This window comes from Ornithorhynchus anatinus, chromosome 6 (assembly GCF_004115215.2).
Source record: "Ornithorhynchus anatinus isolate Pmale09 chromosome 6, mOrnAna1.pri.v4, whole genome shotgun sequence".
In the NCBI taxonomy this organism is placed as follows: domain Eukaryota; kingdom Metazoa; phylum Chordata; class Mammalia; order Monotremata; family Ornithorhynchidae; genus Ornithorhynchus; species Ornithorhynchus anatinus.
The window spans coordinates 28,406,203-28,610,643 of NC_041733.1; the positions used below are offsets into that span (position 1 = coordinate 28,406,203).

General features: G+C 40.9%; 2 protein-coding genes and 1 long non-coding RNA gene across 7 annotated transcripts; 1 reads left to right on the forward strand and 2 right to left on the reverse strand.

Annotated features, from left to right (window-relative positions):
• Positions 1-12,147: 12,147 nt before the first annotated feature.
• On the reverse strand, positions 12,148-14,235 carry LOC114812930 (translation initiation factor IF-2-like). Its single transcript, XM_029067934.1, has 2 exons — positions 13,318-14,235; positions 12,148-12,225 (listed from the first exon to the last, which is right to left on the reverse strand). The coding sequence occupies exons 1-2, from the start codon at positions 14,233-14,235 to the stop codon at positions 12,148-12,150; spliced, it is 996 nt and encodes a 331-aa protein (XP_028923767.1).
• NRK (Nik related kinase) lies at positions 14,132-191,361 on the forward strand. 5 transcript variants are annotated; one of them, XM_039912354.1, is made up of 31 exons: positions 14,132-14,290; positions 26,191-26,256; positions 79,337-79,393; positions 86,078-86,203; positions 89,415-89,525; positions 90,115-90,205; positions 94,944-95,074; positions 104,233-104,287; positions 108,803-108,881; positions 109,924-110,099; positions 112,008-112,077; positions 112,522-112,729; positions 113,755-113,919; positions 120,352-120,516; positions 128,516-128,668; positions 132,237-132,368; positions 135,288-135,355; positions 137,591-137,703; positions 142,851-142,945; positions 146,572-146,690; positions 150,098-150,191; positions 152,938-153,114; positions 154,290-154,419; positions 155,251-155,409; positions 158,672-158,815; positions 160,505-160,639; positions 166,253-166,353; positions 167,623-167,772; positions 175,712-175,871; positions 188,444-188,583; positions 190,084-191,361. In XM_039912354.1, the coding sequence occupies exons 1-31, from the start codon at positions 14,234-14,236 to the stop codon at positions 190,165-190,167; spliced, it is 3,711 nt and encodes a 1,236-aa protein (XP_039768288.1). In that variant the 5' UTR covers positions 14,132-14,233; the 3' UTR covers positions 190,168-191,361. The 5 variants fall into 5 exon arrangements, with proteins under 5 accessions (XP_039768288.1, XP_039768289.1, XP_028923389.1 ...); XM_029067556.2 differs by having other exon boundaries at positions 14,133-14,290; positions 112,005-112,077; XM_029067558.2 differs by having other exon boundaries at positions 14,133-14,290; positions 112,005-112,077; positions 137,594-137,703.
• Positions 77,815-86,082, reverse strand: LOC114812881. Its single transcript, XR_003760503.2, has 2 exons — positions 85,902-86,082; positions 77,815-77,956 (listed from the first exon to the last, which is right to left on the reverse strand). It is a non-coding gene; the product is annotated as an uncharacterized LOC114812881 (long non-coding RNA).
• Positions 191,362-204,441: the final 13,080 nt, after the last annotated feature.

The window sequence follows — 204,441 nt, forward strand, 5'->3', positions numbered from 1 at the left end:
ATCGGGTTGGACAGTCCTTGACCCACATGGGGCTCACAGTCTTAATCCCCATTTTATAGATGAGGTAACTGAGGCAAAGAAGTTAAGTAATTTGCCCAAGGTCACACAGGAGATAAGAGACAGAATCAGGTTAAGAACCGTGGTCCTCCTGACTCTCAGGCCTGTGCTATATCCACTATGCTGCCTCTTTTGCCTTCCATCTGAAGTTGCTCCTGCATGCATACACATTAAAAAAACCTCATATGAAATCCTTGATCATTGGTATCATATTACATTGTTATTTGGCCTAGTAAATGTATATGTAGTTTGGGTCACGTTTTTGGGTCTTAAGGATGCATTAGTGCACTTACATTATTTCCTATGGGACACTATACTTCATTTAGTACTCTTTTGCTTAACACTCTATTTTATGGAAATAATTAAGGGTTCAAAAAGGGGTATAAAAGTAGTTGCTTGTCATATTCCTTGAATATGAATATCCCAGAGAACATTTTTTGAAGTTGCTAATATGTGAGGCAAAACAAATTCAGATGTAGGGGTGATAGTAGGCAAGCATATTTGAAAAATATTTCATCTGGACGTAATTGTGAGTAGCAGAGTGAAATACAAAGAAAATGGAATAATTGCCAAGGAGGAAAAAAAATATCTGTTGTTCACATGAAAAGTTATCTAAAAATTGGTAAGTGTGAATCAGTGAAGGAGAATCAAAGTAACAGCACTCCGTTTCAAAATTGAATAATGTGATAGCCTGGACTGTAACATATCACAGTTAGAAACCCACCTACCAAAAAGAAAAAACTCTCCTGGGGCTAAGATGGAATTTAGAACAACAACAAAATAAGTGCACACTCCAGGCCTCCCCCAGGTTTTGATATTACAGTGTTTCAGAAATCTAAACAAATGCCACTGTTATACTTCATGCATTTTTTTTATGAAATGTCACTGGACTGACATGTTTCCACCTTGAAATCAACTAAATATTTAGCAGTAGACACCATGGCTATTCACAAAAAACAGTTTATGTAGAAGTTTCAGCTAAAATGGATGTTTGATTTTTACTCTGTATAGCCTTACCATAGCTTCTTCCTCTTAATTTATAAACTCTGCAAAGCTAACCACATTGTAGACGCCCTTGCATTATGAGGGTTAGTGGGTGTCATTACCACTTAATCAGATCACATGCCAAGGTTCTGTCAGATGGAAGCAAACAGTCAAATGAGAGAACTGCAGAGTTAATATCAGAAATGATACTGAGAGCAGGTCAGAAGATATGGAACAAAAAGAAAAGATAGAACTAAGTCTCTCGATTTAAGTTGAAAGTAGAAAAATAGGAATGACATCTATACTATCAAGGTTTCTGTAGGAAATGTTGATAATCTATAGGGATAGAACCCCATGAAATATAAAGAGAGAAAGTTATCTTAGGGGGAAAACTATATGCAGTTAGGTTCATTTTGTCCTCTCCCTTCCGCATGACGGGTCTTCACTCTGATACTGAGCTATGTGAATATATTTCGCCCTTTCAGATGAGTGAAAATCCTCTCCAGTACAATTACAACTAAATGTCAAAAAGGAATTTATATGAAACTGAGACTTTTTCCTAATGAGACAACAAAAGAAAAGATTGGAAAGAAGGGCATGTTTTATATCCTGTATTAGAACAAGCTTTTCTTGTCAACAGTTATTGGTGTGATAATTTGCATAATTTAGGTTGAACTGCATTCCAGTGGTGCACTGTTGGCTTAATCCTATTACCATATGCCACTGAAGTGGTCAATTAAACCAATAGAGAAATATGACTAGTACAACGAAAATAATCTGTACAGATATTTCTAAAAATCACTTGTTTTTTCCAAAGAGAAACAGGAAACCTCCAGCCACTAGTTTTACTTGAAAAGTTCAGAAATGCAACTTTGAAACAATACTGTGTTGTCACAGGTCATGTAGTAAATATAAGGGTTATCGGTCTGTAAGGGAAAGGTATGCACAATGATACTGAGAAACACATTGCTGATAAATGCCCTTTCACCAACCAAAAGGAATAGCAAATTTTAAAAAATCATCCAAGAGTAGTATTGTGACTAACAAATATTTTCAGTGAGCTCTAGATCCTACAAGTTACCGTGGAGGTTAGAGACATTCGTATCACACAATTTCTCCTTTTGGAAATCCACTAAAGAGTTGTAGGAATTAGACTAATGACTGAAAGAATATCAGCCCCTAAGAAAATAGCAGAAGCCTTCTCAGGAGTGAGGCTCTAAAGAAAATTGCAAACTAACAAAATGCCCAGATTTCACATAAAACCTAGGTTTGGACCCATTCCCAGTGACTCAGAATATCAACTTCAGCCTTCCAGGAAGTGAAGCATGACCTTTTTACTTAAATCTAAGCCTTGAGTGATTGGGTTTAGTATAGGGTACAGGCCATACAATTCCAAATTCCAAGAACATGGAATTATCTCATGAATCTTCCTCTTGCTTCTGCTGACTCACTGAGTGTTTCTACATGTCCAGGGTGGAGCATTGGAGTATGAAATCACTAGCAGCAAAACAAAACGTCTTTGGTAGCCACACTAAAAGTTAGTGCCAAGAGGCAAATCTCAATCTTAGCAATTTTTTTGTCTCATTTAATGTAGAAGTATGTAACAGTGAATAACCTATTTAAATTTCCATTCAAGGGACAAAGTGACAGTGACCCCAAGAATGAATGGATGAATGGATAAATGTCAAATCAAAAAGAAGTTGCCTTATGTTCAGTATTGATGTAAACTGATAGATGTCACTGTAAGATATCTTATTTCCATAACACAACCATTTTTGTTTTTAGGACACCTGTAGCCACTTAGCCAAATCAAGTGAGCATAATATGTGGTTTTACTGGGTGGCATTTGCATTTAGACAGTTGTTTAGGACCTTAAAACTCTTAAAATGAATAATATAAAATGAATACAAAACCATCTTAAAAAACAATGAGAAAAGCATGCTAACATTTCAACTCCTGCACTATATTGCCCTGTGTCAAATGTATTTCCTGGGTAAAATGGCATTTCCTCCTTCTTGTTTAGTTTAGAATTCCATTTTAAGTAAAGACATCCTCTCTGGCTACTTTGTAATATCCAGAGCCTGAAATGAGTGTGTTGAATATGAAATCTGTTTCAGAAGTTTGTTTGATTCATCCAGGCTGGGAGAGAAATTCAGGGCTGAAGAGGGTTGAGAAATCTACGCCTTAAGATGACGGTTTTTCTTTTTGTTTTTTCTTTTTGTGTTTTTAACTAGTTCACTCTGTGGGGTAATAATTCCCGACAAAATCAATGAGAGCCTAGTACTTGGATAAATTCTCTCAGGTGAATTAACTCTTTTAGAATGCCGGAATTCCAATTAGTAAATCATACTTTCTCCAGTGTGAAATCAGTCTTCTGTCTCCAGAGGGCATTCAGCTCCTGCTAGTGGGCAGTTGATGATCATTGACCAGTTCATTTAGAGTCAGATTGGGCCTAGTAATAGCAATTACACTTTATTTAAGACTTTCTACATTTCCCACTCACATGGAAAATTATTCCAGTGTGCATAAGGAATATCCTGGGCTACAACCTTTACTATCCCAAAAATGTGCATATTGTGGTTTAATGGAAACAGCATGAGGTTAAAACTCATGGGTCATAGGTTCTAGTCTGAGCTTTGCCACTGGCTTCCTGGTGACCTGACATTAAGCAAATCACTTACCCTCTTTCAGCCTCAGTCTCCTCATCTCTAAATTGGAGGCACTAATGCCTCTTCCTCTCTACCTCATAGGAGTAGCGGGAGGATAAAACAAGATGGTTCATGGGAAAATGCTTTGGAAAAAAAATTTATGATATTAGAATGTTTTCTAGATCCACACCATTGTAGGGCTTGTTGGATATACAGTCCAGAATGCTGGGGAATTTTAGCCCCATCACCTGCATAAGGTCCTTCAGTGGCATTGGCAACACATGGAGACTCAGAATTGTGTTCCATCATCTCAGATTTCAGCAGAATGATCAGCTCTAATGAGAAAGAAGTGTGATTGAGTTGCCCTCTGGCAGCTTGAGGGACCCGGGAATATAGCCAGCAGGAGCGAGACTTGGATGATTCTACATCCATAAAGGTGACTAACAAAGACACCTCCCAACTCATTTCCCTAGGTCCACACTGTGAGAGAGGTGGGATAATCCCCTCTTCTACTTTTACACTTTTACAGGAAGAGTTGACAGGTTCCTGGGTGCTGGGCAGCTGGAGCAGGGCCTTGCCTACTGGTCTAATGGGGCTAGTACTGCGTGCTCTGCACCCTGTAAGTGCTCAATAAATATGATTGTCTGACTGACTGACTGATTTAGGGAAAGTCTTGCCTTGGTTTGGAGGATCTTTGTTTAGCCCCTTACAAAGCCATGGGGCCTTCTGGGTCTCTGCAGAGTTCTTCTATCAGAGTCTATGCATTTATCGGGATCCTGCAGCTCACTCTACTTCACCTCCCAGTAGCCTGGAGGATATCGTACCTCATATCTTCCCTGAGTATGGAGAGTGTGGCCAAGATAGATCCAAATCCCATGGACACAGCAGGGCAGATTGACTCAGAAGAGAAGTCTTTCTCCCTGCTGTCCCACCCCTCGACACACCCAGTTAGCAGGGTTCAGTCATCTCCCCTCTAAACTGATGAGAATAGTACTTATGAAGTGCTCCCTATGTGCCAGGCTCTGTGCTAAGTGCTGGGGTAGATACACTGCAGTCCAAAACAGAAACAATCCCTGTCCCACATGGGGGTCACAGTCTAAGGAGGAGGGAGGACAGGTTTTTAATACAAGTTTTGCAGATGAGAACACTGAGGAACAAAGAAGTTAAGTGACTTGCCCAAAGTCACCCAGCAGGCAAGTGGCAGAGGAGGAATTAAATCCCAAGTTTCCTAATTTACAGTCCCAAGCTTTTTTTTTCCCCCTTGGACCATGCTGCTTCTGTCTTTAGCTTGTCCCCCCTACAGATCGTGGTGCTGGAGGAGACTCAGTGTTAAGCCAGATTAGCATTCCCAACCTCAAGTGGGTTCTATATCTGAAATGGACAAACAGAAAGAGTGGAGGATGAACCTGAAGACCAAAGCCATGCTCAGGCAGGGAATGTCCATGGGGCTGCCATCTACTCCAGCTACTCTGCAGGGGCAGAAAGGCACATGTTGTACACGTCCTATCTCTTGCTAGACAGAGTTAGAATCTTGGGGCTAAATATCAAACTTCTAGCCTTATTCTTTAGAACCTGGAACTGTTAGAGGAATTGGGAATGTAGCCCAAGGTGTGGCAGTAACTGAAGAAATTTCATTGAAAATGACCTACGGTACACATGTGAACACCTTGAACAAGAAGTCAACTTTGAGGAGAACCAGAATTTCCAAGTGAGCAATTTTCAGGACCACAAAAGGGCAAATCAAGTGTTTTATAGATATGCATACAGTCTAAATCAGTGATGCAAATATGGGCAACCAGAAGTTCCTATTCAAAACAAAACATGCCCATTATCCATGTTATTTTTGGGATATCCTACTAATTATGGCAAGATGTGTTCAGGACACTGACACTATGGCAACATTAAGGTTTATCACTGACGAAGCAACCCAGTGGCATTGAGCTTCCTAGCTAAATCCTAGGCAGAAATTTGGGAAACATTTCATTCTCTCTTTAGATACATGCAATGGTCTCACTTGCCCAAAATTTAGCATTAGTATTACTATTATGCTATTAATTTCCAGTATAGTCTGTAGAACAACTTACAACAATAACTTCTCTGTGGGACTGGCTTGCTAGTTTAGAAAAGTAGAAGTGATGGAGAATAGTGACTTTAAAGTGAATATAATGGCATACTTGGTTGAGAACCTCATATCTATCTATCAGATGTTTTAGGGGGCAATATTCTAAGACCTAGGCTGAAACCACAAAAAAACCCTGCAAAATTAGACTAAATGAAATATTAAGGACAGGCCTGTATGCGAATTGTAAGCATAGTAAGTCTAAATTTAAATAAGATCTAAAGATGGCTTGTCTTCCCCTCCCAATCCATGGCTCCTCCAAAAACATCAACACCAAGGGATGCTATATCATAAAAATGGACTAGAGGCATATATTTTTAAAGGCAAAAATCCTTGAGGGTTTTTTTAATTGTATTTTTAAAAAGCAGAAGTAATTGTCCAAACCTCTGTAACCATCCATTTGTAGAAGTGTTCCAGTTGATTTTCTGACCAAGGAATGGACAACCCATTGACGTCAGAGGATGTAAAGATATTAGAAGACACTAAATAAAAAACCTAGAGCATAGACTCCAAGGTATGACTGTTTACTTATTGGAATTGATTTAAGCTTCATACAGTCTTCTAAATTTCAAGTTAAAACTGATTTGGGAGAAATTATAGAAAACTTGCAATAGTCAAAGGGACAAAATATGATCCTGCGGTTTTGGAAGTGAGTGCTTAGATATCTTATTTGCATTTACAAAGTGCTTTAAGTGCTTGGAAAGGCTACAATAGTTCCAAATTAATTCATGCTAATTCAAACACTAAAATTCCACGGGAGAGAAGTAGTTGATTTTAAACAGTGAATATTACAGTAAATACACATATGATCATTTTTTATTCCAAAATAATCAAATGATCTCAAAATAATCTTTAAAGTACAAATGTAAGAGTATTAAAATTTTTGATGGGAAAAAATCTTTGATTTTTCCATTTCCACTTCCTAACCTTGATAAGATTAATACATTTAGAAAATGGAATGTGTCATTCTATTTTGTAAGACCATTCTAGCCAAAAAAAAATGCAGTTGTTATGCTGAGGTCAAGTTTTTGTCCTTTTTAGAAAGTAACACAATTGAAAAGGTGTTGTAAAATTCTAGGCCATGAAAGCCTAGCAGCTGGTGGCACATTCTCACTGAATTTGAAAAGAAATCATCAGGTGGCTTATTATGGAAGCAGTCTGTTTGAGCAAAAGTGTGTAGAATGATGGATAATTTACACAAAATTAGGCAAAAAGTCAGCAGTATTATCTATAACTTTTTCCTATTTTCGGGGTAACGTGTTTTTTTTTTTAAGAAAAGTAGAAAATGTTCCACATTTAATGCCAGTCCCACTTTATGCTTCTTCACAGGCAGATTGACACTGAGTATACAGAACTGTCCATATGATGGATTTCTCAAAGAATAATAATTTCATTACCTTGAGCCAGTTTTCCCAAAAAAATTTACTGTCTCAACCAAACAGTTTTGCTTAATTCCACCCAAGTATTCTAGGCCAAAGAGGAAAATGGAAGGTATATGAACACAAGGTGTTTAAAATTTTACTGGTTTGGATTTCTTTAACCTTTAAAGAAAAACTGTCTTAGCTTTTTTCAAGACAATTATTAAGTTTTGTTTCGACATTTTCCCCCCAAACCCAACACTGCTACAGGAATTATGTGCTAACAGACATTCGCAACACTGTGACTCATTTTCATCTGTACAGCATGAAATAAGAATGTTTAGGTTACAGAAAGATCAGTGGAGTGACACACCTTTCCAGTAAATCTGGGTGTCTGATGTTCTTATCTGGAGGTGTGTGAATTTCTAAGTATTTGTCAGTTGATGTGTAACGTTTCCTTTATTAAGGCATTTTGGTTTAAAGGGTAAGCAGTTTGCTCCTGAATCTTCACTTAGATGTATATGCATGAATATAAGCCCTTTGAATCTCAGTTTTTCACAATGTACTTAGTTCTTCTTGAATTCATAATTACAGGGCAAAACAGATGGTGACGAGGAGCTTAGTTAAAGTTATGTGGCTATTAAAATGCTCAGGTCTGCCAAGCATAATTGTTAGCAAAAAACAAAATCCTGCAAGTGCTCTCTGAAAAAGGTTTGTTCCTAAGTGGAAGAATTCACTAGAAAGAATGTGGATGATGTTAGTAGATTTTTTTTCATCCTAAATTTACTTTTTCTAGGGGTTTCTGAGGCAGGAAATCCAGGCTTTTCCTTGGTATATGATCCATCCAATGACCTCAACTTTAGGCAATGCACCAGACTTCTACAGCCTGGTACTGGGACCAGAGTTGCATTTCTAATGGGAGAGCTGGAACTGTAAGGAAAAGAGGGAAATGGATAGTTCAGTGGGCTCGCAGATGGCATCCTTTATTTTAAGACTTACAGTATTCGAATCTGCCCCCGCCTCCGTAGATCATTGAAGATCGCCAGCTCCAGAGATCTATGCATGTCTGGAGGTCCAAGTGGGACTGGATGGAGAAGTATGGATGAACAGTCTAGCAACTTAAATTGCTCTTTAAGTCATCTCCATTACGTAGGCTGAATCCATAGGAACTTAATGTAGCCAGATCGGCTACAGACGAATCCCAGGGCCTTGACTCCATAGTCAGGAAGAGGAGAGGTAGAGAGAAAGCAGATGAGACACCAGTGAATGGCCCCGCTATTGTGTGCTTGCATTTACACATGAAGTATTTTGCTCAGTATTTAATAATTAATAATAATAATAATGATAATGATGGTATTTGTTAAGCACTTACTATGTGCCAAGCAATGTTCTAAGCACTGGGGTAGATTCAAGGTTGTCCCATGTGGGCCTCACAGTCTTAATCCCCATTTTACAGATGAGGTAATTGAGGCACAAAGAAGTGAAGTGACTTGGCCAAGGTCACACAGCAGACAAGCGGCAGCATCCCGATTAGAACCCAGGGCCCTTCTACCCCATCCCCACCCCCGGAGTAGCCTCTGAGCCATGCCAGCTGGCCAAAGGAGCAGATAACATTGCCGTTAAACAGCTGACTGCCTGGTACACAGAAGTTCATTCAATTAATGGTATTTATTGAGCAGTCACAGTGTACAGAACCCTGTATTAATTGCTTGGGACAGTACAATAGAATTGATTCCTGCCTTCAAGGAGCTTTCAGTCTTACAGGAGAGACTGACATTAAAATACATTACCAGTCAAGGGTACATTGGAATTTCCAGATATGTATATGATTGCTGTGGGGGTGAGAGGAATACCTAAGGACTTAGGGTGTTTGGATTCAAGTGCACAAACAGGCAGTAATTAGGGAAAGTAGGCTGGGGAAATGAAAGGCGAATCAGGGAGGCTTCCTGGACGAGCTGCATTGTCTTCTCCCTAGTACTCTGCACACCGTAAGCTCTCAAATACCACTGACTGATTGATTTAATTTTGGTAGGACTTTGAAGTTGGGGAAAGTAGTGGTCTGTCCCTATGGGCAGGGATTGTCTCTCTTTTGCTGAATTGTACTTTCCAAGCACTTAGTACAGTATTCTGCACACAGTAAGTGCTCAATAAATACGATTGATTGAATGAATGAATGAATGAATGAATGTGAAGTGGGAGAGAGTTCTAGGTAGGTGGGACAGTGTGGGTAAAGGATTAATGGTGAGAGAGATGAGAGCGAGGCACAATAAGAAAGTTAGTATTAGAGGAGCCAAGTTGGGGCCGGGTTGTAGGGGAACAGGAGTGAGGACAAGTAGAGGAGCGAGAGCTGAAGGGAGGAGTTTCTGACTGATGTGAAAATGGATGGGCAAACAGAAGTTTTTGAGGAATAACGTTTTAGAAAAATGAAGCAGGCATCTGAGTGCAATACGGCATGGAGAGAGGAGAGGGTGGAAGCAAGGAGGTCAGCGAGGTGGCTAATGTAGTAGATGACTCTTAAGCAGTCAATAAATGCCATTGCTTAATAGGTTGAGATGAATATGGCAAGCGCTTGGACAAGCACAGTAGCAGTTCAGATCAAGAGAAAGGCGTCGATTCTGGAGATGTAAAGAGAGATCTGACAAGATTTGGTGACTGACTGCATGGCTCAGTGGAAAGAATACCTGTTTGGGAGTCAGAGATTGTGGGTTCTAATCCCGGCTCCGTCACTTGTCAGGTCTGTGACCTTGGGCAAATCACTTAACTTCTCTGTGCCTCAGTTACCTCATCTGTAAAATGGAGATTAAGACTGTGAGCCCCACGTGGGACAACCCGATTACCTTGTATCTCCCCCAGCGCTTAGAACAGTGCTTGGCACATAGTAAGCGCTTAACAAATGACATCATCATCATGCGTGGATTGAAAGAGAAAAGGGTTTTTAAAAAAAAAAATGTATTAAGTGCTTACTATGTGCCAAGCACCATACTAAGCACTGGGGTGTATGCAAGATAATCAGGCCAGACACAGTCCCCATCCCACAGGGGGCACTATGCTTAATGATATTTATTGGTTGGAAGGACATACTTGTGAAAAAAAACCCAAGAAAAATACCTTGTTTGGGGGTTTGTGAAACTGGCCCATGTCCACTCCTGGGCGCATATACCTAGGCTGGGGTGGAAGCTACCAACCAGGTGAATGGCTTCTGGGCCAGGAAAGAAAAATAAAAAAAAAAAGGATCCGTTGTGAAATAACGTACACCCAAATGGCTATACTGACGCTTATCGTTTTAGCTGTTCTGGCTTTCTAACTGTTGTACGGGTCCAGCTTCCTTCCCACTTGTTGATCATCTGCCCCGACGCCTGTTGAAGGAGGCCCGGACCAGCCCTGATCCACACTGCAGTAATTCGGTAAGTAATGGTCACAGATGGGATTTAAAGTTATGCTAGCTACCCACTAGGGACCCACACTCCAGGGAGCTGCAGCCTTCACCGCCAGTGACCCCTAAAACAACTAGCCAGTTCTCCCCTACACACACACACACACACACACACACACACACACACATCCCCAGGACTTTATCCCCAGTCCACCCTTTGCCCTGTTCAGTGCCCCAGCCAGGGTTCCTTTGATCTGGTGAGGGTTCCTGCTGACTAAATAGTCCCTGCTCCTGTATTCAGCTCCTGTTGTCTTCAGCGTGACATCCTGGGCCTTTATTTGGGGGTCTGGCTCTCCATGGGAGGTCTTACAGCATCTCCAGGGCCTTCCCTGGGCTGCACTATTAGATTCCTGCTCTCTTCTCCCCCCACCACTCCCCAGGATTCCTCTTCTTCTCATGCCAACATTCTTTTCCAGGTGTTGGCAGTCACGCTCACATACTCATTTAGCACATCCTATACCTGTGCAGTATGCTCTTTTGGAGGTGGAATTTACACCCGTAAATTCAACCTGCCATTCCCGCCTTAGCCACTCCTGAACGGCTATGCTACGATAAAGTTGGCGGCCACCGCGATGTTTACAGATATTGAGGTATTTCCATGGACATTTGTGGCACGACAAAGTGGGGTGCGTCTTTACAGACTATTGCCAACATCGCCAGTAGGCCGACAGGCCCTGATAGGGTCATTCCAAACGCCGGACCATGGAGTTTGGCTCTTCCTTGGTGGGGGTCGGGCCTGTCCATCCCTGCCCTGAGGCTCCAGCCCCTTCTTCACGTGGGGACATAGGTCTTTATATTCCAGAAGCAACCTTCTCCACCCCCGCTAACTCATACATTAAATCTTTGTATCCAGCGTTTATTCATTCATTCATTCTATCACATTTATTGAGTGCTTACTCTGTGCAGCGCACTTTGCTAAGCACTTGGAAAGTACAATTCGGCAACAGATGGAGACAATGCCCACCCACCACAGAGCACTGTGCTAAGCACTTGGGAGAGTACACTGTACCACTAAATGGACACATTCTCGGCGCCCAGTGAGGTGACAGTGTGTGAGCCTGTTGTTGGGTAGGGATCAGGACTGTCTCTGTTGCCGAATTGTACATTCCAAGCGCTTAGTACAGTGCTCTGCACATAATAAGCACTCAATCAATATAATTGAATTAATGAATGTTCCCAAATTGTACTTTGCAAGTGCTCAGTACAGTGCTCTGCACCTAGTAAGTGCTCAATAAATACGGCTGAATGAATGATGCTGAATTTTACATTCCAAGCTCTCAGTACAGCGCACTGCACCTAGTAAGCACGCAGTGAATATGATGAAAGGAATGTTGGCGAGTTGCACTTCGCAAGCGCTCAGTACAGCGCTCTGCGCCTAGTAAGCACTCAATGAATACGACTGAATGAATGAATGATGCCGAATTGTACATTCCAAGCCCTCAGTATAGCGCTGTGCACCTAGTAAGCGCTCAGTGAATACGATGGAATGAATGTTGCCGAGTTATACTTCACAAGCGCTCAGTACAGCGCTGTGCACCTCGGAAGCGCTCAATGAATACGATGGAACGAATGTTGCCGGGTTGAACTTTGGAAGCGCTGAGTAGAGCGCCGTGCACCGAGCCAGGACTACAGAAATAGGAGTGAATGAGTAGAGGTTCGAGTGCTGTCGTCCCCGGGCCCGGTGGGCTGGCTTCGGGTGGGCCGGCTGGTCCCCCGTGGGCCGGCTAGTCCCCCGTGGGCCGGGCTCGCCAGCGGGCGAGCTAGAGAATCAACGTGGCTCAGTGGAAAGGCCCGTACTCTTTCTGAGTAGAGAATCAGCGTGGCTCAGTGGAAAGAGCCTGGGCTTGGGAGTCAGAGGTCATGGGTTCTAATCCCGACTCGGCTGCTTGCCAGCTGTGATACTTTGGGCGAGTCACTTCACTTCTCGGGGCCTCAGTGCCCTCAACTGGAAAATGGGGATGAAAACTGTGAGGCCCAAGTGGGACAACCTGATCACCTTGTATCCACCCCCAGCAATTAGAACAGTGCTTTGCACATACTAAGAGGTTAAGAAATACCACCATTATTATTAGTACCCCAGTGGGCCGGGCGATCCCCTGTGGGTCGGGCTCCCTCGTGGGCTGGCTGATCCCCTGTGGGCCAGGCTTGCCCATGGGCCGGCTGAAGAAGCATTGTGGCTCAATGGAAAGAGCCCGGGCTTGGGAGTCAGAGGTCGTGGGTTCTAATCCCGCCTCCGCCGCTTGCCAGCTGTGATACTTTGGGCGAGTCACTTCACTTCTCGGGGCCTCAGTGACCTCATCTGGAAAATGGGGATGAAAACTGTGAGCCCCACGTGGAACAACCCGATCACCTTGTAGCCCACCGCCCCCCCAGCAATTAGAACAGTGCTTTGCACATAGTAAGCGCTTAGGAAATACCACCTATATTATTAGCCCCCCGTGGGCCGGGGTCGCCCGTGGGCCGGCTAAAGAAGCAGCGTGGCTCAGTGGAAAGAGCCCGGGCTTGGGGAGTCCGAGATCGTTGGTTCTAATCCCGGCTCCCCCGCTTGCCAGCTGTGGGATTTGGGGCGAGTCACTTCACTTCTCGGGGTCTCAGTGCCCTCATCTGGAAAATGGGGATGGAAACTGTGAGCCCCACGTGGGACAACCCGATCACCTCGTAGCCCCCACCCCAGCAATTAGAACAGTGCTTTGCACATAGTAAGAGCTTAAGAAATACCACCATTATTATTAGTCCCCCGGTGGGTCGGGCTTGCCCGTGGGTCGACTGGTCCCCCCGTGGGCCGGGGTCGCCCGTGAACCGGCTGGTCCCCCGTGGGCCGGGGTCGCCCGTGGATCGGCTGGTCCCCCGTGGGCCGGGGTCGCCCCTGGACGGGCTGGTCTCCCGTGGGCCGGGGTCGCCCCTGGACCGGCTGGTCCCTCGTGGGCCGTGGACCGGCTGGTCCCCCGTGGGTCGGGGTCGCCCGTGGACCGGGTGGTCCCCCGTGGGCCGGGGTCGCCCCTGGACCGGCTGGTCCCTCGTGGGCCGGGGTCGCCCGTGGATCGGCTGATCCCTCGTGGGCCGGGGTCGCCCGTGGACCGGGTGGTCCCCCGTGGGCCGGGGTCGCCCCTGGACCGGCTGATCCCTCGTGGGCCGGGCTCGCCCGTGGACCGGCTGGTCCCTCGTGGGCCGGGGTCGCCCCTGGACCGGCTGGTCCCCCGTGGGCCGGGGTCGCCCCTGGACCGGCTGATCCCCCGTGGGCCGGGGTCGCCCCTGGACCGGCTGATCCCTCGTGGGCCGGGGTCGCCCCTGGACCGGCTGGTCCCTCGTGGGCCGGGCTCGCCCGTGGACCGGCTGATCCCCCGTGGGCCGGGGTCGCCCCTGGACCGGCTGGTCCCCCGTGGGCCGGGCTGGCCCGTGGGCTCCCCAGCCCCGCGGCACGTCACTTCCTCCCCCAACTTTTTTTCTTCCCGAGGAAATGTGTCTGCCAAAGTTTGTGGCGGGGCGTGGGGCGGGCGGGGGGCGGGGGCCGGCGCTGGCCGCGGGCGGCCGGTGAGCAGGGCCGGAGGGGCCCGGGACGGAGAGCCGCGAACCGTTAGCTGCGCCCCGACCCGCCCTTCGCCCCCCACCCCGGGACCCGCAGCCACCACCGGCCATGGCCAGGGACTACGCCGCCCGCAGCCTCGACACCATCGATTTGTCCTCCCTGCGGGTGAGTGAGTGAGTGAGTGAGTGAGTGAGTGAGTGAGTGAGTGAGTGAGTGAGGCCGGTCCTGGATGGGGCCGGTCCTGGAGGGGGCCGGTCCTGGAGGGGGCCGGTCCTGGATGGGGCCGGCCGGCGACGGAGCCCCCCGGGGAGGAGGCTGGCGGAGGAGGGCAGGCCCCCCCACCCCGCCCCAAATCCCCCAACTTTATGCGGTCATTCACTCCGTCGTATTTACTGAGCGCTTACTCTGTACTAAGCGCTGGGAATGGACGGTTCGGCCCCAGACCCCGTCCCTGCCCCGCAGTCCAATCGGGGGAGACGGCACAACAGAGCAAGGCAAGATGATCAGGATAAAGAGAATCAAGGGGATGGATTCATTCCAATCGTTTTGATTGAGCGCTTACTCTGTGCGGAGCACCGGGCTAAGCGCTGGGAATGGATAGTTCGGCAACAGAGAGAGACCGTCCCTGCCCCACAGTCTAATCGGGGGAGATGGCAAAACAGAACGAGACTACATTATCACGATAAATAGAATCCAGGGGCTGTATTCATTCAATAGTATTGATTGAGCTCTGTGCGGAGCACTGGGCTAAGCGCTGGGAACGGACAATTCGGCAACAGAGAGACCGTCCCTGCCCCATGACGGGCTCCCACTCTGATCCCCGGAGACAGCAAAGCAAAAGAGAACTAAACAAGACGAGATTATCACGATAAATAGAATCAAGGGGATGTATTTATTCAACAGTATTGATGGAGCGCTTACTCTGTGCAGAGCACTGGGCTAAGCGCTGGGAACGGACAATTCGGCAACAGAGAGAGACCGTCCCTGCCCCATGACGGGCTCGCAGTCTAATCGGGGGAGACAGCAAAGCAAAACAAAAACAAGACAACGTTATCACCATAAATAGAATGAAGGGGGTGGACACTAATGCCAGGGGTCAGGTCGCAGCCCTCTCCCCACCTGGCCGACGCCCCGCTTAGACTCCCCACGGGGGAGGGTGGGGAGTCGAAGGTCCTAAAAAAAAATCGGGGTTCCCTCCCTAAGGCGGCCACTCTTGCTCCCTCCTTCACAACCCAACCTCCCCCAAAGTCTATTGGCCTCCACTTTGGTGCTTTTACTGCCTGTGATTTCAAACCATCCATTCATTCATTCAATCGTATTGATTGAGCGCTTTACCCTGTGCAGAGCACTTGGGTTGGACAATTCGGCAACAGAGAGAGACCGTCCCTGCCCAAACCACGCTCGGCCGCCGGAGCAAGCTATTTAATCCGACTTTTCACGACTAGTTCCGCTCGCTTTGAATAAACACAGGGCGGGCCAGAGTTGCAAAAGGGACCGGTGGAGGGATGGGTACGGCTTCTGCCGACTTTTCAGGGAAAAGCCGACCGTCGACTTTATATGACAGCTCTTTTCAAATTCCCAATAAGTAGTAAGATAATAATAATAATAATGTTGGTATTCGTTAAGTGCCTACTATATGTGCAGAGCAGTGTTCTAAGCACTGGGGTAGATAGAGGGTAATCAGGTTGTCCCACGTGAGGCTCCCAGTTAATCCCCATTTTACAGATGAGGTCACTGAGGCACAGAGAAGTTAAGTGACTTGCCCACAGTCACACAGCTGACAAGTGGCAGAACCCATGACCTCTGACTCCCAAGCCAGGGCTCTTTCCACTGAACCACGCTGGTTCCCTAAAGACTGCCCCACCAGTTATCCCTTTCAGCGCTGCCCCAGGAGGTACAATAAAAAGGGCATTTCCTCTATTTTCCCAAGTAGTGTAGATGTACAGGGGGTGGGGGAAAGGCGTACGGATAACGTTCGGACTGTCATCTTCCTCATGAACGTAAAGCTAGAGCAAGCCTCTTTTATTAGAACTGTTAGCGCTGTGGTTGCTTAGTGCCGCTTCCAAGTGAAGACACATGATATACGTATGGCTTGCTTCGTGGCCCCAAAAGCACAGCTCCGAATTCTTTGTTAATACCAGGATCTTGTATTTTGTTTTTTTCCAAAAAATTTGGAGCGCTTTTCTTTTCCAAAGAATGATCTCCTACATCTTCCTACCATTATGAAGCAGGGGCATGCTGGAAGTATCTCCGTTTTACCCATGGGGAAACTGGAGCCCAGAAAGACTAAGTGGCCCGCCCAGTGTCACCTGGTAGGTGAAGGGCAGAACTAGGAGTCAAACCCAGATTTCCCACCGTCTGGTCCTGGCCTGCTTTTCCACTAGACCACACCGCTACCCAAGCCGTTGCTCGTCTGGCCCAGCAGATGGTCCAGAAAAGGATGGCTCTGCTGGCAGAAGCTGCTCTGAACTTATTTGGTCAGTTCCGACTTGCTTAGAATTTAAAGAGAGACCAGTGAGGGAAAAATTACTTACAAATCATTTTTTTGTGTGTGCATGGAAAAAGAGCAAAGTAGGGCAAATATGTAAAACCGCACTTGGGCAAACCAAAATAAACTGTTTTCTAAAAATGACTCCAGAGGAATTGAAAAGGCCTAGTCAAAATGATAGGGCAAGGAATTCAAAACCAAGGGAGGAGAAAAAGAAAGGTTTCTAATGCCACAAGAAATGGGAGAAAACGTCACAAGAGGACTTACTGACCAGGTCATGGCCTTATGCGAGATATTTTTTTAAAAAAAAAAAAAACAACCTCAGAGCATGTGCAGGGCAGGGAATAAGAAATGTGTCTTGAAAAGGAATATAAATCATAATTCTGTCAGTGCCAGTAAAGTGAACGGAATGGCATAAAAAGTAGGAAAAGTTGTCTTTTGAAGACTTTCTGAGCAGAAAACTTCAGGTAAATCTCACCTTTGGGAGACTGCTTCACAAATTTTAAAGAAACTACCCAAACCAGTTATCGAAGGGCTTGTCAGTCATACACCCACCCCCATGGCTGAATTTCACTGTCAGTGGCATCTTCTTTGAGGAAGGAGGAGAGATACGTATGGTAAGCGGTTATCTCTCTTTGCATGAGAGCTGTAGCATGTGCTGAGGTCAGGTCACGGGAGAGACTGTCCAAAGAGACCTCTTTCAGGCTTCATCAAAGTCCTTGATTTCTGAAAGTTTCATGAGATCTTTCAGTTATTTCCGGGAAAGTGGTGGTCATGACCTTTACACTTGGTTTTGAAGTCGCTTCTCCTCTGGTGGGGGGGAAAAAAGGAAGTGAAGGTTCGAGAGAGGTCTTTAAGAAATTGCAAGCCTTCAGTTTGGACGGTAGTGTGCCGAACCCACCAAGAGCTGCAAAACTCCTGAAGTGCCCGCATCAGCATATATTTCAGTGGTATTAGGTTTCTGTGGATCAGTCATATTTCACACGGTTCTGTCATAAGCCCATTGTGGGCAGGGTTTGTCTCTCTTTATTGCCAAATTGTCCTTTCCAAGCATGTAGTACAGCGCTCTGCACACAGTAAGCGCTCAATAAATATAATTGAATGAAAAGTAGAGTATGTAGCTTGGATGGTATCCAGATGGGCAATTTCAGTGCCACTTTTTGGACAATCGGCAGATGATAAGGAAAGCAGGGACACCCACATATGGTAGGGTGCATTACAGTAATTAACCTCAAAGTGATGAATGTGTAGGTCAGGACTCTGGCATCTGTCAATGCAAAGTACAGCAACTTGGCAAAAGCGAGATGGTGAAGGGTTATACAGACTCCAGTGTTTAAAATTGTTAGCAAAATGAAAATCCTGCAAAGAGGATAATTAAGGACTTGGCTCAGATTGAGAGTTCATCCATTACATACAGCAGAGCTGTTGTCCAACTGAACAAGGACAATACAAGGTCCAAGACAGAGTCCAGGATTGAATCTTCAGTGGTTCTAACAAGCACTCTCTGCTTCTGGGGGTTTGGTTAAATAAAAAAAAAAGAGCTAGTGAAAATTTTGGCTTCAGATGCCCATTTTTTTAAAATGGTGCTTGTTAAGTACTTACTGCGTGCCAGGCACTGTGCTTAGTGCTGGGGTAAGTACAAGATAAGCAGGTGGGACACAGTCCCTGCCCCATATGGGACTCACAGACTAAATAGGAAGGAACCAGGGTATAATCTCCACATTTACAAGAGGAGATAACTAAAGCACCGGAAAGTTAAGCGACTTACCCAAGGTCACACAATAGACAACTGGCAGATCTGGGATTAGAATCCAGGGCCTTCTGACTCCCGGGCCCATACTCTTTCTGTTGTGCCACACTGCCTTTTCCCAGATTGACCTAAAGAGCCAGTTTCCCCCTCTAAGTTCCTGGGACAGAGAGTAGAGAGAGATCAGGAAATCTCAAGACCATGTCTGGATCATGTATGTTATTTCACTGGGTGGCATTATCTCCCTTCATTCGGTACTGGGCGCTGTGACCTAAGGCAAGAACGCTGGTTGGGGAATCCTGAAACATGAGTTCCAGTCCTCTCCTTGCCATTAACCTATTATGTGATCATGGGCTGATTGCTTAACCTTACTGGGCTGCAAATTTTTCATCTCTAAAAGAATCCCTTCCTCCCTACAGGGATGGATGGCTGGGTGACAGATGGGCTCATTGAAATGAAAGAGCTTAGGAAGTTGTGTGCTAAAATTCCTGGTTCTGAGTGGAGACAGGGACATCTCTGGACCCCAGCCCATGTCTCAGCTCATCTTGCCAAATCCCAGATGACACTGAGGTATGTTTGGGGTGAAGGTTTGGACCTTTGCCTTCAGATGCTTCATTAAGAGGCTTTTCACTGTCTATAGGGAGGGCTACATCTTTGTCCTTATGACATTATAAAATGTAATTATTATTGTTAATAATAAGAATAATAATAGTAATTGTTGTATTTGTTAAGTGTTTACTCTGTGACAAGCACTGTACTCAGCTTGAGGGTAATTAGAAGATTCAAGATAATCAGGTCCCACATAGGACTCACATTCGAAGAAGGAGGGAGGATGGGTATTGAATCCCCATTTTGCAGATGAGGGAAATGAGTCACAGAGAAGTTGTGACCTGTTAAAGGTCACACAGCAGGTAAGTGGTGCAACTGAAATTAGAACTCAGGTCCTCTGGCATCCAGCCTCATGCTTTTTGCTCTAGGCCATGCTGCTTCCCAGTCCTTCATCTTTACAAATCTATATAATAAATCGTATGCAAAGAAGGCACCCTGGCAGTGAGCGCATGGATAGCTGGAAAGTCCAATGCACTATTCACATGATGCACACATTCATTCATTCAATAGTATTTATCGAGCGCTTACTATGTGCAGAGCACTGTACTAAGTGCTTGGAATCTACAAATCAGCAATAGATAGAGTCACTGCCCACTGATAGGCTTACAGTCTAATCAGGGGAGTCAGACAAAAAAAAATAACAATAAATAGAATCAAGGGGATGAACAGCTCATTAAAACAATAGCAATAAATAGAATCAAGGTGATGTACATAATAGGGTAATGAAAATATGTACAATTGAGTGAACGAGCACAGTGCTGAGGGGAAGGGAGAGGGGGAGGAGCAGAGGGAAAGGGGGGAAAAAAGGGCTTAGCTGAGGGGAGGTGAAGGGGGGATAGAGGGGGAGCAGAGGGAGGAGAGGGAAAAGTATATAATAACAAGTATATATGTGATAAACCATAACATAACACTCAAAATGGTATCTCAATACTTTCCTTAGAAAGCTAGCAATATAAGGGACTTTTCTTTAATATAGAGATACTTTTCTGACTTTCAACAACCTTGTTCACACAAAAGGGCTGTCTCTGGGTTGTCGTGCTTGAAGTTTGCTGGGTCAGACTCTCTCTTCTCCTTTGCGTCTTTGGGTTTCTCATTCCTTGCAAAGCTTTTGCTTTAAAAGAACCACTCCTTTGGCTAATTGACCAGACTGGTCTAGCCTCAGCAATTGACTCCCAGTTTTCAGTTGAGGTGCTGCGTTGTCTGAAGCTTTGTTTTACCATGTCCTAATATGTTTCCTCGGTCTGCTTTGCTTTCAGTTTCCCAATTTCAGCTCCATCACTGCAGTAGTCCCATTCCTTCAGTCCTACCCAAACCTGAGTTGAGTTCACGCCCCCGAGTCCAACAGCACTCTGGGTTTAATCCGAGAAGTTGGCATTTTAAGGAGCTCCATCCTGCAGTGGGATGAAGCTCAGCTTCTGAAACTCCCTGTGACGTGGATTATACATAGTATATAGGATGGACTAATTAATGACTTGGAAATAAGTATTTAGGGGGAGCTCGTGTGGTGTGCAGGGCATTGTACTGAAGGCTGGGAGAGAATACACAGTGATACTCTGATGTTCAGGCCACAAGATGCAGGCTTTCCTGGAGTCACCTAAAGCTCACGTCATCCCGACGGGGAGAGTCCCCTGGTCTCTCCCTGTGGGACACTATCCCTCAGAAGAGAGGTGTGGCCATAAATAGCCAGCATAGAGTGTCGGTTTCCTTGATCCCACCCCTCAACCGGCTCTGGGCATAACTGTGGGTGAGGCCAGTTAAAAATATTCCGGCCTAATCTTTTGTGAAAACTCCCTTTAGAGCAACAGTAACTGTGGATCTTTTGGGGATGGTAGTCTTAAAATTGTTCTAACCCAGTTATTTTTTATTTCAGTTTCTCGTGGGTTTAATTTCAAATCCATTTGTTGGTGCTTGGGAAGGAACAAAGATATATAACAAAGTGTCAATTACTGAACTCTATGTTATATTTATGGGAACAGTTTGGATGAGACTCTTTCATTAATCCTCACACAGGGGTGGAATTTTGCCGTTATCGGCGTCATCTTCAAATACCCACAGCATTGCTAACGGTTTAGTTGTAAAGTAGTTGGCAGTTTAGTTTTGTGCAATGGATTATATGGATTATACACATATAGGATGGACTGATATGAGTTAGAAATAAGTATTTAGTGGGAGTTCCTATGGTTTGCAGACTCTCGTACCAAGCACTGGGAGAGAATACACTTGCAGGAATTATCAATGGTATTTGTTGCGTGCTTACTACGTGCAGACTACTGCAGTAAGTGCTTGGAAGTGTATTATACAACGGGGTTGGTATAGATATTCTCTGTCCACAACGAGCTTGCAGTCTAGAAGGGGAGACAGATATTAATATAATTAAATAATTTATATTTAATTGAAGATATGTGCTATATATGCTGTGGAATTGAGGGCGGGGTGAATATCAAATGCCCAAAGGTCACAGATTCAAGCACACAGATGATGCAGGAGGGAGAGAGAGCTGGGCAAAAAGAGGGTTTAACTGGGGAGGAGCTGTGAATTAGACATGCTGCCGATCCCTCAGGCGCTAACATTCTCAGATGTCATAGTTGACTATAAGTGATAGTGAATCAAAAATGTACCCAATTACTTAAAAAGGCGATCATCAATCAGGGAGTATAAACAGATATCAGACCTGCGAGGACCAGGATATAAGCCTTTTCAGACACTGCATATGTCAATCAATCAATAAATCCTATTTATTGAGCACTTACTGATGCAAAACACTGTAGTGAGTCCTTGAAAGAGTGCAGTATAACTGAGTCGGTAAATACATTCCTTGTCATCAAGAACCTTACAGTCAGGTTCGCTTTGATCTAGTTTTGGTCTTTGTGCTTTAAAGAAGGATGGGAAGAAACCAGAGATTGCCTGAAAAAGACCAAAAAGATCAAGAGCTCCTTGAGGTCAGAGATCATGTCTTTTACCTTTCTTGCACTTTCTCAAGCATATAATGCAGTTCTTTTTTATGGTACTTGTTAAGTGCTTACTATGTGCCAGGCATTATAATAAGCCCTAGGGTAGGTACAAGGTAATTAGGTTGGACACAGTCCATGTCCCTTATGGAGCTCATAGTCTTAATCCCCATTTTATGGAGGAGGTAATTGAGGATCAGAGAAGTTAAGTGACTTGCCCCAGGTCATACAGCAGACAGGTGGTGGAGCCTGGATTAGAACCCACGTCCTCTGACTCCCAAGCCCGTGGCTCTTGCCACTAGGCCATGCTGCTTCTCAACATTATCAATCACAAGTATTTATCGGGCACTTACTCTAAGCCCAGCACTATACTAAGCACTTGGAAGAGTTCAATAGAGTTAGCAGACATAATCCTTGTCCTCAGGGACCTTACAATCTAGTGGGGGGAGATGCTAACATAAATTGCAAATAGGAGAAAGGAACAAGGTTTAAAGATTTGTACATCAATGAGGATGGACGTACCCAAGTGATGCTCTGTAGTAGCTCCATAAGTCCTATTGATTATTTAAGGGGTGAAAATTGGAGACTGAGAGGGATGTAGAATTGGAGTTGTTTAGCTGAGCAGGTAGAGCTACTTGAGGGTAGAACAAAATGAGGCAATTGAACTGGGCCTCTCCCCTCCTGGTAAGCAGCAGAGCTGCTTGGTGCAAGACTAGTAGGGAGCTCAGATCGAAGGGAAAAGGAAGAGCCATTTAGTGATAGAATTTAGCATCAACCAGGGGTTCACTTCCGTAAGCCACCCCCGTTTCCCCCTGGGCCGACGGTCCCACCCTGGCTGTCTTGTCCTGGCGGCTCCTTCCCACTCCCAAGGACGACGGTCCTCCTACCCGTGACTAAAAACTCCTTTCAAGGGTAGGAAGTGTGGTGTGGTTTTTTTTTTAAGGTTTTTCTCTTTTTGTTTTTTTTAATAGGAAAGATATTAACCAGTGTTTTACAAGTCCACGGGCTTCAAAATTAAAGGAAATTGGCTTAAACTGAAGTCAGAGAGATTTTGGTTGGATATAGGAAAGAGAAAATGAGTACAGGCTACCAAGCAAAGCTATAGAAACTTCATCTTTCCAGAGGTTTATAGAAAAAGAACAGATAGTAGTCACCCCTGGGGGATTTACTCCTCCTCTGGCCTGGAGGCAGAGGGCGGGACCGGTTAATTAATTAATTAATGTTGGTATTTGTTAAGTCCTTACTATGTGCAGAGCACTGTTCTAAGCGCTGGGGTAGATACAGGGTAATCAGATTGTCCCACATGAGGCTCACAGTCTTCATCCCCATTTTATAGATGAGGTAACTGAGGCACAGAGAAGTTAAGTGACTTGCCCACAGTCACACGGCTGACAAGTGGCAGAGCCGGAATTCGAACCCATGGCCTCTGACTCCCAAGGCCGGGCTCTTTCCACTGAGCCACGCTGCTTCCCACTTAGGTCTTTTAATTCAGCAAGGCCCTGATTCCACCAATTCCAGTTCCTTCCTGATTTCGTCAAGTGAAATGGCTTATGGTTTATTTTTTCATAAGAGGAAACAGCTGTGGAGCAGTGACCTGATTGGATCCCAAGGCCACATAGAAGCAGATTACTGGTAAAACGTAGCTTAGAACTCAGGTCTCATGTTCTAAGGCCTTCGGACAGACCACTGAACCACCCGGCTCCTGTCTTTCACTGTATACTTGCAAAGCGGGCTTGTAAACAGCTGATGGAATATAGAAGAAAAGAAAAAAATTCATTGAAAAATACTGGTTTGGGGACTGCTGAATAGAGAATACTTAGGACACTTTGAAACAACTCGTTTCTAATCTTGGCTGGTGATCTAATTACTTTTTCTTCAACAAAAGACTAATAGGGCAGACTTCAAAAATGAGAGCAGACATCAAAAAAGATGTACTGCACAGTAAATTATGTTATGCTCAAATCCAGAAGTGAAATTCAAACCGTGATCCCGTGTATGAATCCCAGATTCATGGAAAAGTGAGCAGATTTTGCTGCTTAATGCAGAAAAAAAGATCACAAATTACTTCAAACTACATAAATAAGATTTAAATAGATGTATAGTCATTATATTTTGTCAGCCGATTTATTTTGATAATTTTTGTAGGTTCAGATACTTGAATCTATTTTCACTCAAATAGTGTCATTTTTGTAACATGTAAGTCCTTTTTCACCTAGATTGTGTCACTGGCACCTTGAAGTTTAAACCATCAATCACTGAAATCGATCGAATGAGCTGAAGTAATTGATTGTTTTGACAGATAGCCAGTGACTGATCTCACTGAGTTGTTAATCTTTTGCACAGACTTCTAAAGTGCTACTTTTTTTTGCAGATGTTGAGATTCTCCTTTGTGCTAAGCTTTCCCTATAAATCTCCGTGATTTTAATGAAAATAACTGCATCTTATATATCAATTGTTTTACTGTATAATAATCTGTTTTTATTTGTCCTCACTCATCCTTTGTCGGCAAATATAGTGAAGGAGTTCAGAATTAGAATTTGGTTACTGAGGTTAGCCAAAAGGATTAATTTTGATGATGGTTTCATGACCTAGGTAATTTTCTACTCTTGACAGTATTTTAATGTGAACTACAATCCCAGCTTTAAGTCAGCAAAGAAGTAGTGGGCTCCTAGAATGAAACCACTGTTGCTATTGTTTTGCTGGCCAACAAAAAGTTCACAATGGTTTTAAATCACATTAAGCATGGCAGCAGACTTAATAAGAACCTGACTTTGTATAGTCAGCCTCCTTGGAAAGGTGAGAAAAATGCCCTCAAGCCTGGTTAAAATGAATAACTAAATTGTGTTTGTGTGTGCAAACTTGATTAGCCAGAAGAAATATTGACCTCTGGTATTTCGGGGAATCTATGTGGTATACAGACCTAACAATCCACATTACTTTATAGCTTGGTTCAAACGCTATGAAAGGTATAGGAAGTCTGAATGCCCTCAACAAGGCCACTAGAGCATATTTTCAATAAGGGTTTCACATTTTGGAAGGTGACCTAAGGAAACCACTTGGAACGTTGGTTAGAATTTTTTGAAGGTGCTCTTAGCGTGTAGCAAAGTAGAGAGACTATCTTCCTATGCTTTTACTTGCATGAAGATTTAGTGCTTTGAACATGTTATCGATGGAGAGTAGACATCATTGATCTCTTTGATCTTAGTAATTTGGGGAAAAAAAAGAGGTTCTCAACTACTGGTGATGCTGAGTAAGAAAGCAGAATCTAACTTTATTTCATTAGTTTTGTGCATCTACTCCAGTGCTTAGAAGAGTGTTTGGCACATAGTAAGTGCTTAACAAATACCATCATCATCATTACTCCAAAGTATAGTAAATGCATTATTCATGTTTGAATTTTGCAATCAGTCTTTTCTCCGGACCCATTTTGGGACTGTCTTGTAGTTGCCTAGTGGAAGGAACGCAAGCCTGGGAGGCAGAGGACATGGGTTCTTATCCTGGCCCTTACCTGCTGGGCGACCTAGGGCAAGTCACTTCCCAGTTCCTCAGTTTCCTTCCTCTGCAGAATGGGGATTCAGTGCCTGTTCTCCCTCGTACTTAGACTGTGAGCCCCAAGTGGGACCTGATCATCTTGTATCTTCCCCAGCCATTAGTGCAGTGCTTGGCATATAGAAAGTGCTTAACAAATGCGGTTATTGTTAGTAATAGAATAATTATTGTTAATAATATTAGTATTATTCCGCAGTTGACAGCCATGCACTTTCCTTATGCAAGTTCAACAGTGACCGGGTGGAAGCTGACATAGTTCAAGTGAGGTGAAGGAGGATATGTGCCACTTGTCGACTTGCTGACTCATTGGTTTTGAAACTGCCCATCCCAATCCTGGTATAACACAACCACACCCATACTGGGCCACCTACATCAGGAAAATGCATGAATGTCAAAGATCCTTAGGCAGTGTCATTCTAGAAATCAGTCTCATCTCCTCCTTTCTTTTCCCTGCATCACATTAACCATGGTGGGCTCAGTCTGTATTTTCCAAGTCCTACAATAATTGATTGGTAGTTGATTCATTCAGTATTATTACCCTTTCCATTTTGTAACCGAAGAAGTTCGGCCTAGAAATTAAAATGATATCCTGGGTATGTGAGAAACAGAATTAAGTTCCAAGTGAATTTTAATGGAGCTAGGCTGAAAACCTTCATTTTTTTTTTTGTTACACAATGAAAGCCTTCTGCATAAAGTGTAATATTTTTTATTGTAACCTTTTCAGGATCCAGCGGGGATATTTGAACTGGTGCAAGTCGTTGGAAATGGAACATATGGACAAGTCTATAAGGTATGTTGCCTTTTCATTTATTCTACATTCTACATACATACATACATACATTCTACATTTCCTATTAGATTTGCCACTAGATGCCAACAACTGAAAACTTATAGCAGTAAGATTTTAATCAAGCTGCTGGTGCTCTTAGATTGACCTTTTAAATGAGTGTTTGGAAGGAAGAAGTTAAAAAAAAAAAACCTTGCCCAGTGGAAGCAGAAGGAGGTAACAGTGCTCTCATTACCACAGTTCACCCTTGAAAAATAACGAGCTTAAATATCTGAAAGGAAGGATGAAAAACCTCAATGTGGAGAGCAACTAAATTACTGAAAAAGGAAGGAGATACTTTTAGGCTCCTTGTTTTAAGAAACCTAATACAAACCTCTGTTCTAGGGGACAATATGACTTGAGTGCAAGAAAGCAGGGCAAGGTGGGGTACAAATGAGTTGTATCACTGAAATGGTTCTGAAACATGGACACATAATAATGTTTTATATGTATCCTCCTCACTGCCAGTTAACCTTTGAGTCCCTGCTCTGTGCTTGGGCTGAACAGATAAATTAGTATTTATTAAGCACCTACAAAGCACTTTAGCAACCACTTGGTAGAGTACAGTAGAATTAGGTGATATGATCCCTGACTTCAAGGTGAGTTGGTCATTAAAACAAATTATGATTGGGAGGAAGAAGAAAAAGAGAGTCTGTTTATGAGTTAGTGCTTAGATAGGAAATGGAAGCTACTGTACAAAAAAGCACTAATGAGATTGTGTGCATGTTAAGAACTTAGTGGGTGCAGAAATGCTGAACAATTAATCAGTGGTATTTGAGTACTTACTCTGTGCAAGGCACTGTGCTTGGTAGAGCACAATACAGTTGAATCGATATTCGTGGTCCCTTCCCACAAAGAGCTTCTCAGTAGTGAGGTGGGAGAGAAGCAGAGGTTTAGAAGTTAATTGGGGAAGGCCCCCTCAAAGGAGATGTGGTTCCAGAAGGGCTTGGAAAATGGGGAGAGCCGAAGCCCATCAGATTTGAAGTTAGAGAGCGGGAGAGAGTATGATTAAGAATTCACTGGCAGGAGTGGCAGGAGAGAACAGTAAAGTTACTTTGAGAGGAACAAAGAGTATGAGCTGCAGGGTGGGGAGAAAAGTGAGTAGGTGAGTAATCAATCATTTGATTGAGTATGAGGGAGAGAGCCAATGGTGGGGAGTTTCTGCTTGGGAGGAATGGGTAATTATTGGAAGTTTTTTGGAAGGGAAGGAAAACACGTGCAAAATCTATGAGAAAAATGATCTAGGAAAAGGAGTGCAATATGGCCTAGAGAGTGGAGAGATTGGAAGCCAGGAGATCAGCGAGGAGGCTAATGCTAAATCTGGGATATCAATCAATCAGTCAGTGGTTTTCATTGAGGATTTCTGGGTGCCAAGCACTGTACTAAGTGCTTGGGAAACTGTTACAGTACAATAAGTTGGTAGACACCACCCTTATCCTGAAGGAGTAATAAGGTGTACATCCCCTTGAATCTATTTATTGCTATTAAGTTGTCTTGTTTTTGTCCGTCTGTCTCCCCTGATTAGGCTGGAAGCCGTCAATGGGCAGGGATTGTCTCTATCTGTTGCCCAATTGTACATTCCAAGCGCTTAGTACAGTGCTCTGCACATAGTAAGTGCTCAATAAATACTATTGAATGAATGAATGATATGACAAGCAGCACGACCTAATGGAAGGAGCACAGGTCCAGGAGTCAGAGAGCCTGGGTTCCAATTCCAGCTCTGCCATTTGCCTCCTGGGTGACTTTGGGCAAGTCACTTAATGTCTCTGTGCCTCAGTTTTCTCATCTGGAAAATGGGGATTAAATACCTGTTGTCCCTCCCCTCTATGTTAGATGTTAGATGACTGCAACTAGTAATGGTGGCTGGTTGCAATGGTGAGTCATGGATAACGTGGCCTAGAAGTCTGTAATTCTGAATTCCATGAATGGGTGAGTGTGGATGGGGGAAGTACTGCTGAGGTCGACCATACCCGGGAAACAAAATGAGAGTTCTCTTCCTTTCATATCCATGGGCTAGCCCCTTGGTTTATTAGAGTTGTCAACTTTTATCACTCACTTTGCTAACTGCTGTTTAATTCTCTCAGGTCTCTTAAAATTAGTTTCCAAGGGCTGCTGCCCTGGCTGGTGTCCAATTGTGTGCATATTTGGGTTGTTGGAACAGAGGCTGGGGTTCATCCTCTATATAATAGCCTTTCCCAGGTGCATTCAGTAAATCAGTAAGTAGTGCTGATTGTGCACGTAGTGTATGCTGAGGGCTCTTTTCTTTTTTTCCACTACATGGACTCCCCCCCACCCCACCTCCAAATCTCACTCCAGTCTCCTACCTCTCACCAACCCCACTTCTCCTTTTAAAAGAACATTCCTTTCTTTAGGAAGTATGCGACTTTCAATACAGTCAGCCAACCTAGATCACTTTTAAAATTCAGATTAAAGCCTGATCACCAGGACTGTCATATAAGATGTAACATATTCTTGTTTAGAAGTGCATTGGCACTAAAATGTCTAGATCATTTAGTTCTAGCAAATTTAAATGGAAGAGATTGTAAGCCATGAGCCTAAGGCTCTATAGTATTTATCTAGTAGGTTGAGCAATCACTTAATTTTTTTTTTTGAACATCAGAACTTCACTGTTACATTCTTAGTAAATTTAAAGGATCAGTAAATTGAATTTCCCAATTAGTTTTGATCAGAATATGGCAGAGATTTGGTTTTCCTTAGTCTTTGAGCTTTCAGTACAATCAGAAATAACCAACCAAAGCAGGGGTTATTCTAAGGGGGAAGTAAAAGGCATGCATGCATGCATAAAGTAATAAAGTAGCTTTAAATAACTCTGACTCTTGGGACTCATAAGCTAGACTCTGTCTAGTGACCAGACTTTTAAAACTAGCCTCGAAATTGATGTACTCATCTTTAACAATAACTGCCTAAGGCTTTTATGTCTAATGAGGCAATTTGGTTGAAGAAAGTTTTATGATTGGCTAATTGAGAGTTCTGTGATTGGCATCATTTTTTATAACACTTAGTGGGATTAATTTGCAGCTCTTCTCCTTCCTCTGAAGGAAGCAACAATATTGGGACATGGATTTAAGCATGCCCTGGTTCCCTAAACTTTAATTGCCAACCAATAAAAATTGCTGTACAATGGTAGACCTGCTACTTCTTGGTTATACAAGAAATCTAAACCAGAACCAACCCTACCCCAACCCGCCCCCAGTCTTGTGGCAAACAGAGTACAACCTGAGATACAGGAATTGAGGAACTGAAATCAAAGATTTTGATGGCATCGGCCTATGTTATTTTCACTTCCTTTCCTTCTAGAGAACAATAAAACAGAACCAAGGAATCATAGTCCCAGATTAGGTGATTGTATGCCTGAGCAGTGCCTGGAAATACCATGATAACCAAGATTTTTTCCTCCAAAAACTGAGCTCTTAAAGGCTATCAGAAGTCAGTACTTTAAGGAATTGACTGAAAAACCCCAGTAAGGGCTCTTAATTGGTGTCATGAAAATAGAAGGGCTGGGCAAGAGCACTACAGGCAGTATACCTACTTCTCTAATGGGGAGGTTGTGTTCTTGCTGAAAGTCAATAACTGTGGTATTTGTTAAATGCTTACTATGTGCCAGGCACTGTACTAAACGCTTGGGGTGGATAAAGGCAAATCAGGTTAGACACAGTCCCTGTCCCACGTGGGGCTTACACTCTCAATCCCCATCTTACAGATGAGGTAATTGAGGCCCAGAGAAGTGAAGTGACTTGCCCATGGTCTCACAGCAGACAAGTGGTTGTACTGGGATTAGAACCCATGACTTTCTGACTCCCAGGCCCGTGCTCTATCCACTAACCCATGCTCGCAAAAAGCTGTGATAAAGAATTCGCCACGTTATCCTCGTGGAGGTGACTGGTGTCATTCGGGAGCCCACAAATGCTGCTCACAGCTATTTCTTAGGACACACGCCACTGTATCCCGGCAGGCTCATTTTGTGGGAAGAACATTCCTTGATTCTGCCATTTCCTTCTAGCCAAGTGTATAGTGAAAACATACCTTCCGGCCAAACTAAGTGCTTAGATTCCTGGAGGAAATAATGTGAAGCCTGTTCATTTGGTCTCAGGATCCAAAAAACTTGACCCAAGCACTGTAGACATTTTAAATGATTTTTAAAATAACACTTCTGGTTCATACTATGTGTCTACATGATCAAATAAGATATGTACCAAAAATAAGGCTATGAATTTAAACAATTAAGCATATATAAAAAGTAATCCTTCTCCCCAAAAGTTTGCAAATGTTGATTTGATGCTCACTGAGTCTAGACTCAAGCACATCAAACTTTGCTGCCATATTTAAGCTCTTAGAATATTTACTTGCCGCACCCGACACTGTTTTCCATTCCGTCTGTTTCTGTCCTTTTTTTTTCCCCAAAGTGTTTGCTCATAGAGGTTTCTAGCTGATGGCTGTATGCCTGACTGTATAGTTTGTTGTGGGCAGGGACCATGTCTACCAACTAATAATAATAATAATAATCTGGTATTTTATAAGCGCTTACTATGTGCCAAGCACTGTTCTAAGCACTGGGTAGATACAGGTTAGGTTGTCCCACGTGGGACTCACAGTCTTAATCCCCATTTTCCACATGAGGTAACTGAGGCACAGAGAAGTTAAGTGACTTGTCCAAAGTCACACAGCTGATAAGTGGCAGAGCCAGGATTAGAACCTACGACCTTTGACTCCCAAGACCGTGCTCTTTCCACTGAGCCATGCTGCTTTTCCTGCTCTGTTATACTGTTATAGTGTACTCTACCAAGCACTTAGTACAATGCTCTGCACACAGTAAACATTCAATAAATATATTGGTTTAATCCCTGGAGCATTCCAGCTGATTCCTGTTATGTTGCATTATTTGAGATTTGCTTTTGGTAACTACTGATGCTTCTGTGGTAACTATTTGGAGGAGTAACTTCTGAAAACATAGCACCTGCGTGCGTTGGTGTGTGGAGGCAGCCTGGTGGGCCCATCTCTGCCCAACACACATAGCACATCTGCGGCTCAGGGCAAATGCACAACAGAATGAAAGTGCTCTCACAAGGTGTGTGTGTGTACTCTAAGAAATCGTGGCAGAAGGCATTGTCATCTCGTGGATAGAGCTCATTACCCACATCATTCCTTCAGCCAATTCTTGCCTTTTTGAATTTATTTTCAACCTCTGGTTGTTAAGATTTTTAAGTTTGACTCCCCCATTAAGGGATAAGCCCCTTGTGGGTAGGAGGCTTGTCATGTGGTTATTCTCTGCTTCCCAAGCACCTCCTTCAGCACACTCTATACCAAGTGGTGCTCAGTAAGTGCTCTTTAGTCATTACAGGTTGAACTGGTCACTTAATTCTTTGTTCATTTCCCTGCCCTGGCCGGTGTCAAATATATTTTTTTATTCTGCTTAAATTTTTTCTTTGCTAGAAGTGAAAGCCGATTTTCTCTGTTGACTTATGTTTCATGGAAAATATAATAGAAAAACTGATTATAAATTGAGACTTGAACAAAAAGAAACTGAATTTTTATTAGTAGCAGTACTGATGATGTTTACTAAGTGCTTCCTGCGAGCCAAGCAGTATGTTAAGCTCTGGGGAAAGCATACGAGTTTGAAAATTAGGCACAGATCCTTGCCCTTCAAAGACCTCACATTTGAGATTATTCCTTTGAAGATGACAGTTGACAGAATCCTTTTTTTTTTATCGGCCAAGGAAGTCCTGACTAATGTTCCAAGTTCCATTTCTGTTTGGCTTTAGTTCAACAATGATTTGCATTGGAAATTTTTTTTTATTCAGTTTTACTTCAGATTCAACAGAATCCTTCAAGTCACTTCCATATGTGTTTCCTTCCCAATATTAAAAGTGCAGCAGTATAACTGCATTTATCAACTAAGGTGGTCCAGCTGGGTTGATTCCTGTATGGGCAGAATTAATAGAAAAACTCACTACTTTACATGGTTCACTGGTCTACTAAACTTGAGTTTTTAAAATACCTGCCAAAGCAGTCTCATTTTTAAAAAACCTTACAAATAGAACACTTTTTTGGATAGTAAAACGACCTCAAATAGTAATTCCATTTTAGTTCAAGAAAAGCAGTAGTTGAAGTCTATTTTATAGTACAATAAAATTTAATTGATCTTCCCCTTAAAGGAACTTACAACTTAAGAGAAAGAAATAGGGAGTCAAATCTGAAGTCTTCTGCTCCATACTGATATGCCCTCCATTGTGTCACTGGATACCCTGCTTTGAGCTTCCTGTTTGGAAAGTTATCTTAATTCTCTTCCCTTTGAGAAGCAGTCTCATGATAGGTGAATAATAATTTTGATCTCTAGTATTTGGCATTCAGTGGAAAAGTTGTTTGTACTTTTCAATTGATTCACTGAGTAGCAGTGTGACTCAGTGGAAAGAGCCCGGGCTTTGGAGTCAGAGGTCATGGGTTTGAATCCTGGCTCTGCTACTTGTCAGCTGTGTGACTGTGGGCAAGTCACTTAACTTCTCAGTGCCTCAGTTACCTCATCTGTAAAATGGGGATTAACTGTGAGCCTCACGTGGGACAACCTGATTACCTTGTATCTACCCCAGTGCTTAGAACAGTGCTCTGCACATCCTAAGTGCTTAACGAATATAAACGTTATTATTATTATTATTGTTAACTTAATTCCCATGGTACATGCTATACAGAGAAATAGCATGCCGTAGTGGATGGAGCACCGGCCCGGGAGTCAGAAGGTCATGGGTTCTAATCCCGGCCTCTGCCATGTGTCTGCTTTGTGACCTTGGGCAAGTCATTTTATTTCTCTGTGCCTCAGTTCCCTCATCTGTAAAATGGGGATTAAGACTGTGAACTCCATGTGGGACAGGACCTTGTATTTACCCCAGTGCTTAGAACTGTGCTTGGCATACAGTAAGTGCTTAACAAATACCACAATTATTATTATTATTATTATTATTATGTATAGATAGATTAGAATATAGGTAGGACAGAGTCTAAAACTGGAAGATTCAATGCAAAAATCTATTTTGGGTAACGATTCTGTTAGGACGGACACTTCCGATTTGAACTTTCTTTTTAATACCTCAGAGCACTATTCTGTTTGGATACATCGAGCCATAATAGGGAGGAGGAGACAGGAACTATTGCATCCGTTTGTCCATAAGGCCAAGAGAGGGCAAAATAGCTGTCACTTTGCAAATTTAGAACAAGAACCCAAATATTTAATGCTGGATTCTGAGTACGCTCTAAGCTTGGACCCTACAACTGCCCATACATCTTCAGGTAGGCCTTTATGTTGATATCACGTTGGTAACACACATCATAGTGGATTTCTGAAAGGGCATACTAGCTTAGCTTCATGATTTGATTTTCAATTTCCCTGCCTATCTCTCCATCATTGGACAGTGTGTTGTCCAGGTGACACAGAATTCAGTGGCAGCATTCAACCCCGCATCACCAATATCAATTTTCAGTTGTGTGTAGGCTTGCCAGGTGCAAATCTGGAAGGGAATCAGGAATACCTGATGCAACTCTCAGCCTGTTGAAAGGAAATAATTTTACTGAGGATCAGAATAATATTCCAGCTTCCATATTGCTTGTTTGGCCCTCAAGCATGGATGTGTAGAATAGGTAGAACAGGACCAGACCCTACCACTTAGACGTGCTTACTCCTTTGAGGGGGAAATGATCTGACAAGGCTACTTCACTTTGCTGTGGTCAACCGTAATGTTGTTGAGAACTTTTCAGATCTTGATAAACATTTCAGAACATCCAAACATTTTCAGTAGTTTCTAAAGCCCAGGTCCACTGATGGTATCAAATGTTTAGTAAGTGGGGTTTTTTATGATACTTTGTCAACAATGGTACTTGATAAGCATTATGTGCCGGCATTGTACTAAACGTTTGGAAAGGAACAAGATAATAAGGTTGGATATAGTCTCTTTTCCCCATGGGGCTCACAGTCTGTGTCAGAGGGAGGGGGATTGAATCCCCATTTTACAAATGAAGTAACTGAGGCACAGAAAAGTGAACTGACTTGTCATGGTTGTGATCAAAGTCACAATCAATCTTAAATCATACAGTAGACAAGTGATGGAGCCGGAATTAGAACCCAGGTCCCGACTCCCAGGCCCTTGTTCTTTCCAATAGGCCACACTGCTTATTTAGGTTGTATCTTTAAAACATTTTTTCTATCCTCTTTGCTTACCGTCTCCTAGCATTTCAGTTTTTCACACCACCACCACTCAGATATCCTGCTGACACCTAATTCTTCTCACATGCCAGGCCCAACTTAGATATGTTGCAACAAGTGATGTGTCACCTGGGACAGGGACAGCATTCCAGGACTTTGTCTTGATAAACATCTTGTCTTGTGTTGTCATTTGATGTTACGTTTGGCCCATAGGTGATTTTAGTGGAAGCGCTCAAGGTATCTGATGCCCAAACTGTGGTTGTTCCGATTTGGCAGCCGTGTAGAATTTTGGACCTAAAACTGTTCTGTAGACTTTCATTTTGATCCTGAGCTTTGTGTCCCACTCTCTGTTAATTCTCTCAGAGGACAGGCTAACTGGATTCAGTTTTCCATTCCTTGCCTATCTGCACATGGCAAGACAAGATGTTGGCTAGCTATTGGAATTTAAAGACGGGGTTCAGTTCTGCAGGACCAATGCCGATCTTTGGCCATGTATCTCTATTACATAACCTCAGTCTTCTTCAAATTTGTAATTAGACCACGGAACTTTGATGATTCTACACAATAGTTCATAATCACCAGGACATTTTCTCAGGCAGGCGAATCCAAGGCGGACAGTGTATTCAAGGATTTTCATCGATGATTTAAATTGTTTATAGGGAGCCGTTTTCTAAAGGAATGAAGCGTATTTTAGCACCATCTTTTGCCCACCTTTAAATTCAAATTGAGTGCAAAATAGGGACATGTGGTGCTGGATTATTCAATAGCTAAATACTGTGTTTTGGGCCCTTTTTTAATTTCCTCCTGCTTCAGTTCCATAATAACACTTCCCTCAGGAGGGAGAAAGGTGTGGAAACAAAAATTGGTCAGATTTGCTATATTTTAGTCACTCAGGTAAAAGATGTACTGCGAAACTTTAAAACGATTAGCAAATTCATTCAGTCATTTAGTCATATTTATTGAGTACTTATTAAGCGCTTGGAAAGTACAATTCGGCAACAGATAGAAACCAATCCTTACCGAACAATGGGCTCACAGCATTCTTTGGATTGTTTGTAGATTTATTTATCCTTGCTGGGCTTCTCAAGTGGCCTGGCTACAAACAATTCCCTGGACTGTAAATTCGTCCTCTAGAACCTAAGCTCATTGTGGGGCAGGAATGTGTCTTTATTGTTGTATTGTACTCTCCCAAGCACTTAGTCCAGTGATCTGCACACACTAAGCACTCAATAAATATGATTGAATGACTTCAGAAATATCAGTTTGTCACTACAGGATGTAGTGGTATTAAATAGTTGTTTGCTTTTTAAATTTTTGAAAAAAGACTATTATTTTGTTCCTAAGTATCACTGTTTAAACAAAGATGTCTGTATTAAATGGACCATTACTGAAAGCTCAAGAAAGGTACTAAATAGTGACAGAAGATACAATTTCAAAATGATAGAAATATCCTCATTTTTATTTTGTTCTGTTGAGTGATTCAATATGGAAGCCTAAAGAGGATGTCTTTCCTGTGCAAAGCATTGAGGTAGCCGCAGGAGGGGTCCTCAGCCTTCAGGACAAGCAAGACAGAGGGCAACTAATTTGGAATTTGGCAGAGTGTAACTTTTGGAAAGAAAAAAATTCTAAAATAGCAATCTCTAATTTCCCTTGCTGCTGCTTAATCTTCAGGTACTCTAATGTTACCTGGAATAATTTTTTAAATGCCTATTTAAATTTTGAGGCTCCCTGGATAAATAACAAGAGAAGACAACATGACAAATGGAGAGTGCATGGGAAGAGGTGACAGCTCTTCCATTAATGAACAGCCACCTGATCAATGCATCATCGTTCTTCAGCGAGATGTTCACAGTCAGAGACAGTTGTTACCATTCCCAGGCAGCAGTGCCAGAAACATAGAAAGTGATGAAATCTAAAATAATTAGAAGTAGCCACGTTCAGAGGAGGAAGAAATAAATAAATGATAACAGTAAAGGAGAGAAAGGAAGAATTGGTTGAATTGGATTCTAGCACTATAAATTACTAAATCATGTTCCTCCTCCTTCCCTTCCCCCAGGCATCTATCAAAGAGGCCTTCCCAGAGATAGGTTTCCCATGTACCTCCTGTACCAACCTAGATCTGATATAGGGTCTGAATTAGGCGCACACTAATCTGAATCAGTGTCCTGGAGCAATCCCCTGGGAAATTGGAATGGCCTGGGGCAGGGGGAGAGAGAGGCATTTCAGCCATCCAATCCACCAGTTGTCTGCTGTGTGACCTTGGGCAAATGACAACTTTTCTGTGCTTCAGTTACCTCATCTGTAAAAAGGGGATTAAGACTGTGAGCCCCACTTGGGACAGCCTGCTTATCTTGTATCTACTCCAGCCCTTAGAACAGTGCTTAGCACATAGTAAGCGCTTAACAAATACCATAATAATTAATGGTAATAATGGCATTGTAAAGCCTCAGATTGATGGGTAATAAAGTGCACATCAGCGTGCGCTAGAAAGAAAAATTCCCAAACTCAATATAAATCATTTGTCTTCCTGATCTCAATTCCTTGGATTTCCTCTTCTCACTTTTCTATTTTCCATTCAAGAGATGGAAAAGCATTTGGAATGAGAGGTGAAGAAGGGAGCCCAGGGTTTCCTGGTGGTGGGTCCCGCTTTTTTGCAGCTACGTGCACTTTGCATTGCTGACAATAGGAAAAACAGGAAGGATGGCAAAAAGCGAGGGAGCTGATAGCTAGAGTGCTGAGTTGCTGTTTTTTGGCTGCTGTTCTCACTCAAGGCACACTTTGATGTTGTTGTGAGTTATGAATCACTGAAATAGCATCTACAACTTCAAGCATAGTCTGAAAGTTAAATGGTCCTATTTAATTTTATTTTATTTCCAGCCAGTAAGCAAATATGATAAGCTTTTGTTTTTATTATTTCTATAAATGAAACTCGGGAAAGATCTCTAAGGACTTAATTCAAGTTTAGAGACTTTCCAAAATTCAGGGTTTTTTGAGAACTCTGGTTACTAAAGTGCAAAGACCACATAGATCTCTCTGGCTAAATAACAATGTATGAAGGCAAGGCAACTCTGCTAAAAACTTAATTGATAGTAATGACTTGGCATTTACTTGGAAATAACATTTTTTGGAATGTTATTTTTCATTGTATGGCAAAAGATTAAAAGAAAAAGGTGAGGCATCAAACTGCTCTGTGGCTTCCAAATGAAAGATTTTCAAGAAATCCACCCTCGCATTTCTGAAATAGCCAATTGTGCCATCCTTTATGAGGTTTCACTTCACTACATTAGAGTTCATAACATCAAAGCCATAGAATATTTCTCTGAATACATTTCAATTTTAAAAGAAAAATAAGAAAATACAAATCAAAATGATTTAAGTGTATCATTTAGCGTGATTGTTCAGTTTTCACTCATTTGGGCTCTGATAATTATACCATAATTTCAGGTTTGCCCCTTTTTTCCTTACATGTGTTCTTCTCAAATGTATGCTTCCTCAGAAGGCGGGGAATGTGTAGGCCTTTGTGTTTAAAAAAAAAAAAAAGCCAAGTGCCTCTTTGCTTTTCTAACAGCAGGTGGTAGAAATATAGGAATTGGAATTCATCTCTGCAAGTGCTAATTTCTTCAGAGATTCATTGATACTGCATGTTTTCATGGCATTTATACACATTGTATATCTGATTGCACACTTAGAAGAATCACTGTGAGATTGGAATGAATTACAGTACAATTTTGGTGCAGTGGGACTCAACTACAGGTTCCTATCCAAATCAGTTGAATTTCCACTTGAATCTTTAAGAACCCAATTTGCCCCCCTGGTTCCATTAAAATAGATATGCTAGATACCCAGAGTAAGATATTACAGAACAGGGTCTCCTGTATATTTTTCTCAACAGAAGCTCCAAGTATATATTTTACAGTTTAAAACCAGACTCTAGGTTTCAGAGCCTGAAGTTGCACAATTGGAGGAAAGTGGTCAGTGAAGTAAAATTAGTGTCGTGATTCTGAAGGGAAAGAGTCTTGTGAAGGAAAATGATCATTTTCTTGTCTTGTAATGTGCAAGTGGTCCAATCACCACGTATTTCATCATGACTGCATATTCTGTAATAGCATAAGCATTACTATAGTGGGTCTGACCAGCAGACAATCCTGCCTAGTTCTAACTCTGACAGTGGAGCCAGAGATCACTTGGAGGAAAAGTGTGAATTTTTTTCCTCTTACTACTCTTCTTTATGATAAGGGTGTTGAACATTGTATCCCTAATGTTTTCATCTAATAACTTATTTTGGACCGATCATCCATGAATCTATCCAAAGGCCTTTTGAACCTAGGCTTGAAAAAAATCCACCTGGGGTCCAAGTCTGCATGGAGCAAGCCTAATCCTTTGTGCCAACAGTAGATTGGCAGGGATTTTGCTCTACAGATAAGATTGATGTTTTTGGATACAGATTCCACCAGCTCTGCCTTCAAATGTTCCCTGGGAGTCTTGCAGTCTCTCCAACTTGATGTCTCTCATTGGTGCCTGCTCCAGGTCAGGAAGGGGTCACTGTGAGCCCACAACTGGTTCCTTTACACTGGTCACGGGGCATGCTGCAGAGGAGAGAAGTTATTCCTATCCCCTCTCCCAAGCCACCAGGACTCTAACTGGTCCCTGCCCCACCCTGGGAAGGATTTAAACCCCAGCAGCAACATGAGGCTTTTTCAAAATTTGTTATGTTGGGGAGGGCTTGGTTGCGGCTGCTGTTTTGTAACCGTCGGACTGAGCTTTGAGGAGCCGGAAACACGGCTCTTCCACCACAATCCCCTATTGCTCATTTGGGTTTTGTCCTTGTCCCTTTTATCTTTATGTTTCCATCTTTCCTGTATGTCTGTTGTCAGCCCTCTGCCCCCAACTATTCTTCGATTATGAGTCCCCTGGGTGCCAGGAACCATGTCTAATTCTCATTCCTGTATTTTTTGCCTCCACTCTTAGTATGGTACTTTACGCACAGAGGTTTAAAAAGAACTAGTGCTACAAGTTCACTTATTCCTACTTTATTATTCCCATTTTCAACCAACTACTAGAGAGCTACCCCCACTGTTAATAATAATGATGGTATTTGTTAAGTGCTTACTATGTGCCAAGCACTGTTCTAATTACTGGGGTAGATACAAGATTATCAGGTCAGATGTAATTCCTGTGGTACGTGGGGTTTACAGTCTTAATCTCCAGTTTACAGTTGAGGTAACTGAGGTGCAGAGAAGTGAAGTGACTTGCCCAAGGCAAGTGGCAGAGCTGGGATTAGTAAACAGATCCTTAAGACTCCCAGGCCCATGCTCTGACCATTAGGCCATACTGCCTCCCTGTTCACTGTATGGCCATCTTGGAGTGTCTTCCTTTAATCACCATAATCTAGACAGAGTAGGGGGATCCCTGATGGCCTTCCCGAATTCAGATTAGGATATACCAGACATCTTCCAGTTTGACAAGGTAGTATCACATATGCCATTTTGAAACTGTGTCTATTTGTGCAATCCTAAAATGTTTCATGGGCTGGATCTCTAATCTCTCCTGTTTGATCCAACACCTTTGTGTTCCCCTTTCAGGTCAGGGGGAGCCTGACACAGTGGCCAAGCCCTGGAATTTGGCAGCTGGAGACATAGCCCAAATGGATTTAACATCCAAAAATAAAATTTTTTAAAAGTATCTGATACCATACAGAACAGGTCCGTCCGACATAAAATGGATACCTTTAAAGTCATGTGGCCTAGAGGAAAGAGCACAGGCCTGTTGCCACTTGTTTGATGTGTGGCCTTGGGCATGTCATTAGACTTTTTTGTGCCTCAATTTCCTCTTCTGTAAAATTGTGATTAAATAATAATAATAATAATAATAATGTTGGTATTTGTTAAGCGCTTACTATGTGCAGAGCACTGTTCTAAGCGCTGGGGTAGACACAGGGGAATCAGGTTGTCCCACGTGGGGCTCACAGTCTTAATCCCCATTTTACAGATGAGGGAACTGAGGCACAGAGAAGTTAAGTGACTTGCCCACAGTCACACAGCTGACAAGTAGCAGAGCTGGGATTTGAACTCATGAGCCCTGACTCCAAAGCCCATGCTCTTTCCACTGCGCCACGCTGCTTCTCTAAATACCTTTTATCCCTCTCTTTTAGACTACACGTATCTAAGGGTTTAGTATAGTTCTTTGCAAAAAGTAAGCACTTAACAAATACCTTGATTATTATTATTGTTTCACATTTTCATTATTATTAAAGAGGGGTGGTGGGTAAGGGTGCAGTAGCAGGCCTACATCATAGCTACAGTCCCCTCATTTCATAACTAGCTAGTTTCCCTGCTTATCCCTCTTGGTGCAGGAAACAAGACAGTAACTTTAGCCTTATTAAAATACAGATGAATTGTATGGACATTTTTCAACCTGTTGTCAATTTGCCTAAGCAGTGATTGTATTCACTAATAACAGGAATCTGGTTTTGGTTCCATTGTTCGACATGCCTTTATTTTATTATGCCCATTCCAAGTGCCGATCTCTCTGTAAGCTCTCAATAAATATCAATCAAGGGTGAATGATTGTGTTCTTTGCAAGCAGGCTCTATTGCTGTTCAGTCAAAACATCCACTGGTTTCAGTAGTGTTGTGTACCCAAAAGTCCTTCAGGACTTTGAGCTTTAGTTGATAAAAGCCATTTGTTCATTGTGGGCGGGCCATTCTCCTCATGCAGTCAAAGCTCTTGTTTGTATCAGTGGGCCTGGGAGTTTTGCCAGGGTGAAGAACAAGGATTTAGGTTTTCGTTTGAAGCTAGAAGTAGTAGCCTGCCAGGAGAGGCGACAAAAACCCTATGTCCACATTATTCTCACACATTTTCTAAAGTACTGTATTGGAGTTGAACAGTCTCATGTCCATTTACGACATAAGCCTCTAAGGTTTATTGCAAAGGAGAAAAGGAAGGGTACAAAAGTTTCATTTTAAATATAGCAGTAGTTAACTGAACCAATAATTTTTCTGAATCCTATAATATTTTTATTTTCCTGGAGCCAAGAGCAAGTATATTGTTGGAATGAGTCAGAATTGAATTGAGTCTATGAATTGAGAATGTCAGTTTACTCTGTGCACAGTATTGGAAACATCAGAAGTGGGCAAGAAATCACTTGAACATTCACAAAATGCTAGTTATGAGCAGTAAATATTCACAAGTGAGCCATTAAAATTTTTCAGGAGAGAACTGAGTTTATCAATGAATACCTACTATGCTAATATTTTAGCAGTAAAGAGTTTTATGTAAAAGTGCTATAAATTTACCATTAGTACTTACTGTACATTTTGAGAGAAAACACTTCTCTTAAATGACTAAATGCTAGCTGTAGTCTTACTGTTTTTCATTTTAAGGGTCAGAACAGACCAAAAATGTCTACTGTGGTTTATGTACCCATGTCCAAAGATTCGGTAGTGATGTTTGTGTATGATTTACTTTATAGTGCAAATTGAAATTACCTCAGGGATAGGGCTCCTGCAGTGTTAGGATCTGTGGGGAAAATATTCTAAATAAACATGATTTTGTTCATAGATTCTGGTAGTTAGTGGAAAAACAGATAGAGACTCTGCCATGAGGGAGGTGTGTCAGATTGAGATTTGAACTAGATTAACAAACTTCCCAGGACTACAGAAGAAACTGACATGGGTGCAAAAAGATTTATAATTTGGCTAACAGTGTTATTTGGCTGACATTTAAACTCATTCCTACACTGTTGGGGAAGGAAAAAGTTAATGTAGAGATGGTCTTGACTGAACACTTTCTTGGGGAACCAACTCCCCACAGTCGGGATGAGAGAGTATGCCAAGAGCAACGGTTTATCTAGAAAAACACCTAGGTAGACTTGTTGGCACCAGCTGTAAATTGACTAGCCCCATCCCCGATGAAGCATGGATTTTGCACCAGAAACTGGAAATGAGAATTCAGGTGGCAGTTAATGCTCATACTTTTGTGAAATTATTTTCTTTGCCGTGACCTCAGCCCCAGTTGACTCTCACTTTCTAGGTTTAGGTTTAGAGAAGCAGCGTGGCGCAGTGGAAAGAGCACGGGCTTTGGAGTCAGGGCTCATGAGTTCGAATCCCAGCTCTGCCACTTGTCAGCTGTGTGACTGTGGGCAAGTCACTTAACTTCTCTGTGCCTCAGTTCCCTCATCTGTAAAATGGGGATTAAGACTGTGAGCCCCACGTGGGACAACCTGATTCCCCTGTGTTTACCCCAGCGCTTAGAACAGTGCTCTGCACATAGTAAGCGCTTAACAAATACCAACATTATTAGGTTGTGATGACAACATCTGTGATGCCCAGACAGTTTTTGGATAAAGCACCTGAGGGCCTTACCCTTCTTGAATTCCAGCCAGGATATAATTTTTAATGGCAATTTGGGGTACTCCTGATAATTAATTGGCAATGTGCTCCACCACGGAAGATTAAGGGAGTTTACAAACAAGTGTGAGAATTGGGCCATTCATAAAGCCCTATCTCTGTTGGAAATATGATAGGTCCCACAATATTTTTCAGAAGGAGAAAAATCTTAAAAACTTTAAAATTTCAAAAATATTTTATTTCATAAAGCTTAACGTTGTGATGGTATTTTTCAAATGAAAATTTAATCAGTATATCTTTTGTGCTTTTTGAGTTTTGAGCAGCCATGGGCCTAAGTCAGGATAGTGGCAAATGTCCCAATATTAAATGACATTATGATGTAATATTTAATCAATGACTGCTTTGAAGTGAACAAATGTCTAGTTCTGTAGTTACAGATTTTGTTTGCCATTTACCTCTGCGAAGTCCTAACCCACTTTGAATTTCACAAACTGTAAAAAAATAGGAAGGACATGATCTGGTTTCACTATACCCAGTGAAATCACTCCTTCCTAGACCACTGAGTGAGTAAAAGATGTCTTAAACATCTAATTTAGATACACATTGTTCATAAAGCTAAGGCAAAGTAAAGAATAAACTAATTTTTGCAATGTGTACTACTTTTTTTTAGGGAATCTTAAAGATGTTTTGTCCTTTTCCACAGAAATATCATATTAAAATTCCCTGATTCCTCTTTCCTATTTATGCAGGGCCACATGGACACTTAAATAACAAATTTGGCTTCAAGGGTAATTATTTTCCAAGTATACTTTTTCCTCAGGGAGGAATTGGTGTTGAAAGATCTCATTGTTTTAACCCTCCTGCCAAATTGCATGCAGTTGTAATAGGGATAACTCAAGATGATGGAAGTATTCCAAGGTTATAGTAATAGCAACAGTGTGATCATAGCAGTTGAACTATAAGGTTTGTGAAATCAGAGATGGTAAGAAGCCTCATCTGGTCACCAGAAGGTTAAATAGAAATTTTATATAAATCTGGTTTTAGCAACTTCAATTTATTCTACATGATTTTTCCATCTTCAGCTCACTACAGCCCAATTTTATCCATCTCTTAGTCCCTTGGTAAATTATTTCATTTTTATTTAACATTCCTTTTTTATCACTAACAATTCTCTGAATTGTCAAAACTTTGACAGCATGCAAATCTCCAGCACTTTCAGTGGCTTCAGTAGACATGATAGAAATCATTTAACAGTTGGCTTTCTGAAAGTGTTAACAGCATGTTCATCTCTTTGTGTCTTGTATTATCCCCCAAAAGAAGTAATTTGTAGTAATGTTGGCTAAAATTTCACTTTCAAGAACTAAGCATTAAAGTAAAGAGCTGTTCTATCGAATTGAGCTTCTCTATGGTGTCCTTTCCTATTTTTGAGGAAAAATTGAAGTCTGTATTCCCAATTAATAGTTTTCCAAAAGGCAGTGTTCTTGATAACTTAAAGTCCTCCATGAGTCAATTTGCATTAGGAATTAGTGTTCAGTGCTTGGAATAAATATACACAGAAGCTGGTGTCATCTTTACTTGACAGTTTTCAAAAGCTTAATGGTTTTTCTCGGTTGCTATTTTAAAATGATACAATCCCCTTTGGTGGAGGGAAGACTAGAGCACTGACATTCCTGAAACAGCAGAGAACTCTCCGAGAAGAGTTGATGATTATTTATTCGAAGTTGCAAAAATGATCGTTAGTCTGTTGGTGAGAACAGGTATTTGTTATGATACAGTAAGCAGTTTAACTCTGATGTTGTGGCAGCCCAAATAATGGCTAGACTAACTCTGTCGGCTAGACAGCGGAATCCATGTCAGCATACCTTTAGGAACCGCCTAAGGCTGAGCACTCCTTTTTTTCAAAAAAATTTGCATTTGGGAGAGAGCCCTAATTATTCAACAAATATTTTAGTCTTAAGGTATTTAATACATTATGTATATTTAAGTACCTTTATGGGAACCCAAGTGTGAAGGGGGTTGTGTAAGGGACTAGCATTATAATCAGTTCCTTCGTATAGGTTCTTAGTTCTAAAGACTCAGGATCACTGTTCCTCTGACCCCTCCACCAGGAGATTCCATCATCAGCCTTCTTTGGGGTAATTTCCTGTTTGAGTTTTAATTCATTTGGTCTTAGATCATCCAACTACTCCACTTGTTGGAGAAATCAGAAGATCAGGGACGCCTTTGAGCCTTTTTAAACTTTGGTTAGGCCATCTAAAGAGAAATTCTGAACATTCAGTGTCCAGCAGGTTCTCAGTCAACCAGTGCATTCACTCATTTTCCTTACCCTGTCTGTCTGCCTGCCCAAGGCCATCAACCATTGTGATGCATTTCCCCAGAAATAGCATTAAACCCCTCAACTAAGGAAGCTAGAGGTTATCCTGTTGGAAAGGTTGGGTTATTGACAACTCCCTTAGAATAAGCACAGCAGCCCTCCCGGCTCCCTTCCCCACCAAATCTTTGGGCCTGCCAAACAGTTGGAAGAAAAAGTCATTAACCTACTTGTTCAAAAAAAAAGTCTTCTCTTGGATGGTATCCTTTGAAGCTTGTGCCAAAAGAGTGGAGGAGCAAAAAAACCAACAATGATTTTGATGCCAACTTTGTGACACTTTTTACATTTTTATTAGACCCCTGTACTTTATGTTCTGACTACTGCTGCCGGATTCTCCCAGATTCTTAGTAAGGTGTGTGCACGCTGTAGTGCTCAGTGAGTAGTCTTGATAGATTGGATTTTTTTATGGTATTTCTTAAGCTCTTACTATGTGTCAACACTGTTCTAAGCACTGGGTAGATTCAAGTTCATCAGGTAGGACACAATCCCTGTCCCACATGAGGTTCACAGTCTGATTAGGTGGATTTTCCAGATGAGTAAACTGAGGCACAGAGAAGTTAAATATCTTGCCCAAGCTCACAAAGCAGGCAGGTGGCAGAGCTGGGAATAGAACCCAAGTCCTCTGAGTCCCAGGCCCATTGTTCTTCCAGAAGGCCACACAGCTTGTGTTTGTACCTCCCAAGCAGCTTGTTGGAGTTTGCCAGCTTCTGTTCCTTCCCCCTTCTATGGGTTGCCTCCATGTCTTTTTGTATGTTTCTCTAAGTCCATCCTGGTGATCTCTCCTCACCAGCATGGGCTAGTGGAAAGAGTAGTAGCCTGGGAGTCAGAGCATCTGGGTTCAAATGCCGGCTCCTCCACGGGTCTGCTGTGTGACCTTGTGTAAGTCATTTCACTTCTCTGTGCCTCCGGTACCTCATCTGCAAATTGGAGATTCAACACTTGTTCTCCCCCCTACTTAGACTGCTAGTCCCATGTGGAAATGATTGCCTTGTCTCTACCCCAGTGCTTATCGTATAGTAAGTACTTAACAAATACCGCACCAATAGTTGTTCTTGGAAGATATACTTTGGATGATAATTTATTAGTAGTAGTAATAAATTGTTATTCAAAGTAGAGTGACCCACTGATTCCATTTTCCTTTATGGACTACTTGGTGTGGCTGGGCTGACTGTAAATCTAACTCTGTGCTTCTCAGTGGACAGGCTCTGTATCACTTTCACAGTGAAGTTGGCCTTGTGTTTTATTAAAACTGCTTGCCAAAGTCTCAAGTCTAAAAATGTGGGATTTGTAAGGGGGCAGACCTTGAGCCTTGTAACCCAGAGATCTGCAGAATTCTACAAATCTAGATTTATAAAATTATTTTGTAATTTAGGCAAACTCTGATAGTGGGTATTCACTGTAAGGTAGTAAAATGATACTTTCAGATGGACACCTAAATGTAAGTTCGGGTTTGGTTACAGTTTTCATATTCATTTGAATCACAGGAAGTGAAAACTGTTTATATTCTAGTAAAGTTCACCCAGCTTCTTTTTAGTATCCACCCTAGATGAGTAAATACAGATTCATTATGCATCAGAACATAACAGAAATAGAAATGATGAGTGTTAAATGCAATCGTTCTACCATGGCGCTTTATCTTTATGGAATTTTATTTTGATAAACTGAATCCTAATTATTTTCCCTCTTCTATCTCAGAGGACTTTTTTTCTGTGTTTTGTCTAAACTTTTCATATACTCTTATGCAGATGTTTTTCTTTCCCTAAATGAATGTTTAGAGGATCATGGTCCACACATTTTAGTTTATTTAGAAAAAAACACAAAACCACAGCAAATACCAAATTATGTCTAGCAGCAGCCCACAGTGCCTTCTGCTCGGTTGTGTAACAACAAATATTTCTAACATTAAGGAAAAATAAAATTCACTCAAAGAAACAGTTATCACTATGAATTTGCATACTGTTTGTCAAACCATGCACTTTTGCCCATTAGAAAATGAGTTGACCATTATCTATTTTTTAAAAGTCTTTTATTTCTTTACATTTGACCATATTGCTTTTTGTAGGCCAATCTTCTCATGGAAACTTGCCACTGCTTGCTTGATATCTGAATTCAGTTGTGCTATAGTTTTCAGTGATTTAGACAGCTTTCTGGAAGTATTGAATGAAACATAAGGAAATATGGATTTCAATGCAGGACCCAAAATGAATCATTTGCACAGATTTCCATTTCATGTATAATGAGGCTTAAAAGTGCAAAGGAAAGTTCTGAGCAGGAGCTTGTGTCTTCCAGACTACTTCTCAAACTTCTAAGACCATCAAAAAATTCAATTTTATTTTTTCTTTCCCCTGATGCCCATCTACTTCATAAACAGAGCTGATACCAGAAAATGTAGATGCAACCTTAAACAATAAATTTCATCTCTACCTTAATCCATAGTGGTAGGAAGAAATTTATCATTGGAAAATTTAAAAAAAAATCATTTTGTACTCCACTGAATCAGGATTCATAATAAATCTGCCACCTGTTCTTACTTTTACCCAGTCAATTGGCAGTCTTTGAGCTAAGGAAGAATGTATTTCGAGTCTACTGAGGCTAGCAAAGCCTCAAATTAAACTGCAAATATCAGGAAGATTACAGAGACTTCTGAAGGGAGAACCCTGCATCTCCAGCTGCCTTAGGCATATTTTTTTTAAAAAGACAGTCTATTTCAGGCATCAAGAAACTAAGCCTTAGTTTGTACACTCTGTAGGAATATAGTAAAACTGCAGTTAACAAAAAATAATTTGTGTACAATTCAGACTTTTCACTAGTTTGGGTTCCGAATTAAGGTCTGTGACAACCTGGCTATGTCTGGAAGCTTCTGCAAATAACCAAAACATGAAAGCCATTAGAGATGAATCATTTCCTATTGGTTACCAGTAATGTAATTTAGAGGCATCTTCTGTTAGATCACGATTGTTCTGCCTATTTGCAGGAAAAACAGGCTCGAATTACCAGTGATCTTTTCAGAATAATAGACAATTTTGGAAGATGACAGTTTACAATAAATTTATCCACCTCCCACAGAGAGGCAAACTATGCTCTTCAGGTTCCATGTAGTTAGAAAAATCACTGGGATGTGTACAGGTGTTCTTTGTTAAATCCTTTTTGCAAGTATAGAAATTAGAAAAAAGATAGCAAAGTTTGCTCAGAGGAAGGTTGTGACAAAGCTTTTCATTCATTCATTCAATAGTATTTATTGAGCGCTTACTATGTGCAGAGCACTGTACTAAGCGCTTGGAATGAACAAGTCGGCAACAGATATAGTCCCTGCCGTTTGACGGGCTTACAGTCTAATCAGGGGAGACAGACAGACACACAAGAACAATGGCAATAAATAGAGTCAAGGGGAAGAACATCTCATAAAAACAATGGCAACTAAATAGAATCAAGGCGATGTACATTTCATTAACAAAATAAATAGGGTAATGAAAATATATACAGTTGAGCAGACGAGTACAGTGCTGAGGGGATGGGAAGGGAGAGGGGGAGGAGCAGAGGGAAAGGGGGGGAAAGAGGGTGAAGCTGCGGAGAGGTGAAGGGGGGGTGGTAGAGGGAGTAGAGGGAGAAGGGGAGCTCAGTCTGGGAAGGCCTCTTGGTGGAGGTGAGTTTTAAGTAGGGCTTTGAAGAGGGGAAGAGAATCAGTTTGGCGGAGGTGAGGAGGGAGGGCATTCCAGTACCGTGGGAGGACGTGGCCCTGGGGTCGACGGCGGGATAGGCGAGACTGAGGGATGGTGAGGAGGTGGGCAGCAGAGGAGCGGAGCATGCGGGGTGGGCAGTAGAAAGAGAGAAGGGAGGAGAGGTAGGAAGGGGCAAGGTGATGGAGAGCCTTGAAGCCTAGAGTGAGGAGTTTTTGTTTGGAGAGGAGGTTGATAGGCAACCTATCCTAATTATCCTAATTAATTTTCCTAATTAGTGGGCAAAATGATTTTTGATTGACACTCAGTATTCTTCTTACTATCAGCCGCCTTTTGGCACCATTATAAATAGAATACTGAGCTGAATGACTATTGATGTGATCGGGAGTAGCATTGTTTATGTTCTTTTGTCCTATAGAGGTTCATAAAAGGTAGGATGGATGATATTTGGAATTTAAAATACATCTTTTAACAAAGGAAGGTAGGAAAAAACTTAACTGATTTTAACTGATCCAAGATTGGATGGGGAGTGAAATATGGTATGAAATTAATATTTAATTTGGTCTGTGGTTTGGGGTACTTTTTCACTTTGTTTTTTGAGTAGAGTAGTTATTTTTGAATTAAGAGAATTATTTGAATAAGGATATTTTTGAAAGAAAATAAACATATGCATTGAAAAAGATACTAATTTATTTTCAAAGGATGATTATATGTATTATGCCTTAATAATGTTTCTTGAATTTTTAATTTTTTCCACTTCATGTAGTTAAATATTTTTGAATTGGGGAAACTCAGAGAATCTTGTATCTTCCATTGCATCGATGTCAGTCAATCAATTAATGTCATTTAGTGGCTGCTTACTTGCTGCAGAGCACTGATCTAAGTGCTTGGAAGAGTTCAGTACAATAAAATTGGTAGATACAATCCCCGCTCCCAAGGAGCTTACAGTCTAGGGAGAGCCAGACATTGAAATAAATTACGGGTAGGAGAAGGTGGCAGCGTATAAGGATATGCCCTCCCAGCCCCACATTACTATGTATGTATTTTATTTATTTGTATCAATACCCATGTCCCCACAGCTAGACTGTAAGCTCCTTGTGGGCAGGGAATGTGACTGTTTATTATTGTATAGTATTGTATTATTTGTATTGCAATCGTCCACACACAGTAAGCACTCAGTAAATACAATTGAATGAATGAATGAATGAATATGTACATAAGTACCATGTGGCAGAGGGTTAGTTGGATAGCCAGTGTTAAAGATACAGATCCAAATGAATAGGTAAAGCAGAAGGTAGAGAAAGTAAGGGAAATGAGGGCTTAGTCAGGGAGGGCCTCTTACAGGAGATATGATTTTGGACTGTGAAAGAGTAATTCCCTTAGAGATGTGTATTTACACCAGAATGTTGATTACTGGGGCTGGTTGTGTTTCTGTTACTGTGCATCTATTCAAGGCAGCCTAAGTGAGCTAGAAGACTAGGTGGGTGATGATTTTGTAGAAAAGAAAATACATGTAGAAGGTAGTAAATGCATAAATAGTGCAGGTATCTCACGTGCTCCAAATAATAATAATAATACTGGTATTTGTTAGCCACTTACTATGTGCCAAGCGCTGTTCTAAGTGCTGGGGGAGATACAAGGTAATCAGGTTGTCCCAGGTGGGGGCTCACAATCTTAATCCCCTTTTTACAGATGAGGTAATTGAGGCACAGAGAAGTGAAGTGAATTGCCCATAGTCACACAACTGACAAGTGGTGGAGCCGGGATTAGAGCCCACAACCTCTGACTCCCAAGCCCATGCTCTTTCCCCTAGGCCATGCTATGAAGAGGAAAGGAAGATTGCTTAGGAATTTCAATAGCGATTTTTCAGGTGGCACTTCTTTTTTCAAAGCAAAAAGAAACACAACCTTGACTAGTGGCAGAAGCCCTCACTTTGCAAAAACTGAGACAGTGCTGCAGGTGCCTCCCACTGGATGCCAACCTTGTGGTCTAGAGGTTAGAGCTCAGGCCTGGGAGTCAGAAGGACCTGGGTTGTAACCTCTGCTCCGCCACTTGGCTGCTGTGTGACCTTGGGCAAACCACTTCACTTATCTGCACCACAGTTACCTCGTCTGAAAAATAGGAATTAAGACTGTGAGCCTCATGTGAGACATGGACCATGTCCAACCTGATTAGCTTTTATCTACCCCAGCGCTTAGTACAGTGCCCAGCAATTTGTAACTTCACAAATACCATAAAAAAAGAGGGGACTCATAATGCTACTAAGTGATGATCAAAATAGCTCACAACCTATTAAACCTGCCAAGCCTCTGGCCAGATTTGGACGATCAAGAACACAGTGTGGAGCATATGGTAAATCCTTGTTCACTGCTGGGGACTTTGGATCACACTCATAGCTTGTTCACTAGACTTCGCTAAATATGCACACAGAATATTCACAAGCGATTGATACTTTATGGGGGATTTTTCATATTATTCTTTTCTTGTGTGTCTCTTGTCAGTTCCTTCCCCCCAGACCTTACTTTTAGACTCTATGCCATCTGTTGCCCAAGGACCTGCTCAGATTTACTATTCTCATACCTTTCTGCTACCTTGCCACCTCTTTGACGGCAGAGATCGTGTCTACTAATCCTTTATTCATTCAATAGTATTTATTGAGCACTTACTATGTGCAGAGCACTGTACTAAGCGCTTGGGATGAACAAGTCGGCAACAGATACTTATCTTTACTTATCCAGAGCTGTAGAAATGTGGTTACTCCAAATGGTATACCATGATAGTCAAAGTGACCTATAGATAATTGCACATGAATACTCAAAGCCACTGTTAGTAGCAGGGGAACGTATGTTATTTTTGTTGAAACAAATGATGCATCGAGACACCACCTGGACTTGAATACCTTTTCCTCCACCTTGGCAACTTTGAGAACAGGGCAGGAATGATGACATGCAGGGTTAAACTCCGTCAGCATGCTGGGAACTCCTTGTCGTAAGAGCCAGGATTGTATGAGAACTAAACTGAGTATGTACTGATCATGCTCCAGGTCATCTTGGAAGTCCAAATATTTAAAGTGAGCAACAGCAGCTGCATGTCGGTACAAGGTTGGCTGCCAGGTTAGTTGGGAGAGACCCAATTTGGGATTCAAATGTAAGAAGCCAGGAAGCGGTGTAGTGAAACAACTCTGCCAAGGTGCAGTTACTGGTAACATCCTTGACCTGCCCTATTGTCTTGTATCTTGGGTGCAGTTGTCCTGGGTAGAGTCCCTTGACCCAGTTTTAGGGAGGGGCAACAATTCTTGACTCTCCCTCAAACATCAACAGACTATTCATTTACAGTGGTAACCAGCTGTCTCCTAGGCCAGGAGGACTTTCACACTCACCATTTTTCATCTTTCAAGCAGTTTACAAGCATTAATTAACTCTCTGGATTTTCCTATGAGGTAAGGAGATATCACAGTTATTTCCTAAGCATGAATGTGAGCATGCAAGTCCTTTGAACTGCAGGATTCAAAATCCAACATTCAAAAATACAAATAGCTCCAATTTGTAAGACTAATTACCAAAAAAAATAGGTTGCAGACTAGAACTCTATGATTTTTACTTTGAATACGTACATTTGGCTCTAAAAATAAATGACTCTTTACCTTGCTTTTACTTTATCATTATGTTTTTTATTACTAAGAACAATCTATGCTAATAACACTTCTCTTTAATTATTACTTAAGAGAATGTTCCACCCTTTGAGTTGAATAATAGTTCAATAGATAAATGCAACATTCTTCTGCACATTTTAGGAATACTTCCAAATCTCTCCTAAAATGAAGATAAATTTTGTGCTGTTAATTGAAATAAAACACCCATTTTCCGTGCAGTCGAAATAAGCTACAAAATCATTGGTGTTTATTGAGCACTTATTCTGTGCAGAGCACTGTACCGAGCATTTCGGTGAGTACAATAGAGTCACAGTGATTTTACAGTGTACAGTACAAAGGGTATTTTTTACCAGTGGGTCAAAATATAAAATCCCTTTTTTAAAAAATAAAAAGGGCAACCTCCCAATGATATGCAAAAGAAATACATTTTTAGTTCTTTGAGATACTTTGTTTAGCATTATTTTTTCCTGCTGAAATTGCAGAGTGATTTGTCTTAAAGAATAGCAGAGAGTGGCAGAATGTTTTGGTAATAGGATATGGACTGTTTGATTTATATATAAACTCTAAGGGGGGAAAACGTTGATTTCAAGTAGGACTGTTTGTTGTTTTAATTTTCCTAGGCCAACCTTTAAGACTAATTCAGTTAATGGCAGAAGTTAAAATAAGGACGGAGGGACTTGTGTTTATTTTATACCCTAATGCTCTCTGCATGTCTCAATCAAAAAAGGATTTGTTTCTGATGGACAACCCAAAAAAGGATTTGTTTCTGAAGGAGACCAAATTGGATGCTTAGAGAGAGTAGTTTTTGTTTTAACAGTCATTCCAATCACCATATGGACTGGCTGGTTGGAGTGCCAGCGCTTGTTTTTAACCATTAAAAAAGTTAAGTGCAACAACCAGAGGTATCGTTCCATGTTCTCCCAGAAGAGGTTGGATCGTGTTTTTGCTGTTGCGTAGTGGACCTTCCTCTCATGGTTCTCCTCCTATCTCTCTGGCCATTCCTTTTCAGTCTCTTGCAGGCTTCTTTGCCTCCCAGCCTTTAACTGTGGGAATCCCTCATGCTCATTTCGGTATTCTTTTCTATTTTCCATTTACCCCCCACTCCACTGGAGAACTCGTTCACTCCCTCAGAGTCAACTACCATCTCTGGGCAGATGATTTCCAAATCTACCACTCCAGCCCTTGACCTCCCTTCTTCTCTGCAGTCTTGCATTTCCTCCGGCCTTTAAGACATCTCTTCTTGGATGTCCCATTGCCACCTCAAACCTTAACATGTTCGAAACAGGCCATCCCACCCAAACACTGTCCTCCACTATCTTTCCTGTCATTGTAGACAACACCACTAACCCCCTGTCTCATAAGCCCAAACCTTGGTTGGCCTGTTTGTCAACTCATCTCTCTTTCAACCCACATAGTCTGTCACCAAATTCTGTCAATCCTACCTTCACAAAATCCACCCTTTCCTTCCTATACAAACTACTACTATGCTGTTCCAAGCACTTTTATCCCACCTTGACTACTGCAACCTCCTTCTCCTTGCCTCTCCCTACTCTAGTTAGTACTTCACTCTGCTCCTGGATCAGTTTTCTGAAAAACAGTCCACATCTCCCCATGTCACAAGAACCTTCAGTGGGTGTCTGCCTTGACTACTGCATCAGCCTCCTTGCTGACTTCCCTTGCCTCCTATCTCTCCCCACTCCAGTCCATTCTTCACTCTGCTACCCAGAATGTCTTTCTAAAACACCATTCAGTCCACACTACTGCACTCGTCAAGAACCACCAGTGGTTGTCTCTCCAGCTCCCCATCAAATAATCTCCTTACCATCAGCTTTAAAGCACTCAATCAGCTCACCCCGCTCCTACCTTACCTTGCTGGTTTCCTAAGCTACCCAGCCTGCACACTTTGCTCCTCTAACACCAATTGTACCTTGATCTCATCTTTCTCACTGTCAACCTCTTGTCCATGTCTTCCCTCTGGCCTGGAATTCTGTCCTCTTTCATATATGACAGACCACCCCTCTCTCCACTGTCAAAGCCTTCAAAATGACATCTTCTTCAAGACCCCCTCCCCAACTAACACCTCTTTCCCCTATTTATTCTCCCTCCTATGTCACCTATGCAAAATTGGATCCGTACCCTTTAAGCACTTGATACCCATCTCACCATCAGTTCCATAGAACTTCTGTATATCTGAAATTTATTTTAAAGTCTGCCTCCCACTCCAAATTGGAAGCTTCTTGTAGACAGGGAATGTGCCTACCAGTTCTTTTGTATTGTACTCTTCCAGGTGCTTAGTACAATGCTCTGCACACAGTAAACTCTCAATACCATTGATGAATTGGACAAAGCCAGAGATAAAATGGTATCTTGTTATAAATTCTTACCGTAGTGATCGATCAGTAGGATTTATTGAGTCCTTTCTATGTGCAGAGCACTGAACTATGCAGTTGGGAAAGTACGGTCTTGGGCAAGTCAGTTAACTTTTCTGGGCCTCAGTTATCTCATCTATAAAATGGGGATTAAATCCTACTCCCTCCTACTTAGACCATGAGCCCCATGTGGGTCAGGAACCCTGTCCAAACTGATTAATATGCTTCTTATTTAAAGAAAGTTTTAAGAGAAAGGTATGATAGTTGGAAGAAAAGGTAGAAATATTAATCTTTTTGGGGAAAATAACCCAAATAAAAACTCAATTCATAGACGTATTTTCAGTTCCCAAAAAGAAGTCATCCTGACTTGAAAGAATTTCACAAAATTTCATTGTGGTATAATTGATCAACAGATGTTTCTTAGCACCGACTCCATGATTTTTCCCTAGTCCCCATTAAGGTTTCAACGTTTGATCCAGCCCCTTCCCTTGATGAGTTTACTAATATAATTGTTGGTATAGGACCATCCTCCATGTCTAAGCAAAACTAAAGAAAGGTACGAACAAATAGTGTATGCAGTAGATTTTAAAATAAATCATGCCATGAAAACAGCTGCATGTCACATCAAGCACCTCAGTATCATAACTAGATAAATATAGTGTAGCCCAGAGGATTTCCCAGCTTCCTATTGGTAGGAATGGAAATAGAACACAGCAGCCACAGCTATCGCCTCTGTTGTTGACTTTCAATTGATGGTTGTGGCTGCTGGTGCCTAATTTCATTCCCAACTAATCTGCCTCCACACTGCAGCTCCAACAAAGAGCAATGAAACCACAGGACTCCAAGCTCAGCTCTTCACACAGTTGGCCATAATCCCACCCCTCACCCTGGTTCTTGGCCCACTTAATAAGCTTTTAGTTGTGCTATTGGAATATAATTTTAAGGTCACACGCAAAAATATTGATAGAAGCTTCCAGAGGCATGCTGGGTTTTTTCCGTGGGACCCAGTACTCATGTACTCATGGCATCCCAGCCCCAAAAGTAAGCATAATGAATGCATGTTATAGTTAAAACCAGAAGACATTGTATTGTACAGTATTATTTCCATGTATTTAGATTTCTGGTTGGAAATGCACTACTTGATTTTCAAGCCCAGTTCACATGTCTCTGCAAGAAGGATAGATGATAAATTCTTCCCACACCAACTCCAGCATTTATGGACACATCCTTATATTCAGTAGCCTCTCCTACCTGTATTTTATTTTTAATGTCTGACTCCCCATCTAAATTGTAAGCTCCTTGGGGGCAGCGATTGTATCTTCTAATTGCATTGTATTCCTTCAAATGCTTAGTGAAGTTCTCTGCACACAGTAAGTGCTTAATAAATAGCAGTAATCGGTTGATTAAAACAAATCAGAGTTGTCCTCTGGTTCAAAGTTAATGCTTCTAATGGTGAGACTGCATCAGTGAGGAGGAATGTCTTCACAAGAGAAGTTCTCGCATATTTTGTCCATGAAAACACCAGTGTCCCCTTTCTGGATCCTTGCTGTTTGGGTAAGCAGTGTTCAGACACCAGTGGTTAAGAGGGGAAAGATGTGCCCTACAGTTGGCATAATACGTGCTGGTGGTTTTTTTCCAATAGTAGTGATGGTTTGTGCCAAGCCGTCCATATTCCCCTCCCCGCTCCTCCAGTGCTGAGCAGGAGTTGATGGGCACCAAACAGACTATCTCTGGGATCCCCAAAGCAGAAGACACCAATATGCCCTCATCCATTTGGTCAGCCACTGTTGAACATGATACTCTGATGCATTAGTAAGGATTGGGATATGTGGGTCTTTTCACTGGCAAGCACCAGGAGGAAAGCAAAGAACAAACAAAGAACAAACAGTAACAACAAGACCCCACAAAAAAGCAATAACCGCATAATAACAATAACAGAACAGTAGCAGAGAGGAAAAACTTTACAAAACAAGTTATATCCAGATCTTCTCTCCACATCGATCCCTCTGCAGGTCCAACAGCCAAATCCCCTGCTGTGATATGGTCTCCACACCTGGCCAACCCATGTCTTTGTTACAAGTAGTGCCGTATTTACTGGTGGTGAATTCTCATCGCCACCGAGTGCACCAAGATTTAGCGATAGACTGAACATGGGGTTTGAAAATGGATAATGGGTTATGGGATTTTGGGATAATGGGTTATGAGCTTGGTAGACTGGGAAGGTGATAATGTTGTCCACCAACCAGTCAATGATATTTGAGTGCTTACTATGTTCAGAACACTGTACTAAGTACTTGGGAGAGTACAGTTCAATAGGATCCATAGACATGCATCTTACCCTCTAGGAGCTGACATTATAGTGGGGGAGGCAGACATTAAGTAAAGTACAGATATGGGAAATGGTGGAGCATAAACGCCATGGGTTTTGGGTGGAGTAAGTATCAAAATGTTTGAGGGGTACAGACCTAAATGCACAGGCGACCCAGCAGGGAGGCCAAATAGGATTGGGGGGTGTGGGGAGAGATTAGTCAGGGAAGGCTTTTGGATGAGATTGTCAGGAATCATCAGAAAGTTAGGAGGAGGAGAAGATGAGGAATTCAGTTTCAGATGTAACAAGTTTGAGGTGCTAGTAGGACAACCCAGAAGAAATTTGTTGGAGCCAGGAGGAAACGTGTAATTGCTAAAGGAGTAATTGCTAAAATGGGAACAATTTTAGGTGCCTGGGGCTCCCAAAGCCCAAATTTGGACATTCCTGGGCTTTCTGACTTTTTTTATGTCATCCGTTGCTACTGCTTAGCAGGGCATGGAGAGAAGCAGTTGCCCATAGTAGTTCAGAGCTGAGGTCCAGTGATGGGCAGAGCCAGGAAAGCCAGGAAAACTGGGTCTGCCGTACCACCCCACATAACCTAGGCATAACTGTTCTTCTGCCATTAACTCATTAAACTGTAGTGCAAGCAGCATTTGGCTCTCCTTGTATATTTGTTTTGTTAAAGTTGGAATATTTACAATATGTCTGAAACAGCTGTTCCGAGGTGTGACAAATGTTTAAAACCACCAGAATAGTAGGGCGGCTAAAATCATTATATGTGTAAGCATAATTTATTTCTAAAGAAGTTGAGTATTTGCATCAAAAAAATTGAGGAAAGAAGAAAGTAAACCACTTGAACTTCCAGTCTTTTCTTTCAAATTTGGATCAATTTCTATTTCTGAATCGATGCAACCTTGTTCTGCTTAATGCCATAGTCCAAATTTTTAGTTTACCAATTTTGGCGAGATCATTGTTTTTTCCAAATGAGGGAGAGACGTCGAGAATTACGTCGAGAAGCCAAATTCTTATTCCATTTAGAATAAGGTACTTGAATTTGGGGGAATTTAGGTAAGCTATTGCTATTATTATTATCTTTATATTTAGCACTTACTATGTGTCAAATACTGTTCAAAGTGCTGGAGTAGATAGAAGATAATCAGGTCGACACAGTCCCTGTCCCACATGAGGCCCATAGTCTAAATAGAGAGGAGAACACGCACTGCATCCCCATTTTACAGTTGAGGAAGCAAAGGCACAGCGAAATTAAATTACTTGCCCAAGGTCACAAAGCTGGAAACCACCAGAGCTGGAGTTAGAACCTAGGTCCTGTGACTCCCAGGACTTAGCTCCTTCCATTAGGCCATGTTGCTTCTCCTTAAGGGCAGGGTTCATGCCTACCAACTCTATTGTATTATAGCGTCCCAAATACTTCATTCAGTGCTCTCCACTCAATAAATACCATTGTTAAGTTTCTTTAGGAAGAAACTCCTGATTTTGAGGATTCAGAGTGCCTCCGCTGCACCCCCAGAAGGTGATGTGGATTCTTCTTCTTCTGATTCCTGTTTTTCTTAGATGGTTTGAATGTAGATCTGCTCAGACACACGAGCATCGACTAGATTTCTCAAGGTCTTCTCTGACATTTAATTCTATAATAGTCACTATATATTCAACATGGGTCTAGGCGTAATGGTGTATATTTCAGTTTTGTAAGTCTTATGTTTTCTTTATATGACAGGGAAGTACATAATGAATTCATTTAACATATGTTCTCTCTAGCAAGAATTTTGCTGTTACATTTATAGAAAGATCATTATGTGGTTCCTGTGAATCCAAAAAAAAGTTTTCTTTATTTCATTAAAACCAATAAAACACAGAGATACATTTCTTTCTCCCAAACTGACAAATGTGTTCTGTGGGATATAATCTTAAACCTATGTTGAAATATATGATTATCACAGGGGTACCTTGCATTAGATTCAACACTAGGCAGATTAAACTCTGTGACCTAAAAGTACAGCCATTTTATTCTTTGTAAATATTCTATCTCTGAATTAACCTTACTCAGGGTGTGACTGGATGTGAATTTAACTATTGGCAAGGAATTAAGTCTCACTGATGCAAACATGTTCTTGGAGTTCCGTTTGGCAGAGATGGGTTGCACCTACACCAGGAGCTGAAATCATTCAAAATTTATTTCCATAATTCAACACGGTTCAAACTTGATGCCCAGTACTAATTATTTGTAGTCATTCAAAGGGAACATGCCTACCAACTCTGTTGTACAGTACAAGCGCTTAGTACAGTGCTCTGCACACAGTAAGTGCTCAATAAATGCCATTGATGATGACTCAAAGGGTCTTTCTATTTTTGATATTGTTTTATTTTTTGAATTCATTCCAAAGTTATAATTTTTTGGGATGAAATGAAATTGTCAAAAGATTATATACCATAGATTTAAACACATTACATATAAGCCAGTCATAGTAATCATCTTCTTCAAATGATATTGACTGCTCTTCCAAGGGTCCATACATTACTTGTACCATGAGCACACTGCAAGACAGTGCTTTTGCCAAAACTAGGGAATATATCTTTGGGCAACTACGTCATGCAACTATGCCTGCCAGCCATAAACCACATATACAGTACTCCTACCAAAGTCCTTGTGAAAGGTTCATTTCACACATGAAGAACTGTAGAGTTTTAAATGAGATTTTGTGTGTGCAACCATTATGGGTTATTTGAAAATGATTATGCTAATTTACACTGAGGTTGGTCAAATACACACCGTTACCCCTAGACTTAGAAGATGATGATAACTTTTATGAGACGTGCGACCGTGGGTGTGAGTGAAGCTGGGAAAACGTTTGGATGACTGGAATACTTTCCCAGCTGTGAGTTGTGATCGTGCGGCAGTTATATAAATTAGCCCTATGCTCACAGGAACAGTGGTGGAAGAAGAAACTCACTTGTCAGTCGTATTTATTGAGCACCTACTGTGTGCAAAGCACCAAACTAAGTATTTGGGAGAGTACAATATAACAAACTAATTCCCTGCCCACAATGAGCTTACAGTCTAGTGCTTATACTTCTGGAAACGCACCTCCCTGAGAGCATTAGGGACAGGTAATGAGACGAAGGGAGCGGGAGGGACTAGTTATTTAGAGAAAAAGTCCCTTGGCTGTTTGAGGTTAAAAGTTTGGGATGTGCCCCTCAAGGGTAGGGTCCCAAGAGGAAGGTTCTCCATGCCAGGCTCCAGAGATCCAGGCTCCAGGCATCCCAGAGGAGCGAGACTCTTGCCCCTGAGATGGAGAACTGATCTTGTGGCTCGGCAGCAGGGAAGGGTTTGAAGGGGGGGAAACGGGAACCTGGCTCATGCTGAGAGAAGGCGGAAAGGACGGCAAGAAATTGTGCAGCCGGGCACCTTCAGGAAAGTAGAAAGAAAGGGTCATGGGAAAAAGGGGGAAAGCATTAGAGGAAGCGAAGGAGTTCTGGATTGAAACCATTCTATTTCTGGCTGATTAATGTGTGAATGATTCTCATAAGGCATCTGTTAAACACGTGCTCGTAGCTCTAAACTTTGTGCCTGCCTATGGCGATGTGTTTGTCTGAGAAGGGAGTTCTTCTTCTCCCAAACTTCCTCCTTCCTGAAGTCAACCTTGACAGGGCAGATGGTGCTGGCTAGATGTCTTGCCTTCAGATGGTGCTTGTTTGAAAGACAAAGGCTGGTGATGTTGGCCAGTAGGGTTTGGGAGTGTAGTTCACTAGGCTTTAGGACCTAACAAACATCATCATCCCATTAGGCACTTTGTTATGCCCCTCGGATCCACAGTACTTATATACACATCCTTAAACTCTACTCTTTCCTTTATCTGCAATTTTTTAAAGGTCTGTCTCCCCCCGCAGACTATAAGCTACTTGTGGGCAGAGATCATGTCTACCCAGTCCTTTGTGTTAGACTTTCCCAGGCGCTTAGCTCATTACTGTGCACACAGACACTCAAATACCTTTAGTTGATCAATGCTGGACAGAGTTTCACTTGGCATTGTTTTGACTGGCATTTAGGGCTGAGTGTGTCCATGTCACAGCACCTATATAATCATCCTTGGTATAGTGTTGTTTGTCAGTCAGGAGGTCATGGGTTCTAATTCTGACTCCACCACTTGTCTGCTGTGTGACCTTAGGCAAGTCACTTCACTTTTCTGTGCCTCAGTTACCTCATCTGTAAAATGGGGATTGCGAATGTAGGGACGGAGACTGTGTCCAATCCAATTTGCTTGTATCCACCCCAGTGTTTAGTACAATGCCTGGCACTTAACAAATACTGTTTTTATCATTTGTTGTGTGCTGAGCCTGGAATCATTCATTCAGTTGGATTTATTGAGTGCCAGACTACTTGTTTTGTTCTGTTTTGTTTTGCTGTCTGTCTCTCCCGTTTAGACTGTGAGCCATTGTTGGGCAGGGATTGTCTCTGCCTGTTGCCAAATTGTACATTTCAAGCGCTTAGTACTGTGCCCTGCACATATTGAGTAGGCACTCAATAAATATGATTCTGCTCCTTGTTATCACAACCTTTCTGAAGGTTCTGATGTAGAACCTCTCCATTCATGATTGTCTCATAAGAGTAATCAACTATGCTGTTTTATAAGTGCTGAATTGTATCTTTTTTTTCCTGCTATCATTGTTTAAAGTTTTCCAACTTCAACTCACCTTACAGCAACTGCTTGCTTATCCTTCTGTTAGCCAATCCTACCCAGTTCTCCTTTGGGGTCCAATGGAACGAGCATATGCGTCTGGGGGGTCGTAAGACCTGAATTCTGGGTGCAACTCTGTTACTGCCCTACTGGGTGACCTTGGTAAAGTCACTCCACTCCTTCAGTAAATTATGCCTAAGAGTTCATCCTTTTCCCTATTTCACAGTGATCTTTCGAGGTCAAAATAAGATGAGTAATGGAAAAAATAAAAGTACTATTCAAGTTATTAAACAGTTTTTTAGTGCTGGCAGACTGACTATATTTCAGATTTTCATTGTTTGGAATTCTGTTTCACCATTTGGTTCCAAGTATGACCCATAGATGATCCTATTATAACTGCTCCAGATGCAGGATTTGACTCTGTGAGAAGTCCAAGTCTTTAGCCATTAAGAAATCTGTACATTATGACTGGGCCAAAGAGTTTTAGTTTTGTCTTGGGTTGGTCATGACATTGTCACTAAAATCTAAAATTAAATATGCCATCAATACTTCTTTAGTAGGTAAATGTACTACTACAAAAATATATCGAGATAGTATGGAAGTAATAGCATTTATTGAGTACCCACTTGGTTTGATACACTTTACCAGGCACTTGGGAAGTACAGAATAAAGAAGAGATGTGTTCCTTGGCCCACTGAAAACTTTCACTCTAACAGGAGAGACATCCATAATAATAATAATAATAATAATAATAATAATAATGAGAAGCAGCATGGTGTGATGGATGGAGCACGAGCCTGGACGTCAGAAGTCATGGGTTCTAATCCTGGTTCAGCCACTTATCTACAGTCTGACCTTGGACAAGTCACTTAACTTCTCTGTGCCTGTTACCTCATCTGTAAAATGGGGATTAACTGGGACAACCTGATTACCTTGAATCTACCCCAGTGCTTAGGACTGTGCTTGGCACATAGTAAGCGCTTAACAAGTTCCATAATTATTATTGTGATTATGCATAAAAATATTTATATGGCTGTTCAAATAAATAGAGCACCCACCCTCAGACCCATAGCACTCAGGTACATATCCAGTAAATTATTTATAATAATAATTATGGCATTTGTTAAGCACTTACTATGTGCCAAGCACTGTTCTAACCTCTGGGGCAGATACAAGGTAATCAGATTGAGCACAGTCCATGTTCTATGTGGGCCTCACACTCTTAATCCCCTTTTTACAGATGAGGTAACTGAAACACAGAGAAGTTCAATGACTTGCCCAAGGTCATACAGCAGAAGAGGTGGGACTGAGTTTAGAATGCAGGTCCTTCTTTATATTCATTTATTTATTTGTATTTATATCTATCTCCCCCTCTGGAGTGTAAGCTTGTTGTGGGCAAGGAATGTGTCTGCTAACTCTGCTGCACTGTACTCTCCAAAGCACTTAGTACAGTGTACTACACACTAGGCACTCAATAAAGTACCACTGATAGCTGTATACAAGAGTGCTGAGCAGAGATCACAGTTCTCTCAACATTGTGTTTCAAGTACTTTGCTATTTTTCCTGCTGCTTTTGGTTCCGAGACTGTTGATCATCACTGGCTATAGCGTTCTTCCAGCAGTGTTCCAGATAAATAGTTTAGTAAAGAGTTTTACATTTTGCTAGCTTGTTCCCCTGTTGAATACAAAATAGCATGAAGTAAGAAGCCATCTCACATTCCACATCCTTTCATTCTTGTGCAGAGCTATAACCAAGATATTCCTTCCATTCAGTTTTTCTGGATGGTAATCATCTACTATTGGGTTGGTGCTGACAAACATTTCATGACTGAAGTAGAATTTAGGGCCTTCACTTGGGTCACATTTCCTCTCACCATGAAAGCTCATTATAAGCAGGGGTTGTAACTGCTAATTCTCTTGGATTGTACTCTCCCAAGCACTTAATACAGTACCATTGATTGATTGATTAAGGGCCAGTTTAAGGCTTTGTCGGGCTGGGCAATGAAAAGGCAATAGGGTATGCGCCCTCCCTCCCCCCAGTCCAATTTTACGCACAACACCCCCTTTTCTCCCCACCACTTGTGTAGTTATTTTGAAATGGTGCTCTTGTGCTGTGGACAGCCCCCATGTTGGTCAGCCCTAAAGGTATTGAAAAAGATTGAATCGAAGGGGAATTTTTAACTCTTACCCTGATTTTTCCTTGAGGCACCAGAATTCAGATCTTAGAGAATAAGCAACAAGAGGCTGAAAAGTTTAGGCTTTGTGTGCTGGGTGCTTCCTGGCTAACCCACCCTTGTCATTCCTCCTAGGCCACTCCTGCATCCGTCCCTCATTCCCTCAAGCACTTATCTTTCACTCATTGTGCTGTCTTGTGCAATTATGAAAACTACTGTTTGCATATGCACAAGCAGATGGAATGCATTTTGAATGAGTGTTAACTGATTCATACTTTGCATGAAGAAAGTAATCTATTTCTAAATGTTGTGACGTTGTAAAGAAACACAGTCTGTTCTCTGTTGAAACTGTTTGTTAAGAAGTCTTGATTCATTTCTCTCCACCCGACCGACCGGCCAGCGGTCAAACCAGACAAACACTGAAAAAACGGAATATGTCCGCATTTCCACTGTTACAATAGGAGGAAATGGGAACTGAAAAAAAAACTGGAGACAAAAGCAGCTTCTGATAGTTGAGTTCCTTTTGATTTTTGCAGGCTGAGTGGGCGACAGAGGAAAAACAAAAGATTAGATAGTGGAAAAGCTTCAGTTATAGAGAATAAAGTGGGCATTTACTTATTGATTACCAGTTCACTGATAAGGTCATTTGAATGAACCAGAGAGCTGTTTGAGTAAAGAATAGTGTCGTAGACCCAATCTCTAATCTTTTGGACTTACTTTGGCATATGCACAGCCATAATTTACAAATTTGAATTTATGGATCATGATGCTAGTTTGACTTGGGCTAGTACAGTCCTTATTTCTGCAGTTGGCAGTGTATCTAAACACTGACCTCGCTTAGGGCTTTTCGGTATGTGTCCAGCAGCTGAGAACATTCGTCTAGATTGTTAATTCTGTCTATTTTATGTTCCTGTGCTGTGTAGCGCAACAGACTGGAGCCATTTGTAAATGATGTTAGTACATATTTTGACCTATTTTCCCTGCAGGAGCAATAACTGGGGTTATAAAACTGAGCTGAAGCTGCTCTGAGGACACACACAACTGTTTCAAATTACAGGGCAGTTTGGGAGCTACAAAGCTCCTAAACCACAGAGGACCTTTTCCGCCTCCTTGCACAGTTCTAATAAGCACATCCGTGACTGCTGGAGATCTTAAGAGGAGGAAAGCATTATTCTATCACATTATGCTAGGGGTATGGTGGCTTTTTATCTGCTGTAGTTCTGATGCAGGACAGAGTCTCAAGCTCTAGCTAGTCAAGGTTATGGTAACTGTTTTTTCTGAGGAGACAAGTTGGAGGTGCAGCTCTCTCAGTTGATATAACCAGAGGGGGTGGTCTGAACAGCTCTTTGATATGCAGGGGATAAGGACATTTACAGGGAACAGCCAGTAACTGAGGACCACATAGGGAACAGGTACTCTAGTAAGGTGCCTGCCCGTTCAAGAGTAACCTCTGCCCGGCTCTTATGTCTATCATTTTGTGCCGGAGTCCTAACTAGAACACTGCTTCCAATTTGGAGTTCTGCAATGTAAGCAGGAAGTGGAAAACTTGGAGAGCCACAGTGATGATTAAAGGGTTGGAAAGCAGAAGCTATAACGAACAGTTAAAGGAGTTGATGCTGTGAAAACTATAGAAGAGAACTTTTCTCCCCTTTTTCCCCCCTTGGTAGATTGAAAGCACCTTAAGGGTAAGGATGATACCTACCAATCATCTCAGCATGGTGCTGTGCCCAGAGAAAGCCTTCCGTCACCACAGTTGATTGATTAATTGAAGCCTGCCCTCTATAGTTCATTAATTCATTCATTCAATTGTACTTATTGAGCGCTTACTATGTGCAGAGCACTGTACTAAGCTCTTGGGATGATCAAGTCGGCAACAGATAGAGACAGTCCCTGCCGTTTGATGGGCTTACAGTCTAATCGGGGGAGACGGACAGACAAGAACAATGGCAATAAATAGAGTCAAGGGGAAGAACATCTCGTAAAAACAATGGCAACTAAATAGAATCAAGTCGATGTACATTTCATTAACAAAATAAATAGGGTAATGAAAATATATACAGTTGAGCAGACAAGTACAGTGCTGAGGGGATGGGAAGGGAGAGGGGAAGGAGCAGAGGGAAATGGGGGGAAAAGAGGGTTAAGCTGCGGAGAGGTGAAGGGGGGTGATAGAGGAAGTAGAGGGAGAAGAGGAGCTCAGTCTGGGAAGGCCTCTTGGAGGAGGTGAGTTTTAAGTAGGGTTTTGAAGAGGGGAAGAGAATCAGTTTGGCGGAGGTGAGGAGGGAGGGCGTTCCAGGACCACGGGAGGACGCGGCCCAGGGGTCGACGGCGGGATAGGCGAGACCGAGGGACGGCGAGGAGGTGGGCGGCGGAGGAGCGGAGCGTGCGGGGTGGGCGGTAGAAGGAGAGAAGGGAGGAGAGGTAGGAAGGGGCAAGGTGATGGAGAGCCTTGAAGCCTAGAGTGAGGAGTTTTTGTTTGGAGCGGAGGTTGATAGGCAACCACTGGAGTTGTTTAAGAAGGGGAGTGACATGCTCAGATCGTTTCTGCAGGAAGATGAGCCGGGCAGCAGAGTGAAGAATAGACTGGAGCGGGGCGAGAGAGGAGGAAGGGAGATCAGAGAGAAGGCTGACACAGTAGTCTAGCCGGGATATAATGAGAGCCCATAGCAGTAAGGTAGCCGTTTGGGTGGAGAGGAAAGGGCGGATCTTGGCGATATTGTAAAGGTGAAACCGTCAGGTCTTGGTAATGGATAGGATGTGTGGGGTGAACGAGAGAGACGAGTCAAGGATGACACCGAGATTGAGGGCCCGAGAGATGGGAAGGATGGTCGTGCCATCCACGGTGATAGGGAAGTCTGGGAGAGGACCGGGTTTGGAGGGAAGATGAGGAGCTCAGTCTTGCTCATGTTGAGTTTTAGGTGGCGGGCTGACATCCAGGTGGAGACACCCCGAAGGCAGGAGGAGATGCGAGCCTGAAGGGAGGGGGAGAGGACAGGGGCGGAGATGTAGATCTGCATGTCATCTGCGTAGAGATGGTACTCAAAGCCGTGAGAGCGAATGAGTTCACCAAGGGAGTGAGTGTAAATGGAGAACAGAAGAGGGCCAAGAACTGACCCTTGAGGAACTCCAAGAGTTAAAGGATGGAAGTTAAAGTGCAAATGCACTGAGGGACTCACTACCCAAAAGGCTGTCACCTGTGCAGGATTTAAGACAAAAAATTTCCATTAACAGTTGTCAACTCCTTGAAAGATCGTGGGCCTACTCTACTCTTCCACATTTCAGTGTTCCAGTTTTCCAGGAAAGTTGCCAGTAATACTCAGCACATCCCTTGTGGCTCTTCCAGTGAAATACTCCCAGATTAGTGACCTTCTGTGCCCACCTATTCTGCAGCTTCATAAAATGAAGCAAGGAAAGTGTGAAATCGCATTTCATTAATAACATTTCAGCTTTCATATTGTATTTGGGGAATTCTAGTAGGCATGCCCTCAGAGTGTATATGAAACAAACATGCAGCAAGAAGAATTTAGTTCAGGAAAGATAAGAAAGAATTTACTGCTAGGCTGGCTGGGTTGCATTTTAAGCACTGACTGGGCTAATTCTATGGAGATGTATTTATTGAGCCCTTACTGTGTGCAGAGCACTGTACTAAGTGCTTGGGAGAGTACAACATGACACTATAGATATGCATTCCCTGCCTGCAATGAGTTTACAGTCTAGACGATTAGGATTACCCTGTCTATTGGGTTTGGTAAGGTGAAGGTTAGGAGGCACATTATAGGCTGGGTGATCTTTAGGGTCTTGTTTAGCCTGAGGAATCTCTTGAAAACACCGTTTGGGACCCATCAACACTTCCCAGAAATCAGCAATGTTTCCCTATTGCTTCTCACATAAAACAAAAGCACCTGATCAAAGATGTCTGGTCTTCCCATTGGTCGTTCCCTTCTAACTTAAATCCTTGCTTCTTCCACTACATACCGGCTCCAGTTCCTGACTCATCCCAAGCCAAATCCCCCATTCGTCCCTCAGTCTTAACTCCTTCCTCCAACCGGCTGCTCTGCCTCTTCTCTTGGCTAGAATGTTCTTTTCCCGTCAGCTTCACTAAACCCTATCTTTCCCATCTTCCAAACCCTTCTCCTCCAAGCCAACTCCTCTTGGCGAATACCCTGCTTAACCCCACTTTTCCAGTCATGCCATTTTATCAGCCAACTCAGCATTTATCTGTTCATTTCCTACTGATTTATTGTGCATGTTTACTCTCAAGCTCTCCAAACTATCAGTTCAACATTATATTCATCTTTTTTCTATTCTGTTTTCCAAGTGCCTAGTCCAAGGCTCTGCGCATAGTAACTACTAAGTAGAGAAGAAGCAAGGCCTAGTGGATAGAGCACAGGCCTGGGAGTCAGGACCTGTATTCTCCTCCCGGCTCCGCCACTTGTCTGCTGTGTGATCTTGGACGAGTGGCTTAACTTCTCTGTGCCTCAGTTGCAGCATCTGTGAAGTGGAGATTAAGATTGTGAGCCCTAAGTGAGACAGAGACTGTATCCAGTCTGATTAATTTGTATCTACCACAGCTCTGTCTGGCCCATAGGAAGTGCTTATGAAATACCCTTTTAATCCATCAATAAATAATTGATAATGTTGATAATTGTTGACTCACCTGAGTAACTCGAGAGAAGCCACGTGTACTGTCTCACTCTCCTGGAGATTAGAATACCTGCCCCTCATCAGCAGTGTCTGTTTCTGGATGCTGCCCAGGCTAATCCAATGATGGCCTCCTTCAATGAAACACAGGCTTCTTGGCTAGAAGATAGCTGGCATGAAAGCAAAACCTTATGGGAGATTAGAGCTGTGTGAATGGCAGTTAGGGTGAAGGCACTGTTGGTAAAGGGATGAGGAAAGCGCCTGTTTCATGGACTACCACAATTAAAAGAAAAAATGTGGATTCCCATAGGGGCGTATTCAGTTTAAATGTGCAAATGTAAGATAACGCAAGAAACTGTAGAGGCTGTGTCAAGACTGCTGAATGGTTCTCAGTTTAGTTTCGGCCACCTTTTCATGGCAGTTCGGTGAACAGCATGATTAAAACTAAAGAGTTTGGCCTTCTCAAAATTACATACCCATCAAGGATTGTCGGGTGCTCTTTCTGGGGGGAAAACCCAGTAATTAACTGCCAACAAATGATGGATTTTTCCAACACAGCTGTCAAAATTGCCGTTTTCAATCATTTGTTATGGGTGAAAATGGAGTAATCCCCAAGAAATCGATCATTACTCCAATTTGACAGTAGTTTTTTTAGCATGCTAACAACCTGGACTTAGCCTCATACCATTAACTAGTAAAAACCAGTCATAAACTGCTAACCTACTAATGGCCCATTTCTCAGTGATTATTCCTGCCCCGTTTTTAATAAGGGTTTTGTGTGCTCAGTTTCTTTTAGCAGTGAGGCATGAGATCGGTTTTTTTTTCTCTCTTTCCCCATCAGTTGTCTCTTTTTCTACCTGTCGTTCTTCTTTTCCTCTGTTCCTTAGCACAGCCTGAAGTCTTCGATGTAGAAATCTGCCATTCCAGTCGTTGGATTGAAAGATCCCTCCTTTCCCTCGAGGCCATCCAGCCTGTCCCCAAGAGGGTTTTACACTTTCTTCCAAAACATCCACCATTGACACCATTGTTAGCAACTTGATAGAGTGCCAATGGATCATTGTTGAGCTTTAGTCTGCCTGAACAAACAACGGAGTTTCATATATGAATTTATTTTTGTTGGCACAGAGTCCCTTTTGGACCCAAATTCCCCCTGACCCGTTTGATGGCCGCACACCTTCATAGCGATCCCAGCGAGTGAGCCAGCCCGCAGGTTTTATCCATTCCCAGATCTCACTATATCCCAAAGAGTATACATTACTTCTGCTCTATCCATTTTATGGAGGGATTGGTTAGGGGAGGAGATGAGAAGAGATGCTTCCAGTGAAGCCTGGGAACCCATTTAAAGAAAACCTGCCTGCCACTTGCAGTGAATATAAGAATGAGGAGCAAGAAAGGAAAATGGCCTTGGAAATAGAGATGGAGAATTGAAGCACTTATCACTCCAGGGTCAGACCCAGCATCCAGCACCTAGTCCCCTTCATTGGCCACTCACTAGATAGCGCCTCCTAAGCTGCAGCAGCATTTACAGTATGAAGAGAAAATATTAAGGGTCTAAATGGCTTCGGTAGTCGCTTCGTCACTCCGCTACTGTGACAGATAGGAGAGAAAAGGTGATTGTCCCTAGCACCATTCCCTACTCAAGGCCAGGCAACAGCACATCACCTGCTTCCCCTTCCCATCTGTCACTGTTGCAAGTAAACAGGGAGAGAGGCAGGAGACAGACTCAGGAAAAATGAGGAAGCCCAGAGGTGCTGTTTGCCAAAAGGAAGTATGGGATAAGAACTACAATGGACTGGCAAGTCAGCCAGATCCAGACAGAGTGTCAGTGTGTGGTAACCTTGGGCCATTTCCAGGCTGCTGCTTCAGTCAGTAATCACCGTTTAACCCACATGTCAGAGGACTTTCATTTCATTTTTTTTTTTAAAAAAAGGTATTTGTTAAGCATTTACTATGTGCCAGGCACTGTACTAAGCTGATCAAGTTGGACACAGGTCATGTCCCACATGGGGCTCACAATCTCAGGACCCATTTTACAGATGAGGTAACTGAGATACAGAGAAGTTAAGTGACTTGCCTAAGGTCACACAGCAGACAGGTAGTAGAGCTGGAATCAGAACCCAGGTCCTTCTGATCTCCATGCTTGCGCTTTATCCACTAGACCAGGCTGCTTCTTATGACCTGGAAAGCCTTATTTATTAATCAACTTGACCAAGTACCTCTCTATAACCTTCCGTAAATCTAGAGCATGCCACAGCAATCAATGTCTTTTATTGAGTGCAGAGCACCATACTCAGTGCTTGGGAAGGGTACAGCAGAAGCAAAACACAAGTTCCCAACTCAGAGGGCTTGCAATCTAATCTGTTTCAGCAATTATAGAATGAAGAGAAAATCCTGTGCTGATATTTTCCTCCTTAGGTCCAGTGCCATAACGCCATCCACTTTCTCCTAAAGTGGGAAATTAAATGTTACCTCCTATTTGTTTATATTAAAATAAATACATGCCAAATGGAAGTACTCACACTATTAAGCAATCAGCATTTGTCATGGAATGTGTTTGCACACTTGCAATATATAGTAATCATTTTTTGTTGTAGTCATATGTATTTGTGTGTTCTGTGAGTACATATGTGTTCAATAACCTCAAAGGCATTTAAATTGTTACTTATAAGTCTGGAGTGACTCTTGTGAGTTTAATAGCTTTTGTGGCACATGGAATAATAATTGTGGTATTTGTTAGTGCTTACTATGTGCCAGACACTGTACTAAGCCCTGGGGCAGTTACAAGGTGATCAGGTCCCACATGAAGTTCACGGTCTAAATAAGTGGGAGACAGGTATCAGATTCCCATTTTAAAGAGGAGGGAACTGAGGCACAGAGAAGTTAAGTGACTTGCCCAAGGCCACCTTGCCAGGTAGTTGGCCAAACAGGGTTTAAAACCCGGATCCTCTGACTCCCAGGCCCATGTTCTTTCTACTAGGCCAAGCTGCTTTTCAATGACTATATATTATTCTAAATGTATTTTATTTTCTGGTCCCCTGCATGTAAAGTTAATAATTGCAAAGTTAAGCTTTGGGACTAAAAAGATCACTTGATAATAATTCCATAGTACTGTAGAACCTCACCAGTATGGTATCGTTATAAACTCATCTCTGGTTCAAATGAAGTGCACTTCGCTTTGCTATAATGCATGCTTTCAGTGTGTGTTTTGGCTACAGCATGATTAAAATATTAGAGAGCATTCTTCAGACAGTGTGAGCCTTGATGTGCTTGAGCTTGGCATGCTGTGTTATCGAGGAAACTGCTTATGCATGTGATGTTGTAACAAGTGAGTGCGGCAGCATGAGTTTTCTGTTAGTGCTCATCGTCAAAAGAATGCAACCTTCACATTATAGGAGAACTGGGGGTTATGAGGGGGGAGAGGGAAAATGGGACTCTGAATTCTCCTGAGAAGCATTAAGCATTTAAATATTTAAATGCTGGGTGACAGGGTTTTTTCTCATTGTAACCAAATTCAGAATCATCACAAGTCAGCTTTTTTCCCCATGTTGAGCATATGAATTGGTGATTGAATGGTTAGTACAGGCCTATTAACAACATATTAACTTGCTAACTGAGCCCTGGGCTTCTGGGCATGAGGCCAATAAAGGCCAAGGTAACAGGCTTTTTGGGCATTTTGCCTTTCTGCTACTTAGAGTGGCAACAAGAAGCTTGCAAGAGTGAGCATGCATAAACCTGACTTTGGGTTTGCCAATCAGGACTCTCAGTCCCTAGTCAAAGCAATTATTCCTATCTCTCTCTGGATCAGAAAAGACTTGTCACAGAATATTTCCAATTGCAAAAGCGTGGGCCTGGGAGACAGAGGACCTAGGTTCTAATCCCGGCTCTGCCACTTGCCTGCTGTGTGATCATGGGCAAGTCACTTCTCTGGGCCTCAGTTTCCTCATCTGTATAAAGGGGTTCAAATTCTGGATGGAATCTCACCAGGTGTAGTGTTAAGCACTTACTATGTGTCAAGCAGAGTTCTAAGCACTGAAGTAGATACAAGCTAATCGGGTTGGACACGGTCCCTGTTCCAACTGGGCTCACAGTCGTAATCCCCATTTTACAGATGAGGTTACTGAGGCACAGAGAAATGAAGTGACTTGCCCACGATTACACAGCAGAGAGTGGCAGAGCTGGGATGAGAATCCAGGTCATCCAGACTCCCAGTCCCATCCTCTACCCCAGTGTTTAGAACAGTGCTTGACACATAGCAGGTCACATAGCAGCAAATAAATACCATAATTCATTAATCTAGGCTCCTTGTGGCAAGGGATCACAGCTACTGACTTGTATTTTCCCAAGCGATTAGTACAGTGCTCTGCACAAAGTAAGCACTTAATGAATACTATCAATTGATTGATCCAGACTGAAAGTGCCCCCAAGCACCTCCCAGATTTAAGGGTGCTAACGTTGCATGACAATGCCAGATTCTCCTTTGTAATCATTCATGCTGTGGTTGCCCATTACCCAGACCCAGAAGGAGAGAAGAGGGTGGTGGTTAAATGTATATGTGTATATATGAGAGAAAGAGAGCAAGAAATGCCCATGATTTACAACAATAACACTACACCTGGTGAGAGTCCATCCAGGAATGCAGGTGTGCATTGCTCTGCCAAGAAGACATATGCCACATACAGATGGGGCCTGGTTCTTGTTTTTCCAGGCTTTGTCAAAATCTTGCTCAAAGAGAGCTACTTCTCTCCTAATTTCTGCCCTCCAGGCTAGCCTCTCTGCTTCAGTGGATTGTACAACAGTCCACTCTAAGCCCTGTTGTTTGAACTGTGCCTCACTATCTCTTTAAATCACTGATTCTCTCCCCCCGACCACCTCGTGAATTGGATGTGCTCCCGTTCAGTTTGCCATGTATCAGTTGCTGGTGTAACCTGCTACTGGCCTTTGTCCTCACGCTTCCCAACCAGTCAGGGTATGGTGCCATGAGATTTGCATCCATGCTTGGTTGATGGACATGTTCCAGGAATTCACTGTTGGTAATTTTGCCCTGCCATTTTGGGTTGTGTATGGTCCAAGGTTGAAACTTGAATAAAGTGGTAGAGAACCTAGGGGGCTCTCCTGAGGTGGGTCCAAGATCTCCCAATCCTAAAGAGGTTTAGAAACCATAACCATTTTAGAGACCTTCAAGTAGGAATGGAGTTTATTGCCACATTGTAGCAATCTGCCTAAATCCCTGCTGGCCTCTCTTTATTCCTTTCTCTTACTTTTTGTCTGCCTGTGTATCATCAACTGGGACACCGTCTAGGTAGAATTCAGTAACAACATAAATTCCGTGTTGCTAGGGAAATTCTTTGGTTATGCGTAGAGTTTCCCAAGTGTTGGTTGGTGCCTAATTTAGGTTTCCTTCAGGCTTATTGGCAGCCCATATGCCCAATAGGCAGAGTGACTCATAATCACTTGTATGTCTTGAGTGCAGTTATCAGCATGTGGCAGTTCCTGAACGATTGTCTCAAAGAATTTTGATGAGGCGCATAGCCTGATGAACTAGAAGAGTTTCCTGGTGAGTCGGAAGCATATGCTGAGTCTAGGTTCCAGATCTTTTGTTACATCCTTAGTGATGGAGGCAGAGAATAGGCTGGACATGATTCGTCCCCAAAGCACTTAGGTACCTATCCATTATTTATTTATTTACTTATATTAATGTCTGTCTCTGCTTCTGGACTCTATGCTCGTTGTGGGCAGGGACTATATTGTACTCTCCCAAGAACTTACTATAGTGCTCGGAACACAGCGAACACTCAGTAAATTCAGTAGATTGATTGGCCCTGGCACCCAATCTTTTTTCATTCCAGTGTGGTGAGAAAAGGGTCAATAGGGCTCCTTGAAGTGCTGACAGACTGATCAACCTTCCACAGAGAGTAATTGAAGGATCTTTGAAAAGTGCTCAGAACAACTGTATTTGATTAATGGTTCCTGGATCCTTATTCTGTCCAGGTTATCAAATACCTAATGCTGTCTATGGAAACCACAGCGAGAGCTCACGTCACTTGAGCATCACCGTGGGCATGTCTGAGAGGGCAATTTCTATCATTTTTATTATTAGAAGGGGTTGCAGCTAGACTGTTTAAAACCCCCATCTACATCTGCCTGGGTGGTTAAAGCAAGTTGTAAAATTGTAGGTCTCTTAGGTCTGTACTCTGAAGTTTTACTATCCATGCCTAGTCACTGGGGCTTTCCATAATTGTTTGCACTCTGTAAATGCCATTGATTGATTTGCATCAGGCATGTAGTATCTCAAGATTGGTCATACGGAAACCTTGATTTCGAAGTCCTGATGCACCCCAGTCTCTAACTCTTTGTGTGTTTCCAGGGTGGAGAGTTGAACTTTTAGCATGATGTACAAGACTGAGCATGATCTTCTCTGGTTGGAAAATTCAGGAGAAATATAGGGACAATGTCATGACTTTCCACTAAATTTATTTCCCAAAGGCTCTAAATAGTAATAATAATACTAATAATAATAATGGTATTTGTTAAGCTCTTACTATGTTCCAAACACTGCTCTAAGTGCTGGGGTAGATACAAGATAATCAGATTGTCCCACATGGGGCTCACAGTCTTAATACCCATTTTTCAGAGGTAACTGAGGCACAGAGAAGTTAGGTAGCTTGCCTAAAGTCACACAGCAGACAGTTGGCAGGGACTTTCTCTGACTCCCAAGCCTGTGCTCTTTCCACTAAGTCACTCTGCTTCTCTAACATTCTCTAACATTGTTCTAGATCCACAGAACAGAAGAGAGGGCAGTCCTACCTTTGATATGACTTCGAGATTTAGACTTGTATTATTAAGTAGCTTCTTTAGCGGTTTCTTGGAATCTTCAGTGAGACAAAACAATTTTTAGATGAACTACCCAAGTAGCCAAGTCCTTGGAGGTAGTTAGCTGACTAGCATTGGATTAATGTTATGCTTCAACTCAGCTTGACTGGACTGGATTCGATAAAAAAAGAGCACAGAATTTGTAACCAATTCATGTGAGGTGAACTAAAGAGGGTTATCAAATAGAAAAACAGTAATAATTGTGGTATTTGATAAGCACTTGCTATGTGCCAGACACTGTACTAAACGTTGGTGGGGAATACAAGTAAATTGGGTTGGACATAGCCCCCGTCCCACATAGGCTCACAGTCTTAATCCCCATTTTACAAATGAGATAACTGAGGCATAAAGAAAGTGAATTGACTTGCCCGAGCTCACACAGCAGACAAGTGGCTGAACCAGGATTCAAATCCGTGACCTCCTGACTCTCAGGCCCGGACTCTGTCCGCTAGGCCATGTTGTTTTTCAGTACGGTACAATTACTGCACAGTTACAGTACAATACAGAATGACTGTACTGTGGGGAAACAGCAGTGGGCAGATTATTCTAAAGTACAGTGGCAGCTAATAATAATAATGGCATTTGTTAAGCGCTTACTATGTGCAAAGCACTGTTCTAAGTGCTGGGGGGATACAGTGTGATCAGGGTGTCCCATGTGGGGCTCACAGTCTTAATCCCCATTTTACAGATGAGGTGACTGAGGCACAGAGAAGAAAGGTGACTTGCCCAAAGTCATACAGCTGATGTGGTGGAGCTGGGATTAGAACCCATGACCTCTGACTCCCAAGTCTGGGCTCTTTCCACTGAGCCACGCTGCTTCTCTGTCAGAGAGCAAAGAGCAAACCCTTTCAGGCCAACCACTGTGATTGTTGCTAGAAATCAGTGGGTGGTCCTTTCATATATTCATTGTGAAAAAGGCTTCTGGTCACACTTGTACATACATGGAGAGCCAAACCATCATCCAACAATACCTTCAAATACAAAGAACAACATAGGAGGGTGTTTCTGGGGATTTGCTTACAATTATTTGTGTTGTGTCCCAAACCTTCTTGGGCCAAAGTAATCTCTCTTAAAATCGTGATTAGAAAGTGAAAGAAAGGAAACATTTTTAACCCCTTAAATTCCTTGGGTTGAAAGCCATTTTACCCATATTTTGAAGAAAAATGTGCCTTGGACAAACTTTCTCCAGAATTTCCTTTCTGAGTGAAATGCTCAGTGTTATCACATAGTCTGAGGGGACTTAGGATTCAACCAAATCCTCATGATGACTCTAAGGAAACATAACACTTTCATAACATTGACAAGAATTGTAAACAAACCAATTCAGTACAGTTTATCAGTTTTCCCTCCCATGCAGATTGAAATAAAATTCCTAAGGAGCTGTATGTCTTCAGTCTGCATTCTAACAGGCTTAGTCAATTTCTGCTTCTTGTTAGAAGAGCACATGAGTTGCCTAAGAGAAAGAAAACGTTAGAGGAGCCATGAGGATTTGAGTCAATTTTTTTTTTATGATAACATTGACAAAAAATTTCAGAATCAAATCATTTTGGTATACAGTAGGAGCAGTATGACCTAGTGGAAAGAGCATGGGCCTGAGAAACAGAGGCCCTGGGTTCTATTCCCGACTCTGCCGAGTGATTGCTATGAGACCTTGGGCAAATCACTTAACTTTGCTGTGCCTCAGTTTCCTCAGCTGTAGAATGGGAATTCCATGCCTGTTCTTCTTCCTACTTAGACTGTGAGCCCCATGTGGGACAGTGACTCTGTCTGACCTGATTAACTTGTGTCTTTGAACAGTGCTTGTGACATATGATAAGCAATACAATAATGATAATAGTTATAACACACCTATGTGAGAGGTAGGGGCTGGGAAACAAGTGTAGAACTAACCTTCAATCTTTTCTATTTGGGCTCATTTTAAATTTAATTTTCAAGGTTTTTTAAGCCACGTGAGCCCTGATCTTTTTATCCTGCATTCCTCAATGGACTTGAGAAATGATTCATTACTTTCTGAATATTTTTTAAGTCTCCTAACTAACCAATGGCAAGTTTCTGTTCTACATTACCAATAATAGATCTCTGAACTTTTAGGATTGGTGTGGAAATCCCATCTCAGAATCTTCCAGTACCTCTAATAATACATGAAACAGATTTAGAAGATGTGGCCAGTGCTTACCTAGGTCAGCTATAGACAAAGTACGACAAACACCTGGATTTATCCTTCTGCTTTATTCATGATTGAGGTTGAATCAAGGTGCCAAGCCGTCTAAGTGCTACTGTATTTGCTGGCTCTACTGCCAAAATATTCAATGCCTGGAAACATTTGCAAACAATGGTCTCCAATAAAGAAGCAGCTCTGAAAAGGAAGTTTACAAACTCAGTGAGGCTCACATTGACGTCAAAGTAAATGGATGGTTACCAGATTGAAATTTCTGTCTGGAGAATGAAGCGGTCATCACTGGAGGATTTAGTCAGTAACATTAAGGTGTGGAATATACACTCTGATACGAGTTACTTTCTCTTTGGTATATCATGTCGTGAGCCAGAGGTAGGACTGTTTTTTTGTGGGAAAATGGCCCCAAATCGCAAAAGAATTTGTCTAAGGAAACTGAAAACACTCATAAAATGTCTTCTTATGTAGATATTAGATCTTTCCAGAAATATTTATTATCTTTCTGAAGAAAAATACTAAGCATATCATTTGAAACCAAGGAATCTCTTTTTTGTGCGTATTTGCTCAGCTTAGATGATTTTTGAATTTCAAGACTGAGAAACAAAAGTAAATACTATCCAGATGTGCTCCCATCCTGTGTCATTCTGAGTAATGCAATGCTGTCTTCAGCATCAGGGCTGCAATCATTAGTTGCCATCCTCTACTCAGAATACACCAGATTAAGCTTTTCTGATGGGGCAGAGTAAAAAAGATTTTGGTGGAAGATTTTCTCATCTCAGTATCTGACTCTCATTATCTGATTTTCATTGTTCCAGCCCCACAGCTTGATAGAATTTCGAAGTCCCCATGTACAAACAGGGACTCCTAAATACAGACATGGGAATTCATTCCTTAAATACCACACTTCTCTTTGCAATCTGTAACTTGCCAGATCATAGTATCTGCTGAGGTCTTAAAACCCATGTGTATTTAACAAAAAAAGAGAGAGGTACCTCAAGGAGATTTTCTTTTGATTCTGAACCCACATCTCTTTTTACTGCAAGAATCTACCTATCAGTTTCACATGGACACACAAAAGAACATTTGCCTGTTTTAACAAAAAAAGGAGTTTTCAATGCTTGCATTTTTATATTCCTCTCTAAAATACCTTAAGATTCTTCCTCATCCAACCTCTGCCGTAGCATTTGAACTCCAGCAAATGTGAATATCATGCCCCTTACCCCATTCTATTTGTCTTCCCTTTTGAGTCACTTTGGCACTTGGCTCTGTACTCCTTAGGCATTTAGACTCCCACCCCAGCCCCATAAGTTTACAGCACTTGGGTACATCCCCTTATAAACTGCTACTTCCCCTGTTTATAATTGATTGTAATGTCTGTCTCCCCCAATAGATCATAGGCTCCTTGAGGCCAGGAAATGTATCTCTCAACGCTATTGCATTGCCCTCTCCCAAGCACTTAGGGTTCAGTGCCCTGCATACAGTAAGCACTCAGTAAATACCATCGATAAGATCCCTCTGAGATGCATTTGTCACTGAAATTGACCGATGCTGTTATTTTTGCAGGGTCGCCATGTGAAGACTGGACAGTTAGCAGCAATAAAAGTTATGAACGTCACAGAGGTGAGTACAGTTCGTATCCCTAGGTTGTCCGACTCATGTTTATATAAAACCATGGCAGGGTGGTCAGGAAAAAAACAAAAACCCAAACTAGATCTCATGAGCATTAGCTGGTTGCCAATGAGAGAAAATGAACAAAGGTCCTCTTTGATTTGCCTGTAACAAATTTTCAGTGGTGGTTTCTGCCCTTTTCTCTGTTCTCTCCCTCTCCCCACAATTCCTTTAAGGTTTCTGCTGCATATTCATGGAGAAGTAGAAGTCAAAGTAGCAGTTCCTTGTATGTTGCTAGTCTATAATAATGAAGAAAAGATCTTTCTTCCTGCCTATTTGAGTTGATTATCTGTGTTCAGAGACAGCAAATAGATTTCCCGTAGCACTAGGCTGCTCCTGCTGCATCCCATCAAATCGTTTTCTGTCACACCCATCCATTCCTCTCTTCAGCATGAGAATCTAGGCCACTGAATTCCCCATGACAGCTACCAGCAGAGGACATGTTAGAGATGCAAATGCTGCATGTTGTGTCTGACAGATGAGTGAAGGAGATACTTTAATTGGCACTGTTCCTGTTACCATGCATAAAACTGTGTCACGGTTCACAACGTATTTTCCTAGAATTTGCCAAGTACTGATTTCTGTTCTCCTTCTGATCTGTACAATGTGACTATGGGATTAAACCTCCCTTTCTCGAGATATTAACATGAAAGTCGCAAAGGTCCAAGCAAGTTGTCCTTCAGTGTACTCTGAAGGACAGTCCTCAAATATTGCATCTGTAACTATGTATTTACTGAAAAATTAGTGCAGTAAAAGATCTTTTCCATTTCTTCACGATGCAAGGAGTGGACTCCAGGAAATGTTTAAAGAGCTATATGCATTTAGTTTTGCCAGTACATTCCATTCCCCTTATAACATCTAGTAAATCAGAGATTTTTTTTCTTTCACAGATTCATGTGGTCCTGTAAACCATAGTTTCAAAATTATAACGTGTTACTCTTTAAGAGAGCCTCTCCTAAAGATAGTTCTCATTTCCTTGTTTTTACTTGAGACACTTTGACCCAGATTTCATCAAAGCTACAGCAACTTCTTTGGTGTTTTAAAGTGTGTTCAGCACCTAAGCTGGAAAAAGCATTCCTTTTCTAAGTCTAAAGTGAAAAACTAGCATTTTACTATGCTGACTTATGTTTTATGTGATGCAGCTATTGAGCCATTACTTCAAACTTGGTACAAGCCTTCCTCACCTGATGTAAAAACATTTGGTTGCTTTTTCTGGAACCACGAGATTAATTTGAAATAGAAACTAATGTTATTTTTCCCCTCCCTAGACTCTTGTAGCCAAGGAACCCAATGCACTCTGTGGAAAGAATAGCCCCAGATTTACAGTTACAAGCCTTAGCCTGGCTGTGGTTTCACAGCCCAAACCAGCTGATCCCAGATCACTCTGGTCCTTTCTCCTCCCAAGTCAGTCCAGGCAGAGGCTCGGGACTCCCACACCCAGGCATACACCAGTCTGAGGGTGGATTTGGTGGGTTTGAATGAGAATGACATGAGCTCAGGTGGGGCTCATGCCAGATATGGGGTGACTCTAAAATATCCTGCGATATATTGCATCATGGGGTCACATCTCCGACTGCTGCAGCAGCTTCCCATCTGCCTAGCCAATGCCCCATGATCTTCTCCCCCAAGCATTCCCCCACTTCTCTGGCACTGGAGCCAACTGGGCCGGGAATGACCTTAAAGGGAGGACCATGTTATCAATGCAAAGTTTTATGGTGGAGCTTTTGGCTACCAGTGGGTGTCAGTCACACCAGTAAAATGGGACCCCAGGATTTCCTAAAGTTGACCTTTGGGAAAAATTGACATTTTCCATGGATATTTTTACCTTTCTTGGAGATAGTGGAATGCCTATAGGCTAAATTTCTATTGATTTCTTTTTTGGTTTGTCCCTGCAAATCGGAAATTTTCATGTTCTCCGAGCCTAGATAAATTTAACAGAAGCAGCATGGCCTAGTGAAAAGAGGACAGCACTGGAAGTCAGAGGACCTGGGGTCTAATCCTGGCCCTGCTATTAGCCTATTGTCACCATGGGCAAGTCTCTTGATTTCTCTTTGCCTTTGTTTCCTTATCTGTAACATAAGTATCAAATACTGGTTCTCCCTTTAACTTAGACTTTGAGCTCAAGGAAGGGCAGGGACTGTGTCTATCTGTATCTACCCCATAATTTGGTACTTGTAACAAAGTAAGTGCCCAATAAATGCCATTATTATTATTATTATCAATATTGGAAGTAATAGTAATAATTAACTTATTTGCTAAGAGTGACTGCCTCTTTTACCATCATTCTAATTTCATCAGAGAATAGTATTGTATAGGACGGTCTCCTGTCTAACATAACTATTTAAAGCTACACCATCTCAAATCCTTTCTGGTAATGTTCCTTTGGTGGTTCAGTTTTTTCTGCATGTGGCACAATTACCCAGATGAGATGGTTAGTGTTAATTTTTTTTCTTCCCGTTAGTTAAAGCAGCACTTCTGAGCTGCCTCCTTATGATAAGAAGCAGGATGCTGTGGTCACTGTGGGACCGTTTGGACATCAGTCAGGAAATGCTGCAATATCATGTTACAGGGAGGGGCATGGGAGTTTTAAATCACAAAACTAGAAGTTACTGGCAATATGGGTTTCTTTGCTTCTTCTCACAAGCTCTATTTCCTGTTATGTGAAAGTAGCAAATAACACCAAGCATATTAGAATTTTGTGAGTTTATTCTTAAGGATCTGTCTGAGTTGGAAGAGTCTTTCTTTGGCTTTTTTTTTTAATTGCCTGACTCAATAGATTGACACGGTCACAGATTTTTTTAAATTTTTAAATGAGAAGTAAAGAGCATTGTCATAGGAGTAATGAAAGATTCAAGTGGCATTTGGTATCTCCAGATTATCCAGAGATGTGATTTATGCCTCATAAGATTTGATGAGCATTACATAACACTAGAGATGAGAAAATCTGTCTAGATTCTTCTGATTATGGGTGCCCAAATGTTATATGGACATTGTAGGAGCACACTCAATAGTACCAAGGGAAATAAGTAATATTTGGGGGCTCTGTCTACTCCAGTCAGATTTAGAAGTTGTAGAGGTGTGTAGAACAGAAGAGAGTGGAAGGAGCGAATTTTAGCTTTTGGTTTGACCACTCTTCTCTTAACCCAGTGACTTTTCCCCGCCTTCTACTCCTCTGAGAGATCATTTTACATTTTTTCACTCCTTTCTCCATAACTCACTGGGCAGTCTGTGCCCACAGTCTCACAGTATTCAGTTTTGGCAAGTTCTAGTACAAAGCAAAAAACGTGCCCGTTTTTCCAACTTTGGTGCAAGTTCTGTTTATGAGAGAAAGAGTTAAGGATATTTGAAAAGAGGGTAGCAAAGAGGTCCTATGGTTTGTTTATTCTATGAAGGGGCTAAAAAAAGAGAAATTCATATTTAGGCTGTAAGAATCAGGCTCCCTTTCCTTGTACATGGAGTAGAGGAAAGTGGCACAGTCTCTGGAAGTTAATGTCAAGTAGTTGAATTGCTGCTCAGCAAAAACACTGGAAAGTCCTGGGGAAATTCAGAAGAATGCTTTAGAGTCGCCAGCCATTCCTCTACTGCTTCAGATCTCTTTGTTAGCTTTCTGAATGTATGCTGAGATTTTTGCAACCAAAGGTAATTTAGCCACAAATGTTCTAGTGCCTGCCCAGCCAGTCAGTGTACACTTTAGTGTATTTCCTTGAATTTTTCTCACATAAAGAACTGGGCAGCTAAATACAGTGGAGACAAATTAGGTCATGACACCAAAAAAAAAAGTATAACTCATGCCACTTTCTTGCTGTATTTTGTTGATTGAGCTTGGAAAGAAGGTGACATTCAGTCATTTAACTTGCTTTCTAAAAGAAGCCAAAACATTTAGTTTTTTCCTCAGGCTAGAAAGTTGATATAGTCATGGAAAATGCTGTGAATCTGAAGATAATTGTAGATTAAACTATTGTACAGTTCTTCACATTATTGGCCCATTCCTGATTCACTGTGCACCAGAGATGATAAGCATTTTTAAGTTTTGGCTTCAGAGCAACTCTGAAGTTAAATGCAAACGTTTTATGGGGTGGGGAGTTGAGGTGTATTATTGTATTTAGGAAGGAAAAAGGCATTTCCTTGTGTGACAAGTAAGTGAAGAGGCTCAAAACATATAGAAAGGAAATGTCTTCTGTTCTGTCTGGCGACCCTGTAATGATTAAGGAGTGGGGAAGAATGAATTTTGTATTTGTAGGTTGTGCTTAGCACATTGTATGACACATAAGTGGTTAATTGATATAGCAGTAAAGGAAAAAGAGGATTGGGAAAATTAGTGCTGACAATACATTTCCAAAAGCATAATTGAAGACAGTTTGCAATACATTGAATTTATTACATTGTTCCTCCAAGGACGATAAATCAGCCGAACATTAACTCACTCATCTCTATAATAAGGCTGCTACTAGTCTCCCCATTTTTCTAATCAGAAAATAGAAATTCAAGGAGATAGATTTATCCACAGAATCGCTTTACTTTGTGCATGATTTTTGTAACTTTAAACAGATGAGGCTATTACATTCATTCATTCAACAGTATTCATTGAGCACTTACTATGTGCAGAGCACTGTACTAAGTGCTTGGAATGTACAATTTGGCAACAGATAGAGACAATCCCTGCCCAATGACAGTCTCACACTATTGAATTACATAGGTTGTATTTAATTAAGTGTAGCCTAGTGGGAAAGCCTGGGCCTGGTAGTCAGAAGACCTCGTTTCTAATCTAGGCTCTGCTACTTGCCTGTTGCGTGACCTTGGGTAAGTCACATAACTTCTCTGGGCCTCAATCATTTAATCACTGATAAGAAGAGGCGTAGCATAGTGGAAAGAGCATGGGCCTGGGGATCAGAGAACCTGGATCTAATACCAGCTCCACCACTCTGCTGTGACCTTGAGCAAGTTACTTAACTTCTCTTTGCTTCAGTTACCTCATTTGTAAAATGAAGATTAAGACTGTGGGGCAGGGACTGCATCAATCCGGACTATCTCGTATCTACCCCAGTACTTAGAACAGCTGGCACAAAGTAAGCACTCAACAGATATCATTTACAAAAATATTGAAAGTTTACTATGTGTAGAGTACTGTATTAAACACTTGGGAGAGTACATTACACTTAGAGTAGGTAGACATGATCACTGACCGCAAGGAGCTTACAGACTAGAGGGGGGGACAAGCATTAATATAAATTACAGATGATATGTGCCTAAGTGCTGTGGGGGTGGGGGGAAAATGAAGTGCTTATTAAGGGTTACATACTCAAGTCTATAGGCAAATAGGGGAAGTGATGCAGGAGAGAAGGCAAATAAGGGAAGTGAGCGCTTAGTCGGGGTGGCCTCTCGGAGATGTTCATTCATTCAGTAGTATTTATTGAGCACTTACTGTGTGCAGAGCACTGTACTAAGCACTTGGGAGCGTACAGTGCAACAGTAAACAGACACATTCCCTGCCAGAATGAGTTTATAGTCTGGGGTGGGGAAAGACAGACATTATTAAAAATATAAATTACAGTTATGTACATAAGTGCTGTGGGCCAGAATGGGGGAAGAACAGAGGGAGCTAGTCAGGGTGACACAAAAGGGAGTGGGAGAAGAGGAAATGGAGAGCTTAGTATGTTATCAGAGTAGAGTTTTGAAGATAGGGGGAGTGGTGGTCTGTCAGATATGAATGATGATGTTGGTATTTGTATTTGTTAAGTGCTTACTATGTGCAGAGCACTGTTCTCAGCGCTGGGGTAGATGCAGGGTAGTCGGGTTGTCCCACGTGAGGCTCACAGTCTTAATCCCCATTTTACAGATGAGGTAACTGAGGCACAGAGAAGTTAAGTGATGGAGAGGGGCTTCCAAGCCAGAGGGGGACATGGGCAAAACATAGGCAGGGAGGAATACAGTGAATAGGTTGGCATCAGTTCCCTCATTTGTAAAATGAGGATTTGCTATTCTCCCCTGTACTTAGACGGTGAGCTCCCTGTGGGACAGGGCCTGAGTCCAACCTGATTACCTCTTCCCTACACCAGGGCCTAGAGCAGTGCTTGGTGCATAAGTGATTAATATCTCAATTATTAGTATTGTTGTATTAGTATTAGTTAAGTCTAATACTAAGGGGAGAAGGAGAAAAAAGGAGGAAAGGATGGGGGAAGGGAGAGTAAAGTAGTGAAAAGGGCACTTGAGACTGCATCTCTTCTATTGCAATCTCCCAAGTGCTGGGTAATAGGCACTCACTTCTCCTCCTCTCCTGGAGTGTTCCCTGATGCAAAGAAGAAACTCCTCTGCACCTGTGCTCAAGCCTGCCTCTGCTGCATCTATCACATTCTGACACTTCTCTTCATCTCCAGCCCCGATCACTATCACTACTTACAAATGTGTGGTGCGAAAAGCATTCTTTTCTCCCCACAAAAATTGGGGAGAATTCAATTCTTACCTGGCAGAATTGAAGTTTGGATGTTCCTTCTGCTATAGTTCTGAAGGATCCAGATTTTCCACCTTCCTCTACTTTAGTTAAGGTCATGAAGAAGTCTCTGAACCGTGAGATCTGTAGCAAGATGCCAGTTAAAAAGCCCAGCAACTGTTTTTTTGTTGTTGTGTTTTGGTCTGCAGGATGAAGAAGATGAAATTAAGCTGGAAATAAACATGCTCAAGAAATATTCCCATCACAGGAACATTGCAACTTACTACGGAGCATTTGTGAAAAAAAGCCCCGTGGGCCAGGATGACCAACTCTGGGTAGGTATTGATGGTGTGCATCATTTTTCCTGAGCATTCCCAAGTACTAACTTCTCTTTTAACTTCAATTTGATGACCATAGAGGCCGAGGAACCAGTGGAAGGGAGCTGTTGCCATGTCCGGGATACAGGGTCAAGTCCTAGTTCACTCCCAATGCATTCGACACCTCTGGTGCCTCTTTAGAGGCTTTCCTTTCCTGTCCTTATCACATATGCAGAGAGACTGGGCCCAGTTACCAGGATAAAGAACTTGTGACTGTCTCTCTTTAAGGAGTCACCTATTACTTAGGGTCATGAGTATAATTAACCCAGTATATGATTGGTATGGTATCCTTATCCTTCAATCTGAAAACACTATTGGCCGACCTTAACATTAGTTACTGTGTTAAACCTTCCCTCACTTGTCAGCAGGGTGTGAATTATTCAGAAGGTGGGTTGAGGTTTTGAATGGGACCATCCATCTTCTCTGCCCAGAGCCAGGGCCAGAGGAGAAGATTCTACTCCAGCTCCTAGGCTGTGGTGTAGGGCGTTGTGGAGCAGCAAAGGAGGCTGTGTCAGCATGAAGCCTCTCCCAGCCCCAGGACAGCCCCGGCACCCTGTCCTCGGATTGTTCCAGACTAGCAAGTGGCATTGCCCTCCAGGGCAGCACTGTTTCCTGACAGGAATTCCCAGTTCATGCTGGCCGAACGGTATGTGGAGTCGGTGGAAGTGTTGTCTTGGGACTAAGGGAGTTTCCAAGTCACTCTGGCCTCTGCAGACTACTCCAGCCTGCCTTCCATTTTGGCTGCTCACTTACCCCCAACCCAGCCTGGAGGTCAGTGGTGGTCAAACAGCTCCGGAAGGCTGGAGTGCCTTACTCTGTAAGATGTTTGCCCTGTGGCATTACCACTCCAGATCCCTCATAGGTTTAACCTCTTCTGGATCCAGTGACAGAAGACAACTGGCAAGGTTTGGAAACAGTCTAAGGCTGTCAGAGATTTCCCTCGACACCTTCCTTATTACAGCTGCTTTCCCTAGATAATTTCACTTCTGATGTTACTTCCTGTGTGTCTGCAGACAGCTTAAAAGGGCTTTGCCCTCCTAAAAAGAGTTTCCTAATTTTAACAGGCCTTATCCTATGGGGTCTTTTTGATTTCTAATTTTTGAAACTGAGCTGACTCATCTGAGTCTGTTTCAGGGTCTGTAGTTCACCGTCACTGCAGAGAAAAAAAGAAATCAGGTTTTTTTTTTCTCCTCTTTGCCAAGTGGTTACATGTCAAGGACAAAAAGACACAAATACTTCTTTTTTAAATCATGCCTGCTAATGCAAAACTTTGATAATAATGGCCTTACTCATTTCATGATGGTCATTGTTTTAGTTAGTGGGCTTGTTATCATATAAAAAGTACTCAGAATGCCAATCTGTAACTTCAAGGGCAACAAAGATAATGTTTTCTGACTAACAGGCTGCGTTAGGAAACTAAAAGTAAGTGGGACACTGTCAAGGTAATACGCCTGTTTCAGTAATAGTCTCATATGGATGGACCTTACATATAATAATTGTGGCGTGTATTAAGCGCTTACTTTGCAGCAGTCACTGTACTAAGTGTTGGGGTGGATACAAGCAAATCGGGTTGGACACAGTCCCTATCCCACATGGGGCTCACAGTCTTAATCCCCATTTTACAGTTGAGTTAACTGAGTCATAAAGAATTTGTGACTTTCCCAAGGTCACACAGCAGACAAGTGGCAGCAATTTAAGTTGATTATTTTTTTCCTGCTGAAATTGTGAATTAGGAAGAGTAAACAAGAATTATTTTTTAAGTATACTTTGATTTTTTGATGGTATCTGTTAAGTGCTATTTGCCAGACACTGAATTTAGTGCTGGGGTTGATAGAAGCTAATCAGGTTGGACACAGTCTGTGTCCCATATTGCGCCCACAGTTTTAATCTCCATTTTACAAGATGACTGAAGCACAGAGACATGAAGTGACTTGCCCAAGGTCACACAGCAAACAAGTGGTAGAGTTGGGTTTAGAACCCAGGTCTTTCTGACTCCCAGTCCCCTACTGATGTACATCAGGACTCAGAGTCAAAAATAACAATCAGATAGTGGTAATGGGATAAAATTTTAGAAAGGACAGAATAAACCCAATCTCCCCCACTACCTCCATGGCAGGGAGGATGCAGACCAAAGACCTGTGTTCCCAAGAGGAAGTGGCTGAAGAGGCCATGGCTAATAAGCAATTGACTTACTCTCTTGGCACTTCTAGGCTTCGTAGGGAGAACCTGCTGTAGCCACTCAGTGAATATACCTAGCTGAACCTTCTTTACTCATTGCCCATCCTGGAACATGACTAGCCTAGTTGATTTTTTTTTCCAGTTTGGGCTGTAGCTTAAGCCTGGGCACTACGAGAAAGTGCTCTGTAGGTAGAACACTGTTTGCCCATTTTGGGAATTCAGTCTTTACTGGTTAAATACAATAGGCAGATAAAGGTAATATATTCTTAGTCTATAGCTGGACAAGTTTGATCTGCTTGGTAAGGTACCATGGGTATGTCAGGTATTATAGCATCATTTGTAAAACACCACGAATCCAGTTATAGGTCGAAATTTAACTCATATCCCATGAGAAGCAGCATGGCGTAGCGGATAGAGCACGGACTTGGGAGTCAGAAGGTTATGGGTTCTAATCTCAGCTCTGCCAACTGTCTGCTGTGTGACCTTGGGCAAGTCACTTGACTTATCTGTGCCTCAGTTACCTCATATATAAAATGGAGATTGAGACTGTGAGCCTCATGTGGGACAGGGACTGTTTCCAACCCTATTTGCTTGTACCCACCCCAGTGCTTAATACAGTGCCTGGCATATTGTAAATGCATAATGAAAACTGCAGTTATTATTATTATTATTATTATCCCTTCCCCAGTGTCATTGGCATTGGGGGAAAAAGAGGACTGGGGAAGAAACTTAGAAAGTAAATGAAGTAGTGTAGTACCAGGCCCTAGTTGGCAAGCTTTTGGGGTGTATGTTTTAACCTAGAAACCTGGAAGTCCAGGGTTTTTTCCATTCTGTGATAAAGAGCCATCATCCCAAAAGAAGCTGAATAAACTTAACAATTTCTTTGTAAATGTTCAAAGCACATACAAATCATATGAGCTAAAATTACACTCTTCTAAGTTATCTATAGAAGGTGGCTACTCCCAACCAGTAGTTCTGTGCTTCCCTGCAGCTGGTGATGGAATATTGTGGGGCTGGTTCTGTAACAGATTTAGTGAAGAAAACCAAAGGGAATTGCTTCAAGGAAGACTGGATTGCCTATATATGTAGAGAAGTTCTCAGGGTAAGTATCAAAACTATTATTCTCATTTGGAAGGACCCGTGATTCCCATTATAAATAATTTTATTCAAAGCTTGGGGTGTTCAGGAAAGAGTATGCATCAGGAGATGGTCTAGCCATTATGTGCAAGACTGTGAGTTACTTTTCAGGGGAAAGAATAGCAGGGACTTTAGGTCATATAAAAGAAAAGTTCTATTTTAAATTAATTTCCTAATCTCCAAAATCTCAACTTGCATAAACTGAACAGAAAATATTTGTAACCAAATAGAGTTGTTAAATTGGGAACAAGATAATATAATTGGTGAAAATCAGTAAATCGTCTACAGTCTCATTTCTGAGGCAAATTGAAAGTACAGAAAATAAAAATGAGTGACCCCTTTAGTTGTCTTTCTAATCCCCTTTCTTGCCAAGCCAAAGCAGAAGTCCCTCAAAATATGTTGAGAGAATTCACCTTTAAAGACTGTAGGATGAAAAGCCCAAACCTTAGTCATTTTAGAATCAACAGTTCCTCCAAAGAAAAAAGTAGTAAAAAACCCCAAGCCTGAACATTTATAAAAGAGGAAAAGATTATATTGCTGTGGTTTTCTTGCAGGGTTTAGCACACCTTCATAGTCACCATGTTATTCACCGAGACATAAAAGGACAGAATGTTCTGCTCACTGAAAATGCAGAAGTAAAACTGGGTAAGTTTTCCTGATGCCATAGTCTAAAGGCACATGTTATAGGCACTTAAAGCTCCTTCATTTAAGCTAATTGTAGGAAATACGATGTGTAAAATATGAAAAATATTTTGAAAATATCTGTGATTGGCATTTATGTAGTAGTCTTCTTGCAGAGCTAAAGAGTTGAACAGTTTTATGTTTTAGTCTGCTTATTAGTAATCCTTCCTTTCCGGAAACTTAGACTGCTTGAAAAGTACACTGTTTATTCATTATTTTCTTCTAGTGTCACCTAAAATGACACAAAAATCTGTACTGGATAATCATTCAATTCAAAAAGTTTCAAAATCTAATCCCAAAATTGTACCCATGGGGCTTTGCGGGGGCTTATTCCATTCTGAAAAAGTGGCCAGAGGAGGACTATTTTTTTTTTACTCTATATCTTGTCAAAAATACTAGAAATGTGACAGCTCAGTTTTCCATCTAGAACATGGTTCCATGGGCAATGCTACTGCATAATGAGGACAGTATATTTTCAAGATACATTTCTCAACATCATTTGAATTGTCTGGAAATATCTGGGAACTCTTTTCTGTAGTACAAGGATTTGTGTTACACCAAAGGATGCGTCGATATATAAAATACTGGCCAATTTAAAATGGCATATGTTCAAATATAGTTTTATTTGATCTTGTAATTATTCTTATATGACACAGGTAGTTCTCATATGACACTGTAGATGAGGGTATCTACTTTATGTACATCCATGTAATTCTATATATTACTGTGTGGGAGAAAAGAAGGGAGTGAAACATCAAGAAGTAGGGGAAGAATGTCATTTGGAACTGAAGAACACACTCAAGATACCACGTGTGGAAGAAAGGCATAGCAGGAATCCAGAAAAATACCTGGCTAATATGGGCAGGGAAGACCAGAGTGACTCCCTAGGCAGCTATACTGACAAGTACCTGCTGATCCCTGGCCACGCATAGCATTTGCACCACACCGCTGATCACTTTGGCCCCAAATGGGTTTTATACATAAAATTCTTAAACGCATTTCACAGTTTGAAAACCAAAATGTGGAGAACACATTAGGAAAGCAATTCCATTTTCACATCCAAAAATAAGTGCATTATATGTTGCAGCAAAGGAGAGGGTTTTTTTCTTCAGAATTAATTGGGGTCCATTGCCTTTTGGGTGGATGAGGAGAGAAGGGGCTGGGAATTTCTCTGCAAGGGGGCCTGGGTAGTAGTGCACTACTCAGAATAGGGAAAGTATACGGGGGAATGAGGGGAGAGGAAGGTAGTTGGAGAGAATGGTGAAGGTGAGAGACTGAATGAGAGACATCTGGGTGGTTCTGTTGTTCACTCATGGCAGGATCATAATCATTAATGAACGAATGAATTTAAAAAAAAATAACTGCCACTGAACCATTGATTCCATAAACAAAGTGCTTCGATGGCTGCAGAAAAACTTCCTCTCCAACTCTCTCAGCTATGGGAGAAAGGGGTCAGTGTGAGTCCCACTGAAGGAGAGGGACCAGGAAGCAGCATGACACGGTGGATAGTGCAGGGGCCTTGGGAGTCAGGAGGTCACGGGTTCTTATCCTGGCTCCTCCACTTGTCTGCTGGGTGACCTTGGGCATGTCACTTCACTTCTCTGGTTCTCTCTTACCTCATCCATAAAATGGGGATTGAGACTGTGAAGCCCCACATGGGGCAGGGACTGTGCCCAACCTGATTTGCTTGTATCCACCTCAGCTCTTAGTACAGTGCCTCACACATAGTAAACGCTTATCATCAAATATCACATCATTGTTATTATTATTTCCCACCTGTGTAATTTCTTCCCACACTTAGTTCAGTACTTTGTGCCCAGTAAGCCCTTAAGAAAGACTATTACTGTCCCTACCAACTCTACTGTTCTATACTTTCCCAAGCATCTGATACAGTGCTCTGCACAAAATGAATGCTCAGGTAATACCCTTGACTGATTGATTGTGGCAGATGAGAGCGAAGGTCCAGCAGCTTCTCCAAGACATGATCGCAATGCCTTTCACTCTTGTGACCAACCATTCAAGCCACTGACTCCTTCTCCCCATAGCTGAGCTAGATGGAGAGGAAGTTTTTCTACAACCATCAAAGTACTTGGTTTACGGAACGAATGGTTCAGTGGTACTGTTATTTTATTTTAAATTCATTCGTTCATTAATTCAGTCACTCAACCGAGCGCTTACTGTGTGCAAGGCACTGCAGTAAAAGCTTGGGAGAGTACAGTATAACAATTAATAGACACATTCCCTGCCTACAACTTCCTTATGTGTTATTGAATGTCTATCACGAAAGAGGATCAACTTTTTTTTATTCATTATGAAACAAAGTTTATAACAACCTCCCCATTACCCTTAATTTTCCTCATCTGTATGTTTTTGAAGATTTGAGGGGGTTTTTTTGCCTCAGTATGTTTCAATATTTGCTTCTAGTGTTGCATACCGATGCTTAGAAATAGATAATCTTTTTCCTACCAATTTTACTTACCATTAAGGCTGTAATAATTCATATTTAGCAGTCCTAATTACTATTTTCCTTTTTTCTTTAAAGCAGACTATGTATAATTTATAAATCCCTTAATCAATTGTTCTTTTAGTCCTTACACGTAATATTATTTATTGATCTTGTGTGAATGTTTAACTTTTAACTCTGCATTTAATGTATGTGTGAGGGAAGATGTGGGAGTGTTGAAGATCCCCAACTTCTTTGATAGTTAAGAGGATTCCCTCTGAGGTTGTTATATCTCATGATGAAATGTAGAGGGAATACAGTCTAGCATCTCTTCACCTCAAATCTGTGTCCTTCTGGCAAAGCAAGTTGGTTGACAAATCATAGTCCTACATATGGCCACTGATAGAAATTTCCCTATAGCTTTTCTAAAATTGTGTTCAGTCCATTGTGAGCAGAGAATGTGTCTGTTTAGTGTTGCATTGCACTCTCCCAAGTGCTTAGTACAGTGCTTTCCACACAGTAAGTGCTCAGTGAATACAAGTGAATGAATATCATAGACAAGCAAAACTGGACAGGACATCTTGTTTACCTATTATTAAATACAATTATTTCTTTTTAAAATGCTGTTAGATTGTAATACAGAAATTGCAGCTTTACTTGAGATAAGATTTGCTTTTGACAGCACCCTTCTCCTAGACCTTTGAATTACTTTGACTGACTTGAATAAAATGATTAAGATCTATTTCAATGAAGAGTTAGATAGCACTATTTAGCACAGGTAATGACATATTTCTAGCAAGAAGTACATTTTCTGCTTAATAGGAAGTGAAAGACACTTAAAAAGTTAAGCATTTGTGCTTGAACACTATAAAAATTCAAAATATTTTATCAGGATATAGTTGCATTGCTATTTGATCAATTTTTGGTATATTCATATTGTTGCGGCCAATTTTTTTGAATCTCAGGAGGACATTCATGCAGATTACATTATTTTCTCTGGAGAAATATACTTCAATAAGCACTCTTTTACAACACACTGTATTTTTGAGGAATTAATGAGGAGGGCCAGCTGGGGTTCAGTAGTGTATCTAGACCAGAAGATTATACGGTCTCCAACGGTAATGTCTTCTGGAATTTCGTAACATGTATTCTTGGCTAATCATTATCATTCCCTGCCCACAATGAGCTTACAGTCTAGAGTAGGGGAGATGGACTGAACACAATTTTAGAAAAACCATAGGGGAATTTCTGTCAGTGGCCATATGTCGGACCACAACTTGCCAACCAATTTGCTTTGCCAGAAGGACACAGATTTGAGGTGAAGAGGTGCTAGATCTTATTCCCTCTAAATCCCCCTCACTGCCATTAAAGATGATTTCATCAGATTGCACATAGCGGTGCATCACTATCTCTACATGATCCTTTCTAGATGGATGAAAGTCATTGTTGAGTTCCCCCCCGCCCCTTTTATCCCTTCCTTCCTTTTGGAAGTATAAATATACTGGAAACATCATATGTCTGAAATGTAGCAGTTTTATAGTCTAGTTCCTGCTTTGCCATTGGCCTACTGTTTGATTTGGGGCAGGTAACAACATTGTACTTCCTCATTTCTTTCATCTGAAAAATGGGGATAATAACACCACTTAGAGATAACTGATGTGAACGTATATTAAAAAAAAGCTAGAGCATTCTTCAAATTCAAATTAAATTATTCAATTTCTCTTAGTCTTTCCTCAGTCTTTTCCCAGCTAAGGCTCCGTACCAAAATTCTCTTTGGTAATGGTTTTATCAGAAGGGATATGGACTTCATTCACTATTTTAAATATTTTTCTATATATCAAAATGCTTGGAGAACTATGTGAAGGTTCATATGAAAAGCTAATAATTTTGTATTTTAAATGCTGTTCATAAATTTAATTGTTTCTGTATTTTAGTGTCAAGTCGAGATACATCTTTTATTCACTTTGACAGTTCAGAACATATTAGTGGAGCTTTATTTTTTTAATATTTATGGAAAACATCCCACTAAACTATTATAGATTTGTAATAGGGTTGCTACATCTCCTTCCACTATAAGCAACAGAGGAAGACCCATTCCCAGTGTTCCAGGCTCCATGGTAAACTTTTACTACATGGGTCCAAAATCTGTTATCCATTGAGGTTTTAGAGGTTTTCTTCCAAGTGGAAGCAATATCTTACCAAATGTTCCTAAAGTCAGTGGGTGGGTTCATGGTTTTCTGCATATGCTTAACTTTTCAGTGGATTTTGGGGTGAGTGCTCAATTGGACAGAACTATTGGAAGACGAAATACCTTCATTGGGACACCTTATTGGATGGCACCTGAAGTCATAGCTTGTGATGAGAATCCAGATTCCACCTATGATTACCGAGTGAGTATTAAAGCTCTGGCCATCAATGTCTATCGAAGTGAAAGAGATTTTTGTAACTAGGAAAGATTTTTCTAAGTGTTAAAGTAAAATATAGTAAAGAAGAAAGCTTTTGCTTTCATTTGAATTACAGTGATAAAAAGCTACCATTTTTAATAGCATTTATTATGGAAGAGTTTCACTAGCAGTCTGTAACTTTGTGGGGAAAGGCTAAAACATCTCTCAGAAGTTTCTATTTTAAAATTGTTATGAACTATGTAGTGCTTTTGGGTACCTGTCGCTATTTATGATCATCTGTCACTTTAAGGAACTCTGGGTAATGCATACCAGAATTTAATTTGAAAAAGTACACAAAAGAACTCATATGCCTGATGTTTTCTGCATATTTTGAATCATATTTTGAATCATTTATTTCTTGAAAGTCTTTTTTAATGTGTAAGTATTTGTAGGTGGGGTCAAATCTGAAGGATGACAAATCAAAGAAAAATTATGGTCTGTAAAAGAATTATTTATGTCCTAAAGAAATAATTCCTTTCTCTAGAGGATATATATTGTCTATCTTTTTAATGTCAGTAGGTTTTTTTTTATCTCTGACTTCTTATGCCATCAATAACTTAGTTCATAAAATCCAATTCTCCTATCCATCACCATTCTTAAGGTCACCCACATAGTTGTAGGAAATCACCATGGCCTCCTTTCCTGCCATAACCCTTTTGTGAAACAATGAAAAACTAGGGAGAGTTGTGGCAGCAGCATCAAAGGCTTAAGGACATGTGTAAGCTCATTATGGGTAGGGAACATGTCTGCTAACTCTGTTGTTTTGTACTTTCCCAAGCACTTAGGACAGTGGTCTGCACAAAGTAAGTACTCTGTAAATGCCAGGGATTGATAAATTGAAATGAATACATCTAACAACAAAAACAAAAAGCCAGCTGGGTATGGCAGCTTTTTATCATACTGGTTAAGAGTATTTCTGTTTCACATCCGCTTTCAGATTCATCTGTGGCAGTGCCACTATTTCCACCATAATCCGGTAGTGCTAGGTTTCAGAGTATTAAAGACGTGAGTCCCGTAACCAATTCCTGTGATTTTTCCCACTTCCTGTGTCCACAGTAAAAAACATATCCCTTTTCCTAATAGAAATGCTCAGTAATAATGACGGTATTTCCAGAGTGCTCGGTATATGCCAACCACCCTGGGAAGCACTGGAGTAGATAAAAGATAATCAGATCAGGCACATGCTTCAATACAAGTTCCCTATTTTGACTTGCATGGCCTTTTCCACTCTCTCTGTGAAGGTTTTTCAATTGTAAGTACAGCAAAAGTTTATAAGGCTAACACTCTTCTACATATGGGAGTGATAGAGCCTTATTTGATGCTAAAACAAATTCTTACCATGTTTACAGTTAGATGGCTCATTTTTAGATGGCTTATTTAAAGACTGCAACATTGTTCTCTCCCCTTTCCCTGTTATTGGTTTCTTGGTCAGTGTGAGTTATAGCTGTGACTCCAAGAGGTTAGACCCATTTCAGCCAGCTCCCTAATCTGGTTACTTTGAGTTTTGGTTTGTTTTTTTCCAATGAAGGATATAAACCACTGATGTGTTCGTACTTCTCTCATGTCTCGTTCATTCCAGTTTCTGCAAACTGAGTTCCATTAGGGCTTTTCAAAATGCTGATTCCCATGTGGTGGAGGAGTAGAGCCAGTACTTATTTGACTCAAGCAGGAAACTATTCCACTGGGATTTTGCCCTAGCCCTGCACAAATCAGGCAAAGACTGATTACACAAAAGACAACCTCTGGCGGTCCTGCTATTTTTCTAATCTCCTCCTGACATGCCCCGTACAGAGAAGCAGCGTGGCTTAGTGGAAAGAGCGTGGGCTTGGGAGTCAGAGGTCATGGGTTCTAATCCCGGCTCCACCGCTTGTCAGCTGTGTGACTGTGGGCAAGTCACTTCTCTGTGTCACAGTAACCTCATCTGTAAAATGGGAATTAAGACTGTGAGCCCCACGTGGGACAACCTGATTACTTTGTATCTAACCCAGTACTTAGAACAGTGCTTGGCACATAGTAAGCGCTTAACAAATACCATCATTAGTATGCTTATTATTATTGTGATAACTTAGCTATTCATATCATTTTGCCCTAATTGGATTGTGCCTGAGGATATCACTCTCCAAAGATAATATTTTACCATGTACATTAGGCAGAATGGAAGATGGAGAGTTGTCCTAGAAACGAGGGGGAAGGTCTGGCCCATTTCCTTGCAGCTTCTATTTACTTCATTAAGGTTATCTGGCCCATGAATTTGTAGCATCACTCACTTCCAAGAACACAGAAACCTTAAAATTTTCAAAGTTTTAATTAATGATTGGCCCCTACATGTGGTGGTCTTAGATTCATGGGGACCTAGGAGAGTTCCTGGAGGCTCCTTAAGCTAAGTTTTAGGATCTGTAAGTACATTAATTATTTTCAGTTACACTGTGCACTACCTTTAAATTTGTGAAAGGTTTTGCTATGTTGAAGAAAAATTCACACTGCTCTCTATTCTAGATATTATTGAACCTGAGGACTGGTTCCTTGTAGTTCCAAGCGAATGAAAGCTATTTCTGCCCGAGCAATGTCCTTAATGCTTTACCAAATTCTATGAATCTAAAATGTTCATCCTAGTAAAAGAAAAGGTCAAGCTGGAATATTCAACATAAAAAGGGAGAACCTTTTGTGGATGACTTCCAAACTGCAGAAAGACTGCACTTTTAAACACTTGATACCACCCTCAGCTCCACCCCCACTTATGTACATATCCATAATTTATTTTAATGACTATCCCCCCCAGCTCCCTGTGGGCTGGGAACCTGTCTACCAACTCTGCTGTAATGGTACTCTCCCAAGCTCTTAGTACAGTGCTCTGCACATAGTAAGCTCTCAGTTAAATACCATTGATTGATCAATTTATAGGTGTCAGCCTTTGAAACAAATTAGATTCTAATTAATAATAATAATGTTGGCATTTGTTAAGCGCTTACTATGTGCCGAGCACTGTTCTAAGCGCTGGGGTAGACATAGGGGAATCAGGTTGTCCCACGTGGGGCTCACAGTCTTAATCCCCATTTTACAGATGAGGGAACTGAGGCACAGAGAAGTTAAGTGACTTGCCCACAGTCACACAGCCGACAAGTGGCAGAGCTGGGATTCGAACTCATGAGCCCTGACTCCAAAGCCCGTGCTCTTTCCACTGAGCCGTAATTCATGATGATAATTTCTTTAACATTTCTATTTAAACTGCTACCTAATTAATCTCTTCTGCCCTGAAAAACACTGTGTTTTCCATAGAAGAGAAACCTAAGTACACTCTGTATATAAATGATATTAATGATTCAGCATTAATGTGACAATGTGACTGTTTGAGATTCAGAAATCTACCTTGTTATTGAAAAATTAAAATTTTTTAGCAATACCAAAGGGCTACTAAATATCTAAAAGGCATTCAATCAGAACAAAAAGGGTACAACACCTTGGAATAAGTTCAGATGGGATGAAATGGATAATCAGTGTGCTGGCATGAAAAGAATGGTTTGCTGTGGTCTTTCAGTGGTTTGGGGAGCTTGTATGGCTCCTCCTCTTACCCTCCAGCTAACTTGCAGTGGTAGGAGAATGTGGAAGGGGAGTGGTTTGGTGGCTTTTTCTGCTGATGGGATTTAGCAGCTGGCATTTTAACTGTGGAAAAAAATAGACATCTTTGAACAGAACACAGGGAAATCTATCTTCTCCAAATCAGAGTCTGAATGAGGAGTGGGGCTTGAATTTTACTGTGCTTTGGCACCTCTACCTCAATGTCCAGTCAGAAGCTTTGAGCATCTTGAAATGATGTGATTTATTTTAAACATTACTTGGGATTTTCCTTTCAAAGTTTCATTTGGGATTTTTTGTGAAGTTCAGGTTTCACTTCCTTTTCCCTCTAGGTTTAATAGATCCCAAAAGAAGTAGTTGGTTCTTACCTATGTTCTGTAAATCTCCAAGTACGTAGGCTGGTCATACATGAATTTTCCAGGACAGTCCTGGTTTTTGTAGGGTGTCAGGTAATTTTAGAAAATATAAAATGTTCCAGAATTAGAATTTCTTGCACTTATACCCAGTTGTTCTTGTTCTCTTGGGGTACACCCATTTCCACTTCCAGGTTATAGCCCAGTTCTTTCATATTCGAAGACAACACTGATGGTGAACTTCACCTATGAGTTTATGCGTGGCTGAAAAGACCAATAGGGTTCTGGAATTCCCTTCACATTGTGCAGCCAAAACACTGTCCTTAGTTGTGCCGTCGTGTTTAATGTAGCCATGCCCAGCATTGTTTTCTCTTTTGATTCCTTTGTCCCTGTTACTTATGGTGCTTTTCTTCGAAAAGAGCAGCTCCTTTCTTGATGTGAGTGTGGCAGGCTAGTCTATCCTCAATGATTGCCAGTTTTCAGCTGAGATGCAACACTGTTTGAGGTTTTGTTGTACCGTCACCTTAAAATATTTCCTTGGGCTTTCTTGCTTTTGATTTCCCATTCTCAGCTTTCCTTACAGCCATTCCTTGAGTATCCTGGTGCCCGTCTGTTCTCTACACATTCTTTACTCCGTTCTCCCTGTTTCACAATCCTGTAATCATGGCATTATTTTCGACTCATCTCTCTCATTCAACCCACATAGTTAATATCACCAAATTCCATTAGTTCTACCTTCATATCATTGCTAAAATCCACCTTTGTTCACCATCCAAACTGCTACTGTGTTGATCAAGCATTTACAATATAGTGCCTTGACTACTGCATCAGCTTCCTCAGTGACCTCCTCGCTTTCTGTCTCTCCCCACTCCAGTCCATAATTCACTCTGCTGCCCAGATCATTTCTGTAAACATATGTTCAGTCCACATCTCCCCACTCCTCAAGAACTTCCAGTGGTTTCCCACCCACCTTCACATCTAACAGAAAACCTTTACCATCGGCTTTGAACCACTGAATCCACTTGCCCCCTTCTACTTTACCTCGCTGATTTCCTACTTCAACCCAGCTTACACACTCTGATCCTCTGTCACCAACCTACTCACTGTAATTTGATCTCATCTATTTGGCCATCGACCCCTTACCTACATTCTTCCTCTGGCCTGGAGTTCCCTTCCCCTTCACATATGACAGACCATCACTCTCCCCACTTTCAAAGTCTTCGAAATCATATTTCCTCCAAGAGGCTTTTCCCCTAAGTCTTCATCTCCCCTACTTCCTCTACCTAATGCATTGCCTATGAACTTGGATCTGTACCCTTTAAGCATTTGATATCTACCCTATTTTCAATCTCAAAGCATTTATGTGCACATCCATAATTTACTTTAATATCTCTCTTCCCTCTAGACTGTAAGAATCTTGTGGGCAGGGAATTTGCCTACCAACTCTGTTGCTTTGTACTTAGTGCTTAGTACAGTGCTCTGCACACAGTATATGCTCAGTAAATGCCATTGATTGATTGATCAGCTTAAGGTCCCATGGCACTCTTGCATTTATAGTACAAACATCCCAAAGCCCTATGAGACTTTAGCCCCACTTTCCTTAGCCCTCTGCTCTCCCCTCACCTTTTTACCCACAAGATAGAAGACCCAATCCTCAGATGGAATTCTGACATTCAGGTTTTCAACAAAATAATGTGGTCTGTCTGTCAAAGCCGGGCTTCACCCACAAACACAGTCTTGATAGAAAGAATTGCCTGTTGTGTTTTGCAACTGCTTTTCACCCTTCTCATTTTTCATCTGCCAGACTCTCCCTTTTGAGTAGATGAAAGCTGGCTACTATATACCTGAGGAATGTGTACCTCATGTGGTTTAAGCAGGGACAGGTGGGGAGAATTGGCTGGATCACTCACCCCTGACAGCTGCAGAGCTCCTTGGGGGCAGGCAGGAGCCGGACAGCGGCCTGACTAGTAACCATCCTGCTGTCCTCACAGCAGCAGCAGCAGCAGATGGGGCAGGTCAATGCACTTTGTCCTTTCCAGAGTCCCTTGCAATGGAACATTGGATCTCTCTCCCAGGGCTCTGAGTTTGCAAAGCCCTGTGTAACGTGGGGCTCCTGGGGCTTGCTAGAGCTGATCATTGGATGGTATTGATTGAGCACTTGGGAGAGCACAGTGCAACAAAATTAGCAGACACATTCCCTGCCCATAATGGACTTATGGTCTACAAAAGGAGACAGACACTGACATAAACAAATAATTTATAATAAGCTGATGAGCCCCTGGATAAGGCAGGTATGGACTTGGGGAAAAGGCAAGCTGTGTGATAGAAATTTTCTTTGCTGCACTCCTGAAGTCTCACCATATCTTAAGCTACCTCCTTGTGCCAGGGAAAATTGCCAGCTTTTCTAAATGGAAACATACAGTTCTATCTCTGTCTCTTCCCCAAATCCATCAACCCATTAGGCCAGAGGATTGGCTTCTAGCAGCCCTTTATCCATATGTACTTTTCATTTGGATGCGAAAACACCCACAGTTCTGGGCCAATCATCCCAATATTAAAAACAGCTGATAAATATCCACAAGGAACAGGCCAGTTGTTTCTCTGTTCTACAGAACATGCTTTGAATTAGCATGTTCTAATAAACCTTAAAAAAGCTCGAGGTGAAAATGGAACCCTGGAATGAAAAATTGTAGGGCAGAAGTCACAGGGCTGAAAATGTCCTCTGAAGTATCTTCTCGTTCTGTCTTCTCCAAGAAGACAGCCTGGGACAGCCGGGACAGGCAGCATGGCATAGTGGCTAGAGCCCGGGGCCTGAGAGCCAGAAGGTCGTGGGTTCTACTTCTGGCTCTGCCATTTGTATGCTGTGTGACCTTGGGCAAGTCACTTCACTTCTCTGTGCCTCTGTAGGGATTAAGACTGTGAGCCCCACGTGAGACAGGGACTGCGTCCAACCCGATTTGTTTGTATCCACCCCAGTGCTAAGTACAGTGCCTGGCACACAAGTAAGCACTTAACAAGTGCCACTATTTTTATTATTATTATTATTAAGAAGATGAAGCCTTCCCCTGTATCCACCCCCGTGCTTAGTACAGTGCCTGGCACACAAGTAAGCGCATAACAAGTACCACTATTTTTATTATTATTATTATTAAGAAGACGAAGCCTTCCCCAATTACTTCCCAGCAATGTACCTCTTAGCATTTAAGTATTTACCACCCACACCAAGCACTTCTCTATATAGCTGTCTATAGGTCAGTGGTACATAATCATAATTGTGGTATTTGTTAAGAGTTTACTCTGAGGCAAGCACTGTACTAAGCACTGGGGTAGATCCAAGATAATCAGGTCAGGTGCAGTCCCTGTCCCACATTTATTCAATGCTTTGTTATCATATGTTTAGTTATTGCAATAGAATCTTTCTTGACCCTCCTGATCTCACAATTTGTTAATGCTTTGTTTTCCCCATTAGATAGTAAGCTCTTTGAGGATGGGAAACATGTGTTTTGCTTCAGTTGCACTCTCCCAAGTGCTTAGTACATTGCTCTGAATTCATTCATTCATTCATTCATTCATTCATTCAATAGTATTTATTGAACACTTACTATGTGCAGAGCACTGTACTAAGCGCTTGGAATGTACAAATCAGTAACAGATAGAGACAGTCCCTGCTCTTTGACGGGCTTACAGTCTAATCGGGGGAGACGGACAGAAAAGAACAATAGCAATAAATAGGATCAAGGGGATGAACATCTCATTAAAACAATAGCAAATAAATAGAATCAAGGTGATGTACATCTCATTAACAAAATAAATGGGGTAATGAAAATATATACAGTTGAACGGACGAGTACAGTGCTGAGGGGATGGGAAGGGAGAGGGGGAGGAACAGAGGGAAAGGGGGGAAAAGAGGGCTTAGCTGAGGAGACGTGAAGGGGGAGGTAGAGGGAACAGAGGGAAAAGGGGAGCTCAGTCTGGGAAGGCCTCTTGGAGGAGGTGAGCTTTAAGTAGGGTTTTGAAGAGGGGAAGAGAAGTAGTTTGGCAGAGGTGAGGAGGGAGGGCATTCCAGGACCGCAGGAGGATGTGGCCCAGGGGTCGACGGTGGGATAGGTGAGAAGGGGGGACAGTGAGGAGGTGGGCGGCAGAGGAGCGGAGCATGCGGGGTGGGCAGTGGAAAGAGATAAGGGAGGAGAGGTAAGAGGGGGCAAGATGATGGAGACCCTTGAAGCCTAGAGTGAGAAGTTTTTGTTTTGTGCAGAAGTTGATAGACAACCAGTGGAGGTTTTTAAGAAGGGGAGTGGCATGCCCAGAGCGTTTTTACAGGAAGATGAGCCAGGCAGCAGAGTGAAGAATAGGCTGGAGCGAGGAGAGACAGGAAGAAGGGAGATCGAGACCAGGCTCACACAGTAATCTAGCCGGGATATTACGAGAGCCTGTAACAGTAAGATAGCCGTTTGGGTGGAGAGGAAAGGGCAGATCTTGGCTATATTATAAAGGTGAGATCAGCAGGTCTTGGTGATGGATTGGATGTGTGGGGTGAATGAGAGAGCCGAGTCAAGGATGACACCGAGGTTGCGGGCCTGAGAGATGGGAAGGATGGTCGTACCATCCACAGTGATAGGGAAGTCAGGGAGAGGACAGGGCTTGGGAGGGAAGATAAGGAGCTCAGTTTTGGACATGTTGAGTTTTAGATGGCGGGCAGACATCCAGGTAGAGATGTCTTCGAGGCAGGAGGAGATACGATCCTGAAGGGACGGGGAGAGGATGGGACAGAGATGTAGATCTGTGTGTCATCTGCATAGAGATGATAGTTGAAGCCATGAGAGCGAATGTTCACCGAGGGAGTGAGTGTATATGGAGAACAGAAGAAGGCCAAAACTGACCCTTGAGGAATCCCAACAGTTAGAGGATGGGAGGGGGAGGAGGAGCCTGCGAAGGAGACCGAGAATGACCAGCCAGAGAGATAAGAGGAGAACCAGGAGAGGACAGAGTCCATGAAGCTAAGGTGAGATAAGGTATGGAGGAGAAGGGGATGGTCGACAGTGTCAAATTCAGTAAGTGCTCAGTAATTACCACTGAGTGTTTGGTTGATTGAGATCCCACACAGGGACAGTATTCATTTAAAAGCAATAGGGGTCTCACTGCAGATGGCATTACTGTTGTCTTAACTTGTTTTTTCAGAGTGACCTATGGTCTTTGGGGATCACCGCTATAGAGATGGCAGAAGGCGCTCCCCGTAAGTAGCCGTTTGACTGTTTCAGGCTAGCAGGGTGGGGATTTGCTACCTAGTCACTTACTGTCTTTCTGTACCCTGAAGAATTGTTATTCTTTAAGAAGAAAGAGAAAAGAGCTGGGTGAAGCATTGTTAGATCTCTTTTCACTCCATTACCTGCAAAATCATAGCCAGAGTCTTCCTGGACACTCTATAAGAACACCATTAACCAGATACAGAATTACACTGAGGTTTCAGATCACAATGGACATGATATTTGCTACACTTCAGATTTGGAAAAAAAAATATAGGGAACAGCATGAAACTCCTCTGTGGTGTTTGTAGAAATTGTAGCAGTTAAAATTTTTTGTGCACTTGGGGTCTGGAAATTTCTAAATGGTTTGGCTGCCCTGGGAAGATTTTCAAGTTCCGGAGAGTCCTCCATGATGATATTCCATTGACAGATTTGATATGGCTAGATCCAGTTTATATCGGTAGCCCCATTCAGAGTGTAATAAGGAATCTGAAATTTGATGACATAATGATCCTGAGACTCTAATCCCGGCTCTGTCACTGTATTAGCTGTTGCTGTATTAGCTTGCTCAAGCTCACTTCTCTTTGCCTCAGCTACCTCATCTGTCAGATGTGGATTTAATACCTGTTCTCCCTCCTACATAGATTGTGAGCCCTTTGAAGGACAGAACCTGTGTCTGTCCTGATTATTTGGTATCTTTTCCAGCACTTAGCATTTATTAAGTGCTTAACAAATAGCACAATCATCATAATCATGAACCTATTATTAGAATCAGGAAAGCTCTGTAAATGATAATTAATAAGAAAACATAAGTTGTATTGTAACCCTTACTTAGTAAATGTTATAATCAACCAGTATCTATATTGGTGATCCAGATCTGATGAGTATCACCAAATTCCTCTATTTATTCATTCAATAGTATTTATTGAGTCCTTACTATGTGCAGAGCACTGTACTAAGCACTTGGAATGTACAATTTGGCAACAGATAGAGACAATCCCTGCCCAATGACAGGCTCACAGTCTAAATGGGGGAGACAACAAAGCAACACAGAACAAAACAAAAACAAGACAACATCATCAAGATAAAATCATAAAGATGTTTAGCATCTCACTGCCAGTTGATGCAACAGCAGAGAATAAGACAGGGAATCTAATAAAGTAGTTAATATGACTTTGGGAGGACGACTGACAGCTAGTGTGTGGTGCCACCAAGGTATCAAGATTCAGACTGAAGGCCCAGAAGAAACTGTATTGTGCAGCCTTCTTTAAGATTGTGAATCCTGGATTTTCCAAAGGGGCCTGCTACATTTGACTTTTTAAGCACTTTCTCCAATGTTACATCTGTAACTACTTAACATCAAGTGCCATGGCAGGATTACCAACGGTGAGGTAGGTCATGGGACACAGCCAGACCTCCACCATCAAAATATTGTATTTCATATCACACCTTTGCAGTGGGGGTGCAGAGGGTGAGCCAGATACCAACAACTGTTCCACAATAAGCAATCTTGGGGGAACCATGAACAGAGAAGACAGAAGAAGTGCTGCAAAAAATCCAGTGAAACAACACCTCAAAAGATGTGGCATAGAAATGGGCAGGGTGGAGACATCAGGAGAAGACAGATCAGCATAGCATGTAGCATTCCAAAACAAGGTCACTGCCTTGGAGTCCAGGATTTGGGATGATCAGGATGATACCTAGAAGAAGAAATTCAAAGAGCGCCATGTACTCTGGATAACACGGGCATGGGTGTAGCAAGAGTCAGACTTCACAGGCATGCATAAGGGCCAACTCCATGTGGAGGATGGAGGCTATCACTCTCACAATGTTATTTTGCTGCATTCACAGCCCCTCTCTTTCCAGTCTCTGACAAGACCTTGAGAGTTTCCAGTCGGGCTGAAAAGACCCACAGTGGTGGCTTTTCTAGTCTGTTAGTTCTCGGCAGTCCATCTTCTAGTTATAATAATTATCTTTGTTAAGTGCATACTAAGTACCAAGCACTGTTCCAAGTGGTGGGGTAGATAGAGTTAATCAGGTCAGACACAGCCCCTGTCCCATGGCTCAAAATTCATACCTCACTCATTTTCTTGCCTACCACTTGATTCCCCCAAATTTTATTTATGCTCAGTGACACTTAAAGTCACTCATCTGCTGTGTCTGTGCTATTAGAGGCAAAGGTTTATCACCAGAGGGCCCCCAGAACATTTTTTCAGGGTAGCCAGTCCCCTCAGGAATCTCTGAAAAATAGTGGCTAACATGGGCATCGAAACCATGGCACTTACCGAAATGAACACCTGCTAGTTTATGGCACTTAAAAACAGAACCAACATTGGGTGCAATTTGGGCCTTAAATGTATCCTGCACAGGAACATCCTTTATATGCATTTCGCAATGTTTAGCACCCCTGACCACATACTTGTGTGCGGCATCTCACGCTCTGGCCCAGCAGAAGCACGACGGTCAGGGATGAGAAAACAAAAGAAGTACAATGCAAACCACTCTCACTCTTTTTAATGCCTTTTGCACAGCTTCTTGATCCAGTCATTTTAACCCTGAGGTTCATCTGTGATTCCCGGTGGAAGAGTTCATCATTAATGGGATGCGGAGGGTAGTTCTGATATGCATCTTCTCCAGTTTTAGATAACCTTCCAAACATACACAATATTGATCCACCTACATCTGTAGGTCAATGTCGAAAACATTTGGAAAAGGAAATTTCCACAAGTGTTAAAGTGCATTTGAATAAAGTAATGAATAGCCAGTTAATAATAATAATAATGTTGGTATTTGTTAAGCACTTATTATGTGCTGAGCACTGTTCTAAGCACTGGGGTAGTTACAGGGTAATCAGGTTGTCCCACGTGAGGCTCACAGTCTTCATCCCCATTTTACAGATGAGGTACCTGAGGCACAGAGAAGTGAAGTGGCTTGCCCACAGTCACACAGCTGACAGGTGACAGAGCCTGGATTCAAACCCATGACCTCTGACTCCCAAGCCCGGCCTCTTGCCACTGAGCCACACTGCTTCTCTGTTTAGCAAATCTGATGGGAGAAGTTTTTAATGTTTTGATATCCAGCAAATTAGTGTTGATCTTAACTTTCAATCTGTCCTGAATTTAGGACTAAATTTTGGACTAAATCTAGTCCTTAGACGCTAAAGCATTTTTGCCCCCATCAAAGAAGCCTACCAAGAACAATTGTCTTTCACAACAGTGCTTCATATATGAGCAACTCTGTCCTCAATTATGGGCATAAACTTTCCATTAACTTGTACAAATGTAAGTGGGGACAAAGTTTGACCCGTGAACTGTTGTTTTTATTTGGCCATGGTAATATAACCCTAGGGTGTTCTTTTTCAACTAAAATTAGGAATGGAGAGTTGCCAATTCCTTTTACTTGGGAGATGCATTCGGAGGCAAGAAATCTATAAAGAGTCATTAAAATAAAATTATCCTTAGAAACCACATTCACAAAATCAGCTGAAATTTATGTCATTGCCCTTAAGCAGGAGAGAGTACAGCAGATTTTTTTTAATGGTATTTGTCAAGCACTTACTACTGCCGGGCACTGAACTAAGCACTGGGATAGATCCGAGCTAATTAGGTTGGACACAGTCCCTGTCCCATGAGGGCTCACAGTTTTAATCCCCATTTTACAGATGAGGTAACAGAGGCACAGAAAAGTGAAGCGACTTGCCCAGGGTCACAGAACAGACAAATGGCAGATCCAGGATTAGAACCCGTATCCCTTTTGAGTCCCAGGCCCATGTTCTATCCATTAGACCATGCCGCTCCTCTGCAATTCTTGTGTCCCAGTCTTATTTAACTAAAAGACTGAGATACACTTTGGTTGGAACATATGTGAAGACTTAAAAACCATTCAGCATTCTATAAACTGTGAGATACTGAGTTTAAAAGGACAATGATATGTATTTTAATATCTAAAAGAGTAATTGAAGTCTAATAATTAAGCACTTTGTCCTAAACATTATGTAGTTGAAATTAGTTGTTCTTGAGACACTAGGCTTCCTCTTAGCAGTTTCTTTTCAGTTTTCTCCAATACTAAATCCCCTCACTTGTTTGCTGTTGTATATCAGAGTTAGAAGCTTAGTTTCTGTCCCTAGTTCATGCATACTTAATCCAAATTGAAGCTCCTGCACATGAAATAGTGAAGTACATTCACCAATAAATTTGATTTTCACATTTAGGGAAAAATCATCCTCCCTGCATTATTTAAGACCATGTGTGCTTAGCCCAATTTAGCATTGATTTGTCAATTGTATTTTGTGTATAACAGATATGAAGGTTTATAGAATTGCGTAGGACACGGCCAATTCCATCAACTGAATTCTGCCTTTAACCGCTATCTCTTAAATGAATCGAAAGTGTCTGCTCACCAAATGTGTATTCATTTCCTCCCTGATAGGTGAAAGAATTCTAAGTACAGAAGACTTGTCACACCTTTCCTGCTCTCTCTCTAATTGCATCTGTTTTTCTTTTCAGCCCTTTGTGATATGCATCCAATGAGAGCTCTCTTTCTCATCCCACGGAATCCTCCCCCCAAGCTGAAATCCCGCAAATGGTAAACATTTATGTTTCTTTTTGTCTCCCAGAGCAGTAAGTGTGAGATCCTGAGTTTAGCTCCTTTGTGAATAAGGGAGACGTTTTGAACAAATCTGACAGTTAGAATCACATATTTCGGTTATTTGGAGTTACTCCTTACCAAAGAGAAGCAGCAAACTACCTTCCTAAGAGTCCTTGAAGTTACAGGCCTGTTGAAGTATGAACCCTCTCTTTCCACGGATATTTCCCCCTTAAAGGTATTAAACTCAAAACCAGTGCTTTGTACTGGATCGCTGCTTTTTTTTATTGGAGGAAATGATAGTGACTAAAAGGTTGGCATTTTTCCCTGTGACTCAGCATAGTTCCAGTCACTCTCCCTCGCTCATGATGAGGCATCAAACTGAGATCCTCACCCTTGCCATTGTCAAGAATCCCATGGAAGATTTTTGCTTGAGTAGTCAGTTCTGAAGAGCTAGTAAGGTGATTCAATTCCGAAATTCAAGTTCCTTTGATTGCGTCAATTGGTTATTCATATAATTAACATGAAACCGGAAGACCCCATCCTGGATTAATGAATTTTCCAAAGATAACTATAAATTCACTCCTGTCAAGTCTTTTGACCAATCCAGGAGCCTTTCAAGATGCTTCAGTCATGGCATCTTCAGGTTAGGCCTGGGCAGAAAACCAAAACCAAAAGGAGAGAGCAAGGAAAAATGTAACAGCAACCATAGGGATCGATAGGACCAAAGGAAGAAGCTGCCCCAAAATGAGGTTTAACTCTACCATTCTACTTTGCTTTCTTTTCTGATTTATCCTGGATTGTTTCTGTGCATTTTTAACAGCTTGAGTGTTTTAGATTGTAAGCTCTTTGAGGTCAGGGATCACATCTGCCAAATCTATTTTATTGGACTCTCCCAACTACTTGTTATAGTGCTCTGCACACTGAAAGCACTCCTTAAATACCATCGATTAACTCATTGAACTAAATATTTGATTTTGTTCAGTATGATCTAAACTGTGCTCTGCAAATTGAATGCCACTGTATCTGGTCCATTTCTTAGGTCCAAGAAATTTCTTAATTTTGTGGAAAGCTGCCTTGTTAAAAATTATATGCATCGACCTTCCACCGAGACGCTGCTCAAGCATTCATTTATCCGAGATTTGCAGAATGAACGGCAAGTTCGTATTATGCTCAAAGACCATCTGGACAGGACCAGGAAAAAGAAAGGAGAGAAAGGTAATGTCAGAACTGATGTATTAAGTACACTCAGCTCCAAGCAATAATCTAGTCATTGGTAAAAGAGGTCATGTGGTCCAGTTTTGAATATGAAGTTAATAGTCAAAACTTTCAATTCATGTCCTCGGGAACTAGTATTTGCTCTATGACCTCAGTGTAATCTCACTGATTTTTCTGTAAAGAAGAAAAGCATTCTTGCCAAAGCTTCGAAGTGAGAATTTGTGAAATACAAAGCATTTTGAGATTGTCAGCTATGATACTGTGAAAATAATTAAGTTATTCTTTCCAAAGGAAGGAATAAAGTAACCAGAATCTGTCCCTTGCCTTCTCAGGCTAGAATTTTTAAGTAACCTTTCAAAGACAAAGAATTCCTATGATTTATTATTTGATGCCTGACACTGCTCTGTAATAGTTGTATTTGTACAGTATATAAAGCATCTTATCTGAAATAGGTTTGCAGCTGTGTCATAAATTCAAATTGGTGAATTTAGTCAAAATGTAAGTAAGTAACACAACTTATTACCCCATGTCTAATGAGAAAAAGGAAATTGTATTCATTTCTTTTATGTGCGTTTTCACTGTGCTTTTCTGCTTAAACCCACCGGCAGAGTGGGGGAACATTCATTCTAGTGGCAACTGAGCCTCTCTGAACAACCATTGTGTACAGGCAAACATCATCTGACCAGGGTTGAGTCGCATAAAATCCTGCAAGAATGCCACCTCCATGTTATAGGAGCACTGGCATAGAAGAATGACACAACTAACAGAAGTGATCAATAGGAAAAGATCATATTAATGTTCCAGTCATTACTGACAGTGTAAATATAAGGGAAGTTATATTTTACCCACCAAATTTTCTCAAAAAAACAAGGGTTATAGATAGTTAAGAATGAATGACAACCAAAAAAGTTGCTTTCTCTCTTGAAGAATGGAAAGCATCTTTCAAAAATCAGCATATACCTAATCAATTTCAACATTATGCCATTGTGAGCCAATGTGCCTAACCGAGCCTTATCTTCTCTAAATGTAATTTATCCATCTAAACTCCAAGTACAAAAGAAATCCTCAGCTAAATAAAAGAGGCCAAAATCAACTCTGCAGCACAAATCAGAGAATTTAGACTTCCAACTAACCAGATACCAGGGTGCAAATATTACATTATAATTATAAAATCACAATAATAATAATGGCATTTGTTAGGTTCTTACCTTATTCCAAGCACCAAACTAAGCTCTAGGATAGATACAAAATAATTAGGTTGGCCATGGCCCATGTCCCACATGGAGCTCCAAGTCTGAATCTCCATTTTACAGCTGAGGAAACTGAGGCCCAGAGAAGTGAAGTGACTTGTCCCCTGAAGACTTTAAACTCTTGTCAACAAGAAACATGTTTACCAACTCTGTTGTATTCTACTCTCCCAAACAATTAATACAATGCCCTGCACCCATTGATTGATTGATTGCCCCAGGTGACCCAGCCAGCAAGTTGCAGAAGCGGCGTGTTAGAACCCAGGTCCTCTGACTCCCAGCCCTGTGCTCTTTCCAATAGGCCATGCTGCCTCTTACTATTTATTCTATTATACTAGGTGTCTAAAGTCTCTGTCTTATGTTTGGTGTTATTGATAGATGCCAGATTGCTACTACAGATTTGGAAGCCAAGTGAGAAAATTTTTTTAAATGTATCCACAGATTGACATTTTTGCTTCCCTCCCTAAACTTTTTATCTCTACACTACAGAGGAAGGAACAAGGGTTTGTTTAAAAATCACCAACTGAATGTTGAGCTTGTAATGTTTGGATACTACAACTAAAATAACTGAACTTGAGCTCTGTTTTGGAAACTGGATAGGTTAATATCAGGATAAGTATTTTTTGCTTCACAATTAACCACCCAATTTTTATTTCAGAAGAAACTGAATATGAATACAGTGGGAGTGAAGAAGATGAAGATGAATTAAATGAAGATGAAGGAGAACCAAGGTTAATTTCACTTGCTGCTTATAAAATCTGATTAAGTTAATAATTCACATGCATGTTCTGCTCTGGACTAAATTGTTTTGCCCAGCATGGCTTTCAGTCTTTGTCCTCCCTGACCTCCACTAAGAGTCACCTTTTTATAACTATCATGTCTGATTGTTTACAGAAATGTTCTTTTATAGCTGAGGCTTCCCAAATTCATTACTGTATGGTACATGGGTCTCTAATGAGCAGGCAAATTATCCACATCCATCTGGATCTAGTAATGAGGATAATGCAAATAGTAATTCATACATTTGAGGGATGATTCATCAGAGATTTACGAAAAATATTTTAACTCCTGGAAGCTGAAAGTTCTGCCATGAGCAAATGCCCTGTAACACTTTATTACCTTAAAATTGTGATTTTTACCCGTCATCATACAAATTCTGTTTCCCTTTGTTTTAGTTCCATAGTTAATCTTCCTGGGGAATCAACCCTCCGCCGTGAATTTCTGAGACTGCAGCAGGAAAACAAAAGCCGCTCTGAGCCTCACCGGCAGCAGCATCTACAGCAGCAGCAGCTGAAAGATCAAGAAAAATACAAGAAGCAGCTCCTGGCAGAACGTCAAAAGCGAATTGAGCAGCAGAAAGAGCAGAGAAAAAGGCTTGAGGATGTAAGTATTGGCTGATTTCTTTTAACCCATGTAATTGGGAGAAACCTCAACATTTCCAAGTATGCTTCTGCAAAAGGAAGCAGACATATGACATTTTCAGTCCCGTAGTTTGTAAAATTTATCTCTGATGAGGTTTATGAGCACTATATTTTACTCTTCTTTGTCCTATCATAGATCAGAACTTCCAAAAACTATGTGATTCAAAATCAAATTTCCTCTATGGAGGGGAATATGAAGATGAATCTAGGCCTTCTGCAGAAATAGTTCTGTGTAGGAGACTGAAACTTGAAGATTGTTTCTATACCAGGTCATTTCTTTCAGTAGAGAATGTTTGCCCTTTCCCCCTCTTGGGCAGTGAAGCATTACAGCTTTATTTCCAGGCAGTTTCACTTTTCAGTTCTTTGGCCCAAGACCAAATGCAGTTATATTTGGATTGAAACTCCTGCACAATTTCTAAAGAGGAAATAAATAAATTAAAAAATCTTTTCTTTATAGAAACCCACTTTATATAGTTTCTCTTTGCACCTCCATAGGACTCCTTTCAGCCCATAGGAAATTGCAATATGAATTTGGAGCAACATCCCTCTAGGGTGTGGATAAGCACCCTCCCCATAATTAGTCCCATAGATCTGTGTGTCTCACTGGGGTAGTCATGAGCATTCCTGTGAGAATGGCATTTTTTGTAACTATAGCAGGAGTTATTAACCCCTCTGGCATGAGGGTAATCCTATGAGCCAGATTCCCCCAGCTTAAGTCACCCCCTGCTTTTTAGGCAGACTTGGGAACTGGACTAACCTGTTCATTAATCAGCCACATGTTTGAAAAGCCTGCCAATGGACCAAATTGCTCGTGGGACTTTTAGAGGTGCCTAACACCTGGCTTGGGGAGACTCACAGGACTTAGTTCATTCACTCCACTTCAGGAATTCCATCTGATTCCATCAGTTCAAACACTAATGTTTTAACATGGTTAATGTGGTTAACATGGTCAAGCTAAGGTGTGCTGCTTTTCTGGCACATATTTAGCATCAGAAAAGGGAACAGGAGCTCCGAAAACTTCAAGAGGGCGAGCATCACTGGCCAGAAATTAAGGATATACTGAGGAAAGAAGAGAAGGGCAGAGAAGACAACAGGATTGAGGATGAAAGATGCAAGGTAGCAGATGGACAAAAGAAATCAGAAAGGAAACAGGTACAATTTCAGCATGAGTTTGCCTTGTGGTTGGGACCACTGTAATGTAATAATTTATTCCAAACAGGTCTCGATAAGTGTGTCTACCACAGATGAACCACAACATCCTATAGGACCCTGCCTACTGCTTAATCGCAGTAACATTTCCAGCTCCACCTACAGTCCAGTGAAAAGTGGATTTGTTTGGAGGGGTGGTCATTGAACTTAATTATGATCAGTCTTCTAGGTTGGACCCAAGGAGACCAAATATCCGGGGTCAGATATGAAGGGCTCAGTCACGCATCCCAGTTGGCCAAGAGTGTGCATGATCAAGCAGCAAAAGCCAAGCTTGGGAAGGGTTGGGCCTCTAGACTTCTGGAAGCCCCCTGTTTCACCCACCGCTAAACTGGAAGTGAACTGGCCAAACTGACAGTGTCCCGAAATTGACTCCCAGAGGTAGCTGTGGTTCACAGCAGCCTTCCTGGAGGCAGTGGGACGTAACCATCAACCCTGCACCATGGCGGCACTCCTGCAAGTGAGAATGGGACATGTCTGGTTTAGCCAGGCTCAATTTCAGTTGGGTTCACGTAAGATGACTATACTCCAGCTGATATCAGCCCAGGCAGCCAGACCCAAGCAGGAACTGGGCTTAGCAAGGCCCGCGAAGGAAATAGAAGAGCATGAGAGATGTTAAAATTGGGTCAGATGAATATTCTGACTCAGACATTGGCAATCGGATAATAGTCGTGTGCTTACTATAGACCAAGTCCTGTACTAAGCGCCAGGGCGGATACAGTACAGTTGGATCAGACATGGTTGTAGTGCTGCACAGGGCTCACCATCTAAAGGAGTAGAGAACTGGTATTTAATCCCCACTTTACAAATGAAGAAACTGAGGGACAGGGAAACTATGAAATCTCAAGTCACACATTAAACAAGTAACGGACCCAGGATTAGAACCTAGGTCTTCTGATTCCCAGTCCCGTGCTCTTTCCACTAGGCCTCTCTGCTTTGGGTGTTTGCTCAGAGGAATCGTGATGGTTGCCGTTGGTCTGCATGTTTAAGAGTGAACCATCTTTTATCCTTACCTTTTTTCTCCACGGGCCATTGACCATTATGGACAACTCATCCATTAATATAGCCAAACTTTCTTAAACAGCTTATATTTTCACACTGACCAGCATCCTGTGGTAATTAATGTCATTTGCATGTCACCCACAGCTCAAAGAAGTTTTCCTTTTGTTTGTTTTGAAGCTATCCCTCAATTTTCCATGGATGTCCCCTCATTTTAGTGATGTGGGACTTGGTATTTATAGACTTAAATCCTGCGCCCCCTCAAATGGCAGAGTTTCTAGACTGAAAAATCCTCTTTTGCTCTGTCCACATAAGGAAGCTTCTCCAGTCCTTTGATCATCTTAGTTGCCTTCTTTATACCTTCTCCAGTGCTATTTTGTACTTCTTTAGGCGCAGCAATATTTCACACAATTTTCCAGGAGTGGGTTTGCCCTAAGATGTCTTAATTATTCTCAGCATTCAGATGGTGTTTTGAGCTAATAGTACCTTTTATTTGCCCAGCCGAAGTTCATCTATCATTTTTTGACCCACATATTCAGATTTATTAAAATTATGGTATTCATTAAATGCTTACTATGTCCGAAACACTCTGTTTAGTGTCGGAGTAGATAAAAGATAGTCATATCAAACACATGGATCATAGGAAGAGCAGATTTTTTTTTACACCCATTTCCCAAAGGATTAAGCTGGGAGAGGGGCCAAGAGGTTAAGCGACTTGAGCAACGCCTTGCTGAAGGATAGTCCTTTAAACACTTGGAAAAACTTTTGTGTCATCTGCAAAATGTGAAAGTTTATTGCAAACTCCCTCTTCCTAATTATGTATGATGATGTTAAACAAAGATAATCCAAGCACTAATTCCAATTTGATGATTACTCAGAGGTTTTTTTAGAGTCTTTCATGTAGAAGCTTGTTATAGGCCATTTGTAAATCTAGACTCTGAGCTCGTTATTGGCAGAGAACTTGTGTACTAATTCTATTGTATTTAACTTCTCTCTGCCTCAGTTACCCCATCTGGAAAATGGGGATTAAGACTGTGAGCCTTACATGGGACAACCTGATAATCTTATATCTACCCCAGTGCTTAGAACAGTGCTTGGCACACAGTAAGCGCTTAACAAATACCTTTATTTTTATTTATTTTTTTACACTCCCAAGTGATTAGTACAGTACTCTGCACATAGTAAATGTTCAATAAATATGGTTGATTAAATACACTATGTCTGTGTGTTCCCCTGAACTGAAGCAGCCTGGCCCATGGAAAGAGTTTGAGATTGGAAGTCAGGAGACCTAGATTCGAATCCTAGTTCTGTCAGTAGTCTATTATGTTACCTTGAGCAAGTCACATCTTCTTGGCCTCAGTTTCCTCACCTGTTAGGTGAGGGTAATCTAGCTGGTTTCCCTATAGCTGAGATTGTGAGCCTCCTGTGTGATAGAGAGTGTGCCTGAGCTGATTGTCTTGTATCTTTCTTGTGAATGACAAGTGCTTGTGGCTCCTAGCAAGGGAGCCTAGTAGAGAAGCAGCATGACCTAGTGGAAAGCGCATGGGACTGGTTCTAATCCTGGCTCCACTTGCCTGCTCTGTGATCATGGGCAAGTCACTTTACTTCTCTGCATCTCAGTTTCCTCATCTGTAAAATGAGAATTAAGACTGAGCCCGATGTGGGACATGGACTCTATCCAACCTGATTAGCTGTATCTCCCTAAAAACTAGTACAGTACCTCGCACATAGTAAGTGCTTAACAGATATCATTTTAAAAAGTGCTTTATAAATTCCAAGATTATCTACATGCTTTTTTAGTCCCTTCAAAAAGTCCAGCAAATTAGTGAGGCATAAGGCCATTTGACAGAAATCATGTCTTCCCTACATCAGTAATCAATCAATCCAATTGTTTTTATTGAGCACTTACTGTGTGCAGGGCACTCTACTGGGCACTTGGAACAGTACAATATAGCAGGGTTGTAGACATAATCCCTGCCCACAACGAGCAAGCACTAAGTTTTGGGATAACCATGCAGAAGATACTCTTTCAGGGTGCCACAGAAGAGTCTGGGTTCCTTTGGTAAACCTAGAAGCAATGAGTGTCTCTGTGCATGGTTTTGGCATCTACATAGCTAATGCAATACCAACATTGGTTAGATGCTAAAGATCACACTTGTCTCATGGGCTGTAAAATAATTTGTCTGAGTTTTTATTAATACACATTCCAGCTCAAGGATATGAAAAAAAAGATTCAAAATGGGCCTGAATTACTCATCTTCTGATATTCACTCATTCAGCCCTATTTATTGAATACTTACTGTGTGCTTGAGAGAATACGCTATAAAAATAAAGAGACACATCCCCTACCTACTAAATCCTCTTCTCCATCTGCCTTTTCCTTGACAATTGGTGCCACTACCATACTCCCTGTCTCTCAGGTCCATAACCTTAGCATTATCCAAAACTCCTCCTTCTCTTTCCCCTACCAAGTTCCATCTGTTGCCAAATCCTGTCATTTCTTCCCTTCCCTCCTCTTCCTCTTTATCCAAACATCCACCACTTTTTGTCTAAGCATTTGTCATATCCTGATCATGTCATTCTGCAAACATCTTCCCACTCCTCAAAAACCTCCAGTGATCGCCCATTTCTCGACACATCAAGCAGAAACCCCTGACCTTTGAATTCAACCAAGCGCTTAGTATAGGGCTCTGCACACAGTAAGCACTCGATAAATACGACTGAATGAATGAACTCAACCCACTCTCTCACTCATTCACTCTCTTCTCCCACCACACCTTAATTTGCACTCATCATTCATCTCAAGCCCACCTACCTACTATGCCTCATTCTCATCTCCACCCCTGCTGACATATTGTTCACATCCTCTCTTCTTCCTGGAACCCCCTCCCCATTGACATCCAGCAGACCCCTCCTCTCCCCTTCTTCAATGTCCTTCTGAAATCACATTTCCTCCAATAGGCTTGCCCTAATTGCTATTTCAGCACTTTTATGGTACCTAAGCACGAAGTACTCAGAACACCCTGCTGCACTTAAGTACCTTCTTCTTACTTTCTCTCTTAATTCCTATCGATAGTCATTTTTAGTGTCTTCCTATCCCACTAGATTGTAAACACATAGAAGCCTGGGTTCATGTCTGTTAACACTATTGTAGTCTCCCAAGTTAATAATAATAATAATTATAATAATAATGATATTTGTTAAGCGCTTACTCTGTGTCAAGGATAGTTCTAAGTGCTGGGGTAGATACACACTGATCAGGTTGGATATAGTCCCTGTCCCACATTGGGCTCACAGTCTTAATCCCCATTTTACAAATGAGGTAACTGAGGCACAGAGAAGTGAAATGACTTTTCCAAAGTCACATAGCAGACAAGTGGCGGAGCCGGCATTAGAACCCAGGTCCTTCTGACTCCCAGGCCCATGTTCGATCCACTAGGCCACACTGCTTCCTAGTACAGTGTTTTATATAGAGTAAGAACTTTAATAAATCCTTCTTATGGATTTATTGAGAGATTAACTGGGCTCACAGTTAATTGCAAATGTAACAGTTATCCCCCCTTCCCCGCTGCCCAGTCTGTAAGTTCCCACAATAGACTGTAGACTCATATGGGCAGGGAACGTGTCTGCAAATGCTGTCTGTATTATAGTCTCCCAAATGCTTAGTACAGTGCTCTGCACATTGTAAGCACCTAATAAAATACCATTGATTGCTTGGTCCCACACAGTTAATTTAGTGTGCAGTTAAACTCTTGATAGTATGAGAAAATTTTATTAAACATTGCACCTGAAATTAATTGGACTGTGAAAAATCTGATGAATTATATAGGTGACAAACAAAAAATATTCCAAATTTTTTTTTAAATCACCCCTTTCGCACTGCAGCTTTGGATCACTTATGTATATTTATTATTCAATATGTTTTATTTGTGGAATCATTAATTCAAAGATTAGGATTTTCATATCTTTGAAAAATCATCACAACCAGCTTTGGTTTTTAATTCCTGCAGAAGTCAGTCTTCTTGGATGGCTTCAGTGTGCACTTCATTTCATAAAATACAGAAAGTAGCATGAATCCCGCATAGAATTTCTGGGTGATTTAGGACCCTTTGGCAATAATACTTCCACTCTACCGCTAAAAAAAACTAAAATAGCAAAACACAACCCAGGAAGCAGCAAACTGAATGTGAACAATACAGGGAAACCCCCACAGAAGAATGCTGGCCAAAATAAAGTATTTTGTTTTCAGCAGTTTGCCACGGATGTGAGAGTAATTGAATTTTAATGAGCCATGTAGTTGTATTTGAGAGAGTGGATTCAAATAACCTAAAGGATTTTAGAAAAGGAAATACTTATGGCTCTCTAAGATATTTCTTTTAGTCTTTGCGAGGAAAGTGCCCCAGATACCTCAAAAACTGAGGAAGGTTTTTGGATTGGGGATGGGTGGGGAGAGGGGAGAGTTGTTGGGATAAAAATCGATACATGCCAGAACAGGGCAGGGTGGAACTCCACTGCCAGAGTTTCCAGGCCAAACCAGAGGTCACAACCTGCAGCCCCATCACCCTGCTTTCTCCAAACCTGCAGTTTGGGGCCTGCATTGCCTGGGACCCACAGCCCACCACTGTCAGCCCACACTTCATCAGTGAGGGCCCGCTCCTCAGTCCCTGCAGCAGTGATGAGTCCACTAAGGCAGGCAACTCAATGCTTAGAGAGAAAGAAAAGGTGTCCGCTTGACACTGAATAAAACAAGAGTCAAAAATAAAGGGCAAAATAAATATTTGAACAATATGAGAAGGGGGCCTGTAAGTCAGAGGACCTGGCTTCTGATACCAGCTCCAGACCTGTCTTCTGATACCGGCTCTACCACGTACCTGGTGTGTGACCTTGGCCAAGTTACTTAACTTCTCTGTGCCTCAGTTGCCTCAATTGCCTCATTTCTAAAATGGAGATCCAATACCTGTTCTCCCTCCTACTTAGATTGTGAGCCCTGTGTGAGATAGGAACTGTGTTTGACCTGATTATCTTGTATTTTCCCCAGTGCTTAGAACAGTGCTTGACACATAGTAAGTGCTCAATTATTATTATTATTATGATAATTGGTGGTGTTATTATGGCAATCCTGATTTAGTACTGAGCTACCCTTCAAGGGCTGTGGGAATTATAATAATTTAGTAATATTGCACTGCTCTCTTCCAAATCTGTAGGAAGTTTGGGGTTGTGAGTAAACCAGTTTTCTTATGGACATTGCATAATTTGACAAACAATATTAATTAACATGATTGAAATGTACAATTTCCTCTGTTATAGGGTGGAGGGGGTGGGGGCTGGTACCTGCCTCTTTAAATGTTATTCACATCTCACTTTGGCTTTCTCTTTCAGAAAAAAATTGAAGATGCTCAGCATAATAAAAAAGTACACCGGACTCTTCCCAAAGATCAAACCCAGTTATTATCTCTTCAGCATGATCACAAGCAAAAGAATAAGGAACCTCCAAAATCTGTGGCTGTAGCACCACATCCATCACCAAAAAGTATAAGAAAAGAGGTAAACTTCTCTAAATGAAGCTTGGCAGCATTTCAGTCTCTGGAAGTGGAATAGACAAGGCAATTTGTCAATTTATACACCAACTGCTTAACTGTATAAACCCCATCTGTACTGTATTGTACTTCATCTCCCATCTATTTCTTTCTTGCAATTCACTGTTGCTTCATTCACGTTAATAGTCCTTTTGTTTCAGGTAGTGTCTCCCAAATCTGACTGACTCCCATTTCCTCTGCTTTCTTGGCTCTTGTCCAGTTTGGTGAAGACTATTGATTATGAAGGCCATTATCCCTATTGGTCGAGACCTCTAGTCAGCTATTTCTCAGATACATGAAAGAGACAGTGGTAAGAGTTCCGTCTGTAGATGACTGACAGTTTTTGGTTACTCCCTCAGGGAGGTAGCAGTCAGGAAAGATTATTCTGCAGGAGTTTATCAATAACTACTTGCATTTGTCAGCTTATTAGGACTGATGTCAAAAGCTCACAGAATAAACCCTGACAGAAAATCTGGAGCCATTATTGCCCAGTGTTCATTGTACTTGTAGCAGCCCATGCAGCCAAGCTTATGTGTCAGAGTCAGGCTGGACTTGGGCCACGTAGGAATGACACCCTCCCAGCCGCCCACCCAGTTGCAGATGTGTTTCAAGTTGGGGCTCAGTAAGTGCTAGACCAAAATAGAAAAACCTTACTTCCCAAGAGCCACTTCTAAAAAGTGTATTCCTACAATATGGTGTTCAATCTTTGCAGAGAAATCCTTTCCCTCAAGGTAGTTTTTGTTCAGAAAAGAAACATTTCAAGTTGGTTTGCCAAAAAACTCCTACTCCCACACGAGATTTCGTCGTGCAGCAGGCTTTTGATCTGCGCTCGTGTAACAAGCCCCCCAAGGGACAGGGACCATGTCTAACTCCCACTTGTGTATTCTCTGCCAGTGCTCTGCACATAGCAAGCGCTTAATAAATAGTACTGATAGGAGGGGAGCAGCTGGAGGCAGCCAGGTTGAAAAATGTACATGCATGACCTTTTGCAGATGTGCTCTTGTTTCCATGACCTATGGAGTCCACAATCCAACCCTCTCTGGAACTCTATTCATGCTGCAAACCTGGAATTGAGGCTTCCAAATCCTTTCAGACCTACTTCCAGTTTGGCTTGGCCCAAACCAGACCCAGGCAGCACTCTAGCAGGCGGGGCTAGCTGAGGGCATGAAATTGCAGCCCATACAACTTCAGGAACATGTGTATGTGTCTAGCTGAGCGAAAACACGTCAGGCTTTCCTAGGTCCCTGCCGCTGCCAACCTGAGGAGCCTTTCCAAAGTCCAGGTAGGCTCACGGGGGGGCAGCTATCCTGCAGACTCCTGGGTCCGTAGACTTGGGAGAGAATACAGTCTTATGACCAAAATCCTTCATTGCTGCATTAACTAAGCCCCAGTGCTTTCAGCCAAATATTATGAGACCATTTGTTGTTTGTCAGTCCCCTTTTGGTTTAAGTGATGAAGGGATGTGCACGATGAAGAAATTTTGAAATGAGCATTGTTTTTGCATCTGATTCATTGAGTTTTAATTCTCCACAAGTAGATGCAGGCAGTTGCCCTGTCTATTGATCAACAGGTCAGCCCTTGGCTCATTACAATTTCTTCTTTCAAGACCTTCCCAGAGCCTGTTTATGTAAAATATTCCATTATTATTTCCAGCCCCCACATCCCATCCCACAATTTAAAGATTGTTGCCTTCTTGATGTTAATCACTCCAAATTTCCTTCATTCCTTTACTACCTTTATATTTTTGGTCTTGAGTAATCACTAGTAATTATTTCAATCATCCTTTTACTCTAGCTAAAATAATAGTTTGGATGGGCCAGAAAAACTCTATCAGTCCAATCCTATCAACTATGAATGGATTATTTTACTAAATACAGTTGGCCCTTATTGACCAATTTTTATTTGTGAATCAAGGAGCTATCTATAGTTTTACAATCAAGGCATTTAGTAACAATTTACTATGGATTAAATAGGGATAGAGCCAAGGTGATCAGATTGGACACAGTCTGTTTCCCACATGAGGCACACAATCTATCTTACCCTATTTTACAGATGAGAAGTCTAACCGTCTTTGCCCAAAACAATAATTCTCACTCTCTTCCCTGCCCCTATTCCGTGAAGGAGTATTTATATCTGAGTTTCCGTGGAGCTAAAAGATGAGCCTCTTCTCTGTTTTCATTTTGTTGAAATTCTATATGTAATATATCTTAATAAGAATGATAATGGTGGTATTTCTTAAGCACTTACCTAGTGCTAAGCACTGAGGAAGATACAAGATAATCAAGTTGGACATAGTCCCTGTCCCATATGCGGTTCCCTCACAGCCTAAGGAGGGAGAACAAATATTGAATCCCCATTTTACAAATGAGGAAACTGAGGCACAGTGCAGTTAAACCAATTGGCCAAAGTCACACCACTGGCAAGTGGCAGGAGGGATAGGACTAGTACCTAGGTCTTCTGACTCCCAGGCCTGTATATGAATCAACCACCTGATCAACGGTATTCATGGAGTGCTTATAATGTGCAGAAAACTGCACCAAGTGCTAGGTAGAGAAAAATACAACCGAGCTGGTAAACAAGTTCCCTGCCAACCACAAGCTTACAGTTTACAAGGGGAGACAGACATTAATGTAAATAAAGAAATAGATTACGGATGTGTACCTAAGTGCTGTGGGCAGGGTGATACTAAGTGCCCAAAGGGTACAAATTCAAGTGCAAAAAAAGGCTACCTTATTTGATCCACTTTCTAAAGGCCCAGAGAGTTCCTGGGACCTCTTTCTCAGGGGGAAAGCAAACTTCCACGCACTCCTTGTCAGGGAACTAATTGATGAACAACAGCCAGTTTGGTCAGTTTGACCCAAGCTGAAACAGTCTTTCCGCTACTGCTCCTCAATCACCCTGTCACATCATCTTATTACTGTGGTGGTGAAGAAAACTAAACATTCAGCTCAATCAATCATTGGTATTTATTGAGCACTTACTGGGTGCAGAGCAGTAAAATGGAGTTGGTAGGCACATTCCTGGTCCACAAGGAGCTTACAGTTTGGTGGGGATTCAGACACTGAAATAAATTCAAATAGTGAAATGCATAAGCATCTGTACCTAAGTGCTGAACGGCTGGGCGTAGATGTGAATATCAAGTGTAGTAGGGGTATAAATCTAAACGCTCAGAAGTGTGTGTTTGTGTGTATGTACGTACGTGTGTGCAGTCATTTATATGAGGGCAGTATGAGTAATGTGAATACATATACTTGTATGGAGAAAACTAGTAAGTTTCAAAGTTAAGAGATCAAATAGTGTGTGGATAGAAAGCAGTTATTTGAGGTTAACATACTTTTCTTCAAGTTGGAGCACACCCTTGATCTTATCAGCAAGTATCTACAAGAGTAAGAAACATTCTGATGCTATCATCCTCAAATTTTCCTTATAAAAATTACAGTGCAGCTGTTTTCTACAATGAATTTGTCAGAGAACTTTAACAACTACTACTGTTCCATGTAAGAAGTTAAAATATAAATACCACCACTACGCATTTGCAACATGGCCCATTTAAACTGAGGAGTAGTCAGCAAATGGCAAAAAGAACAAAGAGATGATTTTGTTTGAAGTGTGATTCAGTTGCCTGCAATTCTTCTTCTCTCTCAGGGAAATGGCTGAATTAGATAAGTAAATAATTACTAAAATTTGAAGTCTATATTTATTTTTGAAACACAAGCTATTTACCGTGTGAGGAAGTTGTCTTGTAAAATGAAAAAAAAATCTTTCTTAGTTATGCTTCTGAACTCTTAAATAACAGCCAATTTAAGATGTTTTGATATTGTTCTTTTTCATTTTACAACCTAAAGGCAAAATGCAATTTTCTCTAGTATTCTTCTCTTCAGGCTGTTTTTCATTGCCTGAGGAAGAAGTGAACAGCAGCAAACCATCAGCTTGATATTCATCTCAGTTTCTGGCATGAATTTCAAAAATTATCCCCTTAAAATGAAACATATTGCAGTATTTAGTATGAGTGTAGCATTTTTTCATTGTATTCCGAATGCAATTATACGTATTGCTCATAGTTTCCCGATACACCATTGGATGCCTAGATTCAAATTTCCAAATATCTTTTCCTTATCCATTGCCCAGGTTTTTTGACCTGTAACTGCACCATAAGGCATGATTGCCAATTAGGTCCATAAAATTAGAGAGAGATGCTAATCTTGGTTACCCTATTGTGTATATATGCACTAGGTGAGAAATTGAAGTTCCTTCTGCCTCTCTCAATTTAAGTGGGAAGTTAGATTATAACTCTCCCATACCACAATATTGAAAGGATGGATGATCTCAAATTGGCAAGTGTAGCATATATAGCATGTACACACATATATTTGTAATGACAGTCTCCATCTTGATATTTCTGTTGCTGATCCCCAGAGTGGTAGGTGAAGAAAACAGAAGTAATAAATAGTACCAAATAAGATAATTTTCCCAGATTTCTCCAAAAAAAAAAAAAGCAACAGGAAATAGGGAATCATCCCACTACTAAAATGTCCTTTGGTCCTACTGCCTGATTCCTTTAGAATACCCAGTCTTTGAGCTTATGTTCATTCTTATGGTAGAATTCTGTAATATTTTTAGGGGGCTTTAAGCTCTTTAAAAAAAAAAGATGCAGTCATAGCGATGCCTCCTATAATCTCATCTCCTCCAAGAGGCCTTCTCTGACTAGGCTCTCATTTCCCCTAAGCCTCTCTCCTTCTGGGTCACCTATCCATTCAGATCTATACCTCTTAAACCCTTGATATTTAGACAGTTCTTATGTACATATCCTTACACTCTACCATTTTCCCTCTCTGTACTTTATTTTTATGCCTGTCACCCCCTCTAGCCTTCTGGTTAGGGTTCTTGTCTACCAGCTCTATTGTATTTTACTTTCCCCAACACTTAATACAGCACTCTAAACATGGTAAATCCTCAATAAATACCATTGATTTATGGTTTTTGAATATAGGTATATTGAAAAAAAGTAATAATAGTGAGCTTATTGCTATTACTGCTATCCTAAATACATTTAACCCAAATTCAGCCATTCATGGGAGCCTGTAGTTTATCTTTTTCTGAAGCAGCGTGGCTCAGTGGAAAGAGCCTGGGCTTTGGCCCAGCTCTGCCACTTGTCAGCTGTGTGACTGTGGGCAAGTCACTTCACTTCTCTGTGCCTCAGTTCCCTCATCTGTAAAATGGGGATGAAGACTGTGAGCCTCACGTGGGACAACCTGATGACCCTGTATCTACCCCAGCGCTTAGAACAGTGCTCGGCACATAGTAAGCGCTTAACAAATACCAACATTATTATTATAATTATTATTATTATTATTTTCATAAGTATCCCCACATTGTACAGTTCAGTAAAACCTAATGTAGTAATAGTAGTCACCCATACTGAGAAGAGTCCAGTGTTACTTGAAATACTTTTGTTCTGTGTAACAAAATTTTGCTGCCTTAAGGGGTCTCCACCAACAAACCAGACCTTTTACTCCTTCCTAAAACCTGCAGTGCCTCCATCTCCCGCATCTCTTGCCCTTGATGACCTCACCAGCTCTTTTGTTAATCATATGTAAACCATCAGATTTGCACTTCATGTCTCTTAAATCTCTTTCCTCCCCAGTGCCCTCCCCTGATCACCATATTCAAATGTTCATTCTCTGCTAACTTCCCTCCCACTCTGCCTTAAAACATCTCCCTACACCACCATCCTTCTCATCTCTCAAGCAAGTAACCTTGGCATTATCCTTGATTCCGCCTTCTCTTTCAACCCTCATATTCTGTTTGTCACCGAGTTCTGCCATTTTTTTGTCCATAACATTTTTGGGATCTACCTCTTCCTCTCCATCCAGTTGGTCACCACGATGTTTCAGTCAATTGTCACTTTCCATTTGATTCCTGCATCAACTGCTTTATGCATTTCCCTGCCTCCATTCTTTCCTCTCTTCAGACCATACTTCATTCTGCTGCCCAGATGATTTTTCTAAAGCATCATGCTGCACATTTCTCGCTACTTGTCAAAACCTCCAACGGTTGTTCACTCCTCCCTAAATCAAGGAGAATTCCTGACACTTTTCTTTAAGGTACTCAATCAGCTGCCTCTCCCCTACTTATCCTCATTCCTTTCCCACTACACCCTGGCTCAAATCATTCGTTCCTCTCAGGCCTCTCAGGCTATGCACTGTATTCTCGCTTCCCATAGCCTACCCATTGCTCATGCACTTTCCACCCCCTCCCCACTTTATGCTCAATAGAGAAGCAGCGTGGCTCAGTGGAAAGAACCCGGGCTTGGGAGTCAGAGGTCATGAGTTTGAGTCCCGGGTCTGCCACTTGTCAGCTGTGTGACTATGCGCAAGTCACTTAACTTCTCTGTGCCTCAGTTAGCTCATCTGTAAAGTGGGGATTAACTGTGAGCCTCACGTGGGACAACCCGATTACCCTGTATCTACCCCAGTGCTTAGAACAGTGCTCTGTACATAGTAAGCGCTTAACAAATGCCAACATTTATTTATTTATTTATTCATTTATTTCAACATAGCACAGCTCTCCCCATCGCTAAAGTCTTTCTGAAATTACATCTCTTGGAAATCTTTTCAGAATAATTTCCGATCCCCCAACTGCCACAGCAGCACTTATGTACCACCTAACTACTTAATTACTCTCAATTCCTGCCCCACACCGTATTATTTATCCATGTTTCTTATTTACTCATTACTTCCTATGATCTGTAGTTTATTTTAGTGTCTGTGTTTCCCAGTGAATTATAGACTTTGATTTTAAGAATTATGTCTAATAATTTTGTTGTATTTTCCCAAGTGCTTAGTATAGTGCTCAATGATTGATAGGAAACACTAGCAGGGAAAGGACAGTTCCAAATATGACCCTTTTGCATGTGCACATGCTTTCTCTCTCTACTTATCTGCTAAATCCTTGACAGTCTGCTAAGGTGGGCTCCCCATGGCTACCACCACCCTGGCAATAAGTATGCTTTTTGGGTGTCCAGTTGGGCATTCTTTAGGTGGCACACAGAAGAACAAAATTTCAGAGTGTCCTGCATAAAAGGGGATTTTGGCCTTCTTAGCCATCTGTCCAGAGAATGTCCAACATACGCTTTTTGTAGATGGTGATTTTAATGATGACTTTGGCACAGCATTTTCAGTAACAACACTTTTCCCATGAGGTAAATCTAGAGTTGCTTAGGAAACCTCAAAAATCTTAGGATTCACTGTTTGCCCAGGAAAGTTATTGCCACACCAGCTTATGATCTTAACATGGGCGCTTGAGAGCAAAAGAGTGAGAGCCTTCAGCTGAGCAGGGCTCTGGAAGACCGCAATAACTCATTTCTGAACCACTGCCATAGACCGTCACATAAACATGTATGGCAAGCATTCAAACCTAACCTTGGGCTGAAAACAAATCCAACTAGATACAAATCTCTAAGGTACCTCAGAGTTCAAAGAGCCTTTGGTTTGTAAAGCTCCCTTGGCTACAAAGCTGCATTTTCAAAATTGGTTTTATTTTCTATAAGAAACACTCCCCCCAAAGACATGAAGAGAGTAGGAGCAGGTGATGATCCACCACTAACAGAATAAAGTAATTTGTAGACTCTGCTTGTGGCACATTGGAGAGATTTGGATGGAGGCATAGTAATATTATCAAACTGGATGGGAGAGCCACAAAACGGTTACTCTGGGAATATACTCAGGCAACCATTCTTGGTGCACAGATATCTGGCAACAAGATGAAATATTAATCCAGCCCCTTAGATCTGAGTGAGATTTTAGGGTGGACGGCTACAGTGATGTGAGTTTCAGGTAAATAATTTTAGATAGATTACATAAAAACTGGGCAAAGTAAAGGATGCCTTTCACTTGTTCTGCTCTAAGTAGGTTTTTGTCGATGTTCTTATACCTCTCCGTCTCTCTCCCTCTCTCTGATTGTTATAGGCTGATGAAAAGAAAAAGAAAAATGATGGTGCCCAGACACCTCTAAACTGGTCACTGGTCCTTGGACATGAAGCCATGCCTCATTCCAGATTGGGTTCTGGCAGTAGTTCCAGCCCCTGTACCCCAGCCTTGCAGAGGGCCATGCTAGCACAGGTAAAGTGTCATTTTCACGTAATTCTGAATCTCTTTGTTTTTCCTACAGCTGTTTGCATGTACAAGCAGCTCTTTGCTTCTTAACCCTCTGCTACTATCATCTAAACCCTAATGGTTTTTCATGAGGTGAAATTTTATCAGACTGATCGTTTTTGTGTGCTGAAAACTGGAAAATCAAAGTACTGTTGAAGCTGTGTGACTTCCCCTTTCTTGATAACGACTTTGGGGTTGTGGAGGGTGCGGGAGAGAGAGAGAGAGAAGTATGGGATGAGTGTGAAGTAAACCAAACCTAAAATACACTGAGCATGCTCCAGTCTAAATATAGAAATACAGACATGTAGAGGCAGAAACTGCTGATGGTCAGTTAAGTAAGGATAATTCCAACTGTAACATTTTTGTACATTTCCCTAAAACCCTATAAAAATCCAGGGTCTGGATAAACAGAGATAAAGGGTCATCTAAACTGCTCCTGGTTCTTCGGGACATGACTTTTCGTTTGCATTGGCACTCTACGGTAATTCTCGTCCACTTTCACAGCTGCCCGAAACAACCACTTAGGCATTTTTACTAGTCCTTGTCTTTCCTTTTATGTGGCAATTTTGGTGTTGATTTTTAAACAATAAAAGCATGTGCTAAAAGGGTCTGCATGCTCAATGATCCCTCGACATCAAGTTGAAGTTCCAATTTTTTGATGGGTTTGGATGCAGTGATGTAGGCGTGGCTTTAAAATGGGCTATGATGGCTCATTCCATACATGCCAACAGGAAGCCAGAGGTTGGCCTCAATAGGACTTCTGGGCCCCTCATCTCTGCCAGCAGTTTAAAATTGATTTCTGCTATCCTACCAGAGTGTCTCTTCTATTTTGTAAGCCTTAGTGCCTCTCTTCTCTAGCTTGTTGTGGGCATGGAATGTGTGTTATATTGTTGTGTTGTACTCTCCCAAGCGCTTAGCGCAAGGCCCTGCACAAAGTAAACACTCAATAAATACAATTGACTGATTGACATATGTTTGATCATTTAGGACTCCCAACCTAAAAACCAGGAGAAGGGTATGGAGAATTAAGAAATTTGAACCTCCATGAAACTACTTTATTACATATGACTCTAGTTTTTAATATTACTAATAGATATCCTAATGTGTTTCCAGCAGTAGATTTGGAACACGTAATTGAGCCTTTCAAATTAATTTTTGAAAACCTGAAAACCCTTCTCCATTCATTGTTTGCATCTGATCACATTTGTGTTTCCCCTACCCACATATAACCCTCCAGGCTAAATCTGTTCCTTGATGCCTAAGAATACATCCTTCAGTTTCAATATGTTCCAAGAATGGCTATGAAATTATCAATAAAAGGAAATAAAAATGAGAGGCTATTTTTTACATTCATTGTACCCTTATTTTCAATTTCTTTGAGGCTGTACTTGCTTTTCTACTTCTGCAGCAACAGAGGTTCTGTTCATGCTGACCACCTTGTATAATTTAATCATTATTTGTTTTTTTTCCTTGCTTATGAAGAAATAAGTGTGTGGTTTGTAGCAATTTGAGAAATCATAATAATTAATGAAAAATCTAAAGAAACAGACTCCAGTGTTCAGATTATGGCACTGAGAACCACTGATCTCTTTGTATCATTGTTCTGTATCAGTAAATGATCTATCTGCTATAGTAGAGGACATTTTGATCATTTTTATAATAATTTATCCTTTTTCCCTGTTTGTTCTTGTTCAAAAATGGTGTCATTTGTCTTTTCCTGAAATGTCTTTAGCAGATACTTACCTACTAATCTAATGTATGCCCTCATAGAAATGAGGATTAGAATTTAACCACAAGGATGCTACATATTGGCATAGATGCAAATAAAGATTTTAGCCCCAGCAAGGAGAAGCACTGTGACTTAGTGGAAAGAGCACAGACTTGGGAGTCAACAGTCCTGGGTTCTGATCCCAGCTCCACCACTTGTCAGCTGTGTGACTTTGGGCAAACCACTCAACTTCTCTGTGCCTCAGTTACCTCATTTGTAAAATGGGGATAAAGACTGTGAGCCCCATATAGGACAACCTAATAACTTGAATCTATTCCAGTGCTTAAAATAGTGCTCGGCACATAGTAAGCACTTAGCAAATAACACCAGTGTTATTATTATTATTATTATTAAGGAATGGGGTGTAAAATGAACACTGTATTATTCAGTGCTCCTAGCAGTAGTATGTTCCCAGCAAGTAGAAGCAGCGTGGCTCAGTGGAAAGAGCATGGGCTTGGGAGTCAAAGGTCATGATTCTAATCCCAGATCTGCCACTTATCAGCTTTGTAACTTTGGGCAAGTCACTTAACTTCTCTCGGCCTCAGTTCCCTCATCTGTAAAATGGGGATGAAGATTGTGAGCCCCATGTGGGACAACCTGATCACCTTGTATCCCTCCAGTACTTAGAACAGTGCTTTGCACATAGTAAGCGCTTAACAAATACCACCATTATTATTAGTAGTAGTATCTCTTCAACAGAATATGGAGAAGAGAAGAATTAGAAAAAGGACTACAAAGGCAACCAAAAAGAATTCCAAAATAAATTAATATTCATTATTAATTCTTCTCTGCCAGTAATATTGGACCTTTCCAAATATATACAGTTGGTAGAGACCAGATAAAGAATGGTGTTCACCCTATTTACCCTCCCTTCTGAGTCATTTATGCAATTGGGACTTAGGCATTTTAATACTCACCCTACCCCTAGTTCTGTGGCTCTTATGGACATATCCTTGTCCTCTGCTACTTCCCTTATCTGTAATTTATTTTAATACCTGTCTCCTCAGATAGATTACAATCTTGTCTACTAACTCTACTGCACTATACTCTCCCATGTGCTTAATTCAGTGCTCTGCACGAAGTAAGCACTCAAGAGATACCATTGATCAAACATTTTGATCAGACTTTATGAAAAGCTGAGATACAATGTATCAGTCTAAAGTGCACATCAGGCTGAGCACTGATGCAATATAGACTATTGATGCTATAGGCAGCATTTTGTGGAAGAATATTGTCACAGCTGTCCCTCAATCAAGTGTCGCTGGTAGCTTAGCTCAGAGACCTCGATCCGGGCCCTGAAAGCAAATCAGTTTGATCCCAACGCCATCTTTGAGAAGGGCAGTGGAACAGCCATTTATGAGAGAGGCCACGTGGCTACCATTTTAGGAAGTTGCCATGTGACTCTGGAGCAGTGGCTTATGGTTAGGATACAAGTTATCAATCAGTCCATCAATCATACTGATTGAGCACTTTACTAACGGCTTGGGAAAGTACCATACAACAGAGTTGGTAGATATGTTCCTTGACACTATAGTTTGGGTCAGCTCATTGTAGGCAGGGAACGTATCTTCCAACTCTGTTGTATTATACTCTCCCAAGCTCTTAGTACAGTGCTCTGAACACAGTAAGTGATCAATAAATACCATTGATTGATTGATTTTTCTTTTTTGGAGGACACCTAGGAATTATGACATGTTCCAACAATAGGATGATTATGGGATGAATAAAGAATGTGTGATAAGTCCTGTATGTTTGATTTGTTTGAAGAATGAAAACCTCCGAACCAGTAGAGACTCTTACCACAGCAGTTCGCTTTCTGACATGGCCATCTTACCCCTGAGTCCAGGACAGAATGAAGTATTCTGGAATGTTCTGCAAAATGAAGAGCAACCTCCTAAGGTAGCATTAAAGATACTAGAGTTAAAGCTTAAATGTCAAATTGTAATGCATATTAACTTATCATTATTATTCCTACACACACATACTCTCACCGTATATAAAATGTTTAAAGAATATGCAATTCAACTTTGCTCCTCTAAGCAAACGAAGCGGGGGTTGGGGGGAGTTCCATAGGGCCTTGACACTTACCAGCATTCACCAGTCAGACCAACCCAGGGAAGCAGTACGAAATGGGGGTTCAACCCAAACTTAGTATTCATACCAGTTTACATTCCCAAACCCTAGTCCCTGCCCACTTTATACTTTAAAAGATTATTAAGGAAGCAGGTAGGACGTTGGTCCAACGATCGACAGAACAGCCAGGAAATAGACAAGGAGGGCGAAGCAGCATGATGTAGTGGATAGATCGTGGGCCTGAGAGTTAAGAGGTCATGGGTTCGAATCCAGGCCCCGCCACTTGTCTGCTTTGTGACCTTGGGCAAGTCAGTTCACTTATCTGTGCCTCAATTACCTCATCTGTAAAATAGGGATTGAGACTGTGAGCCGTGTGGGGGGTGCGGGACATAGGACTCTGTCCAACCCTATTTGCTTGTATCCACCCCTGTGCTTAGTACAGTGCCTGGCACATAGTAAGTGCCTAACAAATGCCACAATAATAATAATGAAGCAGCGTGGCCTAGTAGCAGCAGCAGCAGCGTGGCTCAGTGGAAAGAGCATGGGCTTTGGAGTCAGGGCTCATGAGTTCGAATCCCAGCTCTGCCACTTGTTGGCTGTGTGACTGTGGGCAAGTCACTTAACTTCTCTATGCCTCAGTTCCCTCATCTGTAAAATGGGGATTAAGACTGTGAGCCCCACGTGGGACAACCTGATTCCCCTATGTCTACCCCAGCGCTTAGAACAGTGCTCGGCACATAGTAAGCGCTTAACAAATACCAACATTATTATTATTAGTAGTAGTAGTAGTAGAAAAATTACAGGTCTGGCAGTCAGAGGGCTTGGGTTCTAATCCCAGTTCTGCCAGTTCCCTTCTGTGTGAGCTTGGGCAAGTCACCTAGCTTCTCAGGGCCTCAGTTCCTCAACTGTAAAGTGAGGATTCAAAAAATATTCTCTTTCCTACTTAAACTGTGAGCCCCTTTTGGGACAGGGACTGTTCAACCAGATTAACTTGTATCTATCCCAGCAGTTAGAAATACCATAATAATAATAATAGCGTTTGATGCATAGTAAGCACTTAACAAATACCATAAGAAAAATAAACACCTCATTTTTATTTTTTTTAGAAAAAGATCTGTGGGGTTCCCTCCCAGTCTGAGGATCACTTAAAATACCTAACCTAAAAGTCTAGGTTGGGACTAGCAGCAGTTAACCTAAGCAGCGTGGCTCAGTGGAAAGAGCACGGGCTTGGGAGTCAGAGATCATGGGTTCGAATCTGGATCTGCCACTTGTCAGCTGTGTGACTGTGGGCAAGTCACTTAACTTCTCAGTTACCTCATCTCTAAAATGGGGATTAAGACTTTGAGCCTCACGTGGGACAACCTGATTGCCCTGTAGCTACCCCAGCACTTAGAACAGTGCTGTGCACATAGTAAGCGCTTAACAAATAGCAACATTATTATCGTACTGAGAGCTCACCTACTCCAAAAGGCCTTCCCAGACTGAGCTTCCCCTTTTCCCTCTGCTCCCTCTCTGCTCCCCCTCTTCCCTCTGCTCCCTCCTCCTTCCCCCCCTTCACCTCCCCTCAGCTAAGCCCCCTTTTCCCTCTGCTCCTCATCCCCTCCCCTCAGCACTGTGCTCATTTGTATATATTTTTGTTACCCTATTCATTTTGTTAATGAGGTGTCCATCCCCTTGATTCTATTTATCGTGATTATGTTGTCTTGTTTTTGTCCGTCTGTCTCCCCCAATCAGACTGTAAGCCAGTCATTGGGCAGGGATTGTCTGTATCTGTTGCCGAATCGTATACTCCAAGCACTTAGTACAGTGCTCTGCACATAGTAAGCACTCAATAAATACTATTGAATGAATGACTAACTCTGCAGAGAGGACTGGGAGATTGGTTCCAGAGAGAATCCTCTCCCCTTCTCTTCCTCCCCCTCTCTATTTCTGATCCCCTAAAAGGGACCTCCAGGAGATGTGGAGATGGGCCACGTGTCATGTTCTTCATTTTACAGAACAACACAGCAAAACTGCTAGTGTTTAAGCATTCCCTGAAAGGTCCCATTGAATCTTGCCGCAGTTCTGCAAATTGAATAAAAATAATTTTCAGCCCTAATTTTTATCATTTCTCAAAATTGTCCCTGGCATTTTCCACATGTACTTTTAAAATTATAACAGTAGTTGGGAAAAAGGCAGTGTCACTTGTAACATTCCCACAACCAGACTTCTTTCTAGCTCATCCTAACTCATCCCGGGTTCTAGTCTTTGATTCATATTAGTGTGCTAGTTTTAATGACATTATGAATTCACAAATGGAATATATAAATATATAGTGTTACTGAAAAGAACTTTAGTTTCCCTGTGTTTGTTCATGGAAGTAATTTCCATTAGTTTAATATTCATCTGGAGAAGCAGCACAGGCCAGTGGAAAGAGCATGGGTCTGGGATTCAGAAGACCTGGGCTCTAATCCCAGGTCTGCCAAATGCCTGCTGTGTGGCCTTGGACAAGTCACTGAACTTCTCTGGACCTCAGTTTCCTCTTATGTAAAAGGGGGATTAAATATCCATCTCTCTCCTACTTAAACTGTGATCCCCATGTGAGACAGGTACTGTGTCCAACCTGAAAAACTTGAATCTACCCCAGTGTTTAGAAAAGTGCTTGACACAGAGTAAACGCTATAACAAATGCCATTATTATTATTATCTAGGAATTAAATGTCTGATAGAAAAGTATTGCACTGAAATATTTGGTTAATATTTAAGGTCCCAGAAAGAACCACTTCAAAAATTCACAATAAGGATCAAATGAACCATCAAAGGTGTCCTTCAAGGTAAGCTCTTTTCAGTTTTCTATTTAAGCTACTGTTGACTTACCATCACTTGGAAAACCAAAACCAGATTCTAAGATTCCAGGCTTCTAAAGTTGAAGTCGTCATATTAGCAACTCCAACATCATCATTTAGCCTGCCCTTTATAACCACAGTCCCCATAATTCCTGGTGTTTATTTGGTTTTTGTTTTTTTTAATCCAGTTTACCCACAACTGAAGAAGGCAAATGTCACACTTTAAATCAGTTTGCAGTTTGGTCTTAAGCTTCCCCTTTCACAACTGAGCAAATGACTTCAAAATGCCACATGATTCTCATTGTAGTTTCACTTCACTTTATTACTGGTTGACTGCGTAACCAATCTTCCTAAAACTACCATGATTTTTGGACAGCTAATGAAACCTTCCTAAATAAACAGAAATGTAAGTCCTAAAGGTAGTTCCAAAAATGAATAGTCATTACCCTCAGGGGCTAGTTAGTGTCCCAAAAGTGAAAAAAACTGATGAAGAAGTATGCATAGAACCAAGCTGGCAGAAGCCAAAAAAGGGTTAACTGATATACCAGATTACATCCTGTGTCCAGTCAATTTTGATTTTCTGGGTTAACCTCCAGCTCTGGCAAACTGGAAACATGAAAAATCCAGCAAATTGAAAAATGCCTTTTATGGTTTAGGTTGGTAGCATTGTGATTCAGATAAGCCTCTATTTTAGCTGTTGGAGCAGTGTGCCTGCAAGAGGAGGCCTCTGCATTTTGCCAGATGCTTCTTGCCAAACAGGCTGGAAGTTTTCTGCCTTGGGCACTCCCAAAGCAGCATTGCAGAGAGTGGAAAGGTCTTCACGTGGGCATGCAGGCTGAACAACTGATGTGGCAGCATGCCCAACCTGAAAGTCTTCCAGGCTTCATGGTGAGAGCTGTGGGAATGAGCAGGACTGAACCTCACCAACTGTATGCACTGGGAAGTCTGGAAACCTCTCTGTCGGGTACTTGACGGCTGCCCTGCTCCTATTTGCAGCTGGATTGGTCGGGGGGGGTCCCCAAAATATCATCAAACCTAGAATATGTTAATCAGAGCTATTTCTCTTGCTCAGTCTCATTAGGCATCAGTTCTCCCAATGACCATCCATCCCTGCTTTTTTAGCCATTGTGGAATATTTAAAATCAAATTTCTGTGGCTCAAAGTATGAGCTTTAGCCTTTCTAAAATGAAGGTGCATAAAAAGGCTTTGCTGTGGATATGTTCAAGGGTTTCATCAGATGTTTAAATGCATGTCCTAATTTAAAACAGAAGTGTCTAAGGAGTTTCACCGAATTAGTCCAGTCTTCCGACTGAGAGTAATAGCCTTTCTCTAAATGTTCATTGTATTTGATAAAAATCCAAAGTTCAAAAATGAAGCTATTGCCAGGATTAGAAACTATGTACAGAATTACCTTTCAGTTGACTGTGGGCAAGGAGTGTACCTAAATTTTATTCTCCTTGTGCTGTCAGGTGATTGACACTCAAAATTGAAAAAAAACTTAGGAATGTTTTTAGATTTTAAAAAAATATTCAGAGCATTTGAAAAAGTGTCCAAAATGGTAAAGTCCACAGTGACTAGAGAAACTTAGTATTCCCAAGAAAGATTCAGTACTGCCGCTTCACCCTGATCCCCAGGTGATTAAATTTTGTACACAATTGAGTTGAGAAATGCTATAGGACTTTTCAGGACAATAGCTTGATGAGAATATAAATATAATAATTATTTTATGTAAGTATGCACTCTGTGCAAAGCACTGTACTAAGTGCTGGGCTAGAAGAAAGATAATCAGGTCAGACACGGACCCTGTCCCACATGGGTCTCGCAGGCTAAGTTAAGTGACTTGCCCAAGGTCATGCAGCAGACAAGTGGCAGAGCCGGCATATTAGAACCCAGGACCTGTGACTCCCAGGACCATGCTCTTTCCATTAGGCAACGCTACTTCTCAACAGGGCACTCTGATCCCCTTTCCCTATGTTTTTAATCTGAAATGTATTTGTCAGTTTTAAATAGGTCAGTAGGTTCCAGACAAATCATTAAAATCTGAACTACAGATATATTTTTCAAGATTTGAGTCCAAACTGTTTTTACTCTTACAAGTTAAACTGTATTCAGTTTGAGAAATGAATATAATGATCATTAAAGCTTGTCATTGGTATTTGATTGAACTGTGGTTTCCCTTTATGAATGACAGGAAGTGGCACATGATTCTCTATCTCTTTTCAGTAGTGCACATCAGCCGTTCGGGGGACAAGTTCAGAAGCCAAACAGTAGCAGTAAGTCCACTGGCAACAGACAGTGGGAGTTGGGACCTCATCTGAGCAGCAGATCAGCATCAGGTGAATCATAGAGTAAAGCTTCCACTGTCTAAATGCACAGTTAGCATATTACGCTCCAGTTTCAGTAATCATAGTAAAGAGTAACCGTATAATACCTGTTTTATAAGAAATCGTTGCCCATCCAACAGTGTCCACATCTCTTAGAACCTTTGGAGAGAATTTTCTGGACTGTTCTTTTGTCTCAAAGGTTGGTATCTGAGCAAAGTAGTGTTTTTAAAGGTCATTTGAGGTGTGCCAAGAAATCCACTGTGCCATGTTAATAGTTTCTCTGCTGGAGTACCATGCTAGCCATCTTGGGCATCATTTCATTGGTGGCCTGCTCCATAGGATCCTCATCAGAAGATTTCCCATTTCTTGAAGTCCCTCGTAATCTAAGCAGAAAGCAGCAATCTCCATTAAGTAACTTCAAGGACACCTTCTGGATTGAATCGTTTTGGGGGGAGCTGATGATAGGCCAAATCCAGGATTTTTTAGTAATTTTTATGTATTTATTTTATATCCTTACCTCAAATGATAAACTGATTAAAACTGATTTAATTTTATAATGGAAAGATGAGTAGAATGCAAGTACTTATCGTATGGTGTTCCTCCATTTCATTCATTCATTTGGTTGTATTTACTGAACAATTACTGTGTGCAGAGCACTGCACTAAAAAAATAGACACATTCCCTGTCCACAACGAGCTTACATTTGAAGTACATAGTGCAATTAGTAGAAACAATATCTTAAAAAGGTTGATTTGAAGAGTTGCCACAAATGAGCATTTTGAATTGTATTGACTATAGTAAATAAGAGATAAGACTTTCCAGAAATTTATGGTAAATTTTCATAGCACAATTCAGTGATCTGCAATAAAACAGCTGTGAGATAAGGTCAGAAATCCAATCCTGAAATGTTTAACAAGCAAGGCCAAGCTCTACATTTTATTAATAGGATTGCAGAGTGTTTGCAAAATCGTTGTCTACTTGCCAACATTGTCCTTTGCTCTCATGAAACGTTGTTTGAATACAGTGTGGTGGAAGAATGTGACACTTCTAAAACTGAAGTAGACCCTGAATGTTCATTGGTTACCTAAAGGACTAGGAACATTTAGAAAATTACAATAATTTAAACTTCTAGATGGGTGATTGAAATTAATGTGATCAGTGGCCACTCAGCTCCTCTAGGGTGAATCCTGTTCCCTCACCCCTCCCTCTCCACTGCTCAACAGTATCCCTTCCTAATTAACAGAGAGCCATAGATCAGATTTGCCTTTCTCCCATATTTCAAGGTACTCTTCTGGGCTATAGTTCTCAAATGGAATCTATCACAGAGGTGCAGGGAGAAACTAGAATGTGTTCATGTTTGTTTAAATCTGAAGAGGCATGGATCTTAAAGAAATCAGTGAACATTTTTGGCGACTAGATGGGCAGAGAATGGGATTTGAGATTCCTCTTCACTTTGCAAATTAGAACTGAGTACCACATCAAAATTGCTAAGTAGCATGTAGGCGGGTTGGGGCTTTTGAAATAAATTATCTCCCTTTCTCTCCATATCTCTCTTAGTCTTGGTGTATGATTTTGTGTGGGAGGGTTTCCTCTGTTGTTTTTTACTGAACAATTACTAGGGGGTTACTTCTACCCCAGTTACTGCCCCCAACAGAGTAAGCTGCAGAGATAATTGTTTTCTCCCTTAAAAAATCCCTAAAGGTTTGGGTGCCAAGAAATATAAAAAAGTTGGGAACACTGTTGAAACAGACAACATTAAAAAAAGTCACATGGGCATATAAAATTTTTTGGCAAATGATCCCATGAATTCCATTTCTCAGTTTGTAACACCATTATGAAGGACATGAGTAGAGTGGTTCAAGATGAAGAGATGCCATTAGTTTTGTGTGTTTGCTTACAATATTGTTAAGGAACACTCTTTCTTTTATACAATTTGCCAAAGAGGGTCTCCCCAAACCATTCCAGCTGGCATATCTATCTCTGGTCACGGTACAGTCTGTTTGCTACTTACTCTGGCCCTTGGGGGTTGGTGGGGGTGGGATGGACTCCCCATAATAGAATAACCATTTTTGTTTGCCTTTCATTTACTACTTCAATAAAGCAGCAAGCAAGAATATGTCACAAAAAACCAGTTTGAACAAATCCAACCCATTTGCTTATCTTGTCATTCAGATATCCTTCATTATTCATGATGAGCAAGCAGTAAACAAACCCAATTGGAAGCCTCTTCTTGGGCCCTCGTTTCAAATAAAGAATGAGTAAATCATTCAGAATGGGTTTCATAAATTGTCATGTGCTTCGAAGTCCTGTATAAATTGAATTTTTGTGTTCTTTAAGGTTGGCTTGGAAAGATTCTGAGTCAGAAGTTATAGAAGTACTTCACATAGGCTTAAAGAAGATTGTTCAATTTTCAGCAATTGTGACCATTTACTAGCTAATCTAAATCAATTAGGTTGTCAGGGTTGCTAGATTTATGTAGCAAAACATTTATGTAAAGAAGCAGCGTGGCTTAGTGGAAAGAGCGCGCGCTTGGGAGTCAGAGGTTGTAGGTTCTAATCCCGGCTCCACCACTCATCTGCTATATGACCTTGGGAAAATCATTTAACTTTTCTGTGCCTCAGTTACCTCTTCTGGAAAATGGGAATTAAGACTGTGAGCCCCATGTGGAACAACCTGATTACCTTGTATCTACCCCAGTGCTTAGAACAGTGCTTGGCACATAGTAAGCTCTTAACAAATACCACCATTATTATTATTATGTATTGATGCTAAAGCGTGCTCCAAGTTTTCTGAATAATTATGTAGTCCTCAGCTTTCTCTTTATCAGTAAGAATATGACTATCACACAGAAGCTGGTGAGCTTATGGAGTTTGTTCCCACAAGAAAGTTCTGCTAGTCAGAAAAATCAGTAGAGGCTAAGGCTTTGAAAACAATCATGGCCTAAAGGCTCATCATGGGTTATTCTAGGGAAAGTTAGGGATGAAGGGGGGAAAATTAAGGGTGTGAGGTGTTTCATCCTTCATTATGATCATTGCCAAGTAGGACAACTGTCCTGCTATTCCTGTAAGCTTCCTGTGTCATTACCAAGGATTGGAAGGAATAGGAGTCTGACCAATAATAGCATTTTCATATTTTTATATTCTGAACAATGTCTGACATTTCTGTAGATGTATTATTAAAAAAGACAATCACCAGTCATAGGAAAGGACAAAGTCAATTGTATTTTTGAGCGCTTACTGCATGCAGAGCACCGTATTAAGGTAAATAATTGGGTTTGAGTTGGTAAATACACTCCCAGCCCCTAGAGAGCTTACAGTCTAGAGGAAAGAATGACATTTCTATGGTTATACTGTCTCCTTTGGATCCTCAGTGTAATTAAAAGCAGTTAGTTATGACATGCAACAGTCAGGCAAAAGTTGTGTTATTTTTCCATATCTATAGAAACAGTGAACTTTCAAGTTTTATAAATAAACTTATACTAATAGTACAACAAAGTGGCTTATGACATTCCACTTGGATCATGAATTCTAGGTTACAAACATCCTAAATAAAAAATGTCTCCAAAGGCTATTGAAATTGAATCTTGCTAAGACTTCCCTGGATTTTTTATTGGGGTTGTCTCTAGAAATTTCCCTCCTTTAGTAAATTGTTTATGTCTTCAGCAAATCAAAACCATTTCAACCTATACTATATTTCAACTTATTTTCCCCAAGGATAAAGGAGGCTGAACTATCCAAGACTTCTTGCCCTGAGAAATGTTTATTTAATTCAGTGCAAATCATAGACTGGATTATTGTTAGGGGATGAAATGAAGGAGTAATTAGCATTCATTTATTTGAATGGCAAAGAGTTTAATTATTTAAATATTTTTATCCTGTTTCCATTCAGAAACTATTTCAGTGATTTACAATCCTCTGAATCAGAAACTCATTTCTTTTAATAGGGAAAGCTAATACCATTTTGGGCATTAAAGGTAGTGTATATTTTTAAGTAAGTGTCTCTGGGCTATTTAAGATACATTCTCTGTGCTGCCTAGACACATTTCATTTCCCTTTGAAGACAAACAGAAACTCATTACTATTTCCTTCAAACTCTTAGTCATAGAGCAGAATTCCCAACTTTGTTCAGTGCTGCCACACAAATGATTCCTGAAAAGTAGCCAAATGCAGAAAACCAGCAAAAAGCAAAGTTTGGAACATAAAACTGTGGGAAGGTCAGGGGAAAATAATGAAATATGGATAACATTATACAAATAGAGAAGAATTACTGGTCACTTAAGGAGTAATATAGTAATTGCTTAATCCACTTTCTGTACCTTGAGCAACATAAAATAATCCATTGATTTCCAACTATTCAGAAGTACCTGAAAATAATGTGTGAGATTTTATCTTGAAGTAAATACGTGTAGAAACAATATGAGTGAACCCTCTATCTGACCTTTGATTGGCCCCTTTTTGCAAGTAGATATGGAGAACCGAGTACTGCATTCTTACACTAGAATTATGGGTTTCCATTTCTCTTGATGGATATTAAATTTCTCTTTGTTGTAATTAACTACACATTCTTTGCCTAGGATCCAAGGATCTGCTTTATAACAACATTTTTACTTTTTTTATTTTTCTTTCTTTTTTTTTTTTAACCGGGTTCTTGCTTGTTTGGCACTAATTCTGACAGGGTGTCTTAAGACAACAGTAGTTCTGCAAGTCATTTTAGACGGTTTCCTCCTCTTTTCATCCTGATCCTTCACTGCTGGGAAGCGTTGGCTGCCGGGCTGCGGTGTCCAATGTCCAAGATGGAAGCATTTCCAGAGGGAGCAAAATAGGAAATCCACAAAATTTGCCTGACTGCTTATAGTGTGTAAAGCTCTGTACCAGTACTTTCAGGGAATCCATGGACATTGATTCAGACATTGTCCCTGGCCCTCAAACGCATTCATATTTTAAAGGGAAAAGGCAGACAAATGGGGAAAGATCTTCAAGGTAGTGTTTTCTTATTTCCCTCTGATCCTACACGGGCTTCTCCTATAAAAGGTAGAGGGAGTCACCTTCGCTAGCAGTGTCCCCTCAAATCAGAGGAATGTTTTAGGCTGGGTAATCCATTGAATTAGATTTTTTTAATCATTGCCACCTTCTTTCATGATTTCATTTATGGATTCCCAGGATCCTCCAGGACAGACAGTCCCATTTCTCAGAACCAAATTCAGCAACATAAATGGCCTGAAACTCTTCCTCAGCCTACACTTGCCCATATCTCGGTAAGTTTTCCTTTTTATATCTTGTATATCTTGTTTTCTTTTTATATTTTTATCTTGTTTTACTTTGTCTTTTAAATTTTATTCCATTAAGGAGAATGCCATGATATAAATTAATATGCTGGTAGTGTTATTTCAGTCGTATTTATTGAACACTTAATATGTACAGAGCTCCACCATCTTTCCTGTCTCACAAGTCCATAAACTTGGCATTATCCTCGACTCTTCTTTCTCATTCAACACACATATTCAAGTCAGCAGTAAATCCTGTCAGTTCTACCTTCACAGCATGGCTAAAATCTGCCCCTTCCTCTCCATCCAAACTACTACCAAATTAATGCAAGCTGTTATCCTTGATTATTGTATCAGTCTCCTTGCTGACTTCCCTACCTCCTGTCTTTCCCCATTCCAGTCCATACTCCACCCTATTGTCTGGATCATTTTCCTTCAAAACGTTCAGATGACATTTCCCCACTCAAGAAACTCCTGTGATTGCCCATCCACCTCCGCATTAAACGAAAACTCCTCACCATGGCTTTAAAGCAGTCAATCACCATAACCCCTCCTACCTCACCTCACTACTCCCCTGCTACAGCCCACACACTTCATTTCTCTAATACTAACCTTTCACTGTACCTCAATCTCGACTGTCTCTCCATGACTTCTGCCCGACATCCTATCTCTAGCCTGCAACACCCTCCCTCCTCATATCAAATAGATAATTGCCCTCCCCCACTTCAAAGCCTTATTGAAAGCACAGCTCCTCCAAGAAGCCTTCCCTGACTAAGCCCTCCTCTTCTCTTCTCCCACTCCCTTTTGCATCACCCTGACTCTCTCCCTTGATTTATCCTCCCTTACATCCCCCAACACGTATATGTATCTGCAATTTATTTATTTATGTATTCTTTATTTGTTAATATTAATGTCTGTCTCCCCCTCAGGACTGTGAGCTTGTTGTGGGTAGAGAATGCTTCTTTTGTTGTATTATACTCTCCCAAGTGCTTAGGACAGTGCGTTATGCAGAAAGTGTTCCATAAATACGACGGAAGGAAGGAAGGAAGGAAGGAAGGAAGGAAGGAAGGAAGGAAGGAAGGAAGGAAGGAAGGAAGGAAGGAAGGAAGGAAGGAAGGAAGGAAGGAAGGAAGGAAGGAAGGAAGGAAGGAAGGAAGTGGGTAGAGAGAGGAGGCAGGGAGGTAACAGTCAAGGCAGGATAGTAACAATTTGGATGGAGAGGAAGGGGTGGATTTTAGGGATATTGTAAAAGGAAAGAAGGAACTTGGGTGATAACTGGAGAGTACTGTGGGGTCATGGGAGGATTTTTTTTTAGAATGGGGGTAGATGGGCATGTTTAAAAGCAGTGGGGAAGGAACGATTGGAGAAAGAGTAGTTGAAGATGGCAGTCATGTGGCCAGTGGTTTTAATAAGATGCTGAAGGATGAAGTCAGAGGGCCAGATGGAAGGGGTAGAATTTGAGAGGAAGCAGGAGATCTTCTCTTGTGATACTACTGGGAAGGATGGGAGAAGCAAAGAAAAGGAAGGAAGAGCATGGGACTGGGCAGATGCCAGAGAGATTTGGGGGAGCTCATGCCTGATGGTTTCAATTTTATAATTGAAATAGGTGGCCAGCTCATTGCGGGTAGAGGATTTGAGGAGCTTATTTCAAGTCTGACACAGCTGGAGTCTGACACAGCTGGTCCCGGTTTATAGGCATAAAAGTCAATAAACATAGGGAAGTATTGTTACTGAGTGAGGGAGAGGACAGAATTATTGTAGTTGAGGATGACTGAAGATGAAAAACCTTTTGTCTAAGCTTGATGTCTGCATTTCCACCAGCAGCACTCTACAGATCAAGTACAGGAGTGGAGGAAGTGTACTGCGGAGGTGATCCAAGGCTGTGGGTTGGTGGAAAGAGATCAGTGGAGGGACAGAGAAATGAGGGAGTTGAGTTCAGTGGGGAGGGTTTTGTTGAGAGCCTGGATTTTTACATCAGGAAAAGATGGGGGCCAAAATGAAGCATGATGATTTTGAAAAATTGGAGGAATTTGAGAGATGGAATTGCTCTGTGGGAGAACAGGGCAGTTCTGTGGGGAGGGATTGTGTGGAAGAGAAAGCAGGTGAGGAGGCTGTGGTTGGAGAGTGGAATTTCAGAGTTTGTGATGTTAGAATTGTATAGTGGACTAGAGATGATGAGATTAAGCGTGTGCCCAAGTTGTTGAGTGGGTGAGGTAGAGTGGAGAAGGATGTCGGTGGAGTTGAGTAACGGGAAGGTTGTCTGGAACTTGTATATTTTTCTGAGTACAAATAACATTTTAGAGTTAAAACCAAAGTGTTTTTCATCTTCTACAATGAGTAACAAATATCTTCATGATATTATCTTCAGGGATAATTTTGGGTAGTAAATCTGTGCACAGTTCCACTCATGCAAATTGAATATTTTTGCCATTTGGCCTGAGTCATTTGGACAGAATTATAGTCTGAAAAATATGAATGATTAAGAACAATTGTGTTTGGGGACTTTGTTCATCCTTTAATTTATGTTGGAGACATAGGAAAAAAAGTTTATTCTTTTAAAAGAAGTATGCATGCCTGTTAACAGATTTAAAAGTAAATCTTAATTTGATTTCATACTAGCCCATCGTATTTTACCTCAGTAATCTAGATATTTAATTTTAGTATTTGTTAAGCGCTTACTATGTGCCGAGCACTGTTCTAAGCGCTGGGGTAGACATAGGGGAATCAGGTTGTCCCACTTGAGGCTCACAATCTTAACCCCCATTTTACAGATGAGGTAACTGAGGCACCGAGAAGTTAAGTGACTTGCCCAATCATTGAAGACTAATGATTCCATATGCAAATATTGCCTTTTGCCAGGTTGACTGAGACCAAAGTGTAACTGAGAGCAATTTATGTTGTTTATCCCCACTTTGTATCTAGGCTCTGCATGTTTATTTAATCATAAGTAACTTGTTGAATTGTATGAGTTAATTACTTACAACTGAGACTTTCTCATAGTCCAGACTGGTCCTCATTTCCACAACACTTCTTATCTCTAGAACTCTCTTCCTGAAAGGTATCAAACCATCAATCAATAGTATTTATGAGTGCTTACCATGAGCAGAGCACTAGTCCAAAGTGCTTAGGAGAGTACAATTCAACAGAATTAGCAGACACGTGCCCTACCCATAACAAGCTTACAGTCTAGAGGGGGAAACAGATGTTAATATGAATAAATAATTAATTTATAACATAATGTAAAGATATGAACATATGTATCTTCTTTAAATGAAGTGTATTTTCAGGCCTCAATTATGTGGTCAAATGGCTTTTGAAATCCAGCCTTTAAACAATAGCCTGTTCCAAGAGACATACTCAGTGAATTTTTGCCCTGATTGATCCAGGTGTTACAAGCAAAATTCACTCTGTCAGATATCCCTGATTCACTATGGGCTAGATACATTTTGAATCCTAGATAGGAAAATGTGTGAATTTTCCTGTTAATTACAAATATTTCCACTTAAAAAATATTTGCTCAAAATGTATTTGGGAAAAAATAAGAGAATTATGTTGTTTTCTCTGCTACTTTCTGTTCATTTCCTGAGAGGATGCAGTAATCTTCTTTGCACATACAGGGTCCAACTTTCACTGACAAAGGAAAAGACAGTGCCAACATATTTTTTAAAGCCTCTGAGTATTCATCCTCCAGCGATGAAGTTGGCAGTAGCGATGATGATGATCACAATCACAAAAGGTTAGCCTTCCTTATTTCTAATATTATCCCATGGCTTAATATCAGGAAGCTAGTTAGATCTTTGGCTCACTTTCAAAATCTTTTGCAGCGACATAGCTTGGGCAACCAGGACTTGCAAACTATTAATTTGATAGTATATATATATATATATATATATTGTTTATATTACTGTGATTATACTAAAGTGGTACTTGCAGCTTAAAACAGGACTTAAAGAAAATGACTTTTAGTGAATTGCCATCCCAGATTAAATTTATGTGAACAGATTTTAGAGTAACAGTTATGACGTGCTCGTTCAAACTTAAACAAAAAATTCATTATGCATGAACAGAAGTTTGGATTTGTTACAGCAAAATTCACTGTGAATTGACTCGGTCAAATATTTTCAGAATATACGGAGGTACTTTTCAGACTCTGAGAAGTGCTGTGACTTAAATGATCCTGGCTTAATTGCTCACATGTTTTTTTCTTTCCTTGTACAGTAAGAGAGGCACAGATTTGTAACGTTTGGCAGTCTAATGCTTTTGGCATGTCACCAATTGTTTGCAGTATGCACAGTTTTTAACTTTTCTAAACAAGCAATATTTTCATGTTTACATATGGTCTAGATTTCTGATTTTAAACCTGTTTTTAGGAGCATTCAAAAATAAGACAAGTCCCTAATTTTTTACAGAATCAACTAATGTGACTTTTTTTTTCCTCAGCTAACTCTAGCCTATATCTTTTACTTCTCCTTTTTCCAGTTTTCCCCTTGTAAGTTCAGGAGGGAGTCATTAGAATAGTCTTTTTTAGAATGTGTAAGTTTCAGGCCATTTCATGCTGCACATTATCTTCCAAGATTCACTGCATTAGAGTTTATACCATATTTTCCTTTTTATTCAAAATAAGGCTTGTAGTGTCCATGTCTAATCTAAAGACTTGTCACTGTCACCTTAAATGTATATGATTCAATGAAGCTGTTACAGAATTGAGAATCAAAGTGCCTTTTTTCTTAAAAGGAAATAGAAACATATAGTGTTTTATTCCTGGTGAATCTGTATACAAGGTACTGGCCTATCATTAGTGCATTTTATTTTCTCCATCTAAGCTGAGGATTATTTACCCACAAACTATCATACAAAACATTTAGTGATTTGTAGAATCTACCGTGTTACAGTATTCTGATAAGTTTACATATAATTCAGAAACTTATCTTGTTGCTCCAAGTCTTATGATTTAGTTTTAGTTTTATACATGTTTCGGTCCAGATGCTGCTATTCATTCATTAAGTCAGTCAGTCGTATTTATTGAGCACTTACTGTGTGCAGAGCACTCTACTAAGCACCTGAAAAGTACAGTTGAGCAATAGAGACAATCCTTGCCCACACCGGGCTTACAGTGTAGAAGGGGGGAGATGCTAGATGTGAAAGCTACTTCTCAGTTATTAATTTACTGATGAGTAAAAGTACATTAACTTTTTCATACCCCGGGTACCAGACATAAAGAGGTAACTTAGTTATGATGAATGTACAGTGTAAGAATTTGATGAAAATTACCAAAGATTTTGCCATAGAAAATACTCATGGGCTTCATGCCAACTAAAGCAATAGCCATAGAAACTACATCTAGCCCCCTGCAAAAAAAAAAAAATGTGTAGACCAACAGTGCTTTAACCAATGGGTAATATTTGTGCCGATACAATTTTTCTTCCCTTCCTTCTTCCAGTGGTTTTCTTTTGTCCCCTTGTATTCCTTCCTTCGAGATAGTAGCCAGTTTGTACTGGAATTCTCCTTGTAGCAAGACCAGGGAAGGGTCATTCATTCATTCAGTCATGTTTATTGAGTGCTTACTATGTGCAAAGCACTGTTATAAGCACTTGGGAGAGTACAATATAACAACAACGGACCCATTCCTGCCCAGAACAAGCTCAGAGCTATGGAGATAGGGAGCTCCCTGCTCATGTCCTTCCCTTTTTAATCCCCATTCTTATTTTCCTGAGGAGTCTGATGAAGTACAAATCACAGGAGGTAAAGGGGAGAGACTCTAAACAGAATTGGACTACCTTAGAGATCATTTGGGCCTTTGCCCAATGCCTATAAGAACATTGCCCTGCTTGCACTTTGCCATAGCGAAGAAAAACATTCTTCTGACCTGCCCCTAACCCTGCTCCTTATACTATCACACAGGAATTCTGCAATTCCAGGTGACTTGCCCAGTGCCTGATCCAGTTGCCTGGTATCCCAGAAGTGTGCCTAGCATAAAGTATGGAGTCAGTACAGCACTATTATACCATATTGAAACCTTTAAAAATACATTGATTCCCATAAGAGAATTTTATTGTCTTCACATGTCTAGATGAAGAGAGATTTTAAAAAATAATTGTATATATTACCACTCTAAAGGTGGTGTGTTAATTCAGCTAATGGCTATGTAAAAACTTAATTTTCCAAGTTATACATTTGGCATGCAATTGAGATTTCATTGTGTAAATAGTAAATTTAAATGAACATCTGAATATTTTTCTTCCTATTAATAAAAGGTGTTTTTGATTTTCTCTGCCAGTTAAACAATTCTTGAGGAAATTCCTCCATCAAATAAATTTTATTTTAGAATTACCACATGTTAAATGTTCCACATTGCCTGTTTCACAGAAATAGACAATTGCAATATTTTGTTTTGCTCTCTTCTTCTCACATGAAAAGAGCCAGTTACTGCCTTTTTAGCTCTGATGCTTCATAAAGCTGTATTTTGAAATCTGGTAAGCCCTCTCCACTTCCCCCACCCCCAGCTACCTCCCTGCCTACCTCCTGTAAAAGCTCTAGGTAGTTGTTGTTGACCAACAGAGTTCTTCCACAGTGAATTGTAGAGAAAAGTTCAATTTATTTGCATGCTGCATACCAAACCATATGTCAAAATAAGCTTATCTCAAATTGTCTTACAAAGAATGGAGAACAGGATATATTAATTGTGCTTAGCCAATAGAATGGACATTTCTTACTGGGTGGGCGCCCACCACCGTAGTTTTGAAATGAATAAACTTGAAGCATGCTCGCCTTTAGAAAAATTACTTGTTTTCACTCCTGATTTAGATTGTTCCTAACATATGCCTAAACATATGCCTAATCTATACATAATACAAAGGTTGGCCTAAATATGTAAATAGCTCTTAAATTTAGGAGGATTTTTCTGTAAAGGAATTGGGGACAAGAATTGAGAAATCTTCCTTTACTGTAGGTTTTATGAGATTTCCCCCAAATGTGGTTTACCTGTTTCCGTTAAGGAACCTATAGGCTATTTTTAAAGTATTTTCATTGAGAAAAAGATGATGGAGCACAAACATACATAAGTAATGTCCCAATACTGTTTAGTTGATTTCCTGATGTGTTGCTGCCAGTTTAGTCTTTTCACTAATTGTGGTTCGTTGCCAGGCAACCACTCAGCAATGGAGACGCAGATTTCTCAAGGACAAGAGTTACCGATGGAATAGAACTGAAACCCCAAAACAACGTAAATGAACAGAAGGTAAACTCAGCTATTTGTAAAGGAGAAGGACTAATTCTCTCATGTTGCAAATGTACATCTGTAAGTGATAAACATTTCTGTCTCTTCCAAACAGAGTTCAGACATCTACTTTTAATTTGGGGGCATTTTTAATTACAGCTAGGAAAAGCATTCCTAACCCATTTGATGTTTGGTGGCTCCTATTTGCTTTCAGGGATAAAGCTGACCATTTTTACTCAGAAGTATGTATTTGTGTTGTTAAATTGGCCAGCATCAGACATCCCTGCAACCTAAGGGACCTAAGCGGGGAGAAGGCAGGGACATCTATGGAGTTATTTAGTCCCTATGGAACTTATTTGGATGGAGCTCCTGCAGTCTGTGGTCACAGTCTTTGCAAATGACAAAAGTTGGGAAAGACTAACCATATGTTAAGCTTTTGCACATGCAATTTGAATGTCTCTCTGATGGAAGTTTCACATAAAAGGGAATAAAGTAGTCATTTTCTGCTACCTTAAAGTCCTACTAAAAGTCAGTAGAGGCCCAAATGATGATAGGACAGGGTATTTTCAACTTCTAGAGAAGACATCACAAGTAATATAAATTTGGGAGAGGAAATTGTGTCATTTCCTATACTTTTTGCTTCTGCTAATGGATGTCCTTAAAGAGAAAAGTTTTGTGGGCAGGGAACATATCTACCAACTCTGTTTTGTCATACTCTCCCAAGCCCTTAGTACAATGCTCTGCACACAGTAAGCACTCAGTAAGTATCACATTGATCAATTAAAAGCTATTGTCCAGTGTTTACATAGGCTGAATGTGTCTTCAGCAAACTGCATAGCTCGTCCATCTAGACTGTAAATTCCTTGTGAGCAGGAAACATATATACCAACTCGTTGAATTATACTCTCCCAAGCGTGTAGTACAATGCTCTGCATACAGTAGGCACTTAATAAATACCATTAAATGATTGATTGGTTAAATGCATTACATTTGATAAAAATCATCTCTGGTATGACTTAGAAGCAAATCGCTGTTTGCCACGGACCACACCAGAATTAGATTTCATCTTAATTATAGATGTATGGAAAGAACATTTCATTTGTGCCCATTGTTTTTCTCCTGTGGTTTTTAATCATGATGCTCTGCCTTTAACTTCCTGTCCTTTTTGAGGCCTGCTTCCAAATTCCTGTTACTCTGTATAACATAGTAGAATGTGAATTGTATAAACTGTACTATATGACTTGATCATTTCAGAAGAATATGTTGTATTAAAATTCAAGCATATTTAAATAGTTGCAATAAGTCCACTCTCCCCTACAACTAACCAGCTGCCTAAAGATCCCTTTTAGGACATGAAAAAAATTAATGAACATCTGGCCCCTCCAGTGAAAATTATCTCTGGAAGAAGCTATTGCTAATGTGTGTCCTGGTTTACTGTTATCACATATTCTCAAGAAATGACCCTGAATCAAAGAGAGAAAAGGGCAAAGTTCAGAATTAAAGGTGAAAGAATGATACTAAAAAAATGCCAAGAAATAAGGTGATTCTTTGGAATGGAAAGATGAGGGAGAGTACTGGGAAGAGACAGGTCACAGTGGGGAAGAGTACTGAGAGCTATTCAACCCAAATGAGGGGCTTGAACGTGCAGCAACACATCTTAAGGACCTACAGAGAATAAAAATAATCTCCCTATTCCTTCCCCCTTATTCTCCACTTGAAGCCGGAATATGCCTGTTCCAAGCAAAGAATCACATCCTAGTCAGCAACCATCCCCCTCCCTGTTCATCCCCCATCCTGCTTTTTAAAGAGATGATTCAGAGACGCTAGGCAGCACTGAAAGTAGATTCATCAGCAACATATACCCACTTCCATATACCCATATTTACAACTTGAAAAAATGCCAAGCCCCTGGCTTCCCCACACTCATCTATGAAGACATCACTGTCACTTCAGTTTTTCCCCCTCATCATTTCATGTCCGCCAGTAAGAGGAAAAAAAGAGCATATCATTTTTCTTCTCCAGAATCATAATTGGCCTCCTCTACTATTCAAAATGTGCATCAGAAAATGTTTCCTAATTTGCAGATGCCCGTTGGGCTTTTCCTTCTCCATTACTTAGATGCCATCTTTGTACATTCTAGAAAGTACAGTCCTTTTCTTTTGTTTGGATTAGTTGTGCTCCTTTTCATTGGTACACAGCTACACACTCCCTTGAATTTTTTTCTTATAGCTGCAGCTTTTTCAGTCTCTTCTCGAAATTTTCCTTTAATGAGAATTCCTTAACTCTGTCTGATTAGATGCACTGAATCTGACTCCCTGAGCCTCTCAAGGTTTCCCTATAAAATTGTTCTTCTTAAAGCTTGCATTCCCATTTCCCTCTATCTTTTGGCTATTGTCTGCTACTTTTCATCTTGTAATGCTTTCTATGGTTGTCTCAAGTTATAGATACGTCTAAAAAGACTATTCTCAACACTTTATACTGTGATGATTTTAAACTAAAATATGAATATAACTATTGCAAAAGACAGTTTATTCTAGCTCAAGAAGAAACCATTTAACCCAAAAAGATTCTTTAAAATCTCAGTAGAAATCATACCCCAAGTTCATGGTATTTGGATTTGTTCTCACTTTTTTCATTCATGATTAACACATTTCCCTCACAAGATGATTTTCTGCAATTCCTAGTCTGCCACTTCTCCAGAATGTTATGCTCCAAGTAACAAGTGACAGCTATGAACTTTAACTTTTGAATTTGTTCTAATGCATAGGAACAAATGGCAGGGAATCAAAGCTGTAACAGCCACCAAGGACTCTGGAATTTAAACAACCAGAACTACCTCTTGCCGGATCTCTTGCAGCAGAGTCATCTCTCAGGCTCCACAATGAACCAGCCAAAAGATACACAAAATAGTCAGGGACCTCAAAACAAACTTTTGCATAATAAGGTACATTTTAATCTATGTTAATTTGATGTATAGCCTGGTACTTAACTTCACTCCTGCAGTGGTAACACTAGAAAAAGTGACTTTTTTCCCTCCAACGACTCAACCAGTTCTTTTCTCCAGGAAAGCTTTGCTGCTTTAAAAGTTGCTTACCAGAGCCAGACATTTCCCCCACCTCTCTCCACTTGTACTTTCCCCATCTAACTCATCCTTTCTTATCTTCTCCCTATCCATTGTCACATGCCCTTCTCCCCACAAGGTCACCTCTCAGCTCCTTATACGGGGAACATAAAAATGAATTCAGAGCTAGCCATAGAGTTCCCCTAGATGTTCTCAAGGGTTATTTTTTTTTCAATAGCAATTTCAGCAAAGGAAGGACAGAACTACAAATAAATCATCTGCCCTTGCTCTGTGGCCTTGGCTTTGCTGATGGTGCCATGATTCTTCAGTCAGTTCATGCAGAAGGGTTTTAAAAGGGAATTATCTCTCCCACCCTTCTTGATGTTTCCAAATCTAAAGATAAACAAGTTATTTCTGAAATGAATCAGATTTTCACAATCTAGTTAAAAAGAGGCTTGGTATTATACCCTACCCATTGTACTCATCTATGCAGTGAATTTCTCTGTTTGTGAAAGCATCATAAATAGGGAAGTGTGTGTGTGTTTGTGTGTGTTTGTCTATGTATACACCTAGATAGTTTATTTACATTAAACTAAGGCAAAGTTTTGAAAGATTACAAACTGGTATCTCAATTTAGTTTTGCAGCTCTCCACAGAATAAGAAATCCTTTATACATTTTGGGCAATTTTGTAGGTTTTACAGTGTTTTTTCCTTGATCACAGTAGAATTCAAGAATTCAGGGATACCCATTTCAACCTGTTGAATTTATGTTTGGAATTTACCTGTTGTTAATTTGACAATCCACACTTGTTAAGTTTCCATGAACACCTCATGTAAGTGTATGAATGCAGTAGAATGCATACATTCTCACTGGAAATTTAAACTGTCAAGCTCCTGCCCACTGAAAAAAGCTTTGAGAATATTTGAGAACCAGGTGCTAATAAGTATGAACCCCCTCAAGTTTACAGCTTTAAAGCTGTGGAGCCATTAGCTTGGCCCCGACCTTTCTTCAGAAGTCTACTCCTACCTTTAAAAATAAATCTTCCTTTTCATTATAGGCATCAAGTGCCGGAAATACGCCATCAAAAAACAGTTCATCATCCACTTCATCATTCACCTCATTCATCGATCCAAGACTTTTGCAGATCTCACCTCCATCTAGTCCAGTGGGTCCCACCAGTAGCTCCCGTGAGTATGCTTATTCTGACCTAAAAATCGTGAATAAATGTTTTAGGCTATTAGGCATAATTTGAGGAATTGAAATATTTTAATTTTCAAGAAACAGATCAGTTCAGATGGATCTGGCAATGCTTGCTACTGAGAACCTCTGACGATTTGTATAAATGGGCATATTGTAATCTTCCAGGCAGAGAGCACACCCTGCATTGTGTTGCCATCAGTGAGGGGCACTAAAAATGCCAATACTACCCAAGTCCCAGTAACTTAAAGCTTATTGAGAGTCAGTTAAAGACATAATGAAGCCCAGTCTCAAACACTGTGAAGTAGCACTGGACTACTGGGAGAGCACTGCAGCAACCGGATCAGTCTGACACGCCGTAATCAAGAGCAGTAAGAAGCCTTGAGCAAAGCTAAGAGGCAGACTGGAAACCAGAGACCATCTCTGCCCATTGTTGGGTAGGAATTGTCTCTATTTGTTGTGAAATTGTACTTTCCAAGTGCTTAGTACAGTGCTTTGCACACAGTAACTCTCAATAAATACAATTGAATGAATGAAAGAGTAAACCATTAATCTAGTATTAAGCAGGTCACACTGGTCTTTTCAGTCTTACTTACACGCAAAGGGTCTCTACATCAGTAGTATCATGTTTTAAAATGAAGAACGCCTCATCAGGATAAAGATAGAGAAAATCAGAGCAGAAACGATACCAACATTTGTTCTTTAAATCTATAAAAATGATTTCCAAAATACTAAAATGTGAAACTTTTCTGGACCTCTTTCAAAATGTAGAAGACAAAGAGTAATAATTTCCTTCTCCTTTTCCTCTTCACTTTTTACAGCATGTGAAGTGAAATCTGATCCACCAAGAAGGGAGAATGCCAGGAAGGGCTCAGTTGTCAACGTCAATCCCACCAATATCAGACCCCAAAGTGACAGTCCAGAAATTCGGAAGTACAAGAAGAAGTTTAATTCTGAAATTCTCTGTGCTGCTTTGTGGGGTATGTTTTGTGGACAAATAGCCCTCGTTACTGAATGCTTATCTCTTTGATGCACCTGAACATTTTGCATGCCCAAGCTTGAGAAAGTAGAAAGTCAAGTATAGAGACTGACTATGAAATGAGGCTCATGGTGTAAAGCTAAGCTGAGCCAAGAGCACTGAAAAATTTGTAGGAGTATATTTACTTGTGTGAGGGTAAAATTTGCTGGTTATACATACCTAAATACCTTGATATTACAAATACCTTGGGGAAGCATTGTGGTCTAGTGAAGCCTACTGTGTGGGCAAGTCACTTGCATTCATTCATTCAGTCATGTATATTGAGTGCTTACGTGTGCAGAGCTAAGCACTTGGGAGAGTATAAAAATAGACACATTCCCTGCCCACAGCGAGCTTACAGTCTAGAGCGGGGAGAAGGACATTAATATTTTGAAAAATTGCAGATATTTACATAAGTTCTTTGGGGCTAGGACGGGGAAGAACAGAGGGAGCAAGTCAGGGCAACAGAAAAGGAAGTGGGGGAAGAGGAAAGGGGAAACTTAGGAAAGGTGTCTTAACCTTCCTGGGTCCAGTTTCCTCATCTGTAAAATGGAGATAAGATCAATTGTGAGCCCAGCAGCACTGTGCTGTAGCTAATCTGAAAATCTTATTTCTATCTCAGTGCTTAGCTCATAGTAAGTGCTTAATAATTGTCATTTTAATTCTTGACATGGCACTATTATTGGCCTGCAAAGTTCATTAAGATTCTGTCATTACTTTGTGGCCACTGCTGAGAATGTCTTTCTGCATCAGAATGGACGAAGGAGTCTTTCTGCATCCCTGATAAGCAGGCTTCTTAAGTCCCATCCTATTCAGTTGTATATGAAATCACAGCTCTAGGAGATGCAAACAGGAACCTGGATGCAGATGTTAAAATATCATTCAATTGATTGTATTTATTGAGCGCTTACTCTGTCCAGAGCACTGTACTAAGCACTTGGGAGAGTACAATGTAACCGAGATGGTAGACATGTTACCTTCCAACAACAAACTTACAGCCTATCCGATCCTCTGGGAAACTCTTCCAGGTCAGTTGTTAGGTGCAATGACTGTTCCTTTGAGGCAACCACAGAAAGACTTGGAAACCACTATGCAAATCATCATTCAGTCCATCAGTGATATTTGTTGAGCATCTGTGTGCAGAGCACTGAACTAATTGCTTGGGAGATACAACAGAATTGGTAGAAACGTTTCCCACCCACAGAAACTTTACAGAGGGGAAGACAGACATTGCTATAAATAAATTATGGCTCTGCAGACCCGGCCCAGGACTTCAAACTGGTTTTGAGTTGAAAAAAAAAGGAGTAACCCTAAACTAGGAAAACCTTTCAAATATCAAAAGATCTTCACAGACAACAGACACCCGAGTGCTGACCCAGAATTCTGCTTTTGAGGCAGGACTCTATTCAGTGGGGCACTATTAGACAAGTACAAAACCAAATCAAGAAGACCAGACAGAGTTTGGAAACAAACTTGGCATTGAGATTCAAAAGGTAGTCTACAGAGACCCAGCAGTGGGACCTGAACGTGCTTAAGATTTCACATCCAACTTCTTGAGTTTATCCATAAGTGTCGTCTTAGTGCCATATTAAAAATTAAATGGCAACCCAACAAAGTAAACATAAAGGGCCTGGAATAAAGTCAATCTCGTAGCATCAACGCTATGGTCACTTAAATCCAGTTTTGCTTGGTTATGTTGTGCACATAGAATCGATGACATCAGGATACTCAAGAAGCTGCTCTTCTGTGAGCTGAAAAAGAGTGACCATAATCAGATGGGCAGAAGGAAAACTCTTTAGAATGTAACTTCAGACATTATAGTATGGAAGCAAAATGATGGGACAAGATTGTGGCAGAAGACAACTCAGTGTACTTAAACAAGAAAGGAGTAGCACTTTTTGAGCAAAAGCTTTGAGATAAAGCAGTAAACAGCATGAGACAATGTCAACAAATATCAAAACATACCCGGAAACAGATGGTCTTTGTGTAAGCGTGTGGCAGAAACTGTTGGACGCACTTCAGCCCTTTCACTCCTGCACCTATAGGAAAATTAATTGTCAAAGGACAACTATACAACTTTTGTACAAACACATAGTGAGCCCACTCACATTTGAGATCTTCCATGAAAGATGTCTTCATGAATCCTGAATTTGAATAGTCTAAAACAGATCTGTGGAGTCTACAATTCTTTAACTTTGAGACCCTCCTACAAGTTTCTGTCTCAGTGAAAGATTGATGCCCAACTTCAGTACTGCTGAATCAATATCTTACCTTAAATTAGTTTTAGTCATAAATGAAACAGAATAAATGAATGAAAGGAGTGGAAATACCCAAAGTAAGCTTTCCAGCTTGTAACTTAACAGGATTTGTTTAATGTGTGATTGAGGTGGGTTCAAGGTTTTAAATTAAAACCAGAACAGTGCAGCAAAAACTGTAATTGTGCATGTGCTGAGGCAAGGAAAACCAGGTTATCCTCAGACCTCCACCAGCATAAAGTGTCAGATTTCAAGAGCGCAAAGTTTATTTCATTAAAAAAATCCTTTAGCTCTTCCCAGCCAGTGAATTTTTTATTCCAGAGACAATTAATTTATAAGGCTTTCACATCCTTGGATGCAGTTAGTGCCTGCTAACCACATTGCCTTTGGAAGTCAATTTTTTTAACACTGTACTGTCCTTTTCAAAACAAAGTTACAGTAATGGCATTTTCTCTCTCTTGCAGTTGTGCTATTAGGGACTTCTGATGCTCTCTTACTGTTTCATTGGTTGAATGATCAGAAATGGTTAGAATACAGATTGAAGAGGATTGTTGCTTAGAGTGTACAGCTTATTTCATTTTCTATTTTAATTTGATCAATTTATCTTTAAATACTGGTTTTGAAAGATCCAGTGAAGTTTGGATATCTGGGAGGATATTGAAGATATGGTAATGGGCTCCATTTTCAAGGAACACTAAGCAGCTTAACCATTAACATGAAGTAAACTGATAGTTTTAGTAAACTGCCTTCAACCATTTACTTATCCCATTTATTGTAATTAGAAGTGTGAAAATATTTTCTACATTTACTGAAAACAGATATGAGCCCCAAATAGGAAGTGTCATTCTTCAAGTATTTGCTTTGACAAAGCCTAATGGTAAAATAAGCAGATAACACTAAAAGACCCAAAGCAATGACAATTCTCTAAAGCAATTTAAGAGTTTTAGTAACGTTTTCTTATATTAATAGGTGTGAATTTGCTGGTGGGAACAGAGAATGGCTTGTGGCTACTGGACAGAAGTGGTCAAGGAAGGGTGTACTCCTTAATAAGCAGAAGACGTTTCCAACAAATGGATGTTCTGGAAGGACTCAATGTGCTGATTACCATTTCAGGTTTGTTCTAGATTTAAAAGCCCCAACCCACTCTGGGAGATAATTATGTCAAATAATTAGGTTGTAAACTAGGTTGAATGCTTTCAAATGTAGGACAGTATGAGAGTGTTGACACGATGAAAATAGTCTTTACATCTGTTTTTCATTATGATTTCATTATGATTTCATTATGATTCCAATTCATTATGATTTCATTATGATGAACATTTGGTACATCTGGGATATTTCACTGTACATTTGAGATCTAAAATGGCAATTTTAATCATTTTAAATGGGGTATAGAAAATGGGGATTTTATCAGGAATGACTTCAGCCTTAGTGTAGGAGTGGGCAAGACTCATGAACAGAAAGGCCCCAAACAGAAAACATAAAATGGCCGGGAGCAACAGATCAAAGAAAAATTCCCTCAACCAGAAGGGTAGTGGTGAATAGGGGAGAACAGGCGTTCTCGGGTTGGGGTTAGCGAGCCGTAGAAGGCGGAGTCGGCCTGGAGTCATACCCCTTCCCAGCCTGGGCCCACATGGTGTGGGATGCTGCCTTTGGCATTGGAGCAGCAGCACGTGGGCGTGCAGAATGAATTAGAGAGCAGATATGCATGAACTGCACAGCAAGTGAGAAAGAGCCTCATGTGACTCGCGAGCAGCAGTTTAGCCAACTGTGTTCAAGTGAATTCTTGCATCTTAAAATATTAGTGTGGAATATAGTATTTGTCATAGATTTCCAGTCCAGTAATACTTCAGTTTCTGTGATATGTGCCCAAACACTGAACTACCACTGTGGCAGAAAATGCATGGCTTCCACACAGTCTTTCAACTTTCATGCTTTTTAGACTTGGGTTTCTTTTGAATTTTCTTTGCCATTTCCCCTGAATGATATTCAAAATGACATTCTGAGTACTGAAAACACAAACCTTTGATTGATGCCAATAGGGAAATAATAATGGCGTGACAGTGCCTTTACACATATGAATTTGCAAGCACACTCAAGTGGGTCATTCATTAAAGAATTGTCCCACAAGGAAGGCTTCAAGGCCAGGTACAGAAATCATCAAGAAATGTCCTGAAGCTTGAGCAGTTTTTTCTTAGAGTAAAAAGAAAGATTTAGAAAAAGATACCATGTCAAAATGGAGAAAAAAGGCAGATGAATAAAACTGCTCAGATTTCTGGTATATGAACTTCAGGGGAGACATCAAGTCTGACATTCATCTGGTAAAAGCGGGGAGGGCTACTATATGTGGGGCAGGGATGTTTATAAGCAGAGGTTGGGGAGGAAGAAGTACATTCCTCATCCTTTATGAGGGGCAATGTAAGAGCCATATAACTACAGCATGGTCCTTTAAGCCACTGAGCTCAAAATGTGGGCTTACTCGAAGAGTGGAGTAATAATTTAAAGAAGCACAAATTCCCCCCAGAGGGCAATGAGGTAGATGCTGGTAACTGATGCTAGAGTCAAGCACGGGCCTGCTTGATGAGAAAAATTCAGGGGTGAAGGTCAAGCAAGCCCTTACCCTGGATTTGGAGGAGAGAATTGTGCTGAATGGAGATATTAGAGCAGAACATTAAAACATCTCATCAGAAATACCTGAGATGGCCAAATGGATGGACTTTTATCTTAAGCAGTAGGTTTGGTCCCATTTTGGGAAAGGAGTTAAGATGAACCAAAATGCTTTGTTTTTCCATTGAATATCAGGCAAGAAGAATAAATTGAGGGTGTATTATTTATCTTGGCTGCGAAACAAGATTTTACATAATGATCCTGAGGTGGAAAAACGGCAAGGCTGGGTCTCAGTGGGAGATTTAGAAGGTTGTGTGCACTACAAAGTTGGTGAGTTTCATTTTACCTTGTCCTTCTTCCTGGTAATTTTACATTCTATACATCTTGGAATGGTAACTTGCAAAGTAATTCTGAATACAGAAGTTGAGAGATAAAGAAATTAAAACCCAATGGTAAGTGGGATCTTTCGGTCTCTTGGGTACTATGTCTGTTTAGTCAATTGGCTAAACTAAAATAAAATTGCTATACACCTCTTGTTTATCTTTGCCTCTCAAATTCCCTTAATCACAATACCTGCATAACCAATCCCTTTTTAATCCCCTCCAGTATATGCTCGATAAATACTCTGATTGATTGACTTGTCCCTACAGCCAAAAATCCCTTCTGTCATAGAGTAAGAAGGGAGTGTCAAGAGTCTTCTGCTTCAAGTCAGGAGAATAATCTACTAACCTTGCATTCTTTTTTCATAGACTGCCATGGGTGAAAGCTTCACATCCTCCCTTGGTAGCCCGTACCTGTCAGTTTCTGAGAGTCAGGAAGTTCTTATATCTGTGGTTTAAATCTATTTCCTCTGTGAACTTGGAACAGAACTGGCGGCATCTCTCTTAAATTTTTTGTATATTTGAACATTCTTATTAGTTCCACCTTAGTCTTCTATTTTCTAGGCTAAATAAATACTAATTCCTTTTACTTCATTTTTCCATCATTTTCTATCTTATCTTCATATCTTACCTCGTTGTTTTCCTCCTGCAACCCAGCCCACACACTTCACTCTTCTCTTTCCAGTCTAGTCACTGAATCTCAATCTCGTCTATCTCACTGCTGACCTGTCACCCACATCCTGCTCTGGCCTGAAACAGCCTCCCTCTTCATATCTGACAGATGATTACTCTCCCCACCTTCAAAACCGTATTAAAAGCACATCTCCCCAAAGAGTCCTTCAGTGACTAAGCCCACGTTTCCTCTTTTCCCACTCCCTTCTGTGTCATTCAGTAGTGTTTATTGAACACTTACTGTGTGCAGGGCACTGTACTAAGCGCTTGACTATCGCCCCTTCACTTAGATCTGCACCCTTTATTCAACCCTCCCTCAGTCCTACAGCACTTATGTACATATCAGTAATTTGTATTAATGTCTGTCTCCCCCTCTAGACCGTAAGCTTGTTGTGGTCAGGGAATGTATCTACCAATTCTCTTAAATTCTATTCTCCCAAGAGCAGAGTGCAGTACTCTGTACGTAGTAAGCACCCAATAAAAATAATAATGATGGCATTTGTTAAGTGCTTACTATGTGCCAAGCACTGTTTTTAGCACTGGGTAATCAGGCTGTCCCACATGGGGCTCACAGTCTCAATCCCCATTTTACAGATAAGGTAACTGAGGCACAAAGAAGTGAAGTGACTTGGCTCAGGTCACACAGCAGACAAGCGGCAGAGTCGGGATTAGAACCCACGACCTCTGACTTCCAAGCCGCCCGTGCTCTTACCATTAAGCCATGCTGCTACAATAGATTGATTGACTGATCAATCTCTGTGCCCGCTCCAATTTCTCCACATTCACTTATAAGTGGTTTGATAATAACTAGACAAAATATACTGATAGGAATATGGCTTATTTAGGATTTAGTGAAAAGGATTATTTTGAACTTTGACATGCCATAATCTATCTGATGTGCCTTTTCAGTTAGTGAAACCACCATTGTTGATAACTGTTTAGTTTATGGTCAGCAACTACCCCTGTCAGTCTTTCTCCAGTCTGTATTTGTGGTGTTTGATTTTTGTCTATAAGTATTCAGTCTTAGACTTTTTTTATCATATTTCACCATATTTCATGCTACAGGTCATGGAATTTAAATCATTTTCCCAAGTCTCCTCGGGCCATATTTTTCCAAGTTAGCCTTTGTAAAAACTTTTCCAGTTGATCCTAGAATTATTTTCTCACCATTTATATAAAAGTGCATCACTACTTTTCCATTAAAATATACCCTAATGCTCCTACTCAAAAATGGGCTCTGCCTGGAACTGACAAATGTTTCTAACCTCTACTGATGTCCCAGCTGATATTTCATGTATTCCATATTTTGATTTATTATTGCAGAAAGGAGCAGGGAAATTATTGGAGTAATCAGGAGTCAATCAATCGGTTGTATTTGTTGAGTGCTTACTATATGCAGAACAGTGTACTTAAGAGAGTACAATATAACAGTACAACAGACACATTCCCTGCCCATGGTAGAGCAAAGCTAACGGTCTAGAGAAAAGTAAAGAAAATAGCAGATTTCTTACAGAACTGACTTCAGTGGTAGACAAAACAGGCACCAGGGTCTGTCTGTCAGGGAAAAACTGACCAGTCTGGGCCCTGGAACTACTTATTTATTACCTTTTGAACCCCTTCCAGAGCTGGGGAACAGTTGAAGGAGCAGATCTGCTGCAGCAACAGGTAGCTCTGACTTAACCACCTGTTTCTCCCCCACCCCGCCACCACGTTTCCAGCCAGAGTTTGGACACAGCCCCACGTCCAGGCTCAGCTCTGTTTCCAGGATGAGGACTGAGGGTTCTTCCGGCACCAGTATCTGCCAAGAGCCATCAACTGCCTGGAGCCTCCTCTGGCATCCTAGCTGGTATTTTTATGTTCATTTGGACTCAAACATTTCTGTCTTTTATTGTAGTCCTTGCCAGGAGCAGTTTTAATTAAGGGACCGCACAGGTGATTGGATTATATGTACCAGAGAGTACTTAGTGTAGTGGAAAAACTTGATGCCTTCCAAGGCACACACTGCCAGTCTAATTGTCAGTTAGCTAAATTGTCGGTTAGAATCATGACTGTTTTTACTTTACTGCCATGTAGCTGTTGATGTATTATGTCAGTTGGAGTCTGCATGTTTGCAAGCCCTGACATATGCGAAACATTGTTCTCAGAAGACTCTCTTACCCCCATCACTGCTGCTGGTGTTATTTGACTGTATGCTTTTCAAGAGGCACGGCTGCATTCAAAATTGAAAGTAATTTAGTGAACTGTTGATGACAGCCGTGTTAGTGGAAATACATCCCATTCCCCTCCAATTCAACACTCCTCAACTGAGATTTAATATAGGTTGGGAAAATCCCTAGTAAGGATTTTGAAGCAGAGAAGAGTCTATCTTGGTAGCTCTCCAGGATTCACAAAACCCTATTTAGTGCTTGACATTGATAACTGAGTGCCAGGAATTCTGCTATCAAATTCCTACAGAGTGACTTTTCTGGGCAGGCAGCTGATTTGGAGAGACTGACTTCAAAGGATTTCTGTATCATTGTGTTTTTTAGAGGCAGTGATAAACTAATAGACCCTGAATCCATATCAATCAAAACTAGTCTTCTACCATATCTCTCACTAGTAGACTTTATCTTGATCCTTCCAGGCTTTCCGCATCCCCCTTCTCTTGCCTAATTCTGCTGTCCTGGCTGTACCATTAGAAAAAGAAAAATTGTTTGTGCCATGCCCTCTTTTTCTATAAAACTTGGGTGGGAAATCCTTGAATCGTTCTATTTTACTCCCTTCTACGTAGTTGAGAGCTTATGGATTTTCTCATTCTTCTTAATGTGCAGTATATAAATGTAACTTTCAATTAATTAGTTTGCCGGTTAGTCAGTCATTTACATGGCTAATTTTTCCCTCCTGCTTCCTGTGTTTTTGAACTTTTCACAGCTAGTTATCACCTCCATCATAATATGAGACAGCAGAAAGAGCAAAGAAAACCAATCAATCAGCTTTGTTAGTTGCGTAGAAAAAAGGTGTGTGGGGGTGGTTGAAAGTAGTGGCTAATATGAAGTTGTTTTATCTAGGAATATAAATTACATTTCCTAGGTCTAATTAGCATAGAGAATCGAAAGTTGACGGTAAATGGTTTAAAGAACATTTATGAGACAGATGTGTATTTTGTAAGTTGGGAGAAATTGATTTCAAAATATTCATTCCTGAGTTAATGGACCTCCTTTCCTACTTAATAACGAGCTATTAACATGAAAACTAAAGTTCAAGCACTACCAAAGTTAATGTTTCCCCTAAACACCAGTCGCCACCACAAATCTATTCTCCGATGAATGAGGAAAATGTCACTAAACCATATTTGTCTCAATTTAAAGAAGGAGTATATTGATTTTATACAAGGATAGGCAAGATAGCCTAATGATATTTGTCATGCAGAATCAAGTTTTCTCCCACCTCTGTTCCCTCAATCACACTGTCATTTTCTAGGCCAAATATTGCTGATTCCTTTAACCTTTTTTTCCATCACTTTCTATTAATCTCTGGTCCCACTCCAGTTTTTCCACATTCCCCTTTAAATTCTTTGGCAATAACTGTGCACAGTATTCTAGTAAGATTATGACTGATTTCAGATTTAGTGAAAAGAACTGTGTTTGGCTCTGACACATTCCCTTTTAAATTCTTCAACAATAATTGTACACAGTATTCTAGTAAGATTATGACTAATTTCAGATTTAGTGAAAAGAACTACGTTTGGCTCTGACAAATTCCCCTTAAAATTCTTTGACAATAACTGTACACAATATTCCAGTAAGATTATGAATGATTTCAGATTTAGTGAAAAAAACTGTTTGGCTCTGATAGATTGTAATCTAATATAGTTTGATTCGATTTTTCAGTACTGATACCTCAGTATGAGAAGAAGTTTGGCCTAGTAGAAAGAGCATGGGCCTGGGAGGACATGGGTCCTAATTCCAGCTCTGCCAGTTGCTTGCTGTGTGACCCTGGGCAAGTTACTTAACATCTCTGAACCTCAATTTCCTCAACTGTGAAATGGGAATTCAATACCTGTTCTCGCTTCTACTTAGATTATAAATCCCATGTTGGACAGGGACTGTATCCAACCTGATTTACTTGGATCTGTCCCAGTGCTTTAGAACAGTGCTTGAACCATATTAAGGGCTTCACAAATACTGTAATGACAATAATAGTGACTCGACACCTTTACAGCTGCAAAGGATCCTGTATCCAATGAGTGGCGCTTCCAAAGTTGGAAATAGTTGTGAGTCTTGAACTGGTATATTTCCCCAAATGGAACACCTTGGAAAATCTGTCTTTTTTTAATCCTTCCAACAAAATCTTACCCCATACGGGGATAGGTGTTATTAGAATGTATTTTTTATTATATTTGTTAAATGCTTATTATGTGCCAGGCACTGTACTATGTGCTGGGGGAGATACAGGCTAATCAGGTTCGACACAGTCCATGACCTACACTGGCTCACAGTCTTAATCACCATTTTACAGAGGAGGTAACTGAGGCATAGAAAAGTTAAGTAATTTGCCCAAGGTCACACAGCAGAAAAATGGCAGAGCCGGGATTAGAACCCAGGTCTTTCTGACTTTGGGATCCATGTAGGCCAAGCTGCTTCTTGTGGCCTAGTATTTATGGGTAGTATTTATTACCACAGCAGTGTTTTTAAAAAAACAAAAACTGGAGAAGTAGTCCCAAAACCCAGTAAATTTAAGCAGTCCTTTGTTTCTTTTCCTTTATGAAGCTCAAATTGTATCCAAGTAGTTTTACTAGGGAAAAATATCTTATTTTTATAATGCGGCTATGAATTTTGTCTTGCAGTTTAAAATTACTTAAGCATTCCTGGTAAATTAATCTATTTTTTATTTCACTGTTTTTCCACTACAGTTAAATACGAGAGGATTAAATTTCTTGTTATTGCTTTGAAAAACTCAGTTGAGGTCTACGCATGGGCTCCAAAACCCTATCACAAATTTATGGCCTTTAAGGTGAGTGACCCATAATATTTGTTTGAAATTTATCCTTTACCCATTTTTGTGGAAATTTAATATGAAATTTAACTTAGAATAAGAATGTGGTATTTTTAAATTATATCCTGGAGCAGAGTTATCATTTTGCTGCTAAGTACTTAGCTTATTTCTGTTGTTTAATTTATTAATGATAGCATTTTCATTATAAAATTGTTAATTATTGAAATATTTATCACTTTGTGAACTTATTTGGAATTTACATAGCACAGCATTTCACCTTCCTCTCAGCAAAGTAATTGATGATGTTATTAGGAAAGTGATGACAATAATCCATCCTTCTCTATTGCTTTTCCCTTAGGTTAATTTTTTATATTGAACTCCTCTTAATCTTTTTCTTCTGTCTCTCAATATGTAAAAAAAAAAAAACAAAACAAAAAAACAGTGATCTGTTTCACCCTCATGACCCCACCAGTCCTGAAGCAAGCTAACTTGTGGGCCACTGTGGTTATATAAGGAACACTGCTGTACTGTTTACTTTGTTTCAGCAGTCACAAGTTGCAATTAAAAAAAAAAGTAGGAATTGGATTATTTAAAGGTTTTCTTTTTTTTTTCTTAAAAAAGTCACCCTATCCTTCTCTTCCTTTCCCACACTCTTGATTAAAAAAAATACTGCTTTAAGTCAGGATGTATAGGCCTGTTGGGGAACAAACCCACCATTGCGTCTATCTTTTATTCTTTCTCTTTCTTCCTTTCTCTCTTTTCTAATAGTAACATCCATCTACATTGAGAGAAATACAAAATTTCATGATGACCTATCCCAAATGTATTCTAGCTTATAGTCATATAAGTTACCGATCATATATATTGATTCTTTTGTAAATGTTAAAAACATTTAATAAATGCAACTCCTAAATACAGTGCTCTGCACACTGTAAGAGCTTAATCCAAACTATTGATTGATTACTTCATTGATTCCAAAGGATTTATGCATTCTAATCTTTAAATGACTGTAACTTAGATAAACTGGATTGAAAAAGGCAAAAGAGTGTCAACCATCACTAGGTATTAGTTTTTCCTCTTTTTCTACAAATCCTAGGGTCAGAACTCACGTGTCTTATACACTCTAATTTCTCTGTTGAGGCTGTATTATTTCAAATTTGTTTAAATCGTGTGTGTACAGAGAATTAAGGTTTTTTTATACATCCATTGAAAATTAGGGCAGATTGTATTATCCTTTGCTCATTGTACCATGACAGCCTTTCACAGCTTATGATTTTATATTTTCAGGCATTTATATCTCTTCATCAGAAACCATTGTCAGTTGACCTGACAGTTGAAAATGGACAGCGGTTAAAGGTCATCTATGGCTCAGTAGTGGGATTCCATGCAATTGATGTGGACTCTGGGACTGTTTACGATCTATACCTGCCAACCCACGTAAGCAATTACTTTCTAAATATTTGCTTACCTATTACTCTTAGATGTTTATAAACCACAACCAGGCTGCTCCTATATTGAGACGGAGACTGAACTTCTTCAGTCAGTGACAGTGAAGACAGAAGGACTATGTGATCAATCAGCTTCAACTCCCACAGTCCCCATCCATAGCTTCAGTGGCAGTAAGATAATTTTCCACCAGTTTATTATTAGTCATGAGAACCTGCAATGTTACTACTCGAAAATCAATACACTACATTACTCGAAAACCAGTCAGTCCCATATTTGACAACCAACCCAAAGCATGAGCAACTGAGTAGAAAGTGAATTTATCCTTTTCCACCTTTTCCCACCTATGTGTATGTCTGTCTCTTTTCTCATATTCTGAAGGCCTCCTTGTTGGTTACCCCTTCCCCCACCTTTTCTTTTGTGTGGGTGTGTGTCATTCAGTCCTTTTTTTGACTCATCGTTTGATAATAGAACAGGGAAGGTTTGACTTGAGACTTCAGCAAGTGAGACACACAGACTCGCATTAAGGCTGAGACAGAGGTTGACCTTGAGGTGAGAAGAGGCCAAGAAGAGGTAGACACAGACACCCAGGGACAGGCACAAATAGAATACTGTTCTCATATTTGCTTTCCCTTCTGCACTTTGTCCTTGACTCTGCCCCCCCTCTTTAGGACTTCCGAGGAGAGAAGAGAACCAGAGTTAGAGACCCCCCCCCCAAGTGCCTGAATGATTGATTTCATACTTTTTAAAATTAGCCTTCATTTATCATCATCATCACCAATGATGATTTTAACCTCTAATCAGTGAAAGGCACTGAAAAGACAAGCCCTGACCTCAATTTGCCTAAAGTTGAAATGGGGAGGGGAGGGGGTATTGGGTAAATAACTACAGAGAGGAAAAAAAATCATATTACAAAACCTACACAACAGGAAAAGGTGTAATCCACATGAGTACTCACTACCTAAAATGATCCAAACACCCAGAAAGGCTTCCTAAAGCCATACAGGGCTCAAAATTGTCATATTGTGCCCCAGCCTGCTTCTGCCACCGTTCATGGTAGTAGTTCTGGATCAGAGATGGGAAGCTATCTTTAGATTATCAAGCCTTCTTGGGTCTAGCGTTTCTATCCATTCCTACAGGTTCTGAATCCAGGTTCCAAAGTGTGGTATTGACAATCTGGAACCCCTCCCACCCCCAATTTGTCCCCTACCCCCACTGTTCTACAGATTATCAACTCCTTGTGATCAGGGAGCTTGTTTACCAAGTCTGTTGTATTGTACTCTCTCAAATGCATAGTACAGTGCTGGGCACAAAGGAGGTGCTCAATAAATACCATCGATTGATTGATTGATTATCTTCCTTCCCCACTGGGTGCTCTAGTAGAGAAGGTATCTATGCTGTACCAAAATTGCCTCCAGTCCATGAAATATTTGTAAAATGACCATGCTACTTTAATGATTCATAAGGGAAGAAAAAAATGAAGATAGAGAGTTTTGGAATTTGTTTGACATTGTGATGCATTCTAGCAATCCTAGAAGAATTGCCACCATTCCCCATAGCTGCACTGGGGGTTGCGGGGTGGAGGACACAGGGACAGCTACTGCATTCAGAAGGGGATAGAAAGGCAGAGAGAAAACGTCAGCCTCCGGCTCCAGGAGCTCTAGTGTTAAAATGCCATCTTGGCTTGGGAGCAATCTGGGAAGTAATGATGGTTGTCTTTATTATACTAGCAGGCCTAATCCACCAAAAATAACATTGCACCAGACACAATAAAGTGTTTTTTTATTAAAAAACAATCTTGTTCAGGTTAGGTAATACTTTATTTACCCTCCACCACCACCCCCCCATCTAAGTACCCCAATCATCTTACAGATGATTACTTTTGATTCTCTTTTTATTTTTAAATGTGGACATTTCTCTGGATTAGACGTGTAGTAAAAATGATTTTTCCTTTGACAGAAGCAGGACTTGATTCCTAGATGAGTTAATTGCTGTGACCAACTCATCAGGAAGGAATTTAGGGTTAGAACCTCACATACTATAAGCATTTAGAACCGGTGTAATGGCTTTGGACTCTGCACAGTTGTTTTATATGCTATACCTTATCAAAAGAATAAAATTGTCTCTATTCATTTCACAAGATTACATAGTGAATAATTCCATTTGTTCTGTGTTTCATAGAAACATTGACGTTTTTACGACACCATTGTCAAATCATCCTGATCTTTTATTGAAACACATAACTGTGAAGGTATTAGGTGAATAAACACTAGTCATGGATCATTAGTAAGCTATGCTATTTTAAAATAAAATTCTTTCAAAATTATCATGAAGCTCTTGAAGATTTTAAGCTTCTACTTTGTTTTTATGAAAGAAGGCTAATAGGATTCATGTAAGGCTAAGAAAACTCTTCAGATATTTCTAACTTGCATGGATGACATTTCAACCTGTATATTATCACTTCTGTTTCCTTTTCTTCAATTATTAGCCTTATGTGGGACAGGGACTGTGCTTGACCTGATTATCTTGTATCTATCCCATTTCTTAGTACAGTAGTTAGCACATAGTAAATACATAACTATAATTTTAATTATTATTATTATTCACACTGTTGTTTGGCCTTCTCCTAAGGGGTTGATAAGGTTCTCTTCAAAGAGATGCTTCTCTCTGCCAAGGTGCAGATAGGCCAGGGCAGATCCAAGTATTTGCTGGAAATGGGATTGATCAAGCTGCTCCTACTCCATTCTGATCCTCCTTGACCTCTCTGCTGCCTTTGACACTGTCGACCATCCCCTCCTCCTCCATACCTTATCTCACCTTGGCTTCACGGACTCTGTCCTCTCCCGGTTCTCCTCTTACCTCTCTGGCCGATCATTCTCGGTCTCCTACGCTGGAGCCTCCTCCCCCTCCCATCCTTTAACTGTTGGAGTTCCTCAAGGGTCAGTTCTTGGCCCTCTTCTGTTCTCCATTTACACTCACTCCCTCGGTGAACTCATCCGCTCTCACGGCTTTGACTACCATCTCTACACAGATGACACGCAGATCTACATCTCCGCCCCTGTCCTCTCCCCCTCCCTTCAGGCTCGCATCTCCTCCTGCCTCCGGGACGTCTCCACCTGGATGTCGGCCCACCACCTAAAACTCAACATGAGCAAGACTGAGCTCCTCATCCTCCCTCCCAAGCCCGGTCCGCTCCCAGACTTCTCCATCACCGTGGATGGCACGACCATCCTTCCCGTCCCGCAGGCCCGCAATCTCGGTGTCATCCTTGACTCGTCCCTCCTGTTCACCCCACACATCCTATCCATTACCAAGACCTGCCGGTTTCACCTCTACAATATCGCCAAGATCCGCCCTTTCCTCTCCACCCAAACGGCTACCTTACTATTACGGGCTCTCGTTATATCCCGGCTAGACTACTGTGTCAGCCTTCTCTCTGACCTCCCTTCCTCCTCTCTCGCCCCGCTCCGGTCTATTCTTCACTCCGCTGCCTGGCTCATCTTCCTGCAGAAACGATCTGGGCATGTCACTCCCCTTCTTAAACAACTCCAGTGGTTGCCTATCGACCTCCGCTCCAAACAAAAACTCCTCACTCTAGGCTTCAAGGCTCTCCATCACCTTGCCCCTTCCTACCTCTCCTCCCTTCTCTCTTTCTACCGCCCACCCCGCACGCTCCGCTCCTCTGCCGCCCACCTCCTCACCGTCCCTCGGTCTCGCCTATCCCGCCGTCGACCCCTGGGTCACGTCCTCCCGCGGTCCTGGAACGCCCTCCCTCCTCACCTCCGCCAAACTGATTCTCTTTCCCTCTTCAAAACCTTACTTAAAAATCACCTCCTCCAAGAGGCCTTCCCAGATTGAGCTCCTCTTCCCCCTCTACTCCCTCTGCCATCCCCCCTTTACCTCTCCGCAGCTAAAGCCTCATTTTCCCCTTTTCCCTCTGCTCCTCCACCTCTCCCTTCCCATCCCCACAGCACTGTACTCGTCCGCTCAACTGTATATATTTTCGTTACCCTATTTATTTTGTTAATGAATTGTACATCGCCTTGATTCTATTTAGTTGCCATTGTTTTTACGAGATGTTCTTCCCCTTGACGCTGTTTAGTGCCATTGTTCTTGTCTGTCCGTCTCCCCCGATTAGACTGTAAGCCCGTCAAATGGCAGGGACTGTCTCTATCTGTTGCCGACCTGTTCATCCCAAGCGCTTAGTACAGTGCTCTGCACATAGTAAGCGCTCAATAAATACTATTGAATGAATGAATGAATGAATGAATGAATGAATAAGAGACTGTCTAGCCAGCATCTTGTTCCCAACAGTCCTGAGAAATGCCCATTTCCTCTGCTGAGTGCTCCAAAGTGACTCTGTACAAGCTATGTATTAGAAACTCAGGTTACCGTCTGTGGCCTGAGGGGAAAATCTGAAAATAAAAAGCCCTTACAGGCCTCTCATTAAATATTCAGCAGGAAGAGGAGAAGATTGTAACCACCCTATGTTCTCAGAATGTTCCTCAAGGACTGCTGCCCAAAATCAGACCTTCCCAACTCTTCATTCTTTCATTCATTCATTCAGTCGTATTTCTTGAGAACTTACTGTGTGCAAAGCACTGTACTTAGTGCTTGGGAGAGTACAATATAACGATAGACACATTCCCTTCCCACAATGAGCTTACTCCAAAACCCAATACCAGGGAGTTCAAGTGGAACCATACCAATTTAAGAAATGAATGGAGCCAGTATCCCTTGATCTTGCTAAATTCAGCTCCAAACTGATGACCTCTTTGTTGATGGGGAGCCAGTGTGCAAAAGCATGTGCTGAGTGGCCAATGTAAGTTTATGGTGAGGAAGAAGAATCACATCCTAACTTGGCATGAACAGTTTACCCCTGAAAAGTATTCCATTTGTGCACGATCTGAAAAGATTATTGAGAGATGGGGTCATGGCTGCCTTCTGGTTACATTGTGGCTGCCGGCATGAAATTGGGGCAGCTTTTCTAGGCACTGTCATTCAGTCATATTTGTTGAGCTGCTTCTGGTGTGCAGAGTGGGAGAGTAAAATACAATACGAGCTTACAAGAAGCCTACAGTCTAGAGCATAAAAATCATTCCATACCAGTGACTAACAAGGAGTTGGGGGGGGGGGGGCGGGGGTGGAGGGGGTTGTGTTCCCAAAGAACACCATCTTTTTTTAAAAAGCTCATGTTTTAGAACTCACCCCCAGCCATAGCCCAAGTGCGCACATCTGTTTCTTCTGAGTCCACGTTGCATTGTATCCAGACAGACTTGTATTGTCAGAAGAATTTTCCCTAATTCTGTCATTCATTCAGTCGTCTTTATGAGCGCTTTCCGTGTGGAGAGCACTGTACTAAACACTTAGAAAGTACAATTCAGCAACAAGTAGAGACAATCCCTGCCCACAACGGACTCAAAGTCTAGAAGGGCCATGCTATTCTATCCAAAACATGTACTGAAAGCATGCATTTCTGCAGAATTGATTGTGCCTGTATTATTTCATATTAAAAGTGTGTGTGTGTGTGTGTGTGTGTGTGTGTGTGTGTGTTTTAAAATCATGTTGGAGATGTAAAACTACCTTAGAGAGTGACAGGTCATTTGAATGTACAGGATTGGTAAAAGGAGGGTGTAATGAAAAGGATTGCATCAGGTTTAAAGAAATGGAGCAAATCAGGCATGATGGAAAGTTTCATTTTTTTTCTGAAGTATTTATTTGTACTAACTTTCTGCCAGACTACTCCTCCTTCCATCATCTTCACATGCCTATAGTTTAGGCTTAGTTTTATTCTGAGACCTAAAAAAGCTTATTTCTGCAGTAAATCAGATAACTTAAATAATCCTCTTCAGAAATAAATAATATGTACAATGTCCACTAACTTATTTTTATATCTTTCCCAAGATTACACACAGTACTGCCTCTGGCTTGTCATGTTATTAACAGAATTGTTGATTTGGTTACCAGTCTCTCCTCCCAGAAAATATTTGGGTGCTGCAGTAGCTGGTTTAATGACACTGCCACCCCCACACCGCCCATGAGGAGAAATCTGATGGAACCATTTTCTAAGAGCCTTTTTTTTTGTATTCGTTGGACTTAAGCATGGCCTGGTGGAAAGAATGAGGGGTGGTGAGTCAGTAGGCCTGGGTCTTAGTTCACACTCTGCCATTAATCTGCTGTATGACGGAATGAGTGTTGCAATGTTTGTTTCTTCATCAGTAAAAGGAGACTCCCCTGGTTTCCAGGGACTTGGGAAAGGCAAATGAGATTATTAGTGTGAAACAGTTTAGAGAAATAAACATGCTAGAGATGTATGTATTTTATTTTATTAGTCATGATTTCATAGATAGCTAGTGACATCAATAATTCAGTCTATTTCCAAGTCCAGTTGAATTTGCAAATACAACTAGGATCATCTAGGATTATACCATGTTAATGTTTCTTGATTACAGATGAAGGTGCAGATTTATTTCTGAAGAGATTATTGGCTAATTATTATTGAAGATAAAATGAGGGGATGAGATTATGCCCTTTAAATGCTTTCTTTTGTAACAGACACTCATTGTAATTTTAATGCTTTATGACTCTGGGTGCATAAAGAAGTATCTCAGATGGATGTCCTATTATCATGGACCCCAAGAGAGCTGTGATTCCATTTCTGTGTGTTCGTCCCATATAAAGCAAAACGTACGGAAATAACTATTCCTAAGAGCCCTAGATCTGGTACAGAGGGCTGGGCCTATTAAGAGTATTTTATTACTCTAACAGTCATCTGAGAGGCAAAAGAATTAGCTCCAAAAGACCTTCTGTGTCAGGAGTCCAGTTTTTATACTTTGAAACAGATTGAATTTAGACACACTTGCTTTCTGCCCTCTTTTCTCTCTCCTTCTGTCTCGTGTGCTCCAATTGCTCATGCGAATTCCAAGGCAACGCATTAAAATTGCTCTCCGACTCTGGATACCTGTCTTAGTTTTACGGATAGTAGTTGCTGAGACATGGACTCAAGTGCTTGGCCTGAGTACATTCAGTTTGGCAAGTACAGCTTCTGCACTACTTTTCTATTCATTCTGCTGTAAGGTGAATGTGTGTGGGTAAAGGAGAAACATCTGTGTTGTCAGTTTTGGAAGGGATGGCGGTGATTCTTTTTACTAAAAAGGTGTACTTTGAAGACATTTCATAACTTCATTTGATGCTGTAAAGCTATTTTCTACTATCTGAGAATGACAAATGTTTAATGTTACTTTATGTCACAGATTATTCTGCATAATGATAAATAACTTTCAGTTGGAATGAGTGAGAGGCTTCCATGTTTTTAATCTTTCAAAAACATTATTTAAATTGCATTTCTTAAAACTGAAAAAATACTGCTCCTTATGATTTAAGTTGGAATAGAATGATTACAGTGATATATTTTTGGGTGAAAAATATGAAATCTCTAGTAAAATTTTAACAAAACTAAGTCTTTCCATCACAAAATGATTGCAGTCAAATACTATTACTGTTCACTAATCCATTCTGCATGGTTTGAACAGTATGCTAATAGAAGACTATTAGGTGAATCACCCTGCCTAAAATCTTTTTTGAAATTAAGTGCTAGTCATGTTTCTTCTAACATTATTTTCTGTAGGAGAATTCAATATATTCTTCTGTGTCAGGAATATGTCTCAGCTTCTTCAACACCTAAATTTGTTATCAGTATAAAGTAAAATATGGGAAAACTTCATGAACCTTAGCATAATATCCTAAGGAAGGTGATTTCAGAAATTAGATAGCACAATATATAGTGTTATTTTGAAATGGATGTTTCTTTTACTTTCCACGAACTGAGAGCCAGTTTCGTCTTTATTGTCTGCCAACCTACTTCGATTGATGTGGTCATTAAAATTGCTTTAAAATTGCTCATATCTATCTTTATAAAATGTAATTCCAGATCCAGGGAAACATCCGCCCACATGCTATTATCATTCTCCCCAACACCAGTGGAATGGAGCTATTACTCACCTATGAAGATGAGGGGGTCTATATTAATATATATGGGCACTTCACAAAGGAGACCGTTTTACAGTGGGGTGAAATGCCAGCGTCTGTGGGTATGTATAAAGTATACCATATTGTTCATTACAGTAGTACTATGAAGAATGCCTAAACAACATTTTTTGAAAACCAAGTTCTTTACCAAGCTCAAATTCTTCAGACATACATCAGATAATTTGGAACCCAGCAGATCGATTGATTTTAGTTGGTCAGTGGATGTACACTTTGTTTAATGTATTAGATAATAACAATGAAGGGAAGAGACTGCCCTTGGAAATGAGTACTTCTTCAGCCTAATAATAGTGTTGAACATTATTAGATTTTATTCCAAAATCATATATTCATTGTGTTACGTTCCCCATCCAGCAGGATTTTATATGGAGACTAAAATGTTCTTTTACATCAGGTTCATTCCGATGACTGCATTTACTTAATTGGACCTTGCCAAGTTAAAATAATAGAAAAATTGCCTGCATGTTCATTTATTATCAGCAGTGTTTCATCTAGAAATAATTTATGTTTATATATACCTGATGCAGCTGTAAGCACAGGCTTATATTAAATAGAATGGTATTTTCATCCCTCATTTAAAAAATTGAATGGCTGATAATAGCACTTGATAGTTTAACAAGTTGATGATATTTCCCTCCTGCCAAGAGGTGTTGCAGAGGAAGATCAACTAATTTTGCTCAAACTGTAGTTCTTAATTCGTGCCAAAATTCAAGGCAGCTATAAGAAAGCTTACACTGTCCAGCCATTAAGTATTAAAGGTGCAAAGTACAATAATAAACCCTGGAGAAAGAAAATTATCCAGCTGAGATGTAGACACATTTCCTGGTCTCCCAAAGAGCTCACAGTCTAAGAGTAAATGGGATGAGGGGTCTAGTGACAGACACATTAAGAAGAAAACAAAAATATGAGACAAGAACTATAATAAATAATGCAAGGCCAGTAGAGCATTGTGGCTAGTAACACTGCATTTTTATAGTCACTTTTCATACTACAGCAATAAATATATGCTACAAATATCTGCCGTGTAGTATTGCAAAAACACATGATGAAATTCAGTGGGAATGAAGACAAAGTAATAAGTTTAGGGACAAAGTGCTCTCATAAAGGTTGAAAAAGGACCAGCTAGACAAAGATACAGCCAAAAAAGACCTGGGGTCAAAAAGCCAACCCTTAATGAGGATGTATTAGAGTTATATGAATTAGTAGTCTGTGATGGACAAGAACCAGGAAGTAATCCTTTTACTATTGTCAGTACTAGCCAAACCCATATTCAAGCCTGGCCACCGGACTTGGCCACCACATCTTAAAAAGAAGGTAAGGAAAGTAGAAAATTGGTGTCTATGAGGAGAGGATTAAGAAACTGGGAATGTTTACCTGATGAAGAAGAAATACATGTGATTTAACAAATGTCTTCAAGTTTATAAAGGGATTTGGTGGACAGAATGCTAATAGTAACTTTCCAGGTCTTGAGGAAATGGTTTCAAATTATAGCTGGAGAAAGTTCAAGTGGTCATAAGGAAGAATTTCTTGATTGCTAGGATGATAAAAGAGTAGAACAGACAGTTCCTCCTCCTCCAGGCCCATACACACCTTCCTTTACTCTGAATTAATTTTTGGAACTTCTGTTCATTTTTTGCAGCACCAGCATGTTGGCCCTCACTGCTGCTGCCACCATTTCCATCACTCTGGCCTCTCTCATCCCCAGAAATCCCTGGCCCCAAAGGCTGCAAAATAGAGGAGTCAGCATTGGGGTTGGGATCAGGGGAGACCAGGCAGAGTTGAAAATGGAGGAGTTGGAGGAGGGAAAGCCTGGAAGAGATCTCGGAAAGAGACCTCTCCTCCCACCTACTCTCCCCCAGGCCTCAACTCCCTGACTTTTTAGTACCACCCTCACAGCAGTAGCAGCAGTGTCAGCAGTAATTGCATTTGAAGTGTAGGGAGGGGAAATGAGCGTTAAATGAATGGATTTAGTTGGGGGAGGAGAAGCAAAAGGACAGATTCAGGGTGTGGGAAGAGGATCCAGGAAAAGGTGGGGGGAGTTCCAGGGCCAAGGGGAGGATGCGGGTAAGGAATTGGTGGTGGGATGGACAAAACTGAGGTACAGAGAGTAGATTTACATTATTGGAAGTTTGGTAGAAGAGCTGAGAATACATTTCTGGTCTAGGACTCCATACTTACCATAGTCGTGGACACTTAGCAAAACAAAGAGGTTGAATGAGTGGATAGGACAGTGGAAAGAAATGTCTAATGGAAATTAAAGGGATGAACAGGTAGAATTTTTGGCAGAAAGCTCAGGACAAGATTGTGGTGACAAAATCTGAAGGATAGATCACGATGTCATAGAAAAAGGAAGAAAATGGATAGGATCCAAAAAGAGAAGGGGAGTGTCACGGAGATGGAGAAAGGGAGAGGATGGTGAAGAAAAAGTAAAAGTAGTTTTTTTCCAAGGTATGGCAACTCTAAGAAGAGAGAATAGAGTGCTTATAAGGACAGAAAGACTAGGTATAGGAAGGGGATTTTGGAAATAAAAGGGATTATAGAAGTCTGCCCAAGGGAAGCCTAAGCAGTGACAAAAAGAAGCAGTGTTACCAAGCAGATAGAGCATGAGCCTGGGTTCTAATCCCAGCTCCATCAGCTTTCTGCTTTGTGACCTCAGGCAAGTCATTTAACTTCTCTGTGCTTGTTACCTCATCTGTAAAATGAGGATTAGTACTGTGAGCCCTATGTGGGATGTGGAGTCTGTCCAACCTGATTAGGTTGTATCTACCCCAGCACTTAACTTGGTGCATAGTAAGCATTTAACAAATACCATTAAAAATGAATTAATAAAAGGATTAACCAAAAACTGAGGGAAAGATGAATAGCAGAAGAGAAATGTGGGAAGTCAATCTTGAGAACATTAGAGTCCTAATTGTTCAGAAAGTGGAAATGCTGGTGCACTGGGAAAAAGAAAAATCACCTGATTTCTGAGCTAAAAGAGTGAAGGCTCCTGAATAGGGTAGGGATGACTGAAACATTTCTTTTGGAAGAATATTTGATTGGTTTGTGACCGCACATTTTAAATAAATGCATACCATGATCCCCAGATAGTCTACCCCAGCCATGTGCAGCAAATTCATACATTGTATAAATTAAGCCTAATTTTTCCTTTCTCAGTTTTTCTGTTTCATTTCTTTTTAATGGATTGCAAATGTCCCTGAGCATTCTCTGCAGGGTCTGTTTTAAATGCCTTGATATACATGGGGAGTCTACGATTTTGCATAATAGTAGGACAAGTCATCCTGCCATCATTATGCAGAAAGATGGATTTTTAGGTACTTTTCTTAGAGGCAGTTAGTTGCTGAAAACCTGTCCCAGATTCTTCAAGTAAGGAAACTGAGATAATGTTAAACTGTTAGCTCTATCTGAAAGGCCATCTGAAATGACAGAGAAGGCAAGTACTAACAATATAAATGACAGATCTGGGGCAAAGGAAACTAAAAATAACAAGGCTTTTTCTAATCTTCTTGATAGGACCTCTGTGATATGACCAGTGAGTTAATCAAAAATGGGAATAAGGAAATTTCATTCAAGTGGGAAGTCGATTTTTGCGTCTATATTTGAACAGTGTTATGCTTAGAATTATAGTGGTAGAATGAATCTTGACCCATTATGTTGTCCATTTTCCCATCACCTAGAAAGGATTACATCTCACCTGTTTCAGACAATACCTGCCCATTTTTTAAAGAACTCCCAAATTTGGTAACACATTGCAGTGTTTATTAACTATATGGGAATTCTTCCTTATAAGACCTAAAAAAGATAAAAAATAATAATGATAATGGTATTTGTTAAGTTGTACAGAACTTAGAGAGGAAAAGGTTTAATATTTTGGAGTCAGGAACACTGATAGACTTCAGTGCATAAGTGAATTACTGTATAGTGCGTAAGATTCTTTTTTAAAATGGTGATTATAAATGTTCAGGCAATAAATAAGCAATGGTAATTCTGTTATTTTAATAGTTCACTGCCTGCTCATTCATTGATTCATTCAATCATATTTAATGAGCGCTTACTGTATGCAGAGCACTGTACTAAGCGCTTGTGAGAGTACAACAATAGTGCTCACTGCTTTGAGCTGAATTCTAAGGTGTCAGGGATATCATCAAGGGTAAAGTGAATAATACTTTCCGGATACCAACAAATGCATGTAAAGTTGTTGTTATGATCGATGTTTCTCTGGTACCAGGGTAGGCCCTTGACGAGCTTACAGTCTAATGAGGCCTGTTGACTTGTTTTGATGTTTGTCTCCCCATTCTAGACTGTAAACCCGGCATGGGCAGGGATTGTCTGTCTTTATTGCTGAATTGAACTTGCCAAGCGCTTAGTAAGTGCTCAATAAATACAGTCAAGTGAATGAATGAGAGAGACAAATTATTAAAACTAGAGGAAGGAAGAGGAAGAACAAGAATACTACTGGTAATAGCATTGAGTACTCTGCACATAATTATCACTTAGTGAAAACTGTTATTATTATTACTACTATTTTAATGGTATTTGCAAAGCACTAACTATATGCAAGACACTATACTAAACACTGGAGTATTTCTTGGTGTTTGTTAAGCGCTGGGGTAGATACAAGCTAATCAGGTTGGACACAGTCCGTGATCCACATGGGGGTCACAGTCTTAATCCCCATTTTACAGATGAGGTAACTGAGGCACAGAGAAGTCGTGACTAGGCCAAGGTTGCACAGCAGATAAGTGACGGAGCCACTACTATAGAATATAAGTAGATGTATAAAGGAGTGACTACATCACTAGTGAATGCAGAGTAATATATATATAAATGCTAAGGGTATTTCTTGGATTGATGTGACTTGGAATGGAGGAAATTAGTGAATCAAGAGACTTGAAGTTGGAGACGCCCAGAAGGAACAGCACTATCACATGCACAAATGAGGCGATTGCTCAGGACGTTATTTGGCTAGAATCAATTAATCAATCCATGTTATTTCCGGGGCGTTTGCCGTGTGCAGAGCACTGTACTAAGCACTGGGGAAAGTACAACAGTTGAGTTGGTAGACCTGATCCCTGCCCACAAGGAGTGTATAGTTAACAAAGGAGTATCTGTTTTTCCCTTTCCAACTTACGTTTTCTGCTTGATGGTTCAGTCGCCTCCAGTGTTTGTTCATTTCACTTAGGGGAATGACGTGTCTTCAGCTGCTCTCTCCTCCCTGTCATGGAGCAACTGGAAATTACATGGATCTTTGTGAGCAACTATATATGGCAAAACTACTAAGCAAAGAAACACAGCTGTAAACAGTGATAAGGCATAAAAATCATGTCTGCATTCAGGTTAGTGTAGTTTATAAGAAAACAGTGTGAAAAAGGCAGGTAGTGCCTTTTCATCCACACCCACACTTATAGATAACAATGCAGTACAGTCATCGTCATACAAAAAGAATGTTGAAAAGTAAAAGTAAACTACAGAGAGCAGAAGTATTATCACCCTTTTTAATTGTAAGGTCAAATTTGAGATATATTACTGCAGTTTCTCAGCCATGTGGAGCTACGTGTGGATGGTGTCTTTCTGCAGGTTTCAGGCATGCACTTAGTTTGTGGAGAAAATGAGAAGAAATAGAGAGGAAAGAAGTAGATCAAAAAACTAAGCATGCTGGATGGTATATCACTGACTGTTGGGATGGATAAGTAATAGGGCGGTCATCACACTGTACTTCCAAGCTTTTGTTAAAAATAGTGTATTAGGTTGGTCCAGCGATGATATTTCTTATTTTCCCATTTCTTTGTTCTTATTTTCCTATGACCAAAGGGTGTTTATATCCTTAGTAGCAAGGTTTTTTTAAATGATATTTGTTATGCGCTTACTACGTGCTGGTGCTGTTTTAAGCACTGGGGTAGATACAAGGTAATCAGGTCGGACACAGTCCCTGTCCCATGTGAGCCCCCAGTCTGAATCCCCATTTTACAAATGAGGTCAGTGATGTCACTGAGGCACAGAGAAGTTAAGTGACTTGCCCAAGGTCACACAGCAGTCAAGTGGCAGAGCTGGGATTAGAACCCAGGTCCTTCTGACTCCCAGACTCATGCTCAACCCACTAGACCACACTGCTTCTCTTAAAATATGGAATCCAAATTGGGCCTGAATTTGTCCATATGCTTAATAACCAACTGTATCTCAGTTTGCCTCTCACTGAAAATTCAGAATCTCGACATAAAAATCTCCCCTAAATGTTTCTAATTTATAGTCAGAATTATTCAAAATTGTTTTATGTGGTTTGGTGTTTTAAAACTCCACTCATTTTGCAGCAACAGTCAATTTCAATGATTTTCCCCTCTGTTTATGAAAGCAGTTTAGTTAAAGCAACACAAAAACCAGGCCCAGTGAGTAAGCTCTTCTGATGGACGTTCGACATTTTCCTATGCCATAATAAATCTCTTTGATCAATAATTTAATTGCTCTGAGCTTTTAAACATCAATATAAAAAGACTTTGTAACGGCAGCAAATAGTATCAAAGCATATGCGATCTTTCCTTGGACATTTTGGGGTTTGAAAGGTTACAAAACCTACCTACCCCCTAGTTCGATGCAACTCATCTCACCTCAAATGGTGTGTTAATCCATATTACTCCTACTGCCAGCTGAGTTAAATTAAAATTTTCCATCATATATCCATTTTAAGGCCAGAGTGGAAGTCACGTGATGTCAAATAGACTATGCACTTTTCAGGCTGTCGATATCACAGAATGTGGCCTGGTAACTCAACTGAGAAATTCTTGCACCGTATAAGGAGAAGCAGTGAATGAAGCACTCACATACTGCTTGAATACAAATATCCATGGATAGAGAGACTCAAACCCAGCTGGAATAAATCCAATCATGCTACTACGTATGGGCCCTTCATTCTGTGGAGATTTAAATTCCATCCATTTTGGACAGAAACTGCCTTTTGCAGAGCAAAATCTCTATCCAGGGGGATACTTGTTCTTCAATTTAATAATGAATGTTAATAATAAAAGAATTTTCACGGACATGTATTTTAATGTCTGACCCCCCTTCTAGACTTTAAGCTCCTTGTGGGCAGGGATAATCAATCAATCATTTATTGAGTGCTTATTGTATGCAGAGTTTGTACTACGTACTTGGGAGAGTTCACTATTACAAAGTTGACTGACATGCTTCCTGACCACAAGGAACTTACAATCCAGAGGGGGAGACAGGAATTTAAAAATTACAGATATGTACATAAGTGTTGTGGATTGGAAGGTGTAGTTAATAAAGGACACAAATCCAAGTGCAAAAATGAAACGCAAGGGAAAGAGGGGAAATGAGGGTTTAGTCGGGGAAAGCCTTTTGGAGGAGATGTGATTTTAATAAGGCTTGGAATATGGGAAGTGAAATGAGGGTGCTGGGTTGTTAGGTTGCAGTATGAAATCAGTGAGGTAAAATAGGAGGGAGCGAGCTGATTGGGTACTTTAAAAGCAATAGTAAGGAGTTTCTGTTGAATGGTGAGGAGGATGGGCAACTGCTGGAGAATCTTGAGGAGGGGAAACCAATAGGACTTAGCGATGGATTGAATATGTGGGTTGAATGAGAGAGAGGAGTCAAGGATAATGTCAAGGTTATGGGCTTGTGAGACAGGAGAAGTGGGTGGTCCACAGTGTCAAAGGAAGCTGAGAGGTCGAGGGGGATTAGGATGGAGTAGAGGCTATTGGGGAAGCAGCGTGGCTCAGTGGAAAGAGCACGGGCTTTGGAGTCAGAGGTCATGGGTTTTAATCTTGGCTCTGCCACTTGTCTGCTGTGTGACCTTAGGCAAGTAGCTTCACTTCTCTGTGCCTCAGTTACATCAGCTGTAAAATGGGGATTAAGACTGTGAGCCCCATGTGGGATGACCTGATTACCTTGTAACTACCTCAGCGCTTAGAACAGTGCTTGGCACATAATAAGCGCTTAACAAATACCATCATCATCATCATTAGATTTGCCAAGAAGAAGATCATCAATGACTTTTGAAAGGGCAATAATCCCGGCTGCGCCACTTGTCTGCTGGGTGACCTTGGGAAAGTCATTGGGATGGGGACTATATCCTATCCAATTTGCTTCTCGACCTGCAGGGCTTAGTACAGTGTCTGGCACATAGTAAGTGCTTAAATACTACAATTATCATTATTATTATTATGCCATACTGATGCCCTGATTTTAGTAGGACTTTGAAAATGGGAGAATATTGGTCTGTCCCATATGTAGGGTTAAGAAGTTGCAGAAGGGAAAAAGGATATGAGAAAAGAGTTGATGAGGTGAGGCGAGAGTGAGGGACAGTGAGTAGGTTGGAATTAGAGGAATGAAGTGTGACAGATGAATGATTTGCTGAGACTCACTGCCATACGTAAGCAGAGATTCTTCCAGCCCCTTGGGCCTGCCACTATTCTCCATTTGCTTCCTCTTGCTGCAACTTCCTTGAGCAGGTTTTTCTGCAATGAAGAAAAATTGCTTTGTGAAGCACTGTGCGGGCCAGCATTACCAAAATGAATCCTCATTGTGGGCAAGGAATGTATCTGTTATATTGTTGTGTTGTACCCTCCCAAGTGCTTAGTACAGTGCCCTGCACGCAGTAAGCACTCAATAAATATGATTGATTGAGAGTTGTATAAAAGAGCTCAGGAGAGTGTGTGATAGCTACACCACCATCCCCTAAAAAAAAACAAATCCAAAACAAAAAAAAAACAAAAACGCAGAGGTAATTCAAGATGATTAGATTGGGAGAGGAGAATTAAAATGGTTACATCTCCTGACCTTTAAAACTGCTTTGCATATTTTATGCATATTTAACCCAGAGAAACAAGAGTTCAATTTAACATTCTAGAATGCCTGAATGAGAGAAAGGAAACAAAGAACACTGTTGATTTTGAATTTTCTGGATTCTTTTGGTTTGAGTTAAAAAACCTTAATGTTATTTAAATGTAGAGAGTTTTATATATTTATGGAAATTTGCTTCCCTAAAATGCTTACACGAACCAAACATATACATTCTACTCTAATGGCATTCTTTATGTTGGAAAGTGCTCTACTGTGTGCCAGGGGGATTTAATGGTCATTTGCTTAATTAGGTTTTCTTCTCTAAGGGCAATTATTGTCAAAATCTTTCCTGCCACAAAATGATGTAAATCAATACAAAGAAGTTCTGGTTAGAAACCTTTAGAAACACCAAATTAATTTAGGTGCAGCTCATAACATCAAAGCCTATTAAACTAGATTATTGTCACTAAAGTAAGTTATTTTAGTAGGTCTTTAAAAAAAACCAACAGCCTCATTCATAAGAGTAGTGTTTTAAAAATAAAAACCACACATTTCTCATTTAGAAAGGATTTTTTTCTATTCTTTTCTGCTTATTGTTTATAAGTATGTAAAGGTCAGGATCCTGATCTTAAAGACTTTTCTGTATTTATAGTCTTCGCCTTGAAATACACATTTGTTTTTGGTGTGGGAAAGGCATATGTTTTGCACTTTCCTTATATTTGATCAAATATCCATTTTATTTCATTTGAATGCATGAATTGTGCTCTATAGGGAAATATGGTTATTTTCAAGGCCTGTTTTTAGTATGGTAAAAGATTTAGGTATTTTTCACAAGAGTATAAAAGCAGTGGCCCCTATTAGGTAATGTGGAAGTTAAAGTATTTTTCAAATTGTAAGAAAAGAAAAATGTGAAGTAAATATGGGGATTTTCTAGTAGAAGGAGATATTCACTTAGGGGAGAGAAAAAAAATTTAAGTAGGAAACAATTTTATAATTCCAGACCATTTTGACATCCTGGCACTCGAATTATATGGACAAGATTAGATGGTTTTTCCTAAATATTCCCAGTTGTCATGAAAATATTCCTTTTGCAGCCTTATAGGGAATCAATTCAAATTTAACCTGTCCAACTGGGGAGAAATGCTTACACCTTACCAGCAGAGGTGTTCATTTCTGTTGCACTGGATAAAACCCAGACTGATGATCCTGATCCAATTCAGCTCCCTCTCACTCGCCTGTATTGGAGGTTGTGTTCTTGCAGAACCCCACATTAAATACTCACTTGGAGTACTCACCATGTGTCCAAATGCCTATTTCTTCTGACATCATGTCTTGCCTTGTATCTGTGTATCCCTCTAAATTGTAAGCTCATTGTGGGCAGGGAATATGTCTATTATATTGATGTGTTTATACTCTCCGAAGCGATTACTACAGTGCTCCGCACACAATAAGCTTGCAATAAATATGATTGATTGCTTGATCCAGACAGGCTCATGCTGTCAGCAGAACGTTCACTAATCTACGATCACATTTTAGCTAAAAAGCAGAGTAAAAACATGCATTTGAGTGTAATTGAGTGTTCTATAGTTTTTTGAATTATTCAGAGCCAACCCTGCCTTTAGACCTCACCAGGGCCAGCTCAGAGCTGATGCATCACCTAGGGCTAATGGCATATTGCCACCAAACCACCACAGTTGAATGTTAAGCCCCTGATGAATGAAACTGTCCACAGGGGCCCTTGCAGAAATGTCACAGGATCCTTGCGGACATGAGAAAAACCTAATCCCCAACTGACAGAACAAATGGACATTTCTCCATGATGCTCCTTTGAGACAGCTGTTGACATTTTGCGTGGCCAAGAGAATCAATCAGTGGTATTTATTGAGCACTTACTGGAGAGTACTGCAAAAGCACTTGGGAGAGTACAGTACAATAGAGTTGGCAGACTCTTTCGCTGCCCACAAGGAGCTTGCAGGCTAGAGGAGTCACCAAGGTTGATTCTACACACATGACTTGGTGATGAAAGGCCTAATTACTGTCAAACATCTATGGCACCAGCAACACCTTGCGGTCAATAAAAAAATGACATTTATTGACTGCTTACTGTGTGCAGAGTACTGTACGAAGCACTTGAGAAAGTAAATACAACCAAGTTGGTTGCCCACCAGGAGTTTACATCCTACAGAATCCAAGAACTCAGACCAGAGTCAGGCCTTCTAGAAACAGTCATTTTAAAGTTGCTGAATGCAGATGACTATACCTTAGAAATAACATCTAGCAGGCTGACAATTTTTTCATATTTGTTAAGCAGTTACTAAGTGTCAGTGTTCTGTACACTGGGGTAGGTACAAGTTAATTTGGTCAGACATAGCCCCTGTCCCATAAGGGGCTCACAGTCTAAGTAGGAGGGAGAACAGGAATTGAATCCCCATTTTACAGTGAGGAAACTGAGTCACAGAGAAGTTCTGACTTGTCTAAGGTCACAAAGCAAACATGAAGGATCTGGATTAGAACCCAATTACTCTGACTCCCAGACCCCTGCTCTTTCCTCTAGACCATGCCACTTCTCTGAGTCTACATAAAATGAAGGTATATGTATTGGTCTTTACCAGGGAAGCCATACACACAGCCACAATTTTGGTTGCCCACCTTACCCTGCCTCAAAGCACCAATGAATCCTGACAAGACCTTGGGCTGGAGGGCTATCTAAGGGCTATGTGGGGATACAGAGGTGGGAATAGCAGTGGTCTGGTGCTGGCTCTGGTCCTTTGTTCCCCTCAGCGTGATCAACTGGTCCCGGTTTCCTCGCCCCGCCCCCCCGACTTTAGACCTTGCCCTTTTCCAGAGAGAAACGAGATGACTTAAGCTTTTCAGTGACTAGTAAGGCCATTCAAAATATGGTTATTTTTTATCTTCAATTTGTCTCAGAACGTGGATTTGGTTTTCGGTTCTCCTGACTTCAGATCTGGTGCTCCCAAATTATGAGGTGAATCAAATAGAAGCGGGGACACTCAAGGACACACATATTTTGGCCTTGGTCTCCTTTCCCTCCTCCAGATGGCATGCAGGAAATGAATGCATATTAACCACAGCCTTCGCTGAAACTGCTCTAATGGGTGTACCGTGCTGATGAATAATGGGTGAAATTGATATGAATTTCTATGATAAAAAGTGGGCCAACCTTTGATTTTCTGGAATGGAGAACTGGAATAGAATGTGTAGTGTAAAAGAGTTACCACCTCCTTACCACCACACCATATCTTTTACCGAAACTACTAGAAAGAAGCACAACTGACTTATTCGAATTTCAGCTCTCATATCTATCTCCGGGAGAGATACTGATGAGCAGGGAAATGGACAAAAGGCAAATCAGTCAGTGGGAAAAGGAGGGAGAGAATGGGAATGGGTGCAGACCGCTGTGGCTTAGTGGCAAGAGCATGGGCTTGAGAGTCAGAGGATGTGGGTTCTAATCCTAGCTCTGCCATTTGTCTGCTGCGTGACCTTGGGCAAGTCACTTTACCTCTCTGTGCCTCAGTTACCTCATCTGTAAAATGGGGATTAAGACTGGGAGCCCCATGTAGGACAACCTGATTATATACCCCAGTGCTTAGAACAGTGCTTGGCACATAGTAAGTGCTGCATAAATGCCCTTATTATTATGATTATCATTATTATTACCAAGATAATTAAGCTGGAAAATATTCAAAGCTTTACTAGTTTGCAGAGTTTCGTTATGTTTTTTACTGATAAAGATTCATGGCCTATATGTTTTAATAATTTTTAATCATCTCTGATTTTTTTTTTCTGTTGTTGTTCTTAGCTTATCTACAGTCTAACCAGGTCATGGGCTGGGGAGACAAAGCGATTGAACTGCGCTCTGTGGAAACTGGAAATTTGGAAGGTGTATTTATGCACAAGAAAGCCCAGAAACTAAAATTTCTGTGTGAAAGAAATGACAAGGTACAGTACATTATTCAACAGAAATAATTAATATGCAGGGAGTGTGTGTTCAAACTCGGTTATATTGTACTCTCCCAAATGCTTAATACAGTGGTGTGCACACAGTAAGTGCTCAGTAAATATGATTGATTGAAACCAAAAGATTGGAGATTTTAAGGTGCTAAAAGAAAAAAAAAGCCCATTTCCTCTATTTCAAAATTCTACACATCACATATAAGTGTAGTGTTATATAAAAAAAGAACAAATTACCAAAGGATTAAATCCAGTTGTTTCCTAAGCAAAATTTAAGGGGGTTTTTTGTCTTTTATTTTTACATTAAAATGCTTGAAAGCACATGAAAATTTACAATTCAAGGCATATTTTGAGAGCGCCTAACCACCACAGAGTTTAAATGGGTGTATTATTTGTGAGAATAAAACAAGGATATATGAGAACAATGTGAAATGCATATGACCGTGGTAGACATGAACATGGCCAAACTGAGACCTTCCCAGACTAAGCCCCAGTTTTCTCATCTTCTACTCTCTTCCGTGTCGCCCTGACTTGCTTCCTTTGCTCTTCTCCCCTCTCCCCACCCTAAAGCACTTAAATATAGATCTGTCATTTTATTTATTTAGATTAATGTCTATTTGTATTGATGTCTGTCTCCCCCACTCCAGACTCTGAGCTTGTTTTGGGCAGGGATTGTCACTCTTTATTGCTGTACTGTACTTTCCCAAGTGCTGAGTACAGTGCTGTGCACACAGTAAGCACTTAATAAATATGACTGAATGAATGAATGAACTTCTTAGTTATTAGAAGGTCTGAACAGCGGAAGAGATTGTATAAGAAAACTAAACCACAAAGGGTAACTGAATGTACTTAAAATTGTCTTTTTCATCATTCTATGCATTTATAATTCTATGGATTCTCAGTTAAGAGGTTTTTAAACCAAATTTTTAAAGAGGAATAGCATCATGTTTATTTCAGAACTTCATGACTAATCATAGTTCTTGTGGAAAATTGTTTTTCAGAGTGTTCATCTGAGTCTGAGCGTTTAAAACCATCACTCAAGTGTCAAGCATTTCAGTGAGCTGCCATATGACAGCAATAGTAAACCATCTTTGAGTTCTAGGTTTTTAAAGAATACTAAAGAAAACTAAGATTATGTGCTATGTTCAGATTTTTCAGGTTAAAGATCTCAGGATCAGGACAGTTTGGGGGGAAGAGTAAAAAGAGTCCTTCAGACAAAAATAATTAAGAAACTCTACAAAAGAATATTAGAATGCTTAGGAACTATTTAAACTAATACTTCTTGGTTGAAACCTTGAGTTGTGGAGGGGAAAATGTTTGAACTTTGTTAATTTTACTTAAAAAGCACCTTATTTAAACACAGAGGAAATGAAAAGCAATTTAAATCAAAGCTGAGACGGTTTCTAAGGTATCAGTTGAATTTAGCGGGTCTTAATTGGCAGCTGATGATGTCTCAATTTATATATTTTTTTTTTTTTAATTTTCAAGGTGTTCTTTGCCTCTGTCCAGTCTGGCGGCAGCAGTCAAATCTACTTTATGACCCTTGGACAAAATGTGCTTTTCAACTGGTGATGCCCAGGAAAGACGGTTAGAAGTTCCCAGTAGATTGGAACAATGCAAAATATAACGACATTTGCACACAAATTTGCACTTTCACCTGCAAAAATATTTGTCATTTATTTATCATTCGATTTTGTGTTTAAAAGGAGGTTGCAAAGACTTAACTTCTGATATAGCACAGCATGATTGCAATGACAAATGTAACCTACATTGAGTGACCTATATAGCCAGCTCCATGTATTTGGAAGAGTGTACTCTGAAAAGCATCTTTGCACAAATACTGTAATTTTTGTGTTTTTTTTGAAGGCAAGCATTATTCTTTGGACAGTAGCTATATGTGAATTTTAAATGTAGAGTTCAGAAGCCTGTTGCTTTTAATGAATTGAATTTCCGGCATTTTTCAGAAATGTTTGACTTATTTAATCGTTTTTTATGGAAAAAAGCAAATTTTTCATATCTTTCCAAAGTCATTCAGAGAAGCAAGTGCTAATTAATAGAACCAAATAGTTGAATTAATTGAAGTTTCTATGGATATACTCAGATTCTTGATGTTCTCTTGAGATCTTTAGTATGTTATCGTCGGCTTTGTAAAATAGGTGGATTTCCATTGCATAGGTAATGAATGTTTTTGCAAACCACCAAATGATAAACATTTCTATGCCTCAACATAGAACTTATCATTCTACATGTTCTGTAGAATGTATTTTGAAATACTCTTCAATAGTAGTTTATGAAACTCCACTCACAAGACTCTGTCTTTCCACATGTCTCTAGTAGCCCATTTTTCCCTTACTCCATGATGGAAGAATGGGGCAAAAATTTGGCCATTTGACTTCTTTCTACATAAGGTCTCTCTAAAATATATGTCAAAGTTTTAAACAGCTATGCAGAGACAATTTAGAAAAAAAAAAAGAATTTATAGGAAGCTGTCGATCCAGGCTATTACCGAATAGCAGAGTTAGGCTGTAGTGTCACTGAAATTAAATGTTTTCAGTGAAAATAAATATTTTTCAAGGGCTTGCATTTGGGTTGTAAAACAACATTTTGGGATGAAACTTGATACTTGTAATTTTGACTCAGGATTTAGAAAGGCTGAAATTTTTTTTAATCCTTAACTAAATTATATATTGTTTTCAAGTGATAGTTTTGAACAGTTGGAGGCTCATTTTAAAAGAATGTTTCAGCAGTAAACTATGGGTTTTAAAATGTTTTGGGAAATGATTGGAAGCCTCTGAAAAGTAGACAGGTCTTAGAATGCCTCTCCTGAAGCACGGTCATGTCAAAGGTTGAAGGGAGCCATGACACCCACGTGTGCCAGTTACCGACATGGGCCTCCACACCCCAGGAGCCATGCAGATAATTGGAACATCTTTCTGCTTACCTGGGGTACTGCAATACCTTTCAGGATCAAAGTAAAGGCAGATCCAAGAAGGCAAGAATGTAAAACTTCCTGTGAGACTCCAGTGGCCTTGTCCCTTCCTCTCAGAGCTTTATTTTTTGTAGCAATACAAGGCAATGGAATTTTGAGATTCCCTATTCATAAGACAGGTGGAAAACACACGGTAGAAGGTGCCAGAAATCCTTGGATCCCTGATGGTTCAAAGAACAATAATAATAATAATAATGTTGGTATTTGTTAAGTGCTTACTATGTGCAGAGCACTGTTCTAAGCGCTGGGGTAGATACAGGGTAATCAGATTGTCCCAGGTGAGGCCCACAGTCTTAATCCCCATTTTACAGATGAAATAACTGAGGCACCGAGAAATTAAGTGACTTGCCCAAAGTCACACAGCTGACAGGTGGCGGAGCCAGCATTAGAACCCATGACCACTGATTCCCAAGTCCGGGCTCTTTCCACTGAACCGCGCTGCTTGGGTCTCTGGGCCTGTGACCTGTAGATGCTTAGTGAAAGTCAACAGCACTAAAGTAGGAAAGGATTTTTTTTAAAAAGTCAACCTGTTCTTTTGCTCAGAGCACTCTCCCCTCCTCCCCCAACATCAGTCCCAAACTTTGAGGATAATGTTAATAAATATAAATTTTTGTTTAAAAGCCAGATTGCTGGGGGAAAAAATCTGCATACTACCGGGCAGTTAGACAAGAGATTTCTTAACACCTCGGTGCCAGCAGTGTAAAATCAGGGTTTTCAAACATCAATAAATTGAGAATTCAAGGAAACTTCAAACAAAGGAGTAAGGAAACAAATGTGAGTCAGATTTTTTTAGTACAACAAGATATGTGATTTCTGTGTATTTTAATGTGATTCAGAAGCCGTCACACTTGTAACCTTATGACTAAATTATCAAGAAGACTTCACAAAAAGTCTTATTCCTGGGTTAAAACATTTTCGTGGGAAATGTCCCTTCCCTTAGCCTGTTAGTTTTAACATGGAAAAATTCTAAAAGCAACTGAAATTGCAACTGGGAATTGTTCAATTCATTTGACCTATTTGAAAAACTGAAAATATCTATGTGTAAAGTTAGACACGAAGATTACAAGTAGTTAATTTTTACTTTTTAGTGGAAAGTACTCAAAATCTACAGGATGTATTTCAATGAAAATGAAAACAACCCTTAAAATGATGGCTTCAAGTAGTATATTTTCAATTTGGTAAGAAAGTAACCCATCAACTCCATTCAAAATTTACATGGTATATCATTCAGTTCCTTAAAATATTTTACATTCTAGAATGCCAGAGAAAATTAGCCAATTGATTTAAAAGAGGCTTTCAGAAAACTTCAAAATAGCAGGAGAGAACACAATACCCAAGTCAGTGCCATAGAAAGCTGATTATTTCATTCAATAGTATTTATTGAGCGGTTACTCTGTGCAGAGCACTGTACTAAGCGCTTGGAATATACAATTCGATTTGAAGCCAAGGCTAGCTCCCATCATCAAAACTTCAAAATAAAGTAAAATGAAATGGGGCAAGAGGTTTGGCTGTCAGACAAATTGGGCCATCTTGTACAATTCTGTTCAATTATCCAAGGTTTTTGAATATTATCAGTGGTATTTATTGAGCACTTACTGTGTGCAGAGCACTGTTCTAAGTGCTTGCAAGAGTACAGTATAAGAGTTGGTCGACATGAACCCTGTCCATTGGAAGCGTACAGTCTAAATTATTATATTCCTCTTATCTGAGCTAGTTTTGGTTTAGGTACATGGTTGTCAGGAGAACAGACATTTTGATAATCATTTTCCCACTGAGTTGAAAACCAATTTGGAAAATAGACTGGAAACATCTTGAAGGTAAGACTAGGAAGCTAGTTTTACTCAGTCGAGGGTGAAGATGTTTAAAGAAAGGAGCTTACGAATATTTGGTGGAAGAACATTGGAGGACATGATTTATTGGGTTAGCACAAAACACATCTAGAGTATAACAAGCATCCACATTGAAAGGCAGCAGAATCCAGGCCCAAATGCATCAATATTAAAGCAGCATTGAGTTATGACACATCATTTCCCTTTGTATTTGAAAAAATCTTCCAGAGTTCATTTTGATCAGATGTTCAGGATTTTTCAGGTTCGAAACCAAATCCATCACAAAAGTTTTGGTTCTTTGCCAGCTGTAAAGAGTTTGCTCATAAATGAAACTTCTAGGTGCAGATCATGTTGTCATGTGATTCCTTGATAACTTGAGAATAGGGTTGTTCATCTCTAGCCCCACAGTGACTTGATGGTTATTGTAATGTTTGGAGTTGTAATGTTTGGGGTTTCTCTTACCCTCTTGAAATTTGGGAATAATTATTGCTCTTCTAGCTTTTTCATTTTAGGACTACCCTGTGGCATTCGTTTCCCAATTCTCATTGTCTGGTTATCTCCCTATCCTAAAAAAGAAAGGTTTGCAAGTTATCCATTAAGAAGTTAATGAAGAGAAATGATAATATCCTTCCTTTTTTAACCTCGGAGATAGAAAACTAGATTCAAAAACATTGGTTGCCATTTGTCAGAAATATCATCAATACGTTTTTTTTAAAAAAAAATAGGTCAATAGCTAAAGTGTCATTCCCTGAAAAACTGCACTAGGGATACAGGTAGCAACAAGGCAAGGAGATGGATTCAGTTTCAGCTGAAAGTTGATGTCTGCAGGTAGAAATAAGTCCGGACACTTGGTTTGGTCTCAGTTCAAGTTGGTTATTTAAGATGGGAAAGGGCAATCCTTCAACTTTTTTGTTGATGATTCATTATAACACGAAAGAAGCAACTGATTAGAAACTAGGTAACGATAGGATTAGTGGAGGATGGAAGGAATAAGAGAGTAGAAAGATAAAGGGGCGGGAGCAGCAACGAGGAAAAGAGAGAATCAGGGGATAAGGAGTGGAAGGACAAGTTGTGTTGAGCCACACCTGCTGGCATTTCCAGTCAGCTGTGCAGAGCTCCACAATTTCACTCTCTGGGATGCCTCTGAATTCCCTTGGGATCAGGGAGCCCCTAGCTTCCCCATTTATCGCACAGAGAGACAAACATAAAGTAAATTCATTCATTCAGTAGTATTTATTGAGCGCTTACTATGTGCAGAGCACTGTACTAAGCGCTTGAAATGGACAATTCGGCAACAGATAGAGACAATCCCTGCCCAATGACAGGCTTACAGTCTAAGTAAATGAAAAATATTACTCGTACTGTAGAAAACTCTGAATGAAGAATAGTGGTAGAAGGTTTAGTTGGTTGGGGATCAGAGCGTGGAACTTTTGAAGGAGGATTCGAAAGGTGCTTTTGAGGATAAAGAAGTAAGACTGAGTAAGGAAAATTGCAAGGCCCAGAAGTATAGAGAAAGAAGCAGACAGGCTTTTTTGAAGTGCAAAGGGCAAATGTTTTAAAGTGATGACAAAAAATGATGGGTTTCCAAAGCTATTTTTAATTCCTTTATCAATCTTAGTGGGGAAAGGAGTATCTTCCCACCGCCTGAGTTGAAATGTTACTGTTTCATTTATTCATGTAGGTGGGTCTCTATGTCTGAAATAAGAACAGAACACCACAGACATTGAATAGGCACTACTAAGTATTATTTCCAGTTAAGTAAGCAATTAATCTTTCTTTGAAAATTTGTAACTGTACATAGTCTAAATGCACTTGTATATCTATAGCCATTGTAAAAGTTGTATTCAGTCTCCAATGATTAAAAAAAGATAATACATGTTTACTATACATTATATTTGTTCATTTTATCAGAGGTTTGTCATATAATTGAACATTTCAAACCTTAAAAATAAAATGCCATTCTCAGTAGGTGAAAAGAAAGGTGTGGTTTACTAGTGTCTTGGCACTTAAATGAGGATTTTGCTTTCAAATGTTCCCTGATGTACACCATCACTTCATTCTCTCTCCTCTTCTTAAATTTAATCGATCAAGTGGACTTGGGATCGCCCTCTGATGAGTCGTCTTGTTTAAGAATAATCTTACTGCTGAGAAATGATGAGCCTTGGTAGTCTTTCCACACTGAAATCTTGTGTATTTCATGTATTTTGTGTATGTCACGTATTTTCCAGCCCAAGAGGAATCTCTGCTAAGGGCGAAGGATCCAGATGTTAGCTGCTATTGTGGCTTTTTTGTAAATCCTGTGTTGAAATCCACTCATATAATAATAATTATTATTATTATGGTATTTGTTAAGTGCTTACTATGTGCAGAGCACTGTTCTAAGCGCTGGGGTAGATGCAGGGTAATCAGATTGTCCCATGTGATGCTCACATTTTTTAATCCCCATTTTCACAGATGAGGTAACTGAGATCCAGAGAGGTTAAGTGACTTGCCCAAGGTCACACAGCAGACAAGTGGCGGAGCCGGGATTAGAACCTACGACCTTTGACTCCCAAGCCTGGGCTCTTTCTACTGAGTCACACTCCTTCTTATGCTTTTCAATCCAACTATTCACTACTTCTGAACTCCACTGTGGTCAAAGGGCCCAAGTCCTATTTTGGTTGCTTTTTGTCGATTGTGCTCCACACAATCAGAAACATATCACTACTAAAGCCAGCATACAAAGAGGGTTTATTTTATGTTACAAGTAGGGTGTTCTGATTATTCCATATTGCCCAGATGAGGGAGTACTGTTTTCGTGAGGGAGATGAAGCCTGTGTCATGGGCTCTGAATGTATATATTTAAGCATCTGTAGAAGATCCGGGACGCATACGGTGTTCTGTTATCAGGTCTTCATTAGTGGTCGATAGAAAGAATTTCCTGCAGAAGAGAGTTCTGAGGTGATTAAAGGTAAGGTAAACTGACCAGGCCACTGGGTGTTTTCTCCCTTTCTTGGTGGCCTAGTCCAACATTGACATTTACCACTATAAATGTTTGACCTTTTCTCCCGGTCAGGCATCAGCCATTCCTAGGATTGTTGTGCATTGGTCTCTGCCCACTAATTGGCAGCCACCCCCTAGACTGTGCCCTGCCCTACTACTGCAGCATTTGCAAATACATGCCACCCCTTCTTGGCAAACAAGAATGCTCACTCCAGAATGCCATCTCAGACCTTCATACTATCTGTATAGTGCTAATCGATGGATTTGTATACAATGGAAGGCCCAGATTGTGGAGAAGGATTCTGGAGCAGGAACTGCAAAGGCCTAGTAGTTGTAACTCTCTAAAACCTAGGACACATCTGCTTCCCATATCTGTCTTTGGGAACTGGCACAATTATATTAAAAATATGGACAGTGCCTGCTGAACTTCACAAACGTGACCCACATATCACTGGCAGTTTGTCATCAACAAAACACACTCCATAATCATATTCTGACTGCCTCCCCACCATAAAATAGTACAAGGCCATCGATATCTGTCTACCCCCCCACCCTGTAGACTATAACCTCATTATGGGCAGGGAATGTGACTGTTTATTGTTGTACTCTCCCAAACTCTTAGTACAGTGCTCTGCACACAGTAAGTGCTCAATAAATATGATTGAGTAAATTAATTCAAAATTAAACCTCAGGAGAATATATTTGTTAATATAACATTTAAAAAAGAAATCACTAAAGACAGCAACTGTAATAACCTGGTATCAAGAAATCTGTATAACAGTGCTGATCTAGAAAAACATGTAAAATATCATTACAGCAGTTAGCACATCAGTGGAAACAAGGACTCAGATTTTCATATTTTAAAAAGAATATTTTAGTATTAGAGGCAAATATAGCAATTTAATAATACTCTGTCACTGTCATTTTTGTAAATGAGCACAAGCTTAAAACTTCAATTTAAATCTGTACTGCTTAAAAACCTTTTCTTTAACCTAATAATCAAAGATGAACCTTACTTGCTCAATTTAAGTGAAGAGAGCCAAGTGCTCTATCGAACTCAGAAACTTGATCACTCACTGCCAGCTCCCTGGCTCATGAGTCTCCTGCATCTTCTAATCTGCTGATCATGGTACATTACAGATTTGCGTGTTGTGGTACAAAAATGGGTCAGTGGGTAACTGGCACGTTTTGGCTCCGTGCTGGAAGCTGGAGTTTATTACACCTGGCCTTATATGGGTTTCCAACTTATTTATAGATGTCAGAGTCCAAGGGAGTTCCTTTACACACCAATCTGCCATAACCGGTGTTTTCAATGCAAGTTTGTCAGTTTAATTTTATATGTTTTGAGAGGGAGGAAAAGGATTTTAAGGATTAAATTACTTTGTAATGAGGCTATGTCTCCACCAAGCATCAAGACTTTGCCTGCTCAGAAAACTGTATTTGCGAGTCATGAGTGACTCTGAAATCTAGAGCAAAAGTCTATGTTCATTGTTTTCTGAAATAAGCATTCCGTCATGCTCCTCAAGTTAGTGTTTTACCACTTTTGAAAGTACTGCCACTGGGCCTGCACATATTCTGCAGCTGAAGGGCAAAACACAACAGCTGACAAGTTTTGGACCATCGCCACGAATGAGACTGTAACATTTTGGTTTTCTGTAGTTTTCCAGATTAGTGGCCAGATTAACAAAAGTCCCTAGGATAATAATGGAGATAGGATTAGGTATTTGCAAGGGTAGGAGATCACAAGTGGGATTTTCTTTGCCTCCATGTATAGTCAAAACTAGTCTTTTAAGAAACATGCAGGTTGTTTTAGAGTTGGTACCTTATACTGCTCTCTTACTCCAGGAAATTAAATGCAAATAATGCCTTTCTGAATGACATTTCTCCACTTCTTTCCCATTCATGATGTTTCTCACAATTCTCTGGTTAATGACTTCAAAGCCGTATATGTCTTCTGCAGTTGTCCAGGCACAAACCCATGCCCTCTTGAATTACTCTCATTCAACTGACAGGAGTAATAGTAGAACTGTGAGTTGGTTTGGAGATGACCCCACCGAAAGTGAGACAGCCTCCACGAGTGTGAACGACCTTGAAAGAAAATCTCCTCTGCACCTGATCCCTAACAATGCGGTAGTGCACCTGTTCTGACCTTTCAACGTTTGGGTGAACATCACTCAGGTGCTGATGTTTAAGAGAGAAAAGGAGTAGCCAAAATTCTTAAAAGCTCTCCATTGGTGTGCAGGGGTCAGAGACATAATACCTCCACCTCTTTTTCTACTAAATCAAGGCCCAGAAAAGTGTCAAAAGCAGAATCTCTGGCTATCTGATTCATACTTCCTGTTGACATCAGTCATCGTAAAGGTGACTAGAACCACTATCACCCTTAGAGTCCCTGAGATACTTGGCTGAGGAACACCTCTTTTTATTGCTCAAAGTTGATGAAAGCCAGTAAGAATTCCTCCATGTACTAATGAAAACATTTATTGATGGATTTTTATGTAAGTAGTTTGGTATTTGTTGCCATTAATCATTTGTAAAAGAGGAAATTTAAAATCATATGAGAGTGTGTAAATATTTTTCCAACTTCCCTCAAATCCATGGTTTTGAAAGTTGTCATTTAGGTTGGGGCGTGGGGGGGGGGGGGGAAGTTCCTAAGAAAATCGCAACTAAACTAACCAAACTATATGGAACAGAATTCCCCTACAGCTTTCTAAAAGACAGTGATCTAGGAACAGGAGAGCCTGCCGTCTTACCCTAAGGACCTATCTGATATCTTAAAGTCTCCAGACCCGTTTGAGCCAGGCTTTCTGCCAACATATTCATCACTTGTCAGCTGTGTGGCTTAGGGCAAGTTACTTGACTTCTCTGTGCCTCAGTTAACCTCATCTGTAAAATGGGGATTAAGGCCTGTGAGTCCCACGTGGGACAACCTGATTACCTTTATCTACCTCAGCGCTTAGAACAGTGCTCGGCACGTAGTAAGCGCCTAACAAATACCATCATTATTTATTATTATTCTCTCTAACCTAGAGATTCCCTCATACCTGTTGGGTCGAGCAGTTATTTAAAAACTGTCCACGAGGCGGAGCTAGAAGACCAACTATAAAATAGCTGTCTTGCATTCAGTCTGAAAACCTGAAAAACCATTTGCCCTTTTCAGGATTCAGAGGTTGACAATAGGCATCCAAGTATCCTCCACACTTTGACAATTTCAAGGATGCCTATTGGATTCCCTCCCTAGCGGGGGGAATTTCAAGGAAAAGTTTATGTGGGTATCTGCCCCAGCTCCAGCACAGGGCTCATCACATAGTAAACCCTCAATAAACACTGTAGTCGCTCAGTCAATCATTCATTCGGATTTATTGAGCGCTTACTCTGTGCAGAGCACTGTACTAAGGGCTTGGAAAGTACAATTCGGCAACAGAGACAATCCCTAATAATAATAATAATATTGGTATTTGTTGAGCGCTTACTATGTGCAGAGCACTGTTCAAAGCTCTGGGGTAGATACAGGGTAATAATAATAATGTTGGTATTTGTTAAGCGCTTACTATGTGCAGAGCACTGTTTGAAGTGCTGGGGTAGTTACAAGGTAATCAGTTTGTCCTGCGTGAGGCTCACCATCTTAATCCCCATTTTCCAGTTGAGGTAACTGAGGCACAGAGCAGTGAAGTGACTTGCCCACAGTCACACAGCTGACAAGTGGCAGAGCTGAGATTCAAACCCCTGACCTCTGACTCCCAAGCCCATGCTCTTTCCACTGAGCCATGCTGTTTCTCTACCCAATAGTGGGCTCACAATTGCATTTACTGGGCACTTACTATGCGATGAGCAGCGTGCTAGAGCTGGGACAGAGCACTATACTAAGCATTTAGGAGAGTACAACAGAATCAGCAGACACGTTCCCTGCACATGAGTTTACCGTCTAGAAGGAGAAGGCTTCCTTTTGTTCATCTCACAGATTTTTTTTCTATTTTATAATCCCTGATTTCTTCAGTTATAATCAAAATTAGATGTGATGGTTTATGTTCCTGGCCACCCAACTGCACTCTAACACAAAACTCTGAAATCTAAAGGTGGTCCCTATCCTGAAGTGCTACACGGGACATATGTGATTGCATTCGCATGGGGTTTCACGAGAAGCATTTCAAATACCACGTGTCAATCACCTTCCATGTTACAAATGAGAATCTTTGAGATGTCTATTTCAACAGAAATGTTAACTCTCCCAGGCCTGTGCCAGATTATTTTTGTTACTCTGGTCAAAAAATGGTATTTATTGAGAGCCCATAAGGCAAAGCACTACATTAACCCCCTGGGATAATGAAACAAAAACAAGAACTGTATTTCCTTCCCTCCAGGAACTCACAATATAATGGAAGACACAGACAAAAACTATTTATAAGTAGAGCAGGAAGAATTATTATTAATATTATTATGGTACTTGTTAAGCATTTACTATGTGCCCATTGTTCTAAGTGCTGGGGTTAAATCGGGTCCCTGTCCCACATGGGGCTCACACTCTTAATCCCCATTTCCAGATGAAGTAACTGAAGCCCAGAGAAGTGAAGCGACTTGCCCAAGGTCACACAGCCGACAAGTGGCAGAGCTGGAATTAGAACTCCCAGGTCAGAACAATGGTAATACAGAAAGTAGTTCATCGTCATCATTGGAACATAGTAAGTGCTTAAATTCCACAATTAGCATTATTATTATCATTATCACTTGTACTTCTTAAGGGCTTACTATGGGCAGAGCACTGTACTAAGTGCTTGGGAGAGTACAGTACAACAGAGTTGGTAGGCCTGTACCCATCCAACAGCGAGTTTATGGTCTAGAGGGGAGTTATCTATATTTGGATGAAATAGCAATAGAAACTGAATATCAGATGATTCAATCAGTTGTATTTATTGTGTACTTTTATGTGCAGAGCACGATACAACATAATTAGCAGACGTATTCCTCGCCCGTAATGAGCGAACAGTCTAAAGGGGGACATTGACAGTCATATGAAAAAATAATTTCTAATACATGATTTAAAGATAGGTACAAAAGTGCTGTGGGGCAGGGAGAATATCAAGGATCTAAAGTCACAGACTGAGGTGCATAGGGGGCCCTGAAAGGAGCGCGAGCCAGGGAAAAGAGGGCTTAATCGTGAAAGGTCTCTCGGAGGAGGTGTGACTTTGGTAATGGCTTGAAGGTGAAGAGAGTGGTGGTCTGGCTATGTGGACTGGGAGGGAGTTCCAAGTTAGGGGGAATGATGGGGAAAAGGGGTCGGCAGTGAGGTGGATGAGGTTGGGGCACAGTGAGTAAGCTGGTGTTAGGAGTGTGCAGGCAGCAGGGCCTAGTAGATAGAGCATGGGCCTGGCAGTCAGGAGGTGACAGGTGCTAATTCTGGCTCCTCCATTTGTCTGCTGTGTGACCTTAGGCAAATCACTTCACTTCTCTGTGCCTCAGTTATCTCATCTGGAAAATGGGGATTTGAGACTGTGAGCCCCGCATGGGACAGGAATTGTGTCCAACCTGATTTGCTTGTATCCAACCCAACGCTTAGCACAATGCCCAGCACGTAATAAGTGCTTAACAAATGCCACAGTTTTTATTATTATTAGTGAGGTGAGGTAGGGTGGGGTGAGCCGACTGAGTGCTTTCAAGCCAATGGTGAGAGGTTTCTGTTTGATGCAGAGGTGGATGAGCAACTAGTAGAGGGTCTTAAGGAGCGGGGAGACATAAATGAACATTTTTGTTGATAAATTCATTCATTCAATAGTATTTATTGAGGGCTTACTATGTGAAGAGCACTGTACTAAGTGGTTGGAATGTATAAATAGGCAACAGATAGAGATAGTCCCTGCCCAATGACGGGCTTACAGTCTAATCGGGGGAGACAGACAGAAGTAGGATAATAATGTTGGTATTTAATAATGTTGGTATTTGTTAAGCGCTTACTATGTGCCGAGCACTGTTCTAAGCGCTGGGGTAGACAGGGGAATCAGGTTGTCCCACGTGGGGCTCACAGTCTTAATCCCCATTTTACAGATGAGGGAACTGAGGCACGGAGAAGTTAAGTGACTTGCCCACAGTCACACAGCCGACAAGTGGCAGAGCTGGGATTCGAACTCATGAGCCCTGACTCCAAAGCCCGTGCTCTTTCCACTGAGCCACGCTCCCCTCAAACTAAACAAATCCGATACTGAAATTCTCCTGAACTTTCCCATTTCCATAAATGATATGTGCAGTGGACTGGGGAACAACACCCGGGAGATCAGCGAGAAGGCAGATGCAGTACTCCAGACTGGGACAGGGGAAGTGCTTGGATCATCATGGCAGCAGTTTGGATGGAGAGGAAAGGGTGGATTTTCACAATGTTTTGAAGGTAGAACCAACAGGAAGATCCCAAATAAAAGATGCATAAAAGATGCCCCCCTCAGGGTGACACCTGGAGACATTCCAGTACTCTGCCAGTTTCGACTACAGGAGGGAGAGTCAAGCAGAGGCATAGCCATTCCATTCTTCCATTCCTGGCTTGGGCAGTGGCTAGCGAGGTGGAAGATAACCTGCTACAAGTCAAAACTCCCCTGTGCCGGGCAGCAGCGGTGTGGGAGAGATTCAAGGGGGGGGGTCCTCAATAATAATAATAATAATAATGTTGATATTTGTTAAGTGCTTACTATGTGCAGAGCACTGTTCTAAGCACTGGGGTAGATACAGGTTTATCAGGTTGTCCCACGTGCGGCTCACAGTTAATCCCCATTTTACAGATGAGGCAACTGAGGCACAGTGAAGTAAAGTGACTTGCCCACAGTCACACAGCTGACAAGTGGCAGAGCTGGGATTTGAACCCATGACCTCTTGACTCCCAAGCCCGGGCTCCTTCCACTGGGCCACGCTGCTTCTCTCAAGTTTACTGCGCGGAAGGAAGCATTGGTAAACCACTTCCATATTTTTACTAAGAAAACTCTATAGATACACTACCTAAATGATTGCAGATGGAGGTGAGCGTTCTGGGAGAGACGTTCCCAGTGGCATCGCTATGAGTCGGAGACGACTCAATAGCGTAAGACGAGGCGTATATAAATGCTGAGACTAGGAAATATAGTGTTAAGGGTAGCTGTTGAGTTGAAGCGCCTAGGATACTGTTCATTCATTCAATAGTATTTATTGAGTGCTTACTATGTGCACAGCACTGTACTAAGCACTTGGAATGTACAAATCGGTAACAGATAGAGACAGTCCCTGCCCACTGACGGGCTTACAGTCTAATCGGGGGGAGATGGACAGACAAAAACAATAGCAATAAATAGAATCAAGGGGATGAACATCTCATTAAAACAATAGCAAATAAATAGAATCAAGGTGATGCACATCTCATTAGCAAAATAAATAGGGTAATAAAAATATATACAGTTGGGACAGCCTGATGACCTTGTATCTATCCCAGCACTTAGAAGTCTGGTTGGCCTATAGCAAGCGCTTAAACACCAACAATATGATCATTATCTTTAGCTCGGGGCCCCATTTCCCCTCCCCTTCTGCTGCTGCTTCTTCTGTCCCTTTCCCTTCCTTTTTCCTTTCCTCTCCTGTCCCTTTCCCCTCCTCTCCCGTTCCTTTCCCTTCCTCCCCTGCCCCCTTCCCTTTCTCCTTTTTCCTTTCCTCTCCTGTCCCTTTCCATTCCTCCTTTTCCCCTTCCTCTCCTGTCTCTTAATTGTTCTGTCCCTTTTCCTCTGCCGTCCCTTTCCCTTCCTCCTTTTCTGTCCCTTTCCCTTCCTCTCCTCTTATTCTTCTGTCCCTTTTCCTCCCCTGCCCCTTTCCCTTCCCCCTTTTTCCCTTCCTCCTTTTCCCCTTCCTCTCCTGTCCCTGTCCCTTCTTTTTCCCTTCCTCTCCAGTCTCTCATTCTTCTGTCCCTTTCCCTTCCTCCTTTTTCCCTTCCTCTCCTGTCCCTTTCCCTTCCTCTCCTTATTCTTCTGTCCCTTTTCCTCCCCTGCCCCTTTCCCTTCCTCCTTTTTCCCTTCCTCCCCTGTCCCTTTCCCTTCCTCTCCTGTCTCT

Excerpts from the sequence above, each read along its gene's own strand:
- LOC114812930 (XM_029067934.1), bottom strand. The coding sequence starts at position 14,235 with ATGGCCGGTGGTGGCTGCGGGTCCCGGGGTGGGGGGCGAAGGGCGGGT. Across the intron at positions 12,226-13,317 it reads GGGGACTAATAATAATGGTG|TCCTGGCTCGGTGCACGGCG; the intron begins GTATTTCTTAAG and ends CTATTTCTGTAG.
- NRK (XM_029067556.2), top strand. The coding sequence starts at position 14,234 with ATGGCCAGGGACTACGCCGCCCGCAGCCTCGACACCATCGATTTGTCC. Across the intron at positions 113,920-120,351 it reads AGAAATCAGAAAGGAAACAG|AAAAAAATTGAAGATGCTCA; the intron begins GTACAATTTCAG and ends TTTCTCTTTCAG. Across the intron at positions 135,356-137,590 it reads CATCAAAGGTGTCCTTCAAG|TAGTGCACATCAGCCGTTCG; the intron begins GTAAGCTCTTTT and ends ATCTCTTTTCAG.